The sequence below is a fragment of the Acipenser ruthenus genome, chromosome 21 (assembly GCF_902713425.1).
Source record: "Acipenser ruthenus chromosome 21, fAciRut3.2 maternal haplotype, whole genome shotgun sequence".
Lineage (NCBI taxonomy): Eukaryota > Metazoa > Chordata > Actinopteri > Acipenseriformes > Acipenseridae > Acipenser > Acipenser ruthenus.
In genome coordinates, this window is record NC_081209.1 from 21,328,646 (window position 1) to 21,616,384 (window position 287,739).

The window sequence follows — 287,739 nt, forward strand, 5'->3', positions numbered from 1 at the left end:
ATTATATTAATATAATTTTATCGCCCATTATCTCACAAAGCTCTGTGGTAGACAATGCTTGTCCCTGAATGGTCTCACCCTTCCCTGACTCGTCTCAATAGTACCATTGAATGGCAGGTCTGGCATGTGTGTGTCATATGATGGATTATAAAAGCATTTGCAGATCTCCAAGGCTGTATCTCAAAAGAAATGAATCCACTTGAAACACTCAATGATAAAATCAAACTGCAGCAGACTCCAACTTGCGTGTACAGTGCATGTGAAATAGTGAGTTTGTCATTTCCATTGCAAATCTGTTATTTTCCTTGAAGAATAATAGATATTCGAGAGAAGTAAAGAGGCTACCTTCTGAACCCACCTATACTTGTGTTGGTGCCGCTAAACTCCTTTTGCTTTACCTATTAATAGCTCTTGCAATACTGTCACTGGCCCCCTTTCAGTGCTTTGCTTGTGTTTTATCTATGCAGATCTTTCTACATACAACGCTATAGATGACAGGTTTCTGCTGCTTCCTGATAATCGCTTCAGCTGTTGTAGTTCAGAATCACTCCAGTGTTCCAATCTGCTTATTGCAGCCTACGGCAACGGTACCAGGAAGCTGCAGGTTATCAACAGCGTTTTATTGGAGATATTTGCATGGCCCAAATTAACATTAAACCCAAGTCAAAAACCAAAAGAATAAAAAAAGAGCGACCAGTAATAATGTTAACAATGCTAATAAGAGGTAAGAAAATGTGTTTTAAAGCATTGGTTACCTTATGAGAATTAGTTGAATAATATCCCCTTACTTTTGCTTCAGGTGGGGGTTCATTTTGTGTCACACTCTCAGGGAAGCTGTCTGAGTGGAATGCATGCACAGGACTCAACACGACTAATAAAAAAAGTAAAACTCTTTTAACTTCTTTAAATATTCCAGAGCACATGAAAGGTGGGGGGCTGCCATCATTAGAGGTTGTGTTTTGAGTAGGTCATGGATGTGAATGACATTCCTGACCTATGTCTCAGCTCTCAATTGGGACGACCACCCACTCTGGGGTGAAAGCGGGTGAGCAGGACAGTGAAATCCCTTTTCTTTGTCTGGTTATAGTGTCCTTTGTGCTGGTTAGTTTTGTATGTGTGTAAGTGCTTGTTAGGTTTGTGAGAGGGCAGCTCATTGCAATTGATCTTCTGCTTGTTTCATATATTGTGTTTGACCAGATTAAGACTCGGGCCACTGGTCAACCTATAGGAGACTGTCCCACAGTCATGTTTAGTGTCACTAGAATTCACTGGTCTCTTCACTGCAGTATTTCTTAACCCTTATGCACCTCCAGTGGTCCAATTGTTTGTCAACCAGTTCTCTCTTTGTTCCTTTTTTGTATTGAAGTCTGGTGATGAACATAGACCAGAGCATTCACTGTAGCTCCATGCTGTTTAAAGTCTCAGAGGCTGTCTGTAAGTGTTGTCATATGTGCACTGGAAAGCAATGCGACTTTAAAACAAAATGTTGCTCCTGGTTGAAACAAATGTTTCTTGTGCCAATAAGAGATATGGTAAGGAATGGATTTGTAAGATTGATATAGATATAATTTATCATGCCTGAAGGACAAAGGCTAGCCCTGCAAGTGAGAGAGTCTTTGTATCTCTAACCTGCAGGACCGTCTGTGCCAATGTGGCACTCCCTGTGGAACCTGTATTTTGCATTGGCATTTGTTTTGTTACATATGTCACAATGCATTATGGTGCCTGCATCTCTTAAACAAAGAAGCCAGGTAAAAAGCACCACAACTTTCCAAAACTAGCATGTGATAGTGGAGCTATGGTCACTCTAAGCCTGGGTTTCTGCACCTTTAAGTGGTGCACATAAATAAATACATCAGATTATTTCCTAATTATATGATCTGGTATCTCCCCCGTGTAAATGTATCAGTGACTCATTTCTTCAGCTAACACTGCCATCTAATGGACAAATCAATGCCAACAGGCATATTTTAATTTAAAAAGTCAGTTGACTGCACACTTTGCCTATCCATACATAACGTCATTAGAGAAGTTAAAACACACGCAACTAATGAGGAAGACATCAAATAAACGGGTAGGACATGTCAGAAGGGTTTACTGTCACACAGCTCTAATCAACAGATCAGAGATGGTGCTTGTGCGTCAGCTTGCATCACCCTCACCACAGTCCAAAGTTTAAATGATTCATTTGTTTAAAAAGGTCAAAGCTGCAGTGTCCCACAATCATGTTAAATTGAGCAATACAGCTTAATTCACTGGTGTCTCTTTATTTCATTCTGTGAATGTGGATATGGGCCTTTTGTGTTTATATTCCAACACAGACCTCAGCTCTGAACCACTGCAAGAACTTGATAAGTCCCACTTTTTGGAAAAAACAAGGAGATAAAAGTCTTACAAGTGGATACAATCCAAGTTGAGGACTTTATCCTACCAGGTAGACTGTTGCCCCCATGTACACGTGATGCGTGCTGTAGATAGATACTGTATTACTGGACAAGCGTTTTTGGTCTTTGCATTTTTAAGGTCCTAATTTTTAATATAAGGGTTGTGCTCCTTTGCTTAGTCTCTCACTTCAACCGAATCAGTCGCTGAACTCAATGCTGTCAGTGGTTTGCTTATCCACACTGCACTGTGTCGTGTTGTTGCATCGTAAGAGGATTTGGAATCCCAATCAGAGTGAATGGCAAAGAGATTCCACTTGTCAAATAGTAAGAGTTAAAGGGGTCTATTTTAATGATCTAAACAGTGGTGGATCTAGATACTGCCGCTCTTTAACGCTATATCATTCCTGCTGTGGTTTCCCCGGGGGTGATTTATAAACTCACTTATTAGCATTACTAGAAACACGTTTGTGATAGATCGGGTTTATAAATAACAGGGCGACGGTATAAAGATCTGCCATGGTTTTGATCATTAGAATAGACCCCCGTGATGAGGTGCCATGCAATAACTACTGCTCAAACAGGTTTAATACTTACATGAAACTTCCATTCTATGCCTACCCCAGTTAGATAACAAGGTTTTGGTAAATTGAGATGGCATCTGATAGTGCAAACAATACTGTACACACTCAAGAAAGGACAGGAAGCAGCAAAAGAGAACAATATATATATAAAAAAAACTTATTTCTGTGTTTATGGTTCCTCTTCCAAATATTATTACCATGAAAAGAAGAAGTAAACCTCAGAAATGTACCCCAGTCGAGACTGAAAAAAAGGAAATAAATACAGTTTATGTTTTAGGTGTTTAGTTTTTTGGTTTTGTTTTGTTTATGTTTGTCCACACTGCTGCAAGTAGTAACAGGAGCATAATATTTTGGCTCACATAATGACACGCAGGTTTCAGAGATCGTATCTAATATTCATACACGTCTGAACAGAAATATAGCCAAAAATGTGCATGGATAACCCTTTAGTTTAGGGATCCATTATAAGTGATTATAAATACATCTATAAACATGTTATTAATAATGCTATAACAATTACAAAATATGAAATCACCAATTGTATGGTGCGGCTTTGCTTTTGCAATACAGTTGTTATACGCTTTTATAACAGAGCCCTAAACTAAAGTGTTACCAGTACATCTAGGGGTATGCGTTTATAATATTCTATATGCTTTCTATTCTATATTCGTTCTGCAACCTTGAGGATTAATTTGTAACCCCCCTGGAATGCATCAACTACCTATTTTTAGCGGTTTTCTATGACCATGAGTAGGTGGTTGATGCAATCCTGGGTCATTGCCCAGTGACCCGCCCCCCTCCCCACCAAAATAAGATCCAGCTGTAGTTTATCTGTGTATAGGCTATTTTAATCCAGTGCGTCCCCCGGACATGCTTGTCGATAGCATCTGGCTGCAGTCAATTGTATACTTTGTATAAACACACCCACCTGCAAAACTGCATCTGTTTTTGTCTTGAATGAATGATTTTGGACCTGGATTAAAATAAATAAATATTGATTTGCAGGGCGTTTGTGTTTCGTACAGGTTCCCAGGGAGTGAAAACATGCAAGGGAGCCCATCTGGTAAACCTCCTGACCCAACCAGCTTACATCTGAAGACACTGGACCCTGCCGGGACACTGCAGGTGGACAAGATCAGGTAACACTCTCCTAATGGGCAGTCCCATGGCTGAGGATTGATAGTTTCCTGTCCTTTCATTGCCAAGTTTGGGAGTAAGCGGCTCGATTACTGTTTGAGTATAAACTAGGGCCTCTCCCTCCCGACAGCTTGTTTCTGTTAGAGCTGCCTGTTGATGTGTTGCTGTGTGGACAGAGAGCTTCCTGGAGGTGGCCTGGGGAATCCCCCCACTTTGCTTTTAAATCTTAGTGGTTCTTGCTTAAATATCTTCACATATTCACATATAAATTGTTCCACCAGTTCTCATGCATTTTATTTGGGCGGTTTAAAGGGGAAATCTCCTGTAAATTGTATTTATCTTGCCTGAATTCTGCTCTCTTGCTTAACTATGCACTGTGTGTATGAAGTACAGACCCTTATGAGTGCTTACCAGTTGCTGTGATTAAAGTCACTTGCTACTGCTTTCAGTAGCAAGTGACTTTACCGGAACAGACCACCAGACGAAATTGAGAGAGGGATGTTAAATAAGAAGAACCTGTTTTAGAGTCCCTGTTTTTGTGAGTCGTAAAAGTAGTGGCTCGCCCCATAGGGTAAGATGCCCCACGGTAAAGCATTTGATCCCCACATAGTGGAACATCATTTTCCCAGGAACCTGCAGCACAGAGTCACGGCATGTGGCTAGCTGTAACAGGACAAGATATTTTATTTGCGATTGCATATGGTTAAGTTGTGCATTTAATATTGATCTTCCAAAGCCCCAATGCGACTTCCCCTTTAACCAGCCACACGTTTTCTTTGGGTTTTCCGATTGTAAGGAAAACCCCTTGCTGTGGCCACTACTGTGGTCTGTATCCTCACTTGCGGGTGCACTGGTTCTTCCTAGGATATGAGATTAGGTTAAACAATAGGAACAAAACAAAAAGAAACAGGATTGTTTATTTGTATTCTTTTGAGAAGTCGTCTCTGTTACTTCATGGGAATCTAACCTTTAGAATTTCTCCATATTAAGCAGAGCACAGTGATCCAACAAAAGGGGTAAAATTCATATGCTTATTGTATATCTTTGTTACATTATTTGCCTTATAGTGCTAATTTTGCCACACAAGTTTATGTTTAAAGATAATCTATCTTATAAAATCACTTATTTTCAAACAAACATAACCCTTTTTTATGATTCCTTGGGATTTTCTATTATTATTATTATTATTATTTATTTCTTAGCTGACGCCCTTATCCAGGGCGACTTACAATTGTAACATGATATCACATTATTTTTACATACAATTACCCATTTATACAGTTGGGTTTTTACTGGAGCAATCTAGGTAAAGTACCTTGCTCAAGGGTACAGCAGCAGTGTCCCCACCGGGATATGAACCCACGACCCTCCGGTCAAGAGTCCAGAGCCCTAACCACTACTCCACACTTCTAATCCTGAAGTTAGTCTGAATGAAGTGTGAAGTGGACAAGTATTTAAATGCTTGTTTGTGATGTCTGGAGCGAAAAAAAAGAAAACTACTTTACTGCCCATCAGTCTGTGCTGACTTTGATGGGCTTAGCATCACATGTTAACTGTAGTAGCCATAGAAACATGCTCCTGATAAAGCCTTGGAAGACAGCAAAGGAAAGAAGGTACAAGTTAAGTATGCAAGTACTGTCGAATAATTTCATGCAGTAGATAAAAGTGAAAGCCCTGGAAAAAAATTAAGAACTGAAAAATGAAATTAATAAAAACTGAAAAACAGAAGCCCTTTATATGTCATCTTCAATGAGAAAAAGAAATGTAACGATTGCCATCTTTTGCCACAGTGACCCCTACTGGTCAGGCTGGGCAAGGTCAGGCAGAGACTAGCCAAGCTGAATCCAGTCCTCCAGTATTCAGGAGCTTAGAACATCCGTTGGGTGATGAGAGGCTTTTATCACCCAGCGGAAGGAAGGAAGGAATGGAGGACACCCATTGATCTTCAATCCTCTTGGGCCAGTGCATGCGTGAGGTGACATTCACGAGAAGTGTAAATAGCGAATTGGGCAACACACACATACAAAGAACAGAGTGTTTACTTACAATCTTGCTGCTGATACAAAAACATAAAACTGTGGATGTTTTGATACTGTAACAATTACAATTTGATCATTCAACAGGGTTCTTGTGCAATGAAAAACACAAAAAAAAAATTCTACTGCAGATATTATACAGATTCAGAAAACCAAGGAAAGATGCCTGCCAGTAACACTGAACAGATACAGCATCGTATTGTATTATAATATAGTACAAGGCTTCTGGGCATGTCAGCTAGCTTATTCAACTATTTCAAAATACAACTTGAAAATGATCCAATATATTCTTTTTGCATGGCACATATTTGAATAGCCAAAATGTATTTTTTTTTTTTGCAATTATCACTTTCCATAACAGAAATGCACTTTTGCAGTTTTTTGTTTACTTTTCAAATTCTGAAACTGAATTACTAAAGGAAACTGCAGTATAAGAACTTTATAATGCAGCACAATACAAGTGCTATTGGTCAAGGGGAATGATAATATTTCATACGTACTATATTTCATTAATATGAATATTGTTAACCTGAAAAGATAGGCATAGGGGTAACTGAAGGCATCCCAGAAGTGGGAACAGTATACACAGTGAACCTTATACATGAAGCAAAATTAGGTCCTGCTGAAACATTTGTGCAGTAAAATATATTAGACAAGGTTTTATATAGCTGCTAGACCCAACCATAAAAGGAATGATTGTGCAAAACGTGTGCCTTGAAAAAAAGGATTGAAGCACTGATATTGCAAAAGTATGATCACTGGAGAGGCCACCTCTCAATGAAGCAACATTAAACAGCCCCATTCTCAGATGGAGTGGAGCAATCTTAACCACTCGTATATACTAAGCAATGACGAACGTAAAGGTTAAGAATATTGGCCTTTGGGAATGTCTTTATACAAAAGTGGAATTTGGCAAAAAAAAAAAGGTCTCCTTAAAACGTTTACATTTGAAATCAAACTTGTCAATGTTACAAACCTGAAATACACTTGTGTCCTTAAGTAACCTTCTGGTTTTACATTTGAATGTGCCTTTGAACTGAACATTAATCTGACAGATCCTCCCCCATGTAATTACCAGCGATACACAAACAAGACATGACGCAAATGGAACAGGAATGTATATAAAAGATTTTGATTGGGGGCACAAGCTGAGTTTATACTGTTTGAGCATCTCAACTGGACACTGCAGTGAGCACCAGGATTGCTGAGTAGAATCAGGACATGCAAAACTGGCATGCAAGCCACCACAGCTTCACTTTTATTGTGCTTGAGTAATGTTTGACAGCAAATAATATGCAGATACCAAAATTGGATAACTAAGAACCACAGTTGTCCAAGCACTGTACATTTTGATATGTTATTACTATTATATTTTTAGTTTTACCCCTGTTTTATCACCTAATTTGAAAGGCCTGTTCCCACTAACAAGCCAAACCAAAGCAACAAATGTTGCCAAGCTAATAAACCTTGGAGGCGAGGCCCAGCAAAAAAGTATCTGTCTGCCCAGTAGGGGTCGCTAAAATGTGATAATGTGAACTAACACCAGAGAGTTTCCCTGCGGGACACACTGTGTGCCCCCATCAAGGATTGTCAATTCAGCACAAACAGGATTTGAGCCATGCTTGCACGACTCACCCAGGAGAGCTTTTACTAGGGACCAGAGAGCCAGAAATACTATACATTTTCATCTGATTCTAGGAATACTGCAGTCCAAATGCATGAGACTCACCTTGGAGATTAAGTGATCCAAGCGCAAGAAAATATTGGATTGAATCAGTGTCTTTTTTTAAATGCATGAGCAAATGTGTCCCTTTTCTATAAACAAGCATTTTGTAACCTGAATCAGTATGCAAGTGTATACTGAACTTTCAAAGCTACTCAGACAAACACAGACATGGGATAAATATGGCTGACTAACATTTCACAAGCCATTTAGCACAGTCCAGCTCTATATAATCTACACAGTATAGTTAATGCAAGCTAAAAAAAAAAAAATTTAAAAAAAGAAAAAAGTTATAAAATTATGAAATTAAGGGAAGAAAATATCAGTGAAATACATTTAGAATTGGCTGGTCTCACAGACTGAAACCTACAGTATTTGTAATGCTTAGTTCACCGACTCACTTAGTCCACTTACAAGTAAACTCTTATCTTCATATCAGAATTGTCTCAAAATTAAGAGCAGCTAACCTTCATGAAAATAAATCAAACTACACACAGGGACTTTCTATGCCACTATTGCAAAACACATAAATTTGCATCAAGGTCGGGGCTCCCAAGTGGCACATCCGGTAAAGGCGCTCTGCGTGGAGTGCAGGATGTGCCCTATAGCCTGGACGTCGCCGGTTCGAGTCCAGGCTATTCCACTGCCGACCATGGAGGGGAGCTCCCGGGGGGCGGCACACAATTAGCCGAACGCCGCCCGGGGAAGGGGTGGCTTAGATCGGCCAGGGTGTCCTTGGCTCACTGTGCAACAGCGACCCCTGTAGACTGGCCAGGCGCCTTTGGGCTTGCCTGTAAGCTGCCCAGGGCTGCTTTGTCCTCTGACGCTGTAGCTTTGGGCTGGCTGCATGGTGGGCCTGCAGAATGAAAATAAGCGGTCGGCTGACGGCACATGCTTCGGAGGACAGCGTGTGTTCGTCTTCGCCGCTCCCAAGTCAGCGCAGGGGTGGTAGCATTGGGCTGAGCCTGAACACAATTGAGTATTTCAATTTGGGAGAAAAACAGGGTAAAAATTAATTGGCGACTACAACAGTTTTAATAAGATTAAAATAAAAAAATAAAAAGTTAGCATCAAGGTCTATTCTAAACAAAACCCTGTATACATAGGAGGCGTGTGTATTAATTATTGCACCGTTTGCCTTAACACGTTCAATAACCGGCCGCAGATAGCTGGAGGATTGCAAAGTGCTATTGTTCAACAATCACTGATTGATATAAATACTGGTAGAGAGAGCGCAGTTTGGTTATGGAATTTCACAGAAGTAGAATTCATACATAATAAAACAGAAGGGAGATCTTTCCAGCACAGAGTGATGAGTAATAAAAATGAAATACGGCCAGCATATTTTTTTAAACAATTCCAGACACAGGAATGTTGAATTCTTGTTTTTTTGTTTTCTTTCTGATTTGTGGCAGGGTCTAGTCATTGTCCTCTTCGTCGTCGCTGATAAGCCCCCTCCCCTCCAGGCTGGTGTCGCGCTGCTGCAGGAAGTTCTGCCGGATGGCTTCCAGCTCCGTTAGCTCCAGGCGCACCTTCTCCAGATGGAAGGTCCTGCGGTTCTGAATCTGCCGCAGAGGGAATGGATTCATGCCCCCAAACGCAATGGACATCAGCTTTCTGATGAAGGAAAAGGTTTTGGTTAAAGAACCTGCAGTTTCAAATTTCATTTTCTTAGTTAAGCCAAGGATAGATATAACCTAGGCTAGATCAAGCAAAGTGTTGTGACGTAAGTCAAAGGCATCTAGTGATCTTTCACTTTGGAAACAAGTTTCCTTTAGCTTTCCTGGCAATACACGCCATGGTTCTGGCATATACTAATATAAAAGACAGATTAGCTCATTTAGCCTATACTCATTTCAATCAGAGCACCAGCACTGTTATAAGAGGGAGCAAGGCCTGCATACACTACAGTGCTCATTCTCTACTCCCGAACGCTCCTGAGATAACGCTGAGATATCACACATAAAAACAAACCAGGATTTTGGTAAAAAAAATAATACATATAACCACGACAAGGGATACAGCAAAGGTAAAGTAATGTGTTTCTTGTAATCACTGCCGGGTGTTCTGCAACACTTATAAAGTCTACAAGCTATTGTTTAGAAAGAAGCAAATGCATTTAAATGTGACTGCCACCCCAAAGCATTATAATTGAGGCATTAACACTAATAGTACAATGCAAACATTTCGATTAGTGTAGGCAGGTAACAACCTTTCGATACTAAATAGGAACTTTTCAAAGCCACGCTACATTGCATCAGCATGTCGGCGTACCTTGCGTCCAGGATATTGTGTGTGAAGTACCTCAGGTACTTGAAGATAGCCATGGAGTCTTGCAGCTTTAACATCTCCTCCTCTTTGTACTTGAACAGCGCCAATGCAAAACGAAATATGATCTGTGTGCAGAACCACAAAAACACACCACAGGGTATTTAGTGCATTTTAGACAAACAAGAATAACTAGCTTAAAGCACGTTGCTAAGCAGATGCAGAGCTTGATCGAAGGAAAGTAATTCTCAGAATTCAATTTAGTTTGAAACGTTTTTCTCCATACATTGTACTTGTTCTCTAAGCAGAATACTCCATGAACGTTCATAGAGTGCTGTGGTTATTTCACTCGTGTGGCTGGCCGTAGACAACACACAAATTGGCGACTTGTGGGTTTTTCGACCATTCTCATTTGTGGAATAACAACAGTACTCCATACACTTTTACGGTGTATCCTCTATTTATACCATACAGAGGAGAGAATACACGATACAAATAAATCACATTACTTTAAAAGAGCCAGGCACACAGTACACATTTTACTTAAATTTATTGCAAAATAAAAATTGTTAAAACTCATGTCATTTGAGTTTGAATAATCTTTTTTTTGTGCACAAGAAGGCATGAATGGGTAATTTTCAGGTGTTTTCCAGTTATACTGCATGTCTTACCTTTGGTCCCTCGTATAGAAAGGAGTCCCATATCTTAAAGAGGATGTCACTGACCACACTGTCCACAAACACCACCAGGAACCAGTTAAAGGTGATGAGAGAGAAATCCACCTTGTACTGCTCAAAGTGGACATGCAGACGCGGGAGCTTCTCACTCATCAGATCCTTAAACACTCGCTGGTCAACCTAAAGTAAACGGAATGGCAGGAAAGAGTTAGGGCCCACTGAGAAGCAGAGTCAAATTTCAAGATAAATGTAACCATACAAAACCAGCAAGAAATAGCTTGATTGTAGGAAAGAGCAGTTATATTGTGGTTCTGAGGGCTAGTTTTATGAAAATAATTGTATTCCTCGCTGGCATTTTACTGGTGTCCAAAAATGAAGCTTGTCCTTTAGATTAGTGTAAGTTGGCTTTTATTTTATTGTAGACTCTTGAGTTGTCTATATGTTTGTCTTTGCAACGGTTTAGGCTTGTGTTCTATAAAAGTAGTTTTAGTATTTATTTAATAATATTATTAATGATAATTTAGAAGAACCTGCTACAATAAAAACGTCACATAGGAAAGAAAAAAAAAACACTGGCACAGATCATTTCTTGTTTGTTTCAGTTTAAAAATATCTGCAGGTCTGTATTTGGGACAAAGGCCAGTGCTTGGGAATTATGCTGTTCCTGTCTTTCAGCCAATCCTTTCTTATCCTGAATGTTCATTTTGCTCAGCTCACCTGCAACAGTGTTCAACCAGTTAACTGCAGCACTAGCGTTTCAACATGTGAGCAGTACAGTATGCGATCTACACTATGTGCCAGACATGGCAGCTTTTATAAAGTACTGAATAAAAAAAAAAAAAAAAAAACGATTTAATGCCAAGACTGCATAAAATGGCATTTTTTTTTTCATTTTGTTTGTTTTGTTACTTGGCACTTTTTAAAAGTAGCACATTATTACAACAGAATATTAAGTTAGTATGAACACATTTTAAAATAAATGAAGAGTCATTCAATGCAAACGTATCAACGATGGGGAGTGAAATTACTTCAGTAGCATTCTCCGGCTTTGACACAGAAATGATACATCTAAACAAATCACATTGATGTTTAAAATAGAATACTGCGCCGACAGCACACAGGAAGCAGAAGGATATAAAAGTGAGTGAATCTTCACCTAGAATTTCATATAACCATTCCTGACTGACTTCTTGCTAGTTTTAATACATGAACGCTGTTACTCTTCTTGCAGTAAAAAAAAAGAAATAGGGAAAACAAAACCATAGCCATTCTCCACAAGTTAACAAGTGTCCATCAAAATCCCACATTGTTCTTTTTAAACACCCAAACCTTAGGAAGCCAAAGTGCCACAAGAAGACATTAACACACCAGTTAATTTCCTCCAGAGTTTTACTTGGAGAGCCGAAGGCCAAAGCGAAAGCCAATGGCATTTACCTGCGATCCTAGCAGTGTCTTGGTGTAATAGTCTCGTGGCATAAAAACCTCCACAATGGCAACCAGGCACCAGAACGCATCCTCCTGATCTAAATAGAGAAGCGCTACAGCTGCCAACCTGAAAAAACACAAAACGCAAAGAAAAAACTGGTTCCATGTTACTAGTTATCTATTTTACAATTGAAATGTTACTTTACGCTACTCTAATATTAAACACATTTCCCAAGTACAAGCAGCCCATCAGGATCATCACATATTTTGTATCATGACCTGCATATTGTGGCATTAGTGTATCGTTACACTCCTTTGTATTAGCCTGAATAGACAGGTTCAATGTAGCGGGCACATACCGATTAAGACCTTGGCAATATCCAATATCGGGGTTTCTCCAGGAAAACGCCAGAAGGATATTGCGGAGTTTCTGGATGCCCTCCGAGGTGGGTGAAGCATAGTGCTTATTGTTGGGTAATGTCCGTAGGAGGTCCAGCTCGATCTGCTTGGAGGCCGGGTTCTGTTTTTCAAGGGCTTCCTGCAGCAGCTGGTTAAAATAGTCTGGGGGGACGGTGTCCCGAAACTTCTTGACGTGGAAGCAGACGCACCACTTCCACACTTTGGAGCGGTGTTCGTGAGGAATGCCGCTGCGAATCAGGCCCTTGAGCTCGGGGGTGCGCACCATCTCCCTGTTCATGGTGCTGGCTAAGTAGTTCTCCCATTTGACCCCCACAGAGACCTCCTGGTCAGTGAAGGAGAGAGACTTGAGGTCCAGGGCTCTCACCTTGGCTACCAGCTGCTCCTCCTCGTCATCCTCCGGCATAGTCTTAAAACCAAAGACGTCAAACTCACTGTGGGGAGCGAACAAAGAGAGACTGTTTAGTCACTATTCCCAGGGTCGATTTTGGAACAGAGGAAAATTGGGAGTTTTATTAGGTATATGTATTTAGATTTCTACCAAATTTGCTTTATTTGAAACCAGTTCATTTCAATTCGCTCTTGCTATTGAATCTAAAGTTTTCGCTCAGCTTTAGAATGCAAGTACATCCTGGTTTCTGTGTCACAGGAAGGGAGGTGAAGCCCAAGATAGCTCTTTTCAACCCCTATCTTTATGTGTAGCCCTGCAGTGCTGGATTCCATCAAGCAGACTGTACCTGACAGCGTGTGGTTTGAGTACAGTGTGTTCTGGGTGCTCAGGAGTTTCCACCCCCAGCGCGTCCTCCAGTAACCTGGAGATGACCTCGCGGGCCGGGCCCTGCTCCCCAGAGCAAACCGGGTTCTTCACTTCCTGAAGCAGGACCAGGTACTTGCTCTCAATCTGGCAGAGCTTAGCTTCCAGGCCTGTGCACTGCGAGAGACGAGCAAAAACATTAGAACATAATCGAGTTCAGAAAGGGCCCTGAAGTATCCCAGTGCAAATCTGCTATAGGTTTTTAATCTTTTATATCTGCTTCATATCTTCACCACTTTCCTCCCTTTCTGAGTTCAGTTTAATTCTGTGGGAGGCTGTCCTTGTTTGCGTCACGTGACACTTTTCCTCTATTCAATACTTTAAGCCCTGTTTTTTTTTTTTTTTTTTCACACAACAACTGCACCGTGCCAGCAAGCATTAAGCGCCTTTTGGAATGAGTGGAGAGACCAGCTTAAAAGTACAGTACACTTTTACAACTAAATAAGTGAATACATTTAGAAAACCAGTGTGTTAAAACATGTAGGCAAGTAGTTTTGTTTTCGCATTTTTACAATAAAATCACATACTGAAAGAAAAGCCGCCTCCATATACCCCTGACTTGTACTCAAGACAGTTCTTACAAGTTTTGTGACTAGTGGACATGCAGTTCTCTTAATATATAGAAAACTCTAAAATGTGATGCCAGGGTCACTACTGTACTCTGCTGCAGTGATATGTCATTTTAGTAACGCTTAACACTGTACATACATTTACTAAACTATCCTTGCAATAACGTACAGTATGAGTGAAAGGTTTGTGAATTATTTCACCACAGTGTTACCTTCGCCTCCAGGGCTTTTTCTCTTGCTACAGCATTCCTCCTCAGGACAGTTAGCTCCAAAATCTCTTTGTTCAGAAACTTGTTCTGTGTTGTGTAGCCCTGAAGACTGTCCTGCAATTATAATCATTATAACCAAAGTTACGCACTGTCAGGAAACAAAAGCTATTTTCCAAATGATGTTTTTGCAACACGGATTAAAGAAACAGCTGTCAATGATATGAACTTACAAGGCAACATCCTTCTTAACTATTTAAATAGTATTCTACAACTGTTTGTTGTAACTTTAAAGTATGGGAAGGAAACAAGCCAGATTCATTGTTTGAAATGATCTGGCTGTTCAGAACACAATGCTACTCATTCAATACCATGGAGTACTTCCCGTTTGTCACATGATGTTTACTGCAGGTACTTAAGACAGTGGTCTAGGTGGCTGCCAAGAACGTAGCTTTCCAAAGAACTCAAGTACATGTTACTTCCCTAAAATAGCATCATTTTAAAACAGCCGTCACAGTGCAACAATAAACAGCTTTCACATGGTATACATTCTGTTTCATTTTGATTTCCTATACATTTGTATCCATAAACATTTCATGAACAAATACTATCACATTTCATGAACAAACACATCTAAAGTTAACCTAGATTTACTTATAGCCCATATATCCAATTAAATTGAAACCTGCAGGAAAAGAACAAAAAATAGAAACCAACCATATGCAGCACACACTTGTGTAAATGGGATATTTCACGTGACATGAATTTCTTGTATATAAAAGCTGTATCTTCGTACTGCAAGACAGCAGACCTGACAGACTTCGATAGAGAGATTATAATAGATGATTGGTTGGCAGGTGCTTCCGTATCCAAGATGGCACAAAACACTGTTGTTTCATGAGGATCTTTCGCTAAAGGGCTACTCTGGTGAGCAGATTTTGCTGCATACTCAAACCCCAAGTTTCCTCAAATGAATTAGATACGGTAATGATGCTGAAGTTAGTGCTGTCCTGGCTGCTCCACGTACTTTCTCTGTATATACATATAAAGTAGGTCATTGTCACATGATTGGGATTGAATAAACATGGCTGTTCAGTCCCAACACTTTCTTCACACAAGATCAAAGCAGCAGGAAACTTAATTTTGGAACAACATAACTCAGAACCAGTCCCATAAGAGGATGGCAACTAAATTAAATCAAAGCTTATGGCACCATCACAGCAAGCTCACGGTGTTCCCCCCTACCTTCAGCCTGTCCAGCTCCTGCAGGTCCTTGCTGGGTATGGAAGCCTCCTCTGTGTGCGAGGAGCTGTTCTTGATGATCACCTCGTCTTTGGCCTGGATGGTCTCCATCAGCATGCCCAGCTGCTCGTTGAGCTCCCCCACCTTGTTCTTCAGAGACTTCACCTCCTGGTGCAGGCTCTCCTTCTCCAGCCCCAGCTTCTCGATGTGTGCGCTCAGAGCCTGGATCTGCTGGTCCTTCTCCCTCACCAGCTCCATGCCGTCCGGGGCACCGCCCGGCTGAATGCTGCTGGATCGCTTGTCATACTGGGAACCCCTCAAGGTCTGCTGAAGCAGCCGGACGAGTTCCTGTACCCCGAAACAGAAACACAGAGAAAGGGAGAGCATTGAGTTTCATTGACCCACATTTTTTTTTGTAGTTTCATGCACCTTTCAATATGGAGCCTACATATTGCCTGCTTTTTTATGAAATATCTTGATATGCCCGAATAGATATTCATCCTAAAGCACCCCAAAGTACTCCAAATTTGTGTTCAATGTAAAAGTGATACAGGAATGTATATGCAATGGATATCCCAATTGGACTAAGGAAAATACATATAGGGCAATAGTTATCAAGGACTTTATGCTGAAGTGTAATATGGTATTTTATAAACAGAAAATGAAACAATTTACTCTACAAAAACAAATGCAAAGGACATGCAAGGTTTTGTCAACATTTCTGTCCGTCTTATCCTGTGTCAGAAATAAATGATTTACAATAAGTTAAGAGTGTGAGTAAGGTGTCTCTTCGTGGTCATTTTGAGCACCGTTTGAGCAGCCCAGACTGCACAAGCCGACACTATCCAAATACAGACAGAAAACCCTCTGTATATCATTTTGTCTTTTCCCATAAAAGGCCATTGGTAACTTACACCAGATCCATTCCAACTTTCAAATGAAGGACACAACTACTGTGCTTTAATGATCTTTGTGTGGACCTGTTTGCTCGAACAAGACAAGTTAGTTCATGTTCAGCTCAGCTGTTGTATCTGGTAACAGAACATTAATATTTCACAAGAAAGGCCAATCCATGTACTTATAGAAGCAAGAAGCAGCACCATCTAGAACACCCGTGTTAATTACCAGTAATACAAAAAGAAACTAGATACTTTGTACTGGTTCACTGGTTCACTCTAGAGGGGAAAAAAAAACCCTCATAAAAAAGGGGGTCATTTAAACCCCTAATTTTGCTGAAGGCAGTGTTTTGTTTCTGTTAGTGAAACGAATGGCAGGTCTATATGTATTCACACTGTACACCCACACACATTCTTTTTCACGTTTCAGTCTCTTTTCTCAGCCGAGCTGCAGAAAGAGTTGCTGGTTGTGAACACGTGGTTTCCAGAGTTGTTTTGGCCTGTGCAATGAGGTATGAAGTGTGCTGTTTGGCAACTAGGAAGTGCGTCTGTCTGAATGAAAGCTCAGTTGAGGGTGTGTATATAGAGAAATGAAAACTCAGCTTCAGTTCAAAGCAAAGTGAGCCCCACAACACAGAAACACCACATACAACCTAACTGACACACCGCTGCCACTAATACAAAAACACCACATACAACATAACTGCCATTGCCATTGCTCATGTTGTATTTGATAGTCGCTTTCTTGCCCAGCATTTGAGATTTCTGAATTTGGTTACATGTATCAATAAATGTATCAGAGGGGTTGGTAAAGTAAAGTTACAGGATTAAATATACAGTATTATTGTCAACTATAATTGTACCAGTGTCTTAGGTGCTTTAGGTTCTGGTAAAACAAATAATCTGGCATTGTGAAAAGCGGATGCTGGCACTGGCCTATCGCTGCTGAACTAGTTACTGTTTTTTCAACTGACTATAATAAAATAAAATGAGGAAAATTACGTTATTTGAATCAGATGTAAGAAAAAGGCTTTCTTCTTTGAACTCTATTTTGTTGTTTTTGGAAGATACCGAAACCATGACGACTGGGCACGGTAACGTGGAACATTTTATTATACCACAGAGTCACAAGACAGCTTAGCAAAAGCTATCAGGAATTTGAGTTGATTTCCTGTAACTTTAAAATAACCTGCTCATATGACCAGCCTGACTGCTGGATCATGTTGACACGTCTAACAACTTCGGAACTGAGAACAGACATGTTAGAAAACTGGAAAAACCTGCTTTATGTAGCACACACTTGTTTTTAAGGTGTTGTACATATAGACTGCATCTCCCTGTTATAGACTTTGATAGACGCCTAATGGTAAGTAGTCAATTGGCAGGTGATTCTGTACCCAGACTATACAGTATGTACTGATGTTTCAGAATTGACGAGGACCATACTGACAACAGGCTTTGCATTTCTCCCAGCAACTTCTATTGGATTTAACTGATGATTAACATCTTGCAAATATGGTGACCCTCTACATCCTATTTACAATGTTATGGTTCATAATTTTGTGCAACTCATAAATCCCACATATAAACTACATTAGTTACTTTCTTGCAATGTGTTTTTTTTTTAAACATAGTACTGAATGAAATCATCATAAACCAGCTGAGAAAGCTGACAATGTGTGCTGTTGGATTTAAAACATCTATTTTTGCTTTCTGAACTCAATGCTATTTGCTCAACTGTCTTTAGCACAAACACCGCAGTTACAGTTGTAAAGTGAATAACAAACAACTAAAGCTCCAAGTCGTCTTTATTTCGATGTTGGTACGTTTATTGGGTGCATCTTTCTAAAAAGAAATTGGTAATGATTTCCAGTAGAACTAACAGGACCTCTGGAATCAGCCCACTGTGCTCTGGCTTCTCCTTCCCTGAACATTTCTACACTCGGGTAACACATCCCACTTGCTTCTTACCCTCTGGGTTTTCAACTCCTCCTATCCCCATCTTACCTTTTGGCTAGTGTGCTCTTCCTTCAGTCTGACGAGCTCCTCTTGCAGGCTCTGGATTTTCAGCTGGCTCTCGGAGGGTTTGTTGCCGTTGCTCACACTCCACTCCACCGGGGAGGCCTCGTTGCTGCTCCGGTTTTTGCTCGGTCCAATCATGTCTCTTAGAAACGGCCGCTTCGGTCTCGAAGAATTGCGGCTAAAATCAAATGCGAAGGCAGATCCTAGGGAAACTACAGAACAAAAGTTAAGTGTATGTTTTTAACATGAAAACCATGCGATCACATGTCTTAGTTAAAAATATATACAGTAGAACCTATTAATAAAGCAACAGATGTTAATAAAACAACTTTGACGTAGTATAACAACTCCACCTGAGATAGGATATTTTTACATATTTCGGATGGACTCCTGGAACCAATTCAATCGGCTATGACAGGCTCTACTGTATACGTCTATTTTGTTTGAATGTATTAAGTTGTTCTAACAATGACTCTATTCTTGTTAATTTGATACAGCTTTTACTAAGGAAGCACCTCTGTTTGCCTCCAGTTGGGATTTCCTTGTGTATTCCTGTGTCGCCAGATCCTGAAAGTCTTTCGAGGTGGGGTCAATCATCTCCCACTCCTCACTGCCTGTGTAAAAAACACTCCTCCTGTTCTCACTGCTCCCCCTGCCTGCTCTCAGATGGGACATTGAATTCCTTCAAAGGGGAAAGAAAAAGTACAACATTTTCCCCAGACCACGCACTACAAAACAAAAAGTACCTTATAGTTTCATGCAAGATAAAAGTGTGTATCATTTTCCATTACTGATTTCACCTCAGCAATATCTTCAGAGTCAATGCATGTCACTAGCTGCAAAACATGTTAGTCATTATCCAGGAAAAAAAGGTGCAGTGGGGGTTAAGAGAGGGTTTGCTGAAGTGAAATCACCAAGTAAGACTACATTACAGAGGGACATACATTACCCCATATTAACAAATAGCACTGTCTACGGTACCAGCTATGACTTGTAACTAAAATACATGGTTGATATAACTACTTAAAAAACTATTTAAAAAACAGCACATCTGAGTCATACAGTCCCCTCACCAATAGACGTGAACTACAAGTAAGATATATGGAATGGCTTAATTAGCTGCAGTCTCAAAGAAACACTAGAAATACGATGTCATATTTGTGTCCCCTGCTGTACAGGTAACTGACAGGTAAGTGGGCGTAGGGGATGGTCAGGTATCTCACCTTAATTCTGTGCCCCACTGCTTCAAGGAGAAGTTGATGGTGGAGGGCTGGGCAGCAGGGTTTCTGGCTGCATTGACTCCCACAAGCCCTTCTGGGGCAATTTCCATAGCAAACTCATTGCGGACACTCTCCGTGGAGTCACTAGGCTTTTCATATGAGAAGGCATCTAAAAAACAAACAGGCTCTCATTAAAATACACTTTGTTTATGGTTACTGATCATATGTTATATTTACAAGTCAGCTGGCATACATAAGTTAGCACAACTCCAAAACACAACAGCTATAGAAGAAAATAAGTTTGGCATTTCTAACTTGACTAAAGCAAGTGTCTACTAGTTTGATTAAACTACCCACTAAAACTCCTACTTAGGCAAGAGCCTGGTTTCTTATTTGTCAAGTAAATTATCCAAAAATGTAAAATGCATGGTTATTTTTCCTTTATGTGGTTTTGCTGCTTCCCATAACCTTAGCCTGCTACGAAATCACTAAGTTTTGACACAATGATGATGAATGGGAAATAGCAGACATTCTTATTGTGTTAAGTAAGTTGGCTTACTCGGTACATTTCTCTGGAATCCCCCCCAGGGTGCCACAGTACTGTGGATTAATAAAGTACAGTTTCTTTTTCATCCCGCGAATGTTAACCTTCCAGAAGGTCTCAGGAAACAAAAAGCAAATGTCTATTGTTTTCAGATCCCTAAAAGTCTGCAACGTTTCAAAAATCACCTTAGGTTTGCAATCCATTTTAAAAAGGACACCAAGAGTTTAATGTGAAACTGTACAATTATAGTAGACTATATGAACCAGTTGGGACTGGCTCTGTTCTGCTTAGTGATCTGTTCTGTTAGCTGACTGGGATCTGTAAGACACAAAAACAAACCCTTGTCTAGTCTTTGTTTACTGTTTTTTAAACTTTTATGCAAGTCAAAAAGACACAGCTGTACGTAACCATCACAGAAATATGTAGTACTCTAGTCATTGTTTTATGTTTGATACAATTTATATGTGTATTTTTACCCTGTACTTAAATCCAATTAAGTTATGTGTATCGCTCCAGGTTCCTGATGTGATTAAAAGCTTGTTTCAATTTCAAATGTGTTTTTTTTTTCAAATCGAAAATTGGACAGGATTTATTGATTGACACTTAACAGCAGCCAATAACCACTCTGGGCTCTCCTCACTGATTGGTAGATATGGGCATCTGGGGTGGGTTTAGTATCCTAGGAGATCTCAACTGATATTGTTAAGCGAGTGAACATTTTGCGAGTGTCCAAAATGAATTAAAAGAAATCTGCAATAATTACTGCAGCGGATCGTGTTCAATAATTTTGCATTCTACTGGTGGCGGCACTTAGACTGAGACAGCAATCAAAAACTAAAAAGGTTGCGAATAGTGCATTGCCTCAAAACGAAAAGGTAAAAAAAAAAACTTTTCTGAAACAGCGGCACGTGACAACGTAGTAATGTTAAATATTATTAGTTTCGCTCAAGACAGACGGCTACAGTTGGGACTGACTTAAAATAATATGTATAAAATACATTAACAAAGCAGGTTACTCTTGATCTCTGCATCATCATCCTGTATTTGTTCACAGACGCATATTCTCAATACCTTTTAGAAGCAACAACACAGATTACATTCTTGACAGTAAGTTAATATATACAAGACACGTTTTTAATTTCATGGAATATTCGATTTCATTAAAATATTATCGATTTGTTATCGTGAGGTCCCAATCAATAAATAATTCGATTATTATCGTTATCGTTACACCCTTTCTGGTTCTCTGCATACAAGTAAAAGTATGAAATCCACCATATACAGTACCACAAGAATCTGACACTCAAGAAGTCTAAGCAGTCAGCATCTTCAGCTGATTGCTCATCTGCATCTCAGCCATCTACTTCTGACTACGAGTACTACAGTGACCGAAGCAGTAGTAATGCACAAAAACGCAAACGAAAAATACGTTTTAGAATTCTGAATGGGAGATGAAATATCCGTGACTTGTTTATCGAGATGGCAAGATTTCTTAGCAGACGCCCTTATCCAGGGTAACTTACAATTGTTACAATATATTACATTATTTCACATTATACAGATATCACATTATTTTATTTTTTTTACATACAATTACCCATTTATACAGTTGGGTTTTTACTGCAGCAATCTAGGTAAAGTACCTTGCTCAAGGGTACAACAGCAGTGTCCCCTACCTGGGACTGAACCCACGACCCTCCGGTCAAGAGTCCAGAGCCCTAACCACTACTCCACACTGCTGTTGATGCTGTTGCTGTTACTGGAATGCAGAAAAATATTAAAACACATGTAGATTAAGGCAACAGTGCTTAGAATCCCGTCTCGTTGTCATGTGAACGGTCTACTGTTAGTATATATAACAAAGAAAAAAGTGTGTCTGTGTTTATATGTATATCTATACACAGACAGAGATTTTTTAAGCTGCTACATTAAATGTTCATGAAAATGTTCCAAAATGCACATCCCTGGAGTTTCTTAACCTTTGTGTTAAAATGTATATTTGATGGATGGGACGCAAAATGTTGGGCATGTGCGTTTCAGGAACACATGAACAGAAAAGCAAGCGCGACCTCTGGGTCTAGTCATTGCATTGGCTCTCCTAATGAGCCAAGTACAACTGGTCTTGTCAATATGGCCAAACATACAGGTTGTCTTTTTAAAAATACACTACCTCTATTGTACCTGGCCAAGTTTTGAATTTGTTGGAAGTTGAAATCCGAGGTCTTGTAGCCAACCAGATTTAATGGAGACGGGTTAAAAATGTACATGCAAATACAATGGCGGTGATCTATTTAAAGAGTAAGCAGAATTCCGAAAAATATAGCGTTCCACATCCCCACGTGTTGCTACAACTGCTTAAAACACAGGCAGTCAGAAACCAATTGCTGCAGATTTCCTGTCTGAATCTGTGTTTAATCACAGCGCCGGAGTGTTTGTCTCTTATATTTTAAATTTGATGTTGTGTGTTTGCAAAATGTGTAAATAAAGATTTACATCAAACAACTTAAAATAGTCATTCTATCTGTGCGGCAGTGAAAAGGTTAAGGAAATAACAGTACTGCTCCAATAAAGAGGTCAGCTCTTAACAGACTGGACTAATCACAGGCATGATGTAATACACATGATTCAATTTGAAAGTGTGGGAAAAAACACATTCATTCTCATGGGCCACAAATATTTCTCCAACTACAGGACAAGGTACTTAGCTCTTCTGCTGCTCAGCAACATGCCCAGCACTATTAACTGCATCGCGTTCTCAATAGTCTTTGCACCTGGTGGTACGTAACTTCTCCAGAGAGGAGAACAAGGAACAATGGCCAGGAACAATTGATTCCCTCTCTGGAGGAGTGCTAACTAAGGCTTTAACTTAACTTTATCACTATAATCTCCTTCTGTTCTGTGCTTATTTAATTGTTTTACTTTACAAAGACGTAGAGTTGTTCTTGAAAATATAAAGGCGAGGCTGCTCTTCCTGGCTTGCTTCCTGTGTAAGACTCACTTGTGTGGTCTAAAAGTGAGGCTTTATTTGGCAAGACGGCAACTGACCTTTAGCCCAGGAAGTGGTACCAGGAAAAAGTAAATGTAGACTCAACCATAACTATTAAACAATCCATAATGCTAAAAGAAATATAACAAATTCAATCACAAACATGACCTCGACACAGAGAAAGGCTACTGGTTGAAACATTGGTCACTGAAGACAATAAGAAACAAACGTTTAGTATGTCGTCCCACTTTTCATGCTCGGACCTTCACTTCTGAAGTAAATGTGCAATTCAAAATATATAAATAAATAATTTTTAAAAAAACCTATTACTGTTGTTTATACTTGCAAGAGGTAAACAAATTGTTCATTTATCCTCACCAAGAAATGGTAATTTGCAATTCTCTTTAACCCCTGTCTCTTTATATATAAAAAGAACAAAATCATTTCAATTCCATTGTCACACAATAACCATCCTGCTTCCTCGCCTTGTGTGCTTGGGTCAATGTGTTACTGTAACTGCTGCTCCTCTTGCTGTTTTAAAGATGCTGGTGTAATGCACTGCTTACCAAATAGTCTGGCAGTCTGCTAAATTGAAAGCAAATGTGACCTAAAAATCTCTTCTTTCTTTCTCTGCTTTAGAAGCTGGGCTCCATTAGCGGTGCTGAGCAGACTGGGAGACTAGCCAGAGTTTCAAGGCAAAAAGCAAGTACTGCAAACAGACCTACTTACAGTATTTACATTAGATTATTTCCTCATCAGTCTCTGGGGGGGAGAAAACAAACATAAAAAAAAGCCCTGCTCAACTAAATCTCCCAGGTGCTACAGGAAACTACATTGGGCCTTCTGAAAAACAACATGCAGAATTAAAAACCAGACATGGCACAGCCATTTTCAAGGTAATTTGCTGCATCATTCTCATTAAAATCTCAGTCACAGACTGAATTTGTTTTACAGATGCGTTGTAGAGATACAGTACATATAGGACATTTTAATACACATAGCGTTTGGAGTAAAATTTGTAAAAAGTTGTCGAACCACATTCAGGGAGTGTGTCCTAAAAGGAGTTCACACAGTGAACCCTAGCTAACACTTTATACTCAGCACAGAAACCAGGAGTGGAGGACACTGTTGGAAATGAAATGACGACAGAGGGGAGGAGATGCTTCTTTACATCGTGTAAAAGTGTACTGAATGAGTTACCAAACCACATTGTTGCTGTAGATTCCAGCCCTTCCTGTGAAGTAAATGACTGATTAAGCCTGTTAATACATTTAAACCATGGACAACCAGGTGGTACTGCAACAGTAGTGCTGTCTTAAATGCTGTCTTTAAAGGACTGCTTGTGTTCTGATGAGGCTTTACTTTGGGGATGACTTTCAATACTGTAGGTTAGCGGATCTGGAGTAAATGTAAACATTTCCAAAAGTATAAAATCAGCTTTGTTTTTTATTCAACGGAAATGTATGTTTTTCTTTTTTAAGGTCCAAAACTTTCCAGCAGAGATTTCCTCGGAATAAGTAACCAAGCTTTGAAAATACCCTTCTTTTGTGTAATAAACTGGTTACTAATTAGAACTATTTCTTTCCCTAAAAAAGTAATTATTTATTAAATCAACAAATTATAACCCATTGGCTCTGATGCTCCCGGGGAGGGGGATGGGAAACCGGCAGGGACTTATTCTCCTCATCGCGCAACAGCGAACCTTACTGGCCAGACACAGAGCATATTCAGGAGTGGGCAAGAAGGAGGGCTGATCCTGGCAATTTTGCTCTGGATTGCTCGCCGTAAAAGCGATTCTGGCTTTAGGATTGTGAGACTGGAGGACGCTCATACACCCTCAGAACGTCTGTGCTGTGTGGGGACTCGCTGAGATGGGCAGAAAATACATAATTGGACATTTCAAATTGGAGGAAAACAAATTAAAAAAATTATAATTGGTCATTCAAAAAAAAAAAAAAAAAAGAGATTATACTGACATCACACACCAAGAATATGACAAACCAGCTTACCACCAGACTTATATACAGAGGATACTGAATGATCACTCAGGGTATATGGTTTTTATTCATTGCAGGAGGATGGTCTGGTAAACCATGAACCCGGACATCCTCATATGGCGAATAAAAAACATATATATACCACGGACAGTCGTTCAATATTCTGTTTATACCACAAATATATACTTAAATAAATAGCAATGAAATGTTTTTTATATGAAATAAGTTAATTCAGGGCTTACAGATAAATAACTGTAATTTCTTGATTAAACTCATTCAAGGATATCGGAGTCCAAATCAAAACAGCAGTAGAAGTACTTCAGACATTTTAGAAGTTGTTTTAAAAAATGTAGCGGTGGACACACACCCACACCCACAACCACACATTGTTAAAACAAACTCAGATGAAAACGAATTTCCTGATACTCTGAATTTTCTACACGGTCCTGACCAAATTTAGCACTCACTTACAGTAAATGACTTCTTATAATACAAATTCACTGAACATGAATTTTCTGTTTATGCTAATTATTTTGGAGCCCCCCAGGGAAGAAAACGTTGTTGTTAAAGCAAAAGAGGAGAGGAGCATTGACTCAGACAGGGGCAAAATTACAGGCATTGCAGAGGGAGTATTTTTAATATTAGGTAGATAGATTATGTTTACAATTAGGCATGCTTAAAATTCAAAGGTAGAGCACAGCACACAGTCACACTAAAGAATCAAGAAGTGCAGTTAACATATTTAATGACAGGTGAAATACAATTCAAAGTTGCTGCAGCATGTCCACCATTTTGTAACTTCAAATCTTTTCTCAAAACAAACATTAAACTCAGTCAGTGCACGTCACGAAAACATTTGGAGCTGAAAAATGCTACAACTACTTAAATATATAAACACATGAAATTTTCGGTCCTCTAAAATAAATGCCTTTACATAATCGCTAATTATATATATATATATATATATATATATATATATATATATATATATATATTACACACACAGTGCTCCCTCCGAATAACGCAGGTCTCGGGGGACACACTATCACAATATGAGCATCATAACCGAAGAGCGTTATTATTATTTGTTTATTTAGCAGATGCCTTTATCCAAGGAGACTTGCAGAGATTAGGGTGTGTGAGCTAATCTGAAGCGAATCTGAAGCGTCTCGACTCCCAGAGAAAGCTGCAGCTCCTCTCGCAGCAAAAAAGGAAATACATTAGGAAAGATAAACACGTAATAGGCCTAATATTTATTTAGTTATAAAACGAATGCTGAATAAGATGTCTGTGTTATAAAGTGCCAGACCAGCTTTTCTTCAGTTCAGATACTGTATCAAAAGGGAGAGACAGAAACGGAAGTTAGAGAAGTTGTTTATAGTTTGAACTACTCCGGTACTGTATTTACTGTAGAAATATTGCATGAATCACTAGTTTAGGGAATTAGGGGACATGCTGTAGGAGCGTTCTATCCGAGGCGAGTTATAACCAAGAGCCTTATAGCGAGGGAGCACTGTGTGTGTGTGTGTGTGTGTGTGTGTGTGTGTGTGTGTGTGTGTGTGTGTGTGTGTGTGTGTGTGTGTGTGTTTGTCTGTGTACACACACACACATATATATATATATATATAGATACACATGACCAGACCGAGGCTGGCGGTCACTTAGAGCTTGTGCTGGTAAATTCTTGAAGGTTTAGGTTACAGATGTAAATTACTTGATAGAGGAGTGCATTTCTCTGCATTGTCACACACTGCTTGCGATCCACCTACACGGTTCCTTGTTTCAGCAGCAGCTACCTAACCAAGGCTGATCACAACAAGCTACAGCCACCTGATGCAACTGTGATATACAGACAGAGTGGAAGTGGTCTTTATATAGTCTGATACTCTCCACAGCTTGTGTTAAAGTGCATCCTTTAAAATGTCATCTTACTTGAATAAGTGCTTCTCTAGATATATCTAAAAACGTGGTGCGACATACCGAAAAGACACAGACAGAAACAGGGGGCTTCCATATACCCCCCAGATTCTAAAACTCTTGATAACAACACAACTTTCTCAGCGAGTCCCATTAGCATTAATACGGCTTACACAGATATATGGACAAATGTGTGAAGTAGACTGACTGACAGAATAAGGACAGCGTATGATACGCTCAGTAACCTAAGATAAAGAAGGTTCTCATCAAGTTTCATTACAATTGAACAAGTGGTTCTCTAGATATGAAAAAATGTAAGTTAGACAGCCTCTACATACCCCCATATTATAATTCATTCAATAACTTAAACGAGGTCCAAAGCAAGTTCTATCCCAATTGGATAAGAGGAACTCTAGATATTTGTAAAAACATTAGTGGAAGTCAGACTGCCTGCCATCTCCTTATATTCCAGATTCCTTACACTTCAGTATATTGTAGGCACCCATCTGTATCAATCAGCCTCAGAAAGGCATGTCGAAACATACGGTCTTCACAGGAATCATAGTTCAAGCTTTGCTAGGAGGGTTTCTTGCTCTGTGCTGCACGACACACACTTTGCTTGTAATGGTTCTGTGTTTCTCCAACATCATAACAGTGAAAATGTTATGTCATCTTGTTTTCTTCATACCTGTATCCTTGGCAACCAGTCCTGTTGGAAGGTCTGGCAGTGTGGGGGAGTTCCAGCTATCCCTGGCCGCTCCTCGAGCGTTACAGAACTCCCATCTCTTTTGCTGCAGCTGCTGTAACCAGTATCTCATCACCTGTCTGTTGGGAGCCTGCGGAAATCAATACCACATTATTCAATTTCTCCGATATTCATCAAGATATGGGTCACGTTATTTCAGATTACCTTTAACTGCAAGAGTGAAAAAGTTATAAGTTTATACACAGCCTTGATGTTTGTTGGTGTTTCTTGCCAAATGAATTACCTTTTTATTGTCAGTTCCATAAAGGCAATTTAAACATGTAGTTTAAATATTTGGTCATTGATTTTCACAAACAATTAAAACATGGTAAAAGCTCAGGTTACACAGCTGGATTTTGGGTTGAGTAACTGCAACATCTGACTTGGTTTGTAATGAGTCACATATTCACATTAAACCGAGTCCAAATGTAAAAACTCTTCGCTGCACCACCTACATTTAACCAACTCAAGCTACAAGGATGTTAGACCTCATTTCTCAATGCTTCCCAAAATGAAAACAGATTGTGGGAAATGCCCACTTGCTGTCACAGCTGAGAAACGTTTGCTCGGAACAGGGGCCACACTGAAGAAGTTCAACTTCACACCTAGCTGTGTAACCCCTTTTAAACGTTTACCATAATAAAAGCACAGCAAAGTGTAATAAAGCCTAGTGAAAGCATGGTAAAGCACAGGTAAGCATGGTAAAAAAGAACAAGGCATGGGAAAGTATATTAATAAACATGGCAAACCAGGGTAAACTGTGGTAAATGCATAGTATAACCATGGGAAGAGAGTGGTAAAAATGCAAAAATACAGAAGGTAAACTTTTATAACGGACATACTAAAAGATGGATGTAATTTAAATAAAACATTGCTATACACGCTACACTAGGAATAACAAACTACTGGGAATGAGAATTTTGTTACCATTTTAACAAAAAAAAATAGATAACAGATTTTAAGCATCAAGAGGTCCTATAAATTCAGTGGCACATGGAATACTATCCATTTCCAACAGAGTGTTTTTTTGGAACAGTCACCACGGCAGAAGAGAACTCGTGCCATACACAGTACTGCATTAAGAAATGCCACAAACTACATTTTTGTATTCGAAAAGAGCAATCTGTAACAGTTTATTTAAAAGGTTTGTTAAAATGAAATAGATGAAGCAGTAAAAGCCAGAAGCTTGAAAGTATTTCTTAACTTCCTATTTTGAATTAACAGGCTTTTGAAACCTCAAGGCCCTCGCTCAAGAGGAAAAAACACAGGCCTTAAAAGCAGTCAAAAACCCTGCACTTCATAGAGCACATCATTTGAGGCTCAGTTGCAGTATTTTCCTTCCTTACCTGGAGTATTTGTTTGTCAGTTTGGTTTTCTCTGTTGGTCTTTCCCATCATTAACACTGTAGGACTTGAATTTAATGGTTTACCAAAGAAACTAGTTTTACTTGTCCCAAGATCCTTACATGCTGTAACCTGCTTCAGAATGAAGTTGCACTCAAAGCAGACTCATTCGAGGGAGAAGCTGACGCAATAAGGGAACTTACATTACAAACGGCCTAATCAGACTTTGACCATCAACAAAGTCAGTTCAGCTATACACTGATGCTTCAAGATGCTGACATCATCACATCTCAACCTCATTACTTATTGTAAGTTCCTTGAGCGGTTGTAATCATTGAGGGCTTAGTTCGGCCAGGGTGTCCTCAGCTCACCGTGCACCAGCAACCCCTGTAGTCTGGCCGGACGCCTGTGGGCTTGCCTGTAAGCTGCCCAGAGCTGCGTTGTCCTCCGACGCCGTAGCTCTGAGGTGGCTGCATGGTTAGTCTGCAGTGTGAAAAGAAGAGGTCGGCTGACGGCACACGCTTCGGAGGACAGCGTGTTTGTCTTCGCCGCCTCAGAGTCAGCGTAGGGGTGGTAGCGGTGAGCTGAGCCTAAATAATAACTGGATATTCTAAATTGGGAGGAAATAATAAATAATTGTCGACTACTACATTTTAGAAAAACAAACAAAGCATTAATATCATACTGTTATCAGATACACAATTAAATATCTACTTGCTGAAGCGGTTTTTATTTTAGCCAGCGAGGTGTTCACGTGTGGCAGCAATGCACTAGCAAAAGTCACAGAGCAATGACGTCAGCTCCCTAGAAACAAGCCTCCTATATTGGGAATGGATTCTTTCAATGTAGCGGGTTTGTACATTTGAGAAAGGAGAGGAAGACTCATGAAATTAATTGGAGACTGAAGTTGATGAGAGGCAATTACCCTCCACAGTACAAATTAAAACGGTGTGCTGCTTTTTATATGAAAAATGAGAAAGCGGGTTGTGTAGAGGATTTATATTGGACCCTGATGCCCCTGATAAAACGAGGGAGTGGTTGTACAGTATTTGTTAACCCATTTGTTTTTCTATGGGTCTCTCGCTATATCGCGCCCCTCGATATATAGTGGATTTATACTGGACCCCGACACCCACGAAATATCGAGTGGGTGGTGAATATGGTGAACTATGAGGCGTTATCACAATGAAAACTACAAGCAGTACCTCTATTCCAATACGATATATCATGTAAAGAAAGCATCATGATTCATTGATAAACAATTAATGGCTACACCCCTAGAGATCCAAGCAGTAACACCAATAGAGAACCATACAGAACAGACATACAGGTTTAATTTTCTGTTGCTTTGCAATGTCTTACTCTTTCTTTGTAATGTTTATCTGTCAACTGGGCACTTTGTGAACTCTGGCAGTGATAACCATGTAACTGTAATTTGCTTTATGACTGTGCTGAGATAATGCACAGACAGGCAGTGTTCTACTGCGCATGTAGTCACTTAAATATGATTCATTAGATCAACATTTTCGTACAGAATGTTTTATTTACCCAGGGTGGTTATCCTTATACAGCTGAAAGTTGCTTTCAGGCAGCATTCTATTTTGCTTTACGTTGTTTAATTATTTTACTGTTGGTCTCCAGTTCCTCTGGTAAGATGTAGGATGGAGGAGTCACAAATCAGTATTTGTAATTTCATGTGTTAGTTCTGCCCTGCCTGATGAGCACTTGTCAGAATGTGGTAAAAATGCCTACTTTCATGACCTTTCACCAGATATTTCACCATCTGGGAGATGACCGATAAAAAAAAATCAGTGTCATTTTAAAAGTTTATTTCAAGGGCTTTCCAACAAAAAATACATAAATAAACAGACGCAAGGAATGCAGCAACCGAGGTATGTTAACCAGAACTACAATACTGTACACTCAATACATCTAGAAAAACTAAAAGAAACCATTCAGGCATGGAAATAAGACTCCCGTTGCATAGAGGTGGAATCCATTCCTGGTTTTACTATGAGTACAGAGATGCTACTTTAAAAGTATTTAAGGAGATAGCTTATTATCATAAGTTTGGAAAAGGTACAACACTCAAATGCTCAGTCACACACACTATCTTAAAACAAAAATGTTAGATTGTGTTTCTATTAGTTTAAAATAAAAACGACATTCCGATATGCCATAGCTGCTAGGTCTTACCACGTATCCAATATTCATTAAATTATTCATTGGCGTTTCTTATTCTATACTATGTGTACATATAGTTCGGATTTTGAATTTGCAGCTGTGGCAGGGATTTATGTTACCGTCATACTTGTGAAAATCCCATTAACTGACTGAGATATCGGAAATCCATAATAACAACGCAATTACAGCTTCAGACATTTCCTGGACGGTAAAGGGCAATGACAATGTTACAGTAAGCTAACAAATACATAACATAGATTGTGTACAGTTTCAGCACAAAGCAATAACCAATTTCTAACCAAAATGGGAAGGGGAACTAAATATACAGTTTCACTTTCTTTCAAAATTAAATGACCTGTAGATATTGATCAGGTTAAATATAAACCCCGAAGCTTCTGAAATACACTAGCTGTATACTCTCACCACTACTTTATTAATTAGACCTATTTTATTTTCTTTAAATGTACAGAGCTGTATAGCACCTCGTTCACAATAACTTCCAGTGTGGGTGTTGTGTCGGTGTTGTGTGGGCTTTTGAATTATCTCGCTTGCATCACTTGAGTCTCAACCAACAATAAAAACAGCGCGGAGGGGAAGGTATTTGCATTTCACTTCATTTCTACCCATATCCATATGTTGATCGTTTATGAGTCGCAACTCCGAGCAAGTCCCAAATCTCTTCACTGATTTACATTACACTATAAATATAACAACAATGCACTAGTGATAAACAGTGTCGCCACATACCAGAGAAAAACAAATACAGAACAGCACTACACGTAACATACTGTAAAAGTATAGAATTACAGTGCATTGCTTTTTGTCTGACATTCGTCAGAGATGGTCATTTAAAATTGATCAGTTTTGTTTTGGCAATGCCTTTTTTTTGTGTTAAGTTTTTTTTGTTGAAGAAGTGGTGTAAATTAAGCCAGCATTGAACGCCTCTCCCAAATAAATGAATTCCACTGCATTTAATAGTATAATAATAATAATAATAATAATAATAATAATAATAATAATAATAATAATATGCAAATGTGGCTCTGACAACCACATAGTGGTTCCTAGTAACATTAACATTAACACTGTTTTGTTACAAATTCCAAAATGTAACAGCTGGTTTACCTTGAGGATAAAGTCATTTCCAGATGTATGGATCTCAAACTGCCCTTCATCGCCAGCGTCCACTTCATAACTAAAGCACGCATCGGCTATTTCAATATGTCCCAGAGGTAGGGAGTCTTGGGGAGTCTTGAAGTAATATAAATAGCATTTTCTGGGATCGTAGACAAACCAACGGGTTTTGAAACCCCTCAGTGGCCCCTTCCCAGCTAGCTTGTTCAGAAACCCGCATAATTTCGGGGGTTGGTCCTTGGTGCTTTCATTGTCTATCACATCCATGGGCCTCACAGTCGTAACCGTGGAGTTTCGTGCAGAACTGACCTCACTCCCATCACCTCCATGCATTTTACTTCAAAACTTTCTTCTTCTTGCCCAGGTTCAGCGGATACAAATGTATACTCACTTCCAGCCTCATGACTGGCCGCTCATAACTCGTGGCGCCGCAAAGCACCATTGGAGTTGTAGTTCATTAACCCTAAACATACATAGTTTGATATTTCAGTTTACAAATTGCAATACAAGCTGCACTTATTACTTTAGTTATACTAGTTTGCTGTGTATTAACTCAGGTCCATTCACAACACAATACGTTTGATAAAAGTATTATATCAGCATAGACCCTGACGGGATACAACACTTCTGATTTTTGTAGATGCATTTACAACAGTGAGGAATCCCCCCTGGACTTCATCACGAATGTAATCCCGGGATAAACATGGATATAGGTGGTTGATGAAAAACGGCAATTCCCAAGTGCTGTAAATGCTGGGAAGCTGGGAAATCCACCGGTGGCTTATGTAATATTTGAGCGCTGCATACGAACTTCTTTTCTGTGTTAACTGTAATTGTGTATGTGTTTACAATGTATAGTTATAAAAGGCCTGTTAACTTTTGATCGCACACCTGCACTTTATCCACCTGTGTATTAACTAAAATAGCGGCTATTGGAGGGTTTAAGCATTAGGTATTTTTTAGGTTGCATGAAGTTTTCTGTTCTTTTTCTATGAAAATCACTGATTATTAGTTGTTGTTTTTTTTTTTAAGTGTGTTATTTAAGGTTTGTTATTTTATCGTTTGGGATTGTGTTTGTGGAAACCACTATTTGCTTTGAAGGCTGTTATTTAAAAGTGTTATTGTGCTGTGAATTATTATCTTTTTATTTAGAAGTGTTGGTGTGACATTATTTAGTTTAAAGTATCCTAGTGCTTAGGGTCTGATGGGATCGCTCTTGGTTAAAAATCTGCTGCTATCAAATCTGCTGCTATAGGTAAAAGCTGTGATATTTTGTTTAAATAAAATTCTTGTTGTTTTTATATCTTGTTGTCCTCACTTTATATATATATATATATATATATATATATATATATATATATATATATATATATATATATATATATATATATATATATATTACACACTAAAAGGGCAATCCCAAAGGGTCTAGGAATAAGAATACGAAGAATATGCTCAAAAGAAAGTGACTGTGTAAAACAAAGAAAAGTATTAAGACAAATCTTAAAAAAAGAGGATACAAAGAAAGAATTATAGTTAAGAAAAGTGGATAAACTAAAAAGAGATGATCTACTAGATTATAAAAATAGAGATAAAAAGGTCAAAAGAGTCCCATTAGTAATGACTTACTCTAAACTTTTGCCCAATATTTCTAAGATAGTTTGGAAACACTTGCGGATTCTACATAATTCAGAAAAATTAAAAAAAGTATTTCTTAAGGCCCCAGTTGTAGCATTCAAAAGAGAAGCTAATTTAGGTTATATTTTAGTTCACAGTAAACATATAAGAATAATTGACAAAATAGGTTCTCCGAACACGTGCACCAGTAGATGTAAAGTGTGTAAATACATGGACAAAAGTAAAAATATAATTAAACATAACAGAACACCACATATCCACTAAAAACTAATACCTACTGTAAAAATAGCAATGTTGTTTATGGAATAGCCTGTGAAAAATGTGATGAAATCAAATATGTTGGAGAGACTGGAACTACTTTATATAAAAGAATTCAGAACCACCTTTCATTAATTAGAAATAAAAAAAAATGAATGAACCAATAGTACAGCACTTCACCAGTCAGGGACATGACATAAATGATGTAAAGTTTGTAGTATTAGAACAGCTCAAATTAGACAATGCGACATATAGAAGAATAAAAGAAAGTAAATGGATAAATACACTGAACATGATTATGCCAGCGGGACTCAACAGAAAAGAATGAACTAATTAACTACAATAAATATATAACATTTAAATAAATAAACAAAATTCATTCAAAAGTTGTGCATGCTGATGCGCTGGGGAGGCCAAATCAAGACTGATCCTCAGAGCCAGCACTGCATGATATAATAAAAAAGTTTATATAAAGTAATGTTAATTAAAATTAATACAGATTCAAAAACCTATAAATACCTCCAATGTTTGAGATACATGGCTATTGCAGTGATCCAGCAAAGGGGTTACTGAATAAAGTACCCCTGGGGTCCAAATTTTGGATCCAGACATAGCCCTCGACCTTCCCCTGGATGAAAGAGGAGGCCATGCAAAGTGTGGTTGCACTGGCTCCTGCAGGGTCCGAACGCATAAAGGAACAGACACACAAACGTTCTTCTTTATATATTAAGATAAAACCACTAGATGGTGCTAGTGAATCATATTGCAGGTTTCACAAACACTCCAGCAGGATGCTTGTTCAAGCTATTCTGCATTTAAAGATACACTGTACTTGTTTCAAAATGAGATGTCTTATCCTAAGCTGAATCATGGTACCTTTGCTGAAGGACAAATGCAAGTTTATATTGATCTCAACAGATGCAGATCTTAATACATCTGCCACTGAAATAAATACAAAATCCACTCCCTACAGTTTGCTACAGAATGCAATACTCCAGCTATTGATTGATTGATTATCTGGGCCTTTGCTTACAGGCACCACTGGGAAGTTGTTTTCATGCCTTTGGAAGGATGTGCTATCAGTCCTGTCTACCTAGTTTGGGGCAGAAGTAAGATCTGCAGGATCATTACTTTGTCTTGCCCATCTTAACTGAAATGGATTTGAAGCAGGGTTATGCATCGCTTCTAGGTTACAGGGATACCACTGGCACACTTAATCAAATGGACAAAGGTATGAAATAGTGACATCACTAACATTTATCATGGTCCATACCAGCATGACTAAAAATCACATTACCTGCTTTATACAGTACTGTAAAGCATAAGGTATTGGTTCAGCATCAAAACTAGAGCTACAGTGATGTCTTTGTACAGCAAGAGACTTAGGCAAAACATGTACAAATAAAAGGAGCAGGGCTTATCTAAAAAAAAAAAAAAAAATGAAATCTACATAACAGAATATAGTTAGGGTATTACAGGGGTTGGGCAAAACATTAGAAACACCTGCCTTAACACTGTAAGCACTGACTCATCCTGATTAGGAGCAGGGTGTTTGAATTGTTCTAGAGAGATAAGTGAATATACTACCAGGGAAGCTGGAGCAAATGTGGAGCAAAATCTGTTCTCTGGCATGGCTTTCTGGATATTTTATATAATTTAAATTATTTACATTAATCTGTCATGAGAGGCACTAATTTACATAATAGTTTGAGCTACAGATAGCAGGTGATTACAACCCCTATACATCAATTTTGGTGTAATTTTGAACAGAGAAAACATTGCTCTGAAGAAAGTTCAAAAGGGTCATTTACACAGTGCGCTCCTTCTGAAGGCTGAAGAGTGGTTGTTTTAGAAAGAACCACTAGGGGGTGTGCAACTGTAATTTCACTTTAGCTCTCTACAAAAAGATTTGAAGAGTTGATACTGTTTATTAGATCGATAGAGAAATCTCAATATACAGTAGAATTATACAGAGCACACATGAACCCAGGTAAGAAAGGAGAGGTGATGTAAATGTAGATACAGTATCTGTTTAACTCTACGAACCATAGAAGACTTGTCAATGTTTTTACCTGTCCATGATGTACAATACTGCAGTACACTTTTCTACAGGTACAACCACTCCTCGTTATATACTGCGGATTCGGCTATATCGCGGTCCTGGAGTTGGCTCCCGATTTTTATTGTCTAACTGCGTATGCCTTAGCTGCAATATGGATTTTGGATTACTGTGTTTTATTTCGTATTGCACATCACAAACAATATACAAAACAATTAAAAACATAGCATGAATATCGTACTGTTAATATATACACACGCATTGCACAATAACACAAAGCAAATTAAATATCTACTTGCTAAAGCGGTTTTTATTTTAGCCAACGAGGTGTTCACGTGTGGCAGCAATGCACTAGCAAGTGTCACAGGGCAGTGACGTCATTTGGGAATGGATTCTTTCAATGCAGCGTGTTTGTGCATTTGAAAAAGGAGAGGAAGACTCATTAAATTAATTGGAGACTGAAGTTGATGAGAAGCAATTACCCTCCACAGTACGAATTAAAACGGTGTGCTGCTTTTTGTACGAAAAATGAGAAAGCGGGTTGTGTAGAGGATTTGTACTGGACCCTGACGACCCGATAAAACGAGGGAGTGGTTGTAGTAGTATTTGTAGCCTATTCTTTTTTTCTATGGGTCTCCTATATCGCGGCCCTCGATATACATAGTGGATTTATATTGGACCCCGACACCCGCGATATATCGAGTGGGTGCTGTGTTTAGTTCTGAAGCCCTGGGGAAAGGCATGCCTTTTTAACTGTCTGTGTGTATGAACTTGCAGAGAACCATTCACATGAATGTGAAGCTTCAAATCAGCCGGAGGCAGTCACCCCGTGCCCTCTTCAGGGCAGACACAACGCAGGAAAAGAAAGTATTGCGCAATCAGGAGGAGGATGTGTGGGGGAGTGGAAACCATGAACTCTGATTCAGTGTACATTGGAACCCTTGGTTTAAATGAATGTAACGGACAGAACTTGTCTTTGAAGATAGATGGACCCTGTTTTGCAGCAAGGCAAATGTTCTGAGATTGTCTTTGTATCTGAACATTATAAAGCAAACAAGAAACAATGTAGGGACTATGCCCATTCCAAAAGAACAGCACCAGTACTTTTGATCTAAGCACCTGCTTAACCCCTGTCCTAAAGTACAAGATGCCTACACAAGACACTTCTAATATATAAAACTGTAAAACATTGCATTACAGCACAGTGAATGGTGCTTTTTGCAATCAGGAATAAGTGACAATGTGGGGAACATGAACCCGATACTGACCTGACTAAAAGCAAAAAAAAAAGCTTCAAATGGTGAAACGTGGCAGGCTAAATAAATTAGACTTCTGGTTCTGTGAATCCCAGCTCACAGGCACAGAGCCACTGACAGCATTTACCAGATATGAAAACTGGCAGATTAATGAGTTCTGTCTGTATTAAACACACAGAATCCTCGGGAATGCATTTCTGAGGGCAGAAAAATCGATGCTGTCACTTAAATGGGAACGGTTTAGTGACATTTAAGCCGATGCCACTGCAATAAAAAAGACAGAGATTCTCAATGGAACTTTTGCTCAAATACACTACAACCAAACAGGTACTGTAAAAATGACTAATGCTGCCTGCCTGTCGGTGTAATGACTTGTTACCTAATATGCAAGTAACCCGGAAATTATTATTGGCGGTAGAGCCTACTGTAATGAGATTCATCCCACGCGTGGTCTCAGGGGGGTTCTACCCCAGCACAGTGTAAAATAACCCATGACTAGGAACTAAGTGGACAGACCTGTAAACAAACAAGAAAATACATGTCATAAACATTTTGCAGGAAAAGGATTTATCAGATCTTAAAACATGACCAGATAACAGAACGGGGCTTGTTATAAAATAGTGGAAACGTTTTCCCCTGTTGGGTTACATTTTAAAATGATGGTCGCAAAACTATCTGAATTCCAGTGGAGGCTATGTGGTCCAGTGGTTAAAGAAATGGGCTTGTAACCAGGAGATCCCTGGTTCAAATCCCAGCTCAGGCACTCACTCATTGTGTGACCCTGAGCAAGTCACTTAACCTCCTTCTGTTCAGTCTTTCTGGTGAGATGTATCTTGTAAAGTGTTTTGTGATGGTGGTCCACTATGAAAGATGCTATATAAAGATTATTATTATTATTTGTATGGTTCCACTTCATTCTTAATATCTGTTTACAGGTAATTAGAAGTTACACTCAGTCAATCATTTTATTCAGTATTTCAAGACCCATGGCCCATTGTACTCCATACAATATATTTAATGATATTTAATACCTTTTCAGTAAAAAAAATTATGACATTTAATTACATTTCCCATGTGTACTAATTTCTGTTCAAGTACAATTAGTTTTTCTGTTTAAATAATCCTTTTCTTTTAAATGCTACATACTATGCAGCCAAGCCTTCAGTAAAGTACTCCACTACAGACATAATTCTAACAAACTGACAGACTAAGTTATCACACAGTCAAGATGCATCCAAATACATTTGACTCAGGTCTTCATATCGTAGGCATACTAACAAGAAACGAAACTCGCCTTCAGTGAGGAAAAAATTACAAAAACATACAGGTGGAAATTGACCTTGATTTATTGTATGTTTGAAGTTTTGTAGACCATTGCTGGTGATGCTTTGTGGTCTGATAACTGCCATGGTAATCCATTGATATGATATGGTAGCATATTGGTTCATTCCATTGTGACACCATTGGTATGTTAAATATTTGAAGAGATGTTTTGGCTTTTTAACAAACGGCTTTACTATAGGAGCTGGCCTTGTGCATTCCGTTACCCCTTAACACCGAACCATTGCCCTTGTCATGCAACTGCTACTGAAGATCACGGTAAAGGGTAAACAACATCAGCGGTTTCAGTTGCTATAGTCGTGTTGTTTATTTAGGGTAAAAATAACATTCAGGAAATACAGATTTCCTCTGCACCAGTTCTTTCTGTAAATGAAACCATGTGCAACACCCGCTGATGTCATCAGATGCACTTATTGATAAACCACACTCGAGAACACCTGGGTGAAAACAGCAAAACGATTTACAATCGCATTGCTTATTAATTGAATTTATAATGCATTTACATTTAAAAAACAGCCCCATACTCTGACACATCAGGTGGTATTTTTCTCCAGTGCAATGTTTGCCACATTTTTCCACTTGATATGGAAGCACCAGCCAACTCAAGTGCCTACCGTCAACCCTTTTATCACAGTCTGTCACACTGAGACTAAAAGTGTTACTTGAAACAGGGACATGTAACTGTTGCATGGATATAGATCAGCAAGTCTAATAAACAGATGAATCCACTATATAATTGTATAAATCTCCTTATCCCCTTCTTCTGGTGGTAAGGTTGTTTCTCTCTTAAAGGGGATCAATAAAATTGCTGATGTTCATTATAGCATATATGTTTTTTTTTTCTAATTTAATAAATGTTATAAATATAGGCAATGCATATAATTTGCAGCTACTGTAACCTTAATATTGATACAAATGTCTGTGCGGTTTTATAGTGATTTGACAGAGCCCTCTGTTCTGATAAATGACTTTGGTCACTTAGACATAAACGCCACTTAAAGAAACCATGCACATAATTGGTATGACTAGTGTATTACTAATGGTAAGTATCATTATGCTCTTTGTGGTAAATCTCTTAAAGTATGACATGACCTAGTAGTGAACCCATTACTGGGAGGAGATCATGGAGTTCACTACTGTGGGGTCAACAGAGTTGAAAGGTCACAGTGTCACATGATTGGAATCAGGAATCATGCCAGAAATCACAACCCTCAAGCTGCAAGCTCAAAGCCAATGAGAGATGGATATTTGAGCAACAGAACCATTGTGAATAACATAAACGATGTGGAAAAGTAACGAGAAAGACTTTTAAAGCTTAATTATTGAAATGCCTATTATGCCAAAGTGGTCTTTAATTTGTATCATTCTTATAATTACGGCTTGTTATTTGTAGCAATAAAAGGTTATACATCCCCTCTGAGAATAATGTTCCTTGTGTTGCTTTTCTTTTACTTTTGTCTCATACATTTTCCAGACTATTGAATTATGATTTCTATATTTAAATGAATGACCATTTAATAATGATAGCACCACAACTCTGGCTTAGGCATAGTTATCAAATCTCACAAACTTGAATAGTTGGCAAGTGTTTATCCAAGACTACTTACTTTAAATGTCAAAAGTGATGACTCTTGAGAATAAACGGCCTATTTCTGTTCCCCAGCGTCCCTGAAGGAATCAGAGGCCCTGTTGAACAAGTTAAACCACTTTGGTTGCCATGGTTACTGCTACTCGATGGACGGCTAAAGATATCGTAACAATCTGACAGACCTGGGAGCTGAGGCTTGGGCAGCCTCATCTATGACAGTTCCTGAACCTCCAGCCTCCATCTTGTTACATTGTTCATACAGGCAGCCCATCAGCGTTGTACCAGGTGTTTCTATTATTTCGTCCAGCGCCTGTGTCTGCTGCAGGAGATCTGTGTTCCACACCACAGGGTCAACAGCTGATAGAGGTGGATGCCCAGTGCCAGTCTATGCCAGACAGTAAGCAAGCCAGCTGTGCTACTGGCAGTGAAACCAGTGTGGAGTGTCCTGGATTTTTCTACCTCTAAAAAGCCCCCCCCCCGGCAGAACACACACTCAAGCCTTGCTGCTCCATCACAGTGCTTTTGTTGCTGTGGATAATCAAGATTTACAGGCACAATAAAAGCAGGTATCCTTGTAAAACTGCCATATTGTAGCTGGGAAGCATGATGAAGGATTGATTGTCTTCAAGCCACTGTTTTAAGCAGTCATTGCTCATTCACATTTACTGCCCCACAACATCCTCTGAATCTCACATACATACATGTGAAGAACTGCGGTAAGATCTTCACTCTTAAAGTACAGACTATATCAAGCCAGCTATTTCAAATGAAACGATCTACAGCAAAATGATAATGGACTGGCAAAAAAGTTGTAATGCTAACGAGAGGTAGGAAAATGTTATTGCCCCAATAAAGGGGTTATAAGTAATTAAATAATTCCATAAATCTTCCATTCGCCATGTGTGGTTTTGAACGAAGCATATATTTTCAATTCACTAAATGATATCTGGCCCCATTCTAGAAAGATTTCAGTTTGTGTGCCTTACTTTCAGTCTGCGCATGTCCTACCTAACCCTCAGCAGTGTCATACTGAGTAAGGATTGGTTGCAATGCTTGCCAATCATTAGGGAAAGCAGATGGTTGGTTGAGGAGGGGCTAAAAGGGATTGTGGTCAATTTCACTCTCCTGGTGAAATGGACTAGGAGGGATCACACTACCTGAAAGTAAGTCTATCTAGCACAGAATTCATGTTTGACATTACACATGCTTTCTTTAAAACAGAATAGGGCATGGAAGTGCTCTGCAGGTAAGATTTATGGAGATTTCATTAAACCTTTAATACATAATTCTTGGGTAAATATCTGCCAATGAGTTGTATCTCTTTTAAGAATCACAAAGAATTGCATTGCTTGGTGATGCTTACTCTATTAAAAGCAATGCAATGGTGAGTCCCACAGCATTACCCAGCTCACTCACTGTGTGACCTTGAGCAAGTCACTTAACCTCCTTGGGCTCTGTCTTTCAGGTGAGACAGCTCACTCACTGTGTGACCTTGAGCAAGTCACTTAACCTCCTTGTGCTCCGTCTTTCAGGTGAGACGGCTCACTCACTGTGTGACCTTGAGCAAATCACTTAACCTCCTTGTGCTCCGTCTTTCAGGTGAGACAGCTCACTCACTGTGTGACCTTGAGCAAGTCACTTAACCTCCTTGTGCTCCGTCTTTCAGGAGAGACGGCTCACTCACTGTGTGACCTTGAGCAAGTCACTTAACCTCCTTGTGCTCCCTCCGTCTTTCAGGTGAGACGGCTCACTCACTGTGTGACCTTGAGCAAGTCACTTAACCTCCTTGTGCTCCGTCTTTCAGGTGAGACAGCTCACTCACTGTGTGACCTTGAGCAAGTCACTTAACCTCCTTGTGCTCCCTCCGTCTTTCAGGTGAGACGGCTCACTCACTGTGTGACCTTGAGCAAGTCACTTAACCTCCTTGTGCTCCGTCTTTCGGTTGAGACATTATTGTAAGTGACTCGGCAGCTGATGCATAGTTCACACACCCTAGTCTCTAGTCACCTTGGATAAAGGTGTCTGCTAAATAAACAAATAATAATAAATAATTATTAAAAATGTATATTGGGTGGATGTAAAAATAAACAGCCCACACTTGTCACCCTTGTAGATGAAAAAAACAAAATGTATGTTTTTTGTTGCTATGGCTGTCAATGTCTGTTGCTTGTTTAGGAGTAAAACAATGTTGTTATCTTCAGGAAATACAGAGGTTTCCTTTGCACCAGTTTCTTTCTGTAAATGAAACCATGTTCACCACCTGCTTGATGTCATCAGATGCAGGCTTGATAGACTCAATTAGTTTCCTAAATAACTAGCAGAACACGTGAGGGGGATACTGATCAACAATTTTAGGTAGCTATGCCACCCAACACACTGACATCAGAAAATAAGTTACATTTCAACATTCAACCACATAACCATGGCCTACGTAAAACTAGATTTACTGTTTTTTTTTTCTCCAGTGCACATTTTCAAAATAATAAAAACAGCAAAATAAAAAACTCAATATATTTTTTTGACCTTAACTTTTAATGATATTGTTGTGATTGGTTCTTATTACAATTACTCAAATAGTACGTGTATTGCCTTTTTTGAAAGTCTGTGTTTCAGTGCTTTGACTATAAGTTCAGTATTTGCTCTTCAGTTCTTCTTGTTTGGCCGCCTCGGTGGAAGGTTACATTAGTAAGCCACAACACTATCTAGTGTACTGCAGTGTATTGCCAGCAAAACAGTGGCACTAGCGCTCTACTTTGGCTAATCAAGCCTAGTGTTACATATCTCAATTGTATGGCAGGCAACTCAAGAAGAGCTCCTGAAAGCACCTGAATACAGAGCAAAACAAAACCACACAGAATAATTGCAAACATAATGAAACTATAAGGGCACAGTGAAACATTTGAAAAAACAAATGTGGTGCTGTATTTTAAAATGTAAAAACATCTGCTTGCTATGAATACCCATTGTATTTGTTGAGAACGCCTCCATTGATCATACCACATGGCTAAAGAAATCCACGTACTGAGATGATTGAAGGTTTGTTGATGGTTTGTGACAACAACAGGGTCAATTATCTTGACGTCTGTGGTGACAGAGATTTTGTTCAAATAAATGATTGCATTGGAGATTCAGGAGCACTAATATAAAGTTAACAAAATGAGATCGGTGTGTCCTGTACACTGTTTGCGTAACGTAAAATGTAAACTTAAAGGAAACTATGCATCGCTGTGTATTATAAAGCAGAATAATCTGCTGCCTACAGAACAGGCGAGATTGTTGCAATAGTTGTAGCATGGAACGGATGATTCATAATTTTCAGTGAGCCGCCTCAGTGGAAGCAACATCTCAAAACGCCAATAATTACAGTAAAAATATCTGAGCTGAAATTCCTGTCTGACAGCTTTACTGGCTGCATTAAAATCTGGAGTGCATCAGACCACAAGGGACTCAGCACAAATTGCCAGAAAAAAGGGGAAAAAAAGTGCTATCATAGAGTAAGGTGATTATGTTTCATTTTCTGTACATTGAAACTTTTTTTCTACTGACAATCTGATCTGGTAACCTCTGGTCTTGGAGATTCCTGTAGGTTGACACCGCCATTTACAGGAAAAAAATAAAAACTGCAGTACAACATTCCTTTCCATTTTCAGAATGAATTGATGTTATTTATCTCCTGCTTCCCTCATATGTTAAACCCATTCCTATCCAGTGGATCACACACTGTGGGGAACTTGACAGGGCTTACCTATGTCATATCATGATGTAACCCCCAATGAAACAGGTAACCAACCCTTTGGCATGGTACAAAATGTGTCAAAATATTGAAGCTCAAAGCTTTTAACTCCAAATCATTATTTGCATATTATTTTCTGAAAGTAAAAAAAAAAACACCAATTATAGTTTTAAAACAAAACAGAAACAACTTAAGAGCTCCCAAATCAAATGAGTTTTTTTCTGTTTTTGTGAATTTCCTTTCTGAAACAAATAGCGATATTGAGTAAAAGGCTGGGTCCCACGTTTAAGAGTTTCATTATTATTATTATTTATTTCTTAGCCAACACCTTTATCCAGGGCGACTTACAACTGTTGCAAGATATCACATTATTTTTACATACAGTTATCCATTTATACCGTTGGGTTTTTACTGAAGCAATCTAGGTAAAGTACCTTGCTCAAGGATAAAGCAGCAGTGTCCCCCATCTGGGATTGAACTCACGACCCTCCGGTCAAGAGTACAGAGCCCTAACCACTACTCCACACTTCTTCATACAGTATATTATAGTTCAACAGTATATTACAGGACCCTCTGTAGCCTCCTGCATTAAGTGATGCCGCCTTGCTGTAATATATTATATTTTATATGCTATTATTAGTATTCTTTATCTATTTATCTATCTTCTTTAATAATTCATCTACTTCCAAGTTTTCAGAGGGTTTGATAGTTTTCAGCATGTTGATTTCATGATAGGGGTAATTTACTGTAACAGTGGCTTGATACATCTGGCACTGTCGATGGTGGTCTTAATACTAAATACAGGGGCCTTAACATGAAGATGGATTTATATTGCCATCAATAGAAGTAAATCAGGATTTTAAAAAGCGGCCTTCTTTGTGAAGTGGCCTTTTTACTGCAAGTTCTGCTTCCTGCTACTGTAGGTTACACCAAAGGCTAAAGAATGTTGTGAACAAACAAGAAGAAAATATGCATTTTGAGTAAAACTTAACTTTATTGTGGAACACTGCAGATTTAAATTCATAGTATAACAGGGAAGTATTTTTACTTTAATAGTTGACTTTTATAAAAGTACCAGACCTGTCTTTTGTCAAACACGAGAAAGTATTCAACAAACTGTTTGAAAAAACGAAATGAGAAAACATGTTCTGAATGTCGTTCACACATTTACCATTTCCCCTTCAAAGTTCACCTTGACAGCACTTTTCTAAGACTTAACATAACAGGGCAGACATTTGACCTTTAAGAAATGTCAGCCTAGTTTCTAGTTGTGAAAATGTGCCTTTGTTTTATAAAGTGAGAGACACATTTTGTTGAACTATATATATATACAAGGCTGATTTGCTGAGTGGTAACATTCAAAAAATACATTGGATTTCACAGAGATATTACAGACACATTTACTGTACATGAAATTAAAAAAATTGCCTCCCCCAGTTATTGCGTAAGCAATACTATGAACTGTGACTACAAAAATATAATTTCGTGGTAATTGTAGTTACTGTAAAATATCATACATTGAAACTGAAATGGAACAACGGAAGCAATACTCCTTAGCAAAACAAAAAAAAAAGAATCAAATCTGGAGAACAGATTAATAATAATTTCACAAGTCTGGTCATGGTACTACCGACAAAAGGTCTGGAATTTTTGTCCTTTATGTTGAATATAGATCCAGACCTAGTTTACGCATACATGCCTCCTTCAGAAGGCTACATTAGCAATGCCATCGCCTCTTTAGAAAGTATTAGATAAGACTGGTGAGTCACCTTACTCTGTGCTTCAGCCTGGTTTTTACACATTCACATTGTATCAGGCAAAAAAGAGTTTTTGTTGTTGTTTTTGTTTTACTTTTCGTTCAATTATTTGACTGCAGTTCAGTTTATGGATCCAGTAAGACTCGTCCATTGACATCAAATTGAGGTGCCAATGAAGGCTTACCAATTTATTGCATATGCAGTGAAAACTCAGTTACTGTAACTCATCACCAAAGGGGCGTTTGTGTCTATGTAGGAAACATACGTAGGAAAACTCCATGCTGTGTTACAGAGAAATGCTACATTTAACTAAATATGCTTTAGTTTATAAAGTGGTTACTGTATACAAGTCCCCTGTTTTTTTTGTTTATGGTTACAAGGTTATTACAATCATTCTTGTGTTTTACACCATGGCTTGTTATTAATAATAATGACTATGGGTTAATAAATATGCTTAAACATATACAATACATTTATGATCAATTTCAGAATGTTTTCTTTTACAATTAAATAATGGGTTTGCAGTGTTTAAAATGAATATTTATCCAAAAATGTTATCCTTTCAGCTTATTTAAAAAATATAATTACAGTGCTTTATTTAGCAACTTTTAAAGTAAAGAGAGATAACTACAGTATGCACACACAGCCGGCACACATAATAGTACATATAATCAGAAGAAATCCTATTATATTAAAAATAACAGTGTGGTAAAAATGGTATCAATACAAACATTGGTATCACTGACAGTCCAAATGAGGATATCACATTCAAAGACAATGAAGACAATGCCAACCCATAGTCTAACTCAATTTTTAATATGTGAACATTCAAGAGAAGTATGAGAGCTTGACCTGATATTAAAACTCCAGGATATTTTTGTTGGCGATTCTAATACACGCATCACTATACTGTACTCGAACTTCAGTTTGAAGGAATACAGGAATTAGACGCCAAAGTGGAGTTTTCTCCTTGTCAGTTCTAATTGCTAAGCGCTCATGTCACTTGAAATGAAGTAGGTTTATAAAGTGTGTTGAATCCAAAATAATTTTTGAGTTAAATGTAGTTAGAACTTAAAAGTCGACTTGTGGCCTTTATCTGTGATTAGTTTCTTAGAAGAATATATGATAGAGTGTGTGAAGTTTGTGATGAGTGAAGAACAGGTCAATAGAACTGGAATGGACGTCTCCTGCTTACAGATCACTCAGCTCAGATACAAGCACAATGCATAAGGATTTCTCAGCAATACGGTTAGCAAGCTGGATATGAGCTGGTTCACTGTCACACAGTGGTCAATACTCAGATTCAATTTGCAGGTTAGGTTATTTACAGATAATTGTGTAAGAATAAGCCATTTGTCTTCCCGCAGTTAGGGAAGTCAACTATTTATGAATGCGGAAGCCCTGCAACGTACTTCTTGGACTATCCTGATGTTGATGAAAAGCCATTTGAACGGGTGGCACAAAGAATCTGCCAGAACCATATTGATCTTTAAATAACTGATAGTTAAGCTGGGGGCCTTATTCCAGTCTTACATCAAACAGATCTATGCTGAGCCCAGATTACCACTGAAGTGAACTATAACTCATCCACATGTAGAATAAGAACAGTCCTGTGATCGAATACTGAAATAGAATGACACCCCCACATCACTACCCAAGGTACCAGGCAGAGGTTTGGTGGAAACGGCTCTCACCATTTCCAGGAACAGCATGTAGAACACACACCAACGTGTGTGACTGCCAAGGAACCCAGAGTTTTCCTCTAAACAGGGTTTTTACCTCTCAAGGATAATCTAATGATTAATATAAAATATACTGCTTGGAAAGGATAATATTCAAAAGCAACAGATGGCATGGGGAAAATCATGCCACTGATTTGGAAGCTTTGAGTTCGTAAGTGTATTCTGATTAGTCCTGAGACAAATGCTCCAGGGACAGCCATGCTTCCAGTTGCATTTACACATAGACCTATTCCTTACTTTAAATCACAGTTTTACCCCAAACTTAATCCTGACCTTCCTGTCACTTTCAGATTGCAAAATTCCTGTTCCAGAACCTTATGGCACAGATTTTTAAACACGTTAGTGTTTATGTTAATTGTTTTAGATGCTATAAAGCGAACAATTAAAATGTTAACTACAATTTAAAAAAAAAAAAAAGATTTATAGTTTCTCACTAGTTAAAAGGATTTGATTCCGCTATGAAATTGAGCTTTTACTTTGTCAAAACTGGGGCACATAAATGTACAGTATATGCAGACCACTCAAGTGACCTGCATTTTGCGGGTCAGACATGCAGATTTACATTAAATGAATGTTTAGTGTCATTGGAAAAAGGGATAATGAAACGCAATGTATTCGTCCCCCTTACAAGCAGACATAAGTGTCTTACTCCAATGCAGGGAAAAAAGTATGCAGACAGTATTATGAAAGCGGCAGTCTGCTTTCCTGTTTGACAGTCATGTGCCTCTACTCTATCATACAGCCGTACGCAAACCACAGCAGTTATTTATCACTGACTTTCCACCCATCCTCAGGAAACTATTGCTTGGTGAAAGCCCTTGTGTTTTTCTTTCATGCACATGTACATGTTGAGTTTGTCTTGTGTGTCATTGCACTGTGATGCATTTCATCTTTCCATGGTGACGGAAATTATAAATGTCAGCCCAGTATATCACACGCTCTGCCTCTACGCTCCTTCAGAAAACTACAGAACCCTTCCTCTGCAACCTCGGGTACTTAAACAGTTGTACAGTATTAGTTTAGTCTTTTTTGCAATGAGGGTTCACACCAGTTCTTCAACCCAATGCTGCGCAAATACAGGTAGGTTCCTGAAGTAGAATGTATGCCTTGCATTAAATATTTGTTCTTCATATTAGCAGTTACCAGAATTTTGTGTTCAAATATATCATGATAAAATATATTCATGGATTTATGATTCAATTTAAATTGAATTTAACTACAGTTATGTTTTTTGATTGTGTATGATACATTTTTACTGAAATGATATATCAAACAGAATGCATATCTTACATTTATTTTAAGTTCTGATTGTTGGTATTGGTATATTTGTTATTGTATGGCACAGTATTATGTGTATATATCTTTTTTCTATGTAACGCTTAATTCATATTTGTATCGAACATGTATATTCTGATTCAGATACATCTCAAAATATTGTGGGGCAAAAGCGCGTTGAAAGATGTTGCTTGAACAACAGTAAATATCAAAAATGAAACACAGCAAGAAAAAAACAAAATGTGTGATCAATTTAAAACTTGCACCACATTCTGCAAGATAAGACTGCTAGAAAACAGGTGAAAACCCCACAGCTTCCTTTCTCATTCTCATTTGGTCGCGTTGAAGACTTATATTTTCACCTCATAATGAACATTATACAGTATGCTATAGTTTGCCTACGTTGAAAATATACTCAGTTTAATAGTAACATAATTTTGGGGTCATTGTCTCGTTCTTGCTGACAATCACATACCGTGGAATGACCTAGAATCAATACAATAATAATAACAATATGTTTTATTGGTTCCAAACATGCTCTAAATTTAGAATACATTTTATGCATATCAATGAACTTGTTATTGCTTAAATCATTACATGCAAATAAATAGGTTTGCACATTGCTAAATACAGTCCTCACATGGTCTATTCAATGGAAATACATCCTAAAATAAAGGGCATAGTATTACAAGTACTGAAATCAGACTTTTTTTTTATAAATTAGACTCCGACAAAATGTCTCGTTGAAACGTTTGTCAAATTTCATAACTACTTCTCAGCAGAAAACCCCTGCTCAGCCTCCTACTTGGAACAATTTGTTTTTGACACAAGAGTTTTCTTCGGGTAACCTCAACCCACAGGTTTTCCTGCAGTGCAATGGCAGTAACAAGCTCAATCCACAGATGCTACTGTAACCAAAACACATCAGAATCCCACCTTTTGAAGTACTTAATGAAGTAATTACCTGGATTGTTCACTATTACCCAGTAATAACTGTTAACAAACGTTAGCGTTAGGTTTAGGGTAATACAATGAAATAACGTTTCCTGGTAATATCTAATAACAATGGTAATCACTGGTAAGTGTTGCCTGATTTAAACATAGTAAAGTATTAATCTGAATGCCTTGCCCAGTGGCCGGTAATTGAACCATTTCAGTTTAAATCAATCGTTTTCCACATTTTCAATAGATACGATCATTTTCATGGTGCTGTAAGTCATCATTTTAATACAAGGCTTTATTTAATTACAGTACAAAGACAATATGTTGTGTACTGTCAATATTGAGTGAATGTGTTTTATTTCATCATTTTCCCTTACAGAAGCTGCATGGTACAGACGGTCTTTCTTGCGGTCAGTAAGTTATAATTTCCCGTCTTGTACGATGAACCACACACTACCAAAGGCACATGTGTTCTGGACATATGTGATGTTTCCACAAAAGGTTAGTTTTTTTACTGTATTAACTCCACCCATAGCCTTTATATACACAGAGCTGGAACGTAATTCTTATTTAGTGTAAAAAAATAACAAACTATGTCTTTCATTTAGCCAAGTCAATATCAGTAGGATGCCGGGTTATGGTCAATATTTTCAAAATTCTGGTCATTTAACAATGGGGATAGGACCATATAAACCACACATTTTCAGAATTTTGTCAGCGATTTTAAAATCAATGTTGTGGTCAAACAGTGCTGCCAATGAACAGGAGAAAAAAGGAAGAAAAGGAGATAAAGGGTTAAAGGAGCGATGGGACTAGAAGCTGATTAAAATGGGTTGCATGTATCAGCTCTGACAGAAGTAGCCAGGCTACTGTATTGTGATCATACCTATGTACAACAATTTACTGAAAGAATGGATGTTTAAAAATAACAAAATCTTTCCGGTCAGTTAGTTACTATGACTGGAGGGAGTTAGATTTTTCAATCAGCATGTATGTTCATATATATAAATATATATGAACATGTGCACTAGTAGATGTAAAGTGTGTAAATACATAGACAAAAGTAAAAATATAATTAAACATAACAGAACACCACATATCCACTAAAAACTAATACCTACTGTAAAAATAGCAATGTTGTTTATGGAATAGCCTGTGAAAAATGTGATGAAATCAAATATGTTGGAGAGACTGGAACTACTTTATATAAAAGAATTCAGAACCACCTTTCATTAATTAGAAATAAAAAAATGAATGAACCAATAGTACAGCACTTCACCAGTCAGGGACATGACATAAATGATGTAAAGTTTGTAGTATTAGAACAGCTCAAATTAGACAATGCGACATATAGAAGAATAAAAGAAAGTAAATGGATAAATAGACTGAACACGATTATGCCAGCGGGACTCAACAGAAAAGAATGAACTAATTAACTTCAATAAATATATAACATTTAAATAAATAAACAAAATTCATTCAAAAGTTGTGCATGCTGATGGGCTGGGGAGGCCAAATCTAGACTGATCCTCAGAGCCAGCACTGCATGATATAATAAAAATATAAGTTTATATAAAGTAGTGTTAATTAGAATTAATACAGATTCAAAGATAGAAGTAAAAATGATGTCACAATATATAGAACACCATTACATCATGTAAGAATAAATCATGGATTTGAATGTAAACAATAACAAGTAGTTGTCATGCCGTCAAAAACCTATAAATACCTCCAATGTTTGGATTCAAACACAGGCTCCCTTGAGAAAGATATGTACAACATATCTAAACGTTGGGCAGCTGGCTCTTTGAGCTAATATATATATATATGTTCATATATATATAGATAAAGAACATTTGTTCTTTTATGCAAAACTGCCATGGCCACAATCTTAGGGCTTCTGTTCCTTGTATGACAGAGAGGCTATTTTTAACCACTGATCCTTTTTCCTCAGAGAAAATGAAAGTTGTTCAAATACATAAAAGGACATGTAAAAATGTTGCATACATGAGTTTTAGATGTTTATGCCAACTATACTGGTTCATTGGGAAACATGAAAGATGTTTCTTCAGTTTGGAAATGAGGGCAGAACTAAAACTAAAATTGAAAGAAAGGAGTATGCATGGTGAAATAAATAACACAAAAAGTGTATCGACGTGTGCCTTAAAAATGAAGCTGTGTTCATGTGTCCAACATATGTTTTGATAAATATATTAATAACATACTTACAAGTTGGCCTGCAGTACCAGATTGTATGATACTGTTGATATTTGTGGATGCACATGTTAAATATGTGTTTGATATATTTCAATTATTGGTTCATCATCATATGGTAAATCTAATGTTTAAAATGTATAACCATTCTACACCACATATATCTACATTTGATGTCATAATCATAACCTATGGGGAAAAGGTACTGTATTAGACATTTTGGAAAGTACATACCTGTGCATTTTAACTACTGTAAACATCGTGCTTCTCATTATTTCTGTAGACCAATATTGTACAGAAATAGATGATGTCACCTTCATTTCCTGGAATTGGTTGCAACATTGTTTTAAATAGTTTTAAAATTTACATAATGCTCTATTAGAATGTCGTTAAAAGGAAAGAGGAAAGTTTCTAAATAATTGGCTGCGTCACGCATGTTAATGCAGAGCTGGTGAGGTAGGGGTGAAAATTCAGAACAATAACACTTTCAGCGTCCAAATAAGGAAGTGACGCAGTAAGGGAAAATAGGCAAATGAGTCTTCACAGCAGCTGCAAAATGAATACATGTGTGGTCGACACCTATTGCATTACCTTGCTGTTTGCTTCTACAGGACAGAGCTCGGGCAAAGATGGCCAGGAGAAAGCAACTTGTTCCTGGGATGGAGTCGCCAACAGAAACTGAAAACCAAGCAGCAGGAATGCTGAAGGAGCTGGCCCTGAAGTGGTTTACAGAGACCCAGGCACCACTCATTCTACACAATGGAAGCTTGCCTGGCTGGTTCCATGGATTCATCACCAGGAAGTAAGTAAAGAAATTCATAATGAACAGTAGAACTTTTGCATTTGCAGACTATGCAGGGTTTAATAACCACATTGGTAATAACCAACAGCATTCAAATTAGTTTGCAGTTTAGTTGTAGAATCTCCCTGTGTAAGGTATATCTGTACCTTATGTGTGTGTGTGTTTGACTGGATGAACAGCCCCCAATGTGTTTTAATTGTGTTATTTATATGTATATGTATTTTAGCTATAGAAATGTTCCTTGTTCAATCCAAATGAAAGTTTCAAACTTGCTTTTGTACAGATTTTACTAGTTTTTTTTAGTTTACTGTATGTCATGTTGTATAATTGTATTTATATTAAAAATAATGTTTGTTCTTTTTCAAAGTTTGTTTTTGTGGCTAAAGCACAGTTTCATATCTATAAAACTATGCAAGTGTTTTGCCTCAAGAGACCTGGGTTCGAATTTAGTTTCCCCAATGCAGTTGAATTTGAGGGAGCTCAGGTTGCCTCTGCTTGGGCTAACAGAAAGTCTCCACTACTGCCAAACCTGCATTTTTCAAAAACGCCCAAAAAGATATTATAGAATTGTAAAAAGACAACAGTGTATTGCTGGAGTTATTTTCTCAGCATTTGAATGTGACATTCAAATAATGAAACCACTTCCTTTTATTTTACAGGGATGCAGAAGATCAGCTCAAAGATAAACAGCTTGGATGCTTTCTCATCAGGCTCAGCGACAGAGCTATTGGATACATTCTTTCATACAAGTGAGTTACACTCAAATCCCTCCACCAGCAAACACTTCACAACTCAGTCTATTAACAACACACTGACACATGGGCCTGATATTCAAAATGTTACCTTAGACTTAATTTACTGACTTGTTTCTTAATGTTAATAATAAAGTTTTTTCAATGCAGTATGGGTAAGGTGACCATATGGCTTTTCAACTCACAACCCAATGCATTCTGGTACGTTTTACCTGTCGGGTACCATTCTTCCTTTAAGAGAAGCAGGACTACGCTTACCAGAATGCACTGGGTTGTGAGCTGAAAAGCCTGAACTGTCCCAAACTGTCCCGCTGAACACGGAGCCACATGGTCACCTTAAGTATAGGGCCATATTCACAAAGTATTTTTTTTGTGAGGTGAAAACCTAGTGTTACAAAATGAGTGAATGCTGGTGCCCTTTATTTAACTTACTTAATTATTTATTGAGAGCTTTGCAACGTCAATGTTTTGTTCTCTATTTAGAAAGATGGTGTTAACTTAATCCAGTGTTAAATGTGAATATGGCACATAATCTTATTTAATTAATTAAACCAGGCTTTAAAGGAAACTCAAGGCCGAAATTTCCTGCTCACCTTCTTTGAATATTAACGTTTATTCAAAGATCTAGCGTTGAATAAAAAAACAACAAAGCGTGGATATTATTTTCTTTACCGCATCTCATTTTGGAATCTATCTTGCATTCATGCAAATCCAGCAACAGAACAAATGTGTGAAGCTTTGCTTGGGTTTCAAATGAAGTTGTCTTGATAAACAGAGGAAAGTCATTCTCTCAATTTGGCTGTTGGATTTCAGTCAGTGCGAAAGGATCTCTATTTTGAATAAGGACCCTAAAAAATGATCTTTATGATTTAACTTGGGAAATAAGGCCTTAGTTAGTATTGAACGTGCCCCATTCATATTCCAGTTTATTAGAGTAAAAGGAAAAATATTTTATGTTAGTGTAAACCATTTTAAAATACTGAACTGCTAAACAAACCAAATTATGAACACATTTCTTTTCAGGGGAAAAGATCGCTGCCGTCACTTTGTTATCACCCAGGATAAGAATCAGCATTTCATTGTTTCTGGAGACACCGAGACCCATGAAAGTCTAACAGATTTGATCCTTTATTACAAGACCAGTGCTATCGAGCCTTTCGGAGAGTACCTTTCACTGCCCTGCAGCCATGTAAGCCATTTTATTTTTTGACTAGATGCTTTAAAGGGGTGATAATTATTATTATTTTTTAATCTCTTACCACTAATTAGCACTAGAAATATTAATGAATATTCTTTGGTTGCTTGTATTTAGAATTGAAATGCAGCTATATGAAAGTCAACGATATAAAAATAAAAAATAATTCTACTTCCTGGTATGAAAGCACTTCCTGTGCTCAGTTTTACTCCAATGGTTTAAATCAGATTTACAGCAGAGGTTACCAGGAGGAAACAGTTGGATTACAGATCTAGAGACAATTCTGTATAGCCTGAATTAAAGTACAGGGTGATTAGAAAGTCAGTTTACCACATCAACGCAGCATATCATTATTACTTTCTGATCGCCCTGTATATAAAAAAAAAAAAAAGCTAAAAAGCAAAAGCACAGGAAAAGAGGAATATGTGATAATACTGGTTATGTTAATACAGGGGAAGAAAAGCATTGGTTTGCACTCCTTTAATTGTCTTACACTATAATCTCTTTCAAGAAAAGTTTTTTTTGTGGCTTTTTTTTTTTTTGCATTACCTGGCTTCAAAAATCTAGAAACAATATTTAACATATTATTTTTGAACCAGATAACAAATAATTACGTTGATTTTCAGTGATGATTAAAGCTTTTTAGAACATTATTCTTGACATTTTTCTTATTAACAAATAAATAAATAAATAAATAAATAAATAAATAAATCTTAATGCTTTATTTTGTATTATTTTTTATTGGAGAAGAGTTATTTTAGAATCTATAACGACACTATACTATAAAGAGTATTATATACTGTACTATAAAGGTTGATGAGTACTGTATTTTTTTTTTAACAGAATCCTGAGAATTGCTTGTATGATGAAATTAATTTCAGTGTAAGAAATGAGTCCAGTGTATCTGTAAAAGCTGCAAGAGGTATTTGGGACCAGAAGACTGAAACATTTCAGCGTGACAAGACGGAAAGTGCAAAGAGGCCTCCATTACCGCCAAAGAATACCAACAAAAGACTGACTGCACACTCATCACTGGAGGGCCTACCGTCCATTGAACAGGTAATTGTTTAAGCTTTCTCATGGAAAGTCACCCACAAACACACCATCAAAATCTATGGTAAAGCTGTATAAAACTGTATGAAGGCTTTCCATCCTAGTCTACTATTGTTATGCCTACTGAGAAAAGAAATAATTATTATCTTAAAAACAGAGGAACAAACAACTACATATATACACTGACAACACCTTTCTTGGGGTTCTAGTGTCTATACTAAAGCCTCTGTAGTCTTGCTTGCATATAGGCTCATAAATCTGCCATCTTTGTAGGGGGCAATAATAACACGCATCCATTTATAACGTTGTATAATTATTAATTCATGTAACTGTTTACTTGTATTCCATTGGGCCTCTCGTTAAAAGGCTACTTACTTTTAGTACATTGTGCATGATCTTATTAAACCGGTGAGTCTTAGCTTACCTTTAAGCTTAAACAGTGTGTAAAATGTATTACTAAATCTAAAATTGCATTGCATTGTCCCTGTTGCAAATATTACTCAATATTTCCTTAACAAAAAAGTTGGTGAATAGAATAGAATCATAACAGGAAATCATATAGGAAGCTTACACCGAAATATAAGACAAATCCGTTATACAGCAATATAATGTACTAGGATATAATGTACTGGGATAATGTACTCAAAATAGGCTGTACTATTAAGCGTTAAATAGTATTGGATCCATCCTTGCCAATACATTGTTTAATAAACTGGGGATATGATAAGAACAAGGGCTTTGATAAGAGATTATCTTGTACAAACAAGCTTAACACATTCTTCTTCTATTTCAGGTTTCAGACAAAGCCCCACCTCTGCAATACAGAAGAAGCCCACCTTTGAAAAACCTCTCCCGTGAATCCTCTGAAGAAAAAGAACAGGCGGCCAGGAATATCCTATATGCACATCTTGATAATAAAGTGATTCGAGAAAGAGCTAACAACAAGCACAGGGAGGACAACACAGTCCACGCTGAGAAGGGAAGACGTACTCCTCCTGCAGAAAATAGCCTTTATTCTCTGGCAAAGGAACCCAGACAAGTCTGCAGCCAGATGTCTGAGCCTAGATTTCGCTCTAAAACTGTGTATTCTGAACTGAATTTGGACTCCAGAAGTAAATCCCTGCCTGCACTGGAGGATCTTCAGATTACAGATCGTAATAACTTCAGACTGTGCACCCCTCCTTCAACTCCACCCAAACTGTCACCTAAAATACCAACCAAATCAAGCTGTTTCTCTGTCCCTGAAGAAGGTACCTTCTCACACCAGCATTTCAAACACAACCCCTCACCATACTCCACCATCACTGGGAACATCAGTGAAGACGGATTTAAAAAAACAAGCGACAACCCACTCTATGATTCTCATAAAGGAAGCAATTACGAGGAGATCCCAGTGAGGCAGCCACTGTTCCCCCGGGAGGCTGGTTTCAGCCACCCTTATCCAGAGGCACCCCGACGTCAGATGCCAACACCACCGCCTGACAACACTTACGAACACGTTCCCAACGAGCCGATTCCCAACTGGTTATTCCTGGACAACACCTACGAGCAGATTCCAGAAAGGTTTGCCAAAAGCTTGCCTTCGGCAGACAACACTTACGAGACACTCCCTGACAGTTTTTCTAAACATTTGGATGCAAGTTCAGTGCAAAAGGTAGACCCTCATTGTACTTTAGTTATGTAATACTGTTCATTGTTAAGTTTCTGCATCATCTAGAATTTTAGGATTGAGACTTAAAAAATTAAACTATCTGAATATAATTAAGATATTTTATCTAACATCATATAATCAAATAAACTATAAAATGAATAAAGTCTACCGGAAGCCATAATAGTAGTACAGTATTTCATGTTAGATTTTTGTCAGTTTTTTGTTAAGTATATGGACAACTACAAAGCGATATGTAATTCAATATGTTAACATTATTCACAGGTTTCATTCAACTTTATGAAGCATAATTAGTTAATTCTATAGGGTGATGCTAAACTTTTGACCATAGCTGTATATATACAGTACAGTAGAACAAGTTCAAATTTGACAACATTTCCACTGGGGTTAATATTTTTACTGTGGGGTCATTATACCCCATAAACTGACACTAAAAAGACTTACCAGGCTAGTTAACACTTCACCATGGAGATATACAGCTAATAAATATATTCTTGTATATGCTTGCTTTCAACCCTGTATTTTCAAGCATCACGTTAATGTTTTAATCATTTGTACTGGAATATTTTAGCTGTTAGAAACCGACTTTTGGAGAATGTTACATACAAATAATCACAATAAAAGCAAAAACCGAATGTCGCTTGAAAGCAATTATTTTGCAATCTATGGGTTTATTTCAGTCTCATGGGGTGTATAAAGGAAACTCTAAAATCTTTTTTTTCTTGTTTTTCAGAATGACAAACGGAGGAGATTCTTTGCAGATAGGAAGAACAAATAATACACCTTCGGGAAATATTAATGTTCTGACAACCAGAAAAATAAACATACATTATTTGTATTTGTGAAATATTATTACTGTTTGTAACTTTAACAAAGCTGGCAAAGTGAAACACTTTCATATCTAAAACAATACATCTATAACACTATTAAGAATGTCTAAACAAAACCAATATCTACAATAGAAAGTGAGTGTCTTTAATGTACTTTTATTTATATTACCTATATTTAATTCACTGTTAAATATGGGGACATTATTAATCATATATAATATTTATAATCTTTATTAAACTATATAACTGTATTTTAATTTATGCTATGGTTTTGTGTAATGTTTCAAATATTTTTGTCCAAATTCTACATTTTCTCTCTTGATATTGTACCATTTTTTAATAATATTCATTTATTTAAAGTTGACGGGCTGTTCTTCATAAAATAACTTTAACTGGAATTGCTTGTGTTACTGTATTTTTTATTTATTAAATGTGTTTAGACATTTTTTAAGCACTGATTCTTCTTTTATAAAAACATATACGTTGTAGATATAAACAATTATTATTTGAATATATCGTATATTGAATATGTTTTTGTTGGTATTTAGGCTGTTAGTTTTCTAATAATAATAATAAAATACTTTTATTTATTTATGTAAATAGATTTTTATATTTGACAAATTGTTTATGTTGGTTGTATTTATCAATAAATACTTCACAAAAAGACATTAAACTTAAACGCACAAACAAACACAGTGCCCCAATGAATATGAAAAGCAAAGGATCCTATTCTGAATAATTGTAATGGTGAAAAATAGCATGAAACAAATTAAAGGCAGATCATCGTCCTTTGCAAGGCTCGTCATAATTGTATGGTATTATTATGAATTAGTCATTTAGAAGACGCTTTTATCCAAAACAACTTACAGAGACCAGGGGGTGAACTATGTATCAAAAACTGCTGCTGCAGAATTACTTACACTAGGATCTCAATTTTACATCTCATCGGAAGGACGTAGCCCAAGGAGGTCAAGTGACTTGCTCAGGGTCACACAGTGAGTGAGCAGCTGAGCAGGGATTTGAACTGGGAACCGCCTAATACCAAGCCCTATTCTTTAACCACCGGACCACCAAGCCTACTTTGTATGGACAGACAGACGCTCCGTGTGGTCCAGTGGTTAAAGTCCAGGGCTTGTAACCAGAAGGTCACCAGTTCAAATCCCATCTCTGTCACTGACTGAATCACTGTGTGACCCTGAGCAAGTCACTTAACCTCCTTGTGCTCAATCCTGCGCATGAGGTGTTAAATCAATGTCCTATTATAAGTGACTCTGCATATAATGCACAGTTCACAGCCTACCTCTGTAAAGTGCTTTATGATGGTGGTCCACTATGAAAGGCACTATATAAAGATATTATTATTATATGCCCCCACAATACAATCTGCTCAATAACTTGGCTAAAAAGATCCTAGGAAAGTTTCCTGAGGATTTAACAAGAGGTTTCTATAGATAAATGACATACAGACGAACGAGGCAGCCTGTACCCAGAAGTGAGGACACACTTCATACCTTGAGCTAAAGACGGTCCTTCACAAATATCATCACAAATGGACAAATGGAAAAATAGGTAAAGATGTAAAAATATAGACATACATTTACTATTCATTCCACCACATTCATTTTTGAAATATATGATGCATGCTTTTCACATTCTCTATAGTACACTATATAGCCCTGTATTCCTTGAGTGATACCCCTGGCAGTCACTTCTGTAAGATTTTTTATTTTTCTCACTAGCTGTCTACTGATTAAGACAGGTGCTCTATCCTGCTAGTTAAGATGAGGTTAGCGGAGCAGCTGTTCAGATGTAATATTGTACAGTGTCAGTGTAGATTTAATGTGTTTGTGCAAATAGAGCCTTGTAGTTTGTGCTTCACTGCTTCTCCTCTTTATCAATGACTTTCTTCTCCATTAGCTCTGTGTTGCCAGCAGGGAAACCTATAATTGCCTTACCGGATGATCCTATCTATCAGGATCAAGTGACATAACTCAGAGGACAGCTCAGACCTTGGGATGTTTTAAGCACACTATTGTGAAATTGTAGCGCGGTTTGGTTTTAAGTAGTTGTCTTCATGCCAGATAAACACCTCTAGCTATCTACTTCATATCTATCTATATTTCTATTGAAAAAGTGGAGACAAATGGGCTTCAAAGTTCAGTGCTTAACAACCAGTTCTTTATTCAGGGAGAAAGTGGTGTTAAACGGCAACAGCCAGAATCAGGCGTGTAGTGCCAAGCACACTTACACATGGTTGCTGTTAGTCCTCCACTATCCCACAAACCATCTTGGGTTTCTGTACTGAACAGTAAAATATAGAAATGCATATTTTAATACCAGTACAGTACTGTAGGTCTATAATTAAGAATATTTTTACACAGTTTTTACATAATCCAGGACTTTTAGAAATAAACCTAGTTTAGTGAAATTAGTTTGTGGTCTTAGCTTAGCTCCCAGTGGACATTAGTCTTGATCTATACCTCTTTACAAATACAATTAAGTTATATGTACTGTTACTGTTATGCACACTGTATATATGTACAAATACAATTAAGTTATATGTACTGTTACTGTTATGCACACTGTATATGTAATCTATTGTCCTCATCCAGTTAAAAGTACTTCAGCGTGAAGCAATATATTTATATCTGAAGGAGCAACTGGGTTCACTGGTTATCCCAGCTGATGTTTAGCTGGATGTAAATGTCATGCAGAAATTACTTAATAACTTTTAATTGTCTGACAGGGATGCTTATAATGTCATTAGTTGAGGTGGAAGCCTAATGATTTTATTGAATATTATATTCTGTCTGCCTAGAACCACTGAATCACAGAAGCGTTACATCTTTTGTCAGCATATCCTATAAGTATGAAAACAACGCTTTGTTACTACTGAAAGCTAAGCAGCATGGCAATGCAATTTATTACAAGGTGGTTAGTCACACAACACCATAAACACTACAATAAAAGTACACATGCAAGAAATGCATAGAGCATAAATATCCACTGAAATTGTATCTTCTGCTCACTGATATATTTATTGCAACTCATAATTTACGATATTTCTCAGGACATGTTATATAGCACACTGCCTTTCATATTGCAGGATGTTTGGTTTAAAAGGGATACACATAATCATAGAGTCAATAACGGAAGCACAAACAAACAATTTAGGGCAGCAGTGTGGAGTAGTGGTTAGGGCGCTGGACTCTTGACCGGAGGGTCGTGGGTTCAGTCCTAGGTGTGGAACACTGTTGCTGTACCCTTGAGCAAGGTACTTTACCTAGATTGCTCCAGTAAAAACCCAACTATATAAATGGGTAATTGTATGTAAAAATAATGTATAAAATAATGTAATTGTATGTAAAAATAATGTGATATCTTGTAACAATTGTAAGTCGCACCTGGATAAGGGCATCTGCTAAGAAATTAATAATAATTTCTTCCTTTAATAAAATAATTGGATTCTTTTAGCTTAAATGTTATGTTCCTAGGGCTTAAAAAGGATCTGCATCCCCTATAGCTGCACTTGAATTTGAATCTGTTATACATTCGCTTCACTGCCCATTGTTACTACCACCACCCCTTGAAGAATTAACAGATTCTGATGAGTTTTTTATCATTCCTATATTTTTCTGTTTATCATATATTTTAATACATGTAAGGAAACTTTTAGTTATTAATTCCGTCCTGTAGCTTTACTAAACATTGTAGGAACAATTGCCTTGAACTAATAACTATTTTTGAAATATGCATATTTGGATAATCTCTTGGATTGAGTTTTGATCACACAGCAACAGGACCACGTGTGGAACTTAACTGGAGCAACTTCCGAGCACACAGCACAAAGGAGGGGGTAGTGAGCTCTTTGACCAGTGGACTTTAACTGAACCCGACACAAAGAGCCTCTACAGGATTGTAAATAGATCAAAGAATCCCACCAGGATTTATGGAGGAAACGAAAGCTGAAAACAGCAGAAAGAAGGATCATGAGACAATTTAGTGATCCCAGGCAGGATGAGGAAATCCATTGTGCAACACAATGGAAGACAGGGGCAATGTATGGACCTTTATGTGAAAGTCCTATAAGAACTGGTAACTTGCAGCCAGGATTTAGAATTGGTTTCTGATTTGGTTCCCAAATTAGTTCTGATGGCTCCATCAGAGAAGTTAGCATAAAGCTTTATACCTCTGGACTGCAAGAAGATTTTGTACCCTGCAATAAACTAACGTCAAAGAAAGCTCTGTGAATAAGCCATTCCTGACTTGGAGACTAGCTTCTGTTTTCCAGTCATAACCACAGCATATCGAGACTGTGTCGGCCTTCAGGGTGAAGCATTCAAAGAAAGAAGAAACACACAGGCAGTGTGCTGAAACCCCAACTTGGGTTTTGAAGATAAAGGAACACAAAGGAGATGTGTTGAGCCCCAACTTGGGTTCGAAGAGTATTATTTCAGTACCTTTCCCTTGTGGAACTAGAGTAATTAATTGTAATAGCAAACATGTAAAACTTGATAAAATACAGTGCCTTGCGAAAGTATTCGGCCCCCTTGAACTTTGCGACCTTTTGCCACATTTCAGGCTTCAAACATAAAGATATGAAACTGTAATTTTTTGTGAAGAATCAACAACAGGTGGGACACAATCATGAAGTGGAACGAAATTTATTGGATATTTCAAACTTTTTTAACAAATAAAAAACTGAAAAATTGGGCGTGCAAAATTATTCAGCCCCTTTACTTTCAGTGCAGCAAACTCTCTCCAGAAGTTCAGTGAGGATCTCTGAATGATCCAATGTTGACCTAAATGACTAATGATGATAAATAGAATCCACCTGTGTGTAATCAAGTCTCCGTATAAATGCACCTGCACTGTGATAGTCTCAGAGGTCCGTTTAAAGCGCAGAGAGCATCATGAAGAACAAGGAACACACCAGGCAGGTCCGAGATACTGTTGTGGAGAAGTTTAAAGCCGGATTTGGATACAAAAAGATTTCCCAAGATTTAAACATCCCAAGGAGCACTGTGCAAGCGATAATATTGAAATGGAAGGAGTATCAGACCACTGCAAATCTACCAAGACCTGGCCGTCCCTCTAAACTTTCAGCTCATACAAGGAGAAGACTGATCAGAGATGCAGCCAAGAGGCCCATGATCACTCTGGATGAACTGCAGAGATCTACAGCTGAGGTGGGAGACTCTGTCCATAGGACAACAATCAGTCGTATACTGCACAAATCTGGCCTTTATGGAAGAGTGGCAAGAAGAAAGCCATTTCTTAAAGATATCCATAAAAAGTGTCGTTTACAGTTTGCCACAAGCCACCTGGGAGACACACCAAACATGTGGAAGAAGGTGCTCTGGTCAGATGAAACCAAAATCGAACTTTTTGGCAACAATGCAAAACGTTATGTTTGGCGTAAAAGCAACACAGCTCATCACCCTGAACACACCATCCCCACTGTCAAACATGGTGGTGGCAGCATCATGGTTTGGGCCTGCTTTTCTTCAGCAGGGACAGGGAAGATGGTTAAAATTGATGGGAAGATGGATGGAGCCAAATACAGGACCATTCTGGAAGAAAACCTGATGGAGTCTGCAAAAGACCTGAGACTGGGACGGAGATTTGTCTTCCAACAAGACAATGATCCAAAACATAAAGCAAAATCTACAATGGAATGGTTCACAAATAAACATATCCAGGTGTTAGAATGGCCAAGTCAAAGTCCAGACCTGAATCCAATCGAGAATCTGTGGAAAGAACTGAAAACTGCTGTTCACAAATGCTCTCCATCCAACCTCACTGAGCTCGAGCTGTTTTGCAAGGAGGAATGGGCAAAAATTTCTCTCGATGTGCAAAACTGATAGAGACATACCCCAAGCGACTTACAGCTGTAATCGCAGCAAAAGGTGGCGCTACAAAGTATTAACTTAAGGGGGCTGAATAATTTTGCACGCCCAATTTTTCAGTTTTTTATTTGTTAAAAAAGTTTGAAATATCCAATAAATTTCGTTCCATTTCATGATTGTGTCCCACTTGTTGTTGATTCTTCACAAAAAATTACAGTTTCATATCTTTATGTTTGAAGCCCGAAAAAAAGGTCGCAAAGTTCAAGGGGGCCGAATACTTTCGCAAGGCACTGTAGTTATGTTAATTTGCTCTTTTAATGCGCGTATGAAAAGCCTCAGAGTTTGAACCTTGTTAAAGTAACTATAAGCTGCTTAACTCATATTTCCATATGAAGTGCTTGTTTAATTTTTACACAAGTATAAGGAATACTTGTGTAATTATTATTGAACTATTGTTGTCCAGCATTATCTGTGACCTATTACTAAAGACATTGTAATTGAACAAGGTGTGTTTTGCTTGTAAAAGATAGATGCATTGTATTTAACAAGGGTTATATTCTGTTATGCTAGGAAAACAATAGTATTTCACTTGCTTACATTGTTGGGGAATTATATACATATATCCAATGAATTAGTATCTACTCTTACTGTATCGGTGTGTATCTTGAACTGTTATCTCACGATGATTTTCTAGGTTTTTCCTTTCTGTATCATTAGTATTATTATATAATAAACTGCTACTATATTTTAACCTGCCTTGTTGTGGTTGAGGGTGTTTTGTGCGTTCATCGTAATTCCTCGATCTTATACACGTCATTAAATAAAAAATGATTATGATTAATGTGAATGAATGCTCTGATTATTTAATAGATAACTAATAGATTGTCTTTATTTAGTCGGTGATCTAATACGGTAATGGTCATATAGTATTCATAATTAGTCAAATTAATGAATTGTTTAAATTGATTATCAAACTAACGTGATTAGCCCCACCACATGGTTTACCAGAGGACCAGTGAGGGGGTTTAGACAGGACATTACCACAGCTTTCAAGGGGGGCTTCCTGAATTCATTTTGCTATAACTGCCCCCTTCACGAGGTTGTTATTGAAGCCTGTGGTGTAACTCATGCACCTTTGGTACACTATGTTCGTACAGGCTGTTTGCTGCTGAATACAATCCAGTGTAAGAATAATGAAACCTGTAAATTAAACATAACAGTAAGATAAATCAGCATCCCTCAATTTACAATCCCTGGACCAGTCTGTTTGCAGTGGTGGACTGCTATCTATTGTGTTGAAGAAAAGCTATTTCTCTATTGATAGGACTGCCTGTTTAAACACCAGGGTTTCTTTAGTTGCTAGCCTAATAGTTATTTTTGTCTTTTTAATGGAGTCTCGGAAGAGGGACAGCTTTCAACACCTAACATTAGTGGTGGGTATTAGTAGCTAAAGGATTGATGTTTGAGTGATCCTAAAAAGATTACATCACAAATCAATACCCTGTATACATTATAAATGTCAAACATACAGTGCAGTACATAACTGGGTTTTCTACATACAGTACTGAATAATAATAAAAATCTACAGTACTAGTTTGTTACAGCTCTTTAACATACTAAATAAACAATTGCAATGCATCTCCGCTCATAACATCTTTGGGGGGAAAGCTTCATTCTTCATGCTGTTAACTTATCTTCAAAAATGACTGAAGTTTTGGTTCAAACAGTGTCTAAAATATTGTTTACTTTTAATTCTACTACCGTTTTTTGTGCTATTATTTTAAAAGATAATTTTTAATTGTATGCACGTCCCCAGTCAATATTTCAATGTTAAAACCAATTTTAGAATCTATCCGCTCTAAGATCACAGGGGTCTGGTTTATGCCAATGCTAAGTAGAAGCCTATTGGACAAACTGGAGTCATGAAGCTGTCAGAAATGAGTGTGTCTGTATTTGAGAGCACATAGGAGAATATTTATGGTATGTGTTGTTCATAAATATATCCCAAATGTCTTCTCAGGCGCAGTTATCCTTTGAACTTGAATAATAATACATGGTGCCCGTCATTTATTGGGCATACCCTGGAATAATAATAGAAGCCATGTTGTTGATGTCTGCAATAGTTTCCAGGGTAACAGACACAGGTTTGATATTTTTTTATAAATGTATGCATGTATATCTCAACGGGTAGATTTATAGTTTATACCACAGAATAAATCAGTCCATGGCACAGAATAAAGAATAAAGTCAACATGATGAGAAGCCCTGGTCACTGGGCGAAGGTAAGGACAGGAAGCAATCCAAAAAAGAGTCAACCATTATTCTGGGTCTTACCTCTTTCCTTCTGTCGTCTGTTGATAAACTATTAAAATGGATTTCATATTGACTCTTTAATGTGTCCAAAGCACATAAATGCAACTCAACACTTAACGCGTCATCGATATATGGCAACAGTACCAGATATCATGCTTTAAAATAAGTACATGTTTACTATAGCATGTGTTTCTTTCAAAACGGTATGGAGCTGTGGAAGCTTAGTTAAGAATAAACACTTTAAAATAAATGACACAGTATATTAACTAGCTTATCTGTAATTACACATGTATTACATGATGTATTATATATACCTGCAACACAAATGTATAACTGGAAAAATAACTTAGTTAAAAACATGTTTTTAATGTCTGGAGTTCCAGCCCCAGAATCACATACCGGTACTGAGAGTGCACAGAGAGTAAATAGTAGTAAATGTTAACTACAGCAAAACTACATGTAGTACTTGAACTTTGAACTTTAATACACTGAATCAGATTCATTCCTTTTTTATAACTATCTGTACTGAATGTAACAGACAAGAAAAAAATAATTAAAAAGGGGCTCAGAAAAAAATCAGACAGTGAAATGATCTTGTGGATACAGTATCTGACTCAAGAAATGGCAGTGACAGATGTGTTTATGTAAATATTTATTTCTATAGTTTTATCTGGTGCCACATTATGAAGCGTGTCTTGTTGTTATCACAAGTTTTTGTTTTAACAGATCCTTCTAACACTTCAAAAGCGTAATTCAAGATGACAAAACAAAACATGAAATCTGATTAGAGTAAGAATAATAATAACCCTAAGTAATGTAACACTGCTGAGCTGAAAAGCTGAAACAATGTCACTGTAAAACGGAAATCATGTTATTGAATGTGCATTGGAATTTGCTATCCTTTTTTAAGTGCTCAGATGGGCGTCAAAGGAAATGCAGTCTAATAGAGCTCCTCACATGGTGTCAAAAAGAATAAAGCTTCAAATGTGCTGTGACTAAGGTAATAAAACACATGTTCCTATTACTAATTAGCTCCACCCTTTCACTGTGCCCTTGTTCTGCAAACAAATTTTTACAGCACCAGTTTTTAATTTTAAAATGTTTTACAATTTTCAATGTTATTGAAAAAATATATCATATATGAAAAATGTTGCGAGAATCTCTTACACATTAGTCATGGGTGAAATAAATGTATTTTTGTAGGATGGTACAGAGGAGAAAAGAGAGCCATGAAGTTCGCTATCCCAAGAATTTGGCGGGAACCCACTGACCACTCAACTGCTACTTCTGCATGGTTGACCCTTCCAAGCGGACCGAGTTCTCTGTGGGGAGAAACAACGTCAAGTGGGAGCCACTGGTGGACCCCTGGAAGGTGCTGATGCCACCACTGCACATCAAATTGGGCCTTATGAAACTATTTGTCAGAGCTCTAGATAAGGAGTCGGCAGCCTTCAAGTACCTTCAAGACTTCTTCCCTAAGCTGTCTGAGGCAAAGGTCAAAGCCGGTGTCTTCGTCGGACCACAGATAAAGAAGATCCTGGAGTGCAGTGAATTCCCCAAGAAGCTCACTAGTAAGGAGAAAGCGGCTTGGAACAGCTTTGTCGCAGTGGTTCTGGGCTTCCTGGGCAATCACAAGGCCAAAAACTATGTGGAGCTGGTTGAGACTCTGGTGAAGAACTACGGCACAATGGGATGTAGGATGTCCCTCAAAGTCCATATCCTTGATGCTCATCTTGATAAATTCAAGGAGAACATGGGAGCGTACTCGGAGGAGCAAGGCGAGCGCTTCCACCAGGATATACTGGACTTTGAACGCCGCTACCAAGGACAGTATAACGAGAACATGATGGGAGACTACATTTGGGGGCTGATTCGTGAAAGTGATTTACAGTATAATCGTAAATCTCGAAAAACTACTCACTTCTAAATCTTTTGTAGTCATTTTTGTATTACTTTAGTATAAATACATGTTAATTTGGATTCATATGTTGTTTTTTTCGGACTTTATGTGAACGAAAAGACACAAATTCGCCCGTTTTCTCATTGGAAATAGGTAAATTTCAAAATATCACTGTCCTGGTCACAAAAGCAAAGTTTGTGGGGAATAATAGCCATTTTCTATACTTTTGAGGCATAAGCAATTAGGAAATAACACTTACTACCCAGGAACAAAAATTGTGTTACATAGTGTATCGGCTAAAAATTCTCACGATAATCACGGTTATCTTAATTATCTTTCTCCCCAGTTAGTAGTTCTGATCCTTTTTACTTATAACTGTCAGAAACACTATTAGCTGCTAATATACAATTATCAATAAGAATTTTTCAGTACAATACAATAATAACTACACCAATTATTGATAATAAAGGATTTCCGGTATACAGTAATAGACTATATAAAGTCCTATAACTAAACTAAGTAAACTATGCACCTTTTATTGATGTCGCAGGCATACATTCAAACATCTTTAAGGTTCAAGGGGCTTATCCAGTGTAGTGCTCACAGTGCAGGGTGAGTCATACAATCAGGAGCTCTCTGGTTCCAATCCTGGTTGAGCTGAATTACTGGATTGAGGAGGAAAAGCGACTGGGCATACTTCACCTCATCGTGCTTCAATGACCCCTACTGGTCAGGGTTCAAGAGCTTGATAACGCTGCTTAGTTTTGGTGGAGGAGAAAGAGGTGGCTTGAATGGAGGCCGCCTGTTCATCCTAATCGGGCATTTGAATTGGGCATTTCAAATTGGGTTGACAAATGGGCATAACAATGGCTTGTGTTATTATACAAATATATTATGAAAAGGATATTAGTCCTCACCTCCATATCAGTCCACATATACTGTATAAGAGCTCCTCAGTGCTCTCTATACTGGCCAGCGTGTGATGTCCAGAAGAAGCAATGGTCATCCAACTGACCCAGTTTCAATGAAGCAGGGTGAGGGAAGTTAATAACACATGGGGGGACACCAATATAGAGGAGTGATATTAACATTAGCCGGCCGTGTAAAAGAAAAGTGAAGAAACTGTATTAGAAATGAAATGGGATAAAGTGAGCAGTGGGAATGGTATTGAAGATAATTAATGGTAAGGAAATGGATTTGAAAACCTTGGGGACTGCACCTTTAACATTTTAAATGGTTCCCCTTCTGCTTATCAATAAAACAGTTATAAAACCATAGCCACCTGCAATCTATGGATTATCTAAGTAAATGAAATGGCTACCTTTGTTCTGAGAGGCAATGCAGAAAGGTCTCCACAAGCTACCTTAGCAGCTCATGCAGTATAATGGGGATCAATGTTGCTTAGATTGGTTTACTGCCACTGTGACCTAAACAGTATCAGGCTCAAACAGAAACGGTTATATTGGAATTTAAATCAGCAGATGTTCACTGTGTAGGCTGTAATTAAATTAACCCCCACTGTCAGCGTAATATCTCTCTAGACTGAATATTAACATCATAAAGGGAGCCTGCACTAATAGAATGAGGAATTAACTGCATATTAGCGTGAGCTGTCTTCTGTAATGACTACAGAGTTTATTGTTTTTTGTGGGGTTAGCTTTTAGTGTGTCATCATATTTCCCATCTATGCAAACCCGCAATCTGCCTCCACCCTGAGGAATCAACATTTAGAAATGCCTTTGGTGGTTGGTTGACAAAATAAGTCCATAAATCTAACATCTTGCCCACTTCTATTCACAATTACAAACATGTGTTTTCATTTTAAAATATGATGTTGAAGAAAGTACTCAGTTTGTTTTCCTTAGCTTTCAGGAAGTCTGTTACTGTTTCACTTCCTAGGTCCCAACAGTGTTTCAGCAGGGGTCAAACCATGTTCCTGGGCTGCAAAGCATTTCAGTCATTAGGGTAAACAGCTGTCTGGTTTATGACAATGTAATTCTCTAGGTGAAATGATCAAATAAGTGCAAGACTAACTTAAAGCAACACCATATTGTTAATGTAATCTAAGAGAAAAAACTCCGGTGCAGATAACATCTAGATTTGGGTCAGAGATCGGTAGACACTGTGGGGAGATTATGACTGCGTGTGCTGTCAGTTTTAGAAACACCCTGTTAAAAACACACACATTTGTATAAAATAAATTACATTGTAACGGTTTTTCTAATACGTGTTTTACACATTTATAATCCTCAGATGAACCACTGCTGCAACCCAGGGCATCTGTATTTTAAACCCAACTCCATTAAATCTGCTTTTCAAGATTAAAAAAAGGTCTCCACGGGCCCAGATTGAGGCTGTGTGTTTTTAAAGAGACCACACTTTTGCACAATGTACAAACTTCTGTTACTGACACATTAGGATTGCTGGTCAAAGGCACTGAAAAGGTTCAAAAGGAACGCGATTTTATATTTTTCACAGGGAAAAGAACATTACTCTCGGTCTCCAGGTAATTCTTGAGGTCCTTCTATTGCAATTCCCAATAATCAAGAGTTTTCCATAAATGTTTTGTATTAATACATTGGTAATATTAACCTTAGTTGTCCGTGTAAGACATTTGATTTTAACAGCTGTTGTGCGTCAAAGATCGAAACTGTAATGTGCATTTTTTATTAGAGATGCTGCTGTTTTTAAAATATTTTTTTTAAGGAACAGCATCAGTATATTACAGAGTGATACTGTATGTATTAATAAGTGTATACGGTATCTTTACATCTTATAGAAAAAAGGCTATTGTGTACCAGGGTTATAAAAACCAACATCCCTAACAGCGTTTTTGTATATAAGGTCACCCTTCATAATACATGGGAAAAACTACCCTTTTACGAGCCCAGAGTTCACTTCACTTATCATCAGCTGGGAACATTGAAGCTTTACCCTATGACCTCAGGGCTAGGTCATCTGTATTACAGATATCCCAGGATCCCCTGTGCTCCAGATTGATGTAATCAGACATGTCACGGCAGACATTGTAAAACATAAAAGTTTGCCCTATAACCCCAGAACAGGCATTTCTCCAAGCCTTCGAAGGACCAGGTCTATTTAATCAACCGTGCCATAGTCATTTGAGAGACTGCATGGTCTTGACTCGAAGGTACCTATTTTATTATTATTTGTTTATTTAGCAGACGCCTTTATCCAAGGTGACTTACAGAGACTAGGGTGTGTGAACTATGCATCAGCTGCAGAGTCACTTACAATTACGTCTCACCCGAAAGACGGAGCACAAGGAGGTTAAGTGACTTGCTCAGGGTCACACAATGAGTCAGTGGCTGAGGTGGAATTTGAACCAGGGACCTCCTGGTTACAAGCCCTTTTCTTTAACCATTGTAAACTCAAAGAAATATTCTAGTTTGAAGGTTAAATTGTTGTTTAGGTTCATTTTTTGCTTTTGATTTTGCAGTAGGGCATTCATATTGGGTTGTCCATGGATTTCCCTACGCTACATTCAGTAGGTTATACCGCACTTTACTAATGTTTTTCCACAGTCAATGAATAAGGAAATTCTCCACCACTTTAAACATTCCATTTGAACATGGATAGGATTTGTAAAGCCGAAATAGCATGTAAGAAAGGGCAGCCAGCTTGGTCTAAACTAACACATACAGTACAGTTGAAATATAAACAGTTCATGAGAGATGGAATCAGAAAGGGCAGCAGGAATGTCAAATAGAAAAGCTGCAGTAAAGCTAGAAGACAATAAACTAGCAGAGAGGCTGCCGTGAAGAGTTTAGGGTGATGTTTCGCTAATATTTCACTAATAATATGGGAAAATTACCATTCTATTATCATTTAATGAATACAGTGCCACCAAAGTGCAGTTGTTGCTGAACCTCTTAGCTGCCCTAACATAATGGCTTTGTGCTTTATATGCCAAATGTGCTCATTTGTCATTTTCTTCTATATCCAGCTCCTATTCTTTGCCCTTTCTTAGCTTCAGGTTTTTAAAACCCTTTCGCCTACGTAAGTCTTTAAAATGAGAGACTGTAATATTTGGAATATAACGTGCACCCTGTATATAACACATATGACTACGCTGCTTTGTGTATATTGTGCCCTTCTTGTACACTATAAAAAAACACTAAATGGTAGAATATGTAATAGAAAATAATACAGTTGTCTCGGGGATGTTAATCCATTCAATCATTAATATTGCATGCAATTGGTGCAGAGAGGTAGGCAGAGGATCTTGATGACTGTAGTGTGTCATTCAAGTTCATCCCAAACATGCTCGATTGGATTGAGACCCAGGGATTGCGGTGGCCGTGGAAGATGCCTGAAGTCTCTGTCACGCTTCTCAAACCATTCGTGCACAATGCTAGCACAGCAAATTATCACTGTGAAAGTAGCCATCGTCATCAGGGTACAGGTGCAGCATTGTTGATGGTTTGATTTTAACCACAAAATAATAGACTTGAATAGCTTGGAATTAAATTCAAGCATATGCGGTATTGGCTTACTGGAAATGCTCAGTAAAAACAGTCTGACAACCTAGCTTTAAAATGTATGAAACACCCACTGTGAAACCTCTAATGCACTTGCCTAATGGTTTGAATCAATGCTCACACAAATCCATTTGTGTTTTGGTGCTGTAATATTTTGCTATGCCTAGCACACACACACTGCACATCATTACTTTGACCTGAAGCTTTGCTGAGTCAAGCAGTGACCTAGGGCTGGGGTACACTGCCTGCTATTAAATTTAACTGGTCGGTAACTATGGCTATTCCTTTGCTGCTTTGTTTCGGATCAATTTCAACCCCAATTCATGCTAAAGAAGAATCAAATAAATCTTCTCTCCGCCTAATATGTTCAAGGACAGTTCCCTTAACTTCACCACAAGAGATTTACAATCTCTCACACGTAGCTCTTAATCAACTACATGAATGCTGAGGCAGCTTGCTAGTAATGATCTCAGCCTGCTTAAAAAGTCATTACGGGTTATGGGAAGGGATGTGGATGGACATAATCAGTTTTTGATCTGTATTGTGAAGATTTGTGCTGCCAGACTTCAAAGGAAATAGCTTAACATGCATACTATATCCTGTGTATATGGGACTCTGACACACTGTGGTATGCTGTGTGTATAGTCAAGTGCTTTTAAAGTGATTGTAGCTAATTCCGTCAATCTTTGCACGTCTATTAGCTATATATGTATGTATCAAATGTGCAGTTTTGAAAGAAACACGTTATTTCAAACATGTGTTCTCATTTGTCTGGTACTCTATTAGGCTAGCGAAAGTTATCGGTTTCCATGCCTTGCTCTCAGAAAATCACTTGCACTTCCAGTGTGTTCTGAGTCAAAGCATGGTTCAGGCTGAAAACAAGGCTGTTTGAATATTTGATACCTATAACTTAAAGGGTTACAGAATAACATGAACAACGACCGTATAGCTGCGAGACACTTTCAACACAATCCCAGTTGTTTTGTAATTGAATGTCATGGCTCTTAAATCAGCTGGAAATACATTTTTCAGATTTTGCTCAGAAGCGTTCACCAGGTGAAAGATGATTTCTCTTATTAGCAGCATAGTGTTTCCGGATCATGCTCCTCCCTGCAGCATCCTGCAACAATAGACCCCCTGTCTCCATTTATATTGTGCCACAAAGCACTGCGATTAATGAGTATAAAAGTTCAGAACACCAGGAATCTCTGTGACCCTGCCTAAACAGCTCATTAACCTTTAGATAAGGGCAGTCCAGTCAGTGGGGTTGGACTCATTATTCATTGGGTTCACAGAAGTGTAAATAGGGATCATGACATCGCTGTCTCATTCATTTACTAAGGATGTTTAGAGATTTGGTTCAAGAAACTGGACATTTATATACAATACTTTGTTTGAATCTACTTTGCAGTTGTTTTACAGGTAATTTGTAGGTATTTTATTCACACATTGTGTTTGTACAGTACATATGAACATAAGATAATTTACTAATGACAGAAGGCCATTCAATCCATCAATGCTTGTCTGGTTCCTAGTAAGTGATTAATCCCAAAACACTGTCATGTCTTAAAGGTTCTCAATGAGTTCTCAAGCTGGCTTGGTAACCTCTGTAAACAAGTCTCTCCTACTTTCTGTTCTAAGTCTTCGCTTAACTTCCAACTCTGTCCCCTGGTTCCAGTTTCTGTGCTGAGTTGGCCAGGGTCAACTTTGTCAGCTAATTCTTCTTTGTTTCAGGCTAAACACAGTTACCGTAGATTAAACACTGTACATTCAGTTCCCTCAACTTATCACCATAGTTTGGCTGTTCATTTTTGTATTGCTGTGACCACAATTGAGCGCAGTATTCGAAGTTCTTCAAACCAGAGCAGTATAATGTAGACATCACTTCCTTTTATTTGTACTCTGCACTTTTGACTATATAATGAAGCATTGTGTTCGCCTTTATAATTGATTCTCAACACTGTCTGGTAGCCTTTTAGAACAGACGGCTTGAGATTGTAGTTGATTTTCAGACCAGACATAAAAACACTGTAGTGTCCCTGTCGATTACCATAATGACGAAAATGTGGCTGTAGCTGGAAGCTGACAACACAATATCATCATACAGGCTCCAGGCTGCAGATAAGTTGCAGTAGTGAACTATATTTTTTAGTAACCACTGACAGAACATCACCCTCTTTCATTTGTATTCCATTTTGTGTAAGGGCTTTTAGTTTTGGAGGGTGTAAAATAGATTAGCATTTTTAGGCCACTGACATATAATCCACTTCGATATCTTACACAAAACTAAAGAAAATCATGAGGAGACCAGGATTGCTTTCAAAAGTAGATTCATTAAGTCAACAAGCAACAGAAAATGTATATATTCAAAGTTTAGCCAAATGTTTTATATTACATCAATTACTGAAAAAATTGTTTAAAGGACAGTTTAACACAAAAAAGTATCAAAGCACACTGTAACGTCAACGGGTGTCAGTGGCTGACTTGGGAGTTGATGCAGTGAAAATGAGAGAGCCCTTCCTTTCAACTGGAGAACAGTTATATATGATTGTCGTCATGCTCCAGTACCTAAGCAGTACTGGAATTAAAATGACAAAGCAATTTGCAGCAGGCAACAGAATACAGTTGTGTTCATGCATTTTTATGGGGAAGATTGCATAGCTGTTACAAAAACTTTGTGTCCTTGGAGCCAGTGCTGTGCTTTATTTCCTTAGTTTTTTTGTTTGTTTGTTTTTTCCTTGATGCACACCGGCTTTGAGATCTTCTCCAGTCGGTTGACCCACTTTGAGAAAAAACAAACATATTTCAAGAGTATCCAATAAATATTATTTTCAATATACAACAGATATAAAAAAGAGAAAGCTGACAGATTCAGTCGTGTTTATCGTAACCATGGAGAGGGAAAGCAACCAGTCTTAGTCTCCTTTTTTGTGGGGGGGGGGGGGGGGATCACAATGCATATTTTGTATATAACATAGTTACATCTCAACATAGCTGTGACATTTTATGAAAAGACATGCATTTGTTTTCTCTTGATAAAATAGCTACTTGAAATGGCCTAGATAGGCCTGTGCTTCCTTTAAAAATAACATTTCAACCTTCAGTGTCCTGCTACCCAGCGTATTACCACATTTTACATACATATCATTCAAGATACAAACAGGGAATTAGGCAGCAAACTTCTCTTTTTTTGCAGACAGCTGTTGTAGTACAACGACACTGGTAGACTTATAGGATCATTAACTGGAGTAGTGGAGCGTTGCTTCTAGTCCCTCAGTACAGCATGGTTCATCATAATAACCCATGCATGAGGGTACTGTGAGCCACAGTAGTAGAGGATGACTGCATCCCTAATTGCCTGAGGTCAGGAGAAGCAGGTGACAAAGTCTGCAAGTTCTCCTTAGGCTTTTCTCAGATCCGTATATGAAAGGTGCTGCAAAAAAGAAAAAAAAAACATTTATTGTATTGGTAAACTCTGACTTGCTTCGACAGCATTGCCACATGCTTAAACAAGCCGGTTGCGTGTCTGGCCTGGTTTAATGGTGTCTTCATTTTGCACTGCGTTAAGGTGGTCATAAACACAGCACAGGCTTTATAACTATGTACCAGCATCCCTCTCTAAGTCCTAAAACCCCTACCCCACATCCAGTGGATTTTTACCAGAAAATAGTGTTCCTGATATGAAATCTGTATCCCATGTGGTCTCTCCAATAGGCCTAATTGTTACCTGCAGAGGAATGACAAATAATCATTACACGTTGTAAAAGCTGGTGACAAGACAGGGACCCCAACAGCAAAAGGTTCATTCATTTGCTTCAAAGTTGGTTTCATGTACCCCAGTTCTTCTGCTACAAAATAGTACAGCACTCAAAAGCTCAGAATATAAGGCAATTACACATAAACTACCGTATGCTTCCAAGAAATTCATAATAAACTAGATTTGTTACATGCAGTAGACTAGATTTGTCTCTTTCTTTCCTTTATTGCATCATTCAGCATCTGTGCAAAGCGCATTACTAGTAATTGAACAGCCTGGGGGTTTATACTTCTTAATCAAAATGATTTTACTTTAATAGGCAGCCATTTGTTTAGCTCTGAAGGTATGAGAAATAATACACTAAACAACGTAAGTCCCATACATTTAAAACTAGTTCACGTGTTTTTTACCCTGCAGGAATTGAACAGATTTTGGGGTCTGCTTTAAATTGCCATAACAATTAATGCAGCTGTCGTTTTCTCTCTGGGGTGAATTATTGACCCACACATTAACATACAACAAAAATACAGTGACATGAGGTTTGTGAAAAAGCAGGTTTATACACGTTAGGGTTGTAATATTAAGAACTGCCACTGTTTAGATTTAAATAAACCCATTTAGCTGTTGTGAAGTGACAATTCACTGTAAGTGGGCTTTCTTTTTCAATAATCCAGAACTAATTAAGATATGTGTGGTTCACAGAATAGTTAAGTCAACATTTTAATGATAAGTTGTAGCTAACCAGGACCAGAAACAGCAGTAACAGAATTTTGAAATTTCAAACTACTTAATATTGACATTAGTGTTTTCTGAACAGTCCAAATTGGAACCAAATAGCCTAAATCAATGTTCTTCAAATATACATAATTCTTAAATGCATTTTATAAGTGGATAAGGGGTTTATGATCCACTATTTTCTAGTGGTGGTTCTCTGCCAAAATTGTACTTCCAGAAACACCCAGGAGAATGCTGGTTCCACTGGCACCCACTCTAATACCCCTTGTGAAGTCACATCTTTCTGTTTTCGCATGCTTGTTGCTGAATAGCTGCACACAAGTCTAGTGGCTCATAAAACACATTGTGTGACACACAAATCTGCATACATTGCAGATTAGGGCCACTGCAATCATTTAATCAGAGCGTTAGCATATGAAAATGTTCCTACAACATAAATATCTTTAGCTTTGTAAAAGTATTTTTAACATTTAAAGCTTTGATAAAAAGTTGGTTTCCGTTTTTCATCATTTGATCAAAGGGACTGATGCTGTTTCTGCAGTGACAGGAAGAAATCTACAGCTTTGTGATAAAGCTGTCATAATCTGATTAGATGGTTTCACTGAATCACCCATATTTCCATGCTCCACTGTTCAATTCCTTCCTGCTTTACGAGATCTTGGCAGATTCATCCTCGCTGGTATTTTATGTGTATCTTGCCTGTTTCATTTAAAAGCATTTTATGCCACTCTGGCACTGAAATGAGTCTTAGTTTCCGTAATGATTTACAAAGCAATTTCCTGAAAGAAAAACGCAGCCAGTCTAGAAGAACAGATAACTTAGTCAGTGTCAGCACCGACGTGCTAATACTCACATTAAACTACAAGCAGGCTGCTAATGAGAACGTTTCAGTGTGAAATAAACATGCTAGTGATCAGTAATACAGGACACCTGCTCCGCCCAAAGCAGAAGAGATAGCACATCTACACATTAATGGCATTCTTTAGGTAAGCGACCTATCAGCACAGATTAATATTGTTTCTCTTAAAACTGGGGCCAAGGGAATGGTCAGGCCATCAAATCCTGTAACACTCAACTGTGAAATTACAGAGACATGCTGTTTGTTAATCGAACTCTAAAACTATTAGGGTTATATGAGGCTAGGTGGCGTACAACAAGAAGACATTGTTCAAAGTGTGTGTATCCAAACAAAATAACTCAGAAACGTCATGTGTTGTGCACTTATTTGCTCAAATGAGCAGTTTTGAAAGAAAGTATATTTCATTTTTAAAACATTATACCTGGTATTAGACTAAGCTAAAGAAAGGTCTCAGTTTGCATGCCTTATTTTCAGGAAGTCGGTTACTGTTTCACTTCCCAGATCATTTCTCCTCAGCACTGTCTTTGGGTCAACGCAAGTCAGTTAATAGTGGAAGTAGCTAGTTGGTTCATAACAAGGGGTGTTGACAGTGTCACTCTCAAGGGGAAATGACCAATAATGTGCAAGGCTACTAACAAGCAAGACCTGCAAACAGAGATTTATTTAACCTAGTGCAGTACCAGATGTTTTAAAATGACAATACACGTTTGCAATAGCATGTGTTTATTTTAAAACTGTACATTTGACCTATAATCAGCCCACTGCATTGATGATAGTGGAATTCTATGGAGTGGCAACAGTTACCAGTGTAGCAAATAAATAACTCCTGCTGGGGAAAACATAAGGAGCCTGCTTGAATGCAAATGAGAATTCATCAGTCTACCACAGACAATTATGACGTGCGCCATGCAACCAAATTGATTCATAACAGGCAGTAGCATGGACGACTGACCACGGCAACACATTCCTGTGAAAAATGATGCAACAAGAGTTCAAGTATAACCAGGCACAGATGGCCAGATTGATGGGTGAAGTCTCTGCTGAAACCTCTCTTGCCATGAATGTTAAAGAGTGAGTTCTGAGGTTCTGAAAAATATAGCGTTACCCGTGCCCACGTGCTGCTACAACTGTTTAAATAACATATCTGTCATTTTGCTTTTAATTTTTAACATCCTGACAACTTTTTACACTTATAACTTTAAAATATATTTCAATGCTCTTTTCAAAATGTCTGCTCTAGTGCACTGATAGTGTAAGGATTATTGCCCACATTGTCAAACAGGTAACACAGCAATAAAGATCCATGGTGTGGTACTGAACAGAAAAGCCAGAGCACTTTTTTTTTTTAGAGGACAGATCTCAAATCCCAAAGCACTAAAGCAGACATTTTGAAAAGAGCTTTGTTCGGAATCTACCTCAAGCCCATGTAAGAGCCAAGACAGTTAGGGCCCTATTTACAAAACTTTAAGGACTCTTTTAAGGAGTGTTTAGTTAAGGACTTTTTTGTAGCCCTTTTTGATTAATGAAATCGAGTTTGCAGATCATAAAACATTTGATTATTAGTTTATTAGTTTATTCTTATTTATTAAAGCACTGTTTCGCCTAAGATACTGAACACAAAAAAAAGTGCCGTAGAGAGTTATAAGTATAATATAATATAAATATGTGAATGATAAAATCTGTACCCCAAACTGGGAGCAACCACCATCCAAATTCGACAGAGATTACTCTTGACAAAACGTGTCAGTGCCACTCTGCAGTAATAAGTTAAACATTTCAAATATGCAACATACAGCTTTTCCATTCCATAGTGTTTTAGCAACTAAAGAAGAAATATTTTTTAACTTAATTTACATATATTCATTATTGATCGAATGTCTAGAAAGCAAAATGTAATCTAAGGTTGTTTTTTTTTTCTTTTCTTCCAAGATCGATGTATAGGGTTAGTCAAGCAGCTTTAAAACCACCCTATGACATTTTAATATGCGTCTATATCTGGATATGAATCATAGTTTTTTTAATTACCTTAAGAAGTCTGGTGCCCTGGAAATCATATTTTCAAAGTCAGCAAATGCGAGCTTGCCGTCTCCGTCCAGATCGGCTTCCTCAATCACTTTCTCACACACCAGGTTCACTTCCTCCGGGGTGAGCTCCTCTCGGGTCAGCTTATTCAGGGTCTGCTCCAAGTCTGACTTGCAGATGAAATTGTCTGTGTTGAAGTCTAAAGCAGAGGCATTCAAATTCATTGTCATTTTCCAGTGAAATATGCAGGTCAGTTCAAACGAGTAACAGATTGGGATCGAGATCAATTCATTAATTTTCTTCAAAGTTGTATACATAAATATCGTTTTTAATTTAATATACATAAATAAATATATAGTTTTGTTACGACCAGGTTAAGCAAAGCTCAAAGCTATAACACAATGGTACAATATGTGACCCTATTTACTTCTAGTCTCTTTTAGTTTTAAAGTCAAACCCTTCAAAGGGACTGAGAACAAAATGAAGATAATAATCAGTTAGCTTTATCAGGAGTTCACCAGTAACCTGACAAAATAAGCATTAAAACACAGAAGAAATGTATGCCAACTATGCCTGTTTTGCTGTGGAACGCAAATATACATGTAGTAACACTAAAAGAAACAAAGGCTTCTCAATGTCTTCCACACATTACATAACATTTCTATAATGCACAGCAACTTACATCTGCACTTTTGTAATATTATTCTATTTCCCAAGCGATATCAAGTGGGGGATGAAATCAGCTGTATGACTATTAACTAGGCTGTGGTAATAATATAAGACATTGTGGCCAGGACGTGTCAATGTGGTGATAATAAATGGAGGGTGGGATTAACAGAAGTTAAGGGGTTTGATTTTAGTAAAATAAGTGACTTACCATATATTTTAAATGCATAGATGGCCTTCAGTTCTCTGGGGGCCATTTCACTGAGCACGGAGAACATGTCCACAAAATCATTAAAGCTGAGGTTCCCATCTCCAGCTTCAGAGAACGACTCCACGATCCTCTCTTTAAAAGGATTCTCCTGTGGAAACAGATGGCCTTGTTTAACACACCATCTCCCCTGTAACAATCTCATTAGGGTGCTTATCACGGAACAACATTAAAACAGTCAATGATCCTTCAGGGCTCAATTTACTGTGTTATCCATCAGTATAAATAAAAACAAAAAACAAACGACAACTGAGCGACTGCTTTACTAGAGTAATAAACAAAAGCTGTAGAAACTCTTCTAGAAGATCAACAAGTGTTGAAAAGCCCAATCAAAGTGTGTAAATTGGATTGCTGTAATTAAAGCAAGGGCAGTAAACATGTGCAGGTTCAGGGAGAAACAAGTGAAGGAGAATCAGACATTTGAAAGCACTCTCCTTAAAGAGAACAATGGAAGGGTTAGTAGTATAAATCACAGGCAGGCTAATACAGAAAGAACAGTTGACACACTGCATTAGTCCATGAAACTGAAGTAATACAACATAATCACTTTAATGTTACCATGTAAAATGGTCAATACTGTTGAGTAACAGCCTACCAAGAAATGCTCATGTACCAATCTGAACTAAACTAGATATCATTCCCTTTAATATGCTATGTGATTATCAATTATTGGTTTATTCTTGACCAGAATTAATTAGGGGATGAATAGAATTTTGTGGTTTCCTATACTAATTTTTTTTCAGAATATTACATTAAAAAGCCAATATTAATTATACACAATTCAACTGAAAAAGTCAAATTAAAATATCACCATTGACCACTTATCCTAGCCACTGCATTCTTTTTTTAACTGTAATAAAAAGAAGCTTATTTCTATTTGAGAATAACAGTGTAAATATAAAGCTGTTCTGCTTTAAATGTGACTTCCTGCGATTATGTCCAAGTATCCTGGCTGTGTGCTGTTGATATGCAGCCCAGTTTCCAAATCACATTCAGTGCTCCAAAAACATCCTAATGGTCCAGTGTACAGGAAAAGGAAATACAAAAGAACCTGTCGTCTCTGAGACACACAGACACACTGAGCGCTTGTTGAATGTTACAGCAGGTAGACTATCATTTTTTTGGCCTGATTTTCTCAGGGTCATCAGTGAACCTGCAGTTTTTAAAAAGCTAATGAAGACAGACATCTCTGTGAGGACAGAAGTGATTTATGTTCTGTTCTAGTGGCCTCATCAATCTTCACTAAAGTGGTCAGTTTTGTCCAGAGTCCCAGGCTGCATTACAATCATGTATCCAAAAATGCGAGAATGAGTATTACACTCATATAAAGGCAGTATTATACTCCAGACACCAGTATTCTGAATAATGGCTGGAATTCTAGAAGTTAAAACCAAACGTAATGCTTTACATTATATAGTTACCATACAAAAACAATTTGCTAGTGATTTATTCTTTTTTTCACAAACAGGTATCACATTTAAATGTGTTTAGCTAATAATACATACATAACCATTTAATAAGATGTCAATAAGTGGGTAACTACCAATGGACCTTGCTCTTCTAACAATTACCATGGAAAAGGCCTGCACCATTGTATTACTATGTAATTACATCAGGTAATGTTTCTTTATATTACAGTGGCTAAAAAGGCCACTTTTCTATAGCCATGTATAGCCTTGAGTTTGACTGCATTTAAGAAGATACATGTCAACTAACATTGACATTTTTTAATGACTAGGCACTCTATAATCTACTCTGAATTTGGTAAATTATCTACTGACTTATTACTATAAGTATTATCAGTTTAAGGTATATTTCTAGGAGCCAATTGATCCAGGAAACTGGTCATTTGACAAAGATACTTATACAGGACAGGGTGCAAGGCATATCAGTCAATGCTGTACTGTTGTCTATAATATCCTTTGTTCACACTGTGCCTTCTTAATATTCTACCTTTGCAGTCATATTAAATAAACAGTAAGGCGAGTGCTGGCAGGGCAAGGGGAGTACATCATAATATGATGCATGCAGTTTTAATTGGAACATTACACAGGATAGATTCCCAGTCATCTGGGCATGACTAGACTAACGAATGCCCCATTACCATCCCCCGCTGATTTATGAGGTAACTGTTATTGCAATTCACTGTCATGGATATTGCAGCTGCTTCTGTACTCTTAAAGGTGTAATAATCAAAGCTTGAAAAATAAAAAAACATTCACTTACTTCCCCAAGCATACAGCATGCATGCATACGTACTTTCCTCAGTCCCATATTCATTTTAATGGATGTTGGGATTTTCACGGATGAATCCTACACTGGCTTTTTAAACCTAACATGTATTATTTAAAATAAACCAAAATACATTTAAATGGATATGGGGCCCCAAGGGATTTTCCAGAACTGGTATGTTTTGTTTTCTAGATTTTATTTTGTAAGTGAAAGCATCGTAGCGTATCTAGATCTTGTTCCCTCCTGCAACGCTGCTTGTTTTCCTTTTGTTCCCACAATGCACCAGTCATTTCAATGACATCACCAGCACTGCTACAGGAGGGAGCATTAACTGAATCCAATTTGATCTTTTTCGCGAACACTCCAGAGTAAAAGTTATCAAATGTATTCTCCGACAATCAAGGTTAAGTTTAAAAATACTATATATTGCAGCAATATGGTTTATTTTAAGGTTTTCAGTGTAAATAGTATTTTAAACTAAATGTTCCTTATGTATTGTGCTACTTAAAACATGCATTCTGTGAAATCAGTTGGCTGTGCCTTATAGAGAATTGCTTGGTTCCCAGCTCTCAGTACATATCAGTGCCCCCCCCCCCCCCCCCCCCTTCATCAATATCTGATTTTATACATTTTCACTGTAAAAGAACCAAACTGAATACCAGATTTTCTACCGTACTGCAATGTCTAGTCTGGCCTGTCATATTAATGCGATTATTCCATAGATTGGCGTCCCTAAACCATTTTGATAATGCAAAACACCCCCTATTTTGTGTGCTGTAATCCATTACTTCTTCAGCAGCTCAATTACAGAAGGTATCTCATTGATCTCAGTTGCCTATCAAAGGCAGTGTATTGACAGAGCTGAGACGGCTGAATAATGTAGCTGTCCAGCAATTCTTCAAGGCTGGAATTGGACCATGTGTCATTGCACTTAACTGTTCAGCAACAGCTGTCAAGGGGTTTGAGCAACATATTGTAAATGTACAATAATATACGCTTTGATTTTCTGAAGAGAGGGGGAATGAACCCAGATTACAGATCATACTGAACTAGTTCCTAATGAGATTTTTAAAGAATACGTTCTTCAAAGGTTTTTTTCTGTAATAAAATAAAGTTTGATAGTCATGAAACTGGTCTAAATTCTTCGTTCACATCAGCCCCAAACAATTGCATAAAAACAGACTTTATTGCTTAAGCCTGTTAATAACTCATGTGTTAAAGCTTTGTTAATAGGACAGACTATGATAAGATAACATTATGTTGTGAGCAGTTCAAGCATGTTTAGGAGGAAGTAGTTGGCCACTATATTTCCCTTGTAAAGGGATATCCAGTACCATACACCATAGCAGGGTATAGCATGTCTATTCTATACATTACTGGATAGACTTTAAATTAAAGATTTACTACACTGTAGCTTTACTTTTTTATTGCATTATTTAATGCATGCATATAACAAAATGATATGGTCAGGGAACTCAATTTGTTTAATACATGAAGTTAATGCATGATCATAGTCACACATTTTCATGCTTAGTGCATGTAGCAAATATTCATAAATTGTAACAAAATGATGTTAATGTACCTGTCTTTTGATGTGTAGAGGCCTGTTGTAGAGGCAGTACTTGAAATCCTGATAGTCAGTCCTTACAGAAACAGTCCTCCCTACTTTACTCCGTTACTGAAATGAGACCTTTCTATGCTGCAGTGGCAGAAGCTAATCCTGACAAACCAGAACAATCATTACCAGTGCCAAAAATGCCATGTGATGTATTGAGAGGGAATCTGAGGCATTCAAGGTAATTCAATTGTGACGGCGGGAAAATCAATTAAGCCTTTAATAAAATAACAACTAATTAACATGTGAAATCCAAACTCATTTAGTTTAGTCAACGCAGGACACTGACCACACCGAGCAAATGTAAGCCCTTTGTAATACAGCACCACACCGACTTTAGTGTACATGTAGTCCTGCTTGTTTCTTTTGTTCTTCTACAGGATTCCTGTAACGCATTGAGGCTGACTCAGCAGAATACAGGATGTGGTTTGCAGGACAGGGTTATTAAGCGCTTGCTGCCAGGATGTCATGGAAACCATTTACTTGGTTTGATCAAGATATCTGAGACCTTCCTAGCGATGTACAGCATGTGCATAATGTCTATCGCTCCAAACACCCAATCATAGAATTCTGAGGTGAAACTACAAGAGCGCTGACACACATTAAGGCACTGGTCATAATTAGTTTCATGGCTGATTTACCGTAGACCTTGTTACTAGTTTTCAGCTCTTAAACTGTTGCAGTGTTCAAATTAGCTATAACATTTTATAAGTAATTTGAACTGTAACTGTTTAAGAGCTGAACACAATTAAAAGGGTCTAATTAAGCAAATGATCAGTTCATTTAAGGGTCTAGTTAAGTAATCGAGAGCTCAGTTGGAATGAAAACCAGCAGACACTAAATAAGTATCTAAAATACAGTGCTTTATAACACTGGAGTCTGAAGCTATTGATAAGAGACGGTGCAATTTATGTTCTGCCTTATAACAAGAATACAATTCAATCATAAAAAAATCCTAAATTCTGCCATACGGAATAAAATTTCAATGCCACATGGTGTGCTAGCATGGGATGAGCCTTGATAGGCCCAACAACCTCTTTTCGTTCCTGATATGTTCTTCCACATGCATATGAATTCTTCTACAGTCTCAAAGTTTCATATGTAATGTACGTACTGCATTCATTAACTTATGGAATAAGTGTTTCTCTTCTTCGTAACCATTTATTGGAATTTGAAGGGACTATTCAAACATGAAAACTCATTTTACACCCAGCTCCTTGGGGTATTTGCTTGACACTGGAAAAACATCTCCAACAACTAAAGTTCTCAAGTAGTTTTAAGAACATTGACAATACATTTTATAGGCACTTCAATTACAGGAAAGTGGCGCAATGCCAAAATTATATTTTTTTTACGTTTCACATAAATTCTATTCTCGTAAATGTCTCCAACTGTTTACATTTTAAATCTTGGGTCCTCTTAAAAATGCAAAAAGGTAATTAAGCTATTTTTCATTTTGACGTGTGGACGATTCAGATATCTTCCCAGTTACATTAGTGATTCACATCAGCAGCTGAAATTAGGCGATAACTTTTCATTCATTTAAAATGTAGAAAACGTCAGCATGCATACGGTTACATGTCTTTTCTGTATTGCTGTATGTATGTTTTTGTTTTCGTCATCCTTGGTAATTAGAAGTGGCCATTAAAACCAGTAACAACATCAGTAACAACTACTGTATGCTTCTAAATACATAAATAAAATTCTAACCATACAATTCCTTGCCGTACTAGTAACTTAATGCCAACCAGGAAATGTAAATAGTTAGCTTTGAGTTACAGAATTTTGTTAAGTATCTTGATTGTTCTAGCAACAATTAAATAGATAAAACCAAAAGGCATACCATAGATATTTCACAGTTTGAAAAACTTTTCAATCTAGTTCCTGGACGCCATATTGGCTTTTAAAACTTTTTCCTTACATGGTATAAAGCCAGTTCTGTACTATATAAAGATATATCATGAGACCATCTTCCCCTATACTCTTTGTTTTGATGAAACCAAATATAACCCAAACCACAGTCTAGTGATTTATATGAAGCTACCTCATTCTTAGAAAGGTCTGTAGAAACTTGGGTATTACCATTAGTTCCGGCATGTTTATTATGAGCTGTATGGGTACTTTACAATCAGGATCATTCGTGTAGTCCATTGGCACTAAATTAGGTGCCAGTTCGTGGTATCTGGTATGCAACCTGCAAAAGATAAGAAGAAACATTTAGCTTTCTTTTTAGCTTCCAAATAAACCAAATGAAAACCTACATTCAGAACTAACCATAAGTATATACATCACTGCCACCTGCTGGATGTTTAAAACACAATAACTTAAATGAATATAAATAAAACAAATTTTGTGGACTGTGACATTCATTCCAAATTGACAGCAGATGGTAGCTCTTAATAGAGGGTTATTGACAAAACTAATCTGTATAGGCAGGTATTTCACTATGCAGCTACTATTCTTGTCCTCCAGCTTTAGCCCATGGTTTCTTCATTCTTCCCACAAAACTTTAATTTGCTCTTCATGAATAAATCTAAACTGTTGCAAATAATATTGCCTGTCAACTGATACGACTAGGTAACAAAGCTGAGCCAATCTGACAAATACCAGTCTCCACACCTTCTCCATACTGCCATGGGTTTAGTCATTGATTTACTTATTTTTCAAATACTAATTCCACTAAGAACTCCATTAGTAACTTTTCTATTTGAAAACCAGGAACTGCTCACTAAATGAAGTCATCCAGTCATGTGCACAATTTTGCCTGAAGAAATATGAGGATTTCTTGATACATTTATTTAATCTAACTTTGTTTCTTTTATCCTATTTACACCTTTTGGAGGTTGAAAGAAACACCATATATTTAAAGTCTCCATTCAGGAGTTCATTTAGTGAAACATCTCAACAAAGTACAATAACTACATGAACAAGTAAAGTCATTCTACCAGCATTTCCAGTCCTATCAATATATTGCTAAGGCACTTCAATACACAGCATGCTCGCAAAACTGTCTTTCTTTCTCAGTGAACATAACCTTTAACTGAAATAAATACCCTTCACAAATCCCAAACAGGCTGGAGATTAAATGCAATAAACCCTCACTTCTGCACTGATTTTTATTAAGATCCCATCTATACAGATTTAGCTGGCTTCACGAAAGCTGGTAAAAAACTGATAGGGGCCTTTTTATTGGGTACACGTAATACAGTGCAATTGGACTGACCTAGGATTTAATGAACAGTGATTACTACATTTGCCCATCCTCCTTATCTCTGTGTGCAAGAAGCTGTAATCCCTGTACCCAGCCTATAATGAAAAGAGACAACAGCATCCAAAAAGATGAAAGCGCTGACAACAGACAGCTGATTTATGAATTGCATCTGCAGCGCATTTCCATGGTTCTTTGTAAATGAAGCAGGAGTGTTTGCAAAATTTTACATGAAAAAGAATACAAAATACCCCAAATGCTATTAATATCAGTGCAACTTGGTAAAACCCATCATGTGTTTCATTTAACATGTAGGGATTAGGTTTGCATTTAGTGTAGTGATCTGAGCAATTAAAAGGGTTGATGGAAGAAACAAATCTAGACCATTTGGTCAATCCCTGAATTAGCCAGCATTCCAGACTTGGCACAAAACACTATCAACAGTATTAAACCCGCTAAAACCACCTGCCCAACTTCAACTTGAAACATCTCAGAATCACCCAGTTCACTCAAGGGATAGCAGTGGAGTAGTTTTGTCTTGGAATAAGATGAGTTGAGTACACCAGATCTTGGCATAACATCTCATGTGTAGGGGTATTGGTGGATTACTGACCCCAATTGAATCACTAACCCACTGGATTTTCTCTGGTCATCCACGCAACCCCCAACTCAATGCAAACCAGACCAAACTGTTTAGCTTCTGATGAGAACTGATGAGATCCAGGCTACAATTTTCAAGATCACTTTGTGAAAATAAAAAATGTAATGTTACAAAACTAAATCTTAAGTGGTTTGTTATTCATTTCTTTAGTATTGTGAAAAACACAAGAAACCACTGTAGCACTGCCCATTTTCAAAGGGCTTAACGGCTTTTAAAACAACATAGAACGCTATAAGAAGTTTAGCACATTAAATGTTGTGAAAGAGGTCCTCTGCGTGGTTATTTATTGTCACAGAACAGGCAATGACAGTAATGTGTACATTGTATGCCTGTGATGAAATGGAAATTGTGGGCTGCACACCTCTATTCATGGATGTTTGATGGATCACCCCTCCTCTCTACATTCAAATCCAATAACTCAGGTCAGGTGTCTGAAAAATACAGAACTTCAGACATGCACTCTCCATGATGTTGAGCACTGCAATTCAGTAAAGAAGTCTGAACTGAATCTCTTTGTTTGCTTTAATAATTACTCATTATAAGCATGACGGCTTGGCAGCAAGAGCCAGTTTTGACGATGTTTGGTGCCAGAATCAAACTGGCGCCAATCCAAAAGAAGGACACATTTCTATCCATAGCGAGACTGGCAAAACACGCCAGCTTCTGAGGATGGTTCAAAGGATGACATTCTTTCCATCACGTCTATGGATGAGCAGAGGTGGGCGTTCTCACATATAGTAAATACATACAGTACTCACATACAGTATGTAGCCGTCATGCAGTACCACTTTTAATCCATTGTGTTGCCATTGCTGATACTTCTGTGAATAGTTTATTTGTCTTGTATATTTTACTGCAATGGTATCTATAGGTATTTAGATCAAGCCATCAGCTAAAATAAACAAAAAAAGAAGAATATGATCATCCTTCACTATGGGTTCAATGTACTTTCACACAGCAAAGTCTGATAAGTACAATTCCCAGCCTATTATATTACTAGTGTATTTCCCTGGCAAAACCACTGTCAGACCACCATAGCGTCACCAAAGGAAATTGCCATTGAAGTAATTTGTACCTGCATTAGCAGACAGTGACTGAAAAGAATAAATCAGTAATTAATAAAGATTAAAATCCTCCATATCAGAGTTATTTCAAAATATAAAGCACGCCAAAGGCCCCTTTGGTGTATATTTTAATGTATAGTAAACATTGACAAGTCACGTAACTAGACATGTAATTTCATAATGATCCGAGATGGACCTTTGCTGACCTCACATAATGGTGTCATGGCATTTGCCTGCACAGTTACAGGCGTAGCATAAGAATGTTTTATGTGGGTCATAAAACCTAAAGTCTTCTGAGCTTTTCTCTTTACTGTTTATTTCTTTCCCCGTTCACCAGAACTGCTGTTATTAAAGCCTGCCATCCCAATGCAATCACACAGCGAAGTGTAATCCACAATCCACAAATGCTCATGAAACCAAACTGCAATGAAAATATTCTATCAGGTGATCGGAAATGCATCCATTTCAATCGGTACTAGTTTGGGACTAACTTGGCTCCCTGTTCTTTAATAAGTGCTCACATAAAAGTTGAAAATCAATTTAGGCAAAGATTAAAACATTTATGTTCATAGAGACTTTACACTGAATTTATTACAAAGTTATGCTTTAATACATCCATATTCCCAACACAAACTTCCAAAAGGGGGGCCCCACTGTGCCATTGTTATCATACAATAATGGCAAGATTCAGAACACCAGCAACCACTGCAGTGGTATCCAGGAAACGAGACTTTAACTAAACAATGAGAAAGCTGGAGCAAGCAAAAAGTATACTCTTGAAAGTTAGTTTCAAATCTTGGTAACTACACTCTTCAATTTTTTAATATATCGGTGCAAAATGTTTACTGGTGTTTTGTGTTGTTCAAAATGTGATGAGTACAGCTTTGCAGTGTAAGTTAAGACATGGTATTTCTCGGAAATGATCTGAACTCCAGAGCATTCTCTGTCTGATTTACAGTTTTATAATTGTATTGTTTGTCAGAAGTCCTCCATGCTCCTGGGTGTAATGCATTTTGTATTGAGCGTTCCTATCAGTTCCTATAAGTGCATCCAAGACTGGGTATTAACTAAAAACTAGCATGGGAAGAAAAATACCTGAGGAAAAAAAAAAAAAAAAGCATTTTGGTGACAATTTGTAGTCATTCCACATGATGAATGGAGCAAAAAGCACACACACACAAATCACAAAATCATAATCATGGGCCTTGTGTGTATCTAAATAAAGAATTGCTGCTGAAAGACAAGAAATTAGTCCTAAATCTATTATCTTACTCCTATGGTACATGTTACTGTCATAGCCTGTCGACGTTGAATTACCAGACAGAGACGTGGATTTGTACACCCTTAGAAAACAGACAGTATTACTGCAATAACTATCAGGGGATGATATGCTTTTATCATGCCTCCATGTTATTTATGTAGAGAGAATTCTTAGCAGTTTCTATAGTAGGGCAGACTGGCATGCAATCATGTTTCCTATTTTATTGTACTCAATAAAGCTCAAGTAGCTTCACTGACTGGAAGTGAGGCCCATTTGGCTTCTCACAATTTTTCATTACAGAAGAGAAATTTCACAAGGCTCACTGTTGCACAAAATTAAGAGCCATTGGTGAGCAATTCCTTGTCCTGAAAAAGCTAATTTACATTGGTGTTGGTCCATGACAGAGGGATATATTTCAAAAATAATGAAAACACTGCATGACACGAGCACTGAGAACGGTAGATAAAAGCTTGTAATGGCTCATTGATGAGGAATAAGGGGAGTTTAGTGGCCCTTAGAACCCTATGCATTAAACATCTCATTAACTTCCAAATCCCTTCTTGTTGGATGCAGTTTTCTTGAAGGATTAATAAAACTGCAGAGTCCATGCAAACAGTTTCTTTCACTAAAGACTACATACAACAAATATGAAATGTAATTCCAACTAATGACCACCAGGGGTCAGCGTTAAGTGACTGCTGGGAAGGTACACTGCTTGGCCACTTTATTAGGACATGTACCTAACATGGGGTTGAATCACCGTTTGCCTTGTTCACAGCCTTGGCATGACATGGCATACACTCCATAAGGTGTCTAGAGAGATGTTAATCCATTCAGTCATTAGGATTCCACACATTTGGTGCAGAGAGGTAAGCAGAGGATTGCAATGATGAATGTGAATAAGCTGAATTGCATTGAGATCCATTGTGGCTGTGGAAGAAGTCTCTGTGAAGGCGGATGGGTGCATTACTGTCTTAAAAGTAGCCGTCAGGGAACAAGCTGGATGGACTTGATCTGCAGCTACTGCTACGTCAGTCATTCAGCCTTCCAGAGTAATCAAGGGAATAAGTATAGCTATACCAGGAAAACCAGGGCAATACCAAATCCAATTCGCAGACAGGTCCCAGCAAACTGGCCAGGCAGTGTTAATCAGGAACATAGTATAGTAGGTACAGAACCTGCACTTAGTAGACTAGCATTTATAGGAATGGAAATAATTGTAATATAATATTTATTACAGACCTAGGAAAGTATACACTGAAAACCTGTCTGCACCATCTTTCAACTCGTTCCTCTTAACTTCACTCAATTTATTGATTTGTGAAGCGATCGAGCCAGCAGTCTCCACTTCCACCTCCACTGCATTCTAGGTGGAGGCGCCACCAGAATATGAGATGGCAAACAAAAACTCACACCTCTCTGGAACTGGAATACCTGTAGCATGTGGAAACTGAGCGGATGCCAAGTCAATACAATAATTCAATTTCCCAAATAAATAACAGCCACATTAAAGGCTGCATTTTATTGACAAAAAGAAGACTGCATAGACTTCACGGCGTAAAAATTCTACAGCAGAATGGTTGGGATTTAATCTATACCTTGGAAAAACAGGTCCGCTTGTTTTTTATGACAAAAAGAGACAAACAGGCTGCACAAAAATGCAGCAGAAGCCGTAATGTTACAATGTTCAAATAGGCTTAAAATGTAACTTGCCTACAGACTGTGAGCCCCTGTGTTAAACGTGTTGTCAGGTCAAGTCATTGTGTCCTGATTGTCATTTAAATCCACTTCCTGCACTTGCAGTTTACATTTTAAATCTCTTTACTTTTGTGAACCCAATGCACACAGCGATTCTAAAGCAATACCATCCAGCTCAATATTAAATCACTAAACAGACTAGAGAAATGAGCATCAATGAGGGTGAAACCTAACAGGCAAGGTGGACGCAGACTCACGCACCACAGGTAAGTGATGTGAGGCTGAGGGGGAGAGGAGGGTCTGAACAATTGCTGCAAGCCGTTTCCGAAGGAGTATTTGGTCTTTTTATTTAATGGCCTCAGACACCTCCCCCACATTAAATGGAAACTGCTGATCTGCAAACAGCATATCGCCACCCCTACAATCAAACTCCCTTTTAATACTGTATTAACAGTACAACCCTTCGCTCTGTATTAGGCTTTGTATAAAATCAATGGATAAAATCAAATCCTCTGTTCTGATTTGTACGTCCAAACCAATCCCCAATGAAACAAGCATGGTTTGCACGGAATGTATGATGTTAAGCTGCTTTTACAATTGGAACAACCCCAGTCTCCATACCCAGCTAATTCACTAATCAGTGTTTGCAGAAGATCAACTTTTCTTCTACCATAGCCGCACTGAGTTTCACTTGGGGATGGGAGTGAAAATGTGCTCCAGACCTTGCTGTAACAAAGAATTATGGACCTTCACTAAAATAAATGAGCACCCCTGACCTAAACAATGCACGTTCAACAGGCGTTGAAAACATGTGATTCATATTCTCTTCATTCATCGTTACGCTTTGAAAATGTAATGAATCGATACCAGAATCATCAATACCGCTTGCATGTTAAACCATTTGGGTTTCAGGTTCTGAAGCACAGATTCCTCTGTTTGGCATGTAAACATTTGTTTTCAGATTCAAAAGAATCCATTACAAAAGGCTTGACTTGCAGGTAAACGCACTAACAGTGCATACTTATTAGTGTTAGTCAGAGAGGCTGAGGACTGAGCAGAATGGCCATCTGAAGTGTGTTAACAATGACAGGCCTCAACAGGGATCCACTGCCAGGGACTTTTTATACCTAATATGAACTGCTGAAGTTTAAAAACAGATCAATCACGGAGATAATCGTGGCCATGTGACACTAGCAGCCTGCAAACTTCATCTCTGAGCATGTCCCTTCTGTCTGTATACCAAATCATAACAATTACAGAGAAACCTTCTGTTTTGTGTCATGCAGAATATTTATACCCACAGTGCATGCCCTGGAGTGCTACGACAGAGTTGTCCCACAGAGGAACAGAAGACAGCCGATGAATTCCTGAAATCCCTCCCTTATTAGCCTAATTAGATCCTTTGACTGTAACTGTAGAATGTGCTTTAGGCTCCTGTATCGAGTTTTAATTTCTTTAAGTAGTCATTTGATCTCCGAATAATGCCAAGTAACTGTATTTTCTGACATTTAAGCAGCATATGGTAATCGTACTAGAAATGAAAGAAAGTCATTTGCTTTATTTATATGTGTGGCCTTGATATCTGGCCTATCTTAGCAATTAATTGTTATAGTAAAAAAAATATATATATTACAACATCATGCCAAGAAAACTCCAATGGCAACATAGTTTAGGAAGTACTAGCAATCTTAGAAATTGTGACTGTAAGGAGACTTTTTTATGTAAGAGAGCTCATATGGTAGGTACTTCACATAACCATGATTAAAGTAGCATTGTGTACAATGTATACCCAAGGATACCCTTGCACACTTTGAATGTGTATAGGTTTTCTAAAGAGAAAGGTTTGTTTAGGGAAATATTTTTTTACAGTTTAAACAATGTAAGGTGTGGAGCTCATACACTGTAGATCAGATAGCCTTGCCATAGCAATGACTCTACATTTGAATTGCAAACCACCTGCGACCTGCATCTGTGTGTATGAACTGCAGAGGACCTGGCAGACCTGGCTGAGCAGTGAGCTTCCTGGTGCCACGCCCATTTTTTGTCCTACAGGCACTCTGCAGAGGTAATGCCTCGCCTGTGCAGCTCTACGGTTGAATCCATTTCAAATCCATTTTGAATGGCATGTTTCCTAACTATCCGAGCAAGCTAAACAGCTACACTGTGTTCACAATCAGCACCAGGACCACTCAGTCTCACTGTTTGGAACAACTCCAACCAGACAGTGTTGCCGATGCTGTAATCTGTCTGCAGGTATTAACAGCTTCTTTGCATTCCTATAATCATATAATAAATATGCAGAGATAGGAGAGGTACAAGGGTAGAATGTGCACCTTTGTTATTGCCACGTTTACCAGTGGTTAAGACGGGTCAGAACTTTCTGGTTACAGGTCAAATAAATAAAATAGAAATATTGTGTTTATAAAACACAGTGGCTCCAAAAATGATCTTTTTAATATGAATAGAGTTTCATAGTCAAAAGAGAATAGCGAAAAACTAAAATGTGCTTCTTCAGACGTGCTGGGGTGCTTGAGCTCCAGTGACGTGGCTGTGAGATTTCAGATAACCCAAGGATGAATTGATCTCTAACAGAGCTCAGGATGAATTCTTCTCCTCTATAACTCATGTCAACTTCATTGAGGCTGCGAAACCACAGCACTAAACAGGATCAATAATTCAAACAAAGCATACGCTAACTTGCAGAGGAATACCATCAATCAGTGTACTGTACAACACACACAAGCTCTGCATTGGTATCAGTTTCTTAAGGGTTTTACATGCATGATGGAAGTCTAATTCCTCACCACTGTTCTTAACTCCATACAATGTTAATCTACGCACCCCTTAAAAATGAATTATTGTAACATTATTCCAAATTTCCGGAGTGCATCATATTGAATCAGTAAATACACATTGTTTTAGCCCACTGAAAGCTTACAGGTTTATTATTTATGACGCTCATCGTATAAAGAAATCATGCTTTAAGAAGAGTGTGACACCAGCCACAACATTTTTCAAAACAGGGCTGTGAGAAGGGAGAGTGAACGGCTTGCTCTGAATTTTGAAAATGTAATGAAGCATACATACATTGCCTGCACAGAATATAAATAGGCAGGATAAGGAATGTCCATACTCGGTTTCATTTGGTTAAATATGAAATGCTGTTTGATTTTCTGTAACATAAGGTGGTATTAGGATAGGGTTAATAACAAGAATTCTCTGTGACCTTCCACAATGTGAAGGCTGTCTGGACTTCATAGTGAAGTGTTTGTTAGCAGTGCTAGCCAGTAGCTACAGACACAGACATATGCAACCTTTATAAATAACATTATGCAAGATTTAAACTCACAGATATAGATATATCTCCATTGGAAAGTTGCATGTGCTCACTGCTTGATTAAATATAATATGAACTGAATAAAATGTTAATTAGAGAATGTAGGGAGTCCATACACCTGCAAGGCCACGATGTCTAATGCTGGCGTGAAGCAGAATTGTTTTGCTAGCTGAAGTGATAAAGATTTGAAGCAAATGGAATGGTGTAACCAGAACAATGTGGACTGTTGGGTGAAACAAAGAAGCTGTTCTGAAAGAGGTAAACATCAAGGGCTGAATGAACCAGGCTTATTTAGAGCTGTGGAGCAGGGAGAATGAAATAAGGTCTGCAGCCTGTCTCTCTATCTGTTTTCACTTATAAGATGCTAGTTTACAGAGCTCTCAATGCATAGATTATTGAGGATTTTTACCTTTCTGAAATTCGATTACCAATTTGGTTGCTGATGGCACCTCTAGTAAAACAGTAACAAAAAAAATGAGATCAAAATTCACAAAATGCAATTCGTATGCACCAAAAAGAACAAAAATACTGACAATCTGCATTTATTAGACTAATAACTTCACCAGCAGAAAATAGGTTTTCATATCGCTGTCAATAAATTCTGCCTGGGCTAAATCAATTATGCTGTGATATCCTGTGCCCTTTAGCCCATTATATGGTTTACTGCTTGCTATCAACTCCCGCCCAGTAGCAGAAGAGAATTTAATAGAGACACTGGGAAGAGCTATCACAGGCTTGCAGAACAAGATGCACAGTAAATGGAGCCTGGCTTTGATCTAATCTGTCTCCAAAGTCTGGCTTCAGCTGATACCATTGGTCAGAGGTTGCATAGTCTCAGTTTAATGACCCAGGAATCAGCAAAGTGATTGATAAATGTATTATTTTAATACAGGATTAAAAGCAATAGACAAGGTGTTGAACTGATGAACAAGCTGGTGTTGAGCACAAGGAAATTCTGGACAAAGATATTTACTATTGTCTTCTTATATTTTAAAACTGGATCATCAATATTTCTTGACAACAATCTACTATAGCATTTTTTTAAAAGGAGTCCTATCTTTATAGAAATAGGCTATGTGGCAGAGCAGAGACTCTGCATGTGTGCGTGTGTGTGTGTGTGGAGGGAGGGGGGGGGGGGGGTAATGAATGGAATTGTTTAAAGGTGTAATTAATTAGAAAAGTGTGGAATGTGTCCACTATGTAATGGATTGATTGACTCTCAGTTAACCCTGGCCACACCCTATGAAAAAGGAGACTAAGGCATGCTTGTTTGGTGAGTGTTTGGCGCAACAGATGAACAGTCACAGTATTAAGACAGAAAGAAGGTACCGTGATAGCTGTGCTTGGGTGCTGTGTTTAGTTTAAACCTTTAGTTTGTTTTGAAATAATAAATGCGCGCAAAAGCATTAGAACTGCAGTTACTGCCTGTGAGTCTGCTGTTCTCACCACTGACCAGCCTTAACCGCCTGCCACTTTATCACAGCTGTCATCCTTTCATAACATCAGTATAGTACACAAAGCCTGATTCCTTCTTTTGCGAAATGTCTGTTTATTTAAATAATCGCAATTATTGAAGCTGTGGGCTCCAGGTTTATTACGACAGTTACTTTGACGTTTCTCATAAGTTGTTTGTGAACTATTTTTATTTGCGTTCTGCAATGTACTGATTCCATATTGGTGGAAAGAGCCCTTTATCAGCAGCTTCGCTGAGAAATATATACAATCAAAAGTGCCAAAAAAGAGTCAAGCTGGATGGATGAACTCAATTCCAAAGACACAAGCAGCTACGCCTATCTCTACAATGAATCAGTCACTGCTATCATGTAATCATACTGTATGCTGTCAGAATGCTCAAAGAAATGTGTGGTATAGATCTAACAGTTATATATATTATGGGAGGTGGGGATCTAGGTGATCCCCTTGGAAAAAGCAGCTTTCAATCTGCCTTTAATGAGCAAAAAGGGTAATAAAAAACTAGGATAGCCTCTGAGGTTCACACGAGCAGTAAATCAAACAAGCCTCACAGAACACATTACCTAACCCTTGGCAAAATGCAGCCCATGCACAGGCTCTCTGTATTATTTACAAGCATGAAATGATAAACGGTACAGTAAAGTTCAATAAGGGGCTTAGGACTTCTGATTACATAAAAAGTAATTGAATTTTGTAGAATACACTATCAAATACAAAAAGCTTGTCAGTTTATATCACAAATAATGTCTGTGTTGTATCCAACGGAAACTAAAACAAACTTCTACCTGCTAAGGTAGGCAGACATTTGCCTTCTGTGATGAAGCTTGAAAACAAATTATATTCAATGACCATCACAACTTTAATAGCATTTTGTTTGTCATCTTTATAGACGATTACCCGTAAAGAGTATAATATATGCGATTACAAATCACTGATGTGTAGCTATTTATTGATGGCTTTTTAAGTAACCACGGGCCCTTACTTGGGTATTGTTGATGAAAGCTGATTAAACATGACGTATAATGTGCGTCAACAAATAAACACCACAGCTCAGTGCCCATTGTAAGACTGTCAGCCATGTCTCAAATGAGATGGGAATAGGATTGTAATGAAAAAATAAAACATTATGGCAACAAGCCAGTTGATTTATACTAGCAGTTTAGAAGACAAAGATGAAAGGTTGCCCAGCCAAAATGAATGAATTAACTCTGCTTTTTATAAAAAATGTAAATACAAACTCAGCTAGATAAGACTGGTCCTGGAAGCCATTCCACTGTATCTTTATACAGTAGGTGTCACAGAGCCGCCTCTTATCATTTTAAGAGTGCATTGGTACCAAAAGCTGCCCAGAGACACCACACTTGAAACAACAGCTAGCCCTGGAACACATATCAGACATTATTAGTCATTTTGCTGCAAAATAACTCGTACATAAAGAAAAATGTTTGAAAAGGCCATACAAAATATAGAAATTTGATTAAGGACATGGTTGGACTAGGTGGGGAAAGGTTTACTACCCAGCCAGAAGTGAAAAATCTAATCCGGTGATGTGCTGACTCATGACGATACAGAATTTAAATGAAATACTCACTCACCGAAGGATTTCTTTACGCGTGAAGAAGGTACAGTCCTGCAAGACAAAAAAATAGAGAACGTTTCATAGCAGTTCAATAAAGCACAAATTCAGGTGAACCGGAACATTTTCTATGGTAATAATAATAATAATAATAATAATAATAATAATAATAATAATAATAATAATAATAATAATAATAATAATGAAACACCATGTCTTCAAAAGCCTTTTGTTAAATATAAATCAGTGGCTCATTCAGGAATTCCAATCCAGACCCTTGTTCCACCAGGTATTTCATTACAGCCCCAGGGTCCACTGAAACAGCTGAATACCAAAAAACCTCTGGGCTGTTCAACTGAATGGCTTGGGACCTGGTTGGAACAAAGTGACTGGAGGAGCCACGAGGCTGTGTGGTCCAGTGGTTAAAGAAACAGGCTTGTAACCAGGAGGTTCCCGGTTCAAATCCCACCTCAGCCACTGACTCATTGTGTGACCCTGAGCAAGTCACTTAACCTCCTTGTGCTCCGTCTTTCGGGTGAGACGTAATTGTAAGTGACTCTGCAGCTGATGCATAGCTCACACACCCTAGTCTCTGTAAGTCGCCTTGGATAAAGGTGTCTGCTAAATAAACAAATAATAATAATAAGTGGGCGCCCTAGAAGAGACCCTATAAAACGTGCTTTATTAGAAATAGCTAAATGAAAGGAGACGATACAGGTTATATCCATGGCACCAGGGAGGCGGCTGCATGTTCTATCTGCAGTTTACAGTCAGACATTAAACAAAGAAACATTTGACACTCAACACATATATGCCAGGTATTGCCAGTCCCCCATTGCTTATTTCTGATAACCGTTTGCTTTTCAAATCAGCCTTCTTTTGGTTTGGCATTTTATACACCACTTGCATCATTGGGTCACTTCATACCTGAACACGATTTCAAATCACTTTCATGAGATTTTTTTTATAATATTTCACCATCTGGGGGCAAAGTCAGGGATGTGCAAAACCTGGGATCTAAAAGCGAGCTGCCTGTGGCTCCCACAGATTGAGACTGGCAATTTAACAAGTGATTGGTGGCTGATCCGGTGTCCAGAGCTGTCATCGTGGATTTGTTATCTGAAGGGTAGCATGATGAATGCCGTGTGGTTTGATTGCAGGAGTCAGTCAGCCCAAAGTGTCACTCATCTAGGGCAGTAGGCACCTCACACCAAGAATTTCACTGAAAAAGCTTTGCCAGTCTAAACTTGGATTCCACACCTTGACAAACACCCTCCTCTCTCAATCATTGACCTGACACTTGTGGAAATATAAATCAGATATACGTTAATATTAATGCGATTTAATTTTTTTTTTTTTAATGGCTCTCACTATATAACCTTTCATCGCTGCTTGAAAAAACAGAACCCAGAACCACTCAATGATAGCAGACATCATAAAATAAATAGTCAGAGACACATAAAAAAGAAATTAATATGACATTAACTCTTTGAATTGTGCATATATATATATATATATATATATATATATATATATATATATATATATATATATACAGGTAATAGAGCAAAATGATGTAGTGTCATATAGGGTGCAGTAACACATGTTGCTTAAAATTAAGAAAACAAGAAGACTGTAATCCAAGAAGACATGACCGGGACTTGACCCTGAACTAGACCAGAGCCAGAACAGTAAAGATATATTACAATTTGCAAGCAGATATTTCCACAGAAAACTGTTGTCAAATTAAAAGAAAAAAAAAAACACCCAGACCATTCTCTCTAATTTGTTTCTGTGATTCGTATCTTGTTGCTCTCAACACCATTTTTGTCCTCAATAATTCTTGTATAAAAATGCTAAGGGAAATGACAATGGACTTTTTGAAAGCGTGCCATCTTCTCTCCCTTGCATGTGCTTCACATGAGATCTATTGCTTTCAACCCCTTTGGAATTTATAGGCAATACAAACTAATGAGATCTGGTGGACTGTTGCCTTAAATACAAGCGATTCCCAATTGTATGTTGATTTTCACAATCCAAGCAGCTAAAATGAGCAACACAAGCTCAAACCCCAATCGTTCTGTATTTACTTATCCCTACAGCACCTGTTGGAGGAGTGTTTGCTTGTAAACACAAATGTTAATTAAGAATTGGAAATTAATTTAACACATTAACCTGTATCGAGGGTCCTTGTTCAAAAAATGATTATGACAGTGCATACTGTACTGTGTTTGTGTCCTGAACAACTTACAGTATAACATCAAAGCTGCAGCCAAACTTTCTTGCACCATTAAAATAGGTATGTGCCTGCCTGCCTGCCTGCCAGGACGTTGCTGACTCAGGATCAAGCAGCAAGAACTGCTCCTCCTGACTTTGCATCTTGAGCAGAAACTGGCACAGAAGTGGAAGCAGACAATGTGTAATATTGTACGTTTTACAATTCTGAGCAGTGTTGGCAGTCACAGAATTAGTTGGAGAGCAGCCAGATCCAGGTGGGAATGTGGTCAGGTTAAATTGGACAATTGCTTTTCAATTGAACTTGGCCCCATGTATATAAGGAGAGTAGAGAGGCTGAGGAGAGCTGCTTGTGTCCTTGATGGCTCAGAAACTAATACCAGTTCTTGTTAACGTCTAACACTTTTTTTTACTACTGTAAACATAAAAGTGAGCAGAAAAGTGTTGAAGCACATATTTAAATCTTCTGCAAGTTCCTTTCCTTGTCTGTTCTCATATGCTTGTCCTGTTTTCATTAAAATGTAACCAGTGTTCCACAATCATGTTAACTGCATTGCTCTTCAGTGTCTGTTTTCTATAGTCTTCCATTGTACTTATCAAAAATGTACCTTGTTGACAGTCCATTTTGTTTACATTATCCTCTTAAAACATGCTTGCTGCTACTCCTGGTATTAGTGACAGGAAGAAATTCTGAATGAAATGCTGAAGAATTGTTATAGCAGCAAAACAACTTTCCATAATAATATAATAATAATATGTAATACCTGTTTTTAAAACTTCTCAAAGAACTATGCTTTATGGAAAATGTAATATTACAAGTATACATGTGATATTCCATATCCATAACCTCTGCTGTTTGTCAAGGGGTTGAAGCTTATTCTTTTCCCTTCACAAATAATCAAAATAACACATTATTATTATTATTATTATTATTATTATTATTATTTTCAAAGCGGTAAAGTGATGAGCCTTGTCCAGGCCTTAGCCAGATCCTAAACATACTGCACCAGCAAATCAGCAATAGGTTCGACAAAACATGTGTAGCCTTTAAAGCAACAGTACACTTAACCATTGACCCCAGTGTCTCCTATGTATAACTATTATGGTTCTGTTAAAGATGAAAAACATTATGAAATACTTCATAAAAAGGCATTCATCTTTAAAACTAGAACACTTACAACAACAACAAAAATCACTGCTTTTGAGCAAGCTAATTCCAAGGATAATTACTTGAGTAAATTCTCAAAAAACATACATTAAGACAATCAGCAGTAACTTTAAAGGCTTCAGTGAGGTATTATCTAAGTTGTCTAAAGTTTCAAGGGAAGCTATCAAGCCTGCTTGGCATCAATTATTAGGTTTCACTGAACCCCTCGATACCCTATGGTAGAAGATACTCCTTCTTTAGCCTATAGTATATGTTACACAGAACAAAAGGGTGGCTTCCTGGAGAAGGAGTGCTGTGATGTCATGAAGTCTGGAGCTACGCAATCTGAAACAGGAGCCTAATTACCCTGGCAGTAATGCATCAAGAGGGCAGAACACCAGACACACATATCAAAGCAGACTTTATCATCAGCATTCAGGCCTTGAAAAAGAAAAGACCGAAACACTTGTCATATAGGCCTAATAACTTTGAAAATGATTGGTACTGCTATTTCAATTATGAATACAGTGGGACTTCTGTTATCTGAATAATGGAGGTGTTTGTAAAAGTATCACTGTCAAACTGTGAATTGGCCATTCCCAATCTAGATCCTTCTGGTAATGACCATACAAGCCCTGTATCGTACCTTTACAATGTAACCAAAGGACTTTACTGTACTACGTAGGTAGAGGGCTGGTTAGCATATTTTATAATAGGTTTGTGGGCGTTCCAAAGCATATTTAGTTTTTATGTTTCGTATAGTGCAGTATCCACATAGACTTGTCTCATGAGAAATTATAATGAACTTCTGTCAACATACACAGTACATGTTTTAGGTCCAGGAAATAATAATAATAATAATAATAATAATAATAATAATAATAATAATAATAATAATAATAACATTAATTTAAAACAATATGTGAATATCCCATAACAATTACCTATTTCTTAATTTTAATTATTAAATGTTCGCCAAATGACGTGGCCAAAAAGTAGCAATTGTGTCTACTTTTATCTATCATAAAAATGTGATATGTGCTCATTAAAATACAAATTTGTTACAATTCTCCTGTAACTAGGAAATAAACTGGCCGGCACATTGTCCATCTGGGCCAACTGGACAAACCAACATCCTGAGCAATGACCTCTTCTTTGTATAAGATGTGTCACCTGTGGTGACCTGTTGTTATGAAATATTCAGGTGTTAATCAACTATTTAGCAGAAATGTATACTGTATCATTTCACCACGAATAAAAGAAATAAGCTCCTTAGCAGGGTAATGTGCCTTGAGCATCCCTTTAATACAATTCTTAAACAGCTTCCAATAGAAGACTGGGAACCTATCTTGAGTCATGTGGTACATGCAGGTTTGCCAAACACCTGCCAGACCACATATCCCAGTTTGGCTCAGGGCTGTGTGTTTGAAACTCACTGATCCAGAAAGGTGATATTCCTGTCAGAAACACAATCAAACTCTTTCCATTTCTTTCCAAAGCGTGACGCTGTAATGAAACAGGATAATGAGCTGTGGTACAGGTGGCAACAACTAATGCAGCTCCTGTAATAATTAGCATCATAAGACTGCCTGTACTTTACCATGATGCTAAGGGGCAAATGCTTACTCGAGTTTAGTTTTAATTTTCTTGGTGTTCTTGAAAGGTGAAAAATCCCTTCTAAGCAAGGTCTATTTTCCTATCTCTTGTTAGCAATAGGGATATTGTTATCATTGCAACTCTACTGGACCTTTGCAAAACGGTATACTGTATGTATAAGTGTCCTTACCATAGTTTACCATAGTAAAAGCATGGTAAAGTATAATAAAGTACAGTGAAGGCACGGCAAACCATAGGTAAGCATTGTAAAGCCCAGAGGTAAAGCATATTAAAAGACATGGTAAACTATGGTAAATGCATAGTATAACTTGCAAAATCACTGTTCATATTTGCTGTGGTAAACTTTTATAAGGGTAGTTTATTGGATATGGGATAACTACTCTAAATACTGTATGACAGTTACAGTAATATTGACATTGAAGAAACACTCAATCATTAAGTAAAACTTTAAATAAACCTTTTTATATGTCTTTGAATCCTTAGTGATTTAACAACACTGTATTGTGGAATTATTTACATTAATAAAATACAAAGCTATTATGAACTGTTGCCAGGGGAAGCAATACATTATAAAAGCAAATTGAATTTGTATTAGACCATAATCTTACAAGGAAAAGCCAAGCCTGTCCATTCATTAGACTGCTGAGGAGAGACTCTGAATAAGAACTACAGCCTCTAATGCATCACAATCTTCTGTCTTACTGCAGCTTCCTTGAGCAAGCTAAGCAATGCTGCCCAGCTTTAAAACAAAGAGAAATCGATGCAATCACAATGCAACAGCAGTCAGGTGACTAATTAAAGTTCTGTACAAAGACAATACAACCGGTAAATAATATTTATTATCACAAAGAGATAAATAATTGCATCAGGTCAATCTCTTTATTTGTAGAAAAAAAATCACTAAACAAATCGTTTTCAGGTTGCAATATTATTTCTAGAATACATTGCTTGTTGCTATATTGAAGTAGCCTTGCCTTGAGTGAACAAACACCTAACCATGCAGATTTAGTGCTCCCCAGGGATGCAATAAACAGGTTTGCTATCTTGTCAGGATTTTTTTGTTTTTAAACTCATGTTTTAAGGGTTTTTGATAACAATACACTACAATTATTAAACATCAGAGCTAAATGGAATTAGCTGTACATTTACATTCATATATCTTCCTCAGGTAGTAACCGTCAATTGTGATGAATTGTGTGGTTTTCTGATGTGGACAGGCTGCTGGGGGATCATATGAGTCACACATACTGGTACATATATACATAAATCATCCACCAATCATTTTAATTCTTTCATTGTCTATTAACTATATGGATATAAGTGATTGATGATCCCATACACTGACATATTAATTAACTAAAGACAAATGTTTTAAGACATGATTCCATTTCCATAAGCATAACTAACTTAACAGCTATTTTCCAATGACTAACATTACAATAACAACCACTGCTGAATGTTTTCTATTCAGCCAAATGTAGCTGGCTAAAGTAGGTTTTGTATAGACAGTACACACTTAATAAATTCACATAATACATTATCCATCTGGAATGACAGAGTTTTTTTTTGATGCAGAAAGCCAATCTTTCTGACGAGCTCTGGTGCCCAGTGCTGTCAGATCATTAATTTCTCAAGAGCCATCGATCTCAAGAATTGAATAATGTATGTTTCCATCTCAGTGTGGCGGTCCTTCTCTCTACACAGTGGGATCTCTACAGCATTAAGACAATGTCACACAAGCTATCTGTATTGATCCAAGCGGGCATGTTTATTCAAACAGATTACACTCATGACGCAAACATGACTGCTGTTTTTGAAATGATCCTTCCTGCTGGTACTGTAGTTAACTTGTTTAGCTGAATTGCACGTTCCCATTATTTTCCTGTCTGTCTACAACATTCTTCCATTGTTTATCTGCCTGCGCACTCAGCTTAATTAGAAAGGCCTAATCTTTCAGTTTGTTTACTTCCTCAATGCAGATGCCTGCTCATTTACTGCACATTCCTCTAGTTTAGGTTTATAATGCAATTTATACATGAGCTCCAGCTGAAAAAGCGTTTGCCTTTTCTTCCCACATTCTCTTAGGCTGATGAATTTTCTTTTATTTCTGCCATTGGCTCATTAGGGAACCTTTTCAGATATACAATAAAATGAATGTTGTATAAGCTGCTGTGTGATACATGCTGCTTAAGTAACCACCAGGTGAAGCTGAGTGCTTTCAGCCACCCCGGAAGTGTCAATATCCCATTATGGCACACGCCCTGGAGAGATATATTGCGATTATACATTGGCCATGAGTTCATTTGAAATTAAAAGCAACTAACACAAATAGGTTTAAAGAGGACCCTGGCTATGTCCTGAGATATCACCACAGCTATGACACCCCATTGCTCATCACATGAAATGCATAGGATTATGATTGCCATTGCATAAGTATATTTGAAAAATATATGGTGCTCTATACCTTTGACTATTAACTGTGATTTCACATCCTAACTGGAGAAACTGGTTTGGTGGTTCATATTTACTGGAATCTGCTTTATGTCTTAGTTATTATTAATAATGTTTACGGGGTTTACATCAGCTGCCTCTGCTGAAAATGTAATACATGCTTTGGGAAGCCTGCACAACCTCTCTGGCCAAAATGTCACAACAGCAGCCTCTGGTAAGCTTCCTTCATTGCCAAAATGTAAGTTCTGTAGTGAAATGCCTTTTAAAACCATCTAAATACAGGTTAATAACAACTGCGGTCTTGACCGAGCCACGTGGTGGAGGCACAGGTTATTTGAAGTGCATTACTAATACCTGTAGTATTCCAAGGGGAAGCGAAAGAAACTCTTATTTCTAAAGTGCCTGTCTTTTTGCTATTATGCGCGTTTTCAATTAAACTGCCTAAAGTAAGACGGTTTGCACAACGGAACATAAAGAAGTGTACTGACAATATCTATCGAAAAATCTAGAGTTCCTGAAATGCCAAAAAAAAGAAAAAAAAAATAGATTGCAAAGGTAATTTTCAGCTGCCCGCCCGCATGTTGGTAATTAGCTATTCTGCTGTGAGCAATATCACAGTACCCTGATTCTATCATTCTGAGTTCCGCATTATCCTAAAAGTACAGATTACCCTCGTCTACAAGGTATGTTAATTTAGCAACACTCCAGTACCAATTATTACGTTCAATTCAATACTCAAAACATTAAGCAGTCGATATACCAGACAAGAAGACCTCTATACAACAAGAAGTGAATGAATTGTCAAGGAATTCTTTATCTCCCAAACCCTTACCCCTACCACGTTTTATATTAATGTTGACTTCTTCAACCTGCATTCAGTATTTGATACAGCCGCATTAAGATATACACGCGCTGTTTCAAAATGCCAGATTACGCTTTTTGGAAATTAAACTTTTGTGAATAATATTAATATACGTCAAGAATATGTCTGTAGTACATAATTGCCAATGTGTTCTCTGTCATCTCCGTGCACCTATGTTGTGTATTGAAACTGAATCCAAAATAAAATAAATAATAATATTGTGCGCAATTTAAAGGTTGGGTATCCAAACCATTTTACACCAGGTAGAAATCTCAATTTGCGCGCTGGGGCACAAGAATAATGCTGCAGAGACGAGGATCCACCCACATGCAAATATTTTGGGATCTTGCTATCCTTTATCTGGGTCTGCAAAGTGTATTGGGTTTGTTATTAATTAAATACCGGTACATGTACAATGTTAGTGTATATTGTGTAGTTAGCATCGTTAAATAACCTTAATAGTCTGATGTACTATATATATATATATATATATATATATATATATATATATATATATATATATATATATATATATATATATATATATATATATATATATATATATATATATATATATATTATAATAAACATTATATATACAATTCATAAAATGAAAACAACATACAGTATATTTGGAAGTTGAACTTTAAAAAAAAATAAAACTTTTTTTTGGCACAAATCTGTTAAAATATCAGTTTAGGTTTTGGGTATTCCAAATATACATTAACGATAATAAAAAGAAAGACGAAATCTAACAATATAATTTGAACTCTTACCTGGTAGGCATCTAGCTGTTCATCAGTAAATATCGTTTGTTTATTACCCATCTTAACCGAGTAATTTTCCTTTTATACCGATGCATCACATTGGAGGTTCCAGGCGTTCTTCGTGTTGTATGCATTTAGGGCATGTGTATTTGGCGTGGACGAGCAGGAGAAAATTACAACTCCGCATTGAATTTCACTACCTGCGGACTGAAACACACTGAAGCAGTTTGCGGGGTGTTTTAAGATGCCGAGCAAAAGAAAAATAGGCTTTGCCTTAGAGCGCGAATGGCGATATCAGAAGGTCTGGTCCAGCAGGCAAAACTGTTTCGATGTTAATCTTTTTTTTTTTTTCCACCATGTAAAAACAGCCATAAATAAGAAGATCCTGAAGTTGTTGTGAGGAATGTTGTTGGTTCAGCACCGACAGCTATCCACTGCTTCTCCACGCGCATCCACTGGAGAACTGACACTAAATACAGCCAACAGACGGCCACTAGGCGGCGCCTAAGAAATACCTTATTTGGCACATAGCTCTGAGTTGCTTCATAAAATACAGTACAGTATTGGTATTGCCTGAGCTTAGTTATGTATTAGAGTCTTTAATATAATAATGTGCTGATATACATTGTGTATAAATTAAATATAAAAAGCACTCTTTATAAAATAAAACTGGACATATTTCCAAACATACTAGTTTAAAATAAACGATTAGGTGTTTTTCTTCCTGATATAAATTAGGAGTTAATTATAATGTAATTAAACGCTATTATTTGTGTCTTTTTGCATAATATTTTATTGTAAAGTAACAGATTATTTATTTTAATGGCTTCATATTTAATTCAAAGATACTCGAAATTACTGAATCTAATGATTGCCTACAGTATTCTGCACATACTCCACCACCACAAACAAGTTTACATGTAGTTTAAAGCTTGGTTCAGCTTCTCAGTTATAATCTAAAATCGTATGTGTGCCTGTGTGAGTGTATCTGCTAGCGACGCAGCTTGACACATACTCCCCCTGCTGTCAGAAGGAGCAGGTGGCTGGTTTGAGTCGAGCGTGAAATATGTACCTTACACAAGCTTAAAATATGGTTGACAAAGTCCAGCCCCTTTACAGACATTACAAAGCTGATTTTCCTTCTTTGGACAGCAATAAGAGACAGGAAGGTGGAGGAATAAGTCAATGCCAAGTGCTTACAAAAATATACAGTAGTATCCGCTGTAATCAGATATATGTTGTCAGACATTACAAAATATGTACTGTAAACAGAGTTTGTTTATTACTGATTATGAAACAGTCATACTTTAGTGCGTGTCAGCCATATCATTCTATGTTTACAATAATTTTGTTAAGAGTGTTATAGTATGAAAAATACTGTAATATCGTATACCGCCAAAATAATGTTAGGGTCCCTAGGCTTCATTATAAATGTTTCTATACATTAAACAAACTGACAAGTTTGTTTATTGTTTGTTTTCCCCAAAGGTATTTAGATGTTGAGGCATATTGCCCATGTAGTATTTATAAAGGAGTTTGTGGCTGTGTGTCTACAAAAGGCCACTAACCTAATGCAGAAATGACGTTTATTTTGTAGAAGGGCAAAGAAGGGATTTAAAATTAATAGCTCAGTAAGAGGCATATCTCAATGTGCTATCTGGGAAATATATTGAATCGATTCATTTATGCAGATCCATTTATTAAACAGGTGACCTTCAGGGGTTTATACATTCTGTCTCCTGTTTTACCTACTGTAAGGTTGTCTGGGGGTTTGATAGAAAATGTCTCACTAAGATATGATTAAAGTTTTGTCCCACACAATCACTGGGGACAGATATCCAAGGGCTTTCTTGAGTGAGATACCATATCAGGCATAGTTATATCTGGCACTCAGCGGTAACAAAACCTATTCCAGGTTTACTAATGTTTTACTGATTTTGAAAATGAATATCCACCTCTCTTTTCTACGATGTGGTGGTTCTGTGTATATCACCTCCCCTACTTAATCCTTTTTATTCTGCTACACAGGATCCTGATAGATTATCCTACATACATTCTACTGTAGCCACATTCACTGTAAAGGAGTCTAAATCAAGGCTTCAATATCAATTTTCTTAGCTTGTAATGTTGATTTTTTTAAATGCATCCGTGCTAGTGATTGCAGGTTAACCAAAGGGGTAAATTTGACCTACAGTACAGGAAGAGAATGGGTACCAGGAAGAAACGCAAGTCAAAGAAACAAGAAGTTAGAGATCTTCAGCATAATGTTGCTACGAATGCAAGGAAGAAAGGCCATGGTATTTTAAGTCTTGGTTACACTAAACTCACACCCTAAGTGGATGAGATTTTGTAAGATGGCCCTACCCCTTGTGTGCATCACCAAATTACTTCATAAATCCACGGTACTATATGTCATACCTGGACAGCATTACTACCAAAGGCAAAGCTATGTTTTGAAGGTTCACAGATAAGTGTGGCTGCTTCTCAAGATTGCTTTCCATGGAGCAAAAACATTTGAGAAGTTTCTGGCAAATGAATGAAAATGAGAACATGACATCTGCCTCCTCTATCTTCTGGGTGCAAGTGTTTTTTTTTCAGCCATCTGATTTAATCATGACTCCTGTAACATTAGGTGCTGAAACCGCAGGCATATCTTGTTTGGGAATGTAACATTATCCTAACAACTGTATTCATTTTACCTTAACATTCTTCTGTGTATATCACATAGGTTACTAAATTTTCACTTTGACTGGTGAAGTCCACTTTACCTGCCACCATATGTTCTTAACCAATTTTGACATAGAACTTGAAAACGCTGCCTAGCTTCCGCAGAGACTTATAAGTTATTATTACATGATAATTTAAATAACTCAAATCAACGCAGCTGACGAACAGTAACTCCAACAGCACAAGAAAATATTTTCTCGTGTTCCATTACCATTTAATGATATACAAACAACATTCGAAATCTGACAAGTATTCAACACAGTCGAAAGAGGAGCTGTTGAATTTAACTATACAGTAGCTAAATTACAGGAGTACCATTTCGACATTATGAAGCGGGACTAAATCTATGAATTTAAATCTCCAACACAGACAAACGTGTCTTCATGTTATTCCTTCCACGGCCAGTGTTGTGTATGAGGACATTCTGTTGTAAAAATATTTTTGCGACAGAGGTTTGCGTTACCCAACTACGTTCCCTTGGCAATGCCCTAGTAACCACTGAGAGAGTACACATAAAAAAACATGTTAAAAAATGACATCCGGGTCTCTTCATAAATAAATTAATAAGCTTTTCTAAAATATATTTTTGTATTTGTTAATGCTAACGCATATCACAGTGTCCGTTCCTTCTGGCGTCTGGCTCATTTGAACAGTTTGATATGAGTTGCTAAGGAGGTTTAAAAAAAACATAAAATATAATTGCAACAGATGAAGCAGATGTGGTTTTCTCTGAATTTGGGGAATAAATTAAAATGCAGTAAAAAAAAAAAAAAAAATCTGACTTCTACACAATATTGAATATTCAGCAATGGATTCGAAGAAAGACCGAGGTCAAGGTAAGCCCATTTTTTTTATTTTTTATTAATGTTTTTGAAGGATTGTTTTCATATTTTCCCAACGCCATAGGTTCGCCACGGTTTTAATTACATCAGAAAAAGAGAGGCATATTCCAGCGTGAAAGCCAAGATTTAGAAAAAAACATATTTTCAAAAGCTTTATTTCGATTCAGAATGACACAAATATGTCACAACATATATTTACAACAGAACACAAATTAATAAGCAGGTCATTTATCTATCTATAAGATTAAAGCAGTAGGTAGCTATACATGTTAAGACCTGGGTAGAATGTATGCTAAGTAATTTGTCCTAATTATTAACATTTCATAATCCAGTTCTTACTATTTACCCAAGTACTTTTAAGCTACAGTATGTCTCTGGTAGTAGTAATTTCAAAGTGCCACTACGACCACACTAGCGCATGCACGCATTTTTATTATAATCTAAAAAAGCATGCTTGTATCTAGAATAGTATTTGCAAAAACATGTCTTCTATTACAGCTAGAATGTAATACCTAATGGAACAGAAATGCCCATTCATGTCACATTGAATATATACGGTGTACAGAAAGACAATCATGCCCTAAGATACAGCCCCCACGTGTCTCACCTGTAGGTGTTTTTTTTTTAAAACACAGTCATCCCAGATATACTTTTGTAAAATAACTACTACAGTATAAATAGCGGGTCGGATCAACTGTACAAATATAGCTTATTTTCTCAGCTTGCCCTTTAAACATAAAATATATATATGAATTAGAAAATAATTATACCAACGCGTGTCAGTACTGAATCTAAGAAAACATTAACGATTATTATTCTTTTACTGAACTTACCTTAAAAGCCTGTATCTGTGCATGATTTTTTGATTCTGTATTGATTTAAAGCTATGATTTGATGTGCTGTTTTGGCGGCTCCAAAATAACCCAGTAGATAGAGTGAGAAGGACTGAAATGGGACTCATATAATCCTGACTGCTATTGTTTGGTAGTTTGCATTTGGATCAGAGAAGTCATTTTTTTTAATGCCTTTGTAAAATGACATTAATGTAAATTATACTAGTGCTGTCCTTTTTAAGAGCCAAACTTCTCAAACCAAGTTGCATAGATATCTAGAATATGCAGCTTAGCTTTCAGACACGGTGCCTTAACAACAGCCACTAATGATTATTATTATTATTTATTTCTTAGCTGACGCCCTTATCCAGGGCGACTTACAATTGTTACAAGATATCACATTATTTTTACATACAATTACCCATTTTTACAATTGGGTTTTTACTGGAGCAATCTGGGTAAAGTACCTTGCTCAAGGGTACAGCAGCAGTGTCCCCACTGGGGATTGAACCCACGACCCTCTGGTCAAGAGTCCAGAGCCCTAACCACTACTCCACACTGCTGCCCTCGCATGATGACCTCACATTCTGCTGCAGCTGAAATCAATACATGTGTCCAGACTAAGGTTGCTCGCTCTGGGAGATGCTGCTTTTATGAACCTGTACCGTACGTCTTTTCCTTTTCACTAGTGCTTAACAAGAAATATATGCAGATGTTTTCTATTCTTGCAATATGAAATAATATGATGCAGTTACATCTGTCACTAAATAAAACTGCCGTTGACTTTGTGAGTAACTGCAGCAATTATGAGTCATGACTGTATGTATGCCAAGTATGCTGCTTGATTAGACACATTAGAAGAGGCATTTGGGCTGTTTTGTTTATGTTTCTTTGTGACCTGATTTACTGTAACACATTTTTGTCTTTCAGAAACTGAAAATTATACAAAAATTACAGATGTGTTACTCAAGTCGAAAACTGGGGAATTTGACTTGGAATCAATTTTGTTCCTAAAGCTGAGAGGTCTTGGTAAGACAAATACAGGCAGTGATTGTTTCAAGTGCTTGAAATGTCTTGGTTAATTTGTTGTTACCATTTATTAACAGGTAGCTGTCATCTTCCATGAGCGTCCACTGTCTTAAAGAAGTGCTTCCATGTTCTTACATTATTAGCACTAGCAGTATTATCACTGGTTCTTTTGGTTGATTGTGTGTATTTTATATTTCTTTTGGACTTTACTGATATTTCAAAGTCATTGCCTTAGGTGACAATATTCTCAGCATATATTCTCATTCTCGCATATCACATGTTGAGTAAAATTGTCTGTGCCTCTTTAGTTGTTGCTTTGCTGTCATTAACTATCCAGATACTTCATCTAATGACTGAAGAGTGATTAATGTATGTTGCTTTAAATACAGGCATCTATGATCTTGGATGTATTGGAGACTGCATAAACCTGGAAAGATTGGACCTTTCAGGAAACAACATTACAAGCTTAGCACCTCTGGCTTCCCTAAGACTCCTTCAAGTGCTCAATGTTTCTGGAAACAGAATCACCAATTTAGGTAAAAGCAGGTGGTAATAAGATCTGTTACTGATTAACCAAAGAATATTTTTTGGACACATTAAATCTACTACTAATTACCACCAATACAGATTTCATTCACGGCCCCCCTAAATGTACATTTTTTTCCTAATTTTATTGCGATTGTCATTAACATTAACATGCCATGTTCCTTTTTTCAGAGGCCATTAGCCACTGTCACCATCTGCAGAGCCTCAATGTGGCTGGCAACCTTATTAGCAGGTAACACTGCAGTTTAATTTCTGTGGTTTTCAGAAATAAGAACATTTTCATAACGTAAAACACTCATTCATACATGTTTACATAAATCCAAAAGCGAAGGACAGAAATGTTTCAAGTAGACAAAAGTTTTAGCACTGATGAAGACAACAGCCAACGGAATACTAAGAGACACAGATTGGGGCTGATTTTAATGATCTAAACAGTGGAGGATCTTAATGTCGCTGCCCTAAAATTAATACATGTAAGGTTTTTAATTTGCTTTTATTATTAATATTATTTTAGTATTGAAAACCTACAGTGTCTTCTGGGTTTAAGAAAGCTGGAGAATATTAGACTCAAGGACTGTCTCTACAACTTCAGCAATCCAGGTATGTAGAATGAAGCTCTTGAGACATTATGGATGAACATAAAGTTCTAGTTTTTGTAAAATTAATGTAGATTTCAATTACATTAAAAAAATCTAATGTTTTAAAGTGTGTCTTCATGTGTGGTAGATCAACATTTTAAGTGAAATAAGATTGGTTTATTGTGTCACTAGAACCTTATTTAAAAATGATTATTTGAAAAATATATTTATTCAGGCAATCCCTGAATGTGCATCTCTTACAAGGGACCTACAGGTGTTGCATAAATGATCTTCAGTGATAGCATTTAGACTTTTAGGAATCCTTTAAACACCAATATTGTATGAAATGTGTTTTTCAGTGTGCAAGAACGTATCCTGTAGAAACATAATACTAGAAATGTTTCCAAATATCAAGGTGGTGGATGGTAAGTTTTTTTATTATTATTTTTTTTAATGTAATTATAATTTAATTTGTAATATAAATTAAATGGATATTACTACAGTGCTTCCCCTTTATAACACTGTAGTCAGGAGCCATAGTTAAGAGACCATGCTGTTTGTGTTCCGCCTTATAACGAGAAAACTGGTGTTAGTGTAGTGGCATTATGGGGCAAATGGGATCCATGGCCATACTGCCTTATAAAAGGGGAGCACTATATTATTATTATTATTATTATTATTTTTTTTTTTTTTTTCATTTAGTGACTGAACTTTGCCATTACAGTTCTTCTATCATTGATTAAATGATGATGAAGATGTGTGTGTGTGTTTTTAATAAGAATATGTTACAAGTCATCAGTACATGTAATATATTCTCTCTACATATCCCTTTGTATGACGTTTCTGATTGTGATAGGAGTTAAAGGTCCTTGCTTTGACTGGGTACAGTGCCTCAGCATGTTAAACTTCGTTTATTTGGGCACTTTCTTGTACTGATTGCCACATTAACCATGTCTTAGAAGGTAAATAATATTGCAGTGAGCCATGTAACAGCATAGTTCACATCTCAAACATGTTTTTGTTTTTCACAGGGGAAAGGGTGACTGGCAGAGGCAGTGATTTATATCAGTTATGCAGAGACATCGATGACTCATTGAAAGGTTTGAAATTGTTTATGTAAAGTACAGTATTGTTGTATTGATAACTTACGGTAGCTTGAGGTTACATATAAAGATACAATGATTTAAGTGTACAGAATATGTGCTATTTAAGTGTTAGTCTGCATATATTAAACTATTATCAAGTAAATTTGAAGATACTGAATAAATGCATGGTATTCATCTTACAAAGTACATCTGGTTACACCTCCCTGCATAGCTTCAGGGAATTACACTTTTTACACATCTGATTATTACAAATCCAAAACACTGTTATACTCTGGATGTAAATTTGGGTACATCGATATTGTGCATATCTGAAATTAGACTTAAATATGCGATAGGGAATACGAGTTTAAAGGATTTTACTGTTTGTGCTCTAAACAGGTCTTTATAAAAACGGCTCTGTGGCAGACATACCAGACTGCAAGCCTTGGGTCGAAAAGGGTTATTGGGATCTGAAGCGTTCGAACAATGCAATCATTGACGAAGCCTACAAACAATTTAATGGTAAGGATTTTGCGCTTCTAAAAGTCCAATCTTTTCCTCTAATTTGGATATAACCTGTATAATACTTAGGCTGTTATTTTCTTTTTTAACAGATGTTCTGCACGAATGCAAACTGCTCAACAACAGGGCCTCCCATGTAATTACTCAAACAGAAAGAGCTTTGAGCAACACGAATCCAACAAAGCACTATGTGCTGTAAAACATCTGTGTAACTACATTGTGGTACACAACCATTACTCCTCAAAATGCATGCTTTACCATCATATCATTATGTAGACCTTCCTTTTGTTGGGCACACAGCCTCAGTGTCCATACTTCTTGGAAAAGAGTAGTCTACAGTGTTACACTATTTCTACCAGTCCTATCTTCACACATGGCAATGAAATCCCAAACAATTAAATACCTGGGACCATTTAATTATGTGACATTCAAACTGAGAACATAGGAAGGTATTCATGTTGTGAATAAAAAAACATAATATGCACTTTTTTAGACTATCACAATGGACTTCTGGTCTATAAAATCAGTGCTTCAGTGTATGTATTTTTTGTATCGATATTGTATTTCCAGTAAGTCATGCTCTTTCTCCATGGGTTTTTTATGATTTAAAAGTTTAACATTATTTATCAGAATTTTTTTTGGTACATGCACAAAGAAACGTACCTGCGCATTTTTACTATATTTTATGCTAAATAAAATGTTATTATTCCTACCATTGTATTGCATATTGTTACTGACAAGATACATATTTTATGGTCAACCAGGGCACATAACACATGACTGAAAAGATTAACTATTAAAATAAAAATAAAGCTTTCTCGTATGCTGTTTGTTTAAACATAATTGTCTGCAGTCATTTTATGGTTGAAATCAATCTGCTACTTGTGATGACTAATGATCTGAACATTTTAAAAGACACACCTGTCTACCTCATTATTATGGTATGTGTTTATGTCAGATATAACGTTGCCAAGGACCCATCTCATTTATTAAGTAATTTGGGGCATTTCTGTGCGGTGTTTCTGGTATTTCTAAATCATTAATGATTTTTCAATGTGGGCTTGATCTGTTCTGTAAAACAAAGGTTTATGTATGAAAAGTAATGAATACTGCATTAATACAATGGAACAGCATTTGAAACTGAAACTGGCAATTGTGTTTTGGGTCATTTTGATTTAAAGAGATACTTTTATGTCATCTGTATTTCATTTCTTACCTGCTTAATATCCCATTGCATGTGTTCTGTATCATTACTGAAGCCTGTACACTGATGTGCTCCCCTCACCTCCACAATCAGCCTTAGTGAGATTTTTCAGAAGTAATATTTCAAGTAATCTTACTTGAAAGAAACATACAGAACACAGATAAAAAATATTAGGAAAGTGTATGTTATTAAGCATCACTTTAGCCTACAGTAAACTTGCATGGCAGACATTTAAATTTACTGATTAAAAGCTGTTGTACTATATTCTTGAATTTCCTAGGGATCAACACATATTTTTTGACATTTATTATTATTCTTTATTTCTTAGCGACACCATATTCAGGGCGACTTACAATTCTTACAAAATATCACAGTAAAAAGTATCACATTACAGAATATCACATTACAGATGACAGCGGTTGTAAAGTACAATAAAATCAGTAGCAAAAAGATCAAATTCAATAAGAGCAAAATAACTATCTATATATCAGTGCATTTGTAGCACCATTGTTATTAATATAATATATTTTAAAATAAAGTTTAAGCAGAAAGTGGTTAGGTAATTATCTATGATTGTAGATATTTATCAGTAAATTGACTTCAGCTCTGCCTATGCTTTTTATCAATCAAAAAGTCTTACTCGTGATGGATTATTATTAATAATAATAATAATAATAATAATAATAATAATAATAATAATAATAATAATGTGATAGGATACTTATACTCTCTCTTAAAATAGATGTAAAAGACTGCTCCTGTAGTTTAACATCAGGGCTGAAGAATGAAATACTTTATTGATTTCATTGACTTACAGTTTTGAGAAAGTGAAATGTCTGGTTAAATGAAGAATGTTTTGTGCCGCTACTGGCTGCAGCTGCCGTAAAACTCCAGTAACATCTGCCAGTTTAAATAGTCGCATACTCGCTATAGTGGTCCACTATAGTAACATTACCTGTTCAATATCATTACTGTATAAGTACTGTACATATTTTCAAGCACTCTTGTAAACTGTTTGTCTTTCAAACTAATGTGTGTGCTGTAGTTTGTTCCATGCATGACAACAGTCCCTATAGTATATGGTCGGGACAGTCCCGATTTCCGATGCACAGAAGAAAGTCCCGCTATTTACCCATAGAAAAAAAAAATCACTTATTCTGCATAGTAGTTATTGAAAACCACACGCTGTGCTCTTCGTGCGGCTGACACATCTGCCCTGCCCCCGCCAGGGGACGAACGTCCCGCTGAACAGTTTCCAAATTTTGGTAAGCATGTTGTTAAACGAGCTTATACTTCAGAAATATCACGCCCATAGCTACAGATCTTTATCTCTATCTATATCTATGATCACGCCTTTCCTCATAAGCGCCAGTCCTCCTGATTTCGAGTCACTTCAATCCCATAACTCCCCGCGGTTCACAAAGACACGCAGTTCTTATGCAGACCACCTAGTCTTTGTATATCGCTAGTGGAACATCTAGTACTGTTCAATTGTATTCTATATCCTTTTGGAGGAGGTGCTTCTTTGGTAGAGTGACAGACAGAACGCAAGAAAGCATTGGAGATTGAGTAGAGGGGTTTTAACTATTAGAAACAGAATGGCTGGAAACGCGTGGAGGTCAACGGTAAGAGACGTACACCACCATGTATCAGCAGTACAGTAACCTTTACATCTTTTAAACATGCTCTTTCGTAACATGTATCAGAAAATCAAGGGATGCGTTCCGGTGGCGTTAGAAACCCCGGAGGCTGTGGCAAACACCCTGCAGAGGCCTTTGCGCGGTGCCCTTGATCTGAATAAATCTTATGCAGATACGGTATATCAATACCGGTGGTATTGCAGGTAGTTGTGCGGCCGGACCTATGCCAAGGGCAAGTCGTTTGTCCGTAATGGTTGCCATGTGTACCTCATCATGTCGCAATGCTTTATATGTTGGACACAGATTTTGCCTGTGTGAGCATGTCTAGCAGCACCAATGTTAATTGTTATAAAATTACTTATCGGAGTTTTCACTGACATTTTTGCAGATCCAAAACCTATTGGGGAAATATGGGTTATGGCTTGCTGGCACGGAAAAACCGCAGCCCCAGGAAGTAAGAGGTTCACTAAATGTCAAACTGGTCATTTTAAGATTTGGAAAGATTCAGTACCGTATCCTTGTTTCATCAGGGTCACCAAAAATGTCAGGCACCAGTGTCAATTTAAGCTAGTATTGAGCTTGTTTTGTGTGGATTACTGTCACGTTTCAGCATAAATTGTGGTTGCTGCAAGGAATAACTGTTTTTTATTCCAAGGTCACTTGTGTCCTTATTTTAAGAATTTTTGTATCTGCAAAGACACTTATCTACTAACATTTTGAATGCACGTTAGAAAAAACAAGGTTTAGCTTACGTTGGTCATGGTAACATTATACTGTAGTTTACAAACTGACACGGAAGATAATAATATTAATAAATATGCCAATATGCTTCTTTAGAGCAAAAGCAAAGGAGAAGCTTTTTTGAAGGTTAAACACCTAGTATTAACAAAAAAAGTTGTCATTGAAAACCTATAGTACAGCCCTAGGTGCAAGCAGCACCTATGCCATAACTAATTGGCTACAGTGCATTTTGGTAGTAAACCTAACAAACCCCATGTATTTTTTAAATTGTTTTATCCAAGGGTAGGATACATTACACATGAATACCAGGTAAAGAAACAAGTAAAGGCACTGGCTGAGAGAGGATACTGTTCTGAATTGCATTTATATATCTGTTTTTCATTGCCTCCCATATTGCTGGTTGTACCAAGGATTAATCAACTTTCTTTTGTAAGAAATAAGAAGTCCTATAGGTATATTGCAACATACATTATGTTAAGGCCATTTTAATAAACCACATGGCATTATATAGTGTATATTAAAAACGTGTAATTGTATTTATAAACCACAACACCCAAAAGCTGAGAGCTTGGAATACCAGCAATAAAAAATAATGACAACATAATCTTCTAACACCAGATTGACATTTTGTAATATGTTTATTAGTTTAATGTAAATGGCTCTAGATGGTTGGAATTACATTTGACTAGAAACACAACATTGAATATCAAAAATGTGAACTTGTGTTCATGTGGGTGGGTCAACTGAAGACACTATGGCTGTGATGCATTGCCTGTACTTCATATGAAAATGGTTTCAAAGTTACAAATGTAGATTAATCCATGGTTGCCTCTTATTGAAAGTAAATCTTTTGCACAGTTAATGCATGATATATTTTAAGCAAAATATATATATTTTGTACCTGCTGTTTGGGACCATCAAAAGCCTAGTTAAATAAATCTAAAGGAAGCTATTTGCTGCCAAGTTTCTTCAAAAAGTGTCCCATTTATTTTTAAACACAATTACTGAATTCATTTGTAAAAGTTTTTGATGGTCTTATAGTTGTGGCTTGTAGCAGATGCTTTTAGCTTCAGATTGATTTTGTCATTACTCTCTCTGCCTCTTCTTCATGATTACCAATTTATTTTAATGTGTAACAAGGTTTTTTTTTTCTATTCCCAGTATTGCCTCCTTGTGTAATTCATGTAAAATGAATTTTTCACTGCACGTCAGTGCACGTATGCGTTTTATACATTTTAGATTTACAGTTGCTTGTACAGACAAGATTCCATAGCAGCTTCTGTATTGCATTTGTAGGTACAGTACTGTAAGTTACCTGGTGAGTTGCCTCTAATGCAGACCCATTTAGGCAGATTTTCTTTTGGAATAGTGCTATGCAATGACAGGAAGAGGTCATTGACGATCATGTCAATCCCAGACTTGTATAGCTGTGATTATGAAGCTTAATCATCATAGAACTGAGTACTTATACATTCATTACCCTGACCTGCAAACAGGTGGAGAAAAAGTAATTCACACCCTGGTAAAATATTTAAAATTAAATTTATGTATGCCTAACGAGACTTGCAGACTTCGTTCTTTAGGCATATTAAAAAAAAAAAAAAAGGTATTAATGTGCCTGATAATTCTGTCCTTTTTATTTAGGTATCTCGTGTACTGGGAGCTGTGAAAAACCAGACGTCAGTCACAAGAGGATATGCTGGTGGGGTAAGTCGCTTCTTTTCACTGTGTGTCTGTAGAACAACATTAGCTCTGTGCCTTTCAGAAAGGTCATCTTTAAGAATGTCATGAGGAGGCTCTAGAAGTAGGAAGAGAGTGCATTTTAGATTTCTCAATCTGCTAGTATGTGTTGTAAAGAGTAAAGCTTCAATTCCTGTTACTGTATACTGTATGTATGTATGTATGTGTGTATATATAAAATATATTTTTTTAATTATTATTTTAGCTGAATGCCCTTACTAAATGCCATGCAGGTTATCAGAGGGCCTTACCTAATAAGTCTGTTTCATTCTTGTTTTGTTTTGTTTTGTTTTCTGTAGATACAGACAGTTACCATTATCCCTGGAGATGGAATTGGACCAGAGATTTCTGATGCTGTTATAAAGATCTTTGATTCTGCTCAGGTAAGGAATAATTTCAAGACAGTAGTCAAGATAATGATTCAGCTGTACACACTTGTACATTAAAAAATGCACTGTGATTTTGAAGGGTTAAATTAAGGAACTCTTAAGGCAAGTCAGAATGTGTAATCATTACCCAGTAGAGTCTGTGATTTGGTGACCCAGAAAGTTCTGTCATATTAGAAGTATATCTAATCCAAGGGTGAGGTGTATTCCATTTCACAGTTTTTTGAATGTACACAATAAATCCAGCTACTTACAATAAGAAAACCATTGCCAAATTCCCAAGTTACTGTGGATTAGACAGATGTGTGGATATGACCTTCATTTATGACCTTTTAATATGTAAACATAAATTCTAGGTCTTGTATAAGCAATGGGGTCTTAAAGGCAGTGTATTTTTAATGGCTTTTTGTCGACTCAAGGTTCCAATTCATTGGGAGGAGCGGAATGTAACGGCTATTAAAGGACCAGGTGGAAAGTGGATGATTCCTCCAGAAGCTAAGGAATCTATGGATAAAAGCAAAATCGGATTGAAAGGTAGGGACATGGACTGAGCGACTGCAACGCTAATTACACACAAATATTAACTTTCAAGATTCAGACTTTGGCATTTCTTGGTCATCCTTGGATAAAACTGCATTTTGTATTGGAGTATCATAAAGAAAAGTCTTCAAAATCACCCAGTAATGGATTGTATTTATTTATGCTTTAAGGACCTTTGAAGACGCCAATTGCTGCGGGCCACCCTTCAATGAATCTGCTGCTTCGTAAAACCTTTGACCTTTATGCAAACGTTCGTCCCTGTGTGTCGATCGAAGGCTACAAGACCCCCTACACTGATGTGGACCTTGTCACAATTCGAGAGAACACAGAGGGAGAGTACAGTGGGATTGAACATGTGGTATGCATCATACGATATAGCAAGTTTTAGAATAGTTTCCTGTACCATTGAATCATGAGTTGAATTGCTTTCCGTCTCCCATTCTCTGGTATTAAAATAATATTGAAGTAAAACAACATTTCTCAAAATGTCCTTGTCATGCCTTGCTTGTTGTTGCTTAATTTCTGCAGTGAAAAGTTTGTGGTTGTTTATTTGCATCAGTCTTTGTATCCACCCAAAGTGCAAAATGAATTAGAAAAGCACTACTTTTTTTATAGTAGAACTGACATTAAATGTTTTTATAACAGTGGCTGTACAGTATACTGTCTAAGTTACTAACATGTCGTCTTTTATTTTTATTCCCGTTTCAGATTGTTGACGGAGTGGTTCAGAGTATAAAACTGATTACTGAAAATGCCAGCCAGCGTATAGCTCAGTTTGCATTTGAGTATGCCCGAAACAACCAAAGAAGCACAGTTACAGCTGTACACAAGGCTAACATTATGTAAGCGTCATTTTGACATTTTTCTAACCATTGCATATAGTATTTTACACAGTTCAGAAAATCAAGCAGTTCAGCAGAAAAAATGGTTAATGGTGCAATCGTTTTTTGTGCCAGTAATGAGATGCTTATATATTTAATTTCAGCTTTAACTGTGTACTTTTTTGCAGGCGCATGTCAGATGGTCTTTTTCTAAGAAAATGCCGGGACGTAGCTGAAAACTACAAAGATATTAAATTCACTGAAATGTACCTGGACACAGTATGTCTGAATGTGAGTATTATTAACTTTGTTATATTTCAATTTAGTGCATGGGAATTTAGCATTCATGAAAGGACAATGACATTGCCTACAATTTTTTGTTAAGTTTGTGTTTAAAACAAAGATGGGGATGTATGTTCCTAATATACTTTTTTCTCTCTCTCTTAGATGGTGCAAGACCCAACTAGTTTTGATGTACTTGTAATGCCAAACTTGTATGGCGATATCCTTAGGTTAGTATAAAACACCTGCCATTACTAAGGGTTATTCCAGTATCACACTGTGGTACTAGAGGATCCTATGTAAGCATACTTTATGCACAGAAATTTTTAAACAGCAGTGAAAAGGTTACTACTGCCAAATATATATTTTACATTACACATTTAAATGGAATGTTTAGAAACAGCAATACAATTGCATGCATTGTTATTTAATACAATAACTTTAATAAGGAAACTTCAAATGTTTTCAGGAAGACACTATGTTAGCACACTAAAAATGCTGCTGAGATTTAGAAGGCCACATGAGTAAAAAGCTAAATTAATTGGTCTTGGGTGTTAAAACAGCTTTTTTCATTGCAGTGATTTGTGTGCTGGCTTGATTGGAGGTCTTGGAGTGACACCCAGTGGTAACATTGGCGCCAACGGAGTTGCCATATTTGAATCTGTAAGTTGAAAACCACAGATGGGCATGGTAAAGGAATAGTGTATGTGAAATAGTATTTCACAGTAGGTGGAATTACGGTGGTCCTACAGATAGTCAACTCAAAATTAGACCTTGCATGCTTGAATGCTGTAGAATAAAAGGACCACGAGATGATATTGCACATCATACGAAGCCCAGGAGTGTCATATCTTGTATTTCTGATGCATATCATACTGTGTAGTTTAACTTTGCATTCCGATTACAGTGAAGCAGTTCTGTAAATGTCATTTTTGTTTTCATTATGTGTAAGTGAAGTACCACAGTGATGTCTTGTACTTGCTGTTCTTTAAAGGTGCATGGAACAGCGCCGGACATCGCAGGGAAGGACCTTGCTAACCCCACTGCTCTCCTATTGAGTGCTGTTATGATGCTACGCCACATGGGACTTCACGACCATGCCAAGAAAATTGAGAAGGCCTGCTATGATACTATTGAGAGTGAAACAGTATGTCCTGGCTATTTTAGTTAGGTCTTGCTCTTCAGTTTTCTGATTGGTTGGAATTTGTATTAACATTGACTTTTTTTTTTTTTTTTTTTTTTCTAGGTGCGGACCAAAGATCTTGGAGGAAATGCAAAATGTTCAGAATTCACAAATGAAATCTGTCGTAGGGTACAGGATCAGGACTAAGATTCCTTGCTGCTTTATTAATAAAACCAGTTTGCTGGCTCACTTGCATCAATGCATGTCTATGGGTCTCTCATTTACAAATTACACTATATAGCTATGAAATAAGCAACTCATGTGTGGACCTTTTTTGAATGTCTGTCATTTTGTTTTGAACAGCAAAACCATTCTTGTCCTCGTGCCTTTAATGGACTGTGACTATCTGTCTTTTTTTATTGCTTACATGTTCCTTATTTATTGACAAAGTACATTCTATATGCAATTCTTTTTGTAAGCCTGCAGCTATGGTTGGTTCTTATGTCCATTAAACAGTGTTTTGAAACGAGCATTTGTTTCTATGTGTTTGATGTTTTTGACTCATACTTTTAATGTTTTTAACCCTTTTAGCCTTAAGAAACACTAACCTAGGACAAGTAATTAAAGTAGCAATTTTGGACTACCTTAGCCAAGTTAACATGGTCTGGAAGCTTTTAAGGGAACTATCTTAGGGATGGGGTTGGGTTATACTGTTTATGCATTTTCAGTAAATACAAACTTTGAAATTTAAATAACTGCTAAAGTAATCCGTCACATATCCGCCCGTCAAATGTCCACCCTAACTGTTTATCCGACATGATCAAGCTCTTCACCAATGTTAGTTTTTTTTATTGAACAGAGAAGATTAGTTCAGAGATTGTAGATTCTACCAAAGTGGTATATATTCTTTGCGCTGCCAGTGCTGGTAGTGTCATGTGAGCTGTTCAGTGTGTTGATATGTAAATAAGTCCTGTTTGCCTGCGGGGTGTATCATCATCAACCTGTCTCGATCTCCTGCCTGTCATTTAGCAGCGCATGCACGCACCCACACAGCAGATGGCTACCCTGTCACAAGCATTAATACCCTGTATTTTTCTAAACAAGGGATTTAGGGGAGCTCCCTAATAAAAGCTGAATCTCAAAATAATAATTGTGAATATTGTCATTGTTACAGCTGTGTATGATGGTATTCAAAACCAGATTCATTAGCCGACTTTTTACATATCTGCACTTACTCGATGGATTACTGTACAGTGAAATAATTTTAAAAAGAGCACCAGTGGGGCTTAGGGAAGTGGTCTACATATTGAGGTGGTCAAATCTTCAGAAAGGTCTGTCTATAATCTGAAAGGGACTGACAGAGTGGTCTTTTTATACACATACTGTAGAGTTTGTCCGAAGGAGAGTTTATTGTAACTGTTTTTAGGTTCTCAATACTCTCCTACCAGTAAGTGGTAGTCATTTCTTGTCTCGTTCCAGTATCAACCAAGTGGCAGCTAGTTCAATCTGCAGCCTGCAATCTGCAATCATATATTACACAAGTCTAATTTAATCTGTTTGTATTACATATTTTTTATAACTGCTATTTCTAAGTGAATTTGCCAATCTCCAATATTTCACTGAGATTCTAATACATTTTCTGACTTAATGTTCAACATACGTTCTGAATACACCAGATATCTTGCATTGGACGATCATCGGTAATCTCCACCGTGAGTCCCATCTGAAGTCGATTTGATCTCAATCTGCTGCCTGTGGAAATGAGCAAGTCTGATTTCAAACTGTTTTCAAGTCAATCCCAGTGGCAGGTAGAAGCTTATCCTAATTGTTCTCAGGATCATTTACTCATAGCTTTCCACATGCATTACAATACTGTGTCAACTGGTTACAGACTTGTATAAAAAAAAAATAGTGTAATTTGAAATTAATTAGTCATAGTGCATGCGACATCTTGACCATGTGGCTAAAAATATTTGTATAGAATGATATTTTAACCACAATATGGTCAGTAAAGCAATTTATCAGTTTTAATAACTTGATTGGTTTGCTAAATCTTTTATCTAGCAGTCTAACAAGTCAAATACAATATTAGAAAGTGTTAGAAGTATATCCACCAGGCATACTTTTATTGTGGATAGGAACCCAGGAAAATAATTGACGTCTCAGATATCAGAAGCTTATGCAATTTCACATTTATTAATAACAATTCTTAATCCATAGTGCTTGTAGTGTTACATCTTATTGAACAATGCCTACAGGAAGGGGCGTGTCCTCCCACAATGTAAAGTCCCACCAAGGCTTTTCTTCTGTTAAGGAGGTGAGCCTGGTTTGTCCATTGCTGCTTGAGATGTGGTAGATTCTTGGGGAAGCTGGAGAGTGTTTGGTTGTGATACAAAGCTGCTTGGTCAGAAAGTCTTCAAGTATTTTAATAACCGTTTAGCCACCAGAAGCATCTATTTTTAAGTGCATACTACCATACATCGCCACAAGCAGATTGTTATGTTTTAATTAGTGCTGGTGTCAAAGTTTTTTGCATATTATGAAAATGAATTTTTTTTTGTAGATAAAGTGATTTATGGCTGGTTTCACAGACCCCAATTAAGACTACTCTTGGACTACCTTATGTAAGGTAACATTAGGTAGTTCAACAGTACTGCTAATCAGGGTCTGTGAAACCAGTCATTGGGGTTTACAACATGTGTACTGTACAATAATCAAAAATATAAGATTGTAAAAGTTTGTTAAATAAATGGATAACTCTTAAAGTTAAACATAATGTAAAATAAGAGTAAGGTTTATGCCAAAACTAATATTATAATCTACAAGACAACGTAAATCGACAAAGTACCAGCATTGTAGATGGAGGTAATAATCAATAAAGCCATGTTTAGTTACAGTTCAATACAGAAATAAATCAAAGGAACATTTTTTCCAATTCAATTTTTTTTTTTGGTCTAATATACTTCTACTGTAATACCAAAAATAAAAACTGTGACTATGTGGTAAGCAGCTGTTATTTTCATGATGTCATAATTTAACTGTCATGTGCTAATACTGTGTCAAGCTTTGCATATACAATTACATTAAAATTGAAACTACCAGGTACAGTACAACAAGCTATACAAGGTCTATCAATTGTTATAAAGATTTCAGTTGGAAAAAGTAACACGGCAGTGCTGTAGTTCAGTTCTTTTTAATTTTATTTTTACTTAATGTAGAAACTCTCAATTTCATTACTGTACATCTCGAGAACTGACTGTCTCCGGAGCTTCATTGTGGGACCTAAAAACAAACGAAAGACACAAACTTAGCTGAGTTTGGTAATCAGTGTGGTACAGGTTGAAGCACACAATTCTTCACTTATGAGCTTTGGTGCATATCGCATACTGCTGCAACTTATTTCCTTACCCAGTTCTCCACCCATGATAGAAAAATCCTTCCCCAGGACCGTCCATTTCTGAATGCGCTGAGCGTTAGAAATGGCTTTCCTGTTCACCCTGGCAATGCCTTCCTGAATGGCCTGGTACACAGCTCTGTCTTTCCCTCCAATTATATCAGACACTTTAGTGGCTTGGCTGCCGACCTGCTGGCAAAACGCGATTGCTTCAAGGCTCAATTCATCGGTGGGCTCCGCTGTCTCCGTATTGCAGACGCACTTAAGAGTCAAACAGAGAAACCATTCAGTAATATCCTTGACCGGCTGCCATCGGTCAAGTGTGTACCGTTACAATGCTGCACTGTGCTAATGGTATCTCAATGAATCCCGTTTCTAGATACTGTGCAGTAGGATTACACTTCATTTGGGATTAAATCTGAATTATGGTGCTGCTATCCTTTAAAAAGTAACAAAACAAACAACAATACAATGTTTTTTGGCATTTTACACAGTGTTAGCACCCCTGTGTGTATTACTGAACATTCATTAAGCTGGAACAAAGACAAACGTTTCTTACACTTTTACCTTAGAATTCTGTTTTGAAGCTACAGATGATTTACCTTTAAAGTAAGCAGCATTGATAGGAATTTTCTTTTGTCCCCCACCAGCATGGCATTGCTAATAATGGGGAGCTCCTTTTTCACAAGGTCTTCAATGGGCACTGGTGCAACGTTTTCACCGCCCGCAGTGATAATCAGTTCTACATGCCAAACACATTACAAGACAAGACACGTTTGTAACACGAAGACCTATCATCATACAACATTCCTCAACATAAAAACATATTATACAGTAGTCTCGGTTGAGGCCATTAAATACAGGGAATAGCTGAATTCAAGGTGTAATAACCATTAAGAGTTCTTGCCTCTCGCTAGCATAACAACATTCATGCAGGGCCTTTATTAGTTTAAAAACTATGTTGTTTGTATTCACTTTTACCCCAATGAAGCCCATTTATCCTACCACAACACTGTAAGTTTGATGAAAGTACTTTGTTTCCTTTCCTCATTTACTTCCTGTGTTACAGATAATGTGAACCCATGCCCTGTCCCTAGTTTTTTTAGATAATACATAGCACATGTGTAAGGCTCCCATGGGGTCCTATTACCTGTAACACAGGAAGCAGACTTATAGGACACTATTTTAAGTGCAAATGGTATAAACTAGCAAGACTCTACCCAGAGCACTGAAACAAAGTTGTTTCCAGCTTATTTTACTGTGTATCCCTTTCAGAAAATGTTGCTTTGCTTCAAAATAGGCCTGAATGTTATGGCAGATTTAAAAGAAAAAGGAATAATATTGTGTGGGTGATACTGTGGGGTTTGGAATGGCACCTTTTATCCTTCCAGTGATGTAAAAAAATCCATCTTTGTCTGTTTTGCCCAAATCCCCCGAATGCAACCAGCCCTCTTCATCAAACGCCTCTTTAGTTTTCTCCTCCATGTTTAAATAGCCCATGAAGACGTTTCGTCCCCAGCAGCAGACTTCACCGTTTCCTTCTGGGTCTTTATCAACCAGTTTGAACTTGCACCCAGGTACTACCTTTCCACAGCTGCACAGAACAAGCAAAGACAAGAGTACTTCAAATGAACTACTTCTATCCGTCTCTGCAGATTGAAATAAACATTTCATAAATAACATTGGGCTGTCTTTTTGCTTACTGGAATCAGTCTTCAAGTTATCGTACTGCCACAAATTTACTGCATGGGTGTCTCACTTCCCACACAACAAGAACAGAAACAGTAAATGCCAGATTACAATATAAATCCTGCCCAAGGTAAAGGGAAAGTGAGAAACTGTCAAGCTTCAAATTACATTTGAATATTTTTTTACTGCTCCATTACCTTTTTATTATGCTTGCAATTATTCTGAATCGTTCTTATTGCAATGACTCAGGTTTTGTTTTATTTTTATACGGCGCTGTGCTCAGGTGTTTTGGCCTGAGTTCAGGATCTGCTCTTCAATTCTAGTTACCAGACATTATTATTTCTTTCTTAGCAGACGCCCTTATCCAGGGCGACTTACAATTGTTACAAGATATCACATTATTTTTACATACAATTACCCATTTATACAGCTGGGTTTTTACTGGAGCAATCTAGGTAAAGTACCTTGCTCAAGGGTACAGCAGCAGTGTCCCCCACCTGGGATTGAAGCCACGACCCTCCGGTCAAGAGTCCAGAGCCCTAACCACTACTCCACACTGCTGCCCCAACATACTACTGTAAATACACTTTGGCCGATCTAGTCTGTGTTACATACTGTATGTTTTTTCTGGCAAAGACTATTGCTTCTGACCTCAGGTAAAAGCACATTTACACAGACAAAACAAAACAAAACAAAAACAAAACAAAAAAAATCTTGCTTTAAGAACCACCTAGAACAGGGGTCTCCAATCCTGGTCCTGGAGGGCCGGTGTCCCTCCTGGTTTTGTTCCAACTGTACCCTAAATTACTTAATTGGACCATGCCATTACACTACAACAAGTCCTCTGCCAGTTCTACAAACGCACCTCTGTAGCCTGTAAACGTTTGGTCCTGACATGAAGTGTGGGCCGGTCGTCTCGCTCATTCCATACCCCTCATAAAGGAGGATGTTGAGTCCCAGGAAGAACTGGAGAGTTTCGTGTGTGATCGGCGCTGCTCCTGAGAAGTACTTCACGCAGTGCGAGAACCCCAGCTCAGCACGGACTGCTCCTAATACCAAGTGATCGGCCAGCGTGAACAGAAAGGGTTTGGCTTCATCCCTGAAAAATAAACAAACACAAAGGGGGAAAATGCTGCTGCATAGCGGATTGGCCACCACTAGCATAACCTGTTAAAATGTACAGTTGAGAATGTACAAATCCCATGGTCTACAATGTATGTAAAAGTGTACATGTAATGCCAGGTTTGTCATTTTCACTCACTGGTTGGCCCAGTTCAGGTTGGCTTCTAAGCTGACAGATGTGGCCCATGTTAACGTTTTCTTTTTCAGAAACCCAGCCTGAGCGGTCTCCTCTTTTATCTTCTCCATTATTTTCTCCCACACGCGTGGGACTCCCATGTGTGAAGTAGGGCAAGCCTCTTTCAAAGTATTGATTAGGCTTCCCTAAAACACATTAATAAAAGTTTTAAATTAAAGAAGCATGTATTTGTTACATTGTGCACCAGGGTAAAATGAGTGTAACATCTCTAAGCCAATGCTATAGATTTAAAAGTTGTGAATGGTACCTAATCATGTGTTGCCGTTCAAACTCACTCCAATGGTAATAGTGTTGTAGTTAAAATATGTTTCCAGATTTTAATTAAACCACTGGTTATAGGACTGTATAGCACAGACTAGATTAGCCAAGCAAGCAACAAAGAAAATCAAATTAAAATCGTTGACTGGCATACAGCATTTTCATATCACATATCCATACAGTACCTTCAAAGCATCAGGCTGTGCAAAATACACCAGTTCCCCCCACTGGATCCCAGTCCACAGATCATAAAGCTGAGCTGCAATGTGACTGAGAGGTAGGTAGCTCACTATGGATTCCTGCTTTATCTCTCCTGGCTCTATGCCTCCTACTCTGCTGGCATGGGCTGCTGTCCATGTAATCTGAAAATAGTAGCAATGGTTTGATAAGATAATGTCAAATAATGCGTAGGTTACGTCTTGCAAAGTAAAAGAACATGTGTATGCAGTTTTTTTAAACGTACATTGTCATGGCTGAGCATCACTCCTTTAGGTGTCCCTGCAGTCCCGGATGTGTAAATTAGCACACAGCACTGGTTTGGTTTTTGGCTGCTAATAATATCGTCAAGCTGTTTTTCAGAAACATCAGATCCCAGTTCCATGAACTCCTCCCACTGTTAAACAAATGAAAAGAAACTGTAAAAGATGAACCAATAATTAAAGCATTTTTATCTAAGTGGCTCTAGGTTTTGTTGTTCCAATATTGAGTTATGATAATATTTTTTTTCATATCTGTTTTTACTTGACTCTCAGCTTGTCTGGAGTATCCTATGTGACGGGACAACTTGAACAAACTTCCTCATCGACACACTAGCTTCCAGTACGCATAACTGATGCCAGGCCTGTACTGGTGTCCGCTGAAAAGAACAATCACTATTTACAGTACTGTAGCTGCTGCATAAAAATGAGTAAAGCCTGCATGATTATGGAAGCTGGCCCAGAAACAACAAGACTATAAAACCAATAGATGGTTGCATTGTTCCATTGGAGGGGAATACGTTTGTAAAGGTGCACAAAATCTTATACAGCTAATACACAGAACCTGATACCGACTTCAACTGATTTGAAACTATTGAATTATACTAACAGGAAGCCAGACAGTATTGTCAGACACAAAACGCAGACACGTAGACTACCAGTACACATTTTTCAATTCTCTATAATAGATTAGCACTGACAGATCCTACTTATTTTATACCGTTTGCATTAATATTAAATGCATTTCCTGTGTAATATCCTTATGTGTGTATTTGTTCTCATTCTATATTGTCGGTTCTGTTTAGATCATTAATTACTGTACCAGTCAAGACTCCTACAAGCTGAATTCCAAAAGTGAGGTCATTTTAGAAATAACCACTAGGGGTGTGCATCTAGAATTAACTGCGGCAGCTGTGGTCTGTATGTACAGGAACACAGTTTCAGAGTATCGTATTTGAGAACTCTGGAAAGCATTCAATTAAAGTCTAACTTACTGAGTACAGGTTGGGATGTCTCTCTTGTAATGGACCATCGTATTGTACAATGGCTTTCAAATGGGGCAGCCTGTCTCGGATCTGAAAAGACAACAACAAAAGGAGAATGCTGCTACTATGGCATACTGTGCGAAAAAACAGACCATGTGCAATACATGGGCAAGAGTATTTCATATACTATACTTTATAAATTTAGTAGTCGCCAATTGTTTTTATCATTTTCTCCCCAATTTTCTCCCCTATTTTTAGGCTCAGCTCACCGCTACCACCCCCGCGCTGACTTAGGAGCGGCGAAGACGAACACACGCTGTCCTCCGAAGTGTGTGCCGTCAGCAGAACGCTTCTTTTACACACTGCAGGCCCACCATGCAGCCACCTCAGAGCTACAGCGTCGGAGGACAACGCAGTTCTGGGCAGCTTACAGGCAAGCCCGCCGGCGTCCGGCCAGACCAGAGGGGTCACTAGTGCGCAGTGAGCCGAGGACACCCTGGCCGACCTAAGCCCTCCTCACCCCGGGTGGTGCTCGGCCAATTGGGCGCCGCCCCCTGGGAGCTCCCATCCACGGTCCCCACTGGAATAGCCTGGACTCAAACCGGTGACATCCAGGCTATGGGGCGCATCCAGCAGTCCACGCGGAGCACCTTTACCAGATGCGCCACTCGGGAGCCCCATTCATATACTATACTTAAGAGATACCAGGCTTTCAGGTAAATAAAACCCAAGAGACACCTGCTGTTTTCAAGTGCACTTGATGCATCCTCTATTTATAGGTCTGATATCACAAAGTGGTGGTCTAGCTTCAACTGAATCAGCTACTCAGCTAAAGGTTACTATGCTATGGTGTCCATGGAAGGCTTTGTGATTTCCCTGTGTATTAAAGGTGGGTGGTGTCCTATAAGGATGACTGCACTTAGATCCACCACTGTTTAGATCAGTACATTACACCATTATCTTGCCCTGTGTTTGATTGTCTCTTTTCTTTGTAATCAAAATAACCAGTAACGATCATTCAAACCCTCCTATTAAATACACAGAGAAAGAGTCACAATTTGCTTTCTTTAATTATGATGACCTCTAAGAAAATGATCATGCTTTGGGTAAATGCAGTTGTAATTGATACTACAATGACCAGTATTCAGGTTTCAGGGTCTAAAATCTGCCTAGACTTTGCGAGTAAGATGAGCTCTGCCTACCTGCAAGATTTTTTCCAGCTGTTTTTGGTTCTCAACTACAATGATGTTTGCTTTGCAGTTGTGGGCAACGTAGTGACACGCTTCTGGAGAGTTGGTTGTGTAGATTCCAGACACAATGCCCCTGTAAAGAGAAACAGACACCTATTAACACCAAATGGACTGGACATTTCAGGCTGCTTGAGATTTTTCCAAGGAGCCTCATTCCTTAGCTGACTTAATTCAGGTAATAATTCAACAAAACACTGACAGTTAAATATACAGTAAATATTGTCATGGCACAATTAACAGTAACTGCTCTGTCTGAAGCAAAATAATTCTGTTAATCTTACCTGTTGTGCAATAATTCTCAATGTGCAGTTTTGAAAGAAACACATGTAACCACAAACCAGGTTAAAGAAAGTTCACAGTTTTCTTACTGTCTTACTATCAAGAAGTCTAATTCCACCTCAGCAGTGTCTTTGTGTTCAAAGCAGACTACTGGCTGCAAGGCATGTCAGTCAATAGGAAAGCATCTCATTGGTTAATGTTAGGAAGGAAGACATTGCAGGGGTCCAGGTGAAATGATCCCACAGAAAGCTAGGCTTGCAAAGAAGATTTCTTTAACCTTGTGCAGGACACGTCTGTTTAGGGAACGACAGTGCACGTCAAATTTATTTGGTTTATTTTGTTCTACTTAAGAGCAGGTTCTTACCCAGCAAATATAGCTCCGATTGCTGAAATAAACCACTCTGCAGAGTTGAATCCCAGAATCCCGACACCGTGGAACCGTTCCAAACAAAGCTATATTCAGAAAAACACCAGACAGTTAGCCCTAAAAGCTAGACTTCATAGCATCTGTTGGTTCAGCTGTGCTTTGTTGAGGGCTCCATGTCCTTGCAGATATTCACAAGGACTACAAGAGGAAAAGGCTACACAACATTATACCAACAAGGTGAAACTACAACCACCACCAAGGGCTGGCAATAGTTGAGGTAAAGACAGTTGAAACAAAATATGAATAAATCATGTATTTGATAATGGCTGCTGCTCAGTTTGTGACTATTCTGTTTCATAACACATGACATGCGATTAGTCGACTGCCAGTTTCTGAGGTGGACTGCCACTTTTCTATAATTATTATTACTATTGCACTTGAAAGGCCAGGCCCCAGAGCCTAGAAAATCAAAATGCTGTGATGCATGTCAGCTGTTTCCATTGCCTGATCAAATGTTTTAAAACCAGGAGCTGTCCTGACTCAAATGCTCTTCGAATTGACTTGGACGCAAGTGTCATGAAATTGGTGACGACACACTGTCAATGTTTTAAATAAAAAGAAAAACGTACTTACCTTTAAAAAACTTTTAGCTGCTCTTCTGCAAAGTTGATAATACTCTGCAAAGGTGATCTTCTCCAGTTTATCGTTCTTCTTGCTGGCTAACGCGCACAGGGTCTTGTACTTTTCCTCGGATGCTTTGAACATCTGGTGAACTGTGATTGGTGTCTGTGGACAGGACTCGTCTATTCTGAGCTGCACCGAGCCATCAGCAACCGTGCTCCAGAGTGAATCGGCAGAGGCCAGATTCACTGCACTGGCTACCATCGATTCAGTGGTTTTATCAGCCTCACCTTCTTGAAAAAAGAAATTGTATCTTTTTTTATATACAATCTGTTTTGAGGCTCTCTTTCACCATAGACATATGTAACACAGGCTAGATCAGCAAAGTGTCTGTTTAGGTTTCATTTCCAGCACGGTCTAATGAATAATGAATTCAGTTAATTTTTTGTATTGCTGTTAATAGGCAGTACCAAGGTTTCCCCCCCCAAGCATTTATTGTCCAACTTATAAACATTACAACATGCAATATAAATACTGTAAAATCCATTTTAAACTCTCAGAGAGGTGAAACTATAAGAAACTATTGGGAATTTGGAGATAAGCACGGCTTTAAAAACATGGATTTTCGATTGCAGTAGACAAGCATTTTTACTTTTGAATGTTTATTACCGTTTTTCCTCACAGTAAAATAGACCCCCTTATGCCACATTTATTATGTACTTACTTATTATGAGCGTGCAATGGCGAAGTGAAATGCTTTATTAAGATCTGGAAATCCTTAGACAATTAACTTAGCCTAAACAGCGTTACCACAAACTCAAAGAAGCTAAACATGAAATTAAATTAATGGTGAGGAAATTGTATTTAATTACCAAGCAAGACTAGAGTGAATTCAGCCAGAAGTAAGGCGAAGATAGGCCATTGATGAAATATGCTAACTGGATTTTAAAATGGCTACAATAAATTAATGCCATGTGATTGTACTCTGCTGGGAGCAAGGATAACTGATATTACACTGTCTAATACAATCCTATTACAATCCACATGTGATTTAAACTCAAACGCAATATTCTCGAAAAGCAGAATCTTACAGTGGCTCATTCAAACAAATGGGTGAAAACAATAAGGTATCTCAATGTAATAAAATTCCATTGAATACCATTATAATGCCAGTGCATTACTCTGAATAAACCTTTGAATAAGCATTAGGAGCAGGATTACCAGGAACAAACATGGATATTACCATGAACTAAGAACTAAGATACGAGGGCATTAGTTTGGTGTTTGACCCCTACCACGCAAGCATGGTCAACTATCAAGGTAAAACCCAATAATCAGGGTTTTTTTTATATTAGCAACCAGTAAACAGTGCCTTTGCTGTTATTTTAAACATGTTAACCCTTTCAGATTGTATTATCTTTTAATGTCGTGGTAGTGCACTGGAATGGTGCTGATTGGTGGATAAAAGTTTAGAGATTTCTAATCATCATCATTATACCATAATATGAAAAAGTTATCAATGTAAGTTACCACTGCAGCTGCCCTGGTGCTACTGTTGCCTCTGAGCTCCATTGTAGTGTCATTGCATTGCCATTGAAGATTGTTTGGTAAGTGCACTGAGGTCTCACCCACTTAGCCACAGATAGTAAACCAGTTTTTGCAAAGACCTACTCACCTGACTGATCCCCCATAGCCTGTTTGTTATTCCCACTGTTACAGTTTGACATCTGTTCTGTATTCAGATATAGTGTGGATCCCTCTGAAGCTGACAACACACTGAAAGATAAAGGTACAGTTAGTAAGGGAGCGCAGATTCACTGTTTGAAGACACCATGCTTCACTTTTCCAAACTGAACTTCAAAACTCAAGCTGGCACTAAAGCTGAGCCCCGAGGGGGTCACATGGTGGAGTTCATAAGTATTGTTCGTTTGGGACAACGTTGGGCTGTGGAAACTGCCCTGAAGCTGCTTTGTCAGAGGGAGGAGTTCACAAACCAATAGGCTTAGAGCTCCAACTACCCGTTGCCAAGCGTGATTTTTTTCAGAAACTGTGTTATTTTTTTCTGCACAGAATACTAAAACAAAAATGTCCATTAAATAACAATGAACAGCCTTTTTCATTACATTAAAATATTGTGACCATGTGTACCATACCATATGCAGTAACATATATATAAGATAATACAGTACAATAATATATATAAATATGTATATCCGTCCACTTTGTATGCACAGTGGCGGGGCAGTCAGAAGAGAAAGTCACTTCTCCAAACAAGTTCAATGAAAACTGAGTTCAGTTAAATTTACAGAAAAATGATACTGGAGCCCCAGTCTGAATGACTGTAATGTAAACACCTAAAATAGTACAGTAAAAAAAGAAAAGCTATTACAATGACATTGAAAGTTTTTCCTTGTTTTTTTCACAGCTAGCCTATTCGGAGCTAGTGTGCCAAATGTGTCACTTCAAATCACCTCATTTCAATTGAAGGTTTGCACACTATACAAACAAAACTAAAGAGTCCTTATTTATTCACAGTGGAATTGGCTGCAGACCCACAACACCAACAAAGGTTTCTCTGCATGTTTAAAATGTTCTGTTGAACTACTTTGCATCCCATGATTGGTCAGGGATCTTGAACATAAAGAACTGGCAAAAAAAAAAAAAAAAAGGTTTTGTAGTGTAAGTGTAAAAGTTTTACTTTGTTACCTCCGGAAGATCGATGTGCAAAAATGAGGTGAAAATTAAGCCATTAAAGATGACTCTTTTACATTATTTTTAAAGATGGTTGTCCATCAAATCAACAGTACGAAGGTCACTCTTGAAATCAGGACTTAAAGGATGTGTTGCAGTAAGAATACCTCTGTTAAGAAAGGGGAACAAGACTAAAAGGCTAAAATATGCACAAGAACACAGAAATTGGACTATGGAACAATGGTCAAAGGTGCTTTGGACTGTTGATGGATGGACAACGACACCTGTGCCAGTTCTGTTGTCAATTCAATGCTTGTCTTCTTTCTATTCCTTAAGGATATTATCTTCAAGTATTGCTCATCCTTGTTTGACAGTTTTTTGGGTCTTCCAGTCCTGGGTTTGTCAATTACAGATGATGTTTCTCTGTACTTGTTGATTATGCTTCAGATACCACACCTTGAAAATCGAGTGATGTGAGCTACTTCACTCAATGTTTTTCCTTCTTTATGCAAGTCAAGGTTGTTATAATAGTAGAAAACAATAGTGGAGGCTTTGAGTAAATTGTTGATGCTCATAAATCAGTGTAGAAAAATGCAACATGTATATGACTTTTGCACAGCAGTGCACATATATAAACATTTGATAAAATACATAAAATCAGCATACAATTAAAAAAATATATATTCAAATTACTGATTGTTAAACACTAACTATTGGTTCTCATTCAATTACACCGTGTAACACAATTTTTGTTCCTGGGAGTAAGTGTTATTTCCTAATTGCTTATGCCTCAAAAGTATAGAAAATGGCTATTATTCCCCACAAACTTTGCTTTTGTGACCAGGACAGTGATATTTTGAAATTTACCTATTTCCAATGAGAAAACAGGTGAATTTGCGTCTTTTCGTTCACATAAAGTCAGAAAAAAACAACATATGAATCCAAATTAACATGTATTTATACTAAAGTAATACAAAAATGACTACAAAAGATTTAGAAGTGAGTAGTTTTTCGAGATTTACGATTATACTGTAAATCACTTTCACAAATCAGCCCCCAAATGTAGTCTCCCATCATGTTCTCGTTATACTGTCCTTGGTAGCGGCGTTCAAAGTCCAGTATATCCTGGTGGAATCACTCGCCTTGCTCCTCCGAGTACGCTCCCATGTTCTCCTTGAATTTATCAAGATGAGCATCAAGGATATGGACTTTGAGGGACATCCTACAGCCCATTGTGCCGTAGTTCTTCACCAGAGTCTCAACCAGCTCCACATAGTTTTCGGCCTTGTGATTGCCCAGGAAGCCCCGAACCACTGCGACAAAGCTGTTCCAAGCCGCTTTCTCCTTACTAGTGAGCTTCTTGGGGAATTCACTGCACTCCAGGATCTTCTTTATCTGTGGTCCGACGAAGACACCGGCTTTGACCTTTGCCTCAGACAGCTTAGGGAAGAAGTCTTGAAGGTACTTGAAGGCTGCCGACTCCTTATCTAGAGCTCTGACAAATTGTTTCATAAGGCCCAATTTGATGTGCAGTGGTGGCATCAGCACCTTCCAGGGGTCCACCAGTGGCTCCCACTTGACGTTGTTCCTCCCCACAGAGAACTCGGTCCGCTTAGAAGGGTCCACCATGCAGAAGTAGCAGTTGCTTGAGTGGTCAGTGGGTTCCCGCCAAATTCTTGGGATAGCGAACTTCATGGCTCTCTTTTCCCCTCTGTACCATCCTACAAAAATACATTTATTTCACCCATGACTAATGTGTAAGAGATTCTTGCAACATTTTTCATATATGATATATTTTTTCAATAACATTGAAAATTGTGAAACATTTTAAAATTAAAAACTTTTACAATTTTAAAAATTTTAACAAATTTTATAACATAAAATTCCAAGCAACAATTGTCCATCTTACCTTCCAGAGTTTTTTTGCAGTGCTCGCAAGTGAAATGAGGTGCCCAGGGTTTGTCTTGATCCCCGACAGGCATGCCGAAATATGCCTTGTAGGCCTCACACATCTTAGCAGATGCTTCCACTGAGTACTTTTTCGCTCTTGTCTTGATAAATTGGCCGCAGACATAGCAAAATGTGTCTGCCGGATGCTTGCAGCCTCTTGATGCCATCTCAGAAAAATGCAGATATGTATCCACTTAGGCAGCTAGAACTAAACTGAACTGGTGGGCTTAAGGCCCCTGTATTTATACTACTATTTATATTACTGGAAAGTTCTAGAAAGTTCTAGAAGTTACTCCAAGTTTACTCAGCACTGAATCTATCTAAAATGTTCTGGAAAATAGGTAAATTTCAAAATATCACTGTCCTGGTCACAAAAGCAAAGTTTGTGGGGAATAATACTTCTGAGGCATAAGCAATTAGGAAATAACACTTACTACCCAGGAACAAAAAAAAAAAAAATTGTTACACGGTGTTATCAATGGATTCTTATTAACATGTGTGTTAGTCTACAAAAAAAGACCTATACAGACAACACGATACAGTACTAGATGTAAAACTAGACTCCATACACAGTGTGAAAAAAGGGAGTTATTGAAAGTAAAATCAAATTATGAAAACATTTGTATCATGGATTATATAAAAAAAATCCTTTATAAGCATCAGTTTTACCAACAAGCTAAAAAAAAAGAAAAAGAAAAAACCTCACTTAAAATCATTGATTGAACTCATCATTAAAGACAATATGATTATCTCTAAATGCTGTATAACTTCACCCACACTCCCACAATAAAGCTAAACACACTGAATAAAGAAAATAAAATAAACGGCCTCACAAGGTGGCTATGAGCATTTTCTTACCTGTTTCCAAAGTTTTGTGCTGCATCTGTGTGGTTTTCATTGCAGTGCCCGTTCTTGATTGTCTCATTGCTACAAGGCATACTGGCTGGCAAGTGACAGCTTCCTAAACCATGGAGAATAATGAAATGCCTGGGAATGAATAGACCTAGGAGTCTACTTCTGGCATGAGTTAGAACGGTAAATAATGCGTGCCAGCAAGGGATAAAGTAGCACAGGAAGTTTCATATAACACAGCTTTTTATATTCTGGTGGAATATGTGATGCGTGCACTAAGCACGCATAATACATGCAAAGAACTCTGGACAGCAAAGGCTGTTCAATATCGTGCTTAAAAATGCTAAATATGCATAGATATTTCTTTCTTGGAACCGAAACCTTCAAAGCATCTTAATAAGACCAAAGCTCTTTCACGTGCAAATTTCTTTTGGTTTCCAGAAATGCGAATGAATTCGTGTTTTCCTCAAATTAAACCCAGAATTTCATTCTCGATACATTTTTTTTTTCATGATTTTATCACCTAACTAAAGCTCTGGACATGCATATCTCTTTCAACTCAGTTTAACCAGGAGAACTACAGATACCCTTCCAAATACAGGTACACTAACAACCGTTCTTTCCATTTACGAATATTTACTACATACACTTTTCTACATAATGCTGTGGTTTTGAGGATGTGACCCCATATATTACAATAACGTATTTTGTTTTAAATACATGTTTTAAATAATGTAACAGAAGTGTAGCTACAGTGTAATGAATGTATCTGTGATTTTGAAGTGGATCCAAATAAACTGCATTAGTAGTACAAAACGTTACTTCGAAAAATAAATAAATAAATAAAGGCACAATGTTTATAATCTGTTCCCAGCTTTGTTTTTTTTATTCTTAAACATTTATTTTTCAGTGAATTGAAATTGCAGTTATGTGATTTAAATTCTGAGAATGTAAAAGAATATTATGTTAAGTTTATTAACTTTAAGTTCATACCAAGAAGTTATCAAACAAACACACACATTTTATAATAAAAGTGGTTATACTGACATCTGCTGGAGGTATAAAGTATAACTTCGCGGCTACTTCTGTTGAATTAATGCATTTACATGGGGCTGCTATTGAAAGGGACGGTGCTTGATGAATCATAACTAAACCTTGATAACTTTTGATGTAAAACTGAACTTTGATGAATCATTTCTAAAATAAAAACTGGCAGCCCATCAATAAAACATAATAATAATAATAATAATAATAATAATAATAATAATAATAATAGTTGCATTGCGTCCTGTGATGCGATATATTTTGTCCTGTTTGTATGCTTTTGAAATTAGGAATTAGAACCCTGGGGTTGTAATAAAAGCGCTTGGCAACAACATCAGAATGTTATGTTTAACAGATTAGAAAGGCAATTGTCTTTAGATTTTTTTTATCCCAGTAACACTGATAAACAGAACCTTCTCCAAAGAAACATCTTGAAAACAGAATAGGATTTTAAAACAAATTTAAACAGATGTTTTCAGATATTTCATGAAAGCAGACACGTTTTTTTTCCCTCCAGAATGAATATAAATAATTATCCAGGCTTTCCAAATGGATTTCCAAATGGATCAAACTCTCTTTATCCTGGGCAGTTTACACCCTATCAGACTCCTACATATATCATCCAGGCGGAACATCCTTCTAGACAAGGTGGGAAATTAAGTGTATGTTTAATTTGGAATGAAAATGCACAGCTCTTTTTTTAAAAATAATAATAATAATAATAATAATAATAATAATAATAATAATACATACACGTAACGTACCGCTACATTTGTCTTGCATGTCTTTTTTCATAAAAATGAAGTAATCACATACTTGTCAGTCTTTATAAAAAATATATCAAATATATTCTTACGAGTTTGTTTTAAATTAAATCTATTTTAATGTTATTCTGATTCCATCACGAAGTGCTTGTCATTTAACCTATACATTTAAGTAATTGAATGTATCTATATTTTGAATACTTTTGTTTTTTGGCTATACTAAATAGTTTTATAGACATGTTTGTTCTTCAACCATGGATATAGTAAATAGTTTCACTTATGAAGACACTACATCTAATTTTGACCCTTTTACTGGATTCTTGTTGCAGTGAAGCCCTAAGTATAACATATTTTAATTGGCCACATATACCTCACCTGTGTTATATATAGCTTCATATTTTTCACTTGAGAGCATTTCTTTATTAAACACAATGTATAATATTCCATTGGTGCAGGTATGCTGCTGAATACATTATTGCTTTTACTAACAATGTATTTGTAACATGTAGGCTCATTGTTTAACAGTCGTTGGACACACAGGCGTCCTTTCCTCTTACAGGAACCACTATCATAGAACCAGCAATAAAGGGACTTGCAGGAACTGTCTGGATAATATTCTGGAGACTCTGTATAATGACTCTGTCAACTAGAAAAACGATAAATGACAAATTATTCTATAGTTTTCAAATAGTTGTATCAAAGAATAATATATTTTTTAAATGTACAAATATGTTGACAATAAGATGACGGATAGCGTGAAGAAATAGGAATTAAAGCACAGTGTTCATTCTTCATTTTTCCTTTCAATAATTAAAAACTGTGTCAGAGCATTTCAATACTGTATGTACAGCAACTCAATTACATATACTTTCTAAGTGTTCTATTTCCCAAAGTGATATTAAGTGGGGTCTAGATCAGTTTTATGACTGTTCAAGAGCTACTGACCTGTAGAGGACAAAGGCCAGCACTGTAGGTGTCTGCTCTGTGCTCACTGGGTGCCTGGCCAGCAGGGTTTGCTGTAGAGCAATGCTGGTTTACCTCCCTAACCCACTGGAGTGCCAGAGTCAATGCAACACTCCCTTCAGAGTCCCCAGCAAAGACTGGCCAACTTTGCACAGCCAGGACGCGAACCTGCGCTGCATGGCTCACGCTGCACATCATGTAGCAGTGCTTCTACCGGGTGAGCCACTCGGGGACCCCTGGAGCGTTTCCCATTTATAATCTGTCTGGGACGTTATAATCTGAATAGTAAATGTGAATGACATTAACAGGAGTTCAATTAAACTAGTCTGATTGTATTTTAAGTAAGCAGTATATTGTTGCTCATTAAGCCTTGAATGTGTTGTGTAGTTACATTGTAATTGCTATTTAACCACATGTTCTAGTACAGTCTAAACAGACCCATGTCTATAGTAAATGTGAATTTGCTGTTTATTTCAGTTCCTGGTATCCACAATATCCAGGGAGAGCAGTTGTGGTATGCAGGTATGGCAGGTTTGATTATTTAACCAGCAGATTATTAGCTTTATTACCAAAGTAATTGTTTTTTGCTGCTATGTACTTTTCTTTCTATAACGCATGTTTTTATAGTGAACTTGTGTTGTATATGTCAGGTGAAGGAGAGATTCAGATCCCAGTTATCCAGGGAACAAGTTCAAACCAACTTCGATACGCAGGTATGCTGCATTTAACCAGTTCAATATCTTTAAATATGCTGTGGTGAAAAGTCTTGTAAAATAAACTTTTGATATAAACACCATGTACCAAAATCCACAATCCTATTTAAGAGTTTATTATAGAAACTTAGAGGTCAGGAACCCTCTTTTCTAAGCATGTAGTGAACTATACACTTCTATTTCAGGCCAGGGAGAGATTCACATCCCTGTTATCCAGACAGGAGACTCTTACCAGCTTCAGAATCCAACTGCAGGTATCACATCTTAGATAATTCTCCAACCAAACAACCAGATTAGTAATTGTTTATTGAGTATTAATCATAATCTATAACGTCTTGTAATAGTTTATGTTTTACGTGTTTTTTTAGTTTTTTTTTTTACTAATATTAATTGAAAATCAGTAATGACAATGCAACTTTTAGGAACATATTTTTATGACATTATGATGTGTTATCTAAAAGAGATAAAATCATGAATCTGTATTACAGGTCAGAGTGGACTTCCTTTACCTGTAATCCAGCAAGAAAGTTCATACCAGCTTCAAAATGTGCACTCAGGTAAGGATGAACATTGATTCCGGTCTACGCTTGCTTTGTACAGTGGTAAAATGTTGCCTAATTTTACATAAGAACTGTCTATTTTTGATCATTTCATGCATTTCTGAAAATGTGTGCTTACTGTATTCATTATTTGAATGAATGAATGAATGAATGAATAAATAAATAAGTACATGTTATATTTTTTAATTTAAAGTGTGTTCATATTTATTACAGGTCATCAAGCATACCAGCTCCCTGTATTAGAGATAAAAGGCCCGTACCAGTTTCAATATGACCATGCAGGTATGTCAGGTTTGATACATACATACATACATACATACATACATACATGCATACATACATACATAATTACCTGTACATACTGTAGATACAGCACTGTTGTTTCATTGTCTTTGACTGTACTGTCAGTTTCAGTTTAGTACTGCCTGTACTTTTATTACATAGCACAGATTTTTTGTTTCTTCTGTTTATACTCCCACCTCTGCATTCTGTGACATGTAGAAAAGTTTATTTACGTTTTTTATCAATCATCTATGAATTTGTGTTTCAGGTCATCAGATCCCTGTTGTCCAAGGAGGAGGTTCTTATCCACTCCAGTATGCACAAGCAGGTGTGGAAAGAAGACAATAATATTGCATTTAAAATTTTACATTTTGGAAGGAGCCTTCCTGCATTTTTGTAAAATGATTATTATTTACACATTGTTCAAGGCTTTTGTAAAGACTAGCTAAATCTATCTATATATCTATCTATCTATACTGTATATAAGACTGTAATCACAATGTACTTTAAAAAAAACAGTGGCAGGATAATTCTGTCAATTCTGTAAGGGATTTAGTTACAATTGTATAGCATAACCTGTATGTATTTTTTCAGACCCACAGAGTTATAATTACTACTATGACTCCAACATGTACCAGGCAGGGATGCATTTACAGTCTGGAAATGTTCAAAACGCATACTACACCACTGCGTTCCCTGCTCAAGCAGCAATGCAACTCCCCCAGCAACCTTCTTCTCTGCAGCTGCAACCTTTCTACTCTCCACTACCTGGCTCTGGAAGAGGATTCTACCAGATCACAGGCAACACCAATCAACAAAACCTACCTGCCTATCCCAGTGCATATCCCATTCCATCTTCCACTCATGTGTACTACAATCAAACATATACACCCAACAATGTGACCTACCCAGTCCAAGGAACCCAATACATGGAAAATGTACATCAAGGATGGTATCAAACAAGTGGGGACTCAAATACATGTGGACTGGATGGAGAAGAACCCCAGGTTCCTCTAGGCAATCCACTAACTGCTACACAGGAGGCCCACGCATCTCCTGTGATCATTCTAGACATCTCTGAAGATAAAGATTTTCCTGTGAACAGCCCATCATCGATGAGCTTCACCAGTGGAAATGACATGCCTATTCATGCATCCAAGGAGAAGGAGCAAAGCCGTAAAGTTTCCTTGGATCCCAATAGTCCCAGTTTTCAACCAGCTGGGATTGTGACTGAGATTGCAGAAGGAATGGAGAGAACCTGTGATTGCGACAAGCCAAATAATGCCTTAATGGTTGATGACAATACTTCTGACGCCTCATCCCTTGGCCCCTTCACGGAGGATTCTGTGAAAATGTTGAACTTAGATTCTCACTCTCACTCAGACAGCTGTTCCTTTGATTTTTCATTCAAATATAGCATCTCCGATTGCAGATCCTCTGCAGACCAGGGCCACAGTCCCAACCCTTTTGAAAGAAACTGTCCTGATATGTTGAATGATGTGACCATGAATTCTGAAGATTCTTTGGACAAGAGCACCGGTTCGTATTCCAGCCCTGACAACGATTTTGAAGATACTTTGGACAAGAATATGTGTTTCACTGCAGAAAAAGAGCACAGTAATGTGGTGAACAAAGTTCAGATGGACAAAGTTTCTAGTGAGCACAGCCAAACTACAGAGGAAAAAAATCCCATGAATTTTCTATCACTTCCTGAAGAGCTCTTTACACCTGACTATGATAGCCCTGAAGTTACAGATGCTGTCTCAGGGATGGATTTCTTTTATAAAGTTAGCACCTTTGATGTATGCTGTGACAACGATCAATTTGTTGGGAATACTCAACCCTACCAGATAAACCAAAACTGGTTTAGAAGCAATGAATCACACCAAGCTGAAATCACCTGGAGCAGTATCAGGGCAAAGAGGCCAAATCATTTTGAAAGTTCAAAACCAAAACTGTCTCCTGCCGAGAATTCAAAACCGCAAGAACTTCTTTCTGAGAACTCAAAGCCAAACTGGGCCCCTAACGAAAATTCATTAACAAAATGGTTTCCTACTGAACATTCAAAACCAAAACAACTTCCTCCTGAGAATACTAAACCAAAATGGTCCCCAGCTGAACATTCCAAAAAAAATTGCCGCCCATCTGAAAGTTCAGAACCAAAAAGAAAAAATTTAGAGCCGAAAAGTTTTCAACTTTCAACAGAAGTACAAGAAAAACCAACACTGAAACTATTTCAATCTTTAGGTAAAAGAATGGAGAACCTGGCTAAGCGAGCTAAATCCAGTTATCATTTGGCTCAAAAGGTTGAACCAGAACAGCTTCCTGAGGAAAATTCAGTACCACAATGGACCCCAATTGATAATCCCAAAGCAAAACTACTTCCTGTTGAAAATTCAAAAACAGAACAATTTTCCACCAAAAACTCAAAATGTCTTTCTTCAAAAGAAAGTAAAAGATTAGCCTGTCCATCTTCAGATCAAAGAATAGGCTTCATGGCTAAACGAGCTAAATTTGGTGCCCATTCAGCACTAAAGGCATTTAAGAAAATGTGTTCAATGCAAACCTACTCTGCCTGGAAGAAACTTTAAGGGACTGAAGAGTAAAATGACAGTTAAATGTTGGTACTGTGCTGAAACACAGCAAAACATCTGGTCATTTTAAAAATAGTGTGAATGGGATTTTAAACCATATCATAATTCATTGGGTTCAAAGGTTTTACCATTAGGCACCATTATTTTTTTTTTGTATTAAATGTATACCATAATAAGGTAATGTCCTTAACTACGTGCATATTTTTTTAGTATTTATGTAAACTGTTTTTAAGTACTGCATAGAATTAATAAATATTATATTATTTTAACAACTGTTCTCTTTTTACATCAAAGTGAATTAATCTTACAGTGGGGGATTGCAATCTATATTGTACATAAGCTAAACACCAGCAATAATTTAGTTTGTATGTATGCCTACTCAATTGAAGTTGATAACTGACACATTGCTAATCAATTTATTTTTCTGAAACAAATGTACCATATTAGCTCAGAACACTTTAGTCGAACCTACTTTATGATACTTTGAAGGCTGGCCTTTATTACAAATGCAGTTAATTACCAAAGTTACCATTTAAAGATCAAATATTTCCCGAATGTACACTTAGTGAGCACGATCGCTCAAGGTGTTTCAGAATACGGCCCTGTCACAAAGACGGCCGGAGTGGGTGGCGTCAGACCAGAAACAGGAACACAAACGACAGAGATGTGGAGTTTGGTTAAGCTGAGCGCGTGATTGCGCTCAGCATTTAATAAACAGAAAATAAAAGGTTTTAAACACAAAAACACGGGACACGGCACTATATGCCAAAATAAAGAGACAAACAAAACAGACTAAACAGTGAACAGACAAACGGACAAACACGGTGAGTGAAAACACTAATTACTTTGCTTTGCTTTGCTTTCTTTTCTCCTCTCTCTCCCGTTCTCCACTCACCGAACACCAACCCCCAGTGAGTGAAAACATGCAGCTTTTATGCAGTTGTACCGAGATTCGATTGCTAGTCAATCATTCAATTGGAATCTCGGTACAACTGCACGTGAATTAATTAAAGTGCAATTCCCCGTGCTCACATATTACTTTTTACTTGCACGTGATGTGATGTGCCATCCCCGTGCCTAAATACAAATATACAATTTACACACACGTGAAACACAGACCGCTTATATCCCGTGTACCAATGCCTAAACACCAACATTTACACACAACACGTAACATATCATACACAGGGGGGGGCACTTTGCCACATATACCCCCCCTTGTGCAACGCACACATGGCCTCAATGGCCACCTCCCCCCTCAGTCCCAAAGTCCCGGAAGAGGGGGAAGCAAGTTGTTTCTGGGGGTGGCCATGGTGGAATGTCTGGCACCCCCCAATTGTTCGTGGCTGGCAGCTCCCTCTTCCGGGGCTTCAGCCACACTATCTGCTGCCGCGAAAGTGCAGCTGGGGGAGCTGGTCTCCTGACCTCACCCTCTTTCTTTATGGCCGGCAGCTCCCCTTCATGGAGCTCCGGCCACAGTGTAGCGACCCGAGGCAAAGCAGAGGCCCCGGCGACCCCAGGCGAAGCAGGACCCTCGATGACCTCAGGCGACGGCAGCAGCAGCGGACCCTCGGGAGGTGGAGGCAGAGGCAGCTCCTGCTCCTCTCCCTCGGGTGGTGGTGGTGGTGGAGGCAGAGGCAGCTCCTGCTCCTCTCCCTCGGGTGGTGGTGGAGGCAGAGGCAGCTCCTGCTCCTCTCCCTCGGGTGGTGGAGGCAGAGGCAGCTCCTGCTCCTCTCCCTCGGGTGGTGGTGGTGGAGGCAGAGGCAGCTCCTGCTCCTCTCCCTCGGGTGGTGGAGGCAGAGGCAGCTCCTGCTCCTCTCCCTCGGGTGGTGGTGGAGGCAGAGGCAGCTCCTGCTCCTCTCCCTCGGGTGGTGGTGGTGGAGGCAGAGGCAGCTCCTGCTCCTCTCCCTCGGGTGGTGGTGGTGGAGGCAGAGGCAGCTGCTGCTCCTCTCCCTCAGGTGGTGGAGGCAGAGGCAGCTCCTGCTCCTCTCCCTCGGGTGGTGGAGGCAGAGGCAGCTCCTGCTCCTCTCCCTCGAGTGGTGGTGGAGGCAGAGGCAGCTCCTGCTCCTCTCCCTCGGGTGGTGGTGGAGGCAGAGGCAGCTCCTGCTCCTCTCCCTCAGGTGGTGGAGGCAGAGGCAGCTCCTGCTCCTCTCCCTCGGGTGGTGGTGATGGCGCTGCCGGCTCCTCCGACAGCGGGGGTAGGGCTGGTGGCGCTGCCGGCTCCTCCGACAGCGGGGGTAGAGCTGGTGGCGGGCGTCTCCGCTGGGCTCCCTTCAGCAGCAAAAACAGCGGCTGCTGTGGAGCCTGAGCTTCACGCCCTCGTCCCTCCCAAAAAAAAATAGGGGTTTGGGCCTTCAGCTCCTCCCCTCCGGACACAGGACGCACCGACTCCTCCCTCTCGGGCCGTGGACGCACCGACTCCTCCCTCTCGGGCCGTGGACGCACCGACTCCTCCCTCTCGGGCCGTGGACGCACCGACTCCTCCCTCTCGGGCCGTGGACGCACCGACTCCTCCCTCTCGGGCCGTGGACGCACCGACTCCTCCCTCTTGGGCCGTGGACGCACCGACTCCTCCCACTCGGGCTGTGGACGTTCGGGCTCCTCCCACTCGGGCTGTGGACGTTCGGGCTCCTCCCACTCGGGCTGTGGACGTTCGGGCTCCTCCCACTCGGGCTCAGGACGTTCGGGCTCCTCCCACTCAGGCGCAGGACGTTCGGGCTCCTCCCACTCAGGCGCAGGACGTTCGGGCTCCTCCCACTCAGGCGCAGGACGTTCGGGCTCCTCCCACTCAGGCGCAGGACGTTCGGGCTCCTCCTCTCCTGGCTCCTGCTCTGGGCAGTCCTCGTCCTCATGCCCATAAGCAATGCACATGGTGCACCACCTTGGCTCCCTCTGCTTCCTCCTCACTTTTCCCCCTCTCTGCCTCCTTCTGCTCACCTTCCTCCTTTGGGCTGGTTCCTCCTCCTCTTCCTGGAAGGGGCAGACAGCCACCGTGTGCCCATACACCCCGCAGGCAAGGCACCAACCTTGGTCCTCCAACCTGCCGAGGAGATCCTCCAGCTCACTGCAGCCGTCTCTCCAGTTCCAGCCTTCGATTTTTTTTATTTTTTTTTTATTTACTTTTCCACAAAAAAAACTGCGGTTCCCGCTCTGGCCTGAGCCCTGGAGGCGCTGTTGTCCCGGTTCTGACACCACGTGTGACAAGAATGGCTGAGTGGGTGACGTCAGACCAGAAACAGGAACACAAACGACAGAGATGTGGAGTTTGGTTAAGCTGAGCGCGTGATTGCGCTCAGCATTTAATAAACAGAAAATAAAAGGTTTTAAACACAAAAACACGGGACACGGCACTATATGCCAAAATAAAGAGACAAACAAAACAGACTAAACAGTGAACAGACAAACGGACAAACACGGTGAGTGAAAACACTAATTACTTTGCTTTGCTTTGCTTTCTTTTCTCCTCTCTCTCCCGTTCTCCACTCACCGAACACCAACCCCCAGTGAGTGAAAACATGCAGCTTTTATGCAGTTGTACCGAGATTCGATTGCTAGTCAATCATTCAATTGGAATCTCGGTACAACTGCACGTGAATTAATTAAAGTGCAATTCCCCGTGCTCACATATTACTTTTTACTTGCACGTGATGTGATGTGCCATCCCCGTGCCTAAATACAAATATACAATTTACACACACGTGAAACACAGACCGCTTATATCCCGTGTACCAATGCCTAAACACCAACATTTACACACAACACGTAACATATCATACACAGGGGGGGGCACTTTGCCACAGGCCCTTACACTACTAACTGTACATTCCTGATATGCTAAATATGTTCATTTTGTCATAATCAAATCTATTTACAGTATTACCGATAGTAATGGTTGGTTGTAAATAACACATGGGTTCATTCACCCATGTGTAAAAACAAAGTGGACTTAAAATGGCCATACAAATGGCTTATACAAACTTCATAGCCTTATATATCAGCTTCCTGACTGAATCTTAATTGCAACACATTTTACCATGTTACATACAGTCCCTGTACTGTATATCACATGTATTATTATCTCAAATTAATAGCGCATATGTTCTATAGAGCCTGGGCACTTTCTTAAGAATACCGCCAATGTGGATTAATGCAAAGTAGCTTCATCACATTCAGAGTCATGTGGTCCAAGTGGAAGTATATGCAATTCTGTGTAATCTGTAAAAACATCTTGTCTCACTAGTTAGTGCTTCAACGTCTGTGACTGCAGCAACAGCAACTAGAAGAACTTGGGGTGTGTGTCTCTTCAAGGAGTGACATACTGTACTTCCAGAAAGAAACAGCTACTGAAGTTGGAGCCTTGTGCACAGACAGCTGTTCCTAATAAACTGGCCCAACATTGTTAATGGCCATACAGTATTAGTACAGTAACTAGGCTTGTGATTGATGGTTCGTGGACAGGACTTTTTCTTTTGTCAAATATTCTTTTCATTCAAATATCCACATACAGTAATGCATTTCCTAATTTTCATATACATTTACCTACCATACATTGCATTTGTACCTAGGGCTTAACAAAATGAAAACACAGAATCATATAGAAAGGTAGTCTCCTCTTTCAACCCCCCCCTCCCCCCTTCAAGAAAGTGCCAGATTTCCGCAGCCATATATAGCTACAGAATTTTCTGGCGTCATACGTCACAGGGTAGGTGGGTTTTGCCTGCGAGAATTTTCTGGCGTCACAGTGTAGGGGCGGTGCTTTGCAGCTCGAGAAAGTTCTGTACAGCCGCAGCTCATAAATAGAATCTGAGACAGCCGGCTAGCGAGCAGTAAGCAACTGATAGTACATGTATTGAAGTGAACCGGTAACGCTGCACTTACAAAGGGGATGGTGAATGGGTTTTTATTTTTCATATTAACTAATTGCAATCATGTTATTAATCAGATGATGTACGAGGTCTGACAGTAGACTATATTTTCTAATAAAAAGGATATTTGTTTTTTTTTAATGTTATACAGGCTATTAATACCACACCGATAGATAGCTGATACAAATGACGTTTGAAATTGTTTATTAATAATAATAATAATAATAATAATAATAATAATAATAATAATAATAATAATAATAAATTGTTAAAACTGATTTTTGTAATTTTATTTAAAGACCGGCAAGATGGTTCGAGAAACTGCTTACTATGACATTCTTGGTGTAAATACCAGCGCGTCACCAGAAGAAATAAAGAAGGCATATAGAAAACTTGCTTTAAAATTCCACCCTGACAAGAACCCCAACGAAGGTGAAAGGGTAAGTTTAAAGATCTGTAAATACCGGTGTTACTTCGAACTTTCTGGAAAGTAGCAGGGGGGGGGGGGGGGGCAGTCATACTCCAGGGGCCCATTGATTGATCGAAGCATGTGTTTTTACTCTATAGTGGAGTGCTGTGTACAAAAAGTAGACTTTTAAGACCATAACAACGCAAAATAACTTTCAAAAACTCTAAGACTCAGTACATAAAATAGTTTAAGACAACAGGTATTCAGGAAATTAATAGGGTGGTACAGAAATAAGATCGGGAAGATGGGATGATTGCCTGCAAATACTCTGTCAGACAATAGGGGCCACTGCAATAAATTCTTCTATGCAGTTCAATATACATTTTCTGGAGAAATGCTGTTACGAATACAGTCTGCAGTGGGAAAATGGCAAAAAAAACACTTTACTGCCAAGATACTGTTAACATAGGTAATAAAGTATATGTTGGTATAAGCCTATGGCAAACACTGTAGTTTCACAAAATGCTGTACAACTATCTATTGTTAATGGTAAGATGGCTTTTAGCACACACTTTTGAGGGTAGATGGGCAATATATACTCTAGTTACTCTGAGCACTGTTTTCTAACTGTTACTGGGAAGATGGCTGATTAACTTTGATTAGGGAAGATGGGCAATAAACACTGTCTAGTGACTCTGACTGTTTTAAAACTGTTTTTACTGGGAGGATGGCTATAGCACACACTTATTGGGGAAGATGGGCAATATACACTGCCTAGTTACTCTGAGCACTGTTTTCTATCTGTTTTTACTGGGAAGATGGCTGTTATATTAGTTTTTTACACTGTTTAGTGAAAATAATAAAATGGTATTGCTAAGCTTAACTCTTCATTTCAACTATAATTTTGCTGTTATAATAGTAATCCAAATTCAAGTTGATGATTATTGATGTACCATGCAATGGTTTTAAAAAGCGCAAGAAAATAAAGATGCTCAACTTTTTACATGCTTTTCACTCAAGCTTCAGTCGGCTGAAACACGTTACTTTTACAGTGCGTGTACTGTAGCCCATATAGTGAGCTTTGACAGAAATATTTAACTAGACAGTGTATATTGCCCCTCTTCCCTAATAAGTGTGTGTGCTATAGCCATCTTCCCACTAAAAACAATTTTAAAACAGTGATCAGAGTAACTAGGCAGTGTATACTAGCCATCTTCCCTAATCTTTTTGTAATACCAGGTGCAAGCTAGATACACTTAGAAAACAGTGATTTGTAGTGTTGTTTTGTATGTGACAGAAATTAGGCATTGCCATCTAGTGAAAGGGGGGACTTATTGCAGGCAATCATCCCATCTTCCGGATCTTCCTTTTAGTACCACCCAATTAAGATGTATGTCCTTTCTCATGTGAAGATGGCCACATTTATACATGCATGTAAGGGTATTTTTATAATATCAAGAACATTTTTTTTTTTTTAAATAAACACAGAACTTACTGAAACTTGTCCACTTCTCTAATGACTTTAGAATCAACGCAAAAATAAGTCGATAAAGGGCAGCGCTGCAGAAGACAGACCAACTGCACCCCCCCCTATTTTTCATAGGTCAGCCTATGAAATATCATCCCCATATATGCTGACTTATGAAATTTAGTCCAGGGAAGACCACATTTCGCGTGATAACGGTACCTAAAAATACAACAAGCTACCTGTTTAACTATACAGCATCAGTCACACAGTAAACACGTGCAGTACTGTATTTAAATTATATCAAATGCTAGTCACTTGTAGTAGTGTTGCCCTAACAGGAATAGAATTACCAGATCCTGCCATATGTTATTTAGCCTGTATTATAAGGCTTTACTTTCTCTTTCTTAATAATGAAACGCTTAGCATTATTTAGAACTCGTAACTTCACAAAACATAATTTAAACCCACAGTTTAAGTGTTGAAATTAGCTTGGAAATGTTGTGGAGATTTGATTTCAGTTTCTCTCTTTTGCAGTTCAAACTTATATCTCAGGCCTATGAGGTTTTGTCAGACCCACAGAAGCGAGACCTTTATGACCAGGGAGGAGAACAGGCTATCAAAGAAGGTGGAATGGGAGGAAGGGGTTTCTCCTCCCCAATGGACATTTTCGACATGTTCTTTGGGGGCGGAGGCAGGATGAACAGGGAGAGGAGAGGTGAGTTATTCCTGACAGATGTCTCTACTCCCTTGACACAAACTATTAGGATGGCTACCAGGAAAATTAATATGCATGTCGTTTGTGAAGGTGTCCACATTTATACATGCATATAAGGGTCATTTTATAATATCAAATGTATAACATACTAATGAAAAATTCTAGGAACACATCTTTTTAGAAGATAAACACAGAAATTACTGAAACTTGTGACTTGAGTCACCCTGTGTTTTATATAAAAGAGCGTTTCTTTGCATTGTGGAATTCCCAAACAGAACACTTGTTAGGCAGAGATGGCTATGTCACAATAATTTCATAAAAAAATTCATATGCTTTTATACAGATACATAATCTGCCACTCTAGTACTATTGCTGTAACAGTTTTATAACAATAAGCAATTGAATTCAACCTTGATCATTCGGAATGTATTTTTTCATTTTAATAAATGTCTCATAACTGGTTACCGTCTGTTCCAGGAAAGAATGTTGTGCACCAGCTGTCCGTGTCACTGGAGGACATGTACAATGGTACAACAAGGAAGCTTGAACTCCAAAAGAAGGTCATCTGTGAGAAATGCAATGGTAATTACTTTATAGTTCAGAGACACCTTTACATTCATTTTGTAGGTGTACATAAATTGAGTCTCAAGTAACTAGTTATATATAGGCTTGCTACTATTCGATTTTTATTTTGCCAAATCGACGATTAATATCGAGGTTTATTTTACAAAGAATTTACCGTTTTTTTATCTTAATTTTCAATTCAAGCAGCAAATGTGTGAAATCGACCTTTATGCTTTTAAAAAAACAGACTTTTTATGCCATTGAAAAACATCTAATTTAGCGAAACCCCTTTATCATATTCAACATGCAACAAAACCATGGTTACCAACATTATATTTGAAATAACGTTTGGTCACAGCTGAGCTATACATTTAAAAATAGTCTCAAACTGTAGTAAACACAGCATATAAAAGTGTATTACACAGACCTTTATAGCATAAATGTTCGAGTAAAAATAATATTCACAGAACAAAACATTAGATAGTTGAACAGAACTAACTTGCACTTATTATTCGGAGTCTGAGCTCTCCCTCTCCTGCTTTAGCACAGCCGGAGTCACTGGAAGGTAGATGGGCCCGCTTTGTCTTGCCGTGGAGACTTCAGCCGTCGGCAGGGTATTGTGCACAGTATTCATTAAGTTTTTCTTGTGCGCCCCATTTTCAAATCAAACTAGTAACTGTCACCGTACAGTGGCACTGGAACAATTTTTAAAGTGGGAGTGCTGAAAGCCTTTGAACAATACTGTAACCCCTGTATATGATGGAAGCCATGCAAAGCTACCGCACCCCCAGCACCCCTAGTTCCAGGGCCCTTGTCAGCGTATACCTATAGCAAAAGCTTACATACACCTTAATCCACTCATTTCAAAGTAGGCACTTTGAATGACAGGCTCTGTAGCTGGCAAATGAGAGCATTCTAGCGTTGCTTCAGTCAATGAGATCTGTCAGAACAGAGTGAAACTACAGTACTAACGGACCACTGAGATGACTGACAGCGATCCCCAACCATTCAGAGCGGAATGGAGACGGGACAGATAGCAAGTATAAAAACTACACAAACTAGAGAGGATTTCGAAATGATTATTTTTGGTAAGAAAATAAAAAATAGCGAGTGGTTTTACAGACGTTTATCGTATATAAATTTATTTCATTCGAACTCATATTTTTTGGGAATTCAACATTTAACAAGCTTTACTGAGTTAATATCAAAGTAGCAAGTCTAGTTATATACCAGGGAAGTTGTCCCTTAGTGATGCCAGAAACCTCATTAGATGACTTGTATGGTGGGTTCTATTAGTTTCAGTATATGAGTTCTAGTCATTCTTAAAATAAGTAGGTCTTAAATCTTAAGAATTTTCAAATCGATTATAAACATTTGTTCAATTGATGGAATGATCCATATTGTAGAATTCCTATTATGTGAAAAACTTACATTATGGGACCAAGTTAATTGTTTCTGTAAATGCAATTTTTTAACTGATGTAAACTATTTATGAAAGCACTGACTTTTTTGTATTTCATGTTTCATTTAAACTTTTTAGTGTATTTTTTAAATTGATTTAATGCTGTGTGAATAATCACTATTTTAATAGATGTGAAGACCTAGAAACAAATCTTCCCTTTCCCTGTTTCTCCTAGGTTATGGGGGTAAAAAGGGAACATTGGAGAAGTGCTGTGACTGTAAAGGACAAGGTGTTAAGATCCAGGTCAAACAGATTGGACCTGGAATGATTCAGCAGATCCAGTCAATGTGTGAAGAATGCCAAGGACAAGGGGAGAGGTTCAGCTCTAAAGACAGATGCAAAAAGTGCAATGGTCACAAAGTGGAAAGGAAAAAAAAAATACTTGAAGTTCATGTAGACAAAGGTGACTATTTATAATCCCCCACTGGTATGCATATCCAACTGAGGAGAGAATGTGAAGGAGGCGCTGGTACACACTTTACATTTTAGTTATATCTTAGAAGCGCTCATGAGGGTCTCAGTGGGTCATGGTGACTTACCTTTGAACATTTTGATGAAGGGTCATGGATCATGGGTCTTCATTACTGCCACATAATAATATAAGGGGCCCAAATTAAATCAAAGATTAAAATACATTGCTGTCTAAATGTTTATATACTAGACTGCGAATGTAATTATCAGAAAGAGCATTACAGTAGATTGAAGTTGTGTTATTGTGCTGTGCACAAACTAAACAAAAATGATGTGCACCCTCTTCTAGGTATGAAGGATGAGCAGAAAATCACATTCCATGGAGAGGGGGATCAGGAACCAGGATTAGAGCCTGGTGATGTCATCATTGTCCTTGATCAGAAGGAGCACCCTGTGTTTCAGAGGCACGGAGACAATCTGATCATGAACATGGAAATCCAGCTTGTGGAGGCACTCTGCGGGTTCAAAAAGACAATCAAAACCCTTGACAACAGAATACTCTTGATTAACTCAAGTCCAGGTAAGTTCTGAAACAACACTGGCATTCTACCATCTCAAATGCAAGGTTGTACCTGCACACCTGGTTTTCTGGTGGTGTGCATTTTCTCAAATCTATTCCTGGATTGATTGCAGAACATCAGATTTCTATTTGAAGGGATTTTACTCTCATACACCTACCCATATAGTCATGTAGATCCCCCCCCCAATCGGCAAAAGGATCATTTAGTCAGTATCTATAGTTTTTTAGAATGTACACCGCATCAGTTAGTTAGCTCACCCAGTAGATCTGCCTAAGTTTACCCACCGATTTTACAATTTATACCAAACCATCACATGTAACTAAACCTTTTTTTGTTCAGTATATATGCAGATCTATTTTATTACTTGTAAAAGTTGGCCATATGTTCTAGAAAATACACCTCCTAGGTATGTTAAATTTACAAAGCATATGTAAAATGCTTAATACTATATATAGCTTACCTGTGTGTCTGTCTTCCTTTACAGGTAAGGTGATAAAACACAATGACATAAAATGTGTCCAGAATGAAGGGATGCCAATTCATAGAGCTCCATATGAGAAAGGACAGCTAATCATACAGTTTTTGGTAAGAACAAACTTTAACTATTTTGCCCCTGGCCCCCAATTGATTTCTGTACACCGTGTTTCACAGTCCTTCTGACCTTCCTTATCTTTCATCAGGTAACATTCCCAGAAAATGGTTGGCTTCCAAAGCACATGCTCCCTCAGCTGGAGGCATTGCTTCCTCCAAGGGAGGACTTGATGCTTCTAGATGACATGGAGGAGGTTGACCTAACTGAAGTGGAACACGGCTCCCGTCATAGTCATAAATATAGAGGAGAGGCATACGAAGCAGAAGATGATGAAATGCCACGAAGTTCAGGTGTTCAATGCCAAACTCAATAAAAGAACTTCAGAACCTTCAGTTAACTTCAAGCGCAAGATTGTCAATAGAGGCTCATTGTGAAGATTGCAAGATAATTCTCAGGATTTCCTTTTGGTCAGAAAAGGTTAATATTACACGTGACATAAGACTGATAGAACACAAGATTCCAGACACTAACCTATTTCTACCACATATTTTTAAAATGTATTCTTGTTTCATGTATTATTTCTGAAGGAGTGTTTGTTACTTGGTATTCCTTTGTGTTGCCCAGAAAGACAGAACCTATGCTTTAGAACATTTTGCAAATTTTACAGCAGCAGGCACAATGTCACAGTAGAAAACAAAATAGCCAACTAACAACAATTTAAATGTGGAAACGAACCAAAGAACTGGAAATTTGGAAACCAAAAGCAACACGCTAAACTGTGGAACACAATGTATTTTAGTTATAAGATACTTTCCGATCTCCACAATGAGCCACAATAAGTGTGTATGTACCTTTATGTGAAAAAACATTGGTTTGTGTGTGCATGTACTGTATATACATGTTGTACTGCATATTCTTGTACCAGTCACTTTAAGTGTCCTACTGAAAATGTGTACGGGGGAAGAAAAGTTTAATTGGAACATATTTAAGTACTACATGGTTATCACTTTATTTATTATCTGGAAACTTCCATTAGTGGTTTTGTAAACAAAATTAATTTGTGAAGATTTTGATTTCATTATACTTTAAAATGCATCAAATATACTTTGCAAAGTGAAGAAAACAAATAAAAAATTCACAACAGCATTTCGAAACTACCTGTATGTGTATATGTATAAGTACATGTTGAAAGTAAAGTATTTATATAAGGTACCTAATTTAAGAAGATTCATGGGCCATGGATCGTCACTACCAGGTCAGCAAGGAATGTTGTCATTTTCGCATTGAAAGTTGCTGAAATTCCTGTTTCTTTTTTTTCACATTCTGAATGCTTTGTAGATAAATGCAGAGATGCCAAGTGCTACGATTTTGCCGTAGCAGCTACTATTTTGGAGGGTAAAATACGGTGCTACGACGAATGGTTTGATACTACAAATATATATATATATATATATATATATATATATATATATATATATTATATAACGTTATATATAAAAATATATACATATAGCCTATAAATATACATACAAACCATTGTTTCAACAGGCTACCATGTGTGTGTTTTCCTGTCTATTTATATATACATATTATTCTTAACATATTTCACTGGCATTTTACCTAAAGTACTAGTAGCGGTGAGCCGGGTTGCTTAGCAACCGGTGTAGGGGGTCCTAGAGAAACTGCTGCGCAAATGTTGCCTTATACAATCGTTCAGGTTTCATCACCAGCCAGATATAAAAAAAATGTCCTACTCTCCTCTGTCTAAAAGAAGTCGACTATCGTGCCAGAAATATAGACAGGAATACACTACAGAATGGCCTTCTATTAAAACAAGTCAAATCTCTGACTCGCATGCCTACTGTGAATATTGCCGGACTGACTTCTCAGTGAAACACGGTGGACCACGATGGCATCGTTCATGTAGGTACAAAAAAACATCAACAATTTGCAAAATCTATTGGAAATTATAAATCTATGCGTGAATTTGTAGTGAGTACAGGCGAAGATAATGCAGTGATAAAGGCAGAGACACTTTTTGCAAACTTTATTTTGTTGAGCACAATCTACCAATTACTGTTTAGGATCATATCGGTCCGCTTTGCAAAGCTGCATTTCTGGACTCGAACATCGCGGATCAGGCCGCACAAAAACCACTGCCATAATCGAAACCCTTTCAAATGACACGTCAAGGTCTTTAGCCTTGGAATTATCGCTGGGTTATTTTTCATTGAGCACGGACGGCAGCAGTGACACAACAACCAGTCAACTGTATCCAGTTGTAGTGAGATATGACGGATCTCTTATCGTCACGCAATTACTATCGCTACCAGCAATGCAAGAAGTTTCGAGTACTGGAGAAAACATATTTAATTTACTCAACAGAAATTTGGAGAAATTTAACATCCCATGGCAACGATGTGTGAGCTTCTGTTGTGATAATGCCTCTTTTGGTTGGAGTTCACAAAGGGGTTGCAGCGTTTGTGCGCAAGGAAAATGAAAATGTTTATGTACTGGGATGTCCTTGCCACTTGGTACACCTTGCAGCCCAGTATGCAGCTGCAAAACTACCACTATCAGTGGAAGATCTGTTGATTGACTTGTATTATTATTTCGACAAAAGCAGCAAGAGAAATAAACAACTAAAACAGTTACAGCAGCTCTGTGACATCGAAACCAGAGGAATCATCAAGCATGTAAATACAAGGTAGGCTACCCTTTTTATTAATTAGAATGAGTCATTCTTGATAATACTATCTAGTTATTATTATTTATTCATTTATCCAAGTATAACATTCCAGTCAGTTCTGACAATATGAAAAATGTAATAAATATGCTTATTTTAAGGACTATTAGCTAAATTGTAGAAAAGTACCTGATCAAGGACAAAACCTTCTACTGTCTGCATCAGCAAAGAAAGTGTGAAATACAGTTCCCATTCAGGTTCACAGATGACACCTGTAATTTGATCCCTGATTGAATTTGCCTTTTTTTGTAAATGTTCAATTATCAATATTGTAATAGTAATATATAATGTTTTTCCACAATGTTTGAGAAATTAAACTTCTTCTCTTTTTACTTTGAAGGTGGTTGAGTGTTGGCAAATGTCTTGACAGGCTATTGGAACAGTGGCCTGCTCTACTAAAGTTCTTCACAAGCAAAGAGAGTCCTTCATCTTCTGTCACTAAAGGTATACAATACACACAAACATTTCCTTTATGTAGGTATATATAGGTATAACCAAACAAACAGTTGTGGTATTAAATGTGTTCTATGTAGAATTTGTATAAGTATGATTTGTTTAGTAATTACTCTACTAGTAAGAGACTTATTCTGTGTAATCTTTTCATTCATCTTATTGCTTGTAATAGTGGTGCACTACCTTAATTTTAACTCTGGTGATCTTGTTTATGTGGCATGTGGGAAGCTTTTGCTCCAGCTTGCTCTCTTTTCAACAGCTTATATACTTGTATAAGATCTGAAATGAATCTGTTAATTTTAATATCTATTTATCAATCTATGTACACTTTAGCAAAAGTATATTAGACCTGTTTTCACTGAGGTTTACAACTGTATTTTCTATTTTTAGGCTCCAGTGGGGCACACCCTGGCGGACCAGATAAAAAAGCACAGCCTCATAGTGACAGACCACATGAAAGAGCACAGTCTAGCAGTGCACAACAGCCTACTGTAACAGCACAGCTTAAACAGTCAGGTTCATAAGAAGCCTGGTCCCAAGCAGATGCCTTCTATAAGTGGGAAGTTGGTTCACACTTCAGTACCTACAAAGCAAAAGGTTTGTAGTAAAGAGTCTTCAGCCAAAGCCCAAGAAGAAGGACACTGTCAGAAGCTGAAGAGGCCTAGTTCAGATTCACAGAAGAAAGCCCTCTCCACATCTGGAAAAACCAAACCAAGAGAGAGCATGCCATTATCAACTAAACAGGATAAAATCAAGTCTTGCTTTGAGAGGGCATCCACAAAGTTGTATTGCTTATTTCTGCAAGTATTCCAGCATTTGATAAACTCAATCTCCTGTTGCAAAGTGATAAGCCTAATATCCATGTCCTTGGCAGGGAATTACAAGCCATTTATACAGATCTTCTCTGCAAGTTTGTTAAGCCAGCTGTATTGGTAGCAGCCTCTAGTGTGTACACAGTAGATTTTAGAAGTCTCAACAACCAGAAATCTGAGCATGACCTGGTGATTGGAACAAAGACCAGACAATATCTGCACGCCTGCATTGCTGATAAATCACTGCAACATGAAGATGTGAAGCTCTTCTACTCTTCTGTAAAGGCATGCACATACATGCAGAAGAAATTTCCTCTTCAGGATGAACTGCTTAGGAATGCCCAAGTGGCAGACATCAGTCAGCGGGAGAAGGTGTCATTTGACTGTGTCCGTTATTTTGTGGACAGATTTGGGCTGGTCAAAGAAGATGAAATGGATGAACTGGAGTCCCAGTTTGTAAGATACCAAATTTTCAGTTTTTCAGAGGACATTTTGTCAGCAGACAGGGCTGATGTAGCATGGAATATGATTGGGCAATTGAAAAATTGTACAACACAGAAATCCAGTTTCAGTGTGCTGGTGAAGGTCATGCTGGTGATCCTAACCATTCCTCACAGTAATGCAAATAGTGAGAGGGTGTTTAGTATCGTTCGCAAGAATCGTACAGAGTTTCAGACAAATTTATCTGATAGGACCCTGGAGGCGCTGCTTGTCCAGAAGCTCCACATCCTTGCACGTGACAGTGTGTGCTACAAGATGGTGTTTGGCTGTGATCTGCTTAAAAAATGCAAACAAGCTACCAATAAAAAAATAAGTGGAATTTAATACCAGAACTACATTAATACAGTAAATACCAACATACAGATCAGGAGGTCCTTTTTTTTTTTTTATAAAAGACTTTTAAGTTGGAAATGTTAAAAGTTGGTAATGATGCAAATTGTACCAATGTTTGTGTATACCGATGCAATAGATTAATGTCTGTTGTATGGAAGAGTATTTGAAATGCATTTGGTATACTCAATTGCATTTCAAATACTTTTCCATACAAAAGACATTTAATTAAATTGAAATCCAAAGTACTTGTAGTTCAGAATACAAATATCAAGTGAAATGCAAATTGTTAAATCTTTCTTGAGATGTTATTTTGTTAGTTATTTTTGATAAAGTTTGGAGGTTGAATATTTTCAGTCCAGAATTGATTCTTCCTTAGGTAAGCACCTAGCAGCACCTGATCATGAAAAAAAAATACCGCCTCGCTGCGCTCACCAGGTAATCTTTTTACTGGTCAGGTGCTACTATTTTCCACTTTCAGAACTTGGCATCTCTGTAAATGGCGTCTCAATTTTGAAGGTTTGTTTTGTTCAATCCCCAGTGGGGGACACTGCTGTTGTACCCTTGAGCAAGGTACTTTACCTAGATTGCTCCAGTAAAAACCCAACTGTATAAATGGGTAATTGTATGTCAAAATAATGTGATTTCCATATAATGTGATATCTTGTTACAATTGTAAGTCGCCCTGGATAAGGGCGTCTGCTAAGAAATAAATAATAATAATAATAATAATAATAATATTCCTATATCCCTGCCAACACTGTAGCACGTATTCTATATTGTTGAAAACGAAAAGTACCAGAACTATGGTTTTAATGGTTTTTATTTTTAATTTAGTCATTCCATCCAAGTTAGGAATATTCAATGCAGTGTGTTACTTTTATGCAGAGCAAAAAGGCTGGGATGACCAGATTAGTTTTTTTTCCCCGAGCAGTGTAATAATGCCGGCTAAGACAAATGTGCCTTCATAATGTGCAAGTTATTTAGTTAGTATTTGTTTCACATTAGAAAATGCAGACTACATACACATCTAATGATATATCCTGTGGTTAAAGCGGTCTGTTGTGTTGCTTAGTAATAGTAGTAGCACAGCGTGTGATTGTGTAGAAATGGGTTTGTTTGCAGACCATCTGGAGTTTACTCACGGACCACAGGTTGGGAACCACAGTGCTACAGTGTCATTCATTTGCGTGTAGTATTTATCTAGCACTATTGTGGGCTGCTGATTTCCAGGCCCCTCTTAAAAGGTTCTGGTCCTGATTAAACAATAATAAAAAAAAGAACCCGAGTCGAATTCTGTGTTAAAGCACTAATAGAGTTACATCATTCACACTATTCATAGAACAACAAGGAAAAGCAATATAAAAAAAGTGCCTGAAAGTGCAGAGAATTTAGGTGACACTGATTCCCAACATCTCTACAGAGAACTATGGAGAATTCAAAATTGAAGGTGCGGCAGCCCAATTGTTTTAGGCCAAGTTAAAACACAGTTTGGAGGGAAGCATTAAATCCAAACCATAACTACACAGAAACAAAAATACACACAAAGCAGGAAATCAGTCAAAAGACTGAACAATATTCCCCAGCGCCTGTATCATTCAGCGAGTGCCCACAATAACAATTCCAATCAGATCTGTACACATTTTAAGGCTTTTATTCAGAAAACCGTGAAGATTACACAACAGATACAAACTGCCATGTATCCATCGAATACAAATTTACATTGGCATTCACTGGAATCAATGAACAGCATATAAAGCATTTATCAGTGATGTGAATTACATGATTTATATATAGAATGTGACAGTTTGATCTTCATCATCTTTAGTGTAGTTTTCTCCTGAATGAGCAACCTGAAAGACAAACAGACTTGTACACTGAGAAAACTTCAGAAACACTCACAGAAATGTAGTGTTCGACAGAAAAGGCAATGGATAAACTTGTACCCCTTTCACACAGACGACTTATGGCGGCTCAGAACCAGCATTGATGCGGCAGTTTGGTCTGTGTGAATTGCCTATACTGTCACAGAGCCATCATATTTTATGCCGTCTCTGAACCACTTCAATTGACCACTTCTGAACAAACCAATTGTGAGAATGCACTGGCTACAGCTAGGAAGTCTTGAGAGTTGAGTAATAAAAAGAGCAGGTACTCATGTCAACGATAAATCACATTCCACATTATTAAAAAAAACTATCTGGTGGACTACAAGTATTGTATCATGATGGAGCTGCAGACACAAACAGGTCTGAAAGCTAGTGTTTGTATAGAACAGGGGAGGCCAACCCTGGTCCTGGAGAGCCACAATTTTTATATCATCAATGGCTAAAGACCTGGAATTTTTTTTTAGTGTTAACCATTTAAAAAAATAATTGATAACTCAGGTGTAGAAGAACATGTAGAAGACTGCGGTTTTCCAGGACCAGGGTTGGCCACCCCTAGTCTACAGCATTTAATAACCAGTATCATCTCAAGTATCGCAAACCATCTCGACACACAGTTAATCTTTTACACCTATTTATACAGTGCAGGGACTCTGGGTGATCTAAACTGCATAGGTATATATTTGATGAAACAAACAACACTGTTGTTTAGGTCTGTAAGTGGCCTCATTGTTCTCAGAATGATTGTGCTTTGTTTGATAAATTCCCCCACCTACCCTCTGTCAGCCTGGCCTTTCCTCCTGTAGGCTGGCAGAGTACTGTGGAACAGCCTACGCACAGTACTACCGTCTGGGCATGGCTAAACACTGTGGTGATCTTGTAGCAGCCTATGGGGAAACAATGTTTAAACATGACTACAAAACCAGACGTGCATTGTAAAACAAACAAGGAAAAATGAAGCAGGGCATGTAATCTTATGATGCAAAAACATGCATGAGAAAAAATATATATATTTCTATTACCTGGACATTTAACATCCATGAAGTAGGAGTTAGGGCTCTGGACCAACCTCTTCTTTTTGTGCAGCCTCTTTTCCTCATCAAGAGAAGGATGCAGCAAGTCTTTTGCCAGCTGAAATGAAACAACAAATCACATTTATTTACTGGCCCCTATTAAACAACTAACCAAAAACAAACTGAAACACAATTACTGCAACTGTAATCTGAATGGATCTGCAAAACTATCGCAGGGCTGTTTTTTTTTCGTTTTTACACTTGATAATAATGTGCTTTCCCATCTTTCCATTTCTGTGATTAAATAACCGTTCTTGTTTTTGCTTTATTTATTTATTTATTTATTGTATCTATGAATGTATAATATCTTGAAAAATCAACCCTATTTGTAGTATTTTAAACAGTATCATCTACTGTATATTATTAAAGACACTGTCAACACAACGCCATTTGATTCACAACTACGTGGAGATCATTTGCAGACCTTCCGGCTGCACAAACGTCAAAGGTGGGTGCAGATCTCGCGAACCAAACAATTAAATTTAATTGCCGCAAATTCAATTCTCAAACACAACAATCTGAAAAGATATTTAGGCTTACTACGTGAAAACAAATACAAATACGTCACAACTTCAATCGCAAAGCAAATGTGTCTAGGCCCGGGCATTTTATACTACTACCCTGCTCTAGAATTGCCATGTGTTACATCGCAATAAACTTTATAAATACGTCTCATCGAATGCGACGTTCACAAAAAGCCTTGCATGTGCCTTTTAATTTCCATACGTTTACAATCAGTCGGTTGTCAATGTTCGGGAAGATGATTAAACTAAAGTCGATAAAGTTCCATGTGTTTATAGTAACTTACAGGCATGTTTCTTACGTTCGTGTTCTACTTCAGAGAGAGCGAGAGATTGATTAGTCAGGACTAAGAAGCACAAAAGAAAAAAAGCGGAATAAATTATCAACAGGCCGCTTCCGCTTCCCCAATGTCTTAAAGGGGCAGGTTCTATCTTTATCTTCTGTGTTATGTGCTTCTACTTGAAGCCAGCAAGTTATTGAGTATATATGATAAAAAACACATAATAAATAAATAAATTAACCTTACACTTAAATGCAATCCAGTTTTCTAAAAAACAAAACAAAAAAAAAAAAAAAACAAAAAAACATAGTTGCTAAGGTATTTGAATAATTAGAAAAAACCGTGTTGTGTAATAATCTGTTGTCCACAGTGTCATCCCTTTGGGGACTGTTCCTCTGCAGCATCACAAAGACCTGCAAACTCTCCTACAAGTCCTCAGATCTTGCAAATCGTGAACGAAACTGACTGGAAAATTGGAGATGCAGCTTTCATATATTACACAATACATGAATTAATCGGTGAATGGCAGCCCATTCACACAAAAGCATATGCTACAAATTGCATTTTTGTAATTTGTGGAAACATGCCAAAGTACTAAGATCACAGTGCTAGTTAACACTTACTCTAATGTGCGTATTTTATGTTTAAAAACGATTGTATGTTATGGGTGTGGGTTGGCGCTGGGGACTCCGCTAAATACTTTTGAGCCAAGTGCTCAGTGCTGGCACCGGTATTAAAAAAAACCTGACAGCTGCTTCAGTTCAACGCTTTCCAAGTGGGACTCCCGGTAGAATTTAGCAATAATGATCAAAAGGTGTACTGTACTGCATCCATACTAGATCTGCCACTCACTTGCACTGCAGCTAATCACTTAACTGTGGACTTCTGTAAAGTTTTAAACTCGACTTCACACACTTATAAACCGTTGACATAACACTCTTCTGAAACACTTTAGCAGTAGGTGATAAATAGTGGCATAAGTACTGCCGAGATTATGCGTCTCGCATTTATTCATTCTGCTTTTATAAAGAACATCATAGTTTGATATTCATGAAACAGTTTCAGACCGCTGTTAAATAATTGAACAGCCAGGTATTTTATTTTTAAAGAGAAAATACGTACTTTAATCAATGTATTATTTCAATGTGTGATAATCTATGAACCGGTGTAACGTCCAAATTTGCTTCTCTATGAAAACCAAGAGCATGTTTTTTTTTGTTTTTTTTTATTTTTTTTTATTAACTTTTTCAGTACAAAAAAAAAAAAAACATGCTTCCTTGCAAAGTAAAGGTTACAGGGTGTAGTTTCATAGTGTGGGACAATTACACAGTAAATCAACTAACCAGACAGTTTGCACCGCTGTTGTAATATATACTTGATGTTGTACTGTAATGTATTTTACCAAACAAGCAAGGGTGACCGAACAACAAATCATGTATCTATGCCATTAGTAACCCTAGCTTGCCCCAATGGAAGCTTTTTGGCGCAGCTGCCCATCATGCAGCATGCTCTATTACATTTGAACAGCTTTAGAAAGGTCAGCCAAATGGTGATGCAAAAATCCAGCTCAAAAGTGAAAATAATGGCAAGTGTTTGATTTCCTATTGAGAACATTTGAATTTTTGTATACTGTAAATTCATATGTATACATTTTTATTTCCAGTTTTACATATCCTGCAATGGCATTCAATGTCACATGCTGGACACACAGAATTAAATAGAAAGTCCCCCAATGACAATACGGTGGTGCGTAGTTGCCATTAAAAACTACATCACCCAGAGTGCCAAGCGCTTGAAGGCCGTCTTCTGGCCCTGGCCAGTCCCCAGCGATGTTTCTCAAGACGTCACCGTAGAGGCCCTGCCTACCTCTCGCTGTGTGGTGGCACAGAGTGTCAGAACTGGAGAGTAACTGAACGAGTAAGGGTGTTGTTATATTGTCACTTACCAGGAGGAAAAGCAACCGAGGGAAAATGGCGAAAACGTACGATTATCTCTTTAAACTTTTGCTTATAGGAGACAGCGGTGTCGGAAAGACGTGTCTTCTCTTCAGATTCAGCGAAGACGCATTCAACACCACCTTCATATCTACCATAGGTCAGTTTATTTAATTGGGTTTTCTTTTTTTGGGGTGGGGGTGCCACAGGAGGTAATCGAGTAAAGCAGCAAGACAGAGATATTAGGACACTGACACAGGAAAAGGCCTTGAAACAAACATCATCTTACTTAAAAAAAAATTAAGACACGGTAAATGGCTTTTGCACGGCAATTATCGTAACAAAACAAAACAAAACAAAACAAAAAACACTGCTGAGAAGATTTTACACTTGGCATAACCGTTATTGGGTCCGTGCTAATTTATTGTTTTGTTGTTGTTAATATAATGCTCAGCAGGTAACAGTACGGTATTTTTATACAAGAAAGTGGAACACCTTTTTAATTTACGGCGAAACAGCTTACTAAAAACAGGATGTTCGTAAGCGTGATGGATTTTTGATTAACTGTTAATTCACTTCTCTATAAAAATGACTGATTAACGTTATTTTAAAAAATTTAGTCTTGAATTTATTCACTTCGTTGCTGTACTCCTTTGTGTTAACGTTTTTAATATTTAATTAGCAGTGGAAACAGTTTGATCCAGCTACAACATTGGTGCTGATAGACCCAAACACAACAGCTAGTTAACTAATAATAATAACAGTTTGCCAAAGGGAATAGCTTGTTCGCGCTGAATTATGAATGACTGGAAAGTGTTACATCTAATACGTTTGTGTTGTGGTTAGAATCCTTTTTATCAGTTTACTATGTTCCGGTAGCGATGCTATATAATAATACATCACACTCGTAATACATCACTCCACCTTAATTGTGCTGGCCATTTATTTAGTACTGTGAGGACGACAATCTCTTGACATCGGTGAAGGCAGCATTTAATCTAGACAGGTAAACCGCCTAAGGCACATGTTTCTGGTTGGCCATTGAGACAATAGTGCATCATGCAGTTTGATTTTATATATATGACAGAAAGGAATACGTGTATTAAATCACAAAAGCATTTTAAACAATCTGTCACTTGCCATATGAAAAATCATCTGTTTAATGTTATAATAACGGAATTCCTATGGTTTATGGATTCAACAGTTGTCTTGACAGTAATGAAGTGACGAAAAATAGTTACAGTAAGTATAGTCTAGACTAGTAAATCTAGTAAGCAACCCAGGGTTTAACGTGGTGTAGATGTGATGTGACAGTTAACTAAATGAACTAGTCACACAGGGTGCGGTCATTTTATTAGGAAATAAATAACAAGACAGCTCATAATGAGGCAATTCTATACAATGATCAGTTAATTGTGGAATGTGGCGTGACCTAGAACAGTTAGATGTTGGTTTGTTTTAAAATGGCTCTAAACAAAGATTTATGACTGTAAAAGTGCATTATGTGGGGCTGGAGTGGCCTTGGCATCTAGGCCTATATCTGATTTCTATTCTGGGCATACATGTCAGAAAACAGCAAGTGATCTGTACTGTATACATGCAGTTGGAAGCGAACAGTGACCATGGAAGCTGAGGACTGCAGAGGATTATGATATCTGAAAAGCGTCAGTCAAATTTAACCCATGTGCTGAATGCAGGTAGTGATCAAGCTGTAACAACCAGAACCATGCAGTATGGATTCTTGACAAGGGTGTGGCCACTTAAATGGTCACTTCCTATTGAAGTGTCAACACACAAAATTGTATAAGAAATGTGTAATAAAGCTCCCAAAATGTGAAAAAAAATAAACTGCTAAAATATCAGCCTTTCAAGTTTCTAAGAGTGTAACCCCTATTTATCTTTGAAGAGAGTTTACAGCGGGAGCTTCTTTATCCAAGATTGCTGATGTTTTGTTAGAAATGCAGTGATGACTCCCAAGTTCCATTGTGGAGAACCGACTTCCTGATAGATTAATTTCCGTTCCATCTTCCCTCATGAAATTATAATATGTAATCTGTGAGGGATGGTCATATACAGTGGCGGCCTACCTCAGAACAGTTCATACACCTTGCAGATTCCACATGTCGTTTCAGAGCCGTCCTGAGTGTTCTTGCAGGTGTTTTAATGGTCTAATGCTTGTATGGATTTATGGTTTGTACCCCTCTTCACATTTACTCTGTTGCTTTATGTGTACTGCACATGCCACAAGAAGTTCTGGCCCTATTCTTTAATCAAGTTGGTATCAAAAAAAATGTAAACTGCCTGGCAGCAAACTACATTTTAGGAGATTATTTTGTTGCAGTACAACCACTGGGGGACTGTAAGCAATACACTACCAATTGGATGGAATTCCCTAGCTGCTACAAATGGGAAAGACCACAATGGTATGATAACTTTGCAGCGGTTTCCTGCTAAGCAAACAGGAACCAGATCGCTCACAAATATCTTTGGAAGGGGCTTGGTTAAACTGCTGTTTTGTTAGCATTTTAATGGGAATTTCCCCCATAAAAGGGAAAGTCTTGTGACACGATCTTAGATTTTCTACATACTGCGTTTTGAAATTACAAAAGTTTCCAAATAACAAAAATAATTGAGTCCTATGCTTTTCTGTTTTTGAAATGTATGTTTCAGTTTCGAATCAGATCGAATTACTGCCACTGAGAATTACTATAGTTCTGAAAATCAAACACCCAACAGTCCCTACAAGTCTCTGTAGTTAGTATTTGCCTGTACAGTAATACAATGTGTACTGCCACAGTTTCGATTTAATAAACCCCAGTGCCTTTGAAGCTGGAACACATCTTACACTATTATTCTCTGTTACGTTTACTGGTTTCACTGCCATGTTTAACCTCTGGCCATAGCAATGATACAGATCTTTTTTCACAAATAGTTTTTTTTTTAAGTTTACAAACCATTCAATCAGATATGCCATTCCACTTACCTCATGCCCCTGGGGATGAATTTTTTTCTCAGAAACTCATTTCTAGTTTCTTGGTAGTCCTGTAAAATTAGATGTTTTTTTCACTTCCTCATAGTTTCCAAAGATTTCTTTCTGGGAAATATAATCCAAAATGTTTACCAGCACTTGCAATTTCTAAATTTTAATTCATATTTAAATACACTTTATCAGAGGGAATGACTTATTTTTGTAGTCCTCATAAGTTCTAAATATTATGGCAAGCTACACTAAATAAGGTGTCACAGGCTGAGGGATCATTTCGTTATTAGTGATCTGGGTTAAAGGTTGGTATGAAAAAAAATGACACGTGGCTTTTTGTATGATGAAACCTGATGACTTACAGTGGGTGTTCTTACTCAGGGTAACAGAACACTTACTGTGAAGTGGCATTTGAATAATTTTAGAGCTTCTGTCTCCTATTTAAAAGGTATTTATAAAAAATCATGTTAGTTACAGCACTGTCTCCTAAAGCATGCAAATTCACTGACTGGCCGATACATTAGTGAACGGCCTTAATGCTGGATAGGGCCACGCAGCTTATGGTGCATTGTGCATTGTTTCTTTGGTTTGGACCACATTTATTGCTTCTGTTGTCACAATGCGTTCCATATGTCCACAGGATTGATCCATGACCTGCTTGCGACTAGGTTTTTGTTTTTGGTGGTGCTTTTATATTGCCCATTGTGAAGTCACTGAGGTCTTAATAGTTAATAGTTGCACATGACTCGCACACAGCTTAGGTCTATAACGTTACATCACCACATATAGGGCTCCTGATGTTCCATTCTTAGGAATGGCAAAGTCTGTTTTTTAAAAATGATCAATTCCGTTTTTACATTTTTACATTAAAAAATCTATTGAATTCATTTTTTTTTTTAAGTCCCTGAGATACTTCAGTTTTCAGGAAAAATCTTTTTTAAAGCAGTCCACTAGTAACAATGTACTGTAGGTCAGTCAACATATAAAGGTGTTTTGAAAAAAAAACGCTTATTGCTGGCATTACAATATACAGACTAGTCAAAAACAAGGGGCATTACTACAAAAATATACCGTTTTCATAAAATTACAAATTAAATACAATGTTCAGGACACTTCTCTCCCATCTGTAGTTTCATCTGCAACAACGCAGACTGATTGAAAATAATTGGTTATTTTTTAGCCTCTCAAAGTGCATAACACAGAAAACCTGCCCCTTCAACTCTCTGATTGGTTAAATGTTGTGTTAAGACGTAACACAGCTGTCATGTGGTTCCAAGATTTTTTTTTTCACGCAGCAACGGTCTGCTAGAAACAAAATCAATCCTTATTGGTAAAGGCACAGTAGCATCTGCAAGACGGGCAGATCCAGTTATTTCAGCCGGGCGGCGACAGCCACGTTGCCACGCGGCCCGCCCGCTGAAAAGGCCTGGGGAGAACCCTGGAAGAAACAGTGGCATTTAACCCACGTGTGTCTTTAAAACATCATGGTTTTTAGTTCTATGGGGATTTCTGTGTCTGTCTTGTTATATCTGCACCAATGGTTTACTGTATGTCTTGTCTTCAAGAAGGATGCTGAGATGTTTTCTCTGAGCAGATTTAACTTGAAATCGAATCTAATTTCTCCCATCAGGAACCAGTGTTGTCCCATTTCTTCATGTTAGTTGCCTACGTTTTGCTTCTATCAGACCTTGCACATTTCCAGACCACAACTCCGTACTGCAGTGTGATGAGTTGTGAATTCAAAGGTTGTTCCTGTGCACTTCTTTCTTATTTTTGGGTTGTAAGCTTGGCCTATTTCAGTATTGCAACCATAAGTAGCCAATGGTTCCAAGTCTTCCAGGTTCAGACACTAGGTTAAAAGTGTAAGCTCATCTTCTTTACAAGTGCTTTGAATGGAACTTTCTGTGGAAGTGCCAGTGTGCTGGGGTTAAAGAGGCCTGATGGGTTAAGAGTGGAATGCCTGGTTTGCTGTGGGTATTTGTTCATTTTATTACTTTAGCTTATCAGTCCTGTTTGCTCTTTGAACAGCCTGAAGAGACATTTCCAGACTAGCACATACTAGGTCACACATCCAATCAATGCAACTTTAACCTCAATATAGCAACCAGTCAGATGCCTTCATTTGTAGGGGCATGGGACCTGTAGCTATTTAGAATAGGATTTTGCAAACTCACAAGATATTCCTTTACTGTATAATATTTCAAAAGAACAAGCAAATTGTGTTGAAGTTGAAACTGAAATTCACTGAATCAGCTCGATTTGCATTAGCGTTGCTTAAATTAACTGCATGTGACTTGGTGAGGAAACAATCAGTCTGTAAATTCAGGCTCAGTTCTTGACACAATGGGATGTATGTATTCTGTTGCAATGATAAAAATGCCTACAGCAGAGATGAGGGTAATTTCAGCTGTCTGCTCTGCAGGGAGCAGTCTTCTTTTATCTTGGCCTAAAATCCAAATTGAACCAGAGGAAGGCAGCTGCTTGTATCAACATTCAAATGCTAATTTAAGCAAAATGATTAGATCGTTGTTTCTGACTGTTGGTACTATTACTCTGTAGCTGTACTAAGGATAGAAGCTCATACTTCAGCCAGCCAAAGTTTTGACTTGTTTGGAGGAGAGGCCCGGGTAACAGAGTTCTGGCTGTACATCGAAGTAAAGCTGATGACTTTGTGACCCAGGGCAAATTGCTTTACCTCCCTGTGCTTCATCTTAGTCAGCTTTTTAAAGTTGCTACAGCATATTTTTAAGAAATGAAAAGTCACATGGCGTCGGCTGGGAAATCGTGTATAGAGGAAAATCCACCCATGACACATACAGGGTGTGCATTATAAGACAAGCGCTAAGCAAAGTAAGGAAACCCTCTTCCCTGAGGGTTTCCTTACTTTGCTTAGCTCTTGTCTTATAACAGTGTTGAAGAACACATACCTCTGTTACACAGCACCTGCTCATTATCACCTTAGAGAGACCGTTCATTTGGTTATTTGCCAGACATCCTGTGGATTGATTCACACCTAAATCTGTATATATATTTTCTCTTAACCTGAAACCGTTTAATGAAGCATATATGATTTACTTTTCAGTTATTCTAGAATGGTGTTATTAGGGAACATAAGGAAGTATTCTGATACACTACATACCGGTACAGCAAAAAAGTTCTGCAAAGTGTCTGGAATACCCCTATAAGGTAAAGACACTGAAGATACAAAAATACCATTTTAATAAGTCAAGAGCCTTGAACCTTTTTATACCTTTTCTGTAAATGTCATGGTTCCATATATATCTGTAGATGCAACTAAAGAAAGATTTAAGAGTGCCATCATGCTGTCTGTTGATCCTACTTTAAAATATATGCAAAGCCTTTTTATGTTTCAAAAACAAATGCGGTCAATTCAAAACACTCGTACACATAGAATAAATTGCAGTGCAGGCTGTAAGAATCCTGATCTCTGGAATGCACGAAATTCCTCTCCCAATGGATCTGTCTGTAATGGAGTTTACCGATGCATACTGAGGTCCGTTGCTTAACAATAGCCACCCCTCCCACAGAACTGAACCTTTTTAATGAGCCTGCTGTGGACTTTAGGAATGCCAACATAAGGATCAGTGCTGGAGCAGCTGATCAAGCGTCAAATATTTCCAGCCCTGGTAAGCGAGTGAAAGTCTGTTTCAAAAGGGGTTGATGGGTCACTTATTAAACAGATCAATGTGATATCTTTCTGTTGTACAAACTGTCCACAGATGATTCTCATATCGAACTGGTGACATTATTCAAATTAAGCCTATAAGCAATACAAATTAGCCTTGAATGTGAGAGTGTTTTACTGTTTTGAGTGCTGTCATGGGATACATGTGTATACCAAAAATGTTATCAATCTTTTGGAGCAGGATTTAACAAAGCTGTTGAAAATGTTAGGTTTGTCATGGAATCATGTCTGTAGTGCACATTTATATGGTAAAGCTGTCATCTATTATATTATATATACGCTACCGGTCAAAAGTTTTAGAACACCCCCATTTTTCCAGTTTTTATTGAAATTTAAGCAGTTCAAGTCCAGTGAATAACCTGAAATGGTACAAAGGTAAGCGGTAAACTGCCAGAGGTTAAAAAAAAAGTTTAGGTTACCAAAAACTGAAAAATAATGTACATTTCAGAGTTATACAAAAAGGCCTTTTTCAGGGAACAAGTAATGGGTTAACAACTTACAGCTGTTCTGCAGCAATGGAAGTAAATTAAGCCTTGAAAGTTGATGCTAACAATTCCTACAGGTGTCCCAACTTTTGTTGATTACTTACAAACCCTCTGTCTGTATAAAAGCAGTGTTGGAACAGACTGTGTTACTACACCCTCTTAAGCATTATTTGGTCAGTATTGTACTGCAGGAAGTAGTATATTGCTCTCATAATGGCGAGAAAAAGGCAATTAACAAAGGAAGACAGACAGACCATTATAACCCTTGTGGCAATGCGCCCCGCCCCTGTGTGCATTTATATGTTGCGTGCGTGTGTGTGTTAATGTTGGTGTATAGATTGGTACACGGGATATAAACGGGTCTGTGTTTCACGTATATTTAAAGTGTAGATTTGTATTTAGGCACGAGGAGAGCACAAATCACTTCACGTGCTGGTTAAATGTAATATGCGAGCACGGGGTTGCACAGAATTAATTCACGTGCTGGGATTCAAGTGAATAATTAATTAGTAATTGAATCCCAGCACAACAGTATAAATAGGCACATTTTTCGTTCAGTCAGGGTTAGGTGTTCGGTGAGTGGAGAACGAGGGTGGAGAAGGAGAAATTAAATAATAAGAAAGAACGTAAATATAAAAGTGAATAACTGTCTCACTCACCGTGTTTCGTTTGTCTGTCTGTGCACTGTCTGTTTACTGTATAGTCCGTTTTGTTTGTCTTTTTATTTTGGCGTGTAGTGCCGTGTCCCGTGTTTTTGTGTTTAAAACCTTTTATTTTCTGTTTATTAAATGCTGAGCGCGATCACGCGCCCAGCTTATACCAAACCACATCTCTCTGTCGTTTGTGTTCCTGTTTCTGGTCTGACGCCACCCACTCCGGCCGTCTTTGTGACACGTGGTGTCATCGTGGGATAATAGCGCCTCCAAGCGTCAGACCAGGAGAGGGGGTTTTGTGAAAAAAAAAAAAAAAAAAAAATAGTAAAGCGAGGATGGGAAGAAAGAGCTGCAGGAAGCAGCAGAAGCAGCAGCAGCAACAACAGCTGCAGCCCTCATCCTGCATGCCGGGCTGGGAGGAGGACAGCCACAACGGGGCAGTAGCCACCCCTCTACCCCCACTGCCACCGGGTTCCCCACCGTCCCGGGAAATATGGGACTGGCTGGTGCACCCCGAGGGGAACTTCGCCAGTGACCTCCCCATGGTTATTCACGCACTGCAGATGCGAGATGGGAAACGATGGGAGGACTGGGAGCAACAGCACAACCCGGCATCCGTTCGTGACCTCACCATGGTGGTGCTGGGTTACCTAGCTGAAGACATGGGAGGGATGCCTTCCAGTGAGTAAGAGGGAGAGGAGCAGTCGCTGCCCTCTCCAGTACCTGAGCGGGAGGAGCCTGAGTGTCTACAGCCCGAGTGGGAGGAGCCTGAGTGTCCACAGCCCGAGTGGGAGGAGCCTGAGCGTCCACAGCCCGAGTGGGAGGAGCCTGAGCGTCCACAGCCCGAGTGGGAGGAGCCTGAGCGTCCACAGCCCGAGTGGGAGGAGCCTGAGCGTCCACAGCCCGAGTGGGAGGAGCCTGAGCGTCCTACGCCTGAGTGGGAGGAACCCGAACGTCCTACGCCTGAGTGGGAGGAACCCGAACGTCCTACGCCTGAGTGGGGGGAACCCGAGTGTCCACAGCCCAAAAGGGAGGAGTCGGGGCGTCCACAGCCCAAAAGGGAGGAGGTCGAGGATGATGGCTGGGAGGTTTTTTTAAAGAACCTCGCAGCAGAGTTATGCCCTGGCTGTGGGGCTTATGGGCACACGTTAGCCATATGCCCCACCCAGTATGAAGAGGAGGAACTAGCGCCCAGACGGGGGGACCGCGAGCGTCCAGCGCCCAGACGGGGGGACCGCGGGAATCCGAAGCCTGAGAGGCAGCTGTTCCCACCTTCACCAGCAGAGGAAGAATGCCTGCTGGTTTCCCCAGCACAACCAGCAGAGGAAGAATGCCTGCTGGTTTCCCCAGCACAACCAGCAGAGGAAGAATGCCTGCTGGTTTCCCCATCACAACCAGCAGAGGTAGAATGCCTGCTGGTTTCCCCAGCACAACCAGCAGAGGAAGAATGCCTGCTGGTTTCCCCAGCACAACCAGCAGAGGAAGAATGCCTGCTGGTTTCCCCTTCAGAAGCAGAGCCGCACCAGTCCGCTGCAAGAGAGGCAGAGCAGCACCAGTCCCCTGAAAGAGGGGGAGACTACACGCTGCTCCCACCTCCATCGGCAGGAGACTACACGCTGCTCCCACCTTCACCGGCAGGAGCAGAGCAGCCGGAGCTGCCTCTGCCTCCGCCACCTCCACCGGAAGGAGCAGAGCAGCAGGAGCTGCCTCTGCCACTTCCAGGAGCAGAGCAGCAGGAGCTGCCTCTGCCTCCGCCACCTACATCGGCAGGAGCAGAGCAGCCGGAGCTGCCTCTGCCTCCGCCACCTACACCGGCAGGAGCAAAGGAGCAGGAGCTGCCTCTGCCACTTCCAGGAGCAGAGGAGCAGGAGCTGCCTCTGCCACTTCCAGGAGCAGAGGAGCTGCCTCTGCCTCTGCCACTGCCAGAAGCAGAACAGCAGGAGCTGGCTCTGCTTCCCATACCTCCACCACGGGGAGTACGGTGGCCGGAGCCCCAGAAAGGGGAGCTGTCGGCCACGAAGAAGGGGGAGGAGGTCTGGAGACCACCAACCCCAGCAGCAGTTTCGCTGCCAGAGATCGTGGGGGAGGTCAGGAGACCTACTCCCACTGCAGCAGTTTCGCTGCCGGAGATCGTGGGGGAGGTCCGGAGACCTGCTCCCACTGCAGCAGTTTCGCTGCCGGAGATCGTGGGGGAGGTCCGGAGACCTGCTCCCACTGCAGCTTCTTCGCTGCCGGCAGTACTGTGGTCGGAGCCCCACCAAAGGGAGCTACCGGCTACAAAGACAGGGGGAGAGGTCAGGAGACCAGCATCCCCCGCAGCAATTTCGCTGCAAGCATGGACCAGAAGGCTGTCAGCCGTGCCACTACCGGCAGGGGTGCTGACAGCATTGCCAGCCATGGGCCCACTGAAGCCTCCCTTCCCAGCCCGAGACTTTGTCCTGGACTGCTGGATTTTTAAGGGGGGAGGTGGCCGTTGAGGCCATGTGTGCTGCGCACAAGGGGGGGTATATGTGGCAATGCGCCCCGCCCCTGTGTGCATTTATATGTTGCGTGCGTGTGTGTGTTAATGTTGGTGTATAGATTGGTACACGGGATATAAACGGGTCTGTGTTTCACGTATATTTAAAGTGTAGATTTGTATTTAGGCACGAGGAGAGCACAAATCACTTCACGTGCTGGTTAAATGTAATATGCGAGCACGGGGTTGCACAGAATTAATTCACGTGCTGGGATTCAAGTGAATAATTAATTAGTAATTGAATCCCAGCACAACAGTATAAATAGGCACATTTTTCGTTCAGTCAGGGTTAGGTGTTCGGTGAGTGGAGAACGAGGGTGGAGAAGGAGAAATTAAATAATAAGAAAGAACGTAAATATAAAAGTGAATAACTGTCTCACTCACCGTGTTTCGTTTGTCTGTCTGTGCACTGTCTGTTTACTGTATAGTCCGTTTTGTTTGTCTTTTTATTTTGGCGTGTAGTGCCGTGTCCCGTGTTTTTGTGTTTAAAACCTTTTATTTTCTGTTTATTAAATGCTGAGCGCGATCACGCGCCCAGCTTATACCAAACCACATCTCTCTGTCGTTTGTGTTCCTGTTTCTGGTCTGACGCCACCCACTCCGGCCGTCTTTGTGACACCCTAAAAAGTGTAGGTCTTTCCTTTAGAGAAATTGCAAAGAAAGCCAAGGTGTCAGTGAGTACAGTTTCCTACACCATCAAAAGGCACTTGGAAACTGGAGGAAACTCTGACAGGAAGAGGTCTGGCAGACCCAAAGCCACAACAGAATCAGAAGACAAGTTTCTGAGTCAACAGCTTGCGTGATAGGCGGCTCACAGGACAACAGCTTCAAGCACAGCTTAACACTGGTCGAAGTAAGCAAGTCTCAGTTTCAACTGTGAAGAGAAGACTTCAAGCTGCAGGTTTGACAGGTCGAGTGGCAGTAAGAAAGCCATTGCTAAGATGGCAAAATAAGAAAAAGAGGCTTGTCTGGGCCATGAAGCACCGCCAGTGGACTACTGAAGACTGTAAGAAGGTCTTATGGACCGATGAATCAAAATTTGAAATCTTCGGTTCATCACGCAGGGTTTTTGTACGCCGTCGAGTAGGCGAAAGGATGGTTCCTCGGTGTGTGACACCAACTGTCAAACATGGAGGAGGAAGCGTGATGGTCTGGGGCTCTTTTGCTGGATCCAGAGTCGGCGACTTGCACAGAGTGAGTGGCACCCTGAACCAAAACTGCTACCACAGCATTTTGCAGCGCCATGCAATACCCTCTGGTATACGCCCAGTTGGTCAGGGGTTCATCCTACAGCAGGATAATGACCCAAAACATACCTCCAGGCTATGTCAGAACTACCTTAGAAGAAAAGAACAAAATGGTAGGCTTCAAATCATGGAATGGCCAGCACAGTCTCCAGACTTAAACCCCATCGAGCTGGTTTGGGGTGAACTGGACAGAAGGGTGAAAGCAAAGCAACCTACAAGTGCAACACATTTGTGGGAACCTGCAACAGTGTTGGGAAGAACTTACCAAACAATATTTGATTTCCAGTGTAGAAAGAATGCCACAAGTGTGTTCGGCTGTTATATCTGCAAAAGGTGGCTACTTTGATGAGTCAAAAATTTAGATTAAATTTTGTTAAACAAAATGATTCCATGATTTCTTTTTTATCTCCAATTGTTTATTTGTTCTATGCTTTAATTTCAGAGTACATTGAGACATTAAACTGCGTAAATTTCAGTAAAAACTGGAAAAATTGAGGTGTTCTAAAACTTTTGACCGGTAGTGTATATATATATATATATACAGTGCCTTGCGAAAGTATTCGGCCCCCTTGAACTTTGCGACCTTTTGCCACATTTCAGGCTTCAAACATAAAGATATGAAACTGTAATTTTTTGTGAAGAATCATCAACAAGTGGGACACAATCATGAAGTGGAACGAAATTTATTGGATATTTCAAACTTTTTTAACAAATAAAAAACTGAAAAATTGGGCGTGCAAAATTATTCAGCCCCTTTACTTTCAGTGCAGCAAACTCTCTCCAGAAGTTCAGTGAGGATCTCTGAATGATCCAATGTTGACCTAAATGACTAATGATGATAAATAGAATCCACCTGTGTGTAATCAATTCTCCATATAAATGCACCTGCACTGTGATAGTCTCAGAGGTCCGTTTAAAGCGCAGAGAGCATCATGAAGAACAAGGAACACACCAGGCAGGTCCGAGATACTGTTGTGGAGAAGTTTAAAGCCGGATTTGGATACAAAAAGATTTCCCAAGCTTTAAACATCCCAAGGAGCACTGTGCAAGCGATAATATTGAAATGGAAGGAGTATCAGACCACTGCAAATCTACCAAGACCTGGCCGTCCCTCTAAACTTTCAGCTCATACAAGGAGAAGACTGATCAGAGATGCAGCCAAGAGGCCCATGATCACTCTGGATGAACTGCAGAGATCTACAGCTGAGGTGGGAGACTCTGTCCATAGGACAACAATCAGTCGTATACTGCACAAATCTGGCCTTTATGGAAGAGTGGCAAGAAGAAAGCCATTTCTTAAAGATATCCATAAAAAGTGTCGTTTACAGTTTGCCACAAGCCACCTGGGAGACACACCAAACATGTGGAAGAAGGTGCTCTGGTCAGATGAAACCAAAATCGAACTTTTTGGCAACAATGCAAAACGTTATGTTTGGCGTAAAAGCAACACAGCTCATCGCCCTGAACACACCATCCCCACTGTCAAACATGGTGGTGGCAGCATCATGGTTTGGGCCTGCTTTTCTTCAGCAGGGACAGGGAAGATGGTTAAAATTGATGGGAAGATGGATGGAGCCAAATACAGGACCATTCTGGAAGAAAACCTGATGGAGTCTGCAAAAGACCTGAGACTGGGACGGAGATTTGTCTTCCAACAAGACAATGATCCAAAACATAAAGCAAAATCTACAATGGAATGGTTCACAAATAAACATATCCAGGTGTTAGAATGGCCAAGTCAAAGTCCAGACCTGAATCCAATCGAGAATCTGTGGAAAGAACTGAAAACTGCTGTTCACAAATGCTCTCCATCCAACCTCACTGAGCTCGAGCTGTTTTGCAAGGAGGAATGGGCAAAAATTTCAGTCTCTCGATGTGCAAAACTGATAGAGACATACCCCAAGCGATTTACAGCTGTAATCGCAGCAAAAGGTGGCGCTACAAAGTATTAACTTAAGGGGGCTGAATAATTTTGCACGCCCAATTTTTCAGTTTTTTATTTGTTAAAGTTTGAAATATCCAATAAATTTCGTTCCACTTCATGATTGTGTCCCACTTGTTGTTGATTCTTCACAAAAAATTACAGTTTCATATCTTTATGTTTGAAGCCTGAAATGTGGCAAAAGGTCGCAAAGTTCAAGGGGGCCGAATACTTTCGCAAGGCACTGTATATTTTAAATGTTATCAGGGGAAAAATAGCATTTTTAATATGCACACACAGTGATGTATGGCTTGATGTGCTATCTCTTATACAGTAGTTATGTGATTTAAAGGGGCTATAAAATATATGTTCCAACATACAAAAACATACTGTTATCATGAATCGTCATTTTCTCAATACCTCCTATAGCAGTTATTGTCCTCTTGTTTTTATATGATATTAGGATCAATCAGAAAAGGTTAGTCTATTTCGGGTCAATTGTAACAAAGTTATAATGACAGGAAAGTGTTTTATAGCTGTAAACCGCATTCTCCAGTCTGAACCAATATTCCCCCTGGGTGGCAACATCCAAAGATTTAAAGATTAGCTTTTGCTTAATTGTTGTGCTTCTTGACACATGATTTTGACAATCAAAAATAAATGATTTTCAACAGTACTCCAGGTTTTACAGTGCGCTTGATTAGCCCATAGGTAACAAGCTCGGGTTTGTCTTATTAAACTCAAAATAAAACCAGTGATAGATGACACTGTTATGCAGTGGGAGTCTTATTTCCATCCCTGCTACTACAGAGCACTGTTGCAGACACACTGCAGACAAGCAACCCAGTGGAATGACCCAGATGTAATGCGGGGGATGTGTGTGTGTGTGTGTTAATGATGCACCTTGTTCATTTTAGCCCCACATTGTTTGTGAAAATACCTTGCCTTTCCAAGTGGGTAGCTGTATTTGTTTCTTTCTGAACCATGCAACTGAACCTATATTAATAGTGTGCAGGAGGCTGCTGTATGAGTGGGAGACCGGTTATGAAAGAGCGATTTGGTTATTCTGTGCAGCTGTCACTGAAAAGCATCACTGCACATCATACATTGTAGACTACAATACCTGATTAATAACATACAGCCCCAAAACATGCATGTATGTTGGCAGTTAGCTTGTACTGTCAGTTATATGTTGTGTGTAAGGTGTATGTTATTATATTAGAGTTGCCATCTCATGCAGTTTAGAGCAAGAGCACCTCAAAGCGAAGCTGGCTGCTCAAACTGTGCAAAATGATGTCTTTTATTATAACTTCTTATCCATCACAAACGAAGATTGTACGAAAGAAAACAGTGTTGTTTTTTTAACATTTAGAACTATGGCATGTGTTCTGTGCACAGGAAGACATCTGACATCTCAGGAAAGGTACAGGAATTTTTACAATTCCATAACAACGATCAGTTGATTTCTTATACGTGGTTTATAAAGTTGTGATTGGTGGGATTTCCAAGTGGGACCAAGATTAAAACGTCTTGAAGTCAGTTCTAGTAGTTTTCATCAGCAGCAGACAGAGATAATCCAGTTTGCAGAAAAACAACATAGTGGGGTAGAAAGGAAAATTGTAAGTTACTGCATACTGCTGTGGAAATATTGGGGGTGGAATTTATGAATGAGGATTATACAAAAATGAGATGCTAGCAGCTGATCTGTGACCTTGTCCAATTGCAGATGGAACCGCATATCTTCGTGTTGTCTTTGAAGGAATTCGGTGTCCTATAATTCATGTAAAGTCTTCTATGGTGTAAGCCTACCGAATGAATATATTTCAACTTAATATATTTTTTCATTAGAGGAATATGAAACTCTGGTTTCACAACACATCTGAATCTGGCTCGGAGCCAAGCAGGTGCAGAGTTGTATTCAGTAATATATGAAGAACGAAAGTGAAGAAAAACACAATGAAACCCTCTGGATCCGCGATTCTCAACTCAAATACGGCTCCTCTTAATACTGCGTGCGACTCGACACGTTCGCTGCATGTGACGTCAGTTGCATGGCTCGGGCGCTGCAGTTTTAAAAAAGTCGGACCGGGCTGGCTCAGCCTGGCTCGGCTGTACAGTGGAAAAGAGATATTATTGTCTACAGCTCCAGTAGTTTTACCACTGAACCGCCTACTCTCTTCCAGTGACCTGAAATGACCTTTATTCACAAGTTTCATTCATTTCTATGAGTAATAAGGTGTTTAGAAAGGCTGACAAAATTGTCTGTAAGACTTAAATTTTTTACAATTTCATCTGTCCTTTTTGCTTTACATTTTCTTGCTCAAATAGCTTTGTACTTGTGATTTTCCGGATACAGTCTGTGTTTGTAATAATCAGACCCCCACTGTTTGACCTATTCTGTTTCCTCCCTCCGGCAGTGGAGGTTGCCTGAAAAATGAAATGGCAAGTCTTGATTTAATACTATGTATTAGTCAGCCATGCCTGACCCAGACTATCTTGGTAATGCAGCTGTACGAGTATAGTGCATGTTTGGTGTAGAGATCCTTGAAAAAATATTACCGCTGCCTTGGTTGTCTGCAATATTTTATCATACAAATAGACAAATAGGATACTGGAGTGGTATGAAAGTATTCCTTACCAGTGTATATATCTCTTCCTCCCTCCCCCACCGCCTTCAATTAGCCTATGAATGTTGTGTTAATCGGGCTGCAGTATAGCGTAATGCTCAGACGTTTGATTGTGAATAACTAACATTGAATTCTCTCCGATAGAAAGACACACTGGAATATTATCAAGCCCCACTTCTGCTTTTACAGCTGCTAATATCTCATTAGCAACTTCAGCTTGCAATTTTATATTTTTAGATCATGGAATGGTTGATATGGAAACTCTTTGGAGAAAATCTTATAATATGGCTATGGCTATATAATTTACAGACCACACACTTTAACATAGTGTCTTTGTAGTTGGTATACAGCTGTGTTCTCTGCTTTTTCCACTACAGGTGGTGTCCAGTAGAAGTTTTCCATTTCACTGCACAGCCCTTTTACCTGACTTACAAAACGCTTCGGTTTGATATAAAATTCCCCATAGATGATGCCGTTTCGACTTTATTTACTATGTAATTTGCGAGACAAATGAACAGTTGGGAATAAAAGTCCAGTCCTTGAATGTTTTTGACAATGACGCATAAACATATATTACTTTTAAATCTGGTTTGAGCCCCTTGCTGGAAAAAGATAGTAAATTTGAACGTCACGAACACGCTGCACTGTCAGTTGGAGTTTTGGGAAAGCACGTCAAGAAGCCGCCACACGTTCATCATGACACTGATCGTGAGCTCCAAGTACTTCTGTCATCGGAAAATGAGCACCAGGACAGACTCACGCTGTAAACAGACAGGACCACTGACACCTATAGCTAGCCTGTGTTTCTTCAAAGTCTATTTTAGTTTTATCCTTGTCTTAAAATTCTGGTCCATGTTAGTTTTGGTCTAGAAAAGTAATAGGTTAAAAGCCATTCTAATCTGTCTGAAAGAATAAGTTGGTCCCCTGCTGACTTGGTGAGCAGTATTTTGGCTGAGAGTCTGTATACAGTAGTTCAGGAATGTGGATCATCATGCACTGTCCATATTTGTTTTTGTATAAACATTTTAAATGCGACTTAACTCATGCTTTCAAATACTTTCCTAATCAGTTCAATCCACGCAGACTTGGTGCTTAAACATCTTCAACAACACACCAACAAGACTGACCTTTGAAACTAAACTGAAAGCTCAAGATACGAGTTAGGAAATGTATTGTTTGCTCAGCCAGAAATGTATTTTTGACAATAGTCGATAAAAATGAGCAAATGTTGCCCAATACCTTGAAACTTGGTCAAAGTCTGAAGCCTGTCAATTAGACAAAAGACACTAATAAATACTTATTTTCATACTTACTTAATGCACCAATAGACTTGTAGTATAAGGGAATCCATTTTGAGAATATTTTATTGCTGGAGTTCCTAATCATGTAAATGTTCTTGCTGGGAACATCGGACACTTAATTTGCTAGCTTCACACGTAAATGCCCAATTTCTGTACCTTCCTGATTGAAAGCGTTAAAAGTTTGATTATACTAAAATCTGTGAACTTGCAGTGACTGCCAATAAACATTACTTCTGCAGTTCATCACTGATCCTCATAGACTGTTCTTAACAGGTTTAAGAGTTGTTTGGATTAGGAAAGAAGTTGAAACTTGGAAATCTACACCATGTAAGGGATTGGCGGCTGTACTTTGGTATCAGTCTTTGGAGGGTTAATGAATGTGCCTGCCAAAAGCAGTTATCCACAGATGGCTTTCGGTATGTTTCCCTGATCAGATGTGAGGATAAATGTAATATGCAGTTCTGTCCAAACCTATTTAATACATTCAGCTTAGTACTGTTGGGCAGTGCTGCTAAGGCCCTTTATTCTAGCTTGCATGAAAAATTAATTGTTTGTCTTCCAAAACCAATGTTGCCAAATCTGACTGTTGTGGTCATGCATTATTTTGTTAAGTTATGGCCAATCCATTAAAAAGCAGCATCAAACCCAAGACTTACATGATAACCTGTGTCTGTTAGAATAGAATCCTCACCATAAAGTGCTCTCAACAGCAAGCAAGTGATCATACCATGGTAAGAATGTGGATATTATGGAAACAAAGACGAAACGGTTGCTTGAGTTTATGCTGATTGCTGCTTACCACAGAGGCAAAGAAAAGCCGACAGATTTGAGGAGCAGTCAAGCCATTCCTTCTTAATGTCAGCAACTGCTTGCTGTGAAGAGACGATGTCTTTATATATTGTAATGTAGACAAAGGACTTCTCGTAGAAACGCTTGTCTGTACTTATTACTGTAAGGTTGTTGTTTTTGTACCACTACACTGTTTTAAGTTATGGGTGCTATAACTAATACTACTGTAATGCTAATAACTAATATCACAAATAATTTTAACAGAAATAATGTTTTAATCTAATGTACTGTGTTGCATCTTTATCCATTGTAGAAAATGTGTTATTGGACTGCTTGAACCTTGGGCACCAATCTCATGAGTGTCTTCATACAATTGAGTTTGTCAACTGGAAAGAAAGATTGTAGGTCCAGCATGTTTCACTCCGCAAAGCACAAAGATAATAGGCTTTTGTTTGTGGTAACCTCACATGAAACTTGGAGAGAAGTATAGACAGGAACAAGCCAGTCACGTACAGTAGGTTTTTGTTCTTTGCAAATTTCTCTAGAACAAATGCATTTATTTTATTGGAATTCTAGGCAGTCTGGGCCAAAAACAGGTAGAGGGTGTATTGTTAGGGTGCTGATGTCTGATTGCAACAAGAGTGGATAACACTGGGGAAACCGTGCGAGCATACAGCAGACATGCTAATGATATCCCACTGGTTTTGAGAATATTTTAGCAGTTCTACTAAATCTCACTCCTAAGTAATACTCATTTGTATGGTCTGACCTTAGCTACTATACTATGGTACTGTAACTGTTTTTAGACAGACTACTGGCTTACATGATAAGAGAACTTTAACTTGAAATACTGTACTAGCAAATGGTCTTGATTACTTGATTACTGCCTTGGAATGAGAACTGTGCTGTGGGTTTTTTTTTGTTTGTTTTTTAATCCTTTGCAATTTTTTAAATATATAAATATATTTAAAATATATAAATATGTAAGGTATGCAGTGGTCTCCGGCTACGAGAACACCTCTCGGGAAGCAAGCAAAGTGTTCTTTAGACAGAGTTGACCACCAGACACAATGTGAATCCATAAATAAATATTTATTACTTGTCATGATGCACATGAAATGAATAGAATAAGAGAAAAGCAATAGGAAGTGTATGTTATATGGTGTAAGACCAACTAACATTAACACAGCACCCCTACACATGTTATAAAATGCAGCAGCAGCTCTAGATTCATTATGAATACCTGTAGAGGAGCAATGTTCAGGACATGCACAAAATTCTTTAACAGAACAGTGAAGCAACTCACCAGAACGGAAAACACCAAATTTCCAACTTGTAACAAGAGAAACAGTGGCGCATTTCGCAATTTGTTTAGATGCCATTTTGTAGCGATGTGGTGCACTCGTGGAAATCAGAATACAAAACGAGGCAATGACATGACGGCGGTTCTGGAAAGATTTAATAAACCAATCAGTGTGCCTCAAGACACACTCGTGATGACAAGTCACGTTTGAAAAGATTGAATAAACCATTTGAATTTAAGTTTGATGAAGGTGAGTTATCGGGTTACAAAACAGTACTGTATCAGTTGTGAACGAATCACTAGTGATGCCAAAAAGGTGTTCCCTTAAGCAAAGTTCCTGTTCCTTAGGCAGAGTATTTACAATGGGGAAAAATGAGTTTCACCACAAGGGTGTTCTCTTAGGAGGTGTTCCTATACGCAGAGACTACTGTAATATATAGACTGTGTCTTTCATGCTTGCTTTGTTTCTTTTATTTCTTTCTCCAGCGTCCTTCAAAAGAAAATAAAATAGATGGAACAATTTCAGATTGCTGGAAAAGATTCATTAAAATTGTACCCTTTGGTGACTTTTCCTATGCGATTTGATTATGTGACTTTTGAGTGGAGGAATCAATTCAGTTAAATCAACAAGTTCTTGTTATAGTACCATGGTAACCAGACCAAGAACAATTAGAAAAATGTTTTCTTTCTTTCAAGAAATATTTTAAATTATCTGTAAAATTAATTGTTTGCCTCCTGGGCGTAATTAGGCAGTAAGTGTACTAGAAAGTGTACTGTACTGTGCAGTGTTTTGATTAAAAGCTACAAGTGAAAAACAAACTTGTGAACTTTTGGGTTTTTGACATTGGAGCTTGTAGCATTGTCTTTTAGGTTTAATCGCCATCTGTACTGTAGGTCACAGAATTGTTGTGTGTTTTTCCTGCCTGTTAGCTGCGATTTCATTTTTTCTCACTGTCTTTTGTATAAAACAGCTCATAATATTTATGCAGCATACTCTGCAGCTTGTCTGTAAAACAGGAAGTGTTTGGTTATCTTGACACTGCTATATGATGACAGCAGTTCTTTAATTACAATGATGTGCTGTCTCAAACAGCAACAGGCTTTCATCAGATCCCTGTTTCACTTCATTGTGCAAGCTTCAGTGACTGATTCATCATATTAAAACGCTGTCCCTTATTAAGACGGGAAGGACTTTAAGCAAAACAGCATTTTCGGAGATGAAAAGATTTATTTTTCAAAACCAAACTAAGATATTGACGTGTTGTCGTGGTTTCTGGAATGCATGTTTACTATAATGTGTGCTTCTGTGATTGAGAGCAATGTGAGATGTATGAAGTGATGGTAAGATTTACTGGAATGATTTTGTTAGTTCTGTGTAAATTATGTATCATATTTAGTGTCGATGTTGCATTGCATTACTTTTTAGCAGCATGTTGACCATCATTAATTGTTTTGCCATGTTGATGTTGGAAAGAAGGAACAAGGCTGCTTCTGTGGTACATAGCTGAACAGAAACAATTCTGTTGCCGGCTACTTCTCAGTTGTGTGACTGTCAGCTGGTCTGGTGTTGTGGGGGAGGACTGCGTTCATCCAGCCTTTTTAATAATCAGAAATTATCAGCTGCTGTCAATCACTTCCTCATATACTGCAGGTTTCCCTTTTTATCTAAAGCAGCGCTTGTCTCATTTCCTTCATTGTGGGTGGAGATGTTGAGGATTTTCACTGACAGGTCTTATGAAACAAAAACCATGGAATTATCTTGCAGTGGGACTATAATCATACTGGTCAATTCATTCATTTGAATTGGTGTAGATAGAACTAATAAGTTCAGTAGGTGAAATGATCCGATGACAACACACTTGTTTTTCTAGTGTGTTTTCTAAGCATGGTGGGGTTATTAAAAAATATCATATATATATATAATATATATATAATTTCCATTACATGAGAGTAGATGTTAAAACTTCATGCTGATTTTAGATTCGGCTCTCGCCAAGATAAGCACCAACTAAGACGTAGATATATATATCTATATTTATATCTATCTATCTCTATCTAGATAGACAGATAGATATCTCATTATGTATCATTTATATATCATGATAATTTACAAATGTTGATAATGGTGAAACTTTGAAATCTCCCTGCAGTTTGTAATTATGAACTGACTTCCCAACTACGTGATGCTTGATTTGTAACTCTTTATAACTCCTACAAAAGTATGCAGTTGAACACACACACACAATACGCAAGCCCTACGCAATGCTGCACTGTAGCCGTGCTGCCTCCATGCAGGAAGTGGTGCAGTAGTCACGTTGTGTCACTTTGAGCTTTGACCACTTCCTTTCAGTATCTTATATTAGCACACATGAATTTCGTCTCTTTGTTTGTTTCCTCTTGCGTGGTTGAATGTATTGTATGTTATGAATTTACAATTACGGTTGCTTAGAAACTGCATGCTGTGGGATAGGGCCCCCGTATAAAGGTCTATAGGAACTATAGCTCCACTCAAAACAGCAAACCCAGCTCCATAACCCATATACCTGGGTTTATTTATTTTTCACTATAATGCCCAGAAACTATTTAGTTATCTTAGGGTGATTTTTTGTTATGTTTCGTAGTGTTGAAACTTATGGTTGAGAAATAAATAAAATGTTAGAGATTATTAAAAAGTACCTGAACCTCATTAAGTATTCATTGTTTTTGCAACAATGTAGTTAAGTGGCATTTTATTCCAATCAAGAGTTATGAAGTCGTGTGTGGTAATCAAAAACAATGATTTTCTTGCGAAACACTTCCATCAAACCCATTTACTGTATACAGCTACCAAATGGACTGGGCAAAATGTTCCTTAATAAAGATCTGGGGTTTAATAGAGGGAGATCCTCGGATTTTGACTGACTGACACGGAGTCGTCTTGATAGTAAGTTGGCCTTTATTCACTGGTCATGAATCTTGGTAGAGGAATACTGACAGGTGTAAGATACTAAGCTTAAGCTGCAGAAAAATCTTATTAGAGCTTTGACTTGAGAAATACTAATATTTGCTGCTAGTAAGGCAGTTTGAAGATAATGACTATTGCTGTGGCCTTTTATCAGAAGCTGTAGTACTGTAGTACTGCTATGCTGACTGAAACCTATGCTGATTAAAATGATTTGCTAGCAGGACCTCATTAAGGTTGTTTATTTTGTTTCCTTGGAGATGCAACCGCTAGATACAAAGGCTATGATCACATGCATACAAAATAATAAAACACCCAACAACCAACTTTTGAACACAAATCATAAATGATCTGCATACTTGCTGTCGTCAAAGTAAGGCAGTGTTTCGTGGAGTGAGATTTGCATGGTTTATATTTGGTCAAATATTTGGGGAGGGAAAAGGAGACCTTAAAGATTTTCTTGCATTAATTTAGTTTTTCTCCTATGCTTTTGCATTGTATTATTTATTTGAAAATATTGGAGCTATATGTATTTTACCCTTTTCTCCTTATGCAATTCAGCCACCGTTGCAATGAATGGAGGTGTAATTAGATCTCAAAGCGTTTGGACATTCAAGGATACCTGCTATAGCGCTACAAAAGATTTACCTTGATGTGTCATGCATTTCAATGCTGCAGTTTGCAGGCATCTTCAACTGAAATGTGGAGGCAGTGCATGTGCAGCTGCACACTTAACCACCAGTGTCTAAAAGATTGAGGAGTCTGTCTTAGCCTAGCCTGCTGATTGCTAATATGTCTGTGGTTATAAATTGAAGTGCTGACCGGTGTAGTCTCCATCCTGAAATTCATCAGGTGATACATGCTTAAGTACAATACAAGCAGTACTGTTGACTCAATACTATGCTTTACATGGGGTTGGGGCAGCAATCTATTTCATTTGACCTTTTTGACTTTTAAGGTAATTTTTAACTGAACTGCTTTTGGGTGAATGTTAGCTTGACTTGACTGTGACTTGAATTAGAATCATTTATTTTTTTGTTAATTGAGAAGCTGAAATCATTTTGTAATACTTTTTCATTGGAACATTTTCTACTTTTTGGCTGTTGCGAAGCAATAAAGCTTCAGTGAAATATTTTAACCACAGTAAGCAAAAAGATGTTGTCTTCAGGATACATTTATTCCAGCGTAATGGCATCACATTGTTACTGTATATGATTCCAACATTACTCGTCTTGGTGTGTGACCTCTGCACAATAAATGATCGCCACAGTTCTGCGCCAAGCATTTTATATCGAGATAAATCAAATTATGTTGTACTTTCCTTAACAACTGGGCTTTTTGCCAGTTCTACTGTACCTTAGAAAAAAGTTTTATTACAAGCACTTGTATATTTCACATGTAGACCTTTTTCTTTTGTGTGAAATTGAGCTTTTTGAAATTATCATTTCCATTGATCGAATAGAACTCCAGGATCCACAATTGTAGACATAGGGGTTCTATTCAATTGACAAAGGTGGATCTAAATACTGCTATCATTTATACAGGCAGTTTCTTGTTGATTTCTAACATGCACTATCGGCTCTTTTTATTGATTTATTTAAACAGCGGCGCTATTTTTGAGTATAAATACGAACCATCAATAGAATTTTAATGTTAAACTTTATTTTATTTTCATTTTCAGGAATTGATTTTAAAATCAGGACGATAGAATTAGACGGAAAGAAAATTAAGCTTCAGATCTGGTAAGTAAAACTGTCTTCCGTATAATAAAAATAGGAGGGAATATTTACTGGTAGTCTTTCTTTTTTTCTTATAGAAATCACCCATCCTTATTTCATGTATCAATGACATAGAAGAAAAGACACATTGCAACGGGAGGGCTTATTCCCTTTGTTTTTCAAAGCAACACAAGAGGGTTGACATTCCTTTTAGTTCTTAACCCCCCTGATGTCAAATCAGGTGCTTCTTGCTTGAGTTAAAGTGCTTTGTAATTCCATTGGATTGTAATTGGGCCTGTGGCTGTCTAAAAACATTATAACCTTTGCAATCCCATCATGTGTTAATGTTTTAATTAGATTTTTTTTTATATATATCTAATAATTACTATATGTCCATTAAAAAAGGTTTTGTAAACCAGTTTAGTAAAACATGGACAATTTGAAATTGCTTCTTTAACTTTTATTTAGGGATACAGCAGGACAAGAGAGGTTCAGAACAATCACAACAGCATACTACAGAGGAGCCATGGTAAGAGGTGAACATGTACCATGATGTAGATTTAGAACAAAAGGGAACTGGCTGAAACAAAATAGCTGTTTGGGGTACTAACTTAAGGTCCATGGTTGAAAACAACTGATTTAGATCATGCATCAGAGTGTACAATGTAGTTTTTTTTCTAATTACATCATGCTTATCTTAATGATTGCCAACGATTATTTCATAGATCTCAACAGTATTTAAAATTTAATGCAGTTGTGGAAGGATTATTCTCCTGGTGAGATCCCAGATCTTGTAGTTATTTGCAACCAAGCTCTTGGCACATGCATATAGCTGAACCCTAGAGGTTTAGACGATGGAAGAAAAGCCCAGGCACTTGAAAGGTTCATTCTGAGTGTAAGAAATCTGAGATTATGAAGTCACTAAGTATTGGCAACACATGCCTGCAGCAGTCTTTGTTTGGGGGCTTCACACTACAAACTGCTTACTATCCACTACACTGCGACTGGGAATTATGTTCCCCTTGGCAAGGGCATTGCCCATTAAGTGAGTGGCTCACAGTGTCTTTGTATACACACTCCTTTGCAGTCCATCTCATTGTCAACAATGGGATTATCCTGGCTCTTATTTTTCAAACGTGATCTGTTGGAAAAGCAAAGCAAAAAAAAAAAATGCTGACAAGTAGCAGCAGTAAATTTCAAAGCTTGTTTGCTGATTTAGCTTGAAGATGGGTATTAAGTCAGCTAAAGTCAATTATATTACATCTACAGAGTCCAACCAAGTTCAAGCCTAACTAAAAGCTATTTCTGACCAGTAAGCACCAGTTTTAAATGGGCACTTTTGAAGTGGTGATCACTCTGGGTGAATCCAGACCATGGCAATTGTTGAAGGGACTTTGGCAAAAAAAAAAGCGCCTTTATTTTAATGAAATTGATTGTAAGGACACTGCAACACATTTTATTATGCCACACTGCAATGCTTCATACTTAGCCAGCAGAGAGTTTCAGCACAGATTATCTGGTGTAAAGCAAAATAACATACATTTAAACCTTTTTTATATGTTAGTGCTGCTGGTTGTCACTCAACAATCCATCATGAAGAAACGATAGCATACTACAGGCTTCATATTTACCAGTCACCTAAATCTTGATTGTTCTCCAAACCCCATTAATAATAGTTAGATGAATGCAGTTAGATGTCATGACAATTGTTGACCTGCCTGGCTGTTGAAATGCTGTTAAAATTAAAATGAATGATGCTTTGCTTCCATTCCATTGTAAAAATGGGGGTTAGATTTGATAATCTGTACCTATCGTATTTCTCTGTCAACATTTTAAGGTTTTACTAGATATATAAAAACTTGAAGGATGAAAAGCTGTATTACCTTTGTGCTGGGTTTGATAACATGTCGTTAAATAATAAATAATTTAAGTCAGTGGTGATATCCGTTGTTTTTATAGGGCATCATGTTGGTTTATGACATCACAAATGAGAAGTCTTTTGAGAACATAAAGAACTGGATAAGGAATATTGAAGAGGTGAGTAACTATATTGTAAATACACTCCAATCAGATTTAAACTGACTAAAATAAAGCATAATACTAAATTTAATAATAATAATAATCATCATAATAATAATATATTTAAAACACATAATATACATTTTTATAATTAATATACAATATAATATATTTTTTATAATTAATATACAATATAATTAACATATACCGGTAATGGTAGGAAGAAATAAAAAATAAATGTAGCCGTTCAAGATGTTTGATCTATGTTTAGCTTCTTTATTATATTGCATTGTGCTGTGATCAGTGCCACTGTGCAATGTGCTGCCACCTGCTGCCTTCAAATGGTATTGCAGTTCATTTTCATTGTGAGAAGCTCTGAAACCGTAACAGCAAGGTTTCAGAGAAGATGGTGCTAGAAAAAGACCTCTTCAGCCTGTAACATACAGATATTAAGTTTGTGTCCAGAATTGTTCTGTATGTTTCTAGCAGTAGTAACAGTTTTAGTGTTGTAGTGCTTTGTTCAGTCCAGGGGGACCTTTTTCACATTGACTGAGGTCATTCAAATCCGTTGCTTCCTTAGTGATCAGTGGTGTGTCATTTTTGGCTTGCATGTCAAAGATAAACGAAGCCTGTAAAATTAGAAATTTGTTAGGACTGTTGGATGTCAAATGTAGATGTTAGTCAAGTGTACAATTTATACAGCAGTATGTGTAGATGATCAAATTCAAAATGTTTTCAGTGTCTTTTTTTTTCTCGTTATGGGTTTTCTGATTATTTACAAGCATTCCAAATGTCTTCATTCTTTTAAAACATTACATTTTTTACATTATGCAAATACATTTAAAAAGCTGTGAATATGAGAGGATGCTCAGAGCAGTAAAATCAGTTTTCTCTTTTTCTCCCCCGACAGCATGCATCTTCAGATGTCGAGAGGATGATCCTGGGTAACAAATGCGACATGAATGACAAAAGACAAGTGTCAAAAGAAAGAGGAGAAAAGGTAAGGTGAATTCAAGTGTTGCTTTATTGTAGTGCTGCTGTTTCTTTTTTGATCCCTGGTGCTAGTATTACGCTATATTTATTATCCCCTTCTGGTACCTCATTGTGCTGATATTCTTGGATGGGGGTTGGAAGATTCTGGGTAGTGTTGCAGCTTGTTGGCCTTCTGGCCAGGTCATCAATGTAAATGGGTTCTCTTTACCTAGTTGCATAAAGGCATTGATTTTGTCTAACCATTGTTCTTTTGTGTTTCTTACAGCTAGCAATAGATTATGGGATTAAATTCTTGGAAACGAGCGCCAAATCAAGCATAAATGTGGAAGAGGTAAGAAAGGTGGTGGTCATCAAAACTGAGCGCACCCAATTGTGACTTCACTGTCCTTTTCATTGCCTGCTTGAGCAGCCTTGTGTTTTCCATCAAGATTACATCTCTCTGTCTGAATAATACACTGTGTACTGTTTGACTCTGTGTTTGACTTTTTAAAATCAAATTGTCCTGCATGGTGTCGGCTGCAGGTGTTTTACCTCAGAGGCCTCATCTGAACAGGGCCTTGTCTCCAGGGTTATGTCGCTGGAAACATTCATTGAATGTCCTTGTCCTGTTTTAAAATGCACTGCATGATGTGAACTGTATGTTTTCTTCATAGGGATTCTACACACTCGGAAGAGACATCATGACGAGACTTAACAGAAAAATGGCAAGTGTTTTGTGAAGGATAATAATATATTTATATTAAAAGTGAAGAACTGGGTTTGTCAATCCTGTCATTTATTTGAAGAGTATGCAACTAGCTTGCAGTTTTGTAAAATGTCATCTAGGCTGAGGCAGCAAAGCCCAGATCTAATTTCTGATTGCTTTTATCTAAGGCCTTTGTTTTATTATTTCCTTTTTTTTTCCTAATAGAATGACAACAGCGCATCAGGTGGAGGAGGTCCTGTGAAAATCACAGAGAGCCGGTCAAAGAAGAGCAGCTTCTTCCGATGTACATTACTCTGATGAATGTCTTACAATAGACTAGAACAACCTTTTTCTGCTTCTCTGAAAGCACAATATTGCTCGGCCTAAGAATGAAATTCCATTGGATGCTGCTGAGAGCTGTTCTGCAGACCACGACAACTAAAATATCATATTAATATTGCAAGAAACAATAACAAGTTCAAAATCCCACTGAACAGTTAGTATCATAAACCATGGGAATCTACAGTAAGAAGTGGAGGCTCGTGCTTGGAAATGTCTTTTCTTTTGTGTTACAACTATCTTTTTGTAACCAGGATGTGTGTCCTTTTTACAGCAGAGGCTTCTGTCATTTTAACTTTGCACATTGGTTGCGAGTCTCGGAGAAGAAGGTTGTGCCCTGTTTCAGCGTGGTTTGATGCTGTATCTGTGCCCCTGTATGTTCCTGTGTGCATTTTCCTTTCTGTGAAAGATGTTCTCTGTTTTCCTAAGCATACGTGTTCTAGAATATTTATGAAACAAAATGTGTCTTAAACCAAGATGCTCACCATGAAGGAAAACTGTGGCTAGAAAACCCTTTTTAAGGACGTGGCTTTGGAGCTGATCTCCACAATATCAAGCCAATAAACAACATGAAGAGAGCCACAGTTTGGTAATGAAGGACATGTTTAGGAGGAGATATAGCACTGGAGTGCAAGAGAGTATTTAATGTTCACAGTAAGAAGTCCACTGAGCCGTGTAATTCTCAACTTTAAGTAAGCTCCAAACTCTTGGCATCCCCATCAATCACTTGTACTGAAGCTGACTGAGCCTGTGAACTACAGCCTTGCAGACAGCAGTTGCAAAAATAACAACATCTAAAATGTACTTTTTTTTTTTTTTTAGCTGGCCATTTAATAGATCTTGCATTGCTCAATGGCCCACATTACTATATTGTGTACTGCTCAATGTGTAGAATTTGGGCAAAAAGGATATTGCATCCTAGTGGGGCTAACTGACTTGAAGTCTTGGGTATGTTCTTTCTAATATGCCCAAAGCCAATTGCACCCCATTTGTACTTGTTTTAAATGAAGGGTGGTTTTAGGGCTGGTAGCTGTGCTTAGATCATTTGTAGTAAAACATTAAGAAAAGCAGGCAACGATGAAGGCTGTTCTTGTGGCTTAGTATTCAATTTCAAATTTCTTTTCAAATGTGTGATTTAATCCATACAGGTCTGAGCTACACAGTAAGCTGTGTAAGAAAATAATGCATTTTTTGAGAGTAAAAGTTTTGGAAAGTTTAAAACATACAGGGTTTATATAGAAGAGACTCCATAAGCGTTCATAGAGTACTGTAATTATTCTATGAGCGAGTGCCATCCTCATGAGTGAAATAACTGTAGCAATCCATGCACATTCATGGGGTATTCTTTATATGTAGTGCAATGTGGAAAAAGAAAATATGCCCACGTTTTAAACCGCTGAATGCAGAGAAATGCTTTCCTTAGATTTAAGCTCTGAATCTGCAAGCTGGTGAGTTTGCCCACGTGAGTTATTCACTACTGTTGGAAAGCTGAATTTTTTGAAGACACATACAGTTAGCAGTATAATCATGGGAACTGTCATCTTACAACATTATATTTAGATTCCTCTATATTTGTGGAGGCGAGATTCCCAAGGTGTAACAGTAAACCCGGGAATTGGTTCAAATGATTGTTACTGCAGTAGCACAAGAAAGGAGCATCTTGGTGAATGTAATACACCCTAAAAACAGAACTCTTTAGTGAAATGTTACCGTTGAAGGGCTTTTTTCTCCCCTGCTTTGTAAATCTGTCTGCTCTGTTCTGTTACACCTTGTATGCAGTCAGATTAAATTGGGTGGCAAATGTAAAGCAGTGTTGTTGAACCCAAAACAAAGCTCATGAAGATTATAGACCAAGGGTATTTTTGTCGCTCAAAGTGTGAATATTTACACATGTCATTTTTTTAAGCCTTTTTTTGTTTTGTTTTATGTTAGTTAATTACTGGGTTTCTTCTTTCTTTCTTTCTTTCTTTCTTTCTTTCTTTCTTTCTTTCAGTAAATTAAGAATTTTAGTACTAACTAGTTGTCCAAGCACACACTTTGTTATTTCAATTTCTTTTTATTAAGCTGTTCACTGAAAATTGCCTTGCTTTTAGAACCTGTTCCTCTGTTGTTAGTGTCCAGTTAGTACATTCTGAGACCGTGTGAGCAGATATTTGTACAAGTGCTTCTTGAAGCAGCAGCAAGATGGAGCGTCTATACATTAATGCTAATTTCTTACAATTAATTATGCTAGATTGTGTATATAGATATATATTTTAAGTGAGACCATAGGAAAACCACTTTAATGCACGCTTAAAATTCTTGTAGTTACTGCATTGCTGAATAATATTGCGTTACTGATAATTGTATCATATTTTTTAAATATATGTGAGTTATGCACAGCAGTGGATATGTTTTATTCGCCTATGCATTTTTTTTTAAGAATTTAAATTTAATACAACTATTGTGTATTGTTTACAAAGAAAAAACAAACATTTGCAGCAGTGTTAATTGTCTCATTAGCTGCACTTTATTTCTCGTGTGTTTTCTTGAGTAAAAGGTGCATCTTTGAATACAAGTGAATATGAAACACCGAGAAGGGTAAATTTGCGTCAGCTGTTGTGTAGACTGTAGGAATCAATGAAACAGTACTTTGTTTTTGTCAAGTGAGTATGTGACTTATTAGTTCTCTTACATTTATGTATGATTACATTTTTGTTTTATTTCAAGGGTATGAGAGAATATCCTTGACTGTGTTCAATTGTAATGACACCTTGTAAAAGATCAGTATCGTCTTTAAACTTCATAAGAATTGCTGAGATCTAATTTGCTTGTAGAACCTTGAGCCCCTTCCTAGATGAATCACACAGGCCTACTCGTTTTACTCAGTTATGAGCAAGCGGCCATGGTCAAATCAGGCCTTCTGTTGTACAACCCAGTGGAAATGACGGTCATATTAACTGTTGCAGATATGTAGTGGGACAATATTCTGCCAGTAGTGAACATTTACCATACGTAAAGGATTTGATTTATAGAATCGGTGAGCTTGAGAAAGTATAATTGTATTGTGCATAGACCATTGATAAGATTGTAGCTGTATACGCCAATGGCCTTACCATAAAATGTTTGTAAAATTACAGTTTTACTTGGGACCAGGTTACATGTAATGTAACAACAAAAGCACTCCACTAGAAGACTTACTGCCTACAAAGAGATCCGTTTCAACCTTTTTTTTTCTTTAAAGCACATTTATTAGCAGCTTGTTATCATGACGTTCCAGAAAGCGCCAGAAAATGAATGGAATTAAAGACCGTGTCAAGTGTTTAACACACAAACCTGTTCATAATGTGTACTGATATTGCGTAAGAAATAAATAAATCTTGGTTTTGTTAAGTGTGGAATTTTTTTTTTCTGCATTAATGTGCATCTCAAGTAAAGATTGCATAATGAAATGTACTTTGTAATGTATTTCTTTCATTTGTTGTAAATGTTACCCCCCCCCATAATCTATAAACACATCACACTTCATGCTTTTTGTGATTTTTCTTTAACAGATCATGAGAGACTTATTTTGGTCAGCAGGTGGCACTGTAACATTTGTACTCTAGTAACCATAGCAATGATATGCAGTAACATTCTAGTGCCATCACCACCATAGGTCCCTGCGTGTGATGTAGCTGATGCCTTTAAGGAGTGTTTTCACAGACCCATTTAGTAATGTATTGTTGCATTAGTGAGATCCTTTTTGGGTTAAGGCAAAAGCTGCATTTCCCTCCTGAAATATAATAACACTATTCAAATTAATGTGTTTGATTGGTGAAATTAGCTCTTGCAGTTATTGCCCTTCACATGTCCTACTTTGTTCTGCTTGACTATTCATTCTTATGTGATAGCTGGCAGTCCTTAAGGTCTATTTGCCTGTTTGTCCTTATTTTACAGGGTTAATTCTGTACAATTGGCAAGGAATTACAACTCCGATTTTTTGCTGGGCAAAACAAGGGCTAAAGCACGTGTTTAACGGGCTTTGTAATGGATAAAGGCCCTACTGTACCTTTTGATGCCTTAAAAATACAGACCGTGCCCTGTTTCATGTTGGATGAATTTGAATCCCAGTTGTCTGGATCAAACACAAATAATTTGAAAACATTATGTTAAAGGCATTGTACAATATTATGTTTCATAGAGGATTAGAAAAAAAATGCCTAATGCAGAGCCCTTTTTACCTTTTTTTACAAAAAAAAAAAAACAGTACAAGTTAAGTCAAACAAAGGCATATTTCAATTGTCTTTAAGAGATAAACTGTGCAATAAATTTACTTGTTAACAGAATGTGCTGTTAAAGAAGGGAAGCATTGTCTCCATTCTACATCTGTTCTCAATGTGTATACTTTATAGTGTATTATCCAAAGGAGTGTTACCACTTCAGTATTGCTATATTTCAGTAACATAGTCATATTGGTTTTGACTATGACCGAGCAGCCACACTCTTGAATTAGCAATCTGTTTCTGTTGATTGCTTCTCCTTGAGACCGTCCTCTGTCTTGGTTTCTGCCTCTTGATCTTCTGCTGCACTGCCGCATGCCACCACAATGTCCTTGACGCTGCTGGTAGGTCTGAGCTTATCCCTGCTGTCCCCCATGCATTTCACTTTTACAGGTTTGCTATTCAAACTCTTCGACCTGAGTGATGGATACATCCTGTCCTCTACCACCAATAGAGAACTATCTGGGTCTGCCCTATCGCCTAAAGGTGTGTTGGCACCTGTCTCATCTTCTGTGTCCGTGATTGGCTGCTTAACCTGCCTTTCAGAATCTGACACAAACTCTGGCTCGTCAACCGGCCTTTGAATGGAGACTCTTGGAGGCTGGCCATAGGGACTCGAATGAAGCTTATATTCCAAACAAGCTGTCCACTGTCCAACGGCTGATTGACTCATCTGGTTCATTAAAGAACTATAGTCTGTTGTCCAATCACTTCCTCCACCAGATATGCCCTCTGCTGGAGTGAATATAAAACTACTTCTGGACTTCATTGTGTCCGGTGAGGTGCTAAAGGTTTGAGAAGGATAGTACCGCATGGCTTTAGACCTTTCCAAGGGGTAAGAGATGGTGGCCTCCAGCTTTGCTCTTTCTACAGTCAAGCCTGTGTTCCCTGACACTAGAGCAGATTGGCCATTCACTATGGCTTCTGGAGGCTTTGGTTGTCTTTGCGGATCTTCAGTCCCTGATTGAGTTTCCTGGTCACTAGATGTAGGAATCGCAATGTCCACACAGGAGCTTGGTCTTTTAGTATCTTTGATGATTTCTGAGGTTTGACTGGTGTCCTTTGTGGTCACAGCAGTAGCGCTGGATGAGGTCAGCTGCATCGTTTGACCTATGGCTTCCTTCTCTTCCTTGGTTTTAAAAGATTTCCTCTTCATGGACGGTGACAAGGTGGCTCCCATCTCCACGCAGGGGTGGTCCTCTTCTCCGTCGAGGTAGTACTTGTACATACTGTAGCCGTCAGAGCTGTTGATGCTGCTCTGTCTGAGGAGGAAGGCCGGGTCACACTCTGAAGAGGCTCTGGAGTGTGTGTGGGTCAGCTCAGCCTTGTCGATACCCGCCAGCTTCTCCATCGCATTCATCATCCTTCCTGAGAACTCCTCTAACTGGGCTAGGCGGAGGTCCACTGTCTGGAGGGATGCCTTCATGAAGTGCTCCCTCTCATTTATCTCCTCCAGGCGCATTGACATGTTTTCAACCCTGGATAAAGAAGTACATGTAGAGATTATTGGAGTTTTGTCTCAAACGAAATATCATTCTTCTGATATTCGTTGATTCATTCTACAATTCAACTGAACATTTGTCCACAGTACCCAGCTCCACTAAGATCCATTTAAGCCGTATTTCAAGTGCCACAAACCCTGTTCTGAATGCAATTCTACAAGAGCATTGTGTTGTTCCAATGACTTCAAGAATGCATCTGAACATTCACTGGACTACAGCAGTGGAAGCATACCTTAGGTTTCCAAACTGCAAGTCTGCCAATTGGAAAGTATGTTTGGATGGCCAGTATTAAACCTAGGTTTCACCAGGCAGTCTGCCCATATTACGATGCACTCCTCATAATTACATTCATGGTCATTCAGGGATAAATTTGACTGGATTGTTGACCAAGGAAGTGCAGCACTACCGTACTTGCTTGCTTGCTTGCTTGCTTGCTATACTATATTCTACAGTATAAAGAGGGCACACTGTATATGTTTACCAAGTGTTAAAGTAAACACAGGTAAGAGATTTTTTTTTTGATAGCTAGAACCAAAGTGAAGCAAATACCATGTCACTGTTCATACATGGTTCCACATATAAACCAACTGTACTGATATCTGCACCTTTCTGATGTCACTCTGATGCGCTCATCGCTGGATGAATGTTCCTTGTTTTCCTTGTCTTGGAAGTATTCTTCCACACACTGCTCTTCAAACTCATACAGCTTCTTTAGTTCCTCTTCACACAAGATCAGCTCTGTTGAAACAAAAAGACTCATCTTAGCTTTTCATGACGTTTCCAATCATTCTGAGTGATTTTTGTTGCAATTACAATTGTTATATATAAGATGTTACAATACCCCATGGGAGAGAATGTAGTATTCTATATGATTCCATATCATTAACCATATGTACACTTCACTCTGCTTTTACTATAATATTATAATACAAAAGGAACTGCCAAAGACTTTTAGTACGTCTACTGATCTTGTCATTGAGAGCTAAAAGTTCTGGGAGTCTTAACATATTCTAACTGAACCCTTTGATAAAGGGTAGAGGCTAATAGACTATAAAACCAGATTGCACCAGCCAGTCCACTTACTTAGTCCTCTGTCCCGCTCATCCAGTTCTCTCTCGCTCCTTCGCTTGCAGTGGCAGCAAATGCGTTTAATTACAATATAGATGAGGCTGAAAATAATGAGCGGGGGAGGCAGCACCGGTCTGTCATGGTAGGTCATGATCAGCTGATAACGCTGGAACTTCCACACCTGGTTGGAGATGGATTTGACCTCAAAGAAGGTGTTGCTGTGGGAGACAAAGCAAGACATGTGCTTTAAAGTGAAGCTTGCTGTAAGAGGTGATCCTTTCAAGACTGCACAGAAGAGATCTACATAGCGAACATGCTGCAATGCAATCCTGTGAGCAAGGCTCTTACTTGAAGACAGCGATGAGTAGGTTTACAAGCAGGATGTTTGCCACCAGCAGGTAGCACGCCATGATGGCAGGAGTGAGCCAAGCTCCAGGGATGCAGGGGGGGAAGCGTTTTCCATCCTCATCGAACAGATTGTCTCCGCATGGAGCTGGGAAAGAAACAACGTTAACACACTCAGCCCTCGTATAGAAATCCATTCGACAAACAAACAGCAGAAAAAAAGAGAAACATCTGTTTAATTTGTAATGCAAAGCAAATTGAATTCATTTACATTTTAGACACCAAACAGCACCCAAAAAAGGGCTTGTAGGATACATAAATGAGCAAACACTTACGATTAATTTCCATAGCGTATACTGGAGTCCACGAATGTAGATCAACCAAATAAAGAGACAAAAGAAAAAGCAGTCAAATATGCTGTCAGCTGAAGGAGTGCCTTATTGACATGGTCTTATCAAGCGGCACTTTAAAGAAGCACATTTGAGATCATTCCAAAATGTTTGCTGAATGTATTGCAGGTCATTTTAAATCTGTGTTAATAGGACAGTCAAGCAAACATTGTAAAACTGAAGAACTTGCTGGCAGATGATCATGGGAAATGAGCCTGGTCGTGTGGAGCAGGGCTGCACTGTAGAACCAGCTCCTAGTTAACAGTATCAGGTGCGTGCTAGAGGGAATAACAACATAATCAAAATCTAAAGATTTACATTTACCAGTCATTTATCTATTGTGTTTTACTGTACTACCATCTGTTGTGACCTAATACAGTAGTTATAATAATGATAAATTATAAAATATAGTCTATAAATACCAACAAAAGTGCCCCAGTTAGCCCTGTTTTTTGTATCGTTTACTATATGTTTTGCCTCTTTAACAAGGTGAACAAGAATATTTTCGAGTTAGTGTCTAGATCTGTAGTAAAACATAAGCAGACTGGCATTCAAACAATCTGATAATGTCTTGCATGACTGAGCTCATTAGTGAAATAAAAAGATGTAGTTACTGCTGTATTCAGAGGAGCAACTTATAAAACATGAAAACAAAGAAGCCAAGAGAACGCATGTCAGGGGTTACAGGACAGGTAAGAAAAGACAAGGGTCTATAAGATGGGAATTGTGCCTTCAAGTGACGGCCGATGAAATGATATATTTACAAATATATACTTTTCAAATCCTTGAAGGAAAAACTGGGAGCAAAAGAGAACTGGGACCAGAATCAGCAATATACAGCCTAAAAGAAAACCAAATCCAAATGACACACGTAGGAGTCTAATTTGGATGTGATCATCTGCCTAGGAAACAGGAAACCGAATCTTACTATGAATTCTAGTCTTACGGTCTATCTGATCCGCAAACACCTCTCCGTAGATCATCCAGTAAGGCATGTAGAAGATGTTCCGAGCCAGCCTCCAGGTGGGCTCCTCGTCTGGGTGCAGGATAGCCTGCCGTGCCACGCCGAAACTCATCAGCACCACCAGCATGATCACCACGAAGTACAGCATGTCCACCATCTGCAAACACAGTCCTCTTATCAGTGCTGCAGAATAGGACGTTCTGGCTACCCCATTCTGCTTTGTTTTGCATGACATATTTTATTGATGTACTAAAAGTCCTGTTAATGAACAATCAACATATATCCAATCGGAAACCATTTGCATACCCCCTACAATAAAATAAAGGCTAAATAAACTCATTATTTTAAATTTCAACATTATACACAAGAGTCGTTTTATATATTTACCACATTTCTGACCATAATACTAGATATTATTCTATAAGCTAACCACAGTACTTAAATCATGTGCATTTAAACCACATGATTGCCATTCAGATCACGTTTTTAAATTTTGATTCGTGTTAATAGGTTATTACATACCAGTCTTTTTGTGTCTTTTTTTAAAGTCTCAAACATACATATGAAACAGGAGCTCAAATGGCAGCCTATTGATAGATACACACATGCATGGCATATCTTTTGACTGTTTATTAACATGTAACTAAACTTCAGCCAATTGTTAATTGCACATTAATTAAACATGTATTTATGCCACTCAAAATAAACTGTTCCCATGCATTCTATATTAGGGCCATAAGAAACTGTTGTTTCACTACAGGTTACTCCAACTCTATTGAGAGATATTGGTTTTCACACTAGTCAACTAAATTAATAGGATTTATTTCAATTGGCATTTCCATTATCAGGCATTTCCCCCAAATCATCCAACAGACAGACACAGTTTCAGAGCTCCCAATGCAAGCATGCTGCTATAGAATATGACTCTGTGTTTCATGAGATTTACATGTAATCCATCCATAATACAGACTTCCATGTGGATGGATTACACACAAGTGCTTCCAATAGTTTTTTATTTATTTTATGAGAAGCTCTGGGTAAAAAAAGGGCTGCATGCAGCAGATGATGAGATTATGAGATTTCTTAACAAACCCGAGGATTAGCAGAACCAAATAGCACCACTGAAACATATAATCACTTGGGATACATGACGCTGCATTGTGACAACAGAAAAGTGTAGTCAAAGATCACCAAAATGTAAATGTTCCGCAACCTTTTTATTTTCCTATCTGACTTACACATGGAAAAAAGTATTGGACCCTTATACAGTAAAGGATAGCACATGTGCAGTTCACTGTCAACATGGAGTAACTTGAAGTAACCAATTTTGTGAAATACTGCAGGAGCACTGTATTTGCTCTTCAATTTTAAAGTGCTGCACTAGGATTTAAACATACTTTATTATTATTTATTTATTTAGCAGACACCTTTATCCAAGGCGACTTACAGAGACTAGGGTATGTGAAATACGCATCAGCTGCAGAGTCACTTACAACAATGTCTCACCCGAAAGACAGAGCACAAGGAGGTTAAGTGACTTGCTCAAGGTCACACAGTGAGACAGTGAGTCAGTGAGTGAGCCGGGATTTGAACCGGGGACCTCCTAGTTACAAACCCTTTTCTTTAACCAGTGGACCACACAGCCTCCTTGACATTGTACTCAGAATACTCATGGAGTGCTGTGGTTATTTGCTCATAGCTGCAGTACAACCCATTTGACATTCCTCATAGCTACAGTACTTCTAGAACCTTGATGGCTTATCTTCAGTGTCTTTATTCCAATTATGCAATTTGCCTCCAAGGAAAATCTGATATGTGTTTCAATTCTCACCATCTTCCCAATCATCATGACATAGGGCCCCAGGTACTTGTTCACCCCGAAGATGTCCAGGACCCGAATGTACCAGAAGATGATGTCCACGCAGTAGATGACGCGCCCGTAGCCCATGTATGGCTGGCTCTGCAGCCTGAGGAGCAGCCCCATCAAAAACACTGAAATAGCCACCATGTCAGTGATGTTCCAGTAATCCTGCAACCAGACGTTGATCTTCTGCTTTAGCTTGCCTGGCTCAGACATCAGAATCTGGAAAACAGGGCACAAATTACATGAATATGCATGGTAATTTTGAAGTTTTGCTCCATGCTTTACCGTGTTTATATTATACATTTACCATAGTTTACCATGCTTTGCCATGTTTTTATATGCTTTACCATACTTCTCTGTGCTCTACAGTGCTTCCCCATGCTTTCACTGTGCTTTCACTGTGCTTTATTACACTTAGCTATGCTTTTGCTATGAGAACTGTTTATAAGGGACCTCTCTAATCTTTCCTCTTCCCCCTATCCACTTATAAAAGTTTACCACAGTCATTTTGCAGTTGTCCCCCATGCTTTCCCCATGGTTAAGCTATGCATTTACCATAGTTTACCATGTTTTTCTAATATGCTTAATTCAATGACAGTCTTTGTCAATGTCTTCAATTGAAGTAATTGAATTACGGTTCTTTTAGTATTTCTAAATTCAATGTTTAATAGTTATGGAGAATTGATTTACCATGTCTCTCTGTGCTTTACAATGCTATACTTTACCACTATGCTTTATTACACTTTGCTATGCTTTTACTATGGCAAGGAAACGCCAGTGTAGTTACATATGTTATCAATGTAACTGAAAGCATTACCCCCAAAGTATAGCATGTACCCAGATTACAGCATGGATTGGACAACGAGGTTCATAGATTTTTTGAAGTGAGGCCAGCGTTGGGTCATTCTAAATGTGTTGACTTGCCTCTCGTATTTTCTCTAAAGCCAGCGTCAAGATGTATGAGATTACTATCCATTCCTGAAGTGTTGGGTTGCGTTCCATCTTCACCAGAATGATGTAATTGAAAAGCATCAGATAGCCCATGTAACAGATCTAGACAAAGACCAGCACAAATGAGTTCAAGCAGTGAGCAGTTCATTTAAACTTCAATATGGATTGCATTCCAGTAAACCCCATGCTGAAAACAATATCTTAGTTATGAAACCATTACAAATATAAAAAATACGTACAAATCTATTGTATAGAATGCTGTTGAATTTATGCAATTGGATCCCAAGATACAGTGTTATAATAAACAGCCTGTCTTCTTTGTTATTTTATATCACTTTAATATGTACTGTATAATTCAATTGAAAGGTAAATATAGGATGCATGTTTAAAGTTTATACTGTGATAAGGTTTCAGTATTGTCTATTATATAACAGTGTAACAGAATAACTTGTTCTGGACGTTGTCGCATGCTAGTTATTAGGCTGTTTCATCAAGGGAAATCTATTCATTTAATGGATTTGATAACCCAGATTTATGGACTCACAAAGCAGTGAAGGTTCTTTTGTCACTCACCGTATAGAACCAGAACTTGGTGAAGGGAGCGTTGTAGAACTCATAGATCTTGGTCCCAATCGGAACTCTTCTCTGTTTTTTGTCTCCTTCCTCTTCATCTCCTTTCTTGGAACTAGTGTCCACATTCCCATCCTGACATCAGAATCCATAATACACTTATATATTATGGGCCGGTAGTGTTTTCCTTACTTATACGAGATTTCAGATTTACAATTGACTCAAGTTTCCACAAGATGGCACTATTAATTCCTAAATGTCAGACATTTCCAAACTAGGCCAGAGTGAAAATTAAACACTGTACTTTGAAATTAGATACCTTTTTATGTATGTATTTTAACTACATGACCGTATTATTTAACAAATACAGTAAAACATATTTTAACAGTAGCAAATGTATGCACCCTGATGTTGCGACCGTGAAGGTGTATCGTGTTAAATTATAGAAAACACACTTTTTAATCTTTGATCTAGAATTCCTTTTTTGTAAAACAATCTGGGTCCAAACCTAAGGCAAGTGAAAAGGCTAATTTAAGAAAAATTTGAATGCTTTAAAACTGGTCAGCAACAACACAGAGCAACCATTTATCTTCTCATTCCTGCAACTTGCAAGAGTGTCGTTTTTTAATTTCGACTCCTCACCTCACACATTGCCCCTCACACTGTGCTGCTCTGCACTAGCATCTACCTTACTGACTGTGTTCTCTTCTTCCTTCTCCTTCCCATCCTCCTGTTCTTCAGAGGTCTGGTAAGAGAGGTCCTCATTGGTTCGAAACTCCAGGAACAGGATGGTAGGCGGGAAGACAATTCCCATTATGACCTGAAACAGAAAACCAATCACAGGTGAGGAAAGCGAGGCTTCAAGCATGCTGCTGTGTGCACCTTTTGTACTTAACTACCTACAGTAAGCTATGACTGATTGATTTAGTTATAGTGGCAGTTATCCTTTTCCCTCTGGAAAACAATAGATTGAAATTCAAGACAGTTAACTTCATTGTAAATGAAACGTGTATCCAGTTTCCCAGTGATATATGTTATATAAATACAGAGAGGGGGCCTGCATGGGTGCTGTACCTTCAGGCCCGGGTTCTTGCGCATTCGCAGGCATCCCATCCACATGTCTGTCAGCAGCATCTGGCTGCAGGTGTGCGCAATGAAGTCTCTGTGCTTGGCTGCCACGGCCAGCTTCAGGCAGGTAGAGTTGCTCCAGTTCTTTAGTTCGTACGTCAGCAGCTTCATGGCTACCTGCTCGTCATGTTTGTAAGACTGGTCCAACAACTCATAGGCAAGCTGACCAAACTCCCTGCAAGGAAATCAATAGCACAGCTACTGACACTGTCATTGACTGCCTCTCAGCCATCTGGGATTCAGTCCTGTCTCGTTTAGTTTAGCAAATGAAATTAAATATCACACAGGACGGACTGCCACATACCACTATACTGCATGTATATCTGGGGGTGCAAAATGTAAAAAATCTAATACAACCTGAGCCCTATGTTGAAGCAAGTGAAAGCTCACATTTTAAAATCTTTTTTTATGCTATAAAACAAACAAGACACAACAACATTCCTGCAACTTAGTTAAAAAAAAAAAGAATCACAAAATAGACTATTTACTTTGAATTATTGTCCAGGTCCTGTGAGATATCGTCCACCATTACGTTCTCAGAAGACTCGTGGGCCATGGACTTGTAGAGCTTACAGGCTATCAGGGCCTTGGCCATGGCCTCCTCACCCCGCTGCCAAAGGAAGAGCGCCATCTTCTGGCGCTTCATCAGCACTGCCCACACCATGAGCTCATGGAAAGGGTACTGAAAGCGGCTGACCTCTGGGTCATCCACGTCGATGTCGATCTCCTCCTCCTTCTTGTTCTTCTTCTTCTTCTTCTTCTTCCTCCCTTTAGAAGGAGTCTCCTCATCCTGGGTTAAAGGAGAGTTCATGAAACGTGAATAACCAGGGGGCTGCTATTGACTACTGCGTACCGTGCGAGCACTTGAGCCTACACTGAGATGAATAACCTAGCTTTCATGGAAATGACAGGCGCAAAGAAAGGACAACAAGGACAACAAGGACCATTTGTTGCAGTTGGATTTTTACATGAATCTTGATTGTTAAAAGCAGAATAAATTAGCAGTTTTGGATTAGCTAAAAACAACTCAGTAACACACATTTTGGCTGATCAACTCTATTACAAACAAAATATTTGAGTCATTGCAATAACCACTCAGAGTGATTGCAAACATCATGTAAAAGGGGACATTAAAATGAATCTCTTAAATGAAAGTATGCAAAAAATTGCCATTACAACACTATAGTTCGAAGGTTTTTATGCAAGTATTGATCACCTTTGATGTGAATGTGCATTATCTTCTCTTTCGGAGGAAAAGGGTGAAGGATCATTGTACACACTGGGGTAACGGTGGGACATAAGAACCAGAGTAGGATGCTACAGGGAGAAAAGGTTCTGGTGGGAATGGCAAAGAACACAGTCAATGAGATATATCAAAAGCAGCTGCAGAACAGAGAATATTTTACCTCCATTCCCAAAAATTTAAGAGCCTTTGGCTGAAAAAAAAGAAAAGTAAAAGGGTTAGAATTAGAATTAAAATGATGGAATTTCTTGTTCCAGGTATATCTTTTTTATTAGCATTATTTCTGATTTCCATGTTTTACATCATATATTCCAAATGTAACACTATAGATAAACTACTGCAACCTGGTTTCATTGCTTTAGGTCACATGGTCTGACTGCAGCTAGACCATTGGAGTTTGACCTTTAACACATGCATGATGAGATTGGTACCAAGAACAATCATTGACTTTTCACAAGCACATAAACACTACTTAAGTCTAACTCTGCTTTGCTGCCTTACCCTTTTTGGTCCAAACAGGTTGTTGTAGAGCATGCGGAAGCTCTTGCGCGTGTAGTAGCACCGGTAGGCTCCGCCCATGAGGTATTCTAGAACTAGCCCGATGTCAATCAGACTGGTGTGATAATCTGGGGGCAGGTTTCCCTATGATACACAAAGCGACACAACTTGAATCACCTATTAGCCCTGGTGCATGTTCTTTTAGCTTTGACTTGAGTTCAAGAGTTCTTCTTATAAATTATAGAAACAGGGTTAGTCTAAATTACTGGACTATTGGTGTTGTTTGGAATACCACCAAATAGTAGGCAAGTGTCTCTCTGGGGCCTATTCTACAAGCATCTTAATGTCTGTAATTTACTTCTGAAAGGAAAAAGAAACCTTGGAATTGTACAGCACTATGTACCTTCTATAATACAACTGTAATTATGGAGCTGCTATTAATATTTTTATACAGCAGCTTTTAAAAAGTACCAAAAAACTAAAAGTACGATGTCGTGACATTATACACTTTTTAAATGATAAAAGTATTTTCACAGGTTCTGTCTGTTTGGTTATTTGGTACTTTTTATACGGATAACTAAAATGTAAGCCTTCTTTAAAAAAAATAGCAGTATAGAACAGATGATCTTTAATTAAATAATAAGGGTGCTGGTCTTACCTTTTTAACTTCCCTAACTAGAAAATGCAAAGTATTTGGAGGACCTAGCCTCTGAAATAAAGAACAAACACACATTCACATTAGAACAAGTGCACAAAATATTGAATTATCTACCATAATACATTAAAGACAAATAGAATAAATGTAATATGTATTTAATAGAACTGATACAAACATATACAGTAAGTTTCAGGGAAGAGATAATAGATATCTCCCAGATTCAAACAGGATGCCATTTAATACAAAAGTGAAGCTGTCCGATAGGAGAAAAAACATGATTATATTTTACACAACCTGTTTCAGAAACTGAGGAAAATAGTCAAGCTCCAGGACCTTTATAACAGACCATTACACATTCTCCTGCTGCAGTGCTCGCTCGCTCGCTGAAGTCAGCCTAGTTTCCATTCCAAATAAGCCTAATTGCCCTTCCCTTAAGAAACGCTGATTTAAAACTGGTCAGACTCACAGTGTTGTATAACTCCTCAAGCCGTGGAATAGTGAGAAAGTTATGCATGTTCACCCCATTCTCAATCAGGAGTTTCACAAAGTCCACTCGATCCAAAACCAACGCATCCATCATGGCTTGCTCCAGGGAGTTCACCTGTGGAGACAGCCCACGAGCACAGAGCCTTAAACAAACCCTTAGGAAACTGTAGAACATTTCAAATGTACGGTGGATCATTGAGGATATGCAAAAATACAAATAAAAACAAAAATGTGTTCAGTGGGGATGACGAGATAAACATTTCAAATCATCATGTCAAGATAACGATCATGAGATCATTCATCTTGTGATCTTGACATAACAGATTGAAATGTCGAGATCCTGAGATCATTTATCATGTGATTTTGACATAACAAAACAACATAGAGGTACTTTTGAAAACAAATTTCTACGCAGGAGCAATTGTTGACATTCGTGTTTTTACCCAGTTAAGTAATTCTAACTTTCTGGGATCGGTCTCTTCTTCCTGCTCTTTTTTCTCTTTCCCGCCCTTCTTCTTTCCTCGGCCCTTGCCTCTGGCTGGCCCCTTGGCTGCCCTGGTGCTGGCGGCTGGGCTCTTCTCCTCCTGAATGGGGGTACCAGTGGCTGAGAGGGTGTTCAGAGGCTGGAACAAATGAAGATGTGTCATTGCAGTCTATGTGGTTGCCTGATGGTGTTGTTATGGCAACCTGCTACTCCACCACCATCTACACAAGATATCACTTATATCAGTCACAACTGAATTAAGGTATCACCAAAGAGAATAAATGCTTGTGTCTGTTAAACAGCAGATGGCTGCCTATTCAAAGTGCCATTGTCTCTTTTTATATATTTTTATTCTAGGGTTTACTGATTGGTAAAACCAGGTGACTACCACTTGGCTTAGCTGACTGTTAATACAGGTTTTACTGTATTAAAATACTGTAAATGCTGAAAAGATTGTATGGAATATATATTTATAAGTCTTCAGTAACAACATTTAGAAATGCTCTCGACGGGCCCTATTTTGAGGGAAATTAATACAATTATTTTACTGATATAAAACTACCAATAAACTAATGAAAACAATAACTGAACTGCTCATTCTCCCAACTTCATTGTTTCTTTATAATTGAATACGGTTTCCAGTCCTCTCAGAAAATGTCCAGTTGCCTTTTGAACTTGCAACTGGCTTTCAAATTACACACCAAAATTCAAAATTTTACTTTGATGTCCCTGCAACCCCACCCCCAAAAAACCCCCAAAAAACCTGTATTAGATTACTATTGATAAGCACCCTGATATCCCAGGCAAACAGAGAACTCACCGGCCAGTGATGCCCATACACAAAGATCTGGCTGCGTGCAATATCAACCCTGTTCCAAGCCAGAGCCAGGCTCAGCTGGTCTGGGGCTGCTGCATTGGTACCTGTACATGGAAACAATGAATAAACCCTAAGTGTGTGTTTAACTATGCACTGCTTTATTTTGTTATTTAACTAAGCATTTGACCAGGGCCAACATCTCTGTTCTATAATGTATAGCTATATACAGTGAGTATTGACTCCCTTTATTTATTGCAGTGTTACTGCTCAGAGAAGCCTGCAATATGCTGATTCTGAATAAATTGACTAGGGAGATAGAAAGGGTTTTTGGCTCTACGACTCAGTAAATCTCCTGTTATGTCTGTAAAGAGGCAGTGATGGATTGAATTGAAGAGGCTGTTGTAAAGTGGCTAAATATTGAGCAGTTGAAACAGATCTGTCAAGAAGCATGGCAAAAGATAGTGTGCAAACTTGTCCATGCTACACAGAGCCATTTAGAAGCTGTAATTAGCCAGAAGAGGCCACACCATTTTAATAAAGATACGTAGAATATGCATCAGTCCTTAGACGACCAAGGCTTTACTTTTTTGACTAAACTTATTATTTACTGTCATTTTGTGTTTGTAGTAAAGAATGTTTTGTCGTAGAGAGATTGATTATCTGTAGCACAATAGAACATCAGACATGATTTCCCATACTCTTTTATCTTCCATAAACAGCACTGTAATGAAATGCTAACTACCTTGTCATTATAATTAGGTTCTTGCAAAGTACGCAATGAACATTCGTGTTACAGAAATGCCTTCCTGCTTGCCAGTTGCAGTTGGATTTCCAGATCTATTTCAAATTCTGGGAAATTAATAAGACTTCTTTGTATGTTACATGATTCTAGCTACATAAAGATGACAGGAATCCCCCAGCGGAATCATAATCTCTCACTCCATACCTTTTAACAGAGCTGTCAAAATCGCCATCTCAATGTCCTGTTGTCCTTCCGAGCCCATTCGGAACACTGTTATCTAAGGTACGGAATGGACAGCTTATGTCAATGAACACAAGTATATAGTAGGGGTAGTTTAATAGTTGACCTCAGAAACGGGTAGTTGACTAATCTCGCATCACATTGTAGAGTATTTGTGAACAGCGTGGTTTCAAATGAACGGTATCACAGTTGTGTTTTTCAATCCATTAACATATAAATGACATTTCAGAACAATACTGTAGTTAATGCCAAGTAGTTTTAAAATACAGTGCAAAAACAGCAAAGTCTTACTTAACAGTACATTCAGAAATAGAGTACCAGACTTTAACAAATACATGATTTATACATTTTTTTTTTTTTTGTAATTTGAGATTTTTTTTTACCTTAACTGCTATGTATTTAAAATTGGTTATTTGTTTAGGCTAGTTTTATTTTTTCTTTGTTTTCAATTTGTTTTGTTAGAAGTACCATTTGAAGCATTATTCATGTAATTTCCATCTCATGATGTCTGGTGGTTGTGTTATATATCAGTTAGCACAATACTGTATATCATAGATATTTTAGTGGTTTTTAATAAGACAACAGTAATCTACAGTATATAGGATTTGAGCATGATACCTACTGATTTTACAATAGAGCATTACAATAGAGTGTTAAGCGCTTTGTGATGGTGGTCCACTATGAAAAGCGGTATATAAAATAAAGATTGATTGCTTGATTTATCACATTTTTTAAGCACACACAGGTAAACTCTTTCTTTTTTGTACCTGTTCAGGGAGACTCCACTATGTACTGGTTACAGTCATTTGCAGTTCATATTTTATAGAGGGTTGTTTTAAATTCATCAAATAATACAATGCATTTCCAAATGATTATCTTTCAGAAAGGTTGTGACACTGGTCCCTCCTCCTTCCCACCTGGATTGGCTCTCTATCTCTAGACTTCAGATTGTCGGCACTGCTCTATTAGAGCCAGGAGCTGATTCAATGCATTTCTTTAACCTATTTTTTCTGAGAATAATGAGAATAATCTAGAATCTGTACTAATTACTGATACTCAGTTGAACGTGTTACTTGGCAAATCTCTAATTTCCAGTTTACTAAATATGTTTCAACAGTGGAGGGTCATGGTAGACCCTTGTCATTACAAATGGGATCCAAGCTAGAACTATCAGGAGTAAAAAAAGACTGAATAATATCATTTAAGGTAACAATATGACCAATATGAGCACGTTTGGATTGGATCATGAATTGTACTTCATCTTATTTAAATGTGTTGTTGAATCACGCCTCTCTCCCTAATGAAGCTCCTTGCAGACTCGTCACATTTATCTATGAAAAACCCTGTTGGGGTATATTTTAAGGATCTAAACTATGGTGGCTCTGAAGACCGCCTGTCTTTTGAATAAGTATGGATCACCCAAACTATAACCCCAGGAGTGAGTTTTGACCCCTTACTAACTTTATTAATAACATAACAATAGAGTGATATATACCCCATCCATGAAACCCACATTGTAAAATGCCTCTTTAGGTTATTGTATGTCAGGTGCTGCAGCTAGGAAGGTCTGTAGATATATTTTTGAAATATTCATCAACAGTCAGAAAGCTTGCTATAACCAGATCAGAAATGTATATTTGGCAAACCAAATAATGATGAACCTTTCTTCCAATAAGGGACTGGGTAAAGCTAGAGATACTTTCTTAAAGAAACTTCAATGAGAAACGTTTCGACTGAGTCCAAAATGAGTTGTCGACTGTCAATTCACTGGGAGCCCAGGAACATCAATGTCCAGGAACATCTACACATGAAAGTAATCCAAACTTATAGAGGCACTTTACTATAATTTCATTTAATGCTTATAAACAAACTGGACACATATAGCATACGAAAAGGCATTGGCATTGTACATCTGTTATTCTAATCACTAAAGTGGCAGATAGCTAGATTGTATATATATATATATATATATATATATATATATATATATATATATATATATATATATATATATGAGATGCATTGGAGATGAGATGCATACGGTAGGCAAGTAGACACTCTTTCCAACTAGTGCCTTCACAGTACAGGCTGATGAAGGTACTGAAACGTTTGTCTACTTCAGGGGTGAGTAACTCCATGTTTAACATGTTGGAGCTGGATGGATGTTTCTTTACCCCTTGGTATTGTACATTGGCTGGTTGAGGGAAGTGGATTAGAGTGTGTGAGGAAAATAGCTTCAGGAAGTGGTATGAACAAACCCAACAAGAAAATGATGCAGGGAAAAAAACAACAACAACACAGGAATGAAAAAGGCAACAAGACAAGGAGGTTCTCCAAAACACATTTATTGTGAAGTTCTTACAGATGTATTCTGCATGTATTCATTAAATTGTAGACCAGCGTGTTTACTTATATGGAAAACCATGGAAACAGAATTTGGCTTGAGTTTTGTATAGGCAATCTCTTATTCCTCTGAAGGTCTGCACAAATTCTCATTCATTTTCTTCCTGCTGATAATTCATCTTGTGATAGTAGCAGGCATGGGCAAAGCTGGTCCTGGAAGGGCATTCTACATCAGGTTTAACAGGAATAATGAAGTCCTTACTTATTTTAGGACTTGGTTCAAGCAAGACCTAGTCAGGAAGGACCAGAAGTTGCCCATACCTGGAATATCATGTTGGTCTAATGTTGTATTTGCCAATCTAGGATTAATACTGGAGATTTAAGATAAACATTGCTTCCTTGATTTATTGCATCTTATTAGCATCTTATTAGCATTAGCAACCACTGGTCCCCTTACTGTTGTGCTCTTTGAGGATACAGTATTCACTATAATTTACACAACTGCTTCAAGGTTTCCTTATACTTCTGGTGCCAAAGGTCACAGTCTGACACAGGAACTAATAGGATAACGGGAACAACAGTTAAAACTATAGCATGGTTCTGAAAAACGATTACTGTAAAACACTGCAAGGAAACAAGGACCAGTGACAGTATTGCTATTAAGATGCCTTGGTGAGCACCCCTTTGAGCTTTGGTTTGCACAGCTAATGAAGAGCCATTAAGACCTCCTACTCACCAGCTCTTTCTTCTTCATACACTCCATCAGCATCATGAAGAGCTGCTGAGCCTGGTTCCGGCTGTAGTTGAATGTTTTCTGAATGGTGACAAGGAGCTGATCTCTTACACTGTCACTAATTATCCTGCATGAGAAGGAAAACATTATAATGCTTTTTTGAAAACATGAATTATTTACATATAAAGTATTTGACAATTAAATGAAAAGTTCTATGAGGAGGGAAAAAAAGACATAAACAAGGAAATAGGCAAGGAATTATACTGAAGGGTAGCATGAAAATGCACCATCGCTCAATCCAGACCAGTGAGGCCTCGCCAATACCACACAACGGACAACAGGGCCCAGAAAGCCTCACCCTGCTTCTTCAGAGTACTTGTGAGCAAAGGACACAATGTCCGAGGCCCGGCCGCTGCCATCGCAGACCACCACAGGCACCGGGGGGTCCTCCCGCAGGCTATCCAGGACAATGGAGATCACGTTGGGGCCCCCCTCCACTATGAGACACACCACAGGCACTCCCTGCCCCAGTCCTGCAACACAGAGAAACAACCGGTGAGAGGTGAGAGACGAGCACAGGCCAAAGACATTGACAGTGCCCAAAAAAAACATTAGAGTACCATTTTAATAGCACTACTCTGAAGAAACCTTTGCATAACCATTTGTAGATAAAAGCATTACCTACAAAAAAAAGTATTTTGAAACACTGTTACTGATATGGCACATGGTACTGCAATGAATTACCTGCATTTACTGTACTGGTTCATGTGACACCGGTGGCAATTCAAAATATGTTTTCACTGTACCATTCTTCATTTTAAACAAACAAAAATGTTGTGTTTGCTGCCTGGTTGTTTGTAGATCCATAACTTAAAAAATATGGTTCTACAAAGTTGTCCAATCAGCTGCAGTTTATTGTAGTAACACTGCATCGGTGGTGCAGTATAGTTCGTTAAGAGTCTGCAGTGATAGTGTTGCCTGATGTTGGAGATGACAGCTGAGCATCCCTTTGCTGTCCCTGCCTTATCACTAGCTCCAGGCATAGGATGACAAAGGGAAACCCACAGGTCACATGCAGGATCAATGTCCACCCTCACCTTCCACTACATGAGACGATGGTCTTCATAATTAAATAAAAAGGTTGTGTTTGATGTCTGGTTGTCCACTGATCCGTAAGAAATACTCAATATGATAAGAAAAAAAGTAAAGCATTTTGGATAGTGCTTTCAACACTTTTTTTAATCTCTATGTTGCCTATTTATATGCTTACAGTACGGTTTCTGAGTCCGTCTTACTGGATAATATGAGGGTACACTGCAGTACATATATAAGGCTTCCATTCAGTCCTAGGTGTACAAGCATGTTGGTAAAATGAGGTTTCTTACTGGTGTTGATTTTCTGCAGGGAGATGTGTTTCTCCAGGTGCCGCCGCAGTTTGACCTCAGCCCCGTACTTCCCCACAGTGCCGTTGTCAGCCAGGATGAAGTGGGAGTGACTGCTGTTGAGCACAGAGAGTTTGCTGAGGGGGTTCGACATGGTCTGGTATGGCCTTGTTACCTGAGAGGACAGGAACAGAGTAAGAATGTGTGTTATCATTCACTTAGGCACACAGTCATCAAATCTGAGCAAAACTAAAGAAACGTCTTGGTCTGCAGAGAAGCAAGTGGCTTTGTCACTGTCTTTAGTGGAAATATTTGTGTTTTAAGACTGTGTTTTCAGTCTTTTTATGCTGTTGAAATACACTTAAACACTAAAAACTCAACTAAAGAAACTGGTAGACAATCGTTTCAACAACGTCAGATATTGAAAATAACACGCCGAGGCATCTTGACAGTTTTATCTTTGGTAGATTAAAAGACGCTTGTAGAAAAGTTTGTTAAACATTTCTTTAGTTTTCAGCGGCAGGGATTTTTTTTTTTAAACAAGTCTGTTATAAATGAGCTCATCTTCAAACACAACAACTCAAATAGTTGTTCTCCCATAGCCAGGAATAGACCCAACATCAGTACTCACAGTGAAAAGCAGCCCTCTATGAATACACTATTGTAACAACAATCCTTCCACCGAGCCCCAATACTATCCTCATTTTTTCACTTATTACAAGTTATTGGTGCGCACACTATAAAAATGCAATCTATTCTTTCAAGAGCATCACGTGTGAAATGAAAGTACAAACAAGTTCACAGTTACTAAAAAAGCCCTCAGGTGTAACCATTGGTTTTTAGTCAAGAAAAGCTGCAAGCTGCTGAGATTTTAAGATTATGTTTTTCCACAGTCATTCTGTTATTCTACACCTGATGTTAAAGAGCAACTTGGTACGGTTCTCAAAAGTCCACTCAAACATCCCTCTAAGTACAGCTGGTACTCCAGAGTTTAACCATTAACCTGACCCAGAGCTACTGGAATCCATAGGAGTAACATCTGAATAACTTTTATATCATTTATAACATTGCAATAGGAATAACAGCTAATCAATTGGAATCCATAGGAATTTGTCATTATTATGTTAAAGGGTAACCCAAATGCTTTCCCCAACACCTTTATTAGCCCGTACGATTTGATACCACGCCTCTCTTTGCTTGGGCACGTACGTCTGCTCCAATAAGGTCCTCTTTGTTCTCCACTATGCCCCAGGGTGCTATTCCTATTGCACAGACCTTCCCTCTTGATTTAGAGGAATGGTCTTTCAAGGCATCTCCAACGTGACGGATCACCCCTGCAAAACAAAGAGGATTCACATGGATCCTCCTATTCAAAGGCAGTTATATAATAATGCACATATATTTAACCAAAACATCTAAAACAAGGTATGCTTACTAACCTTTAAACTGTAAACTAGACCTTAAATAAACCCAAGTACACCCAATCAAGTACACCAATCAAGTACACCAGTCAAGTACACCAATGGTAACTAGAAGATATTCCTATTGCAGTGCCACTTGAATTGTCACTGAGTAGTGTGGATTTCTGTTGTTAAGAAGTGGTAGGTGGAAATCCTTGCATAAATTTTGTTAATGCAAGGTGTGTGGGTTTCCCAAAGCATATTTATTTTCAATATTTAAATGGGCAGCTTGTAACAATGACATCAAAATAATGGCTTCTGATGGCAATGTTTAATCAAAAAATAAAAATACATTACTTAACTAAATCTGTCATCATTAAGGAATGATTAATTCATAATCACTCATTGATGATTTTTGCGTTCCCATCTTGTGTATCCTCTCTTTATATTACTATGTGTTATATTATTATTGTTTGTCATAGTGTACTGTTTCGAATTAAATCATACTTTCCTACTGTCTGAAATTTTGTGTTCTGTCAGTTTTATGCCACTCATGAAAATGTAATAACTTATAACTTCTGTCATTCAGTGTCCTCTCAGGATCAGTGAAAGGGGCTTTTAATCACAAACAATGAAGTAGATAAGTAGAGACCTACCGGTACTGACTCCACCAGTGAATATCCAGGCCCCTGTTGTCATGGCAGCCTTGATCAGGCCTTTCCCAAACACCTGCTTGAGTTTGGGCTGCAGGTCAAAGTTCTGTAGGCCTCCATGAACTGAGATGAGGAGGGTGGGAAGCTCCAGCTGCCAGTCTTTGACCATCAAATGAAGAAGATTGTCTGGTTTGGTGTCATATGATACCCGAATATACTAGAAAAGATTACCAAAAAGAATAGTCAACTTTGTGGTTGAAATACAACTCTTGAAACCTTAAGAAACATCTATGATGTTGGCCTCATAGTTTGGGGAGTTTCTCAAGTGTAAAACTTTTCTGTTATAGGATTACTGTCTATTTTCTACTTTTAAAATGTGCTTGGCTAGATAGGTTTGCACAGTGTTCTCTGTTTACCTACCACTTGTACACAGGTCTAGTTACTAATCGTAAAAAAGACATTAGTGTACTTTGTCCATAGGCATAGCTAGGGTTAGCTGTGAGGGAAACAGTTCTACCATGGCCTTGTTGGAGTGGCCTCCTCCCTGGAACTCGATGATTCCATAGGCGTCTGTGGGGCTGGTCTGCGTGTGTTTGCTGACGGACCATTTCTCTGGCTGGGGCTCCACTTGCACAAGCTGGCTGCGCTCCTCTGCACTTTCATTAGTTGTACAGCCAGGAAGGATGGCCACATGCTGCCCTATTAAATGGCCACAGCAACACCTAAAAGTGAATGGCAAGTTAGATACAGTTTTGTTCTTTTGATCATCATAGCAATGTGTTCAAAAAGAAGAATCATAAACCATGACGACACTGATTCTGCAAGGCATTTGATTTGAAGGGATAGGGATGACAATATCTCAGGGATGATGAGTAAGGAAAAGAGCTGTGGTTCTCCAGAATGGCCCATATAGTCCTCCCTTTTGATTCTGGTGAAATATCTGAGCAGTCTTGGAAGCATTTGCCGGCAGGGCGCTTACTATGAACTCCCAGTTAAAGCCAGATTTTGCCCACCTTGACCCACACATTATGCATTGTACTCTACATATTGCAATGTACATGTTTTGCACTGGCTACAGCTAGGAAGACAGAAATGAGAGGGGAAGATCAATAAAAGTACTTCACAGTCTCTCCACTAAGCCCTTCTCCTGTCCCTGTCTCGCCAATTAGAGCTTCCCCTTTCATCTCTTTTGTTCCTGCCATAGACAGCAGTTACGTGCTGCCATGCACTCATCACCACGGCAGCTGGCAGCAGGCCCACCTCACCCATTGTGGCATGAATTACTTTATCCTAATTGTGCCTACCTATAAATACACTTCCTTCCTGTCATTTGTGAAGTATCTTCTCTTGTTTCTCCATACAAAATAGCTGTTGTTTTCTTTAACCTTATAGGCCCATGTTGAAAATAATAACGTCTTCTCGTTTAGTTTCTGTTTCTCAAGCTACAGCCTAACGAAAAAGTAACTTCATAACTTTCTTCAGTATTGCTTAATGTAGTAGTAGCAGGAGGGAGAAAGCTGAATAAGCTCACAAAGTGAAATAATGGTAAGCAGCTTTCAAAGGGAGTGAGCAAGACTGTACTATTCGGCTCTGCTTTCTAATTAATAACATTTCCTTCAAGCATCAGAAATAGGCTATTCCAGAAGTAAACAGTTTAAGCAGTTTCATTTATATTCAGCTCCACTGGAATCTCTAAGACGTCTCCACTGTGCTGATGTCACAGCCAGGTGTTTTGCAGTGTTAATTAATGGCCAGCTTTTGAATATTCTTAGACCTATTAGGAAGGGGCGTCTTTACATCTGTTATATCAAATTCTGACACCTTCTAGCAGCTCTTAAAGAGACTGTCTTACCAGTGTTAGGGAACTGCTTTACTATTACTATTACGATTTCATTTCAGATTTGGCACATATTATGATGAGTAAGGCACTGCATCTGTGTTTTTGAATGATTTAGGTAACACATTAGTTTATTAGATCCATTACATACAATCTATACATATGTTATTAATTATACTATGAACAGTTATAGATTATGCTAATAAATAATAACACTTAATGGCAATACGCTTTTTAAATCATTTTTTGTTTTATATAATAACAATTAATCTAAAGTTCATATAACTACTTTATGCTACTAACTGTATATCATTTATATAGTACTAGAAAATAATATATTGTAACGTTTTGTGGGGGAATCTAGGTAAGATTCACACTTGGTCAAATAGTGAACAATAGGTATCTAAAGGTTGCTTGTTAGATTGTAAATAAGAAATGTAGTAGTTGCCTAGCTAACATTAATATGCATTACACATACTTTGCCCTGTGTTTGAAATAAATATTAAGAACATTTTTGTGAACAGACAATATCACTATTGTCATGGCATTCAAAACAAATCGCTGTCTTATATATTCTTAGTACCACAGTGCCACCTAATGTTATTATTAATGGATCAACCTTGCCCTGACCCTATGGGGGGTACCGCCCTGAAAACTGATAGGCGTCTAGACTAGATCACCAGACCCTCCCCCCACATGCAAAAGGACATACTGTACTATAAACTTGAGTTATCACACGCCAAAAAACAGAACAAGAAAACAAACGTGACAAGACATTAAAAAAGACTAAAGTTGTCCCCCTCTAAACTTTGCATGGCTTTGGAATCGGGGTCTACGTACCTGCTCAGGTCTTTGCTGTTTGGAAAAATATGAATGCATTCTCTTCTGTGAAAGGTCTTCTCTATCCAAGCCTTCTGAGTCTGTAAGAAAATACAGAGAGAAAGTGCTGTGTTAATGTCTTCAAGTGTATTGAAGGGGAAAGAATGAGATTGAGCAGAAACAGGAGTGTGCTGCCTGTGCTCCAATATAAATACATTGTAAGCCCACAGGATCTCCCACTTGGACTGAACTGAACTTTGTACACGGATGGATAAATATTAAAGTTTCTGCTCGCAAGACATATGGGGAAGGGAGTACCCACATATATCTACTTACAGTAATACAGTAACATAAAAGGGATGTAAATGGCGTTACACAAAACAAAACCAATAAGACCTACACATCAATGCAAATGTGTAGATCTTAAACAAACTCTGGTTTCTTTTTTCATACTCAATTTAATCTATCGTAGTAAAATACTGTAAATTCATGTTTGAATTGTGTGCCATTGACTTTAGCTACACAATAACAATAAAGGCACTGTTTACCAGTTTCTAATGACAATAAAACCTTGATGGAAGACATTCTCTTCTTGGTAAGGGTTCAAATACGTTTCTATAGAAAAAATATGTGTGTTTATTTGTAGGTCTGTGGGGAGTGGGATAGTATAAAAAACATCTCTGTCCAAGTTATCACAAGAAATGAGTTCCAGATATTTGCACAACCATGAAAGTTTCAATGCCCTTGATCACATAATCCTCTTAGTCAAAGCTTGGTTATAATCCTGTGTAGACGCGTATGTTCTCATACGTACTACCAAATATATATACAGTATATATATATACTGCATGTCTACATCTAGAAAAAATATAAGTGCAAAGCTCAATACCTTCATATGCTTATTTAAGGTATTAGGCTATGGTGATTAAGAATGCAATCATGATCTGTACAAGCTCTCTGCGATGCTCACTTTGAAAACATCAGGCACTGTAGATTACGGGAGATCTTTTTTTTTTTTCTTTACTAATAGCAAAATGTAGCCAAAAAAATGAAAATGAATGAAATAAGTCTTAAACCATATCAATGTTTAGTTTTGTGGTAAGCATGTTTACCTTTAAGTTGTATGTTTGTTTGGTTTAGGAAAGTCAAACTCCATTAGGGGCAACTTAAAATGGTTAGTTTGAGAGATGGCAAATGTTTACACACTGTTGACATACAGAAAAGTCACAGGTATTACAGACATAAAGCTTTTTGTTCTTGCTTTAGGAGTGTTATGTGGTGTTAGAAGTCATTACACTATATTAATCTGTAAAGAGAAAACAACAAAACATTATTTACCTAATATAGTATAGGACTATTTCAATATAATATCAGTGAGAAAAAAAAACAAAACACCAGTGTTTAAAAATCTCTAGACATACCAGTACAGGCCATTTTAACTAATTGGAAATAAGAATTACGTTTGGTCTAAAAGTGAGAAAAAACAACAATAGTATAAAACCAACAAAAGGCAATTCAGTTGGTGGTAGTTAACTTTCACACTCACTTCAAAACATTGCCCAATGTCGATACAGATATAGAATAGATTTAGTAAGAAAACTTTAAAATGTTATTATTTGTCAATAATTAGAATAAAAATTACAATGTCACTTGCTTGATAATTTGGAGAAAATATTGTTGAAAAAAACATTTCAAGATTTGTAAATAGGGCCCATTCTCTCCATATAAGAATGAACTCTGAAAACACATTATGTAGTGTGGAGCTTCAGAAATAAATTTGTGTCACAGGGTTTACCAGCTGTACATACAGCTGTTTTTCGTCAATGAGGTTCCTCAGACCAGACTGGGTATTGCAGAATTAGACCATAAACGTAACAGAAATGTAGCATTCCTTTTCCTGACATTTGTTAAATTTGTATTTATTTTATTATTACATTTTCCCTCGTGATAGGCATTTTGAGATCCAAAAACCTTGGTCAGCAAGTTTAAAGATGTCAATTCATTTTTTGTTCAAGAGAAATGTATACAACTATGACTCTAGAAAAAACATAATAATACATCAGTTGCCTATTAAAATACATGCTCTTTTTTCGGGAATGTTGGTATTTAAAATCCAACAAAGGTTCTTTTAATTTTTCTTAAATAAGATTTAAAAAAATATATATTTCTGCTAAATTGGTATTGATGTAAAAAAAAAAAAAAATCTTGCCACTTTTCTCCTGCAACAGCTCAAGTACAAATGTTTTTGTTCTAACCAATTTCAACAAGGAACCTGTGGGCCCCAAATTCCTATACTTTCAGACTTTTTGGTAACAATGGTAAAAGCATAGAAAAGTGTGGTAAAGCTAAATAAAAGTAAATTAATTACTGATAATAATGTTGTTTGAACACGGTAAAGCCTGGCAAACATGGTAGAAGCATTGTAAACTGTAGTAAACTATTTTTAAGGAATAGTCAACACAGTTTCCAAAATATATATATTCAGCAATCACATCTTTAAAACAGCAGTTAATGATTGAGCTATTTGGATTTCAGACAAGATACATTTTTAGCATTACTACTTGCACTGTTCTGGTCCCATTTGTGCTTCATAACTACCATCAATGTAATACAAAAAGTATTCTGATTTCCTGTGTATCATTATAAGTGGCATGTTAATTGTCTTTGAACAGATATTGACACTACGACAACATGGTTAAAACCTAATGTAATCCTAATTTATCCTCCACTGATAACCCCAATAAACATTACTTTTTGTTTTTTTTCAAAAGTCTCCTACTGCTTTTGAAACCAACAGTCTCCCAGAATGGCCACTTTGTTAGTGTTCTTATTTATTACCCTATTGGCAGTAAGTCTCAGTTTGACTGAACTTTTGAAGTGCCCTACCTGGATTGGAACATGATGAAGACCTTGTGGAGTACAAAGAGAAGCCCATTTGGATTTGACTGTGAAAATATTGAACTGTGGCTTTGGCTGTGTGCTTGTTTTCTCCTGTTCTGTCGCCGGTTCCTCTGGCTTGTTCCTGGGGTCTGTGATGCTCAAGATGGGGCTCCCTCACTTTATGAAGAGCAGTTGATATGATGTGCATGTGAGCAGGCTCTTTGTTCAGGCCAGTCCCATGACTCCAGTTGAGGGTAATCCTTTTGGGAGTCTCATGACCTATCTCCACTGCCCAGAGGGTATTTTCATCCCATGGTGGAAATAAGGCACAACAAATCTACTTTGATAGCTTCTCTAATCTCCAATTTGTTGAACTTGCATTTCCTTTTTAAAGCTCAACAGTGTCCAGTTGTACAGAAAAAAAAAAATTTAAAAAATGTCCAAGTTTTAATTTGAAATGCCCCCCCCCCACACACCGCTGCGGTATCAAGTCTATTTGCATAATTGAAGCAATTGGACACAGGCATTCTTTTCAAAAAGCCCTTATTAAGATTATAGTTCTTCATTCTTTGGAAATTAAATACTCCCGGGCCCCAGGAGAAGTGAGGTCACACAACTCTAATTGTAGGTAATCTTTAAATTTCTTCAAATGGCCACATTAGCGTCGATGCAGTTAAACATTAACTCTGTAACACCCAGCATATTTGAGATATTTGTTCATCACTTCTCATTGACTAAGTGTTCAAACAGAAGGCTTGCATAGGTTCCTTATGCAGGTGAAAAGAGAACTACTTGACTGAAATATGATTTCACAATAAAACGTATATTTTTAAGAATACTATGCTGACATAGGCAGGAAAGCCAGCATGATTGTCTGCAGGCCTAAGGAATGTATAATTTATAGTTTTTTTTTTTTTTTTAATGGTTTAACATGTTTTTAACATCTTGCAGGCAGTAGCCCACTTTCCCAAACTTTTCCAAGACTGGGCCACTTCTAAAAGCATGAAACCAAAAACAAACACACCAGCATTCAAAACTTCATTGTAGTTCAAACAGATACACTTATAGAAAATCTTTAGAAATTACAACAAAAAGAAGAAACTGGGCAATAATTGCAAATGCCTGATTGTGGTTACATTTTAGTAATACCACCACCTCAAAGTGCTTTAGAAAGAATGACAATAAGTAGTCTTAAAACTCAAATAAAATGTTTATAAAGGCCTTTTGGCAAGGCAAGGGCCCAGCTACTAATTCTGTTTTGCTCATTTTGAGGGTTTCACACGTATACAGACTCAAATACAAAACATGTACATATACGTGGATCTATGCAGCACAAAAATATCGCATTATATAAATCATAACTAAATTAAGGGGAAAAGGGTAGAGAGAAAAGAGAAAGAGAAAGAAAAGAGAGAGCTAGGCGTGTTGGGCTCAGCACCCAAAAGGCGGTGTGGAGAGGTCAGGGGAGAGAGGGAAATCTGAGCTCCTCAAAGTGCGATCGGAAAGGCTGCCAGGCAGAGTCAAATTTGTCACTGGCTCCGCGGATTGAGAATTTAATTTTCTCCAACTGGAGCATCTGCATGAGATCCCTAATCCCATGGACATACAGAGGAGGGACAGCTTCCTTCCAACAGTATCACATTTGGCATCTAGCTATTAAACTTGCAAAGGCCAGAGTGTCAGACTGCATCCTAGACAGACCAGTTCCTTTGGGTGCAACTCCTAAGAGAGCAACACTTGATGAGGGATCAATGGGTGTGTCCAACACTTGAGAAAAAGTTTCAAAAATGGAAGACTAGAATCGAAGTTTTGTTTTAAGACTACAGAAGACCTTAGGCAAGTCGCTTGATCACCTTCACACAGTGTTCTTAATAATACATTATTGGGCAACCCATTGTTCTGATCTTTGAGGCTATGATGTCATGGACCATATTTTCAAAGCATTTACTCCAGTCTTTAATTAACTTCTATTTTTTCAATGAGGTAAAACATCTGGTTATGTTAACAAACCAGAACCAAACACCTAAACAATATAGTTCAAATTCTCTTTAGCACTCTCAATTTTGTAAAATTAACATGATTTTTTCTCCTTTCAAAAAACAGGAGTTAATTAGAGGAAAAGCTTTGGAAATACGGTCATAGCAGCCCAAGTAACCCTTTACATGTGAGACTGAGGATCTCAATGAATAGTGTACTCTAACTTCAACTGGAGAAATAAAATTAACCTGGTGAGCATCGATCAGTGGAGTTTTTTCCTTTAGCCAGTGCATTATTCAATGCTGTGTTAATAATCCACAATTCAACCCAAATCTGCATTCTAATAAATTAGGTGCCTGGTGCTCTTTTTTGGTGAATTAATCTGGCTTGCAGTTCATGAAACTGTTTTAGGTACGGTTAGGAGTTTATTCTCATATTTCAAAGCACTGTTTAACCTAAGAGATGTTTATAACCTTTGAAACACTTAAAACGGTCCTTAAGGTTTTGTGACTAGGCCCTGATATAAGCCTTGTGAATAGTCAAAACCATTAACTGAGTTACACTTCTTCTAGTTCTTTCTGATAAACATTGTTTCACCCTATATAATTCCCCTAAATTGCTTTTAACTGAGATATCCTGTCCTGTGTGACTTCGTTTATTGGGGGGTTATTTCTTTTGTTTATTATTTTCAACTGCGATGAGAAAAGAGGGGGCGCTGGAACACTGAAACTCAAGACTGAGGTATACCATGTCTGCAGTGTGGGCCCATGGAGGAGTTGGATGAGACACACACGTGTATGTCTGGTAATCACTGCTGTACAAAACAAAGAGAGCGCCCTGCAAAGTGAACAGTATGACACACTTATTTCAGCTTACTTAAACTCATTATCCACAGTAATTAAAACCGAAACTCAACAAGCATCAAGTAACCTTGTTATAGACCCTCCTGAGCAGTCTGGACATCAAGGCAGTAAAATGAAACACTCAGGAATCAGACTGAGCTTCCCTGAGCACCGTTAATGGGGTTTGCAGCCACACTACAAAAACATAACATAAAGTAACTGATTTTTATGAAACCGTTTCATTCATCATTAAGACCTTGGGAATGTTAAAATACAAAACAACGGTTGTTTGTCTAAAGAACCAAATCGGCTTTTTAAGAATTTGGATAAACAGATTGTCTTTGTAAAGTAAGTTCCAGAAGCATAAACCAAGCACTTGTTCTGCAGAAGCTGAATTGTTTTATAGTTCAGCTACAAAGGAACACTTTTTAATACTTCTAAATGCAATATAATGGATCATGCACTTCCATTTATGAGTTATCATTATGGTGCCTTATCACTTCAGCACCTTTTTTTTTGTTTGTTAATTTGATCAAAGTTTTATTTAACTAAATTTGATACAGTGAACTATTGCAAAGTATGTGGAATTTAAAACCTGAAGATAAAAGCTACCTCTAATTGAATCTGCCCCACTGAGCAGCTAAATTGGATGAGCTACATCATGCCTTAATACAGTGTGACAGGATAGCTTTTTTACTATATGACTAAGGCTGCATTCATGGCTTATTAGATATACATTCCTCAGAAAAATCAGAAAACACGTCAATAAAAAACTGGAATGCACAAAGTTTCAGGGTTTTGGAGAATTTGACAAAAGATATGTAAGCAATAAATGTCACACTTTTAAATAGCATACACTTCCCAAAAAGGAGGATTGTTCTTATGGTCTTTAGGGCCAGACAGTGGTCACATGAGTATAACATGTCATTCACCAGCCATGAGATAAACAAAGTCATAAGACATGTTCTAAAATAAAGGTTGGAGGGGAAAGAGAGGTTGTGAAAAGGTGACAGATTAATACAGAATTCTTGAGAATATTCACCTTAAAATATATATTTTAATAGCAATGTAATGACAGTTCAGCACTTCTGTGTTAAGGGCCAGTGGTACCACAATGGCAGGAATGAACAAGTTCTGATAATCCATTGCAGTACAATGGCTGTGTTGCTGTACATGAACAAACTGTACTGAATGAAGTTGTATTGATGAATAATATTACTACTAGACTTAGTGTATATACTGTATGTACAAGGTCCTGAATTCTCTGTTTTTACTGAAAAATTTCCAAGTTTTATAATAAATCGGCCTTGACTGTTTTTCACCCAAAACTGGACCCACTCAAGCATGTGAAAATACCTTGGATACCTTTATGTAAATAATATGGGTCTATCTGTTAACATGCTGAACTTAATTACTGATACAGGTTAACTTCACAAAGAATGGAAGCAGACAAGCTGTTTTTCTGATAAACACTATCAATTGGATTAAACTAGAATAAATGGCCTTGTGGCAATGCACACAGCACAAATAGGCATGCTGTTGTATCAGCTGCATTTTAATGTCACACAATAAACAGTGCGTCACTGTTTAAAATTGGGTGTTCTTCAATCATTTACATCAAGTCCATGTGATTATGAGACACCAAACACCACTGGTTAAAAACACATACACAGTTAGGCCACAGACTACTATGGTTGTTTTATTTTCAAGAGATACAGCTATTAGTCAGAGTTTCGGTTGGTTCCTAGAACACACAATGATGTGATATTGTTTAAACATTACTACTGCCCTATTAAAACATTAACAAAGCAGCTATATTCAGTTGGTTTAAACAGTAGCAGATCTAAATCACATATTTGTTTCTGTTATTCAAACAGTGCATGAGTCTCTTTAGTGCATTTATATAAAACGCGAGAGAGGTATGTTGACATTTAAATATGGCATTATTCAGACCAAGACTCCCCATTTGTGTCTGTTTAATTACACGGAGAGATGTTAGACAGAGGTGCATTGTGGGGTAACAGGGAAACAAAAATTGTTATGAAGCGGCGCTGTATTGAATCCAGTATTGCATTATTTATTTCCCGAGTTGACAATGTCTGTTTCAAGCTGCTGTTAAAACCCAACATTTATTTATCTTACGAGTGATGGTGTTCCAAAGTGACATTTATTTAGCCAAACAAGCAGAGTTTTATCTGTTTCAATTGGCAATTATAAAACTCTCAACCAATCACATTCCGATTCACATTCACATTCCGCAGGTAATGGCAAATATTACTGCTTAAAAGGAATCAAAGCACTATCTTTTGTGTAACAGCTGAAGCTTAAGCAGAAAATCCTCTGCTTTAAGAAATCTGGATTCATGTGTGATAAACAGAAAATGTGATGCTTCTGCACGGGTAAAATAATCAATGTGTGGCTAATTCAAGGAATTACAGACCCCCTGCTCTGATTGTATTTGTATTATTTTATTTAGAATGCAATTCCCCGTGTCTCACATTAATCAGGATTTCATTACAAGAGAATGCAAAATTGATTAAAATAATTGTGAAAGGTTCTGAAGGAGAGGTTAAGAGGTGACATAATAACATAACAATCTGCTGTCCTGGAAATGCGTGTTCCTTTTATCTCTCTGGGTGAGGTTCACATTTGACCTTGCCATCAATTAACATTGTGCTTCTGCTTCATATATCCTACGGAGAGAATTATCCAATGTTAATGTGTATCAGGGTTCTTTGTGATCCCTCCTGTGCCAACACCTTGTCATGCAGCTGTTTAACAGGGGACAGTGCAGTCTGTACAGCCTTGGGTGCCTTTAAGCCAGGTCAAAACTATAAGAAACCAAGTAGTCTGTAAAGTGATTCTAAAAGAAACTTAATACAACCCCTTAACATTTAGACTGGAAGTCTTTCTCAGTGTCTTCATTTTAGATAAAAAGAAGTCAGGCAGCACTGATGAAAACCATAATGTTTGACAGATTGCCTTAGGTTCTCATAGTTTTTATGAATTGCCACCACAGTACTTCTCTTTCCAATATATGTGTAAATCTGTTCTACAGGGTGTAGTATGTACAGCAGACTTAGTATATTGGAATATATAGTCATAGCTTTAGTGTGCATGCATGAAAGCACGTACCATGCTGTATAATCATTAACACAATTAGAAACACTGTGAAGTTCTGAAATCTCACATTAGCAGAAGACTTTATTTCCAGTACAGTGTATCTGAATTTCTTGAGTTTTCATGAACCCCCTATTGGACTGTAATCAGAACTGTGTCAAGATTAATAACAATAGCAGATGAACTGGAGGATCTCTTTGTTATAATAATAATAATAATAATAATAATAATAATAATTATTATTATTATTATTATTATTATTATTATTAGTAGTAGTAGTAGTAGTAGTAGTAGTAGTAGTAGTAACTTCGGATAACTATCAGATTAATAATATTTCACTTATTGTATCCACATAAATATGATATATGCAATACTAAAGAGGGATTTGGATCTTTACACAGTACACTATACAGCAGTACTGTTCTAAACGTAACTTTGAATTAACAGCGAATTATACTGAATCATAAAATAACAAGGGTGCATTTTATACAGTATTTCAAGCCTAATTATTTTTTTCAAATCAAATAGCTTCTCCAGACAACATTCTCTTAGTGCTCTTATATCCTCTCTGAGCTCAGATGAATAACCCTTTTCATTACCAGGATATGAAAGACTTTAAGTCATGTTATTGATGTAAGGTCAGTGACCTGCATTTGCATCAATTGCTTTATTTAGATGTATTTAGCAGGGTAAGTCTCAATAATTTGGTACACAATTTCATTTTGATCAGGCCCATATTTTACTGTCTCTAAATAACTATTGCCTTTATTGTTTAGTTTGAAACAAAATCTAAAACTATGAATTGCATATTCTAAAATATGCTGCTAACAACAGCAATAACACTTATCACGAAATCCAAGTTTTTGTACAGTGGTTGGTTTACTCTGGCGTAAAACCATCTCTATTCTACCCTCTAACTGGAAAAGAATGACTGCCAAGACTTTATAAATGTGCAGCTTCAGATCTTTTAACTTTACCGTACTCTTAGAAAAAACTCTGCACTGTTTGTGGGATGATTATACAGGCCTCTATCACTCTCATCAGTGAGTTTTTAAGTGTACATTTTTTGTGTATTAATCACATGAAAGCAGGTATTTAGAAGCATTAATACTCACCAGCTGGTTGGTCCTTTACGGGAACATTATCAGAGATTAAACACAGTGCAGACATGCTGTCCTTACATGCTGCCACTGAGCTTACTAAGAAAGGAGAGTGGTAGTGTGGGGGGGTGTTTGACCCCTTTTTTCAGACAATAAAAACACTTGTTAATTGAGTAAATAACATAGACAGTAGATGTGATACAGACATGCGTTTGTATCAGTATTGGGATAGACTATCAAAGTGACTGTCAACCTCAGAAACCAGCAGCTACTGGCACGTTTCAATTTCAAAGAAGCAGCAGCAACGTGTTTTTTGTGTGTTTAAAAAGTATACTAGTAGCAAACTAATGTCATTCGGTATCAATATTTTAATTGTATTCAGCTGTGTTTACAGTGTTGTTACAGTACAACCCTATACATAAATCATCAGAAACTATTTTATTAATATTTGGAATAAGAATGTACAGTCATTGGCGTCATGAATACCATAACTTCACCTTCTTGCCCCTTAAAAGTAGCGTTATGTATATATAGAATATTGTATAGGGTGCTGTGCGATACAAGCTGATATCCAATCCCTGAGAGCTTGTATCTTGTAAAGCACCCTAAACTATATTTTATATAATGCTATATATATAGCGCTATCGGACACAACCTATTGTGATACAAAGGAATTTCAGAAATCACATTAACATCAATACTATATATTATAATTAGTTAAACAATCAGATTTTTTGGGGGAGGGTCACAGTTTATGTGGGGTCTTTGGACCCCTCTACCCCCTTATGCACAGTACTTACTTACTATATGCAGCTGATTCATTAAGCACTATTCCTAGATCTGACTACATACTAAAGTCCCAATGTGCACTTTGTAAGGTCAAACCTTTCAATTTAATAGCATATAGTAAGTGGTCTTAAGCCACAGTTTTAAACAGTCAGCTGTCTTACAGAGTTCCATAACCATATCATCCGCTCTGTGTTTGTTAAGAAAGATGCTAATACTATGTCAACAACCTACAGGGGAAAAATGGTAAATCCCCTAAAATGATAATCCCTCATAATAATCCTATGCATTTAAGAACATGTAAGGAAAACTATAATGTAACTGCTTCCCCCAGCAGAGAAATATACCACTTAAAATGCATACAAAATAAAACAGAAATAAAATGCCACTATTATGCAAGTTTATTAAAAGATGACCAATACAGAAGGAGGATTACAGTTGATTTGTCAGTGTACATTCACCAGCAGACCCACAGGAAACAGTAAGTATCCCCATCTAGTGGTCAAAATGTATAATGACCTCAAACATTTTTCTTCAACATTGGCTTTTTAGACTACTGCTGTATTTAGAGGTTAATTTTTCTTTGTCCTTATTATGCCTCTACATTACCTTCCACAGCTCTCTGCTGACAAGACTAGAGATAGCCAAGCATTCAATCTGGGGTGAATGAACACGGTCACTGAAAAAGCTAATTTTAAACCAGACTGACACCTGCAAATGGCTCTGACACCACCTGGACCCTCACAGTAAAGGCCAGTCTCTTTATTAACACAGTCTATGGGAATCAGGCCAAAATTTAGGGAAAAGCTGTGAAAACTGGCAAGAGACTGTGGACTCTAACGTTATTTTCACACCAACACATAATAATCCACCTAATAACCAAATCCAAACATCTATGACACAAGCAATACGCACAGGTATAGCACAGGTGAACCTCCTTTATTATTCAAGCCTGCATTTTTCCCTGGCTCTAGCCTATATTCACATCATGTTCTTTCTACAGAGACACTTCTGTCTCTGTTGTTTTTATTTTTGGCTCTCTGCTAGATCATGATCTACAGCACTGCTCATAAAAAGTAGATCACACACATTCAGTCTTTTGATGCTAAATCTGTAGCTGTAATTTCAAGTGGTACTGTATTACTGCAGGAGCGGTTAATAGTTCACATGACCAGATTAAAAAAAAAACAATTGTCAGTGTTGTGTATTTATTTATTGTTTGTGAGAAGCTACAGATTTTGTGATGATTTTCAGATGAAGACTTTAGATTGTATGTAGAGTTAGTCTAACCTGTAAGGAATAGTGCTGTAAACTACATGCAGATTCTTCCTGAGCAACATCCGAAGAATCCGACCCTTCCTCACCAACTATGCTACCCAGCTCCTGGTCCAGGCCCTGGTACTCTCCCGCCTAGACTACTGCAACTCCCTCCTGGCTGGCCTCCCTGCGTCCGCCACCCGTCCGCTCCAGCTCATCCAGAACTCTGCTGCTCGCCTGGTGTTCTCTCTACCTCGCTTCGCCCACGCTACTCCACTACTCCGCTCGCTCCACTGGCTCCCGATCACCGCTCGCATCCAGTTCAAGACTCTTGTACTAGCCTACAGATGCCTTGATCAGACTGCACCCAGCTACCTCCAGACCCTCATCTCTCCCTACACCCCCACTCGACCTCTCCGCTCCGCCTGCACTAGAAGACTGGCTCTACCTCCGCTACGCTCCCCTGCCTCCCGAGCCCGCTCCTTCTCCACCCTTGCTCCGCAGTGGTGGAACGACCTTCCTACAGATGTCAGGACTGCCCAGTCCCTGACCACATTCCGGCGCCTCCTTAAGACTCACCTCTTCAAACAGCACCTGTAGAACTCCTCTGTTGTATCCTGGGACACTATCACCCTTCATTTAAATATGCTTTATTTTGCTCTTATCTGCCCCCTATTTTACTGCATTTAATCCTGTACCTCAGAATATTGTAATCTCCCAAGTGTTTAATCTGTAGTATTTTGTACTTAATCATATCCTGATGTAACTATCACTACTTAATCATATCCTGATGTAACTTTCACTATTATCTGCTGTATTATTGAATTGTGGTTTGTCACACTTGAGAATTATTGTATTTCTTGTTCTTATTGTATGACTTATATTGTAACACTTGAATGTATTTGTATTTGCTTGCGATTGTAAGTCGCCCTGGATAAGGGCGTCTGCTAAGAAATAAATAATAATAATAAATAATAATAATACATGCTGTAGTGATTGAAATAAAAATCTGGACCACTGGGGAGAATTGAGGGTTTCTAGGTAATAGTTTAGTGGCACTTGTAAATGTAACAGGCAGTGTTTTGTGATGCACTGCCATTATGGATTCTACCCCCTGCTGGTGAGAGGAGATAATATTAAAAGCTCTATAACCATGAATGCAGATTAACTCGACTCTTGATAGTGGTGTAGACACTTGAGGTGCACAAGGTCGCCACACTGTTATTTAATGATGGTTTTAGGGTTGTTTATTTATAACTACAATGGTGTCCTATTTCATACAAGCATTATTAAGCACTTCGTTGATTATTGTGCATGTTGTTCATTTATTTTGTATGTCGATATTTTAAATCTCCAACCGTTTTTATTATATCCCTTTTCCAGTCCTTTCTATTAGATTTGGTTAGAAAAATACGAGGGATTATTCACACATACACCAGTGGGTACTGAAAACAGCTAAAAATGAGGAACAAGCCGTTTAAAAGCGGGATGTAAAAACAACTACTACTGTATGTTCTGCAGATCAAGTATCTGGATGAAAATGTATGACCTATATTAAATAACGAATATCGGTACTAATTTCAGTATTAAAGGGTGCGTCAATTTGGCACAGGACATAGTCAAACGCATCTAATATCACTTCTAATAATGTTACACTCGTCTTATTACAATATCTCCACATTGAAAATTCTCAGCTGGATTATAAAGGACAAGCTCCTGATAACATCACTTCAATTCATTGCACTCCGGTTAATATTAATCATATTTACCAGTCATACAATTAATTTCTACCCCACTTTAATAAGGCACACGATTAGAAGATTAAGATGTAAGTTAGTTGCTGTAGCACAGTATAGTATAGAACACTGCAATGTGTTGTTTACAGGTTTTTAATTGTTATGTCAATGCGTTGAACAGTGTTCTAGACAACTATTAATGAACACTGTTTCAATCAGTGTAACACCTAGTACTATATTTGAGTTCAGCAGCAAAACAGTCATGTTTGTTGAATCAACACTTCTTGTGTGTTTCAGTGGTTCTTTTTCCAGGTTATTGGTTAACCTTTGATAAAGTTAACGCCACTTATTTTTACCATTTTTGATGATAGTCAAAGGGTTTGACGATACATGGAAGTATAACCTGTATTTGATAACTGTCAATTCTGCACCCAATAAAGGTACTGTATATACTTAGAAAGTAATATTTGATGCTTCTGTTCATGTAACAGAGGGGCTTGACTGCCACAATTGGGTTCAGGAGAGAGGCTCACAGTCAAAGGCAGACACTAAACCCCGACCCAGCAACAGTAGGTGAAATATTTAATTGCAGGGCTTGCTTCTATTTCTGAAAAGCTTATCATGTTTAACCTTCCTGGGGATACATGAAACTCCCCCCCCCCCCCCATATACAACCTGAGAAAAATGACCTCAACACTGTTTTCATTTTAAGACAAGCAGCTAGGATATGCAACTTGAAACAGATATATGAAGCCAAACCAGTTTGCATTAACAAGGCAGATCCCTTACCTTTTGCGATCCAGATGTTGTGCGCTTGATTGAGGAACGCTTTAAAGACCCCATAAACGTTTTTCCTCCCATCCCCTTGCCCTCCATGTGGCACCCAACACTGTGTCAGCGATGGAGGCTGACTCTACACAGCCTGGGCTACACCTGCCTATAGCCAGGGTTCAGCAGAATGGAGCAAAGTGAGGGGTTAATTGGAACGACAAAGAGAAAGAAGACCTCCTGCTGCAGTGTGCCTCAGAGATGAGCTACGCAGACCAGACAGGAAAAAATAACCACTTTCCCTAGCCTCTATAATCAGGCTTAATCCACACAGCTCCTGGGAGCTATACTTTTTAATGGATGGAGATTTAATAAATTGTGATGGAAGGTAAATCTACTTTAGAGTGCTGTGGCCCTGAAAGGTTTTTAAGCATGCAAACGCAAAAGCATGGGACTAGTCGGATGGAAATGGTTTTGATATTGGGGGGAAAAGGCACAGGGAGAATGAGAGCAGGTGGTCTGTAGAGCCAGGGCTGGTGCGAGGCTCGGTGAAATTTCAGAAGGGAAAAAGGGAACAGTGGCTGGTCTTCATGAGAGAAGTGGTAGCAGCCACAGACTGAAGGATTTTAAACATGGTATTTGTGGATAAAATATATTTAGTATAGTCTAGGGTCCAAAGAGCACATTCGTCAGTTGGGTAGGCCTAATAATGCCCACACAGAAATCATGTGAGATCCTTTTTTTTTTTTTTTTTAATTTACTCTTTGTATTACATGACAGTAGCTGTTATTTACTTAATGCTAATATATTTCACCATGATAAAATGAGAAAATAGTGGTGGAGACCAGCCAAGACATAGCTTTGCTGAAATATATGAGCCTTCAGCGCTTGCCAGGTCCAGGGATCAACCAAGGTGCGGCTTCCCTAGCGCCTCACTTTCTGCTATGTACTGTACAGTGCTTTGTGATACTTTTGTATAAAACTGCAATAAATACAAAATAAATAACATTTATCTTCCCGTCCTACTAATTTAATTTATTTCAGCATGTCAGTCCCACCTAGTGGAATTCCATAGAATTGCATAAGAATTGCATTAGAAGCTTAGAAGATAACCCTGTGATGCATTTGTCCAGTATACTGAACATTCAATTTGGTGGTCCAGATGGTGTATTTTTTATTAGAATACATTTGTAAAGTGTTTAACAAAAAAAATGTGCTTGAATTATTTTTATTTTTGTGAAATGATGTATTTCAATAAATAGTATAATAATATTGAGACAGTAAAATGCTAAATTAATAACCAAATGCATTGCCAGACTGGATTATGTACATCAGGGCAGCATTCACAAAGATTGAACTCATGTAATGCAATCTAAATGTTGTTTAACAGAACAGCCTCGTGAATTTCACAAAGTATTTAATAAAAGAGCAAGTAGCTAAAAAATGTTTTTACTGTTATCTTGCAATCTTAATTAATTACAGCATCTTGTACCATTCTAAATGGTTCTTTTTGCAATTACCCAAATATTGTGTTTAATTCAATTTGTATTATACTCTTTAACCCTTATACAATTTGACCATATTAAAAGCACAGCAAAGTGTAATAAAGCATAGTGAAAGCATAGCAAAACATAGGTAAGCATTGTAAAGAATAGCGAGCTATGGTAAAGCATATTAATAAAGATGGCAATCCAGGGTAAACTATTGTAAATGCCTAGTACAAAACCAAAACAATACAATGCAAAAATACAGTGGTAAACTTTTATAAGGGAAAGTACTGTGATCTGAGTTTCCAAATTGCCATGTAACAGAAGCTAGATCAGTACTTTGTCTTTATAGTTGTAAGAGGCAGCACCATCTAGTGAGGAGGTATAATCTACTGCCTATTGTCAGCCATAAAAAAGAAATGCGTTCACTAGATAGTTCAAATATTGTGACTAGCTGGTCTTAACTATGCTTGCTGGCAGAGGAATGTGCTGATTAACAATGTGTTATGTAATACAGTGTACCAGAATTTCACATCAGAGTCATGAAAATCATAAACTTCTTTACAGGAACCACTTGGCTACATAGCAACCATTCTGATGAAGGCCAGAAGAAATAATCATTATTTGTTAAAGCACTTTTAGATGATCTGCAGATTGGCAATCAATATAGCTGTCTTAAAAAGATATTTCGTAGTGATACAAGCATTTAATGTGTTATTGTATTCTCATACCACAAGTTACATTTAACCTTAAATCTTAGGTTAAATATGGCAAAAGTAAAATGAGACAATCATGTTAACACTGGGAAGCACAATCCCTCCTGTCCTTGAAATAAGAGGATCAAATGAAGGTTAATCCCCACCACAAAAGAACTAGTTAGTCATTCAAAGTAAACTCGCTTTTGCAGTGCCAGAAATCTCTACCTGAAACAACTAGATGGTTTTATGAAAACAGAGAGAGAGAGAGAGAGAGAGAGAGAGAGATAAGAGAGAGAGAGCGAGAGATAGAGAGCGAGAGAGAGAGATGAAAGAGTGTGAAGAGGGAAGTATCACGTATAATGGAAAGCTACAGTGCTAGCACAGAAGTATAGGCTGTGAGGGTGGAGACTGATAAACTAAACAGGAAAAAACAACTGTTGTTTAGAGAAAGCTCATCCGCTTTAAGAATGCAGGCACCATTTATTGTAGCACACTAAAAAGAAAAAACCAAGCTCTGTAAATCAAAGAGTCCAAAGAACCAATGCAATATGAGAACTGTAAAAGAGGTTTCATGGTGGGTGTGGCAGGGCAGAAAAGGCCTGATTCAGAGGGTGCAGGGCACGTGATTCAGAGGGTGCAGGGCAAAGTCCTGTATTATAAATCCTGTATGATTATTTTAGAGAAATATGTTGTTTATGTTTATTTAAACAGATGGTATTAGTGTGTTATGAATTGAATTTATTTTGTGTTTATTTAAAAAAAAAAACAACATTGTTTTGTGTTTGTTATTGTTGGTTTGGATGTGGTCTGGCATGGGCGATTGTTAGCAGTTCATCCCTGCCAGACATCTCCTGCAAATGCGTGATTGGCAGCGGATTAATTATAAACAGAGTTGCTGTCGACCAGCAAATATTAAAAACCCTGTGCAGAAGGTGACCGTCTCCAGATTAATTAATTGATTAATTTATTGCTAGTCTGGAGATGCTAACCAGTATATAAGCCTGCAGCTTTCCTTGTTCAAAGTGGGTGTTCAGGAAGGAGGAACTGTAACGAAACGGAACGAAAAGAAACAAAACAAAACGAAATGAAACGAAATGAAACGGAAAGAAAAGAATAACAACTTCTACGCATGCTGGAAGCACCAGCACAGTACTTGTTTATTTGTTTGGTGTCAGTGTGTTCGTTATTTGTTTTTGTTCAACTTTTTATTTTCGCTGTAATAAAAACAGCGCCGTAGAGCGCTTTCACCCGAGTACCTGCCTGTGTTGTCTCTGTCAGCTGTCTGGTCTGGGAATGTCAACCCTCGGCTACCCTGTCACCGAGGGCAAGAGGGGTTAGCTGAACTACAACTACCAACATAGCGGCCATGCTATTTTTTAAACCGAGTTTGAATTATTACGCTGGGGGATGCAAGGAGAGTTGTACTTAAGAGAGTGGAGAAGTTGATTCTATACAGACAGTCTGCTCTAGGATGCTGGATGCCTGCCTTGTAAATTAGGGCCTGAAGCCTGTTCCTGTTTCTGGGGTTGTTCTGTTGTATGTGCCTATCACGGATGGCTGGGTGATGACGTCCCAGACCAGGAAATAAACAGAAGCACAGTATTGTGGGTGAAGCGCTGGGCGCGTGTTTATTTAACAGATCAAACAACTGTTTACCTTCGGGACGGCTCGCTCTCTGTCTCTGTCTCTCTGTCTCTCTGTCTCTCTGTCTCTGTCTCTGTCTCTGTCTCTGTCTCAACCCTTTCCACCCTTATAAGCAGCTGATGCGCTTTTATACACGTGGCCATCTCCAAATTAGTCACTTAATCAAATTGGAGATGGCCACATTCCGCACGAGTTTAGAGGGATCCGGATTTAATCCCATCCACGCTGCCAAACAATAACAAGACACAATACAATACAATACCCCGTCACAGTGCCTTATTATTTCAGGTATGGAAGTGACCCCCTCCACCGCGCCCCCCAACTCCAAATCAAGGGGTATTTAGCATGATAATTATAGCAATTTTAAACTACCAAATAACAAAACAAACTAACCCCAATTTATAATACAAAAGAAAAGATTTTCTGGGAAAAGCATGAACAAACAAAGCTCCAGTTTTGACTGTTGAGGCAGTCACAGAGTGTTTGTTCAGAATATAATGTACACTTCTTGTATAACTTTGCATATATACAGACAACCACACACATAGCATGTGTAATGGTATGTTTTATTTCTGTTTAGCTACAGTAAAATAGTACATTGACTTGTTGGAGTTATCCATTACAGCTAGCAGAGGTTGACTTGATACGTTAGTGAGTATCTGTGTGTATTATTTCTGTGAATCTTAAACACGCAGTAAAAGATAAATGGCAAACATAATTTCTATTACATTTTGTAAAAGGGTTATATTCTGTAAATGGTGGTATTCACTGGAATAGGTGAATGCTAGTGAGGGCAATACCACGATTTCTGATATTGATACAATACAAAAAGAGCACTATGGTGCTGGTTGTTACCCTTTCTTTTTTTATTTTTTTATTTTTTAAAATGTTTTGCCCTCCAAATTGTTATCAACATTAACAATGCATAGCAATTGTTTGTTTGGTATGTTAAAGAGCTATCAAATAAATAAGAATAATACAAAAATAATAATTTGAAAAATGTACTGTACTATACACCACTTTTAAATTCTGCACCTTATGCAATCACTGGACTGTATTACTTTATGTTCTGCACATTAAATACCATAATAATGAACCCTTTCAATTTCTGTTTAGGACTGAAATATCGATACTTTAGATTGATCTTCACATGACTAGGAAATGCTCTTCTTCAACATATTAGGATCTTGAAGCAAAGGAACATTTTTAAGAGGAATCCATTTATTTTAACAGCAGAAAACTAGTGATAAACTACTCAGAGCAATAATGTAACTGCTCCTTCCAGTAACTTTCAAGCAACAAGTTTCTACTTTTATAGTGTTACAATATACTGTTACAATTGTTACACTTGCTTGAAAAACGTTTTAAAATTACATAAAGTTTACCTCTGCAGGCTTCAATGCAACATGCCTAGTCCATGCATTGGACCCCCATTGCACCACGTTTTATAAGTGTTTTCAAGGTTCCAAATCAAGCTGTGCCCCTTGTAATAAAGTCATTTGAATGTGTCACGGTTACTATACATCCTGTCGAAACTGTGAAGAAGAGGCTTTATCTTGTTATAAAAAAAACGACACAGCCAGTGGAGATATGACTGCTGCCAGAGGAAGCTGCACTGTAATTGTATTGAAGTCACCTGTGCTGACTAGGTTAATGCGTAATTCCTTTAGGTAAGCACCAGCATAATAGCTTTAATATGTACTAATGGCATTACCCATGTTAGTCACAGAAACCAACATTGAATTCGGTTATATGATAAAGATTTCTATTGTGTGCTAAACGTGTATAGTGTGTGTTTGATGATTACAGAGAGAATCAGGTAACTGTGTATTTAGACATCCTAAAACAAGGTCATTTCAACCTCTCAATGCATGGTAAATGAAGCACTGAGTCCATTATTGAGTCCATTAGTGACCGTTATAAACTTCAAGTCATCTCAACCAATTAGGGCCTGGCTAGGGTGGTTATTATCCTACAGTATAGGCCCTTTTGAAAAGCAACTTCACATGGGTTTGGAATATCAGACTTATCTTATATAAAGCATGCTTCCAGTTGTTTAGCTTCAATACGTATACCATTCTGTTGCACCTGTCATTTACTGGGAACGTTTTAAAACAAAAGCACCCATGAGCGCTTTAATTCTGTTCAGTGTAACCATTAACCTGACCCCCTGCAACACAGAGTATAACCATGAACCTGCCCCCCTGCAACACAGTGGGGCAGGTTAATGGTAACCTTCCAGGCTGTACTGCAACTGCAATTTTATGTTCTGCACTTGATGTAGCACAATAATAAACGCTGAGTATCACTTCATGATTCCTGAGGTAACGGGGGGGGGGGGGGGGGGGGGTTAAACTACTGAGGTTGAAAAGGTAATTTATAAACATGCTAAGTCCACAGGGCTTTCGAATTGCTCACTAAAATGTTGCCTTAATCTAGTCTGAGCTATGACAGGGTAAACATTATGAAGCCAGTCATATTTCGTATTAGTTACATAAAACATTTAAACTATGGGGAACAGCTGAATTAATGGCTACTGGTGTCTAAGCAGTTATTTTCCTGAAATACTATAAACCAATTACAAACAAGACTTGCATTCATAAAATCAATTGAAATGGCCAGTTTCACTCTATATCCACTTTGTATAGCCACAAGAGGGCACTGTGATAGTTAAAACAAGCCTTACCCCCCTCCCCTCCCCAACAGCACACTGAACTATTTCATAAGCCTGTGTGCAAACATGGTAGCCATTGATTGTACAGTGAACCGCCACGTGTATGTGTCTTTGTCATGGTCTTTTAATTATTATTTTTTTTTCAAACAGGTGTTACTTATTATAGTAAACAAACAAACAAAAAACACACACAGGTTCAGCTTTAATGGTCTTAAAGAACTAAGATTTACATAACTGCAGACGCATTCAATACCTCATAGTGCTCACAGTTATATTCCCTCATCTATCTGCAGGTGGTAAAGGCAGCCTGTAATTGTAAAGCAAATGAAGCATGGCAGTAAGTGACATCCTGTTGCAGTACAATTCTCATATCCTCCAAGAATGCTAAATTCTCTCAAAAGTGTAACCTGAAAAGTGTTTTTTTTTAGTATGGTGGGGGTGGAGGAACCCCACAGCACTGCCATCCTAGCAACAGCTGTATTGTGTTTTTGAATCTGTCAGGGATCTTTTTATAATGGTTGTATTGATACTAGCATCTGCTTAAAACAACATGTATTAGTACACCTCCTCCCACTAAAGCTTTTTTCAAGTCTTTGAATTCACTGTTTCCCAGATTAAACATAAAATCACGCCACATTAACACAGGCCCCTTTTACACTATTAAAAAACGCCCAGCTTGGTTTAAAAAATATTAAAAATAACTTCAAACTAACAAAGGGCCACTGTCCTGGGTGGCTATACTCTGTTAGGCCGCTTAGCCTCTGCTCTGTCTTGCTCTCATTTTCACACTCTCAAGTGAGCCTCCCTTTGTGTTCAGCTTTATGCCAATAACTATGAAACGAAATCCTTAATTTTCACACTGCGGAGACCTGCTTAACTGCAAAACAGCCCATTCCTTCACTATGGTGGAACAAGCAAACAAACCTGATGCTATCCTGAAAATAAACCTTTTTTTTAATAGTAACCATACCGTAATGTACTTAAGCAGCATTACAATCTGAAATCAGAATCGTTTTGTGCCTGAACCACATACATGATTCACTTCACAATTCAGCTGAGCACCAGACCTTCAAAAGCACATTTTAACAACTCACTTTTAATTTAAACCACATTCAATTAAAACTACTACTTCCCCACTGCTTTCATCTACCTCTGGGACTGTCTTCTGAAGGCCCTGTCTAAGAGAATGACTACGTGAAGAGCTTTTGGAATACATATCAAATAACAGTTTCCTCATAGAAGTAGTGGCAACCCACGTAAATAATGCATCTAACACATCCCAGTGGCAAACCTGCTATCAAGCAGCAGTGCTCGGCAACCACAGAGATCCAGCTGTAACTACCCTTGGGATTACAGGCTTCATGGTAGATTCATGTACATATAAAATAGCTTCAAATAATAAAAACAAATCTACTGTCCCCTTAACTTTTTATGATGTTTGCAAGTGTGTGGTTCCAATTGCTGTGTGTAACCGGGACTTGTTATTGCTTGTGGATTAGGGTTAGGGAATCAGGGAATGATCCTCAGCAAGTATTGCGAGCGTGTGTAGCGCAGCGTACTCTGATAGCGGGGACCCTCCTTTTAGTGGAGGTAGCCCTCCACCACTGTTTGGTTGACTTTTATTTTCTAGTTGTTTTTGAACAGTGTTTTGTTTTGCCATTTTGTATTTATTATTTCCGTTACACTTGCATGTGTATAGTCTCCCACACAGGGCTGCCATTGCTGGTACTCTAGTGGCGGCCACCTACCCCTGCAACTGAGTTGCAATAAAAACTTTGCAGTCAATAAAAGCTGCACGCCTGTGTGGCGTGCCATGCGCAATCTCGGTGTCTGGCTGCTTTATAACAGTGAACAACCCTCACCTCCCTTTCATGTGTGTTTTTTATCATTATTATTTTTGATAGTTTGTGTCTGCTCTTAAGTTCTGGCTGCTTGCTATAGACTTTACATAACTTAGGATAGATCAGCCAGGTAAGAGACAACACCATCTAGTGATCTGGTGAATGCATGAACTTGATTTAAACTTTTTCTTAATTGCTTGGACTGAAAAGCCTTCCACTTTCCATTTAGATCATGGGATGATGCAAGCCAAACCTACTGGGATGATGTAACCAACTAAACCCAGCCTACTGAGATAATGTAACCAACTAAGCCCAGCCTACTCTGCATATAAGGTTGGTCTGGCAGAGTTGAAAGGTCAGAGATTCTCCAGACAAGAAAAAGAAACATAACCCAGATGCACTCACCACAGTGGACAAGCAGTACATTTGTTAAACACTACAGAATGGTGGTGCTTATTGTCAAAGTGGTTTTAATTAATTCCTGTTTTATTTACAGGAGACAAACTCCTGTTCCTTTTACAAGACCCAAGCAACAAAGGTCTCGGGTTTCACGGTTTTATAACATCCAGACAGAACTTTCTCCTGTTAAAAAATAGGAGTTAAAAACGGGAGTTAAAGATGGGAGTAAGCTCTTTGAAAATATGCCTCCGTTTTTGTTGACACTTTCTGAAACATCTATGTTAAAACTTGATGCTTGTGGAAAATGTGTTGTTATTATTGAACCTGGTTATATAAGCTATTGGAGGATGTCATACCCTACCCTTTATGTAGGTCAAATTGTGTTGACAGGAAGAGTCTGTTGATAATTCAAGAAGGTTGCTTACATGTAACAAAGGAGACAGGCTGTGTTTGATTCCACACTGGAAAGACTCATATCTCACCAGCTGACTCTGGGACAAGTTGGGGCATGTACTGCTGCAGTGCAATTAGTGGTTATTTGCTACAGCTGGCCATTGTATATAAAAATAAGTCCCTGAACCAACAGCATTTTGTAGTTTTAGCTACACGGGCAGAACATCGATTTTGAGTTCAAGTTTTAACCTCTGATAAAAAGATAACACATATAAAACCAATGTTTATGTGATACCAGGTACAGCTACTTATTTTGTAAGGGGCAGGATGGAAACTATTCATCCAGGCTGTGCATATCGGTTGTATGAAGCAAATGTACAAGACAACAAACTAAGGTTTCCACCTTCAAGGATTAAAGCAATTCAGAAATGTTTTTTGAAGACATTTATAAGGGGAGTCCAAAGTTTGTTCTCCAGCACCCAAACCCCCATGCTAAAGACATTCGTGTTATGGCATGTTCTGCTCAGAACCATGTCAACTGAAACCACAAATGACGTTCTGCACACAGCAGAAGGAAGGATGTGTTTTGGTGTATCGAGGTACTGTACCACTCATATCAAAACTGTGAGGCCCCAAGAAGGCAAGATTGGAGTTTAAGAGTTTATCAGCCTTTGCAGCAGAAGGAGGGGAAGAAAAACAGCTTAGCAGTCTTGAGCCGAGAATCAGACTTTGACTAGAGTTCAACATACACCTAATATCTTCAATTACATGACTGAGAGATTTTTTCAAAATGCTAGCATGCACACCTTTAAGAACCTGTATACCCACACAAGAGCTTTTTTATTCAAGTGTGCACAGTGCAGAATGTACTGTCTGTCCCACATAGCAAAGTGTAATAAAGCACAGGCACAAAATAGGTAAGCATTGTAAAGACTGGCAGCTCATCTGGTTACCACACTTGTGCTGGTCACTACAGTTCAGTAGAAATGAATGACTCGGCTTCTGTGATGTTCTGTTAATTGATACAGCAACAATATTGAGTGCCCTTTTTGACAACGACACCCCAGTGCAGTAAAAACAAATGACACAAACCAAATTAAAAACATACAGTGATCCCTGGTGATTATTTTCATTTGATTCGCTTATTCAGGAATCTGTATGCCAACAGTAAATTGTGTTGTACTACACACTACAGTACATGGACCCTACTAATTCACTCTTTTCCAATATTTCACATTTAGTTGATGTGTAAGTTAGACGTTCCATATTCACAATAAAACAGAGCCAGCTGGCATTATTTAATTAATATCTTAACCTACCATAATACCATCATTCAACTAGTAATAAGAAAAACTATTTAAATATACTTTTTAATACAATTTCCTTTAGTGAATTCTCATCAATTCTTAATTTTCCCAGCTAGATTTGTATAATTAAGAATTATTATTCCCCACAAGCATCACACCTACTCAAGCCAGGTTGTATTCCGCAGATGACATCATTGCTGTCGAGCTGGGTTTGAAAGATGTGCTGCTGGTGTCTGCAGCAGAGGAGCTGAGCTTCTGCACAATAATCACAGGCCCACCCTCTTATCACACAGGGGCTGTACTGGCAAAGATAATCTAACAGAAAGACAAACAAACAACATGTGTCCCAATACAGGTCTTGAAATACAACATTCGCCTAACTTTTATGGTAATGCTTAACTGAGCTATAATTACCAGTAACCACAGTGCAACTGTTTAATTACCTTTGTGCTAGTTTATTGTATTAGTTACCTGCTCTCAATACTAACAGTTATTATTGCAAAACAGCACTAATGACAAATAGTTTACCTCTTTGCAATTATTCAAATTGGTTCTTATTGCAATTATATGTTTTCTTTTTTATAAAGCTGTTTTAAGTTGAGTTCAGGAGCTGAACAGAAGTAAGGCTTTAAAAGTAAGAGCCATCAAATGACTGGCCACTCTGGACCAGGTTTCCTTGTGTGTTGATTGCAATACACTACTGTGTACTTACTTATATAAAAGTCTTTGGCTGCTCTAGCCACTCTTAAAATATGTCTATGGTTGGCTACCAGAACCGAAGAGCATCTCCTGAAGTCACAACACAATATATGAGTAATTGCAACAAAAAGCATTCAGAATGATATCAGATATCATAAAAAGGTAAGGGAACTCTAAAAACAAGCAGATTCAAAGGTACACACTGTTTAATGTGTTCTTATTTTTCATTATTACTGTCCAATTAAGATAAAGCAGAAATAAGAACAGACATAAAGATACTGAATGCACAAAACATGACTCTAGTCAGATGTGTGAAGACGACGATAAAGGGTTCCTAAATTAACAGTTAACAGTTTTTTTTGTGGCCTGTTTCCTTTAAATGTGAGGAGGATTGGCTCCAGTAATGTTCCAGTTTGAGCAGGCTTGGGAATTTGAGATAAACGTACTGACTGTGAATGTGACAGCAATCCACTATTTTTTGCAGACTGTATGTAAGATCCTGACCTCAAGTCATGCACAGTATTCTGAGTGTGTCCTAAGATGCACCTTTCACAGTCAGGACATCGGCTTCCTATCAGTGTGCCTGATTGTGTGCTGCTCCGTTGCTATAGATAAGACACAACTATGTGTTTTTGAAAAGACTGAAAGATGGCTTTGATTTTTAAAAGTACAGGGCTTCTTTATGAAATACGATCCTGACGCTATCTTTGAACAGTTGTTTTTGTTATTACTTTTGTGGTATGATGGTTTCGAAACCTGGATTCTTTTGACAAATATGAAAAGGTGATGATATAAATAATGTATGTGAAAATGTAATTTGAGCCTCCATCTTATTTAGTTATTTATTGAGAGCGTCCAGTCATTGTATTCCCTTTTTTCTCAATTATAGCCCCTCAGCGCAGCAACTACCCACAACAGTTCAGGATAACTGAAGCTCGGTGGGCGTCCTCGGATCTCAAGGCCAAGCCAAACGCTTCTTTACACCCAGGAACTTGACAACGGAATGTCGGTGAGTTACCGCCCCCTGGAGGATAAGGACCAACCTTGCAGGTGTCATACGCCAGGCCAGTAGGGTCTACACTAGCACAGTATTTTTTGCCTTGCTTACCCACAAAAGCTCCAGAGGCCAGGCAACGCTTGCTGTGAAATCCCCTGTGAAGATAGGCATCTTTGGACAGCCAGGATGCAAACCAGCCCTTCCCTGACTGTATGACTCACCCTGCAAACCACATGTTTGCAGCCTCTTATATAATAGTTTAAAAAGTAAAAATGTACAGCAAAACCTCCACCGTGCAAACTTTGATTTTACAAACACCTCAAAGGTGGTGTTTCTCAGTTCTGTGTCCTTAACCTGGAATTTTCTCCTTTAAAAAAATGTGAGTTAATTAAAGACAGGAGTTAACAATTTGAATATAACTATATCCAATGGTAAAACATTTTCAATACATCATAAGTTGCATATGTTTTATTATGATTGAACGGTGCTGGCATAACCAATGAAAATACCCAGATGTCAGCCTGTTTAAAGATGTTGTATAATTTCAAGTGGCTTCTTATTTTTAACATCAGCTTTTGAATGCCTGCCTTCAATGTAGTTATGTGCAGAAAGTCAAGGCGCTTTTCAAAGGGAGCTCTTAGCTTCCTGTGGAATTCTTACTCATGTGTTGTAAATACACAGGGCTGCATTCAGCTACATCTCATTTGTAACAAAAAATAACACCCAGCCATTAGTCTCTGGTGACATTGTAGAAATCCTACTGGGAACTGCACGCAACAGTTGTATTTGTTATAATTATACAACACAAGCCAATTGACAATAAATCCGAGGGACTGAAATTCTTATGAAGTAATGACTGACATTATTGAGACATAAATAAAAATAATAATATAAAACAGAACAGGATGTCAATGGAGGTGTGTAAATAATTGCTTTTGTTATATAAATAAATACTTCCATGACTAACCGACAGGGGCAAATCCTTTGCAAACATCAAATCTCCTATACATTCAAGGTATTCTGTTCCAATTGTTCATTCGTTTTGTGAACAGTATTAACCAGCTGGACTTTCCAACATGATTCACTGAGGATAGCAGGACACAATGTGAGCTACAGTGGTTTCTATTACTTTAGCAAAATAATAATAGTACTAATACTACTACTAATAAAGCAATGTAACGTCTCTATTATAAAGTGGTTGGTAGCTTACAGCAGTTGGTCTTATTCGAAAGGTAATTCATTAGAGGTTTGATATACATGGGACTGCTGATGGTGGCTGCAATACTAAATACAGGGGTTGCCTTAATATCGAAGGTGACTTTACATTGCCGTCAATAGGAGCAAATCAAGAAGAAAAGTGCTCTCAGTTGTGGGGGGCCTTTTGACTGAGGGAGTCCTGAGTTTTACAGTAATAGTACTGCAGCATTCAAATGTAATAAACTGTTATCTCTTTTAATAATCATCATTAATAACACATTTATAGATGTTTTATAAATGTAGCTTACACTAAAGCGTGACAGAAAGGTGCAAATCGATGACACCCTAGCTTCACACTGTATGCATGAAAACTTTACCGTTTATTCATATCCTTGTCCCAGAAACACCAGCTGAATTAATGCCCTAGTGAGGGTAACTGTACAATCACTTTAATGAAATAAAACTGCTATGCAGCTCCTTTCTTGTATTTTTATGTTTGATGTGATTTAACTATGGAGTTCTTGTTTTTGGTAAGCTTTTGCTTTTGAGACCTTGTGTTTTTAGGTTTTAAGCATTAAGGTTATCATGCCTGAATATTTATTGTAATAACACATTTCAGCAAACCACGCCCACAAATTATTGTGCACATTTACTGTGATATATTTTTATAAGGGAGCATTCAAAATCAAAACTATTAACTAACTACTGAACTGCTGATGGGGACTTTTTCTGACATCTGAAGTCCTTCAATTACAAAGTTATGAAAAACATTTGCTCACGCATTACTCTGATATATGAGTAGTGGTTAGGGCTCTGGACTCTTGACCAGAGGGTTGTGGGTTCAATCCCCAGTGGGGGACACTGCTGTTGTACCCTTGAGCAAGGTACTTTACCTAGATTGCTCCAGTAAAAACCCAACTGTAAAAATGGGTAATTGTATGTAAAATAATGTGATATCTGTATAATGGGAAATAATGTATAATGTGATATTTTGTAACAATTGTAAGTCGCCCTGGATAAGGGCATCTGCTAAGAAATAAATAATAATAATAATAATAATAATATATGACATCTTTAATATGACATTTCACAGTTTAATCTGAAGTAAGCGTTGCTTACAGGCAGAGGAAATACGAGGCAAGTTTGAAATATTTTGCATCTGGTTCCTGTTTTCTGTACCGCTGTAATATGTGTGAAACAAAATTACTCACTCAAAAAATGCACAATGACTATAAATGGTTTTGCAAGCGAGCATAAATGATCTATTATAAAACGTCATCTATAACTGCAAAAGGCTCAATAAAAAATATAAGGTACCTTTAAGAAATGTAACAGGGCAGAGGCTGGGCGCGGTCCCGACAGGGGACAGGTGAGAATCCGTAATGGCAGTGTATCACATAACACTGCCTGTTACAGAAACAAAAGGGTTGATGTGATCAACATACACTGCTGGATTCTAGGAGTATTTTTCAGCACTAGGGAGCTCCCCTTTAATTGCATCACCTTTTATTTTTAGATAGGTGCTTGGTGCACTACAGGGTGATTCCCTAGTGCTTTAATATACTCCTGGCAAGGTATTGGTTTATAAAATTAAGCCCTTAGTTTCTTATTAGTTTTACCCTATTATAAAATTGCAGGTGCAAGTTCACCCCTATTTTTTCTGAATAAATAAACTGGGCTGATAAGAAGCTCTGCTTCGTGGTTTAAGCAGAGTGGCCACCAGAAAGCTAAACTATAGGGAATGTAATGAATAGACACCAAAGAACTGCACTGTATGTCCACTTTATTAGGACCAGTACCTAATATCAGGTTGGCCCACCATCTGCATTGATCACAGCCTTGAAATGACGTGGCACAGACTCCACATGGGGCTAAAAGGTTTCTCGAGGGATATTGTTCAATAAGTCATTAATATTTCACTCAACTGATGCAGAGAGGTTAGCAAAGGACTGTGGTGACGAATGTCATTGGATTGAGATCTAGGGATTGTGGTGGCTATTAAAGATGCTCAAAGTCTCTGTCATGCTCCTCAAACCATTCCCATACAATTCTGGCATGGTGGATCAACGCATTATCTTATCTTAAGAGTAGCCATAGGCATCAGGGTATAAGTGCAGCATTGTTTGGTGGACTTGATCCGCAATGATGCTTAAGTAAACTACAGCATTCATTCAGCCTTCTGGTGCAATCAAGGACACCAGGATATACCAGGAGAACATACGGATGGTGCCAAATCCAATCAGGTTGATAGGTCTTAATACAGTTGCCAGGCAGTGTATTATTTAGTGTAAAAACAATCATGATTGTTGGACCCTAAAGCTGAAATCTAAACAGAAAGATGCATATTGCTAATGGAGCAAAACCTGAGTTACAGAGAAAACAAACACCTACAAGCATGAGCCATGCAGAGATCACTCATGACACATTCTCTCAAAGTGCTCTGCGGGTTGGTAGGTATCCAATATGCTTATTTATCATGGACACCAAGAGGTGTGATTATAAACACGTGAAAGATTTACAATGTCAGTGTGTAAAATAATACCCAATGTTTTTAACCAGTCATTGTTTGACATTGGCTTCAGGCAAGAACAAGAAACTATTACTGTACTGTATGTTCTGTGTATATATTCTGTATATAATTAGGCATTTTGCCTCCGGCAGCAAAGATGCATGCCAATGTACATTAATCCAAGCAGTAATTCATTGTTTTTTTGGAAGGGGGTTGTAAAATGCATATTAGTGAATCACACAATTAAACTCAACGCCTCACTGTTTTGGTCACCTGTTATTGCTATACAGTCATGCAGTGCAGTGCCACAGACAGGAAAGGTACACACCTTCGGCTGAGCATAAACCTTGTGTCCCTAATCATGTGAGCTGGGAGCCTGAGTCACATGTGGTGAAAGAGTATTGTTTAGCTGAAAAACACAGGAACCCACAATCCCATGATGATACTGGATTTGCTTCCTTAAATTCTGTTTATTATTCATTTTCAAACTTCACTTCATTAGACTTGCTTCTAAATCCATTTAAATCCATCATTTTGCAAACTTTTTTACTTAACCTTTTTTTTAAAAGTATGAATATCTCTTTAAGGGAATAGACAATTAAAATAATTAATATTGCAAAAACTGTCAACTGTTGTCTTTAAACCACTACAACATCACTATAAACTTTTTTCTGAAAGGAGAAAAGGCAAATGGTAATTAAATCAGTACTATACTGTAATTTCAGAGAAAGACAGCAAAGCTGTGTTTATCATGAATTAGAGCACACAGGCGGGTACATGGCAGGTGAATGCTGGAAACATTCACCATGGAATAATTTAAAAATAATGTAAGCTTTAACACATTAAGCGCACAGTGCCATCAAAGGACACAAAGGACAATCACATAAGCAACCCCTATCTGATTGTGTGAGCAGTGAGCCCTTACCATATGAGGAGGAAAAGACATGCAATGTGACTGTAATCACACAGTATTTTGACTGTATTTGTTGTAAGATCATTTATAGGCTTTTTTATCTTCTTTCTCTGTACATACATTTTTCAGGTGGCAGGAAAACCATCAAACTGTGTAGACACTGTATTACCTCTGCAGAGTACCTTCAGGGCAACACAGAATGTATAGCTATTAGACAGGTCCTCTACAGTGTATTATGATTATACTGATAAAAAACATGAATGACAGGACACAGATTTCCATAGGTCTTAAAGGGACTTCATACGATCTACATTTTCAAAAAATATCATTTCTGAGCTGTTTAAATCCTATTTATGCTTATATCCTTATTAGCCACACTTACCTTCCATTCCAACAACAATTTGGGAGAGGTTTAAGGTGTGCAACTGTAATATAAGCCCCTTTTAGTTTCAGAGGGGACAGCAATTCAGCTTTTGAAAGTGGTTGAAAATGGTTATTTTTTTACTGGAATAGTTAGTAAACCTGGGAAAGCAAAACATCAATTGAGTATGATGGAGAACACACAGGGTATTATTGAACAGGTAACAAATGAAATACAGTGAAACCTAGTCAAGGGGCGAACAAAATGTAGCCTTAACAGGTAAGTGGCCTTACTATGTATTGAAGGTACACAACTGAACATTTGTCAAAAGATAACATTTTTTATACTGTAACCAAGCTGTCAGAGTGGAATTTCAGCATGTTGGTCTAAAGAGGTCATTTAACAGTGATGATACATTCGGACTGCTGAGGGCGGTCTCAATAGTGATCACAGGCCTTCATTTTGAACCTGGACTTATAGGAGAAAATCAGGGCTGTAAAAGAATGGCCTTAATTGTGAGGTGATCTTTTTTTTTTTACTGAGATACCCTTAAAGCAATGTTTTCTTGTATTGTGAAAAAGGAGATGGCATGAAGCCCTTTTTAAAATGGCAATGTGTGTGTGTTAATGGGTTATGAAGACATAGCACTTTAGAGGTCAAATCCAGACTAGAGCGCTTTTATAATCCTGTCAAAGGAGAATTCAGCAACATCTGCTTCATCCCTTGTTAATGATAGTTGTCTTGGCTCTATCAAATGCATTCTTATCTTCCTCAGCTATATTAATTAGTAAGCACGTTAACTAATCTGGATAGCATATGGCCCCTTTCAAGTCACTTCCGTCTGCAAAAATAATTGAACCGGTCACAGGGTTGTTTTGAGGTGGCACTGCTTATCTCTTCAGTATAAAGTAATTGCCTTTGCTCCAGGCTCCAGACATTTTACAACCATACTCATTTTTAGGTTGTGCTGTCATAGGTTTTCATTTTATCATTTTTATATCTACCACGCGGAGATACAAATCAGAATTCAGACACACTGTAACTTTTTAATTAGTATTTTGGTTGTTATTATTATTTTTATTTGATTTTTTTATTTGATTTTTTATTTGAATGAATTTTTAAGCACAAAGGAGTCTGAATTTTTTTACTTAGTTTGGCTAGGTTTCAATGATTAACCTGAAGAAACTGAAATATATTGGCCTTAACTTTGGAGAAAAGGAATTAGGTAGTTTTTGTTAACTATTCGTGTGATATTTAAACAGAAGACATTCTAGGAGCATCCTGAGGAACGGTTGAACAGTAATGCACAGAAGCGCTACAGAGGTGCTCAGGTTGTCTGTAGATTCTCCTGGAGCCACAATGTTCCTAGTGCCTTTTTCAGTGGACACATCTATAACCTGTGTGGTAGACAGACAGACAATACACATTTTAAACAAATACAGCAGAATGAGAGACGTTTTATGGCTGTTTTTATTAGTGGCAGTGTTTAAACTCTACCGCAGATCAAAACAGATAACTATTGGATTGAGTAATTCTTATTTTATACCACGGATTATAAGGTTATTTAATGAATAGGTGGGAGCTGCCTGTCCCTTATTTATATCATATTCGCTTAGTCGCTATTCAAATGATCAAAACTATATTTATCCTGTGACTGTAATTTTATACTGTACTGAAAAGCGTCAAATCACATGCAGGCCATAAATAAATGTATGCAATTAGACATTATTTATAGCTTTGTTGCAGTGCTTTCTCTTCTACAAATAGCTGGTGTTTTATTTTTAAATCGAGTGTTATAATCATATTTGTAAACATAAATTCTGTAATTACATTGCCTGGCCCATTGGTTTTGTAAACAACTGTCATATACAAACATCGATGAAGGAATAATGTAACAGTCCCAAAACAGCTTGGCAGAAACATTTAGGGTTATATCATTCCAAAAAGCAACTGCAATGTGGGTTCATTGTCTGAATATCTTCCTTTTCCAACTCTCCACTATAGGAGTGTAACAGTTATAGGTTATATTTAAATTGTTAAGCAAGGGGTAGAAGGGGTAGACGGCAGAGTCATTTTCCAGTTTAGATAGTTATACTATGCATTTGTCATAGTTGCTTTTCTAATATGCTTTACACAGCCCTCTGGCCTTTGCAATGCTTACCTATTATTTATTATTATTATTATTATTATTATTTATTTCTTAGCAGACGCCCTTATCCAGGGCGACTTATTAAGCAAATACATTTCAAGAGTTACAATACAAGTAATACAATAAGAGCAAGAAGTACAATAACTTTTGTTCAAGCAAAGTACAAGTGTGACAAACCACAATTCAATAATACAGCAGATAATAGTGATAGTTACATCAGGATATGATTAAATAGTGATAGTTACATCAGGATATGATTAAATACAAAGTACTACAGGTTAAACACTTGGCAGATTACAGTATTCTGAAGTACAGGATTAAATGCAGTAAAATAGGGGGCAGATAAGAGCAAAATAAAGCACATTTAAATGAAGGGTGATAGTGTCCCAGGATACAAACAGAGGAGTTCTACAGGTGCTGTTTGAAGAGGTGAGTCTTAAGGAGGCGCCGGAATGTGGTCAGGGACTGGGCAGTCCTGACATCTGTAGGAAAGTCATTCCACCACTGCGGAGCAAGGGTGGAGAAGGAGCGGGCTCTGGAGGCAGGGGAGCGTAGCGGAGCTAGAGCTAGTCTTCTAGTGCAGGCGGAGCAGAGAGGTTGAGTGGGGGTGTAGGGAGAGATGAGGGTCTGAAGGTAGTTGGGTGCAGTCTGGTCAAGGCATCTGTAGGCTAGTACAAGAGTCTTGAACTGGATGCGAGCGGTGATCGGGAGCCAGTGGAGCGAGCGGAGTAGTGGAGTAGCGTGGGCGAAGCGAGGCAGAGAGAACACCAGGCGGGCAGCAGAGTTCTGGATGAGCTGGAGCGGACGGGTGGCGGACGCAGGGAGGCCAGCCAGGAGGGAGTTGCAGTAGTCTAGGCGGGAGAGTACCAGGGCCTGGACCAGGAGCTGGGTAGCATAGTTGGTGAGGAAGGGTCGGATTCTTCGGATGTTGCTCAGGAAGAATCGGCAAGTGCGTGCCAGAGTGGAGATGTGCTGGGAATAAGAGAGGCAGGGGTCCAGGGTGACTCCAAGGTTCTTAGCGGAGGAAGAGGGAGAGAGTGTGGTAGATTCCAGAGGAACAGAGATAGAGAGATCAGAGGATGGGGAGGAGGAGGGAAAGAAAAGGAGGTCAGATTTAGAGAGGTTGAGTTTGAGGTGATGCGAGTGCATCCAGGAGGAAATAGCAGACAGACAGGTAGAGATACGGGAGGAGATGGTGGAGTCAGAGGTGAGGAAGGAGAGGAAAATCAGAGCATCATCAGCATAGAAATGGTATGAGAAACCATAGGATGCAATGAGGGGGCCCAGGGAGCGGGTGTAGAGAGAGAACAGGAGAGGACCCAAGACTGACCCTTGGGGGACTCCAGTTAAGAGAGGGTGAGGTGTGGAGGTTGCTCCACGCCAGGTTACCTGGTAAGTGCGGTTGGAGAGGTAGGAGGAGAACCAGGCCAGAGCAGTGCCAGAGATCCCCAGGTCAGCAAGAGAACATAGTAGAATAGAGTGATCAACAGTGTCAAAGGCAGCAGAGAGGTCGTGGAGAGTATTAAGACAGAGGAGGGAGAGGCAGCTCGGGCACACTTAAGTGAGTTGGTGACAGACAGGAGGGCGGTTTCAGTGGAGTGAGCAGAGCGGAAGCCAGATTGGAGAGGGTCAAGCAGAGAGTGGTTGGACAGGAAAGCAGAGAGCTGGCGGTGTACAGTCCGCTCGAGGGTTTTGGAGAGGAAGAGTAGGAAGGAGACAGGACGGTAGCTCTGGAAGGAGGTGGGGTCGAGGGTAGGTTTTTTGAGGAGGGGAGTGATAGAGGCTTTTTTGAAGGCAGAGGGAAAGATACCAGAAAGTAGAGAGGTGTTGAGGAGGGAGGAGATGAAGGGGAGTAGAGCAGGAGCAGCAGCTAGAAAGAGGTGAGTGGGGAGGGGGTCCAAGGCACACGTGGTGGGTTTGTGACCCTGGAGCAGGGAGGAGAGGTCAGAGTCTGAGAGGGGCAAGAAGGTGGAGAAGGAGGGCGAGTAAGTAGGGGATGTAGTGGGTGTAGGGGTTGGAGCAGGAGGGGGTGCAGGGGAGGGAGAGGTGTTAAAGAGTTTGCGGATATCTGAGATTTTAGAAGAGAAGAAGGAGGCAAAGTCATCAGGGGAGATAGAGGACGGAGGAGGAGGGGGGGAGGGTTTAGGAGGGAGGAGAATGTAGAGAATAGTTTACGTGGGTTGTTAGTGGAGGCTTGGATTACAGATTGGAAATAAGCACATTTAGCAGAGGAGAGAGTAGAGGAGAAGGAGGAGAAGAGAGTGCGGTAAAGGTCTAGGGCAGCAGGGCGTTTGGTTCTCTTCCATTTCTTTTCAGCAGATCGCAGTGTGATTCTTGCCGAGCGGAGCGCAGAGGAGAGCCAGGGATGGGGAGGGGAGGGGCGAGCAGGTCGGGAGGTGAGGGGACAGAGGCAGTCGAGGGAGGAGGTGAGTGAGGAGAAGAGGGTGGAGGTAGCAGAGTCTACGGAGAGTTGTGAAAAGGAGTCGATAGGAGGGAGGTGAGAGAGAGCAGTGGAGGCAAGGACAGAGGGGGAGAGAGAGCGGAGGTTACGGCGAGAAGTGATAGTGGGGGTAGGATGAGCAGGGAGAGGGGAGAGAGACAGAGAAAAAGAGATGAAATAGTGATCAGAGAGGTCCAGGGGGGTGACAGAGAGGGTGGAGGGGCAGCAGGCCCTGGAGAAGGTGAGGTCCAGTTGACGGCCAGCTTTGTGGGTAGGAGGGGACGGAGAGAGACATAAGTCGAAGGAGTGAAGGAGAGGGAGGAATCCAGCAGAGTGGCTGGGGTTGGAGAGATGGATGTTGAAGTCACCCAACAGGACAGTCGGGGTAGACAGAGAGGGGAGGGAGGAGAGTAGATAGTCGAGTTCATCCAGAAAGTGAGTAAGAGGCCCAGGGGGGCGGTACAGAACAATGAGCAGGAGTTGACAGGGAGAGGTTAGTTGGACTGCATGAAATTCAAAGGTATTGACAGAGAGTGAGGGGACAGAAAAGAGTAAGGAGGGAGAGAGGAGAAGACCCGTCCCACCTCCCTGTCCAGTGAGATGCGGGGTATGGGACAGGATGTAGAGAGAGGACAGGGCAGCAGGAGTAACAGTGTTATCAGGGGACAGCCAGGTTTCAGTGAGAGCAAGGAAATCGAGCGAGAGGTGGGAGGCAAAGGCAGATATGAAATCAGCTTTGTTAGCAGAAGAGTGACAGTTCCAGAGTGCACCAGAGAGTGTGCGGGAGGGGGGAAGAGGCAGAGAAATTAGGTTAGAGGGGTTGGAGGAGCAGCAGCGGAGGGAGGGCAGAGGACGAGGACGGGAGGACAGAACAGGGATGTGAGAGACAGTCATAGCAGGACAAGCAAGACAAAAGGCACAGTAGGAGCAGTAGGGTGGAGGGTACAGACCTGACTAGTAGATAGCTTCTTCTAGAGGCCCGTTAGGTTCGGATCTAGTCGAACAGCGTCTCAGCGCAGGCCTCCCCTCGCTGGACTCCCACAGCTAGACTCCCGGCTCTTTTGTTGAGGCTCTTCGGTTTGCTGGCGCTTCGTGCTATCTTGCTTCAGACGCTGGTTACCTGTAGACTCCCACAGCTAGACTCCCGGCTCTTTTGTTGAGGCTCTTCTGTTTGCTGGCGCTTCGTGCTGGTGCCGAAATAAGCTGCTTGATTAAATGTTACATCTGCTTGGCAAAAGAACCAACTAAACTGTGTGGAAACCAATCAAATAGCAAACTCAACTGCTAATCAATTTAGCCACTCACCTGGTACTACTCACACACTAACTCAGCCAATTCAAACACCACCTTATAATGTCACCAAATGTAGTTAGTTAAAATCACTAGAAGCAGGAACTTATCTATCTGCCTCTGTCCCTGGTTACCTGTAGACTGGGTACCTATACTTTACTTTACTATGCTTCCACTATGCTTTATTACACTTCGCTATGCTTTTACTATATAAACGTTTATTAGGGTAAGCCCCTGCAGCAAGCTCATTAGCATTCCAAACAGCTATAAAAATGAGTACATTTGGTTTGTTCCCCTTCTGGATATCCCGAAACAGCAAAAACAGCATCTTTAAGCAGTTATATACCATCATTATATGTGCATTAACAGGCAAGCAACAAACAAGTGGTCTATTATATGTTTGAGTAAAGGTAATATTCCTGTATCCCAATCAAGATTACCACCACATTTCCTTCATTCTCAATCTCAGATAATAGTTCCGTACAGTTAAAGGTTCCATATATGTGCTGAGAGAGGAAACCAGGCCGCTGGATGAGTCAAACCATCGGATGAGCTGGCAAAACAGTGTATTCCCCTTTAAAGTTAGTTTGTTGATAAAAAATACTGTTTAGAATATCCTCAGGTAACCCCTGTCTGACAAATCCAAAGACTGGTAGATGGTAATGGATGATAATTAAAGAACATTAAGGTGTACAGTAAACTGTGGGGAACACCCCTCATGCAACAACAATATCTCACAACAGATAAAACAGGTTTTTCCAAATCTCTTTGTGTTTGCAGCAAATTGCATATCAGCATTCAATATAGGCTTCCTCTGTCTATTTTCTTTAACACTGAGTAAACTGGAGAAGGTTTGCTTTGTCGCAGTATTTGCAATGGAAAGAAATACAATTTAGAACTCATCTTTGAAGAGTAAGGCTTACATTTCCATTATAATAACCCCATTTTACTCTCCCGATGATTTCCAATGATTAAAATTCTGTTTTTTTTTTGTCAGTTATTCAGAGTGCTTCTTATTGCACTTACTCAAACATTGTGTTTAACTCGGAGTTCAGGAGCTGTTCCTCAGTTTCAGCTGCCTGACATATCCATATGTAACACAGGCTATATAGTCCAAAGTGTTATTACAGCACCGTCTAGCGCACAGCTAGGTATTCCCAACAATACAAAAGGACACTCGATCCAAAGTAAATGATCACTAGATGGTGCTGACTCTTACTTCTATAAAGACACTGTATAGAACAGTGATCTAGTCTATGTTACATATATCTATGGCAGAGAAAAAAATCTAAAACGCTGCTCCTGAAGTCATGAAAGCACTTTAGCACAGACTTATTAAAACAAAAAACAAAATGAACATAGTATTTGAGCAATGAGAACCACTCAGAATTATTGAAAACATCATAAAAAAGGTAAGGGGGTAGTGAGAATTAAGACTAATATAAAGTTACTTACATCTTAACAGTCTTGTAAACCCACGGTGGAACGCATTTACTCATTTTTAAAGTAGAAAACATGTGTATAAAAAAAGCCATTCAAGTTTTGTCAGCGTACATAATCGGAGCAGCAAAAATACATTTTAAAGATCGGTTGTTGTCTTATTTTGTTCCGTTTTTTTTTTCTTTTATATTGTGTTTCCTGCACAAATCTCTCAGGATACCTTATTGTGTTAATAGACCAGATTAAGTACTGGCCCTTTATCAACAAAGGAGTGGGAGATTCATTTACCTCAGTACTGTTATACTGTCTGTAGGCCTGCAGCAAATGTCCCTTAGTTTGACAGCTTTGGGCACAAGCCCTATTAATACACTGTATTTAGTAGTATGCCTCTTGAGCTGAGAGTGATCTATTGAGAATTGTGAGGGAGATGAGCTGGAATTCAATGACTCAGTTTCAACTGTTGTAAAGGATATTCTTTTTAAACAGGGTTAATATGTTACTCATAAGTATCTGTGGGTGTGTTTGGGTTGAGCTGTAATTTGCATGGTGCCTGTAGTCTCAGGGAGATAGGCAAGTCTGGCTGTGTGCAAACAGAATATTAGTGGTGCAGGTCAGATGCCTCAGGCAAGTGAGGATTTCTCAGAATTGAAGAATAGATAAGTAATCACGGAGAAACAGGGGAAACTGGAGTCTTTTAAACTGCAATATAACTCACTGGCACATTAGGATAGTTTATATCATTAATTTATTTTTTAAAGCTGCTTCAGATGTCTTTTTTGGGGGTTCTGTTGATTCAATATTGAGCTATTAAATCAATACTCACCCTCTCTCTCCATGCAGAGTAAGTTGGGCCAGCAGAGTTGAAAGGTCACATTGTCACATGGTTTGACTAGAATGAGGACATATTTTCAGTGCCAGGCAGTTAGAATTTTCCAGACAAGCTCAAAGCAAGTTCAAAGCCAATTAAGACAGTGTGGCAAAGTGGGTTGCAGTGCGCAGGTGTAGAGGTGATGCAGTGCTCAAGTAATGACAAAAACGCAAGTTCATGGTCCAAACAATTTTAATTTGATACTGTTTATAATCCAGGTTATTATGACCGCAGATGATAATCCCAGGCGTTACACAGCAATGTTAAACACGGGTTATAGTCCAGAAATAATAAACACAGTATTAAACACACACGACACACACACAATCACAAGTTCACAGTGAGTGCTAATGTGCAAGCGGTGAAATACAATGTATTCGTGGACAGTGGTGAAGTGTTGTCCGGGTTTAGTGCTGGCCTTAAGCGACTGCTCCGGATCGTGTTAGCCATCTAACAAGAACAAACAAGTATAATTAGACACGACAAACAAACAAAACACTAAACACTCACGGTACGTTTTTTTGGTTCTCCTTTCGGTTCGCTCACAACCATATCAAAGGAACAGATCGCTTAGCCACGTCCCCTTTTGTATGGTCAGTCACGCCCCCTGGTTAGCGAGTGCAACCTTTTCTCCTCCAATCCGCGGTTGCCACATTGCTTCCCTTCTGGGGCGATGACTTGGTGTACCGTAGCTCTGCCCCCTTTCTTGATGGCCGACTTCCAACTTACAGAAGTTTAAAACAGAAGTCAAATTAACGGTACAATAAACATTTTGAATGAACCTTTAACCTAAGACATCTTTTAAGGTAAGAACATAAAATTAAAAAAGAATGTCTTATTTTTTAAGTCAAAATAATGTTTGCTTGTTTTTATTAATGGTGGAAAGGCACTAATTTGTTGCAGTTTATACATTTGTATATTGTTCTTGTTCTTTTTGGAACATAAGAACATGAGAAAGGTTACAAACGAGAGGAGGCCATTCGGCCCATCTTGCTCATTTGGTTGTTAGTAGCTTATTGATCCCAGAATCTCATCAAGCAGCTAGATGAAGACATTTCTGAGTCAACATGAACTCCTAGGTTTTTTTCATAGATTCCTTCTTCAATTTTAGTATCTCCCATATGATACCTATAATGCACATTTTTATTGCCTGCGTGCAGTTCCTTACACTTTTCTCTATTAAATGTAATTTGCCATGTGTCTGCCCAGTTCTGAATGCTGTCTAGATCATTTTGAATGACCTTTGCTGCTGCAATAGTGTTTGCCACTCCTCCTATTTTTGTGTCGTCTGCAAATTTAACAAGTTTGCTTACTATACCAGAATCTAAATCATTAATGTAGATTAGGAATAGCAGAGGACCTAATACTGATCCCTGTGGTACACCACTGGTTACCTTGCTCCATGTTGAGATTTCTACTCTAATCAGTACTTTCTGTTTTCTACATGTTAACCACTCCCTAATCCATGTGCATGCATTTCCTTGAATCCCTACTGCGTTCAGTTTGAGAATTAATCTTTTATGCAGGACTTTGTCAAAAGTTTTCTGGAAATCTAAATAAACCATGTCATATGCTCTGCAATTATCCATTGTCGATGTTGCATCCTCAGAAAATTCAAGCAGGTTAGTTAGACACGATCTCCCTTTCTGTGTACTTTGTTTTAACATCATATGAAGTGTGTTCCTTGAAACCACAAGAACAGAAGTACAAACCACATCCTGTTCTTAAGTAATTCTTCCGTAGGTACTGTAATGTGCCAGTTGCCAATATTCTGTGTAAACAACATGGTTTTCAGTAACCTTTTGACTTAACTGTTGCATGTGTGTGAATGCCTACCCTATGGAGCACTTTGTTGTTTGTGGTTTACAAATCACACATTTCCATTACTAGACCAGATCGCCATATACAAGAACTCTGTAAATCTGTAAATAAATTAATAATATGCATATAACTGTGTGGCCAAGACTGAAAAAAAAAGATTCTGTGAACTTCAATAGTGTAACAGGTTGCTTTCTTACTTTACCTTTCTTAAATATGCCAGTTTACGGTATTTCTTTCCTGTAAATTTACAGACATTTACGGGGAAAAATAAATACAAATAAACTCAAATAACAGTTTTATAATGAGGTTTAAATTTTTTGTGGGGATGTTATATGACTTGGATTGATTCATTTATGAATGTTCCCCTTTATAACAAAAATACATGAATACAACTTAAATTCATGATCAGGGTTTACCTGCAACACGCAATTACCAAGCATGAAGCAAACGAAATGGTTCAGTGCACTTCATTATATGTCAAATTATTTGAATGCAAGTGTTGATGTTGTTTTTCTGTTTTTAATGCTTATTTTTCTTGCAGGCAGGTGACTGCCTGATAAAGTCAATCCCATTTAATGTCACCATTTATGCCTGGTTCCTTTTGACTGTAACAGCCATCTCTTACCAGGCTTTATACTCACTCTGACTGGTGATAAAGCCTACCACAACACTATAAATTCACTTCCTGCACAGCTGATATTATGGTAAGACCCTACTTAAGCCTCACACTTACTGTGCTGCACAGCTGGGGTCCTGCTGCATAGGAAGAAAACCTATAGTGTGGTGGCAAGATAACTTCAAAATGAAAATGAAGTATGGAAAAGCAAGTAATCTACAGCTAAATGAACTTAGCGTGCTAACGAGGTAAGAAGATGATTTTACAGGCTTGGCTATCACACTTCAAGTTCATTGCACTGTTTCTGTATTGCCCTGTCTGATTGCATGCTGCAGATTGTATGACTTTGGTTACGCACATGATTTGAGAAGAGACGCAAGACACCACGAGGTATTATCTGTTTCAGATAACAGGAGACAGATAACATGGGTGGAGCAGAGACAAACTGTGGATGCCTTAATACCATTTCAGAAAAATGATATTAAAAACCACACTACTGTGGAAATGCAAGACTCCTCGCAACACTGAGAGGAAAATAAATGATCATATTGTAACATATTGTGACCCCTGTTGCATTATTAATGTAAATAGTACACTTATTGTTTTGGTTTAGCAGGGATCTCTGAATGAATATTGTAGGAAAAGGGAACATTGGTTCACCTGCTGCTGGGCAGGTGGATATACAAGGCTTCAGAAAGGCCAGTCAGGGGGTGGCAGACTGTAAGAGCAGCTTGTGCAGTGAGCTGGTTCAGCATGAATATAATGAAAATACTGCAGGTAAGAGAGAGCTAAAGCTAGAGAATATTTGTGCATCTGTCAGGGGGAGCTGCATCTCCTTTTTACAGAGCCTGAGATTGATTCTCTCTTGTATATTTTACATCAGCCAACAATAAATGTGTGCAAAGCGTTAAGCTTCCCTGCTTGTTGTTTGTGTGACACCTGCTTGCCTGTAGCTATACCAACCCCATGAGAGGTCAGACCGTCGGCTCACGAGAGGGTTCTAAATGTGATGTCATCTCCAGCGGGTACAATCCACCTGATAATCTCTATCACATCAATATAAATATCGCTACCTATCCTCTCTATGTATATTTTATAATGTAATGTGTTTTTTTTTTTCAAACTTTTGGCAGGGCAATCTCTCGAACTCCATAGAGTTCACTGAAAACCATTTCAAAATTTCTAAAAATTAAATTAAAAAAATTCCTGTACTGAAACTAGGCATGCATACTTTAAATTAGCAGAGGTCTTAACTTCGAAACTCAGAGGTTGAAAACACTAAAACATAGCTTTCTTATGCAATTCCCAGCCCTGACTGCAGACATGAGCTAATATAGTATACATATTCATCTTCTTTCACCATGAGACTCTCTTGAGATGTATCATCTCAGTTGAAGTGTATAGACCCCTGAGAGACACAATATGACACTTGGAACGATTCTGCTGTTTAACCAACTGTCGCTTAATGCACAAGCACTGGTAATTGGTCCCCTTTGGTGAAAGCTGCTTCCCTAACGGTACAATACAGGAGCACTTTCAAATTAGCAGGGGGCTTTACACCAGGTTTTATCCAATTTGGAGCCCATTCAAATTCACTGACCTCCACACAGTGACTGATTAGGTTTCACACAAGCTCCTGAATGCATGACAACAAAATGACCTGTGGAAAACTGGTGTCATGACATTCCTGTATGTGTGAGGATTTTCTTTTGTTCGACATTTGAAGGGTGTGATGTCATTATGCGGCTTCCCTGTGTGTTGCACTCTGGGATACTTTATTGGGTTTCCTATGCCTGGACAGCATAGGAGATCCAGTGGGGTCCACCATTTAAAGAAACTGCAGTTACAACATTTGACTATTGGATTGAACTGTGTGTTAAGCAAAACAAAAAACCTCCCTCAATAAAGGGGAAGTGGATTTTACCTTGATATTCTGATTTAGAGAGTTACAACAGAGTGTGAGGATGAGGGTTGATCCTGATTAGCACTAATCTTGGTTACCCAAGCCCTTATAAAATATTTCCATAGTAAAAGCAAAGTGTCATAAAGCCTTATGGAAGCACAGTAAAGCATAGGTAAGCATTGCAAAGCCCAGGGAAGTATGGTAAAGCATTTAAAAATGGCAAAGTGTGATAAACTATTGTAAATGCATAGTATAACTAATGGAAAAGCACGGGAGAAATGGTACACATTTATAAGGGAGGAAACAAAGATTAGTGCAAATTATATTATTAAACACTTTGATCAAAACTTGCAACCCTATTGGCTAAAACAATGCCATATTAACACTGATGTCACTGATAGCTCTGATGTCACTCAACAGTCAATAATCAAAAACGCTATTGCCCTGTGACATCAAAGGCTTATTTAAATATTCACTGTAGTTTTTATGTTATAATGGAAATGGTTTTGGGGTTGAACATTTTTCCAACTCTCTAGGAAACAGTTTTCCACTATTTGCCTATAGAGATTTCTGGGAGAAAAAAGCTTGTATTCTGACAGCTACAGTAACACTACATTTGTGCAGAAAACCTAACTATGGGATATGCAGTGAACAGACACCATTGCCTTCTAAAAAAACAGCAAGCCTTCCCACACCATAAAAATTTTAAATCACGTACAAAGCAGCTTGCAAAACCAGTTTGCACTGCTTTTTGTTGTTTTACTTAACTGGAAACAGTTTTTTATTTTTGTTTTTGTGCATGAGCAGTTTCTAAGGAGAAGAGCCATAAACACAATGCTTGACCGATCAGCACACAGGCAAAGCTTCTGTACATTCTCACTTCCCCACCCCTAGGAACAACCAAAAAACCCACTGCCATGACCGAGAGAAGCAACGTCCATGGTATGACACAGCTAGTGTAACGGGCAGTGCTGTGTGATGCCGTTACAGATTCTGACCCCCTGCCGTTGAGATGAGGTTAAAAACCTCTAGAATTACAACTGCAGGCGAGCCTCTTTTGCATAGTGGTTGAGATGCTTGCTTGTGGTGGTCTCGCCAATTCACACTGCACCCTGTTACACTAGCACTCTGTCACATTGCCCAAAAGCCATGCTAGGCATTGTGCATACAAACCTGACAGCTTCAAATGCAGGGCTAAATGAGAATTGCTCTTAAATAAACATTTTTAAAACAGCTTGCTATTCAGATCTAACTAACAATCTGACATGATAACCCTAACCCGTTCCATATCTTACAGTCAGAGTATTGACGACCAGCACAAGAATGCGACAAGGGAGAGAATCATGTAATACAGAGCATGATTATTTTTCTTGGTTGTGTAATGGCATGTACAAACATACAGCAGTTCTGCAATGAGTTTCATTGATATTGCAAGCAGCTACTGGTTATGTTGACTAATTAGAGCAGAAACTGGCTCTGGTTTAAATCATAGTGGCTTTAATGGAGAGCAAGGGGGGGGGGGGGGGTCTCAATAAGTAGGGGTTGCTAATCCAGATTCACTTCTTTAGATGTTCATTAATCTGTTGGAACACCATGTAACTACTGCAGAAGTGTCAGTTCTTTATCTGACAGCAATGCTGGTCGAACTTGCTTTTTCTTTGACACGCATTAAGGTCTTGCTCTATCATTTGCTCCAGTGTAATAAGCAGGCTGCTTGCTCTCTCAAGCCAGAAACTCCCCCCCGTGTTTTTGCAGGCCTCCAGACCTGTGATGCAGAATGCTTTAGAAAACCTGCTGTTTTTCAAAACAAGGACCGGTATCAGTAAATGTGCTCGTCAGCAGAGTCCGGGTTCCTTACAAAATGGCAAAATGTTGCTGACAAGAATACAGTGCAACCTTCTATGTGGTTATTTGGTCTTTTAGTTGCTTACTATATTTTGTTTTCAGCGATACAACTTGTCTACTGTATATTACATTATTGCTTACTTTTTGATTTTGCACAGGTCTTAGCTCTGTGATTATTATCTATCAGAAGATCTGTTTTTCAGCATGAATAATATTACTGTTATTTCTCGTGATACACTGCTGTTTTAAATACATTAATAAATAGTTATGCTCTACTTTTCAAGAGCAGTGTCACCTGTTTTGGGGTTTCGCAATTCATTGTTGCTTTCTAAAACAAATGTAAATTATTTGTGCTGCCAACAACTTCAATGTCAAACAGAAAGAACATGCAACCACGCCTAGTTTTTATCTTTTGTAATGTATTCCCAGGGCACATTTTGATTTCAGAATCCGCAACTTCTCTTTTTTCCTCTGAACTAAAAAAAGGCATATTCGTTGCTTGAACCTTAAAACGTTTAATGTTCAGGTTTAGCGCGGGTGGGTGCCTTCTTTATGTGTACAACGGTTTGGTGAATGCAAGGTGCAAACGATGTATCTGCTGGCTGTGCTTGGCGTCTCTACATGCTGTGTGAAAGTCTGCTTGCTCTGTATTGTGGTTCCACATCGCGTGTCTAGCAGAGCAGTCTTGCACAGCTGGTGACGCAAGCAGTGCTATTAATATCACAGGGACGGGATGTACCGAGCAGCAGGGTCACGTCACGAGAAAACAATACCATTATATTTTGTTTGTTTCTTCTCTTTCTCATTGCCACTGCAGCAAAGAAGCTGAGTAAAAGTGTTTATATATATATTTTAAGTGCATATTTTAATAGGTAGACGATTTACAAAAAAAAAGAGTTATGTTTTGAGGTTTCGTTTTTCAGTCCCTACAAAACACACGTTCTTTTCAGCACACTGACAAAATATGAACCGCTTCCCCACACCTTCTAGCGTCTCTTCTTAACGAACTCATTGACCTTACTTCTCAGATCAAAACATGTTGGAATGTATTCGCGTTCTGCCGAAGCTGCTGGGCCCCTAAGCTGCTGATCCTCAACTTCTGAGTGAAACAGCTAGTCGCGTATGCGTCTTTGTGCAAGTCCTCTCACGTGAGTCCCGCTCATAACTCAATTTAATTGTTATTATAAGTGGAATTGCATAATACATGACAGTAGCATAATATATGAAATAGTAGCAACAACACAGCAGCTAATAGCAGATATGGCCTATAGCAGGGATGAAGATTCAAATAAAACCTATTCAAATTAGCCTACAGTACTGAACCAAACTATAAGGTTCAACTACAGTGACTCAGAATCTAATTCTAGAGATAGGGCATTTTTTGTAACCTGTTCATGGTTAGGTCAAGCGCATGAGGGCGGTGTGTATGGTTCAAATCAAGGTCCTTTCCTCTTATGCAAACTGTAGCCAACACCACCACTGCACTTTCATTTACATTAAACCCCTTGAAAGAGCTTGTTTCTATTACATGTTGATGAACTGGTTGTTTCTCGCATTGAGTTACAGAATAATAGGTTTTGTCTATTTGACTTTGCAGACAGATGGAGTTGTGATTTCTGTGTGACAGACTTTTTTTACATAAATGGTGTGCTACATTTGTTTTAAGCTCAAAAAACAAAATCATCTTTGCATATAGCCGGATCATTCCTGACATTTAAAAGGTAAAACATACCGCCCCTGTTTATGGAACTGTATTTGAAACATTTTTTTCCCCAATTACATCTGATGGGATATTGCAAGGGAACCTGTGGATCTCAATGAAGCACCTAGTATCTAAGACAGTCACTTTAAATGAAATGTTTTCCATATCAAGGATAACACAACCTGTATATCTGAAGCAAATGTTTTTACACTTTGAATTTGCCAAGGTTAGTCTGTATGTAAAACATCTTTAAACAACTGTATTTTGACAGTAATTCACAAAGTGACATGTTTAACTGTATTCGTTTGGTATACCCTAATTTTGCGGGAATAAAAAGATATTCAGACAAGGGACCCTAAAAATGCTGTTGTGTTTTTTGTTAAGCTTTATCACTGCAAGTACAAGAAGAGAGTCGAGTGCGAGTGGGAGGCGATGTTATTCTTTGTATACGTGACCTTTAATTATATTTGATTTAGGAGAACAAAAGCCTCCAAAGAGGTAAAACAAATCCCCTGAAATATTGGTGGCTACACTATGTTTTCAATTACAAAATTAGTTTATTTTTTTAGACTCTTCACAAAAGCCCTCAAATACAACGGAAAACATGTAGTATAATATATATGTGAGGCATGAGACTCTAAATATAATTATTGATTCATTGTAGCATATCTATTTATACCTTCAGGTTGGGATTGGGAGTTATTGATAGACTTTTAAATGGCCTATTCCTGTAGCGGGCCATTGTCCCTCATCATAAACCTTTTTAAGCTCCCCAATAACAAAAATAACTAGTAATTTGTCCAGGAGTAATCTCTAGATTATTAACCTGTCCATCAAAGTAGCCTAGGAGATCCTATGTAACTTAAAAGGCACCTTTAATGCCAAATGCACATGATATTACAAGCGGTTATTTATGTTTGAAAGACTGCCACACCTCACAGATGTCAGAGATATCTGAAGTTAGCACCAAAAAAAAAAAACTCCTTATTTGCATATTTAAACAGAATGGAAAGTAGGTTTAGGGGGGCCAGGTAGCACAAAAGGGGTATTTTACTAGTTGTTCATGCCTTTTATCTATGAGAAACAGTGGCTATTTATTGAAAATCTTAACAAATAGCAGTTGACCTAATTCTATACAATCATGATGGAGTTTGATTTATTTTTTTAAAGTCAGCATTCGAGTTGCAATCCCACCGTCAAAGTACAGTCATGTCATGTTTTTTTGTCCAGCATCAACGCAGTGCCTTTATGAATGTTTTCTCTTCAACGTGTTGGACTGGGTGCCTCCAGTTTGATAAGGAAAACAGCATATTTGTTTAAAAATGATTAATGACAGTGTGACAGCCCGAGGCAAACGTTCCTCCATCTAAAGTTGACACGAGGCGCCTACTGTTTCTAGGGTTATAGAGTTCTTTATAAGTAAGAGCAAACGGAACTTCCTATTACACATATCCATACACTGCTTCCAAAATGTCTGGCTCTCATTTCAAATTAAAAAAAGTGAAATGCATTGGCAGGATTATGATGACATTACTAATTCATGAGTTTGGAAGCTGTTATAAACTAGTTGAATTGTAGACATATGGAGGTTGTGCAACCTCCACTTCTTACACAGCACCAGTGCTCATCCTACAGTCACATGATCTATTTTGTATACTTGGAAGGAGCAACTGGGCCAGTCTATATGTAACAGCTAGCTAAGAGCAGTGGCACTAAGGAACATTTTAACATTGCTGTTCTGTATGTGGTTGTGGCGGAGTGTCCCGCCCCTATTTATTATTATTTGTATTTTTGTTTGCGGCGCGGGTAAAAGCGCCGCGTCTTTTATTGTTATATTTAAAAACCTCGTGAGGATGCATGGCTGATCAGCTACTGATTATTTAACTAGCTGACAGTCATGCATCCTTACCAAACGCGTGCAGACTCTGGCCGGGGGATAATAAGATAATTACCAACTAGTTAAATCCCTCGGCCAGAGTATATAAACCAGCAGCACTATGCACTCGGGGTGTGGAGTGTTCGAGAGTGGAGAACGGGAGAGAGAGAGAGGAAGAAAACAATTGCTAAAACGTGCTGGAGTATCCAGCACGAAACTTACTTGTTTGTTTATTCGTTCGGCCCTCGTGCCCTTTTGTTTGGTGTTTTGTTAAATCTTTTGTTTTTGTTTTGTTTATTAAATACGCTGAGTGCACCAGCACTCAGCTTCAACCGCCCATCCACTGTTTTGGTTTGAGTTACTTCCTGGTCCGTGACGTCATCCACATCACCACTGCGAGCCAGACTGCCACATATGGTGTCCTGCGTGGGACAAACAACGCCTCCAACAGCCGGACCAGGAACAGCAAAGGAAGGTTTTTTCGTGTTCGTTTTTTCAAATAGTGTTTTTTGTGTTTGAAAAAAAAAAAAAAAAAAAAAAAAATGGATGAAGTGGACGCCTACATGGAGAGGTGGCATGCGCATCAGAGGGAGTTAAAGGAAGGAGGGGCTACATGGTGCCTCGCCTGCCTGGAGTATGGGCACCTCCCTGAGGTGTGCCCATATGAAGACCCCCTCTTTGTGCAGGCCTTTGATCGAGGTGAGGTGGAGACTGCAGAGGAGTGGATCCACCTGAAGGCCATACCATCGCCGCAGGTGGATCAGGAAACCTGCCTCACCTGCCTCAAAGGGGAGGAACCAGCCCAAATGAGGAAGGTGAGGAGAAGGAGGCAGAGAGGGGGAAAAGTGAGGAGGAAGCAGAGGGAGCCAAGGTGGTGCACCATGTGCATTGCCTATGGGCATGAGGACGAGGACTGCCCAGAGCAGGAGCCAGGGGAGGAGGAGTACATCAGGGCCAGGTACCCGAGGAGCTGTAGGTCACCACTGTTGTGCCCCCTCTGTAACCAGCAACATCAGTTTGCCGCCTGTCCCTTCCGGTACTATGAGGAGCCCGCACGTCCTGCGCCTGAGTGGGAGGAGCCCGAACGTCCTGCGCCTGAGTGGGAGGAGCCCGAACGTCCTGCGCCTGAGTGGGAGGAGCCCGAACGTCCTGCGCCTGAGTGGGAGGAGCCCGAACGTCCTGCGCCTGAGTGGGAGGAGCCCGAACGTCCTGCGCCTGAGTGGGAGGAGCCCGAACGTCCTAAGCCCAAGAGGGGGGAGTCGGTGCATCCACAGCCCAAAAGGGAGGAGTCGGTGCGTCCACAGCCCAAAAGGGAGGAGTCGGTGTGTCCACGGCCCGAAGAGAGGGAAGTCGGGGCTTCCACAGCCCTAGGACCCAAGCTGCAGTCCCAAGAGCCAGAAGGGGAGGAGTTACAGGCTCAACCCCCTGAATTTTTCTGGGGGGGAGAAGGGCAGGATGCTGGTGTTCCCCAGCAGCCTCTATTTATGCTGCTGAAGGGAGCACGGCACACACCAGCCCAGCCGCCACAGCAGAGGGAGCCAGCACCGCCACAGCCTCCCTCTGAGTGGCCAGCATCCGCCCCATCGCCTCTGCCTCCACCACCACCAGGAGCAGAGCAGCAGGAGCTGCCTCTGTCTCCACCACCACCAGGAGCAGAGCAGCAGGAGCTGCTTCTGTCTCCACCATCACCAGGAGCAGAGCAGCAAGAGCTGCCTCTGCCTCCGCCACCTCCACCAGCAGAGGGTGAATGCCTGCTGGTTCCGCCTCCACCGTCGTGGGAGGACTGCTTGCCCCTCCCACCTCCACCAGCAGAGGGTGAATGCCTGCTGGTTCTGCCTCAACCGCCGTGGGAGGACTGCTTGCCCCTCCCACCTCCACCAGCAGAGGGTGAATGCCTGCTGGTTCCGCCTCCACCGTCGTGGGAGGACTGCTTGCCCCTCCCACCTCCACCAGCAGAGGGTGAATGCCTGCTGGTTCTGCCTCAACCGCCGTGGGAGGACTGCTTGCCCCTCCCACCTCCACCAGCAGAGGGTGAATGCCTGCTGGTTCCGCCTCCACCGTCGTGGGAGGACTGCTTGCCCCTCCCACCTCCACCAGCAGAGGGTGAATGCCTGCTGGTTCTGCCTCAACCGTCGTGGGAGGACTGCTTGCCCCTCCCACCTCCACCAGCAGAGGGTGAATACCTGCTGGTTCCGCCTCAGCCGCCGTGGGAGGACTGCTTGCCACTCCCAGCTCCACCAGCAGAGGGTGAATACCTGCTGGTTCCGTCTCAGCCGCTGTGGGAGGACTGCTTTCCCCTCCCACCATTGCCATTGCCTGGGGATGGCTGTTCTGCATCGCCTGGGGCTGCCTTTTGTTCTCCACAGGACACAGGGTACGAGGGAGAAGTGGAGCTCCCGCTGCCGCCTCCATGGCCAGGGGCTCCCCTCCCGAGTTCGCCTTCCGAGGGTCCGCTGCGGCTGCCGTCGCCTTCCGAGGGTCCGCTGCTGCTGCCGTCGCCTTCCGAGGGTCCGCTGCTGCTGCCGTCGCCTTCCGAGGGTCCGCTGCTGCTGCCGTCGCCTGGGGTCGCCAGGGATCCTGCTTCGCCTGGGGTCGTCGAGGGTCCGGCTTCACCTGGGGTCGCCAGGGATCCTGCTTCGCCTGGGGTCGCTACACGATGGCCGGAGCTCCATGAAAGGGAGCTGCCAGAAATGAAGAAAGGGGGGGAGGTCAGGAGACCAGCTCCCCCAGCCGCACTTTCGCGGCTGGAGATCATGTGGTCAGAGCCCCACGGAGGGGAACTGCTGGCCATGAAGAGGAAGGGGAAGGTCAGGAGACCAGCTCCCCCAGCCGCACTTTCGCGGCAGGAAATACTGTGGCTGGAGCCCCATGAAGGGCAGCTGCCAGCCATGAAGAAGGGGGGGGAGGTCAGGAGACCAGCTTCCCCCGCAGCAATTTCGCTGCAGGAGAAAGGGTGGCCGGCCATGAAGAAGGGGGGGCAGGTCTGGAGACCACCCCCAAAATTTTTTTGGCCAGAGGAGCCGGCCGGTGCGCGGGCCATTGGAACGCTACGGCTGTTTGGGTGGGAGGAGGACATCCCACCGTGGCCGCCACCTTTGGTCCGCTGCTGCCCCTGTTCCTGCGCCGGGACTGCTAACCGGGACTTTGGGGACTAAGGGGGGAGGTGGCCGAAAAGGCCATGTGTGCTGCGCACAAGGGGGGGCATGTGTGGCGGAGTGTCCCGCCCCTATTTATTATTATTTGTATTTTTGTTTGCGGCGCGGGTAAAAGCGCCGCGTCTTTTATTGTTATATTTAAAAACCTCGTGAGGATGCATGGCTGATCAGCTACTGATTATTTAACTAGCTGACAGTCATGCATCCTTACCAAACGCGTGCAGACTCTGGCCGGGGGATAATAAGATAATTACCAACTAGTTAAATCCCTCGGCCAGAGTATATAAACCAGCAGCACTATGCACTCGGGGTGTGGAGTGTTCGAGAGTGGAGAACGGGAGAGAGAGAGGAAGAAAACAATTGCTAAAACGTGCTGGAGTATCCAGCACGAAACTTACTTGTTTGTTTATTCGTTCGGCCCTCGTGCCCTTTTGTTTGGTGTTTTGTTAAATCTTTTGTTTTTGTTTTGTTTATTAAATACGCTGAGTGCACCAGCACTCAGCTTCAACCGCCCATCCACTGTTTTGGTTTGAGTTACTTCCTGGTCCGTGACGTCATCCACATCACCACTGCGAGCCAGACTGCCACAGTGGTATTTCACTTATTTAACTGGAAACTATTTTTAAGGACTTATATTGGACCCTGATGCCCCCGATAAAATGAGGGAGTGGTTGTACAGTATTGGTTAGCCTATTTGTTATTCTATGGGTCTCTCGCTATATCGCGGCCCTCGATATATAGCGGATTGTGGACCCCGACACTGCGTTATATTGAGTGGGTGGTGTGTATTCAAGATTTTGTTTAAAGATGACATTCACTTAAAAATAGAACACTGGGGTCATCACTATTGACAGGTTTTACCTTGCCTTGCTGGTGTAGCGTCTTGGACACACCCGAGTATGCTAAAATACCAGAATGTCTCCTAAGGGACCCAATTGTAAGTGGCCTTGGATAAGGGCGTCTGCTAAGAAATAAATAATAATAATAATTACCATTTTGTTTTTCCAAACCGCTGTTGCAGGTTGGGGTTTGGTGGTTTTGCAGTTGTGTTGAAATCGAGTGATAGAGAAGGTCAAGGTTTTATGGCAGTCCTATTATTTGCCTGTAACAGTTAATTTCTTTCTAAGAATGGGTCTTGCCAAGGCAGTAATGTTCCATTTCATGGACCCAAACAGACTTGCTTAAAGAACACTTGCTGAACACTCCTGTAGCCTCCTCAATTGCAAAATAGCAACTTATTGTTGTTGTCAAGGTGACCTACATTTTGTTAAAGCTATAAATGGCAATCTATAGAGAAACTGTAAAATTGGCCTTTTTATTTTTGAAAAAAAAAAAGTCAGCGTTTTAAAAATTGCAGCCCAAGTAGACCACCCTTGGACTTGAACTAGTATAAAAGTTGCAGCTAAATTCATTGCGGTTCCAATTCATTTAAATCTTGAATAATGATTTCCAGGAAAGCAACATAAGAAATATCCATTTAAACTCAGCCTTTGTTCATTCTGGTTAGCTGCTAAATCTCTATCCCTACTGTGCAACTTCATATCTCTGCCACACAGAAACGCTTGTGAATTCTAACAATGATGAAAAATTACACACAGCTTGATAAATATATATATATATATATATATATATATATATATATATATATATATATATATATATATATATATATTGTAATATAGCGGGTTGTGAGAGACGGCAGGGAGGGGGTTAAAACCTCCCTGCAAAGAAAGAAAAACATGTGAGTGCACCGTATTGATTGCTTTATTGTTTCATTTAATTTGCTTATTGTTTTGTTAATTGTTTTATTATTAATGATCATCCGCACCTGGGCTTTATTGGGGGAATTAGACCCAGGTGCAGGGTTTAAAAAGAGAGCAGGCAGTCTGCTCGAGGCTGCTGAGTAGGAGGAGGCAGAAGAGGTGCTCTGTCTCCGAGTAGCCAGAGAAAAAGTAAGTGCGGTGTCAAACCAGTGTGTTTAAGTTTGTGGTGTCAGGTAAACGGCTTAGCCGTCCTGCAAGTTAGTCAGGGAATAACCTATATAGTTAGCGCTCCAAGAGGAGCTAGGTGTTTATTTTGTGTATTTGTTTTATTTTTGTCTTTATTAAAAAATTAGCGCAACCGCGCAAGAAAATCAATTTCTGTGTGCTGGGTCGTATTTTTAAAGGGGCACGAACCCGAGTGACTGGCAATCGTGTTACATATGGTGGCAGAGTGTGTGGGCGCCACTACGACCCTAGAAATGGAGAGCATTGAGGAGTTAATTGCGCGAATCAATCGCAATACTGCTGCTCAAATAGAGCAGACTGCAAGAATGGAGAGACAGATGAGCGAGTGGGGGTTGACACCGCTGAGGAAAAGGGAGCCAACAGAGTTGGAGCTGTTGCTCCAGAAATGGGAGCAGGCTAGCGCAGCTCCACAGTCTCCCAAGCCAGAAAGGGAGGAGCTGCTATCGCCACTTCCAGAGCCCAAAGGAGAGAAGCCGCCGCTTCCGGAGCCCAGAGGGGAGGAGCCGCTGCTTCCGGAGCCCAGAGGGGAGGAGCCGCCGCTTCCGGAGCCCAGAGGGGAGGAGCCGCCGCTTCCGGAGCCCAGAGGGGAGGAGCCGCCGCTTCCGGAGCCCAGAGGGGAGGAGCCGCCGCTTCCGGAGCCCAGAGGGGAGGAGCCGCCGCTGCCAGAGCCCAGAGGGGAGGAGCCGCCGCTGCCAGAGCCCAGAGGGGAGGAGCCGCCGCTGCCAGAGCCCAGAGGGGAGGAGCCGCCGCTGCCAGAGCCCAGAGGGGAGGAGCTGCCGCTGCCAGAACCCAGAGGGGAGGAGCTGCCGCTTCCGGAGCCTAGGGAGGAGGTGACAAGCGTACATCCACCACAGCCCCGACCACCACCCCTACGGTCCAGTCCGGCATCGCTGCGTTCAGTCCCTCACCCCTTGCTCCTGGACACCCTGTCGGTTAGCCTGGACCTCCCTTCACTTGACCTGGAGCCCAGGAGTCGGCAGGATCAGGCACAGTTCTCCACCTGGTCTCCTGATCCGCTCCTCACGGACATTAAGATGTCGCTGTGCTGCTCCCAGACGTCGCATACGCTCCCCCTGGTCACTACTTCGCTCCCCCTTGCTGACCGGACGTCGCTGCACTGGGTCCCAGCTGCAGACCTCTGCCCGCTACTGCAGCCTCCAGTGCTCCGGTTGTCGTTCCGGTCGCCCCTGACAAACCGGTGGGGTCCCTCGTCGCCGGTGTGCGGTCCCTACCTGGCTGAGCCGGGATGTGGACCGATCCACCCTCGAGTTCGCCCGTGGAAGAGGGCGAAAATTGACTTTTGGGGACTCGAGGGTGGGTGGTTGTGTTTTAGGGGAGGAGGTGGCCGTCTCGTGGCCTGTGTCTTGTAAAGACAAGGGGGGGGATGTGTAATATAGCGGGTTGTGAGAGACGGCAGGGAGGGGGTTAAAACCTCCCTGCAAAGAAAGAAAAACATGTGAGTGCACCGTATTGATTGCTTTATTGTTTCATTTAATTTGCTTATTGTTTTGTTAATTGTTTTATTATTAATGATCATCCGCACCTGGGCTTTATTGGGGGAATTAGACCCAGGTGCAGGGTTTAAAAAGAGAGCAGGCAGTCTGCTCGAGGCTGCTGAGTAGAAGGAGGCAGAAGAGGTGCTCTGTCTCCGAGTAGCCAGAGAAAAAGTAAGTGCGGTGTCAAACAGTGTGTTTAAGTTTGTGGTGTCAGGTAAACGGCTTAGCCGTCCTGCAAGTTAGTCAGGGAATAACCTGTATAGTTAGCGCTCCAAGAGGAGCTAGGTGTTTATTTTGTGTATTTGTTTTATTTTTGTCTTTATTAAAAAATTAGCGCAACCGCGCAAGAAAATCCATTTCTGTGTGCTGGGTCGTATTTTTAAAGGGGCACGAACCCGAGTGAGTGACAATCGTGTTACAATATATATACAGTACTGTGCAAAAGTTTCAGGCAGGTGTGAAAAAATGCTGTAAAGTAAGAATGCTTTCAAAAATAGACATGTTAATAGTTTATATTTCTCAATTAAATGCAAAGTGAGTGAACAGAAGAAAAATCTACATCAAATCAATATTTGGTGTGACCACCCTTTGCCTTCAAAAAAGCATCAATTCTTCTAGGTACACTTGCACACAGTTTTTGAAGGAACTCGGCAGGTAGGTTGGCCCAAACATCTTGGAGAACTAACCACAGTTCTTCTGTGGATTTAGGCACCCTCAGTTGCTTCTCTCTCTTCATGTAATCCCAGACAGACTCGATGATGTTGAGATCAGGGCTCTGTGGGGGCCATACCATCACTTCCAGGACTCCTTGTTCTTCTTTACGCTGAAGATAGCTCTTTATGACTTTCGCTGTATGTTTGGGGTCGTTGTCATGCTGCAGAATAAATTTGGGGCCAATCAAATGCCTCCCTGATGGTATTGCATGATGGATAAGTATCTGCCTGTACTTCTCAGCATTGAGGAGACCATTAATTCTGACCAAATCCCCAACTCCATTTGCAGAAATGCAGCCCCAAACTTGCAAGGAACCTCCACTATGCTTCACTGTTGCCTGCAGACACTCATTCGTGTACCACTCTCCAGCCCTTCGGCGAACAAACTGCCTTCTGCTACAGCCAAATATTTCAAATTTTGACTCATCAGTCCAGAGCACCTGCTGCCATTTTTCTGCACCCCAGTTCCTGTGTTTTTGTGCATAGTTGAGTCGCTTGGCCTTGTTTCCACGTCGGAGGTATGGCTTTTTGGCCGCAAGTCTTCCATGAAGGCCACTTCTGACCAGACTTCCCCAGACAGTAGATGGGTGTACCAGGGTCCCACTGTTTTCTGCCAATTCTGAGCTGATGGCACTACTGGACATCTTCCGATTGCGAAGGGAAGTAAGCATGATGTGTCTTTCATCTACCTGCAGTAAGTTTCCTTGGCCGACCACTGCGTCTACGGTCATCGTTGCCCGTTTCTTTGTGCTTCTTCAAAAGAGCTTGGAAACTCCTGTCTGCCTTGAAATTTCTGCCTGGGAGAGACCTTGCTGATGCAGTATAACTACCTTGTGTCTTGTTGCTGTGCTCAGTCTTGCCATGGTGTATGACTTTTGACAGTAAACTGTCTTCAGCAACCTCACCTTGTTTGCTGAGTTTGGCTGTTCCTCACCCAGTTTTATTCCTCCTACACAGCTGTTTCTGTTTCAGTTAATGATTGTGTTTCAACCTACATATTGAATTGATGATCATTAGCACCTGTTTGGTATAATTGTTTAATCATACACCTGACTATATGCCTACAAAATCCCTGACTTTGTGCAAGTGTACCTAGAAGAATTGATGCTGTTTTGAAGGCAAAGGGTGGTCACACCAAATATGGATTTGATTTAGATTTTTCTTCTGTTCACTCACTTTGCATTTAGTTAATTGATAAATATAATCTATTAACATGTCTATTTTTGAAAGCATTCTTACTTTACAGCATTTTTTCACACCTGCCTAAAACTTTTGCACAGTACTGTATATATTTAATTTCTTCTTTTGCCCAAACTAATATTTCTTTTAAAAGTACATATTAGCAAGGGTGTAGTTATAGTGTTATCATTTGGATGGGTATATACAAAATATGCACTGTCAAAAGGCCTAAGGAATGGACAGCCATGATTACACTCATTTAATAAGTCTGCAAGGTGATGAAATTGTTCAGGAGGGATACAAGATCATTACTCAGTGATTACACACTTTTGAGGCAGTTTCTCATGAAACCTCAGTAATTTGTGCAGTCTTGGGTGCAGAAACACTTGGCAACTGAGCACCCACAGCGTTGCTCAAAACTGCTGCCCATCTTGTCTGAAATGGAATTGCAACACAAATCATGTCAGGGATTACATTTGCATCATAAAATAATTACCAGCGTTGAGGGATTCACCCAAAATGGTGTGCTACATTTTGCAGGTGTTTGTAACTGTTGTCACAGAATATATTTGGGATACCATTATGATTTATAATATTGTAAGACCTTGAAGAACCCTAAACAGAATGTTTAGTAAAATCACCCATAAATGCAACTCAATCACAGCACATTGGTTTTGATATGGTACTTCGGTATTGATGTGGGTCACTTTAGTTGCATTGAACCTGTGGTAGGTGGTTACAACAAGGGTAATCTAGAGTTCTGATAGGACCCAGCTGGTAAATTAATCTCACACTTGTAGTTCCCCACCCACTTATTTGCACACTGTGCATTTTTCTTTTACACCAGAGGCAGTCAGGAAGGGTTTAGCAAAGCTGTGATGCTGTGAAATGAAACATTTCCTAATTCTAAATCTAAACCACAAGAGCTGAATAACAACTGCTTCTGAGGCAGGTGGCCTTTTTTGTTTGAATAATTTTGAGAACAGAGATTAACACAATTGAAGAGTGTGTATCTGCGTGTTACTCTACATGTGCTTATCACCATGAAGATGCATCCTCAAAAGAAATATGACTTGAAGAAATTTTCAGTACAGTGCTTCATTATTTATAACTGCATTTCCATTCCAGGCTTAAGAATCTCATTCTCATAATTGTAACTTTCTTTGTTTAACACTAATTTCACCCTGTATGTACCTCCTGAATTAATGGTTTATATCAACTGAAAATAAAACATATTTTCATGCGAGAAGCAGGCTTTTGTGTTCATGTTTGTTGCCAGCAGAATTGGCAAAAAGACTTGAATAGAAGTTTGTACCATTCCAGATTTTACTGTGAGCTAAATAAGGCTTGACTGTAAAACCTGGTATTGCAGTATATTGTTATGTTATGAAGGTAGTCTTAGGCTTTATCCTGTCCCTCAGGCAACTTAGTTCTCATTAAAGCTACTATTTTAACCACCAAAACTCTCTTTATCTTAAATTAAACAAGGTTGCATTTCAAGTGAAAGGGTAATGTTTGGAACTGAAGACTGAGCGGTGCACTCTCACTCCCTGTCCTCTCTCCAGCCTGTCCTTGAGAGGACTGCATTCCCAGCTGTTTGGTTCTGTCATCTTGTACCTTAATGGGAAACAGTCCTAACACAAACAAACTGAAATAGGGACACATAGATCCTCACACATTAACACCTCGTAAGTGTCTTATATAGAGGTTATTTATTATCCACAGTGTAGGGAAGATATTTTCCTGGCAAAAGAGATGTAGTGGAGAGGGCCTGTCCTTACATTTTCAGTTGGGATACACACCACAAGTGATTAAACTTCTGGACATTCCTTAGCACAAGTTCTCAAGGGTTTCTACGTTATAGTGATACACTTTTGTGGATTCTGATTGGGCTAATGAAGGCTATATCTTGAGATGCCAAGTTAATACATGTAGACGTTTCAGTATAGTTTACTACTACTAAAATGTAGCCATTTACTAAACATTGAAACCGAAATGAACAGAGACATCGGCCTCTAAAACCATTCAGTACATTATTCATGTACAGTTGGTTTTTTTTTTTTTTTTTTTTTAGAAGATTCTCATTCACAAATAGCACCAATCTTAGGCCTAAGGTAACATTAGGTAGTCCACGATTAGTGCTAATTGGGGTCTGTGAAGCGAGATATATGTATTATAAATGGAGAGTACTGTTTTAGCAATGTAATTACACAATGTTAAATGGCAGTCTGGATAGAATTCGGTTCACTGCAGTGCAGTTAGTATAAAGGTTTTGAAATATTTGAACAAGTGGAAACAAAACTCTCCCAAAACTGATGAAACTGTACATGCATTACAATAATGTATTCACTAAATTGTCAGTGTATTGCAGGTCTTTTTTTTTTTTTAGATTCATTTCACAGAACACTGGTTTCGGTTATATGCTGTCAGTTCGTGGTGCTCTTGGAAAGGGTACTTCAGTCTCAATGGAAATTATCTGGTTAAATAAATAAATAAACTGAGTACAGCATTGTTCATCCTTCTTCTAAAACTGGGTTGAGGATCTGATGCATTATAATTGAGTACTGGCAGGGGAAAGGTCATACGCAAATTAGCATTCTGCTATAAAAACTCATCTAAAGCTGTGACTGTAAAGCACAGTTTCTCTGTGTTTACTAGAGTTTGTGACCGTTGTTGCAAAGTGGCCTCAATTAATTAAAAATAAATAAATAAATAATATAACATAATATAATTAAGTCATGAAGGAGCAATAGCAAAAACTGCTATAGGTGCAGCATACACTTTTAATTCCCATGTCATGCACTGTACAGAAATGAAAATGGATGCATTTCTAGGTTGAGTCCTGCATATTTCATCACTTTTCTGCATACCAATGCTCAATCAAACAGCTTGATTGTTTTTTGTACATAGCTAAGGGTAAAGTGTATGAGTCATGTCCTGAATAAATAATCAGAGTCTAAAAAAAAGCAGATGTTATGTAATAAAAATAAATAAATAAATACATAAATAAATCAATCAATAAAAACAAGACTGTTTCATTGTTATAGATTTGTGGTTTGAGGGTGTGCCACAAACGGTTTTTGACATTATTTAGTAATAGTTATATAAGTGTGGTTACACTGCTTATAACAAGTGATTTCAGTACTGAAAGGGTGTCATGAACACTACAGTTCAATCAGAGGACAAATCAATTAGCGAATATCGTTTACTTAACAGTAGTGAACAAGCATATACATAGTACACAATATTACAATTCATGCTTGCTCTACTGTGTTTCTTTCAAAACTGCACATTTGAAACCGTAAGATTGTGGAATTATTTTGTAGCTACAACCACTTTAACTCTGATTGGTTGTTTTCTCATACGTGATTCATAATAAAATGTTGTTTTTTTATGTGCTTATTTATCGGAAATAAACGAGTCACAAAAGGAAGCGAGTTATCTGACCGAATTAGATACGATTTTGGTTACCAGTTTATACTGTGTTGGCTTACCAGTCAAACAAAATAAATGACTCACTTCTTAGTTGTTTTGTTGAGTTTTTTTTTAAATTGCAAAGCAGGCTTCATATTTTAGGACCATAGTTTCCGCACTGATGTACAATTTGTGTCACAACAAACGGTCACAATATTCAATACTTCCCAGGTCATGACTAAATTATCCTTTTAACATTTAAACAGAGCAAAGTATTCTTTACCAAAACAATTGTGTTGTTAATCAGGTAAGTTGATGATATTAGATCTTCTCATGTGACATTTAAATGTAGTGTTATTTTTACTGGCAGGTTTAACAGGTAAAATGATATAATGAACTACTCCAATTGGTTCAAACAATTTAGAACAGGGTTGGAACAAAGACCAGGACTGGAGGTGCCATGTTTGGCCACTGTTGCCTAGAGCAGTGTTTCCCAACCCTGTTCCTGGCGGCACACCGTGTCTGCTGGTTTCTGTTCCAACGCAGCACTCAATTGCTTAATTGAACCATATCAACAAACGAAGAGCTTGAAAATAATGGGAAAATGTCCAGTTAATCACTTTATTAGCTCAATTGCATTGGAACGAAAACCAGCAGACATGTGTGCTGCCAGGAACAGGGTTGGGAAACACTGGCCTAGAGCAGTGGTTCCCAACCCTGGTCCTGGGGACCCCCTGTGTCTTCTGGTTTTCATTCCAACTGAGCTCTCAATTACT

The 287,739-nt window shown here is 38.6% G+C and overlaps 10 protein-coding genes across 17 annotated transcripts; 5 read left to right on the forward strand and 5 right to left on the reverse strand.

Moving 5' to 3' along the window:
- Positions 1 to 6,123: 6,123 nt before the first annotated feature.
- LOC117427877 (TBC1 domain family member 2B-like) lies at positions 6,124 to 32,929 on the reverse strand. The gene is made up of 13 exons (XM_034046232.3): positions 32,459 to 32,929; positions 27,750 to 27,897; positions 19,621 to 19,786; positions 18,913 to 19,079; positions 18,383 to 18,609; positions 15,483 to 15,827; positions 14,244 to 14,354; positions 13,386 to 13,579; positions 12,591 to 13,082; positions 12,241 to 12,358; positions 10,801 to 10,986; positions 10,136 to 10,257; positions 6,124 to 9,478 (listed from the first exon to the last, which is right to left on the reverse strand). Exons 1-13 carry the CDS (start codon positions 32,798 to 32,800, stop codon positions 9,280 to 9,282), a joined length of 2,817 nt encoding a protein of 938 aa, XP_033902123.3. The 5' UTR covers positions 32,801 to 32,929; the 3' UTR covers positions 6,124 to 9,279.
- A 15,735-nt stretch (positions 32,930 to 48,664) lies between these two features.
- On the forward strand, positions 48,665 to 58,952 carry LOC117428550 (SH2 domain-containing protein 7-like). The gene is made up of 8 exons (XM_058995023.1): positions 48,665 to 48,919; positions 50,436 to 50,557; positions 52,882 to 53,072; positions 53,732 to 53,821; positions 54,848 to 55,013; positions 55,863 to 56,078; positions 56,866 to 57,726; positions 58,475 to 58,952. The coding sequence occupies exons 1-8, from the start codon at positions 48,673 to 48,675 to the stop codon at positions 58,517 to 58,519; spliced, it is 1,938 nt and encodes a 645-aa protein (XP_058851006.1). The 5' UTR covers positions 48,665 to 48,672; the 3' UTR covers positions 58,520 to 58,952.
- A 16,503-nt stretch (positions 58,953 to 75,455) lies between these two features.
- Positions 75,456 to 109,095, reverse strand: LOC117429854 (calcium and integrin-binding family member 2). Of its 2 annotated transcripts, none has more exons than XM_058995025.1 (6): positions 108,656 to 109,095; positions 99,587 to 99,621; positions 87,372 to 87,483; positions 81,386 to 81,533; positions 80,512 to 80,707; positions 75,456 to 76,568 (listed from the first exon to the last, which is right to left on the reverse strand). In XM_058995025.1, exons 1-6 carry the CDS (start codon positions 108,704 to 108,706, stop codon positions 76,547 to 76,549), a joined length of 564 nt encoding a protein of 187 aa, XP_058851008.1. In that variant the 5' UTR covers positions 108,707 to 109,095; the 3' UTR covers positions 75,456 to 76,546. The 2 variants fall into 2 exon arrangements, with proteins under 2 accessions (XP_058851008.1, XP_058851009.1); XM_058995026.1 differs by having other exon boundaries at positions 99,583 to 99,621.
- Positions 109,096 to 111,847: 2,752 nt separating this feature from the next.
- LOC131696517 (leucine-rich repeat-containing protein 61-like) lies at positions 111,848 to 117,954 on the forward strand. The gene is made up of 9 exons (XM_058995027.1): positions 111,848 to 112,209; positions 113,979 to 114,077; positions 114,467 to 114,613; positions 114,795 to 114,855; positions 115,138 to 115,223; positions 115,561 to 115,626; positions 116,233 to 116,301; positions 116,686 to 116,808; positions 116,901 to 117,954. The coding sequence occupies exons 1-9, from the start codon at positions 112,182 to 112,184 to the stop codon at positions 117,005 to 117,007; spliced, it is 786 nt and encodes a 261-aa protein (XP_058851010.1). The 5' UTR covers positions 111,848 to 112,181; the 3' UTR covers positions 117,008 to 117,954.
- Positions 117,955 to 119,427: 1,473 nt separating this feature from the next.
- Positions 119,428 to 125,815, forward strand: LOC117427848 (isocitrate dehydrogenase [NAD] subunit alpha, mitochondrial). 2 transcript variants are annotated; one of them, XM_034046198.3, is made up of 12 exons: positions 119,428 to 119,637; positions 120,041 to 120,106; positions 122,038 to 122,100; positions 122,433 to 122,516; positions 122,939 to 123,053; positions 123,230 to 123,417; positions 123,768 to 123,901; positions 124,069 to 124,171; positions 124,328 to 124,392; positions 124,741 to 124,825; positions 125,157 to 125,309; positions 125,409 to 125,815. In XM_034046198.3, exons 1-12 carry the CDS (start codon positions 119,611 to 119,613, stop codon positions 125,490 to 125,492), a joined length of 1,167 nt encoding a protein of 388 aa, XP_033902089.3. In that variant the 5' UTR covers positions 119,428 to 119,610; the 3' UTR covers positions 125,493 to 125,815. The 2 variants fall into 2 exon arrangements, with proteins under 2 accessions (XP_033902089.3, XP_033902090.3); XM_034046199.3 differs by lacking the exon at positions 120,041 to 120,106 and having other exon boundaries at positions 119,430 to 119,637.
- Positions 125,816 to 127,458: 1,643 nt separating this feature from the next.
- Positions 127,459 to 141,542, reverse strand: LOC117429206 (long-chain-fatty-acid--CoA ligase ACSBG1). 2 transcript variants are annotated; one of them, XM_034048473.3, is made up of 14 exons: positions 141,423 to 141,542; positions 137,599 to 137,699; positions 135,936 to 136,213; positions 135,300 to 135,388; positions 134,609 to 134,729; positions 133,416 to 133,496; positions 132,408 to 132,557; positions 132,130 to 132,306; positions 131,630 to 131,811; positions 131,234 to 131,467; positions 130,056 to 130,273; positions 129,282 to 129,421; positions 128,694 to 128,940; positions 127,459 to 128,567 (listed from the first exon to the last, which is right to left on the reverse strand). In XM_034048473.3, the coding sequence occupies exons 1-14, from the start codon at positions 141,500 to 141,502 to the stop codon at positions 128,491 to 128,493; spliced, it is 2,175 nt and encodes a 724-aa protein (XP_033904364.3). In that variant the 5' UTR covers positions 141,503 to 141,542; the 3' UTR covers positions 127,459 to 128,490. The 2 variants fall into 2 exon arrangements, with proteins under 2 accessions (XP_033904364.3, XP_033904363.3); XM_034048472.3 differs by having other exon boundaries at positions 135,936 to 136,216.
- An 11,586-nt stretch (positions 141,543 to 153,128) lies between these two features.
- Positions 153,129 to 160,497, forward strand: LOC117429329 (dnaJ homolog subfamily A member 4). Of its 3 annotated transcripts, none has more exons than XM_034048698.3 (8): positions 153,129 to 153,224; positions 153,501 to 153,641; positions 155,613 to 155,793; positions 156,271 to 156,375; positions 157,995 to 158,222; positions 158,580 to 158,810; positions 159,296 to 159,396; positions 159,492 to 160,497. In XM_034048698.3, exons 1-8 carry the CDS (start codon positions 153,222 to 153,224, stop codon positions 159,714 to 159,716), a joined length of 1,215 nt encoding a protein of 404 aa, XP_033904589.2. In that variant the 5' UTR covers positions 153,129 to 153,221; the 3' UTR covers positions 159,717 to 160,497. The 3 variants fall into 3 exon arrangements, with proteins under 3 accessions (XP_033904589.2, XP_033904591.2, XP_058851012.1); XM_034048700.3 differs by having other exon boundaries at positions 153,130 to 153,198; XM_058995029.1 differs by having other exon boundaries at positions 153,143 to 153,162.
- A 5,326-nt stretch (positions 160,498 to 165,823) lies between these two features.
- Positions 165,824 to 168,082, reverse strand: LOC131699121 (small ribosomal subunit protein eS27-like). Its single transcript, XM_058995034.1, has 4 exons — positions 167,953 to 168,082; positions 167,094 to 167,202; positions 166,848 to 166,958; positions 165,824 to 166,038 (listed from the first exon to the last, which is right to left on the reverse strand). Exons 1-4 carry the CDS (start codon positions 167,956 to 167,958, stop codon positions 166,010 to 166,012), a joined length of 255 nt encoding a protein of 84 aa, XP_058851017.1. The 5' UTR covers positions 167,959 to 168,082; the 3' UTR covers positions 165,824 to 166,009.
- Positions 167,540 to 201,477, forward strand: LOC131699120 (ras-related protein Rab-8B-like). Of its 2 annotated transcripts, none has more exons than XM_058995033.1 (8): positions 167,540 to 167,592; positions 194,033 to 194,093; positions 194,538 to 194,598; positions 196,029 to 196,106; positions 196,999 to 197,088; positions 197,347 to 197,412; positions 197,735 to 197,785; positions 197,992 to 201,477. In XM_058995033.1, exons 3-8 carry the CDS (start codon positions 194,596 to 194,598, stop codon positions 198,082 to 198,084), a joined length of 381 nt encoding a protein of 126 aa, XP_058851016.1. In that variant the 5' UTR covers positions 167,540 to 167,592; positions 194,033 to 194,093; positions 194,538 to 194,595; the 3' UTR covers positions 198,085 to 201,477. The 2 variants fall into 2 exon arrangements, with proteins under 2 accessions (XP_058851016.1, XP_058851015.1); XM_058995032.1 differs by lacking the exon at positions 167,540 to 167,592 and adding an exon at positions 169,762 to 170,040.
- A 102-nt stretch (positions 201,478 to 201,579) lies between these two features.
- trpm1a (transient receptor potential cation channel, subfamily M, member 1a) lies at positions 201,580 to 240,089 on the reverse strand. Of its 2 annotated transcripts, none has more exons than XM_058995030.1 (27): positions 239,950 to 240,089; positions 225,484 to 225,563; positions 223,324 to 223,528; positions 222,810 to 223,023; positions 221,963 to 222,087; positions 220,757 to 220,928; positions 219,730 to 219,904; positions 219,375 to 219,498; positions 216,260 to 216,332; positions 215,317 to 215,417; positions 214,456 to 214,635; positions 213,993 to 214,127; positions 213,527 to 213,577; positions 212,872 to 213,012; positions 212,534 to 212,563; positions 211,616 to 211,917; positions 211,074 to 211,302; positions 210,688 to 210,819; positions 210,003 to 210,134; positions 209,403 to 209,531; positions 208,446 to 208,697; positions 206,579 to 206,771; positions 205,597 to 205,617; positions 205,265 to 205,409; positions 204,932 to 205,134; positions 204,454 to 204,586; positions 201,580 to 203,824 (listed from the first exon to the last, which is right to left on the reverse strand). In XM_058995030.1, the coding sequence occupies exons 1-27, from the start codon at positions 240,034 to 240,036 to the stop codon at positions 202,576 to 202,578; spliced, it is 5,013 nt and encodes a 1,670-aa protein (XP_058851013.1). In that variant the 5' UTR covers positions 240,037 to 240,089; the 3' UTR covers positions 201,580 to 202,575. The 2 variants fall into 2 exon arrangements, with proteins under 2 accessions (XP_058851013.1, XP_058851014.1); XM_058995031.1 differs by having other exon boundaries at positions 206,597 to 206,771; positions 239,950 to 240,088.
- Between the last annotated feature and the right edge of the window lie 47,650 nt (positions 240,090 to 287,739).

Coding starts and splice junctions, on each gene's coding strand:
- LOC117427877 (XM_034046232.3), bottom strand. CDS start 32,800: ATGCATGGAGGTGATGGGAGTGAGGTCAGTTCTGCACGAAACTCCACG. Junction 18,610..18,912: donor CCAACTGGAGGCAAACAGAG/GTGCTTCCTTAG, acceptor TTTGTTCTGTAG/TTTCCCTAGGATCTGCCTTC. Junction 9,479..10,135: donor CACAATATCCTGGACGCAAG/GTACGCCGACAT, acceptor TTCCTTCATCAG/AAAGCTGATGTCCATTGCGT.
- LOC131699120 (XM_058995032.1), top strand. CDS start 169,917: ATGGCGAAAACGTACGATTATCTCTTTAAACTTTTGCTTATAGGAGAC. Junction 196,107..196,998: donor GGATAAGGAATATTGAAGAG/GTGAGTAACTAT, acceptor CTCCCCCGACAG/CATGCATCTTCAGATGTCGA. Junction 197,089..197,346: donor CAAAAGAAAGAGGAGAAAAG/GTAAGGTGAATT, acceptor TGTTTCTTACAG/CTAGCAATAGATTATGGGAT.
- LOC117429854 (XM_058995025.1), bottom strand. CDS start 108,706: ATGGGTAATAAACAAACGATATTTACTGATGAACAGCTAGATGCCTAC. Junction 87,484..99,586: donor ACGCGTAAAGAAATCCTTCG/GTGAGTGAGTAT, acceptor TATCTTTTGCAG/GTTGCATACCAGATACCACG. Junction 81,534..87,371: donor TAAACATGCCGGAACTAATG/GTAATACCCAAG, acceptor CTGTTTCCACAG/GAGAATCCTTTTAAAGAGAG.
- trpm1a (XM_058995030.1), bottom strand. CDS start 240,036: ATGGAGGGCAAGGGGATGGGAGGAAAAACGTTTATGGGGTCTTTAAAG. Junction 205,135..205,264: donor CTACTCATCGCTGTCTTCAA/GTAAGAGCCTTG, acceptor TGTCTCCCACAG/CAACACCTTCTTTGAGGTCA. Junction 204,587..204,931: donor TGAGCGGGACAGAGGACTAA/GTAAGTGGACTG, acceptor TTGTTTCAACAG/AGCTGATCTTGTGTGAAGAG.
- LOC131699121 (XM_058995034.1), bottom strand. Junction 166,959..167,093: donor CATGGATGTTAAATGTCCAG/GTAATAGAAATA, acceptor GTTTCCCCATAG/GCTGCTACAAGATCACCACA. Junction 166,039..166,847: donor AAAGGCCAGGCTGACAGAGG/GTAGGTGGGGGA, acceptor TTTGTCTTTCAG/GTTGCTCATTCAGGAGAAAA.
- LOC131696517 (XM_058995027.1), top strand. CDS start 112,182: ATGGATTCGAAGAAAGACCGAGGTCAAG. Junction 112,210..113,978: donor GAAGAAAGACCGAGGTCAAG/GTAAGCCCATTT, acceptor TTTGTCTTTCAG/AAACTGAAAATTATACAAAA. Junction 116,302..116,685: donor CATCGATGACTCATTGAAAG/GTTTGAAATTGT, acceptor TGCTCTAAACAG/GTCTTTATAAAAACGGCTCT.
- LOC117427848 (XM_034046198.3), top strand. CDS start 119,611: ATGGCTGGAAACGCGTGGAGGTCAACG. Junction 122,101..122,432: donor CAAGAGGATATGCTGGTGGG/GTAAGTCGCTTC, acceptor TGTTTTCTGTAG/ATACAGACAGTTACCATTAT. Junction 122,517..122,938: donor AGATCTTTGATTCTGCTCAG/GTAAGGAATAAT, acceptor TGTCGACTCAAG/GTTCCAATTCATTGGGAGGA.
- LOC117428550 (XM_058995023.1), top strand. CDS start 48,673: ATGCACATGTACATGTTGAGTTTGTCTTGTGTGTCATTGCACTGTGAT. Junction 55,014..55,862: donor TTTCACTGCCCTGCAGCCAT/GTAAGCCATTTT, acceptor TTTTTTTAACAG/AATCCTGAGAATTGCTTGTA. Junction 57,727..58,474: donor ATGCAAGTTCAGTGCAAAAG/GTAGACCCTCAT, acceptor CTTGTTTTTCAG/AATGACAAACGGAGGAGATT.
- LOC117429329 (XM_034048698.3), top strand. Junction 158,223..158,579: donor TGAAGTTCATGTAGACAAAG/GTGACTATTTAT, acceptor ACCCTCTTCTAG/GTATGAAGGATGAGCAGAAA. Junction 159,397..159,491: donor AGCTAATCATACAGTTTTTG/GTAAGAACAAAC, acceptor ATCTTTCATCAG/GTAACATTCCCAGAAAATGG.
- LOC117429206 (XM_034048472.3), bottom strand. CDS start 141,502: ATGCCTTGTAGCAATGAGACAATCAAGAACGGGCACTGCAATGAAAAC. Junction 137,700..141,422: donor GCACAAAACTTTGGAAACAG/GTAAGAAAATGC, acceptor TTTATCTTTCAG/TGTGTTGTCAGCTTCAGAGG. Junction 134,730..135,299: donor ATCGGAGCTATATTTGCTGG/GTAAGAACCTGC, acceptor TTCTCTTTACAG/GGGCATTGTGTCTGGAATCT.